Raw genomic sequence first — 288,358 nt, forward strand, 5'->3', positions numbered from 1 at the left:
CATGATGCTACCATCAACATATAGTATTACGCTACCTTTAGTGTGTAAATAGTGTATATAAACGTTGCTCTTATCAGCACCGGCTACTCTGCTTGACTTCTACCTGGCACTTGGCTAGCTCCTTCGAATACATCACGAGCAAGCAAAAGGGCACGGAGTTGTTAAGATGAAAATGTGTAACATCACATCGCTTTTATTACGTGACATATTCGTTCTCCGCCGCATTCGCCCGATCGTGTCCACATATAACTTTCCTGTTTTTATAGCGACGACACACCGTTGATTGCCCTCACGTCATTGAATGTCAATTAAACAGCGGTTGCATTATTTATTTGCAAATTACTTCTTCATAAAGTATGGTGAAGTAATTTATTATTTGGCCACCTAAGGAGCTTTCTAACTTGACTTACTTTTTTATCAAGACTTGAATATAATGTTAAGTTTTATTTGGTTGATTTTGAGCATTACCTTCGCAACAGAAGTACATCTGTCAGCGACAGTCATTCTTAACCTCTCCCAGTGCCAGTAGGTCCGTTCAAGTTATGTGATGAAAACCAGTTTGCTGGACTATGTCATATATGACATGTCGCTCAAATTTCGGTCTCTGCATTTTTGATGAATGCAGCCGTCTTTTGTAAAGTCTCTACTGGCAAGTTTTTGTTTTTAATTTTGTTTTGTTATTTTTAAAACTGGTGGCCTCAGACAAGCTTATTATGCCGCTTCTCACCACTGGATAGCCGTTGTTACGCGCGGCGCCAGGGCCGACGGGGGAGGGCCGCGTTCTTTGTTCATCAAACAAGTCACCGAAGGGCTGCCAGCCTGCTGTCCGCCGTGTATCGTCCGTCTTAGCCGGGAAGTGAGGTGGCATTCCGACAACATAATACGTTCGACGAGACGATCACAATGGTTTCTTGGTGTCACAGGTGCAGTGTGGTGGCCACGCCCCAATCAAATATCTTGACTTGAGCGAGTGTGAGCGGCACCGTCAAAAATGGTGTGTGTCCCTCGTGATTCAACAGCGCATTCTGGAACCATTCCCTGATTTAGTCAAAACGCACACTTTATAATGAGCCACCCAGCTCATTCGCAAAAGATCTCTCACCCTGTCTGTACAGAATGTAATAAATTCTCTGTTAAGTTTGCCATCTTACTCCTGAGTGCACATGCGTTTTCCTTTCTGTCTCTCTACACGCCCTTTCTTGCCCCTATTTCTCCACCCCCAGTGCTGGGCAGCAAACCGGATGCCAAGATATGGTTAATCCCCCAGCCTTCCTTTCTCTCTCTTGCCTTCTTACTGCTTTGGCATCTTCATCCCGGATATCCAATGTCTTAAAAGGCCGGTACAAATAGATAAGTTAAAGAATAAAACAGATGGTGAATATTTTCTGCAGCATGTTCAGACGCTGCATATAAGTGGTCATCCTCGAAAATTATCAACTTTAACACCGCGGACAGGTGCTGATGTACCCTGAGTAGGTGCGAGCATGTATTATGCCTCGACGCTTTTAATCTTCATTAAACTTCTCCCTTTCGATTTCATCCTTCGGGGCTTTATGTAGTTCTTCATCTAACGCGCTGCATTCGTGCTGCACTGCTACCACTTCATTTCTTCTGTATATACGAATTGTTTCGGGCACAATTATAGGCTGCCATCTTGGACTGATAATGATGCCGTTTTGCACCCGTATGAATATTCGAATAGTGCTATGGTGAATTCGCACGCATCAAAACGCTGGGCCATTACATTCAACGTCGTATGACCATAATCATAGCTAATTACGACACAAAACACAGCAAAAATTGCTTTTAAGCCTAAGATGGCAGTGTCTATGCTTTACTGTAACTGTTACATTTATTTTTTGTCAATTTGTCCAATATGTCATTTCATGCAGCGACCGCCGAACTTGTGCCGCTGTTCGTAGTGGTACTCTCGCTCTCTGAAGCTGGATGAAGATAACTAAAAAGCCTGACTTTTACTGGCTACATAAAATGTGAAACGAAGCTATGAATCAAAATGAAAAAGAAGACAAATTTGTGAAAAGTCAGTACTGGCGCATAAATGGCGCGCCGATTGCGCCGATGAAAAACGTCGACGGCGGCGACGTGGCGAAAACTCTCGGCGGCGGCGCGCCGACCAGTTGGCGCACACCTCTACTTGCCGCTCATCACACTTCTAACCTCTACCACCACCACCACCACCACCACTTTCCTATTCTAGTCACTGTAGTAGTGTATATATAGATGTTCTGTGGCCTCCTAGAAAAAGTTCCTTCCTCCGTGGTGCCACCTTATCCGTGGACCGTCGTGTTCTGTGTTACACGATCATGCTAGTCAGCCGAAAGGCGTACAGGGCCAAATGTGCAACGACACTCGAGGTGTCCGAGAAGGCAGCCTTGTGGGTAAGTCGTCAAGTGCGCTACTCGTTGACTTGAAGCCAGTTTTTCTTTTTTCACTTTTCTGTAGCAGTGATTCTTAAATGAAAAGAAGATAAAAGTGAGCCCCGTAACTGTCTCTCAGGGGGAGGACACCTCACCAGTAGATCACGAGGGATGGGGGTAAGGAAGGATTAAAAGAATAGGATTGGAAGGTATAGAGATGGGGAGAGAGCGAGGCGCAGGGACAGCGACATCCAGAAGTAAGGACGAGATAGGATGGCGCCCATCGGCCGTCACCACTGCGCGGTTTTGTGCACTGTGTTCGGCTGAGAGCATTTGCTGCCAAATGTTGGGGGTCCTACCTTGTGTCCCACGATGCTCTGCTTCGCTGCTCACAAATGTTTCAGATAGAATTGGCCGAGCAGATTTTCTTGGAAGACCTCGCCAAGAAGTGCCGCAAGATGGTAATCAAGCAGGGAAAGAAGGGGAAGAAGACGCTGAGAAGAAGAGATGTTGCGAGAGCTTACCAGGTATAGTTAGTGTTTTTTCAAGCTGAATTCACACGACGGACGTGATCGCGGGCGAATGAGTCATGTGACGTGGTTAGGATTTTTCCGCACGCAGCATCCACACGTGACAAGGAAGAATTCACGCTACAAGCAAGGGTTTCGGCATTGCATCCAGAGGTTTCCAACAACTTGGGCCTCCGTCGTTACACGAATCGCTCCGCGCGGCAGTGCTGTTATTATTACTATTCTTTTTTTTTTTTGCTGAAGTCGCCAAAATGCGTTTGAAAGTCGTCAGTTTTAGAGAAAAGTCACTGCTTAGTAAGGATGATCATAATAATGATAACTTTTCTCAGAATTTTTCTTCTCAGTTGTCGTCTAATGAATTTTTAAAACAATGTATTGATCCACTTTCTGGGATGGCGAGTGAAGTCAACAGTTGGAATATTAAAATATTTTCTAGTGTTACTTCCTAGTGTGAAGCTAGGAACGTGCAGTGTATGCCACTCTTTGTCTAATTTATGAAGGTATCGGAATTTTGCCAAGGGGCCTACTAGGTTGGTCAACAATAAGACTGACTGAATAACTTGACTTGGTCATGAGCAGGCCATAATCTCCTAAGGGGCGTCGTCTGCTGGCTACGCCCCCAACGGCACCAGGAGTTTACATTTGACAGCCAGGTCATGAGCCCTCTGGACGGCCCAAAGTTGGTTGTCCGCTTGAGGACTTGTGAGGAGTGTATCCCATTTGTTTTCTGGGGTTAAAGACCCGTCGTCCGCGTGCAACTCGGGGCATTGCCACAGCATATGCTGCAAGTTGCATCGAGAGATGCCATATCGGGTGCATACTGGCCTTAGTTTGCTTGTGAATCTTGCATAAACTGCTGGCGAGGGATATGCTGCTGTCTGTAGGAGACTGAAGGATAGTGCTTGTGGTAATAGAAACTTTCACCATTTGAGATGATAGTGCTGACAGATCTGAAGGTTGATTAATTTTTGCCACACAAAGTACAAAACTTGAGATGTGGTTTCGAAGGTGAGAAAAAAAGCTACGTATATGCAGCTTGACTGGCCCCACCTCCCATTACCTAGCAGCGGACATTTTAGCAGAAGCAAATTAAAGCATATACATAAAGGGTCCTTGAATTGTAAAACAAGGCTATTAAGATATACATATATAGCAGACACTTTCGGAGAAATAAACAAAAAAATATATATGCACAAAAGGTAACAACAGTAACAATTTTTGATAATTGACTTTCTGCATGTCTGTGTGGTGCCCTTTCGCGGACACTTCCAGACACAAATCGTGGGGCATTACAGCAGGCGAACTTCTGCCACTGTCATCACTCACTTCGATCCGGACTTGCTCTTGCCACATGCCCACTATGCTGACAGCAAACAAATGGTCAAGTAAACAATCGATTTGTTTCATCTCACTCTGAAACTAAAGCAGCAGGTGCGTTTTGTCAATATTAGTGATATATGTTGCTTGCTTAGCCACACCTGCTAAGGCTAAAACACCGAGGCAGTGTTCGGACCGCGTCATCAGATCAGGAACGTTGCATCTGCAAATATCGGACGTGCAACCTCGCACAGCATTGGAGCGAGAGACGCGAAGAAACGCGTTGACGGAGAAATAGAAATACGAGAGCCTCAAACAGCATCGGAGAGAACCAGCCACAAAGTGAAGTTATCCGCCGGCATGAGATTTTACCAAGCTTCAGCAGAGCAACAAATTCACGCTTTTTCAAGTTCCTGATGTAGTTGCCCGCCTAATAGCGTTACTAAATTTTTCAGTCAACAAACTGGTCATAATAACTACAATTCGTTGAGCAGATGCCGTGAATACGGTGAGCAGACGACACGGTGCGAATAAATACATGTGGAGGGGTGAAGCGCCCTTCCTATAGCTGATGGGCCTGTAGCCTCCTCAGTGCTGAAAGAAACTTCTGAAACAGAGTATGTTGCTGGCATTACACTAAGAATTTATAGATAAGTTCATTGGTTGTGCCGACTGCACTACTCACATCACTGATGCCACCGCGCAAATACAGGCGGCGTCTCTAACAGTGTCCCTCAGATCGTTTCCCAGAGCCACCGCCAGGGGGCTGCGCAAACGCTGTAGAGGCGTGCAAAAGGCAGATTACAAGTAAGATAGTGGGTGCATGAGAGATTATAACCAAAAAGCGAGACACCAGGCAATTATACAAAAAGCACATGCAGTTAATTGTTTGAAAGTACCCGCGAATTTTCCATCGTCAGATTTATTCATTATAGGTCTCGAGTAGGTTCCGGAGCCATTTCTTGCCTTCGGGTAGGCCTGGGTCGCAGTTCTGAGATCAGTGTAAATTGTAGTGCGGGTTGTGTTCGCCATTGCTAATGAGATTGCTACCTGTTCAGCGTGATCAGGGTCAGAGTTTTGTGAGGAGCTTTTCTTGTAGCGAAGTTACAGCTGTTACGTATGCTTATAATTGGGGTATTTTGCGGTGTCTATAAAGGCGACCATGCCAGGCATAGAGACTGTGGTCTTTAGTAGCGTGGCAATGCTTGCTCTACGATAACCCTAGTATTAGTCTGGGTGGATGTAACCGGGAGTAGAGGCACTAGAATGCAGTCCCTGATTGAGTGGGGCGGGATGCGTTCTCGTTGGGTAGAAAAAGGGGACATGAGGTTCAGGTGAGCTAAAAGTTGTCTGCCTGCCTCTATGGACGATGGTCTGGCTAGCTGAGCTACACTTTGAGCTTTGGCAATTTCGCTGAATGTCTCATGAATGCCCAACACTGTGAGCTTTTTAGTATTGGTGTGGATGGGTAGTCCTAGCACCTGTGTGACGCCTGTACAAATGATGAGATTTAATTTCTTTCAACAACTTTGTTCTATGAGTGAGCTATAGCCACATAGTTGATGTGACTCATGAGAAATAAGAAAGGTTGTGTTATTTCCATACGAACAGGCAGAGACCGCTTTCACTTTGGTGCAGGAACGCTTGGCTGTGGCTGAAAAGTGGAGTTTTTCTGTTGATAACTGCTGTATGGTTCGGATGACTTTTTGTCCTTGATGGAGGGATTCTCCTTTGCAAAGAAAAAGATTGCGTGAAATTTGATCTTGCAGTAGGCACATTGTGTTTTAGGGGCGAAGCTCCTCTTAGTTTAACCTTGTCCTGCGTCGAGCGCAACCGGCAGTCTCTCCCTAACAGTGTAATATATGGCGCTGTCTCATCACCATTTCTTGTCTCATTTCCTAGATGAGGTTTGTGCAATAGAGGTGTGTGAAATAGGACGGACAGACAGACGAATGGACGCATAAATAGACCAGCGCTTCGCCCCACTGATCATTCTGAATATGCTGTGATTTTTTTACTTGTCATTTTCCACAGGACGTAACAACACCACTGCTGCGCAGACTGACGCTGGGACGCGGAAACAGCTGAGGTCTGGTGACGTAGTACGCAATCCACAGGCTCGTACTGCGATCGCGTCTGTCGTGTGAATGAAGCGTTACTGTTGCGTAGCCCGAAATTTTTTGAAATTTTTTGGGGGGGGGAGGAGTGTTAACCATACTTTATGTATGTCTGTGAGTATGTTTGTACGTGTATATATATATATATATATATATATATATATATATATATATATATATATATATATGCAAGCAAAATAGAAAAAAAATTCGGCAGATCTCACGTACCTGGGGATCGAGTTATGCGATGCATGCGGAGGAAAGGTGACCGTGTGGCAATTTCTTACTGAGCGACACGTCATGACATGACTATAAATATATGTACAAATGTTGCACGCACAGACATATGTTGAAGAGTTGCAGGTGTTTATATAACCAGTTGTTTGCACTTGCGCAACAATGCCAACCCACGTCATGACATGACTCTAAATATATGTACAAATGTTGCACCCACAGACAGACATATGTTGAAGAGTTGCAGGTGTTCATATAACCAGTTGTTTGCACTTGCGCAACAATGCCAGCTGGGACATGCATATTAGAGATGCCAGAAGCTGATATGATATGCTTGCGAGGATGCTGGCCCTGGACACTGTTACATAAATCAACTTCAGGGCATGGCAACTAATCACAATTGACGTTACCCAGACATGATGGCTGTATTGAAGGAGTACATGTGTAATGTTTATAGAGTTGGTTAGGCAGCACTGCAACCACTATTGACGTTTCACGAAGATTAGCGTCCATTTGGAAAGTAGTTTTGAGACATGGCGTAGCTCTGTGGTACAATGCTTCATTGCCACGCAGAATCCTCGAGTTCGATTCCAGCTGGTATCTTGACATTTATTCTTTGCATTCATCGGGTCGACGCTACCGATGTCGGGTATTTCTTAACGCTCGCAGACGTCTCTACCCACTGCCTCACCGAGACCTACAGTGCAGCGAAGCAGCCACACGATGGCAGTTGCAAGTACAAGCCATATGGACCCCCGTCTGGGCACAGCCTGTCTGCCCGGAGGTATATTCCACAGATATATGCCAACTCTGCAAGAAGGCAGGAGCCACACAGAAAAATCTCCTCTGGGACTGTGTGCCACCGCCGGGTAACCAAGAAGAAATGCCAACTAACATCAGCAGCAAAATCATGAGCCAAGAGCCAGGCAACTAAAGAGACGTGGTCCAGCACGTGCTTGGCATCGTGGAACCCCAGCTGCTGAAAGCGGCGCCCCCACGGGTTTGACGAGAGTAGGTTGCTGCTCAGGGACGTCCGAGCACGCTAGAGTATTCCTTTTATTCTTCTACCTCTTCTCCCTTTATAATGGATTAACAATAAAGTTGCTTAACTCACTCACTTAACGCTCGCGCGTTAAAATTTTTATGTGTTTTCTCGTTCTTTCTGGGTGGATACTAAGTGTCAATCACTTGTGGCACATACCCGCATACCAGCGGCACATACCCGCCCGTGGCTATGTGCCTCTGATGTTTGAATGTGCGCGTTTGAAAAGTGCTTGACGACGAAGATGAAAAGAGGATGACGAAGATGATGCTATGTTGCGGGATGTGCGGGTGTGAAGATTTGAAGCCAATAAGGAGCCTCCACGGAGATTTAGGGTAGCCATCGAAGAAGAACAGCGAAGCTAGGCAGACGTGGCTGAGTTGGGAAAAGGGTGGCCGGGGCACAGGGGTGACGGCCAGCAGAGCTCCTGCATCAAGGTAGCTGCGGACTCCTACCTGGACACAGAGCTTCTTGTCGCCTGACGTGGGCCAGGCTTGTTCTGGTCTTCTGGCGTTGGCCAAGAAACGTCTCCGGCTTCATGTGCGAGCTGCGGCTGCCGAAGGGCCACTGACCTCAACTGGCCAGACGCTTTTCTCCCTCCAAGGCAACCATGTGGGCGCCTCAACCTATTCGCCAGACTTCCCCTGCTGCGCAAGTCTGGCGGTATATGAAGCCTGTCACTGGTGGTATATGAAGCCTGTCACTCCATCGCATCAGCTGCAAGAAAGGCATCGTGGTGTATGGTGATATGGGGTTTTTCTTGTGACCATTTATTTCTGCGCACTGCTCACATCTTTTGGCCATTTGTTATTCCTGTTAACTTCTTTCTACCTTTGCATGCTCCATTCTATGTCTGTTATTTACTCTCTTGTGGCAGTTTTGTAAATATATTGAATGTTGGCGATTTGTTGGGAACAAATGGTGTCGTCGGCTCATTTCTCGATGGCGGTTATGTCAGCGGTTTCCAGTTTACACGAACCTACACGAGTGCTTGCTCATTAAACAGCTTAGTGACAGTGCCACTGTCGGGCGGGAAGTGTTGGACGACGTACGCGATGGGACTGTGACATTCATGTCTTGACCAGCACGTTATATTCGTCAAACCATCTTACCCTCCCACGCTAATTTTGGTTCACGCCAAGTTGAGGGGGTTACTACGAGAGCACCCAAACTAAAGCGGCTAGATAGAAAGATGTATAGATAGACATACAGACAGACACGCTCAAAGTCACTGAAGTTCGCTAAGAAATGCTTCACATTTAAAATTTCGGGGGGAGGTTGCACCAGTTGAATCCCCTCCCCAGCCCCCTAGCTACTCTAGTGGCATTTTCAATACAGGGTGGTAAAATTGTCAACGTACGCACATAATAGTCACTTCTACAAGGAATGTTCAGACGAATGGCAGCCTACTGTTAATCACCGGTTATGCACACACAAAGTGCACACTGCACGTTGTGTGTGCATGTTCTATGTTTGTGATGTGTTGTCTTGTTCACACAGTTTGAAGACGTCTTCAAAATCGATCAACCAACTAGCCCAGCAACATGCATTGCTTCAGTTGTTTGTCAACCGTGTTATACCAGAAACAGAGGCATATTTCCTCACTTACTTTGAACATAAATATCTAGGGAGAAAAAAATATATATATTATATATGTTGTGAGATGATGTCAGGTGTGACGGAGCGACTGTTGTATTTACAATACAGATGCACGAGCCAGCAACCGAACACGCAGCGAGAGACTATGATGATGATCACGATGATTTGTATGTGTAGGTGAAGATGATGAACCACTCAGTCAGTACTCACACTATTCCCCCCTACACGAAAGCACTCAGCAAGATGTCCATTTAGTAAGGGTACGAGCGCCAAATATAAGGCCTCGGGCAAGACACATGGGCGATTTCGGATCCGCTACAACGGCGATCAAATGCCGAAGTAACTGAAGCGGCGTGATAATTTACGGCCGATGTTCGTTCAAGCACACTGTCAGGACCCAGGTATCTGTGAACGAATTTTTCACAAAGGCCGGGTGTGCAAACAGGTGTCCAAAGGAGCACTTTGTTGACTGGGTAGAATGACACAACTGGACATGTCATATCACAACAAAGTTTTCACTGGGCCTGAATGGTAGAGGTGTTGGCACAGGCGATTGTGCGGCAGTGGTTGACACGGGCAGCGAACTCTCCAGCAGGGACGCAGATGGGACAGAGAGCGTGGACAAGAAGCTGGTGTCTAGAACAAAAGATGGTGCACAGCCATAAACAAGGAAAAACAGGCTGTGACTTGCAGTGCGTTGAATGACAGTGTTGTAGCTGAACGTGACGAAAGGTAGTATTGTGTCCCAGTTCTTGTGATCGGGCTGGATATATAGAGATCATGTTTGACAAAGTTCTATGAAAACGCTCAGTGAGACCATTTGTTTTTGGATGATGTGCCATGGTGGTCTTATAGATGGTGTCAAAGGCCTGTAGGACTTCATCGAGCACATGAGAAGGAAATGTCTTGCCACGGTCACTCAGGAGAACACGAGGAGCGTCGTGGCACAAGATAACGGCACACAGAATAATATCGGCCACCCCTGAGACTGTGCCAGAAGGAAGAGCTCCCGTCTCAGCATAGTGAGTAAGATGGTCCACGGCAGTAACAATCCAGCAGTGACTAGCAGGTGTAAGTGGAAGGGGTCCGTATAAGTCTATGCCGACGAACTCGAAGCTAGTTGACGAGCGCGGAAGAGATTGTAGAGGGCAGGGAAAAAGAGATGTCGAACGTTTTCGGTGCTGACATGGCGAACAGGAAGCGACATACTTGGAAACACTAGTGGAGAGGCCAGGCCAGAAGAAGCGAGCCTTGATGCAATTGTAGGTTTTATGAAAACCCAAGTGGCCAGCTTTCGGGTCGCCATGAAAGGCTTCTAAAACGGAACTGAAGTGAGCGAGGTATGACCAGGACCCATCGGCTACCGAGAGGATAAATTTGCCGAAGTAGCGACCCATCGTGGAGTTTTAAACACGTGAGTTGTCGTCGAAAGCCGCTGTTGGGAGCACGGGACAAGCCGGTGAGCTGATCAATGATTGTATGGCAGTATGCCTCTGCACGTTGGAGCGATGTGAGGTCTGTGAACTAAAGGAGGTCATCCGGTGTAGTGAACTCAATAGGACTAAGACTGGTAATCTGCCTGGTCTCTTGGCTGCGAGGTGCTGCACAGCAGGTAGATGCGTCATAATTTTGCAACAGCGGACGGCATGACAAAGTGTCGGCATCTTGGTGTTTTCGACCCGACCGGTATGTGACACTGTAGTCATACTCCTGCAGTTGGAGCACCCAACAACCGAGTTGCCCCGACAAGTTCTTTAAGGAGGACAACCAACAGAGCGCATGATGGTCAGTGACAATCGTGAAGCGGCGGCTGTTGAAATAGGGGCGAAATTTTTGCACAGACTACACGATAGCCAGACATTCTTGTTCAGTGATGTTGTAATTCCATTCTGCTGGAGAGAGAGAGAGAGTACGGCTCACGGAAGCCACGGCTTGCTCTTGCGAAGCCTGGTCACGCTGGAGCAGGACAACGCCGATTCCATGCCCACTTGCGTCTGTAATATAGTAGTGTGTAATAATAGTAGGGGCTATGGGATCAAAATGACGAAGAACTCGCCCTTACGTGAGATATCGTTTTAGGGTCTGGAAAGCAGCTTCACAGTCATCTGTCCAAATAAACGATGCCCTTGTGGTCAAGAGTTTGTGAAGAGGAGCCACAATAGTGGTGAAATCATGGACAAACTGGCAGAAGTAAGATGCTAAGCCTATGAAGCTGCGAAGGTCTTTTAGCGTGGTGGGCTTGAGAAACTGCAACTCACCGGCCACTTTGTCGGGATCGGGTTTGATGCCAAGCTTGGTGACAACGTGGCCTAACGCTTTGATGCTGTGGCTCGCAAACTGACACTTCTTGGTATTTAGCTGGCTTTGGCTAGACATGTGAGTACCTCGTCTAGACGTTCTAGGTGTTGAGAGAAGCTGGATGAAAAGATGATGTCATCCAGGTAACAAAGACAGGTCTGCAATTTTTAGGCCCTGCAGCACCGTATTGATCATTCGCTCAAATGTGGCTGGGGCATCGCAGAGCCCAGAAGGCATCACATTAAAGTCGAAGAGGCTGTCAGGAGTAGCAAATGCCGTCTTTTCTTTATCAGACTCATACATCGGAATCTGCAAATAGCTAAATCGTAGGTTGAGGCTTGGAAAAGTATTCTGCACCCTGTGAGGTGTCGAGGGCATCGTCAATCCGACGCATAGGATATACATCCTTCCGGGTAATTTCGTTTAGTTCTCTGTAATCAATGCAAAATCGCACTGATCCCTTCTTTCTCTCAACTAGGACAACAGATGAAGGCCGAGGGCTTGCTAAATGCCTGATAACGTTGCGTGCGATAACCTGTCATTGACTTGTTCCTCTGAGGATGACACATTTTAAGGGCAATGGCGAATGATACCGAGACCCGTCGATGCATTGAGAGGCCGCCGTAACTTGACTCAAGCCATCTGAACAAATGTAAAAAAAAAAATCGAAACATTGGAATCACAGCACCTCCACCACTTGCGAGATGACGTTGGGTATGACGGAACGACCGCTGTATTTTCAATACAGACGCGTGAGCCAGCAACTGAACATACGGTGAGAGACTGCGAGCGACTATGAGATGATGATCACGATGATTTGTATGCACAGGTGAAGATGAACTACACAGACATATATATATATTATATATACAGTAAGCATGCGCTTTATAGCTTGCCCTTTATAAGAGTCATGCTCTGGGCAGCAATTCTTGTTTCTTACATAAGATGTCTTTTATAAGGAGGGTATCTCGTATGCATTTTCCTATCAACCAGTATTTTACTGTAGGTACACTGGTGCCTCTTATACCCATTTGTCTATTATATCAGTGTCTCTTATAAAGGGGTTCAACTGTATATCAAAGTGAGCTTCCTTTGCATTAAAGAGACACTAGGGGCGAATAATAGGTCAGCATGTATTTGTTGAAACAGTGCTCCATAAACCTTGGACTCCTTGTCTGGTGTTGGGAAAATGCGTAGTTTAAAACAAAATCAGTGGTCCTCACACTGCTAGCATAGTTCAAACTGCCCACCTATGATAATGACCTTCTGATGTAGCTGGCGCTATGGAGCTTGGGGCTTTAGCGAAGTGCAGCCCAAAGAAAACGAAACTCTTGTCAAGGGTAATATCAAGAAGTTATTTTTTTTTGTATGAATGACATTGAAATGCACTAGGTGAAGTTTATGGCATTTTCCAATCCTTTGAGATGTTATTCTTTGCTGTGGAAACTTCGACCACTTGCAATTCATTGCGAGACTGTCCCACTTGGTGGTGCAAATAATCTTCTATGTTTGCCTTAATTTGTCATCTTAATTTCTCATCAGCAGCAGTGCATAGTATTGGCGTCTAGACATACACAAGCATTGATCTTTCTTTCTGACATAAATGCATATTTGCGTTCATTTTATTCGACTTTGCGGCCACACGAGCATGCACTTGCAGTATCAGAGAATGTGTATCAGAGAATACAGGGCCTATTTATTGCATTCATTGGTGATGGGACTCTGGGGCTTGTTTGTGTCGCATAATGATTGATAGCAGTGTTGGCTAAGGGCAGAAGAGTCACATTTTGCAGTAGCGTGTTGTTTCGAATGTGCCTTCCTTTAGCCCGCACTGCTATCAATTACCATTGCCTTAGTCGTTACGTGCTGTTACACATTTGCAGCACACGCTAAAAAAGCAACCCTTGTTGCTGCAACTACTTGGGAGACTTGACGCGTGTATAAATGTGGCCCGTGCTTGACTTCAGCTGTGACTGGTCTATGCATTACTTTTGCTGCAAGACATGAGAAAGATCACTAAAGGGACCCCTCGTAGTTCTCATCTGTCTGACTAGTGCCGTAGGCCTCCCACCGTCACATCCATATGACACTGTTGAGAAAGTAACTAATTCTGTCATGCATCGCTTAATTGTCTTCATGGTGGTTAGGGGGCATACAGAAGTGAAAGAAGGTTGTGCATGGTAATTAGAACGAGTACTCTTCTGGGAAAGTCAGAAAAATATTTTAAACACAATTGGGAAATTGTGTCATCAGTCCTGGGAACATATGAGCCAGATGTTATAACATTGTACACTGCAATGAATTCATAATCTTTCAAAGAAAAAAAAGTTGCTTACTTCTCTGGGCAAACTGTGCTGTAACAGACATGCACACAGCCATAGACTCATTTGAGCGTCGAGACAACGAATACTTTGGTTGTTTTTTCTTGAGTTCAGTGAATTAGAAGTATGCATTTTCCCACCTTCAAAAACACTAAAAACTCATCTTTGTACTTATAACCAACGGCAGTCTGCTTAGTGTTTTGTATTCTCATACATTTACTTGAGGCGACCCCTGGTGTAGTACATCCATGCTATTTGAAACACCATGCGTGCTCTCAAGTCCATCCCTTGCATCGTACTGAGCCCAATACAATTCTGCTTACACATGCACGCACACCTACCTGTGTATATATATTTATGTGCACATGCGGTTGCTTGCCAGAGCATGCTTGTTTTCTCCATTGTGCTTTGGCCGACATTTCTTGTTCAGTTACTCAGAAGAGTGGAAGCTTGGGCTAGTTGGTGCGTAGTCATATTTGCAAGATGTTTCAGCGCGCGAACTAAGGAAAAGGGTAGACAGAAAGAGCGCTGACTTCCAACTAATTTTATTTCACAGAGTGGCAAGAATATATACTGCTAAGAAGGATAATAACAGAGCATGAAGGTAAAATGCAAGCCTAATCTACACATTAGTAACAAAACACGTGTGATGGGTCCGCTATTGCCTCAAAGACCAGCCAGGTAATCACGTTCAGCCTGTGATAAAGCAATTGATGATGTGTTTACACATTTATCTCCCAGCAAGTGTATTTTTTCGGCTTCGATAATTTCTCGGGTAAGCTGGTCCCTGTGCCTTGCCAATATTGAGCACTGATCAAAGAGAGTCAATGCCTTAAAGAAGTCCTGCCCCCACATGGTACACCACAGCTTTGCTCTACAAGTTGAGCGGCTTACCAAAGCTGGTTACCCCGCATGTTCTCGTTTCGGTGGCGAAAAGCTGGTCACTGTCTTGAAGCGAGGCGACAAACCGGATAAGCAAAACCAGGGGCTATGGCGCACTGCACAAGCGCCGTAGCCCCTGTATGGCGGCTACAGCGCATGTGCAGTGCGTCCTTCCTTGCCATCCACTGATGCGAGCTGACACGCCTGATACCGTGCTTGAACTGCAGACAGGCCACATGACTCCGTGGCGGGGAGCGCTTCCGGATCCGCCTTACGAGGCCGATAAAAGGGAGCATCTCGGCAGCCGTCGACTGGGGTGCGGCACTCTTTTTCTGGGCACTAACTTACATTGCTTCATGTATCAGGTTTGTTATTTAAATTACGCAAAATGTTATTGCACGAGTAATGTGATGCTTATAAGAGTATCGTGCCCCATTGATAGACAGAAGTTGTGCTTGTTCATTGACACTGTTTGCAAATACTTGGTTGACTCTGTTTGGGTGCTAATCTGCAATGATTGTTCTTTGTTGGGGGAGGCTCTATTGCTACTCTCAGGGGATGTAGAGCTAAACCCAGGCCCTATGAACTCAACCGAAAAAGAGCAGATGACGAACATTGAGAAGATCCTTTTGGATGTATAAAGTAGTCAGAAAACCATGCTTACTAAACTTGCAGAAATAGTGGCGAAGCAAGCCGACCTGGAACAGAAAATAGACAGCGTGATAGCAAAATCAAATGTAATCAAGGAGCGCATTAACATTGTTGAAATATCCGAAAAAAAGATAGAGGCTAAGCTTGACGATCTCGAAAACAGGAGCCACCGGTTAAACTTAGTTTTCTTTGGTGTGCCAGACAATGAGCGCAAAGAAACATGGGAAAAATCCTAAAGCCTGGTTGAAGAGATTTGCAGTAACATGCTCAAGCTTAGTAACATTCCGATAGAAAGAGCTCACCGGCTGGGGGCCTTCACAGAGGGGCGCATTAGGCCTATCGTCGCAACCTTCTCGGGGTGGAAAGCCAGGGAAAGTGTTATGCATAATGCTTACAAATTTAAGAACACCTCTTTTAGTGTATCCGAAGACTACAGTCATGCTGTTCGCGAAAAACGACGGCTTCTTTGGAATTATGCCAGGGAAAAAAGAGATAGCAAGGAATGCCGAGTGCGCCTTAACTATGATAAGCTTGTTATCAGTTATCAAGGGAAAGACGTTCGTGTGGGACAGTGAAATGAACCAACCTGTACCACTGCATGCACATGCGCGATCACAAGAAGCCGACTAACGTGACGTCAGTCATCGCAGAACTGGGAGAATCGATACTTCAAACACCTGCGGGCACATACCACTGCTTCTTGTGAACTGTCGAAGTATTAATAATAAAGTTGACGTCTTTGCGTCCCTTGTGGCTACTCAAGCAAAAATTATTATGGGTACAGAATCTTGGCTGGACAGAGCGATACCTGATACTGAGGTCTTCCCACATGGCTTCACTGCTTATAGGAAAGATAAAAATCGTCATGGTGGGGGCGTATTTATTCTTGTAGCGAACGAGTGGACTAGCGAGGAAGTTTCTTTCCACAATTTTGCCGAGGCAGTTTGGTGCCGTTTTTTTTTTACCGAAGGGAAATACTGTCATGTTTGGTTGTTTTTGTCGACCACCAAACAGTGGTGATACTCCTATGACACTGCTTTTTGAAATGGTACAGTTAATTCCAGACAGTGTACTCCTGAGTGGAGATTTCAATCTACCAGATTTTGACTGGATAACCAGTGGTACACAAAACAGGTCGTCAGGGTATACTTTGTTTAGCGAATTCTTGAGAGTGTTTGGTTTTTGTCAATATGTGAATATTCCAACGAGACATGATGCCATTCTGGATTTAATATTATGTAATGACCCAAAAATTGTTGCCACTGTGTCGGTGATTCCTGGTATAAGTGACCATAAGGCCATTGTGGCAGATTTAAAGATAGAATACTGCCAAGTAACACAGGCAATACCCCGACAAATTTTCCTGTATGAACAAGGTGAGTACGATTCTGTTTCTGTAGAATTAGAGTTGTATTACCCAACATTCTTGCTTTTGGCAGAAAGTCGTTGCTTTTTAGCTCTGTGGTCTTATTTTCCTGATAAGCTACTTCACGCAGTTGAAGCTCATGTACCAAACAGAATACTAAAGAAGAGAACAAAACAAAAGCCTTGGTTTAATAAAGACATTTGCAGGTTAATTAGGAAAGTACGAAGTTTGTACAGAAAATTTCGCGATAGGAGTACCACGTCTAATGAACAAGAGCTTAGGCATGCAAACCTGACACTGAAATCGGCAATAAAAACAAGGAAGGATACTTTTTTTTTGCCCAATTAAGCGATAGGTTAAAGCAAAACCCGAAAGAGTTCTGGAAGTATGTTAAACAAAATAGAAAAGACGATATAAGTATTCCTGCTTTGACCGTGGAGGGTGATACTTTGTGCACCGATGAAGAAAAGCTGAAGCTTTTAACAACTATTTTCAATCAGTTTTTACTCAAAGCACTTCTGGCGATGTGGGGGCGCTTCCAGTCACGTGGCCTTCCATGAAAGACGTGGAGGTTGACATTACTGGTGTTGATTGCTTGTTACGGCAGATAGATACAACTAAAGCAGTTGGACCAGATGGTTTATCACCATTTGTTCTTAAAAACTGTCACAGCGTTATTGCAAAGTATTTATGCGTTATATATGAAATTACACTAAATACTGGAGTTGTCCCACATGACTGGAAAGTTGCAAACGTTATCCCGGTTCATAAATCAGGTGATAAAAAGCTTGTCGAAAACTACAGACCCATCTCGCTAACAGCAATTTGCTGTAGTTATTTGAGCACATCATATACAGTGAAACAGTTAAACACCTAGAGTCAATCAACTTCCTCACTCCATCTCAGCATGGTTTCAGAAATAGATGCTCATGCGTAACTAAACTAGTTGAATTTCAGCATTACATCGCACAATCTATAGACAGTGGCGCTCAAGTAGATGCAGTGTTCCTTGACTTCCGGAAAGCCTTCGATACTGTCCCACACAATCTGTTAGAATTTGCAATGCTCTCTGCAAACATAAACCTTAAAATTATCAATTGGGTAAAGAACTATCTAAACGATCGACAGCAGAACGAAGTGCTCAACGGATCAAAATCATCTGCGCAGCAGAACGAAGTGCTCAACGGATCGAAATCATCTGCGGTAACCGTTACGTCCGGTGTACCACAGGGGAGCGTATTAGGACCTTTTCTTTTCCTGATTTATATTAATAGCATAGTTGATGGTATTACCTCTCCCATTAAGTTATTTGCAGATGATTGTGTAGTGTTTAGGGTGATTAAATCGCACAAAGATGCTGAAATTCTGCAGCAGGATCGGTACCGAATATCAACGTGGTGCCAAAAATAGAAAATGAGTCTAAACGTCCGTAAGTGTTGCTGTGTATCATTCACCAACCGGATTAGTAAACTAGACACAACACACGAAATAAATAATTCAATAATTAGCAATGAATCCTATTATAAGTATCTGGGCGTCTATTTTTCCGACAATTTCAAGTGGAATAAACACATTGACATAACTGTGACCAAGGCAGGCCGGATGCTATACTTCATATGCAGAAATTTTAGGCAAGCTTCACAGACCGTGAAACAAACCCTTTATCTCATGTATGTAAGACCTATTCTAGAGTATGCTTGCATAATCTGGGATCCCCATCAGCAATACTTGATTGACGCATTGGAAAAAGTTCAAAACCAAGCAGCCAGATTTGTTAGCAACATCTATAATTCCTTTGCAAGCATCACAGAAATGAAACGAGCATTGAAATGGGAGACACTGATGGTAAGGAGGCAGAAACTCGGGCTTAAATTTCTTAATTGTATATATTATAATGGAAATGCCATTAACCCTCTTGATTATCTGTTCACACCAACGTACGTCTCTAATCGTCAAGACCATTCAAGAAAACTATTAGAATACCGTTACAAAACCCACTCTTTCGCTGGTTCTTTTTTTCGTAAAAACAATACAGGAATGGAATCGTCTACCGGATGATCTCGTCGATGAAACTGATAATGAATCTTTTTTTTCTTTATTGTAACAACTCCTACAATATCACTGCCACTAAGAATTGTTTGCTATCTCGAAGCGTGTGGATGTTTACAAATGCATGACTGTGACGTTTCGCTCACCAATATTCGAGTGTTTTTTTTTTTCTTCTCTTAAAATATTTTTAGTGCTGTTTTATTTGTTGAATCTATTGTTTCGGTTGAAAAATATGTAGTCAAATTATTTTGTGTACCTCCCCTACGTAATGCCTCACGGCGATGTAGATGAAATGTAAATAAATAAATAAACAGTGTCAGAAAAAGCCGGCCTGTCGTACTGCCTTACAAGCACGACGTCTCACACAGGCTAAAAAAGATTGCTCGAGACGCCAAGGTTCTTGTGGTTTTTTCTGCACCAGAAAAATTACAGAGGCTTTGCAAACGGGTCAATGCACCTCGTGCAAATTCTGCCTCCTGCTCTGTCGTGCACAGGACACGCTGCGTCCCATGCGCAGTGGGAGTCGCTTACTTGATTCCTCTGACGTGTGGGTGCATCTATGTCGGGCAAACCGGCAGGTGCATAAATGACCGCCTCCGAGAACACCGAAACAATGTGCACAATGTGGTACAAGGGCATCTTGGCATTCATTGCCGAGATTGTGGGTGCACCGCTCTCTTTTATCAGTGCTCAATATTGGCAAGGCACAGGGACCAGCTTACCCGAGAAATTATCGAAGCCGAAAAAATACACTTGCTGGGAGATAAATATGTAAGCACATTATTGATTGCTTTATCACAGGCTAAACGTGATTACCTGGCTGGGCTTTGAGGCAATAGCGGACCCGTCACACGTGTTTTGTTAGTGATGTGTAGATTAGGCTTGCATTTTACCTTCATGCTCTGTTATCATCCTTTTTAGCAGTATATATTCTTGCCACTCTGTGAAATAAAGTTAGTTGGAAGTCAGTGCTCTTTCTGTCTACCCTGTCCCTTTTCCTTTGTTCACGCGCTGAAACATCTTGCAAATTTGTTCAGTTAATTGGAACCACTTAGAAATGCACAATTTGCAGTCAGCCGCGGGACAGAGTCTGTGTGCGCCAGGTTCTATCAAAGCTCAATCGGACTTTAACATGACAGTTGTGAGTGCCGCAGCTGCCACGAGGCGCCACTCTAAGTTGGTGCAGTGGTTTAACTTGGCGCCCTTTTGTCATCCCTCCCTGTGTAGCTGGGACGAAAGAAGAGAGACTTTGAGAGCAGGCACACAACCTTGCTGCACTCCTTTGTGCAGTCCTCCTCTTATTGAACTATACTAGTACTATTTGATAGAGCTTTATTAAAAGACATGTCATGAACACCTTTCCTTTTGTTTGTTACTTCCCTTACTCTCCCAACATTTTTCACTCTGGGAGCTGTTTGTGTCGATTGCACGTTTTCATGATCTGATGTCTGAAAAAGTGGTTATGTTCTGTGCAGTTGGAACAAAGCAAGAAAACAGAGGAAGGCTGCTGACACAACCACAGTGCAACCTTTGGCAATAATAAAATAACCTGCACCTATGCCGCCATGTGGGTATGTGGACCTCGTTCCGAGGAAAGGCTGTTTCCTTATGGAAACAACCTTAAGAAAAGGTTGTTCATTAACACTAAAAAAAAAAAAGGCCACAATTACACAAGCAATGTAGTCAATGAATACAAAGGTCTGTGTTTGGTCCTTCCACATACTAAATGGAGTGGACTCATGTTTGAAAAAAGTGTGCAAAAGTCCACAACACGAAGAAGACAGGACAACGTATAGTAGTACGTTGTTCTGTCTCATTGCAGTGTTCTTACGCTTTTTTCAAACATGAATTTGCACCAACTTGCCCATGCTAGTGCAGTGGATGTATCTCTTGTGCTGTTTGACAGACTCGGTGTGCATTTTGCAGACGCTCCATGTTTAGTTGTTGAAATGATGCTACTGAGAAATGACAAAGTACCGACCAGGAATGAGGTAGGATAAACTGCAGAAAGCAGTGGCCAATTCGATGTCCCAGGCTACTCAAGCACTAAGCAGTACACGGCGTGCTGTTCCAGGATTCTTTATTGTATGTACAGCAAGTAAAGGCAGATAGAGAACTACATTAGACAAACTTAACACTTTGCAGCATCAGGCCTTGGTGATGTGCGGCACCTTAGAGAGCATGTCATCCCCGGTGCAGGACAAAGGCCTCTTCTTCCTCTCATCTTTTGCCCACCTAACTTTCTGCCTTGTGCACTCATTTCCAAGTGCTGACTGTACAAAGAAGGTTTAGAAAGGGATGAGACTACGGAGCACAGATTTCCACCTGGTTTTGTTTCGATAAAATAGTGCATATATGCAAGGCAAGGGAGAGGTGTGAGACAGAAAAAAGAGGATGGACAAGTGTTCACATCGTCGCCACATTGCCCGAGATGCTTCAAGTGTGCCATCAAGTATGCCCAGCCAGGCAACCAAGTTTTTCATATAAAAGTGCAATAGAGGGTGTGCTAATGCACCTATCACCCAGCTGATGTAATAAGCTCAGATTCGATGAATGAGACAGAGCTGAAGCCTATGCCTCACTGTTAATTTTCTCTGATAGAAAGCGGGCAAAAAGGCAACACAATAAGTTGCCCTATACACGTACACACATATATATTTATTTAAGCAAGTGGCCTGAAATCCGTTTCAGTGTTACTTTCTCATGATCTTTCCGTGCGCACTCACTAATTTTGTTGACATAATGCTTTTTTTCAGGAAGCAATAACTGTTACTACACACACAAACTTGTATTAGCGCTGAGGTATTGCACGATTTGACGTACCAGGCTTGTGTGTGCATATATTCGCAATAAACTCACAGGAACCTACCATTTGTAGATGAGTTGGTGCTTTTCAAGAATGACATCAAATGCAAAAGAAAAAAATTGAGAACTTCAAGGGCACAAAAATTTTCAGCTTTCTCTTGGCAAATGAAACACTAAGCTCACACGAGCTTAGAAGAAGTACTGGTAAGCATGAGTGCACTGAACAATTAATTACATGTTTTTGAAAGTTAGTTTGGTCTCTCATGTACCCTGATGTCAACACAGTATAAGCTTTTCATGTTCATTTCTATGGCTGCTCCACTTAATCGCCTCATTGGTGACATGCGAGCAGCCATTTTGTCTACTTAAGTACCTGACATTGTCACAACTAGCCATACTGGTGCATGCAGCCGATATAACTGGTACTGTCCCCTCACGTGCTAGTGGCAATGTGAGTCAGCAGGTGCACCTTGTGAAAATTGACTTCAGTCAAGACGGAGGTCAAAATAAAGTAAGCATCACACTCGCTCAGAGCTACATATGCAGGAGATATGCGTGATGGAGTAAAGTCAGCTTCAAAAATAGGTGCCGGTACATTTTGACACTAAGAAAGTATTAATGCGATAACGTTAAAGAGCTTGTATCGCAGAAATTCCGGCATCGTCATCTGTGTCGTTGGTGGTGAGCAAAAAAATAATCTTATGCGTGACCAAAAAATTGAGAACGATGCAAATAAAATAAATAAAATCCTGCAGCAGAGTGGGGACCGAACCAGGGTTGTTTGGGTCCAAGTGGGGATCGAAACCGGATTGTTTGCATGGCAAGCGGATGTTATACCACATGGCTACGCCTCTGCTTGTGAAAACAGTGAAAAAAACTTCCTCTGCTTGAAAATGCACTGAAAGTAACTTTCATGCTTCACAAACTCATGCATCCTGTATACATGCTTCACAATGCAACATGAAATATTGTAGTTATAATGCATGGTACAAGGGTCCATTGCCAATGGGCATCAGAAAATGTAATCATTATATTGGCTTCGTGGTTGCAAGCCGATACCCCACTACAAAAGGCACACACAGGCTACTGCGCCTATATTCCCTTAAGGCTACGTAGTGGGTGCATAGCAAATTCGAAAAGGTTTCATATACTAAGTGTTTGAAGTACGCACTAGTAACAGAATGTCACTATCGCATTCAACTCCTAAAGGCAGCACTTTAGGGTCCCACAATTTTTAAAATGCTGCAGTGAAGGCTCAGAAGCCTGGCAAAAGACAGAGTCCATAAATGGGAAACAAGCCTTAAAGTTTGCACAAGAATATGTATATTGAAGTGGTTTACCAACAGGGTAGCTTACTCATGAAAAGAAAATCCACTGAAGGATAAGGATTGGCTGGAGCCCATAAAGTGCCTCAAGTAGGAGAATGCGAGTCTTGCCGTAAGTGAATTGTGGAAGACTCCATCTAGCAGCAGTTTGAAGAGATTTTACAGGAGGGTCTGGGCGAATAGAGCATTTATCGTGTGAGGAACAAGCTGCACTTAGTCATCTCGCATCAGCAACATATGTGATAACTGGCTCGCTCAACAGCACTATGGAAAAGAAAAAAAGCACATCAACATAGCTGCATTTTCCTTCTCGGCCTCTGAAAGAAGCCAGTGTGCAACAAATTCTACAAATTGAAGATAGCCCTTCCAGGAGCAACAAATACTGACACGCAAGCCAATTTGTATGGCTTCATGTTTTAATTCTGGCTTTTAAATATTTAGCAGTGGTCAAACGAGAGAAGTTGCTGACAGTAACACTCTGGCCTTGAGTCGGTCAGAATGCAGGTAAGACTTTGCATCAAAACGTTGCTTATGGCAGCATCTTTCATTTTATCGCTTAGGGTCTCTGGCTTCCTGTCTTGTTGAGCCATAAAACAGCAGACGTCATGAGTGATCTGCATGGTTGTTATGAATGAGCTAGTGCATGTGCGTAGCTTCCATTCCTTCTTCAAACGGCGGCCGGAGGTGCAACTTCTGTGCTAGCAGGCTGCTTCAGTGTAGAGCAAGTTGAAGCAGCTACGTCTGCCCGAGATGGCCCTCGCCCATGTAGCCAGCAGCCAGTCCCACCTGTCCTTCGCTGATGGTGGCTGCGGGGGTCTGTCCCAGGCGGGTCTCCAGTCCTTGCCATGTCCGGTTCATGAGGTACTCACCTGCACAACAGAAAAAAGGCCAGGCAACTGCTTAGCACCTGCCCACAACTCTAGGTGCACTTTTATTGTAATAGGTGCCATGTTAATATAACGAAATATAACGAAATATTCGCTATAACGAAGTAAATGAAAAATAGTGTTAGGAATATACCTTTATAACGAATTTTCAGATATCTTACTTTTGTGTAAGGTGCAACTTTGTTACTATGAAGTTTGAGACCTTAACTCTTTCGTTACTGCACAAAAATGCTTGTTTCGCACATGCAGGAAGATCCTTTTTGCCAGTTTGAAAAGTTCTCCAGCACGCATTGCAGCATACCAAACTTTCAACAATGAAATGCTCTTACCAAAAAATATGTGTTGTTGAGCAACAAAAATATTTTTCAATAAATAAAAATGTCCAGTGTACAATATTTAGTCACCAGCTGGTAAAGAGCGGAATAAAAAATACTAAATGTGCAAAAATATTCAAGACAAAAAAAATTCAGAATATACATTATGTAGAATGATGACCCAGGAACAGTATAAAAAAATAATCAATGTTGTACAAAATGTTTCTCTTCACATAGACTAAAAAAATCTGAACCGAGGTGCAGCCTCGTTGCTCGTGCTATGCGGTGAAGCATTGCATCGTTTTTCGTGAGACACAAGTGTGTTCGTAGACTTTTCTCAGTAAATTTTAGTTATCTTGCGATAAAAGTCTCTAGGTGTTTCAATATAGATAGATACCCATGATGTGAATAATCCATTTACAATTTAGATGTCCAATGAACTTCATTATTTCATCTAGCGTCACCTATTTCCATGAGCCACCTCACACCGCATAGTTTGGCATTCCAATATATGCATCGAAGCACATATTTTCTGGCCTTTTTGTGCATATAATATTAAAAAAGGACAATATCACGTGCAGTTCTAAAACGTTTTGCACTGCTCCGTAGTCAGGGCCAAGATGTGCTCCGGGGGCCTTCTTGTCGTTAGCTGTGCAGCCAGCACCAGCAATCCGCGCCCCAGCAAAGTGTGGACCGCGCACGTAACCACACTAGCTATAAGATTGTGCACCAAAGTCTAAAGCTATACACGCTTGCAGTGGAGGAGACAACTTGAGGATGTAAACAGAACAAACCCATGAACGGCTGCGGATGTCTCAGGCTGACGTAAAACATCGTCACCATAAAATTTGAAGCTGTGGTGCTGTCATCCTCGAACTATAGGCTCGTCTTCACTCAATTCAGGTGGAGTTGCAAGACAGTTTCAAGCACAGTATATGTTTTGAAGTGCTGGTGGGCACCCATGAGTTTACCATTACCAGAGTTTGAATTATCGCCAGTCTACTGCATGTATTATCCGCCTCAAATGAAACTCGAACATCGGTAACCCTTCGCGATGATATAGTGTGCGGTGTCCACTTATCACCATGGACAGGCACGCATATATGCACAGAGCTGCCGAACCACATGCGTGTGCTTGTAAATGGTGATAACTGGACCGTGAACACTATACCATGGCAAAGTCCTGCCACTGTTCGGGTTTCATTTTACGCAGATAGTACTCACTATTGAAAAAACTTCAAACAACCTTCATTTCTTCACATGCATTTGTCAATAATTGTATCACAATTGAAGGCTGCTTAAGATAAAAGAAAATGCATGCACTAAGCTTGTGCTGATGGTGCACGAAACAAAGGAATTTGGAGATACGAAAGAAGGGACAGCACGAGCACTTGCATGGCACATTTTTGTCCCCGTATATTTGGTACAACATTCACGTACCTGCTCATGCATTGAAACATGACAATTTACGAAGGGCTCATCCTTTGCACTGTCTTCAGTTCATACCACACTGGTATAAATTATCCCCTTGAGCGGTGGTGTGTACAATTGTACGCATCGAATTTGGCGCCACAAAGCGTGCCTACCTTTACTTCGAATGGCATGATACACCAAGTGAGCATTGATGCATGCGTTCCGAGTGGACAGCTAGCGCCATCTAGGTTTTTAAGAAGAAAGCTGAGGCCCAAACAAACACTGAAAATGGACACCTCGAGCTTTTACGGATCGGCACGTGAGTACCATGCGGTTCTTTTTTTTTAAAGGCTGTAAAATACTTTTGGAAAAATCATGTTCATTTCAGATGAACGGATAATGTTATCTCTTTTTACAAATGAGAAGGTTTTGTGGTGGTTGCTAAAGATTGCTTTGTGCTGTTCAGTAAAAAATGTGTGTGTACGTTTGTACACATAGCGCTTCAAGGCTGCCTCACTAGATTACATTCCTTTTATAGTTTATGTTGTTTCTAGTCGATAATACTGAGCTTATGCGTTTTTTAATGCGTTATAGGGCTTAAAGACCACTCAATATGCCGGCAAAAAGCATCGACTACTTCGGCTCAGGCTCTTTTAGCCAGAATAGCCGACGGGAACATCTCAGACGGCAACTTCTCGGACAACAAGTTCGAAGAATCCGATGAATTTGGGGTGTGTGTTACTTCTAGACAAATGCAATTTAAAAGTTTTCCAGTTATGAATTTCTATAGCAATCTTATTTTGTTTTTAGCCTGCTTCAAGTGAAGATCATTTTCCAGAATCATTGAGAGCCACTGACAACATCAGCAGCAGTGACGATGAAGAGAATGTGCAGCCGCCACCGACAAAAAGACAGAAAACAGTGGTGAAGTGGATTAAGAAGAAATTCTCCCCTGTAAACACCAAATGCAAATTCATCCCTGACCAAGAATCAACTGTACTTGAACCACTTGAGTACTTAAAGAAGTACTTCACTGAAAAAAATTTTGATGACTTAGCCCATTTTACCAACATTTATGCACTCCAAAGAGACGGAGTTGAACTAAATACTACATCCGGAAAAATTAAAGTTTTCTTTGGTGTAATGATACGCATGGAATTTGAAATTTCCGAGAATCCGCATGTATTGGCAGGAGGACACACGAATACCAGGTATTGCGAATGCTATGACTTGCAAACGCTTTTTCAAGCTTCGAGCAGCACTCCATGCTCCTGATGCCAATGCTCCACTGGATCCAACACGGAACAAGTTTTGGAAAGTAGTGCCAATTATTGATGCAATCAGAAGTCTGTGTCTTGCAGTGCAACCTCTCACAGAAAGCAGCATTGACGAACAGATCGTGCCATTTACTGGAAGGGTCCCCGCCAAGCAGTCTGTGAAGAACAAACCAAATCCAGAAGGAGTTAAAATATTTATCCGTTGCAGCTCAGGCGGCATGGCTCATGATTTTGAGCTATATCAAGGGAAAGGGACTGGTGTAAGCAAGGACCACTCGCATCTCGGCCTTGGTGGATCGGTTGCGATGCGACTTGCGCAAGCGCTCCCTTTTGGTCTGAACGTGAGATGCTACATAGACAATTATTTTTTTTCTGTGCCGCTCTTCCGAGAGCTGAAATTTCTTGGCATTTTGGTGTCTGGTACGATAAGAGCCAACAGACTTCTAGGCTGTGAGCTCAAGAGTGAAAAAGTTTTGAAAAAAGGCACGGCGCGGAAGCTCCGACTTCAAGATTGCCGAAGAGGGAAATGTGGTGATTGTCCGCTAGTACGACAATGGCCCACAACATGGTCTCTACAATTGTAGGACTAGGTAACGCAACTAAGGTGAAGAGACGGAGTGAATCAGTCAAACAACGCGTCGACATCGATTGTCCTCAGGCAATCGCCGAGTACAATCAGTTGATGGGTGGCGTCGACAAGCTTGACTTTTTGATGTCGCTGTATCCCCTGCAAGCAAAGACGAATAAATGGCTAATAAGAGTAATCTCCCACTTTATTTGCTTTGCAGTGTGCAACAGCTGGCTTGAATACATTCGCGACGCTAATGCCGAAAGACTCCCCAAAAAGGAAGTGAAAGACGTTAGGGCTTTCCTGTTGGACATTGCACGGAGCTTGATCGCAAGCAACTGGGCTGAGCCAAACAAGGAGGGAACGACCAAGGACCATCTCTCCAAAGCCTGTCCAAAAATCACATGTCGGCATTCCAATGCCAACAAATTCCACAAAGTTTGACAGCACAAACCACTGGCCCAATCACATCAGTGCCAACTTCCCACAGAGGTGCCGAAACACTGGCTGTGTTTCGAAGTCTCGAGTTTTTTGTCGCAAATGCGGAGTTTTCCTCTGCCTAAGTGCCACAAGAAATTGCTACTATGATTTTCATGTCAGGAAACAGGAGCCATATCAAAGCAATCAAGCTGAGAAGCATTGGAAGTGTACTCTTAAATACTTCTGGCAAGTTCACAGTACCTGAAAACAGTTATTTCTTGTGTAAGTGGCCATCCATATATTTTACAGCCTAGAGGCGCAATGTGTACAAATGTACACATCACAAAAAAAGTTTTTTTGGCTCAATAAACATGTTTTTATTCATATCACTCTGTTTGGGTCACTTTTTAGATGCATATTTGAAACAATTATAATTTTCCTCCGTGTTAGTCTTAATTCGCGCCTGAAGGGGCTACATTTCGAATGTTTACATTAGAGCCAACATTATCTTCACGAGTCAGTGTCATAATGCAGTTCTGTTGAAAAATTTTGCATGACAGTTGTTGTACATACAAGGTACATGCACAGTTGGGTTCATTATGACTTACAAGAAGGGCACATGTGGCTTCGTGAGCTCCAAGATTACCTATGGCTTCCACTAGCTTCTACTTTTATAACTAAACACTGTTCTCTCATTCGCCAATGTTCCTAATGAGAAAATATTATGTGGTCGAAATAAAGACAAATTGTTGCCATGCACAGTGTTTGAGCATGTGAGGCTGAAGGATTATAGCCAATTAGCAAACAATACCTTGGAAATACGAAATTACAAAATTTGGTTAACTAAAATTCATCCACTATGCGCGGGCATCCCATGCACTGCAGCTTTAAGACCTCAAAAGTTGTTGGGCAGTCATTATTCATTCACAGCCATAAGGTTGAAAAATTGGGGGACCCTTCAGCTTCCCCTTGATAATAATATCCTGTCCCTAGTGCATACTTTAAACACTTTGTGCATACTTTTTATTGTATGATGCTACTCATGAAGTTCAAATTGTGGATGGATGGAAAAACGTTTATTACAGAGAAAAAAAATTAAATAAGGGTTAGAAACAGTTGAGTGGGGCCTCTAGTTCAGGGCTCTACTGGCCTCAGCAGCCCGCCGCGCCTGGTGCAGGAGCGCCACTTGGGCCTCCCTTTCCTCGCTGGTGAGCAAGGTCTCCCACTGCTCCATCGTGAATTTTTTCACCGAAATCCGAGGCGTATTAATTTTAGCTGGCCTTAACTTACATTCCCATGTAATGTGAGCAAGTGTTGGCTGTCCTCCACAACACGGGCAAGACTCCGCTTATGCGGTTGGGTGCATCGCATGTTTTAAACGCAGGTGCGGATACGTATTTGTCTGCAGGCGGCGCCACTCATGCGTTTCTTTTACACTCAGCCGAGAATGGGGCGGTGAGTATCGCCGTCGTTGTCGGCGCTGGTGTTCTAAAATATCTTGAGGGGTGTAGGGAGCCTTGAGTAGCAAGTGGGTATCTGGACGAGGGACGATTGCTCGGTGAGTAATAGCTCGAGCTGCACTGTCTGCTCTATCATTACCCGTTTCCGCTACATGTCCGGGGCACCATATGATGCAGTGTTCCTGGTCTAGTGTTGCACCTAGGAGGCGGGCGACGCACGCAGGTACACGGCCGTTAGTGAAATATCGACAGGCTATTAGAGAGTCCGTGAGGATATAAGATTGCTGTTCCATAACGTCTTTGGCTTTGATGGCGAGTGCTACCGCGAGGGCTTCCGCTGTGTCCGCTGAGTTCGTCTTAGCTGAAAAGCACAGGTCAATAAACCTGGGCTGGGCACCGAACCAACAGCGGCCAATGAAAAGCCATGAATACCGCAGCGGGCTGCGTCCGTATAGAGCGTGTCTGGGTCCGTTCTAAACTACTACTATGTAATTGATAAAGCTGAAAGTGGCTTGTGCCAGTGAAGCTTTCACATATGGCTGCATTCTGTGTAATGGGTAGCATGCATGCTTCAAGTGCGAGAAATTACGCATGTGGTCTCAAGGGAATGTGCAGTCATGTCTGTGTTTTTTGTAATGTGTGGCTGGCTTTAAACCATGGAGTTATGATAATCACATGTACTCATACCCGGTGGCACTGCACACTTGTACCATGCAATATTACTGTGATATTACATGTTGCATTGTGAAGCCTTCATAACGCATGAGTGTTGGTAAACCATGAACATTATTTTCACTGCATTTTTAAGCTGAGCAACATATCACTTGACTCGTTACTCACGTAAAAATATTTTCACTGCACTTCTAGGCAGATGCATGGCTTCGTAGTAGAACACATGCTTGCCGCACAAATTGCGTAGGTTCGATTCTCACTCAGATCTGGAAATCTTTATTAGTTATTTCATTTATGTATTTTTTAATTTTCTGATCACATACAAGATGACGATGATTTTTTGTGCACTACCAACAATGCAAATGCCGATGCTGGAATTTCTGCGAAATGAGCTCTTTAACGCTATTTGATAAAATAAGCTTCATATGAGTCATCACAGGCTTCAGTCTTTCCTTTATGCTCTCTGTTGAAAGCATTGTACTGCTGGCCAACTTGCCTATAAAGTTATAATGGCACTCTTCCGTGCTTTCCTGTCACAATGTTCAAGAAAGAAAATGCTCTACACAGATGTGGTCATGCATTCAAGACGGGCATTCTGCACCTGCGGCTGCCATGTGGATTTTGGGCACGGCTACCGTGCCTTCTTTAGCCACGAGTGCGCCACCACTGTTGCTGCCCTCGCCATTTCCTTTTTCCTCAACGCCAAGGCTTCTTATCTTGCCGGTGACCAAGGAGACATCATACTGTAGCTGTGAGGAAGGCTCCTTGAGTTCCAGGTGCAGCTCACCACCTGGAAAGAAAAGACAGCCAGAATGGTAGTCCCACGTGTGCAATAATGTACAGCACGCACTACTGGAATGTCTATAGAAATACTGCAGAACGTCCATTGCAGCCTCATTCACAATTTAAAAGTGGGGCTAGTTGGTATGGCACATCTCAAGTGTAACAGAGCACTGTATAGATGAACAGAGACACAAGAACACGACGTTCTCATCCATTTTTGTGTCATTCGTCTATGCTCATCTATGCAGTGCATTGTTGCACTTCAACATCATTCAACATGCACCACTTCTGCACAACATATTCCAGACTTCTCTGCACACACGTCAGATGATAACAGGAGTTCCAAACACATCCAGTTTCCCGATGCTAGCAGAGGCATGGAAGGCCACAGGTAACGTGAACATACTTGCTAAAATGGGGTCCTCTGAAATTGGAAGGCTTGCTGTGGGATGGGGAAGGGGTGGGGCTGTGAGCAGAAAAATTGTTTTGAGTGACACCTGTGATCGGTCAACAAAGCTATTGAGCCCCCGCACCTACGGCCACGGAACCTTAAAAACAGGCCTGTGGGCCTAGTTGAGACCACAGAGATTCCTAAAATTAACGAGAGGGAGACTCTAATGCAGTGATTGTTTAGCTGACATGGGCATAATGGGTAGTACAAGAATTTGCCTAGTCTTTGTGCTTGCAGGTTTCGAACTAACTTGTGGCTTTGTTTTGGTTTTCTTTTGAATAAAGGAACAAACCATAGTGAACTTTGTGAGCCAATTTGAATTAGCGAGCCTAAAACGGTCAAGGTGATGAAGCATAACTACAAAACCTTTGCTCAACTTAGTCTTGCGGCAAAGCAGTTTCAAGCCACACGTGGCCAAACGGAGCTGAAAGAATGAAGATTAGACAATTCCGCACATTACTCATCATTTTCATGCTGTCTGAAGTGCCGTGCATTGCAGCTCCCATAGACAGTACTGCCAGAGTTCCCTCTAGTGTATTTATGGGAAACTCTATGGCTGAAACACTGTTACTATAGAGGTGTTCCAGTGTTTCTACTCCAACTGTGCCCTCTGCAAACTGTGCCATTAAATGGACCACCACCAGTGTCTACCAGTGTCAGTGGTTGGGCTGCGTGCGTATTGGCGTGTTTCAGCAAACCTTTTGAGCTCCCTGGACATTCCCTTTTCTTTAGTGTGTCACATCAATAAATTCATCTCATTTTAATAAACATTCTTTTGTTTATGCTGTAGAGTTTTGTTTCTCTTTCGAAATTAGGTTGAGGCAGTTTATCATGTGATCTATGGCCACAATCATAAAATAAGGAAAAACTGGTCACAAATTGGGAGTCTCCTGGACAAATTGGGAGCGTTGGCTGCTTTGAATTTGGAAGACAGAGATGCAGCGGCAATTATTAGGTCTAATCATGCAGAACTTTTAAAGGGACACTGAAGTTAAACACTGAATCAGTGTACACTGGTGTAATAGTCTACAATAACTCTATTGTTAATAGGGGTCTGCAAAAATTCAAATTCTAGGACATTATTCCAATGTGCTTGCTGTCTGATTTGCACCTGAATGTCACTACTCTAAGTGGTTGAACTTCTGGAAAATAAATATAATGGTTTTATTCACTTATTATAATATCACAGTAGTACTTCAAAATGATGCACCTAAATTCAACTCTTTTCGAAAACATAGACCTATCAAAATGTTATCGACTATCACCACACTCTGACACCATTAAACACAAGGTAGCCTGGTGACTGCATGCACACAGACTAAAAAAAGTGCAGAGTAAAAGTCAAAGCACGGCCCCTGCTTGAACCATACTTCACTGAATGTAACGTGTACCTTATTTTCTAGTTTTAAATTAAATAGAAATGCATCAGCGCATAATAGTAAACAAGACCTTTCAAAGCTATAGCGTAATGCTATGTTGGCAATAAAAAGGAGGGCAAGTGTAATGCATTTTCACAGAAAGTAAAATTTATTTTCTTGGAAGGTCCTATCCCACAGTGATCCAGTTTTGCTGGCTTCAAGGTCACTTCTGTATATACCTTGATCGCGTGCTGTTTCACGAGTCATTACCTCAACAAGCACAGTGTACACAGACCAGCCCGAGGATGCCTGCAAGCTTGTCATTGAGGTCCAGATATTTTATATTTTCGGCCTGTAAAAGCTTGTCCTGGTCAACATGCAGCTGACGATTTGCTTACTTTGCTTGTGTGTGTTCATGGACAGAGGTGTCGGGCATGCAGAAAAGATGCGATGTAGCTGTCCTTGACATGTCAATAACTGTTATTTAATATGAGTTTTTATAATCAAAAGGGCACGTATCCATTTCTGCTTTACTGAAAGCAAATTTTACGAAGTGCATGTTAAATATCGGTGTGCTTCTTGTCTATTAATTGCTCATTATTTCACGGCAGATATGTTGCTTAGCTTATTGGCAGCTGTAAAAATAAAAGCATGGTTGTAATAAGCGATAGGAAAAAACATGTCGGCTGCCAATAAGTTACAACCACAGGGGCCCACGATTTGGATAGCACTGCTTCAACAGCCAATTGCACAAGTAATACCAGCCTCATTGCCACACTGCCTGTGGTGCTCAAGTGTTGTAGAAAAAATGTGAAGCAGAAAGACGGTGCGATCACAATTTTAAACTCAAGAGGCAGAGCCAGTGAACACAAAGGTGACTACTAACAATTGACATTTAATGCTTCCTCCTGAAGAAGGTATTTGACCGGACTAGGTGGTGAAGATCCATAATGGCTCACAGCGCACATGCACAAAAAAAGGGAGGCACAAAAATAAACTGAAGCTTACTTCAAAGGAACATGCGAATATAAATATGCCGAATTGCCCATTCACGAGTACATACTGTCAAAAGCCTCCTTTGACCATGACAACACGTAATCATTTACTCAAAGTCAAGAAAAGCTTGCAAGGCAGTTCGCTCCCGGCTAGAATGATAACTCTTTAGTGGATAGCATTATTAAAGGTTTACTCATTGCATTTTTTTCTTCAATTGGCACAGCTTCAATAATCAACCTTTTTTTTTTTCTCACATGACGTTTTAGCAATTACGGTAGTGTCACCAAAGACAGGAGTGCAGCCACAATTGCATAGGCAATTCTGCATATTTCGACTCGCATGTTCTTTCGAAATAATATTCAGTTGCTAGTGAGCACTTGTCTTTGTGTATCCATTCTTCGTCTGTGTCTGTGAGTACACTGTGAGCTACTATGGGCCTCCTCCCGAGTCTGTACAGAGCATGTGCGAAGGCTTCTTACTAGATCACTGCACTAATCTTGTTCATTCAGGTCTCCATGGTTCAAAAAATTACTCTTTCCTGGTCAAAAACAGCTTCTCAGCTTCTGTATTTCTGATCAGGACAAAGTGTGATTTTCTTCAACAGTGGTGACTAGCATGGATAAGATCGGTGCAGCAATCAAGTAGAGTGCTTTTGCGCATGCTCTGTACAGACTCTGGAGGAGGTGTTTTTTTCCAAAATAAACGTTAATCGTTTTAGCCACCTCTGTTTTCAGTCTCTTCTTCTGTCAGTCAGTTTTCCTCCCTTTTGATGTTTTAGCGGCTTTCTTCAACATTAGTTATCTGCCAACTTGCCAAACACAATGCCATAAATTTGAATAGGTAACGCCGGACAGTTCACTTGCCTAGTAGGATGTCACTGAACGAGGCTGAAAATGTCTGGCTCCACTGCCTCGAAGGATTTAGGGCTAGTTCCAGCTCAAAGGGGGTCACGATCGGTTGGAAGAACTCCTTGGAATCGAGCAGAGTGTTCTCAGGGCATGCGACAAGCACGTAAACGTCAATCTCCTGGAAATTGGCGAGCTTGGCCACGTTGAGCTTGCCCGTAACGAGCGTGTATGGCTTCTTCCCAGCATTCCGAATCAGCTTCTTCAGGTGGCCGATCGCCGAGAGGTAACTTTGAACCCCTAGGGTGCCTGCGAGAATCCCCACAATGTGGGCGTCCTTTGCCTTCTCAACAAGGTAGTAACGACGCATGAGCTGCCGGTTGACTGCCAAGCTTTCTCGACGAATGTCTTGAGTGTTTGGGTTGTAAGAGTAGCACACACAACTGTTAAACGTGAACACGATGTTTGTCAGTGTCCCGTTCTCTGGTCCAATGAACAGTATAGAATAGTCTGCGAGGCTGGTGTTTTCTTCAATACAAAATGTCCGTGAGCACTTCGTTATAACCTGTGTTCCTCTGCTGCGGTTCTTATTGCCTTGCTGCACAGATGGTATGACCAGTTCAGAGCAGACGGCATTCCCGAACAGGGCTGAAATCTTCGCAAAAACGTCACCTGCAGAAAGGCATGAAAGTCGGATTTGAAATCTGAAGAACAAAAAAGGTATGCAAATGCAACTTGGCTGTGTTACGCAAGGTTACTAGAGTATAAAGTTGGGCATGTTGGTAAGACATAGATGATCGACGTAGTGCGTTTAGAAACATAGGACAAGGGAAGGGACAGAAGGGAGCGCTTACTTCCAACAAAATTTTTATTTCAAGGAGCATACATATATATGCTCACGAAATTCGAAGACAACAGATAAACAGATGAAAAACCCTCTATTGCCATGCGCTAAAAACTTATGATCTCAAAAACGACAATTCCTTTTCATAAAGACCGAGAGAAGGAGTGCTGACGCAGTTCAGCCCTAATCTACTAATCTTTTCTGCTTCAGTAATCTCCCTTGTCACTTTATTTCTGTTTTTCCTATGATTACCGTACCATGAAAAAGTGGTTTGCAGCCACACGTGTTGCAATGTAGTGCCAAAAAACCATCTCTACCATTTCTTACGTTGCAAGCGTGACCGAAGTTTGCGGTAGAGCCAAGGCTTTCCGCACCTGAAAGGCTCTCCTTGGTCCGCCAAATTTCTGGGAAGGCAACTGACTCGGAACATGACCGGTGTGTGTCAGCAGGTGTTGATGTGCTTCTTCGTTCGAAGCAACACTCTTCCAAATTGCCGCTGAGAAAAGTGGAGGCCTACCTTAGGAACAACGCCCTCGCCGTACTTCCAGCCGACAAGGAAGGAGGGTTTGCTGTTCTTTCTTACAAGCTTTTCAGTTCTAAAGCAAGTGAAGCTGTTTCATCTGTTTTCAAAAGTTACGACAATGTTGTTCTTTCTAAAGTCAAGTCTCAGGCAAAAAAGATGTGTGAAAAGCTCGACCTCAGTAAACTTGTTAGTGACATAGCAAGTAGCAAAAAAGGTTGTCTTGAGGTATTCTTCAGTGCGAAAACACATAAGCCTGAAAAACCATTTTGTGTTATCGTTTCAGAAAATGGCACGTGGCAAAAAAATGTTGCGTTGTTTTTACAAAGTAAGCTTGGTCTATTAACAGTAGATGACCCATTTCTCGTGAAAAATTCCCATCAAGTTCTTGATTTCGTCCGACCCCGTTCGAATCAGCACATGTGTGGTTTTTCCATTGATGTAAAAGATCTGTATTATTCGTTGCCTCACAAATCGATTCTTAGTTGTGTAGAAGAGTGCATTGACATGCTTGGTAGCATAACATTTCAGAATAGTGCTGGTATATCGTCTAGTAGCTTTTTAAAACTTTTATCCTTTTATTTGAAATCTACTTTTATTCAATGGAACGGGAAGCCCCACCTTCAAAAGAAAGGAGGGCATTTGTATTGGATCATGTATTGCTCCAATCTTAAGTGATTTGTTTTTAGCCAAGCTTGACAGAACCGTTTCCGGTGACCTTAGTGACAACCGAATCATGCGCATCTTTAGATTTGTTGACGACTTCCTCATTCTTTTTGACTGTGACCCCACTTTTTGTGCCCTAGATATCTTCAACTTCATCAAGGAGCGGTTTAGTCCCCTTGTTTTAACCCATGAGTTGCCTGTCAATAACACTCTCAGATTTTTAGATATCGCTCTCATTTTTCACCTAGACCACATTTGTTGGATGTACAAGCCGAGGAGTAACAAACCCTTGATTCCGTACCACTCAGCCCATACTAAGCTCGTAAGACGAGGCATTGTAAATATGTGCTTTAGTAATGCCTTACAGAGGTCTTGTCCACATCTGATGGCAGCTAGTTTCAAGGAACAAGCAGAACGACTTCTGGACACTGGCTACCCCTCTCACGTACAGGTTTCCGTCGCGGGTATTCTGGTCAAGAAGCTTCAGTCCTTGCAGCAAGCTCTCCCTCATGATGAGCCAGTAAGACGTCAGAAGCTTGCCGTAGTGCCTTATCTGCATGGAATCTCCCACAACTTGAAAAAGGTTGGGGAGCGGGCCAATGTAAAAGTGGTGTTTTCTGCCCCGAAAAAGCTCTCGTACTTGTGTATGAAAGTTGTTTCACATGCAAAACCGGGATGGTCTAAAAAGCACTTAACACTGTTTGTCACATGCGCGCAATTTGTAATCTATCAGATACCTCTTTCATGCGGTAAATACTACATAGGACAAACTGGCTGGTGCATTAATGACCGGCTCCGCGAACACGCTGCAACGTAAGAAATGGTCGAGATGGTTTTTTGGCACTACATTGCAGCACGTGTGGCTGCAAACCACTTTTTCATGGTACAGTAATCATAGAAAAAAACAGAAATAAAGTGACAAGGGAGATTATTGAAGCAGAAAAAATTAGTAGATTAGGGCTGAACTGCGTCAGCACTCCTTCTCTCGGTCTTTGTGAAAAAGAATTGTCGTTTTTGAGATCATAAGTTTTTAGCGCATGGCAATAGAGGGTTTTTCATCTGTTTATCTGTTGTCTTCGAATTTCGTGAGCATATATATGTACGCTCCTCGAAATAAAGATTTTGTTGGAAGTAAGCGCTCCCTTCTGTCCCTTCCCTTGTCCTATGTTTCTAAATGCGCTACGTCGATCAATTACGCAAGGCGCTTCTTCAGCACAGATATCTCCTTCAAGTGCTAGCTACTTCTGCTTCTGAAAAATCTGGTTTCGCCGTAACTCCTGTGTCTACAGAATGATAAAAGGTGTGCAGCTGAATAACAGGTCCATCGTGTGAGTTAGAATAGGGATCCACATGACAACTCTTAAGGACAACCATTACAGCATTCCATACTCCACTCTATCTTATCTTGGATACCTGATGAAAAAATTCATAAGCAGGGGTTGTGTGCCTGAGACGACGTTTTGACAAGCGCACTAGTCTTCCTCAAGGCTAGAACAGAACCGTGGTTGTCAGAAGCACCACTTAACAACGGTAAGCTGGCAATGCTTAGAAGGAGGGCAGGGCTTAACTCTCATGTGTTTTTTTTTACTATACTGAATAGATTCAAGAGCCCCTTTAGAAATTTTTATACCTTTTGGTTGGAGTGTATTGAACTTTCGAACAAGGTATGGCTGTGTATATTTTTTGTATCTAGCGGGCAGGAAGTATGACTGAAGTATTATATAGAGTTTCAGATCATCGAAGTAGTGTCCTGTCACATTAAAATGCTGCGCCACTGCTTTTGGTAATTTCCTTGCTCTGTCAGCGGAATCACCGTTTAGGGAGACAGGTAAGCAAAAGCATTGAAAAAAATCATTTCTTTTTGCATTATTTGAAATCTTCAGCATTTTCTGAACCAGAATCAGTCATTTGTTTGTCTTAGTACGATTTTTCCCTCTAAAAATGACATATTTTTCCCATACTGCGTAGCAAGGGATTTCTTGCAGTTCAGGCATCATAGCCATATGAAGAAGTAACAGTTTGCAAGCTGGAGTTCATTTAGAGCATTCAAAAAAAAAAAAAATGGGCCCAGAACTGCAAAAACAAAAGAAAATGGAGGAATCAAGCCTTCTGTTGGAAAATTTATATCTGGCCGGCGACGTCTAAGCGGTGTCATCATTGGCAGGCACCAAAACTATTAATGTTGGGCCATTAAAAAAATTAGAGCCAGCCTGGAGGGCACACGAAAAGCTGCTGTCCGGTCTACATATTTCCACAGGGCATCAAAAACTACCGATAAATCCAATGGCCTTTGCTTGAAGAACTCTGAAACTGTGTAAATTCAACAAAGCCCAGTTGAATGATGAACCATTTGTTCATGAAGGACATTTTCCAGCATCTGTTATTAAGGCTGTTAAGCCAAATTATGTGGAACTGGCTCATCCAGAATTACTTTCTCCGTGGGAAAACCCAAAATGATAACGAGTCGTTGGATTGTCATGTGCTAGAGCGATCCAAAACAATGTTTCCCTCGAGCTCCATACAATGTAAATATGCATTCTTGATGAATTTATAATGATGGAAATATAGCCCGTGTGAATGTGCTGTACTATTCTGGAGTTTTACTGAGGCACTGCACAGTGCAGGGCCTATACACCCTCAACAGTACTGTGCTGACACGGTTGCATAGCAGGTGAAAAATGAGGCCCATCAGCCAAGACGTTTCAACACAAAAAGAAAAAAAATTACATTGGCAATGAGTATCTGCCTATTGAGCAAGTCTGTCCTTTTGCTGTTATTTCATTGTAACTTTGAAGTATTGCAGATTTCGAACTTTAGATACGATTATCTCAGAACATGCTTTCATTGCACTTATGTTCTTTTTTTCTCAGCAACCACAGTGTCTAGAATCATACTTTTCGGCCAGTATTTAGATGACGTAATGGAAAGTATACTGAAGCAGAATTATTGTTGTGGGAGGAAGTACTATTCTGCAACAGAACATCTAATAGCTATTATTGAGTGATAATTAGGTACCTGAAGTAAAAATTAACAAAGAATGAGCATTACAATTTTTAGTGCTTAATATGCTTTAGTAAAAAGAGGAATGACTCATGATTACAATGACAGTAAAATAATTACTGTATCTTTTATGGTTATGAAGAAAAAGATACATAAACTTCACCTAAAATATATGGCGGGTATAGGGCTTGCCGTGTTTCCTTAACCTAACATTAATAGGCAGTCCCACTTTGTCAATGTGCTGTCTGTGACAATATGAACACTAGATCATGTAGATAATGTTCGTACTAGTGCAGGTGCATTTCATGTCATCTTGAAGGTGTTTGCAAGTCTTGCATCTTGGACTGGAGCAAGGTGTTATGCACACAGTAGGATGCAGGTTTACTTTTGCATGCACTAACATGTCCTTAAAATTTCTACTGAAGTGATATATGACCTTATCTCAGGCACTTCTCTAAGGTGCTCGTTACTTGCCAGTAGGGATATTGTTTATGTTTGGGAGTGCGTTTGAGTATTTGGTTATAAATGCTGGTGGCCAGTTGGGTTGTGCTACGGGGGTCTTTTAGGGGCAAAGCTCCTTGTGACGTCACCCATTCGTCTCCCGTTATCCTTTGTAACCTACGGTGGCACATACCCGTTTGTAATTACTGATGGGCGAAGCTCCGTAAGCCGTGGGTCGTGTGTCCGCAATGTATGTAGTAGGTAGCCACCTCTGATTTAGTTCTTAGAATGTCCGCTAGATGACAGTATTCGTATATAATCAATAAAAGATATCTATAAAGGTAACAAGGTAATTATAAAGTGGAAAAAACAGGTATCCAAGCCTGCAGCGGTAAAACGGGGGCTTAGGCAGGGGTGTCCCCTGTCACCCTTATTATTCATGATGTACCTACAAGGATTAGAGGCCAAATTAGAGGGAAGTGGACTGGACTTCAACCTCTCTTTCGTCAAACAAGGAAAACTCATTGAACAGGCACTACCAGCATTGATGTACGCAGATGACATAGTGCTAATGGCCGACAACAATGAAGATTTGCAGAGATTGGTGCACATCTGCGGTAATGAGGGAGATAGGTTAGATTTCAGATTCAGTAAGGAAAAATCAGCAGCCATGATTTTTAATGAAAATGAAGGTAGTGAGCTTAGAATACAGGAGGTCACGCTACAGATAACAGATAAATACAAATATCTGGGCGTATGGATAAGCAATGGGGCCGAGTACCTAAGGGAACACGAAATATCGGTGTCGACTAAAGGTAACAGGAATGCAGCGGTAATGAAAAACAGGGCACTGTGGAATTACAATAGGTATGATGTGAGAGGAATATGGAACGGGGTCATGGTTCCTGGTCTGACGTTCGGCAATGCGGTCTTGTGCATGAGATCAGAAGTTCAAGCAATATTAGAAATTAAGCAACGTGTAATAGGTAGGCTTGCCTTAGGAGCTCACGGGAATACACCAAATCAGGGAGTACAAGGTGATATGGGATGAACATCAATTGAGGGCAGGGAAGCTAGCAGCAAGATAAAATTTCAAAAGCGATTGAGAGAAATGGGGGAGGAGCCTTGGGCTAGGAAGGTATTCAGCTACTTGTACATGAAGAATGTCGATACAAAATGGCGGAAGCGAACCAGAAAGTTGACTGGTAAATACTTGGAAAACAGCAGGGGGCCAAACCAAAGAGAATTATCGGTTAAGAAGAAGGTGAAGGAAGCCGAGACCGATATGTGGAGAATTGGCATGATTAAGAAGTCCGCACAAGAGATCTATGGAACTTATACGCAGGAAATTGCCAAGGAAAGGATCTATGATAATACTCGCGATAGTTCTCTACTGTTTGAGGCCAGGACGGGAGTATTACGAACCAAGACATATCGGGCCAAATACGATGGGGTAGACACTGTATGCAGTGTGTGTGGAGAGAAAGAAGAAACTGCGGAACACTTTATAATGTTCTGTAAAGGGCTTCACCCTATAGTTCAGGATGATGGCGCAGAGTTTTTCAAAGCACTGGGGTTTAGGGACAGTGAGGGCAAAATAGACTTTAAGCGGGTAGAATTAACTAGGAGGTTATCTGATTGGTGGCTAAAGTCAAGGCACGAGTGAAAATTAAACCCTTCACTGCAAAGTACGAATCCTCAACCTCAATATTTAAGGGAAAAAAAATAAATCTAGTTTTTGGTTCATTAAGTATTACGGCTTGGTGGCGCTAGCCACCACCCGATCTAAAGGGTACAGCCATATACATCCATCCATCCATCCAATATATGATGAAAAGATGCGTGATGGTGGTACTTGGAGTGTTCTGTAGTAGAGGGACGGACGTACACATGGACAGATTCAGCGGACAGACAGATTGACCGGACAGAGTGTGGACAGACAGCGGTGTCAGCGGACAGACAGATTGACCCACGGTTGGACGGACAGACGGATGCACGAACGCTTCGCCCCACTCATCATAATTCAGTCCCTGGATATGCTGTAATTGTTCTTAGCTAGTGTTCTTTTTCTACCTACTTTACCTAATTCGTTGTAGACATTGTCCTGTGGGTAATTTCTTTCAAATAACGTTTTCTTTAGTGTGCTAAAGTGGTCAATGTATTCACCGTCGTAGCTATAGATCCTTTTTATGCACCTCGATTGCACAACGAAAATTTCTTGTTTGCAGTGTTGAGAGTGACTAGTGTAATCTATGTATTGTTGGCCTCCGGCTGGCTTTCTGTAAAGCACTGTGTTTGATTTTCCTGCTTCGTTAGATGCTGCCATGTCTAGGAAGTTAATTTGATTGGGAAAATCGTGCATGGTAAATTTAATACTACAGTGGAAGTTCTTACAGTTATAAATGAATGTATTTAGTGTGGTTATAATGAATATGCCATCTATATAGCTGAGATAGGTGGAGGGCTTTACTGGAGATGGTTTAAACAGCTTATTAAGACGATCGAGACCAGGGACTGCTTCGAACGAATACGGTTTATTAGAAGAAGTGAAGTAGCGCGCGCTCGCTCCAGGCAGCGGTCTTCTTTCTTCTTCTTCCGGTGTTTGATGATGATATTTTATAGGCTCCCGCCCGCCATAGTTGAAATGTGATAAGCTCTCGCGGGCTATTTGAAACAACCTTCCATTGGGTATATGTGGTTCACCATTCTTAGAAGCTCTTTTTTGCCTGTGTGAAGGAGACAAGCTCTTGTTATTCCGTCTCACCCAGGGTAGAGTTTTTCAATCCGGCACATTTTCCAAAATGTTCTTGGAGCCTTGTCCTCAACCAACACGATGTCACCCTATGAGAGTGGTTTTGCTTGCCGTGTCTTGGCTTTTACCGTAGCTCCTATTTCCTTGATATATTCTTGATGCCATCTTTTCCACCAAGCGCGCACTAGTTTGCATCTGCGTCGCCATGCGTCTTCAATGTCACCGTTGTACAGTCTTGTTTGTCCGTCTTGAAGCTGTCGCCGTCCACCTATGGTGTCTGCCGGCGTTAGTGGCATTGGCTCGTCAGGTTCTCTATATACGTAAGTCAATGGTCGATTGTTGAGTGTTCCTTCAACTTCTGCTACAATAGTGCGTAGCTCCTCTACTGAAGCTGTGCTTTTCGATATTATTTTTCGCAGCGACGTCTTTAAGCTTCTTATGAGGCGCTCGTAAAATCCTCCCCACCATGGCGCGCACTCGGCTATCGTTTTCCATTGAATTTGTTGGCCACTGCAGTAATTATTTAAGACCTTGTTTTTAATTGTTTCGAGCATTCTGTTGATTTCCTTTCCAGCTTTTATAAATGTTTTGGCATTGTCCGAGTATATTACTGCTGGTATTCCCCGTCGAGCTGTAAATCGTCGGAATGCTTGTAGAAAACTCGACGATGACAAATCGTTGGTAACTTCCAAGTGTACTCCTCTTGTTACCGCGCAGGTGAATATCAGTACATATTGCTTCACCATCTGGTACTTGTCCTTTGCGTAAAGAGGTCAAGTCAACTCCCGTAACTTTGAATGGCTCTGCTTCAGTGACTCTGTCTGCCGGAAGTGGAGGTATGTCTTGAGTCGCCGGTCTGGAGTTGTGCCTCTTGCAGACGACACATTTGTTTAGAACTCTTTTCACTGCTTGTCTACCCTGCAATATCCAGAACTTAGTTTGAAGTTGCGCCAGCGTCACTTGAACTCCTCCGTGTGATACCATTTTATGCACGTGACGTATTAGCAGTTCCGTGAAATGCTCATCCTTTGGAATTACTATTACGTGCTTGTTGAATTCTTGGCTGCACTACAATTGTCCTTTCTGTCTGATGATTCCATCATCATCAAGGTAGACTTCGTGTCCATTAATTTCAAATGATCGATTGTTTGAATCGGCCTCACCCTTTGTTTGTCTCAGTAATGTTTGGGTCTGTCTTATCCAGTATTTCTCTGCATTTGTTACCTCTTTTCCTGTCAACGGCCCTTTGTGATTTTCTTTTCTTGTGTTGTTTATTAATCTGAACACCCATGCTGTCACTCTTATAAGCCGTCCGTATGATGAATACCTTTCGATTTCCAATATTGGCGCAATTTCGGATCTTCCCATGCATTGGTGACATTGTGTTTTATGCTGGTCTTCCACGTCTGTATTTGTGCCAATTATGCTTGCTAAGTTCTTTTCTAGTGATGTTATCCATTCGGGACCGTTCCACCATAACTTTGACGTTATCAATGCCTTTGCGCTTTTTCCTCGTGTAAGTAGGTCAGCAGGGTTGTCGTCACCTTGAACGAATGACCAGCTTGCTTGAAGTGTTTTTTCTCTAATTTCTGCGATTCTGTTGGCAACAAACGGATCTCTTTTGCTTGTTCCCTTGATCCAGTGCAGCACAATCATCGAGTCCGTCCAGCAGTGTATTTCCTGAAAACTTTCGTTGAAGTGACCTTTTGTGTAGTCGCATAATCTTGATGCTACCACCGCTGCCATCAGTTCAAGTCGCGCCAATGTCAGCTCTTTAATTGGAGCTACGCGGCTTTTTGCTGTTACCAGCCTTGATTCTTTGCTTCCATCGTGGTATACTGCTATCAAGTATGCTGCCTCTCTGAACACTTGCTTTGCCTCTTTGTACAACTTGGCTGCTTCATCAAGCATTGCTGCTCCCAAAATGACATCATCCACGTAGATCGCTTTCTGCAGTGTCCTTGTCGTATCAGGAAACTGGTCCTCCACTTGTTTCAAATGGTGCTTAATTGTAGCTGCCAGTATAAACGTGCTTGGTGTTGTTCCGAACGTTACTCTTGTCATGCGCCATGTTTGCACTTCATTCATTAACCTTCCTTCAGCGTCATGCTTCCACCACAGAAATCTCACTGCATCTCAATTTTCTTCATGTATAGAGATTTGTAGAAATGCCTTTTCAACATCTCCAACTAACACCACCTTTTCTTTTCGGAAATTATTGAGCAGCGATAGCATGTTCTCATTCAAATTGGGTCCTGCCTCTAGGTTCTCGTTTAAAGACATGCCTTTTCGAGAATGTGATGAGGCGCCAAACACTACTCGAACCTTTGTTGTGGCTCGGTCCTCTCTAATGATCGCATGCTGTGGCATGTAGTAGCAAAGTGCATTTGGCTGTTCTGATGGCTCTTGGACCTCCTCTGCGACTCCTAATGTCATATACTCTGATATAGCTTTGTCGTAGCGATACAGCATGTCTTCATTTGTCTGCAGCCTTTTAGTCAGTTGCTGTAGTCTTTTTATCGCATTTTCCTTGTTGCTTTCCAAGTTTGCGTCCTGTTTCCATGGCAAGCTGACTTGATAGCGACCGTTTTGTTGTACAATTTTGCGCTCTAATTCTTCGACCACTTCATTTCCGGTGTTATCCAAACTATTTCTTGTGATCCCTATTGACTCCAGGCTCCAGAACTTCTGTAGCTCTTGCTCGAGTTCTGTCTCCACAGCTTCGACCTTCAAAACCATGACTGCTTGATTATGTGTTAGTTTTGTCTTGCTTTGTTCTGACGGCCCTTACAGTGCCCATCCCAGTATATTTTCTACAGCCATCAGTCTGTCCTCGATTCTTTGAGTTCTACCAGTAAAGAATTCCCAATAATAGTCTGAGCCGATCAGTAGTTGTACAGAATTTGTTGCAGTCGTTTTGGTCCTGTGATCAGCCACTTGCATATTTAGCTGTTTCATTTTCTCGCTGAGTTTCTTAGTTGGAGTGGGTATACAACTGTGCGAGATAACGTCGACTTGTAACGCTTCAATCACTGTTGTCGTGCTTGTTTCTCGTGATCCTACAGTCAGTCACTTGCACCACGTTCATTAGTTTGACCTTTTCGTCTCCTCTAAATGAACCAATCGTCAGCCTTTTCTGTCGCAACACCTTCGCACCTATTTTTTTCGCTAATCCCGCTTCAATAAATGAACGTTGACTTCCGCTGTCTAATAACGAGCAGCAATGTCGGCCACATGTTTTTCCTTCTACGCACGCTACAGCCGTCTGCAAAAGCACAAACTTATGCTTGATATTTTCGGTTGCTTGTAGTGTAGACCTCGTCGCTTCGGCTTGCGCTATTGAGACCAGCTCTGCCCTTGTTTTCTGCATCACCGTTCTACATACTGACGTGCATGTCGTCCCTTGCATTGCTTGCATTTTACTTGGGCCTTGCAAATGCGTGCAGTGTGGTTTGGTTGCGTGCATCTGAAGCATGCTCTATTTTCGGTAAGCATAGCTTTTTTTTCATCCATTGGGAATGCTCCTACGACAGTTTTCGGTTGCGTGGGTTTTCTGCTTGCAGAATAAGCATATTCTGTCCACTGAGCTATAGAAGCTTGAAGTTGTGCGCATCTGTCCGCGGTTCTCTCTTGGTTTTGCAGTTATCCTCTCTTGTTCACGTTGTGTTTCTTCACAAAAAGCCGCTTGCTCTCTTAAGAATAACATAAGCCTGTCCAGCTTTCCCTCGCACGCTTTTCCCGTTGCGTTGTTTTGCTCGCCGTTTTCTGAAGCTGAGCTGTTTCTCATAGCCTCTTTTGACTTGAACTGCACTGATAATTCTGGTGGAATTGCTCTTTCAATACCGGTAACAACATCGGCACATAGCTCTCGGTTTCCACATTTAGTGACTTGAGTGCCAATATGTTAACTTGCACTCTCTATACTAGCCTATTTAAGTCATCGGTATCTTGAACAGACCTCACTTTCTCCAAACTCAATAGCTCATTCATGTGCATTTCAATGGAATGTTCTCGAGTGCCGAACGTTTTTTGCAGTATTTTGATTGCGTTATCATAATTTTCCTCTGCCGAGTACTGAAGTCCTTCAATAGCAGCCGCAGCTTTTCCGGTTAGTGATGCTAACAAGTAATTAAACTTCTGTCCCTCGCTCATGTTCGGTCTCAGGTGAACTGCCGACTCGTACTGAGACCAAAAGCGGTTCCACTCCAAAGTTTTCCCCCAAACTTTATCATTTCAAGCTTTGGTAGCTTAACTAGTTCCGTTGCTTCTTGTCCCGTACTTGAGGGCATCACCTGCCTTGTCCTATCGGTTGAATCCGATTGTTTAGGCTGTCGAAGTCTGATTTCTATTGCAGATAAGATCGTCGTTAATTTCATGTCGTACTCTATGACGCTTTCGAATTCAGCTTCGGCATTGTCTTCTGTTAGAAACTTTTCCATTTGCTCGTTCGCGCTCTTGAGACTGTCGCTTATTGCTTTAATCTGCGCCTGCGTTGTAAGCAGCTGCTCCTGGTTAGCTCCATCATTAATTTGCTGCTCGGCTGCGTTAATCAGTCGCGTGATCTGGGAGCGAAGCGCTTTCCTTTTCTTCATTATCACTTCTTTGCTAATATTGAGGCGGTTAACAATGACTCCTTACTTGTCAATCGTTTGTTCTGATGCTCGTACTGTCCACCGTGGTCTCGTCGCTCGATCCAGGTCGATCCTCTGCTCCTCCGCCGTTTTCTTCTCTGCTGCTCCGTGGCAGGTTGACCTTTTTTGCCGGCGAGGAGGTAGTATCCTGGTTCACGGCACCATTATTAAGACGATCGAGACCAGGGACTACTTCGAACAAAATGAGTGGGTCCGGCGGCGGCATGGCGTCCGATCGCTACAAGCTAGTTTGCTTGATTTTACAGGTGGCCGCAGTTACCAGCAGATGCAGTTCTTCGTCGTCCGATGTGCGCGTGCTCCCATCACAGTTTCCCGATTCCTGGGCCGTGTACGCCTCGACCGATCCTGCTTTTCAAGCTTTCAATTTATCATCGGCGTTTATCACGGGCACCGGTAACGGACTTGAATGGGACTGTTTCTATGGCGCATGGCACGGCGCAGCAGTGACGTCTACGGCATCAGCGGTGGATATAAGAACGACATCCCGACAGCTCCTCTTCAGTGGGTCTGGCGACGGCATGGCGTCCGATCGCTACAAGCTAGTTTGCTTGATTTTACAGGTACGCTACCATTTCAAGTGTTACAGTAGCGATGACCGTTTCTTGTTGCTGCTGCCGGACCCCCTGCCTTGCGCATGCGCTGTGAATTCATTTTTGTGTTGGCTAAGAATGCTACTCTTGATTTCTGGAGACGTCGAGTCTAATCCTGGTTCCCTAATCGAAGATATGCTGAAGGAGTTGCTTGCCGGTCAGCAAAAAATTAGCCAGGACATAGCCAGCCTCACTACTACAGCAGCGGCTCTCGATAGTAGGTTAAAAACCGTAGAGGCAAGGACAGCTGCGGCTGCGGACCTGGTTCCTCGATTGAACGAGCTCGAAAGTACTGTGAGGGACCTAAAAAACTTGGTTGAAATTCTTGACCACCGTAACGACGACTTGGAAAACCGCCTTCGCAGGAACAACCTGATCATTTATGGATTGACGGAAACGAAGAAAGAGACTCCGGATCAGCTACTGGAAACTGTGCACGAACTCATAAATGTCAAACTAGGCGTCAAGTGTGAAAACATTGAGCGGTGGCACAGGCTAGGAACGCCAAGAAAGAATAGTAGTCCACGACCTGTTATTATTAAGCTCATTGATTTTCGTACCAAGACACAAATTTTAGGCGACGCAAGAAAACTTAAAGGATCAAAAATATACATAAATGAAGACTTCTCGGCACGTGTTCGACAAATACGCAAGTCTTTGTGGCAGCACTCGGTTGAAATCAGAAAAAATGCAGATAAAGTTCGACTTCGCCACGATGCTCTTATCGTGGACAGCGTCCGTTATAGCTGGGACGAATCCAGCGGCACCCTTATCAAACATTCTCAACACGCGCCTGAGCGGCCGCCCGCGCATGCGCCTTTACATTCACGTCAACCACGACTTCCAGAATGACTGCGTATTGATCGAAATTTGGTCATTTTGAATATTAATGCGCGTAGCTTAGCAAACAAGATTGATAGCTTCAATTGGCTTATAGAATGTCACCAGCCCTCAATTATTTGCGTCACTGAAAGCTGGTTAAATGATTCGGTTTCAGATGTTGAAATCTTGCCCCCGGGTTATGTAGTTTTACGCAAAGACAGATTATGTGGTCGTGGAGGGGGTGTAGCACTTTTTATCAAAAATCACATTGACTTTTCTTTGCTTCCTGATCCGCCAAACACAGAATCTATCTGGTGCAAGTTAACAATTTCTGGCCAGGCTATTGCTGTAGGAGCTATTTATCGCCCTCCAAACGAAACTTCTGACGTTTTTTCTGATATTACCAACTATATTTTAGATCGCAAGCTTTACCTAGGCAAATTAATTTTGACTGGCGATTTCAATGCCTCGTGCATTGACTGGAACAATTTTGCATCCTACGGTCGTGACAAAAAGCTTTGTGACTCGCTCGTAAATATGGCACTGTCATTTGACCTCACTCAAATTGTCACCTCCCCTACCCGTGAAAATTCAATACTTGACCTTGTCTTCATAAGCAACGAATTTTGCAAAAAGGGATACCACAGTGAGAATGTCACAGGTTTGCCTGATCACAATGTTGTAATTGCGTGCCTCAACATAGTGTACCCGCCAAAACGACCTGAATTTAAGCGTGTGATTGATTTTAGTCGTGCCGATGACAACTCTATTATCGATACGCTGTCATCTAGTTTTGAAGATTTTTTTCCTAGCAGTGAACACAGTGATGTAAATGTACTCTTTGGTCATTTTCATGGTATTGTGCAGGAGTGCATATCAGAGTTTGTGCCTCAAAAGTGCATTAAACGCAATCCAAAACATCCGTGGTACACACGGGAAATCATTCAACTAACTCGCCGTGTAAAGCGATTTCGCAAAGGTCGTCCTCTTTTGTCAGCTGTGCGATCACCACTGCTTAATTCTTTGAAGTGTACTTTGAAGGCGAAAATGCAGGAAGCGAAAAATTTCTATTTCAACAATACATTGTCACGGTTTATGGTAGGAAACCCGACCAAATTCTGGAAGTCTATTAACCCGAAGTCATCTGTTCAGTCTTGCTTCCTTATAAATGACCAATCATGCTCCGATTCTAACACTATTGCAGAAAGCTTCAACAACTATTTCAAGTCCGTTTTCTCTCGTGATGATGGCACTATCCCAGATTATGCTTGCAACTTTGTTCAGTCTACAATTCCAGACATCACAATCTCTTGTTCAGGTGTTCACAATTTGATACTAAAATTAGATGTAACTAAATGTTCCGGTCCTGATGGCATTCCTAATACGTTCTTGAGGCGGTACTCCAAATGGTGCGCTCGTTACTTGACTGTCATTTTTAATAAATCGTTTGTGTCGGCCACTGTTCGCATACTTTGGAAGACAGCTAATGTAGTCCCGTTATTTAAATCTGGCAATAAGCAGCTCATTCCAAATTATAGGCCAATTTCCCTAATTTCAACAAGCTGTAAACTACTGGAACATATCATTCATAAACATATTGTTGAGTATTTGGACGCAAACAACCTCAGCATGGCTTCCAAGCTGGATTTTCCACAACAACGCAGCTCCTAGAATTCACCCATGACATTGCCACATCACTTAAAAAAAGGGGTCAGACAGATGCAATTTTCATAGACTACTCGAAAGCTTTCGACAACGCATGCCATAAAAAACTTCTTCTAAAACTTAGTTCCTTTCTTAAAGATTCTAAATTACTCGGTTGGATTGCGGATTATTTGCATTCTCGATCTCAGTTCGTTACTTTCAACCAGGTGCAGTCATCCCCTGTTGAAATCACATCCGGTGTGCCGCAAGGCTCTGTGCTAGGGCCTCTCTTGTTTATTATATTTATTAATGATGTTGTTAATGTCATCTCTGGAACCCCTGTAAACATACGTCTGTATGCCGATGATTGTGTACTGTATAACTGCATTACTACCTTTCAAGACCAGTCAGTCCTCAACAACGTATTCTCGTTATTCTGCGATTGGAGCTCAACGTGGCAAATGCCCATAAATTACAAGAAAACTGTAGCTATGACTTTCTCAAATAAAAAACAGCCTCTCAGTTTCAGTTATAACTACAATGGATCCACCCTAGCACATGTGAGTGAATTCGAATACCTAGGCATCACCTTTACACATGACCTTAAATGGGGCAAACATGTTGATCAGATAACTTGTCAAGCTCTAAGGAAACTTGGTTACTTAAAGCGAAGATTGAAAAACTCGACAAAAGATTGTAAGCTAACTGCCTACAAGACACTAGTGAGACCGATGCTCGAGTACGCCTCTGTGGTTTGGTTGCCTCATCTTGAGCAAGATAAAAACAGGTTAGAATCTGTGCAGAATAAGGCTATACATTTCGTTTTTAACCATTATGATCGGGACTTCTCCCCGTCTTCACATGCTCAATTGTTGTCACTTCATTCACTGGAACACCGCCGTACACGTGAGAGTATTATCTTGTTGCACAAGATTGTACACAAAATGACCCGCGTTCACGCGCCCTTATCTTTCGCTGATATACCAGCGCGTACAACACGTAGTACAGACGCTTTGAACCTTGTACCCTTCAGGTTTCGTTTGGATTGTTTCAAATTCTCTTTGTTTCCGCGTGTGGTGGAAGTCTGGAACAAGCTTGATGGTGCATTGCGTAGAATGAACACTGTAGAGTTCGGGAAAAATTTTATGTGTTAGTCACATAAATTTGTGTGCACTATTGTTTGTTTCTGTGCTTTCGTTGATTTTTCTGTACCCGCTCCTGCAATGTCCCAGGCATGGGACAGCAGTATTTGTAAATAAATAAAAAATACGGTTTATTGGAAGAAGTGAAGTAGCGCGCGCTCGCTACAGGCAGCAGTCTTCTTTCTTCTTCTTCCGGCGTTTGATGATGACATTTTATACAGCTGTCTCATAATAAATATTGGCATATGTTGATTCAAAAGGGGTTCCTGTGCTAGTGCTGAGTTTGTAGGTAATAGAATGAATCAAATTTAATAATTAAATGTGACGAGAGGTACAGTTTCACACTATGTTTCTGCTTGCATTCTATATGTGACTTTCATACCACTTCAATTCCTTAAGTTATAGAAATATTCGTATACAAGGAGCACCCATTTAATGTTACCAGAATGGCCTGATCTGATAAAATGCTTGTGTTTCATTGATAGAATCTATTATTCAGAGGAAATGACGTGTATCTTGAACAAATGATGGTAAGGTAGACAGTATATTAGATAAATGATGGTTTAGAAATTTCGATAACGACTCAGTAGGTATATTGTTATCAGACACTATAGGCCTGTCTGGGACTTTTGCGATAAACAGTTCATGTATGTAAACTATGAATTTTTGGGAAGAGGTAAAAGCGACCTGCTTGATTGTTCTCGGGCATGAAGAACCAGTGCTCGGAGGGTGTGATCAGCTCCCTGACTAGAAAATGTGTTACTGTGTGTAGTATGCTATTACTATGCTATTAGTCTTCAGTCGAATCTGAGGCTAATTTTTTAAAGTGGGTGTTGTTGCCGAGCTGTCTGATAGCCTTGTTTTTATATTTTATTATGGGCCTGAATACTACTCAAGGTGGCCGATTGGGCCAGTTGGTGATACATTATCTAAGAGCACTACGCGGTAGAAAACACGGATGGGAAAAAGACAATAACAAGCGCAGACTATCAACTCAAGGTTTATTCATCCCGCATTGCATATATAAATAACAACCAGGAAAAAAGAGAAGAAGACATACAGGAACTCGTTCCAGGTCACAAAATTTTTCAAAGAGTATTCCCCCCCCCCCCCCAAATTTAAGTGCATTTTCTATAGACATCAAAGACTTGTAATATTCTCTTCCTCGTGATGCTTTGTACTCGTGTGTAGAAGAATGTATAGATTAGCTGGGTGACATAACTTTCCAAAATGCAGCTGGAGTTAGTGTCAGCGGTTTTCTTGATCTGCTAGCTTCCTATTAGACCTCTACCTATGTAGAATGGAATGGTGATGTGTATGAAAACAGAGGTGTGTCCATAGGATCTTTGATTGCTCTGATTCTGATCGATCTGTTGTTAGCTAAGTTCAACAAGGACTTGAAGGAAGGGCTCAACTGTGACCATGTTGTGAGGATGGTTAGGTTCGTTGATGACTACCTGGTAGTTTTCAAGCGTTACTCAGCCAGCATAAGTGAGGTTTCATCAATTGTATTAGCTGCTTTAAGTGAGTTACTTAAGTCCCCTAGTCCTGACACACGAAGTGCCAACAAATAATTCCATTCGCTTCTTGGACTTGAAAGTCATGTTTAGCGCAAACCACGCATGCTCGATGTATGAGCCTAGGGCTAAGAAATCGCTCTTACCTTTTAAATCGGCACCCAGCAAGTTGTTTAAGAGAGGCATAGTGAACTCTTGCTTCACTAACACCCTAGACAGATCCTGCTCTCATGTGATGAACACAAGCTTCCAGAATCAAGTGGATCGTCTAAAAGAAGCTGGCTATCTGGATTTGCTTCTCGTTTTTGTGGCAGAATATATAAAAAAGAAGAAAACACAAGTGGAGAGAGTGCTGATTGATGGCAGGGACAAAGGCAAACGAGACAGAATCGCAGTGATTCCTTACATGCGCCAGTTATCGCACTGGATAAAAAAGGTCTCCCAACGCCTAGGCGTGCAGGTTGTTTTTTCAGCCCCGCACAAACCTTCCCAGCTCGCCAAACTGACATCTGCAAACAGTAGGCCTGAGTGTTCCTGCAGTGTCAGGCACAAATCCAAGTTTGTCCAATGTGTCAAGAATGTAGTATACAGGATTCCGCTATCATGTGGTGCGTGCTACATTGGGCAGACTGGGAGGTACCTCAACAAGTGCCTGCACGAACACGCACACAATGTTTGCAATGGCAACGAGGGCTTCTTATTCTTAGCTCAGCATGTCAGCAGGTGTGGTCGCCATGCACTGTTTAAAAATACAGCGGTATTGTACAGGCACAAAGATGATCACACGCGCATGATTGTTGAAGCAGAGATAATGGCCCAAGAACCTGACAAATGCATGAGCAAACAATTGGTTGCCCTCCTAGATAAGGAGCTTCAATTTTTGGCAAATGGCTTGCATGTGATTCATCTGATTTCTGCCTCGTGCTTCGCGTATATGAAGTCTGATGTTTTTTCAAATGCTACTTTTCTTCCTGTATGTTTTTCTTCTCTTTTTTTCCTGGTTGTTGTTTATATATGCAATGCGGGATGAATAAACCTTCAGTTGATAGTCTGTGCTTGTCCTTGTCTTTTCCCTGTCCGTGTTTTCTGAATACTACACCAACACACCTGTCCGCAAGCTTTATGACAATGTCCTTTCTGTTTGAAAGTTGTTTTAAGACGTCGTGTTCTGAGTAATCCCACTTCTGGGCCAAAGTACGCCAAATCAGATTTACTGCGCCATCCTGATAACATCAACGAAAATTGCGCCGAACTGCGCCAAAGTCGCATTTGGGAGCGTCTATTACCGGCAATAGCCACGTCGGCGTGTCAATACATGAGCACCTTGTTCTCAGGGCCACCAAAGTCACAATCACATACCTATTTTATTTTCTTTCGATGAATAAACAGCAATCGTGCGTGCGTCCTAAAATCCACGGTGCTATGTTTGGTGCCAACACAACTCTGTTGTCCAAGTCCGCTTAGCGGCTAAATGCGTTCTCCGCAGGGGCTCATGACGTCTAGTCCAATCGGTAACATGAAACTGTGGTGGCGATTCATTGGCCGACGTCTTCTGTTCCAGGAACGCTGCCAGTAGTTCATTTGAAGAGTTGCGCAGCATGTAATAAAGCGATTTTCACTAATAAATGCATGCGAGCCGCCAGAATGTCTGTCATGTCTATGTATGAGCATCGCAATCTAATTTTCCATGCTTCACGTCCGCAGAAGAGCACGTAATTGGTGGAAACGCGTGCCCCCCCCCCCTCACCTCCTAAATTTTTTTGCCATAGCATATATAGCGCAAAATGACCTTTTGCCTGCCCTCCCACCCCTTTAGATCAAGGTGCAACGCCCTCCCCAATTTTTAAAAAAATTTCTGGCCACACCCCTGGCAACGAAAAAAACCATTCGACAATGTCCAAATGATTGCTATCCCATTAAAAACAAAATGGATCTTGCCTTCGCATTGGTATGCATAAGGTACACTCTGAGAATTTTTCTTTATGCACTGCTTTCTAGAGGACGCGGTAGGGGGTTTTTGGAGTAAGACAGAACGCCCTAGCCACATAGAATATTGCTGGAAAAAAAAGTTTGTTAAATTGTTTAGTTTCAACACAGAGACAAGTGCCGGAAGAGGTTGGCTTTCTTAGACAAGCTGAGTGATGTCATATTACGACCAGCAGTCTGATCGGTCGTTAAGAAAAAAAATCCTTTCGTTATTCTTGAAGACATCTTAGGGAAATGCACTTAGAACTGTGAGAGTCTCTAGCGCTGTACATCACAGAGCTTGCTACTATATCTGCTGACAACCATTTATGTGTATTTATAGTATTTTTTTATAAAGTATAATTTTATTCAACCAGTATTCTGTTTATTTGCTATTGAAATAATTACTGAACAAGTTTTTCCAGAATGCTTGCCAGCATGATGCCATTATTCTTACATCATGAACTGAAATAGGGAGTGCTTCTAAGATGATTGGCTCCATGAAATTTGCCATGAGCCTAAATATTTCTAGCGCTTCACAAGAGCCTTAGACTAATTTTTCATGTGCTTGAATGTAAATGCAACTTACTTCTCTTGGATTTGAAGTTGGCTACTCCAGATTAACCCAAGTGGAAAATTTTGTTGCTACGAAGTGCTCCAGAATAGAAAATTTCACTGCTCCAAAGTGCTCCAAATAAAAATTTTGCTGCTACAAAGTGCTCCAAAATGAAAATTTTGATGCTCCAAGAATTGCTCTAAATTGAAAGACCTCGGTGACATCACTGAGATTACACTAATCTTTACTCTCGACGCTTCAAACAAGAGATTATTGTTGTACAAGCGAGGTGTGTAAAAAGGATTTGTAGCAACAATGGTGAATACATTGACCACTTAAGCACCCTAAAGAAAATGTTATTAGAAAGAAATTACCCGCAAGACGCCCTAAACAATGTCTACAACGAAGCATGTAAAGTACGTAGGAAAAGAACACTAGCTAAAAAGACCCCCGTAGCACAACCCAACCAGCCGCCAGCATTTATAACCAAATACTCAAATGTCCCCTTGAACAAAAACAATATCCTTCGTAAGAATTATCTAATACTGGCAAGTAATGAAAAGTCGTGTATTGCCCCCAGTATAAATATTAAAAGGATACTAAAGACAGTTATTAGGTTGAAGTTGATTGTTGAAATAGCGGTCTAGGAACCTCGTAGCGATACTTTTGTGCCAAGGAAGTACTTATGTTCAAATATAGCTGCCTTTTTATCGTTTGCATCGAGTTAACATGCCTCAAATCACTTGCGTGCAAGCGGTATTTTAGACGTCACTGTTTTCATGCCCAATGTTGCCCACCTTGACTACGGGGCCACTGACACCAGTAGTAGCAGAGCGAAAGTAGTGGGGCCGCAGTAGCAACAACGGCCATTCAACAATTTTCTGCCGTACTGGAGCCTGTGGTTCTGCTTGCTTGGCTCATGAGGGGCCCTGCTAGATGGCACAACCTATTCAGACCTAATCAGCCGAACACTGAACTTTTGGACCACTCGTGCCATTCTCCATAGTAATGCCAGGTGATTTTTTTTTTTTTCTATCAATCAAAGAGAAATAGAGAGGAATACATATCTTGATACACTGAAAGTTCTTTTTACGAGTGTGGCTCCTTAAGCCTTAGGCTACAGATTAGAGGAACACTTTTTTCGAGTAGCATCCTCGTTAAAAGCACTCACCATAAGTGATTACGTCCATCATATAAAATATAGTTGTACCTGCACCACTGCAAATGTTATCTACATGATCAAATGTTCATATTGTCACAAATGGTATAGTAACAAAACAAGACAGCTTGTTAATGTTAGATTAAACGGTCATTGTGCGGGCATGACAAGGAAATTATCAAAAACAGTGGCACAGCATCATAATGTGGCACGACACTAATTCGATAATCTCAAACTTTACATACTTCAGTCAAACTTCCTGCCCCCTAGAGACAGAAAGTATGCAGAGCCATACCTTGTTCACAAGTTCAATACACTCCAGCCAGAAGGAATAAACATTTCTAAAGGGGCTTTGAATCCATTCAGTATGGTGCATACACAAAGAAAATCAATGAGAGTTATAGCCGTGTCATGCAGTCATTTGGTATGCCATAGAACTGGTGGTCTATTGACTTCCCAACGCGCATTCGTGTCCCCTCCACCTGTCTCCTGCTCTACACTCCCCCTCAGTCACCTCACAAAGCTGACACAGGCAGCGTCTGCTAGCGAGTTTCTTGATTGAAAAGCGGAACCGCTCGCGCTGCACAACCGTTCACTGGCCACCACATATATATAGGCACTTGATAATCTCGATGACATCTATGATTTTCCAGACATATGGCGAATGACCTGGACAAAACTATACTAGGCACTTTTTGTTGGATACTTCCGCTACAGTGCTCCTGTTCTCTCCCGTGTTTATGCATCTGCTGCACTTACACTTAAAGGAGCTCAGGTGCCCTAAGGTGCTCAGGTGCTCTAAGAATTTGCTTAGGAGCACCTTGATGTACTTCTACATGGGGCACTATTGCAGAAGCACATGCTTGTCGAGCTCGTGGGTATCTTCAACACAAGCCACTGCGAGTACATCTGAGGTCACTGACAAGGCATCGAGACTATCCACTGGCAGAGGTTTTTAATACACGACCTAATGCTGCATACTCAGAAGCTGTTATGGCGCACTGAGATACGCTGCCTTCACATCATGCACCACGTGAAATATCCGACATACCGCTCTGGACGATGCCTAAGCCGATCATGTGACTTTCGATCTCTGGAATAACAAAAAGTAAAAAATACCAACTGCTGGACTTGAGCATTTCGCTTTGTTGTATATTGCCTATATCTAAGGATAAACAGTGCACATTTTTGCTGATGGCTCTCTCACGCAGACCTCTTCAGCAGCATCTTTCACTATGCCTCATGCAACGCTTCAAAATAGCACGCCGGACATCATCTACAGCCACTGAGCTGACTGGCGTCTGACAAGCTGCGTGCTACATTTTACAGCAGAGTCCTGCGAAATGGACATTATTTTGCGACTCCAAGCCGGCACTTCAGCTAATTAGAAGTTACATGAAGCAAGAAACTGCATGCAGTCCTCTGATGTGTGACGTAATGAATGTCTCGAATTAGGCATTTAAATCTGAACATACCGTTGCGTTGCAATGGATTCCCAGTCACTGTGGCATAGCTGAGAATGAAGAGACTGATGCAGAAGCGAAAATGGCGCACACTTGTGGGAAAATGATGTCAATTCATTTTTCCCGGTATGACATCAACGCCTTGCTGTCTAAAGTTATGAAAATATCTATGACATGACTATGAAGTGGCGCTGATTATCGCCACGAGAGCATTTTTTGTGTTGCACATACGCAACGATACCTTTGCAAGATTGGTCAGGAGAAATCAGCGTGTCAGTGTGTGTCACACGTGAGGACTATTAATCACATTCTGTGTGTGTGCCCACAATATGCCGTCAAAGGACAATCACTAAAGCACCTCACAAATCGCCTAGACTGCCGACCCTTTTCCGAAGAGAAGCTTCTGGGTGCTTGGGAATGTGTAGGTCAGATCCAATGCAGATTAAAGGGCTTGCTCATATTTCTAAGCAAGACAGGTTATGATCCCGTCTTTGGAAACTTTTGTGCGTGTTCTACACCAAATGGGACGGTGTGTGCAGTGACTTATTGCGCTATATCACAATCAACCCTCATCATGCCCTCCTCTTTCTCTTTCTTTTTGCCTTACCCCCGTGAGGAGTAGCAGGCTAGAAACTCGCTTTCCAGGCTGACATCGCCTCCTTCTTCTCATTAAACACCTTCTTCTTTTTTTAGGCATTGAATCTTGACCTCCAAGGTAGTGCCGGTGGAAGATTTCTCCTGCGTGTTGTTAAACAATAAAAATTCGCAGCATGTGCGTTAACTAGAAGCAAACTGTGGGTCCTTGTGCCCAATCTGAGTCCTCTGTCTCTTACTGCCCATTAAGTGATTGCATGTTCCAGTAGGAAACACCGGTCCATCACTGCGTGCTCTGCGCCGGCCAAGGTTTCCAGTGCAACACCGCAATGAGCGTCAGCGTCAACGCCGCCGCCAGTGTAAGCGTTAGCGCTCGCTGCTTCGCATCTACACATGGTTCCATTTAGCGGGACATCATGCAATTTTTTTATTCACAAAATGCCGTTCCCTCTTCACTCACACAATTCGTCACAGCGTTGCCCCTTCCCTCACTCCATATTCACAGCTGCCCTCTCCTCCTCCTTTGTTAGGATTATGTGCTACAAAATGCTTAAACCTGAATAAGCATGTTAAGACTGGTGGAACCTAAATTATGTGCTACAAAATGCTTAAGACCTGCATGAGCAATTTTTTACGTTGCTCATTCAGGTTTTAATCATTTTGTAGCACATAATTTTTGGCATTGCCCAACAAACAGTGTCATCCATAAACCACAGCGTAGTGATATATACCCAGCTGATTCTCAATGTAGGCCTTTTGCGGTCTAGAATGCTTAATGCTACCTGTGAATGTGTACCGAATAACTGTGAAAAGGTTGAGCCTCTTTCAATGACACTTACCTACAAACCACAGAGGTGAAAGACAGGAATTTTTACATCATAGGAATTTTCGCACCATACTAGATATGTACAAGCCATCCCAGCAACAAGTAGCTTCATGTTGAATTGGTGTGACAACTCTTGCAACACCTATACCTGAGACTGGGGACTGCACCAAATGGGTTAGACCTATTCTGTTGAGAGAATGTTGTTTCACAGCTCAGCACTCCTTTCTAATGTGGCCATCCCAGGTCCAAAGTAGTCCTTTTCGGTTTACCATTGTTATACGAGGTCTGTTGAAAAAGTATCCGAATTTTGGTGGAAGAAAAAGAACTGGCATAATTGGAGCGTTGTAGACCTAACCCTCCTCAAAGTAGTCTCCTTGGGACTTCACACTTTTCCCGGTGGTGCTGCCACTGTTGGAAGCACTTTGAGAAAGCCTTTTTCGGAATAGGGTTTAGCTCAGCTGTCGGTGCAGCCATAATGTCCTCTCTTGTCTGAAATCACTTCCATTTCAATGTGGTCTTGAGTTTGGGAAACAGAAAGAAGTGGCAGGGGGCCATGTCAGGAAAGTAAGGCGCCTATTGAACTACAGGAGTCCGACTTTTCACCAAAAAAGTCTAAATTAAGTGTGAGGAATGTGCAGGAGCATCGTTGTGATAGATGCACCAGTTTCCTGTTGACCACAACACAACTTAGGTCTCTTGTGCCGCACAGCATCATGTAGATGATGGAGGACATGCCTATAGCACTCACTGGTGATTGTTTGACCCTGTGATGGGTACTTATGGTGTACCTCAGCGCCAGAGTCAAAGAAAGCACTCGGCATCACTTTGACATTGCTGTGCCTTCTTTGGTCTTGGTGATGTGGAATGCTTCTACTGTAACAATAGGGATTTGGTTTCCGAGTTGTGCCCGTACACCCAAGACTCATCACCAGTGATAATGGTGTTCATGAAGTTAGGGTGACTGCTTGTGAAATCCAGCATGTCTTGTGAGAGTTCAATTCGAAGTTGCTTTTGCTGCATCGTGAGCAGTTTCAGCCCGAATTTCGCCACCACTCCCTTTATGGCCAAATCTTCGGTCATGATAGATTGTGCAGAGAAAGTGCTCACGCCAACCTCTTCTACAATTTCCTGAATAGTCATACAACGATCCCGCATCACCACAGCGTTCACTTAGGCAATGATCTGGTCATTTGGGCATGTTGATGGCCGACCGGAGCGTGTCTCGCTCTCCACCAATGTGCGGCCATCTTTAAACTGGTTGTGCCACTCCTTAATCTGTGTGCAGCTCGTAGCGTCATTACCAAAAAATGTCTTAATCTTCCCAAAGGTTCAAACTTGGCTGTCACCCAGTTTCTGGCAAAACTTGATGCAGTAGTGCTGCTCCAGTCGCTCCGTCATTTTCCTTGCCATGAAAAAACAATGAGAGCACTATGCACTACCTCACTCAAATGCTGCGTCCCAGCGACTGGCGCTATTGGCAGGCAGGAAAAAATTCACTCATGTGCACGAAGGTTCAATAATAGCGAAAGTTGGGGTAGTTGGTGATTCATACTTGGGAAGTAAAAACAACGCAAAAATATAGACAAGGACAGAAGAAGATACAAGAAAGCGTGGTTTCATTTCTTCCTCAGCACGGTGTCGTCTCTTCCTTTGTCCTTGTCTACATTTTTGCGCTGTTTTTACTTCCCAAGTATGAAGGTTCCAGGTTGGCTAATGCAAGCGCGCTTGTTTTAAACCTATCAGGTGCTTCAGATACGAGGTCTAACAGACCTCGTATTGTCTTTCACAATCGCATACCATTCCAGGCCTGACCGATATAACGATTCTGACAACTATTAAAACGAACAAACCTAAACGTAGCTACCTAACAGTAGAAAACCTGCACTTTTGTGTTGATTATATATAAATAATGAAGTAAACACAACAGAATCATGAGTATCCTCTTTTTTTTTTTTTTTAACCCACACTGTTACTCTGCAAACAAAGCCGCCCCAGCACTTCACAACCATCTAAGAATTCAGAACAAGTGTTGAAGACACAGTAACTGCATCACAACTGCGCTATCAGAAAGATAGGACAATTGTGATGCAACTGCGCTATCCTGCCTAAGGATGCCAACAACTGCCTAAAGATGCCAACATAGAACACCAATGCTGGGACATCGCAAAAGTTAGCCGAAGTGGCTAGCTAGTACACAAAATACATATTTCAAATAAAATACCATGTGGCATTCGTCGGTACATTTTTAGGCAGTCACTAACTTGTGTCAAAGGATGACTTACACTTGCAGTGGTCGTACTGTGTATCAAAAAGCACAGCTATCCTGGTATGTGGGTCAGGAAAGACACTACGCAGTCCCAGCTCCAGTCCCTCAGTGGTGCACGGTGACCTTCCCAAGATGAAGAGCACAGGAAGTCTCGATGGCACACTTAGGCAGGAGTGGCCATAATGGACAATGGCATCGGCTGCGACATGCTCTGCAGCGACTTCGTCCACACAGCAACTGGAATCGCACATACTCGTAAAGTCAGAAACTGGCCGAAGGGGCTGATTATTACAGTAATTATTTCTTTTACCACCAGGGCTTGCACATCGTAGAAGGGAGTGCCATATTACATATGAAAGAATAGAAACAGCACTTGATACAAAATAAAAGAATGAAACTTGAACAATTCACAACATTAGTCAAAACAGATCAATATCAGATATGTGAACAAAATGTGTAGCAGTAGTGATAATGCAAGTAGTACATGCAGGACCAAACCAAAGAACAAAAGCAACAAGTAAAAAAGAAGGAAACATGATATATATCATAAGCAGGATGAAACAGTGCCAAGCATATTTTGCAAAAAAACCCTAAAGCGCGATGTGTTGGTAAGCATCATCATCCTCGTCAACCTGACTACGTCCACTGCAGGCCGTCAACTCTCTCTGTGCTTGCTGCTGCCATTTTATACGCGCAAACTTCTTTATCTCATCTGCCCACCTAACTTTCTGTCTCCCCTTCACCTGCTTGCCTTCTCTGGGAGTCCAGTCTGTGATCTTTAATGACCAGCTGTTATCTTGCCTTCGCGCTATGTGTCCTACATATGACCATTTTTTCTTCTTGATTTCGACTAAGACGTCCTTAAAACCCGTTTGTTTTCTGATACACTCTGCTCTTTTCTTGTCTCTTAGGGTTACACCTATCATTTTACTTTCCTCTGCTTGCTGTATTGTCCTCAAGTTGAGTTCTCTTAGTAAGCCTCCAGGTTTCTGCTTCATAGGTAAGTACCAGTAAGATACAACTGTTATATACCTTCTTCTTGAGGGATAGTGGCAATCTACCTATCATGATTTGAGAATGCTTGCCAAATGTGCTCCACCCCTTTCTAATTTTTCTAGTGTATTGGTAATAGTAGTAGCAAATTGTGACAATACAAATCACTAGGATGTGGTTCTTGGAATGAAGGCACGCGAATATGTTACAATTCTGCAGCAAAAAACATTAACTTTTTGTAGGTGGTCAGTTCTAAGTGATATGAACAAAAGAAATAAAAAGAACTGTTCACGAAGGTTATTTTTGTGTTAATAAAATTTATGAAAGACTGAACCGGGCTGTTTCATGCCGAACAGTGACTTCGGAAAAGTTAGGCTTGGACTTCATTAGAGTAACACTGGCCGTGCAGATTTAACTGGATAACATAAAGTGAATTGAATGATTCTGAATTGCTTCGAGTTCATGTGCTAGCGTAGTGCCACCTAGATTGCAGACTGATCATGTGTACTCAGGAGATGAACTAATGCAATTAGTGTAGAGAAGCTTTTTAAGGGATGAGTGTGCCCCCATGTAGAAGTTTCTTAAAAAATACCCAAGTGATTAGTTAGCCTTGGCGATGAAATACTCCAAACGATTGTTCCATGACGTTATTGGAACACCTAGATATTTGTAAGATGAAACAGCCTCGTGGTAGGTATCGTTAATTTAAGATGATATTGTTGACATACAAGTGAGATAAGGCACAAACACACTGCTTGCCATTATGAGATGTTCAGTTCTATGTTTCATAACTGACACCATGTTATCTAAACCCATCCGTAGCAAGGTAACACTGTCTTGGTTAGTTATAGTTCGGTAAATTATGCAGTCACTTGCAAACAGCCATATCTTTAATGAAATGTTAGTTGGAAAGTCGTTCATGAAAATTAAGAACAGCAAGCGTGCCAACACAGAGCCTTGGGGAACACTGGACAGCACTGGATAACAACAACCACAAAAAATGTATCAGGATAGCTTTATCCATTATGATATGTTCAGTTCCATGTTTCATAACTGACACCATGTTATCTAAACACATCCGTAGCAAGGTAATACTGCCTTGGTTAGTTATAGTTTGGTAAATTATGCAGTCACCTGCAAACAGCCATATCTTTAATGAAATGTTAGTTGGAAAGTCGTTCATGAAAATTAAGAACAGCAAGTGTGCCAACACAGAGCCTTGGGGAACACTGGACAGCACTGGCTGGAGGGGTGAATCAACAGTGTCAGCAGAAACAAACTGTGTTAGGTTAGAAAGAAAAGCTCAAGTCCAGTTAAGCATGTTTGTATCTAGATTTAAATGTTTCAGCTTAATAACTAATATTAATGAGGACCAGCAGACAATGATGCCAAGAGAAGAACTATAGGGGATGTTATTAGAAGTAAATGCAATGCAAATGTGAAGAGAGTAAAGTGGACAAAACAATAACTTGGCATTGGCAGGATCCAAACCTGCAACCTCGAAATAATACATAATGCTCTGTCACTGAGCTATGGTGGCCGTGATATCTACTTCCACTCTATAGGATATACATGTGAAAATTAAATGTGGAAGCTCCAGTCAGCACTGCAAGGTGCCATTGCGGCGAGTGTTGAACACTCTTTTTACCTTTTTGGATTCATGTAGTACTTGATCTTATTATGAGCTGGCAGCTGACCAGTAATCCCTCATATACTTCCTGAAGGCACCAAGTCTGAAAGAATGAGACAATCGTGCTGCGTGAGACGAACAGACAAAAAGAGTGTTCCACACTCACCGCAATGGCAACAATCAGCGCTGACAAATGCTCCCACGTATAAATGCACATATATACCCTAAAAAGTGGATGGACGGGGAGATGACCCCCACCGTAACTCAGTGGTAGCGCTTTTTAAACTTGAACTTGATTTTTACACCTGACCCTGTGTGCTGGCTATATGAACCTTGAACTCAACACCCTCTTTTATCCTTTGACTCTTCCCATTCTAAGTTATTTAAGTAAATCTTTACTAACCAGACTCTTCCCATTCTAAGTTATTTAAGCAAATCATTACTAACCTTTGTTTCATCAATTCAGCAATGTGCTCGCTTGGGCTAGTTGGTATTCTATTGAGCTGTTAAGTCGTGCAAACTTCAAGGCCCTGAGAAAAAGACAGTGCCGCGACACACAAGTGCTCATTTTCAACTGAATTTATATAGAAGAAACTCATGAAATATATAGGTAACCGCACACCTGCGCAGCTTCACAACCTCAAAACCACGACATTCCGAAGGGACAAGTTTCAGTTGAACAACTTGCGTGTCGAACTCTATTTGCCTATCGTCCCTGCAGTTTGCGCTACTTTACAGTTCATCGATTCCCTTAGAAAATCATGTCACCATGCGAAGCAGCTTTGCAGCTCAAACTGAGTGGCTTTTGAGTGCTGGGTACCCAGCTATCCTACTATCTTCTATAGCTGAGCTATTAAAACAGATGAAGAAAGACTGCAACTCTAAGGCTCACCTGGAACCTAAGGACCATAAAAGACCCGTAGTTTTATCTTACGTGCACGATGTTTCCCACTGACTAAAAAAGATAGGCGAGAAAGCTAGCCTGAAAGTAGTGTTTTCGGCACCGGACAAGTTACAGTGGCTTTGCAAAGCAGTTAATCTCCTGCAATCACACGCTGGTGCCTGCTCAACCAAAGACAAAATATGGTTTATGCCATGTGAAAGCGCTGTTGTTTACTCAATACCACTCTCATGTGGTAAAAGGTATACTGTCCAAATGGGATGCTGCCTTAATGAAAGGCTACAAGAGCATCATTACAATGTGCAAAAAGCGATTCAGGGACACATTGGAGTTTACTGCCATAATTGTGGATGCTTCCCTTTCTTTGACCAATGCGTAGTGATAAGAAAGCACCCATCACAAATGACTCGAGAAATAATTAAAGTGCACTGTATAGCAAGAGCTGGCAACGCATGTGTCAGTCCCCATTTGTTGGCTTTATCTGGACATGAATCTTCCTTCCTTAATTTGGTGAACCGTCTATGAATCTTTGATATGTGACATTACGACGGTGGTGTCTAATCTTGGCGATACATTCAGGTAATCTTTGTTCTTTGGAGATGGAAGTGTACATATATGATACAATTTGCAACTAAAGCTCAGTTGAAAGTTAGTGCTCTGTCCTCCTTTGTCGGTTTCCTCAACCATTTCTTCTCAATTACCATAATGTGCTACACCAGTTCAAGTATCTCCTGAAGATGTCTGCAGAAAAGAGAAGAGCAATGGCCTAATTGCATACGCATGCATGTGTATACGATTTCCTTTACCAAGTGGTGCAACAGCCCTGGCTCAGCGACAACTATTTGTTGCCAGCAAAGATGTGGCAAGTAACTTTATAAGACAGATGCTTGGGCTAGTTGGTGATTGGGAATCAACATATTTGCACAGCGCAAGACTACGAGTAGTTATGATGTAACTACAGACGAAGAGACATAGAGAGAAAGAGTGCTGACTTCAACTGAAAGTTTATTTACGAAAACGCTGGAAATATATACTCATGACAAAACATCACTGCGCAATTGCGCAACCTATTGCATCATGGTAAAGCAATCATCATCTCATTATATCGATACAACACCACACCTCAGCGCAAATTCACAATTTATTGTGTCAAAGCCAGAAACTCGATTTCTTTTTTAGTTAAAGCAAGCGAAGGCATGCTGATACATCAATCACCCAGCATTTGCATTTGATTGACCTTAATAATCTCTTGTGTTAGCTGCTGACAGTGTTTGGCTACAACAGTGCACTTTTAGAATTCCGGTCTGCAACCACAATCTCTACAATGGATACCCAAATGACCTTGCACAGCTGAGTATACGTTATAATGATGCTCCTTTAAATGCTCATTCTGGCACCGGCCCATTTGTCCAACATACATCTTGCCGCATGACAATGGGAGCAAACAGACGATGGCTATCACACATGCTATGAATAGCCTTTTATGTTTGATTCTGCAGCAGCTCCTTCGTGCGGACTGTGCATTCACCCATTTGCAGAGCGCTGAAAGCTTTTCTGGGGCAGAGAAAACAACCTTCACATTTACATATCACCTATCTTTTTCAAGTTCTGCGAAAATCTATGTAGATAGAGAATCACAGCCACGCGCTTTGAGCTACTAGCCACGCAGTTCACTGGTGCTTCTCGACCCTGTTTAATTGTCCTAAGCAACTTTTCAGCCATCAAAAAGTTGCACATGATCAGGGAAGCCAGTGCTGATCAGACAGGAAGCCTGCTCAAAGAAGCTGCTGATAACGAGTGGCCGCAAGACTTTTGGAGGGCTAATCTTAGCCCTCCGAAGGTCTTGCGGCCACTTTCTTGTATTCTTGCAAGCGTGTGCGAAATACCTAGGTGTCCTGTCGTATCATCGTGCAGAGCCTGGAGGAGCTCTGGCCGCAGAGCTGAAGGCACCTCAAGAAGGTACTTGGCTCGAAGCGGCGAGAAGTGTTATTCATTTGCAGAAAGCCGTTCCGCAGTGAAAATGACGTAAGTGCCCGTTTGAATACCTTCGGAACAATGGAGGTCCTGCCCTCAAGGTATTTGACTAGCCCCTATGTTCTAAGTCAGCCCGCTAGCGTTCAGCAAAGTCGTAGGCAGTTATCATTCCCAAGAAGAAGTCATCAATCAGGTCTTTCGGCGGCGATGGGTCGACGGGCGCTCGCGACAGGCAGTTGACGTCGAAGTGTTTTCTGCCGGACTTGTAAATGGCGGTAATGTCGTATTTTTGAACTCTCAGGCTCCATCAGACATGGCGACCTGAAGGGTCCTTCAGTTAGTTAGCCAACACAAGGTGTGGTGGTCGCTCACAACTTTTAAGGGCCTGCAGTAGAGGTAAGGACGAAACTTTGACGTCGCCCAGATGATGGCAAGGCACTCTTTTTCTGTGGTGGAATAATTGCTTCCTGCTTTGGATAGTGACCGGCTAGCGTAACTAATAACCTTCTCCAGTCCGTCAGTTTTCTGCACAAGGACAACGCTGAGTCCTACACTGCTTGCGTCAATGTGCACTTCTGTTTCGGCGTTTTCGGCGAAATGCTCGAGTAACGGAGGCGTCTGTTAACGTCATTTTAGTTCCCCAAATGCTTCCTCCTGTGGGGTTTCCCACTTGAACTCGACATCAGTCCCCGTAAGGTTAGAAGGTGGCTCGGCGATGCGGGCAAAGTTTTTGATGAAGCACCTGTAATAGGCGAACAGACCGAAAAATCGACACATGGCCTTTTTGTCAGCTGACAGCGGAAATGCAGTGATGGCAGCTGTCTTCTGTGGATAGGGTCTTACTCCGGACTTGCTCATCACGTGGCCCAAGAACAACAGTTTCTCGTAAGCAAAGTGGCATTTTTCTGGTTTCAGGGCTAGTCCGGAAGTCTTGATGGCCTGAAGTACAGTTTCGAGGCACCAAATATGCTCGTCGAAGCTTGAGGAAAACATGATGATGTCGTCTAAGTAAACGAGACAAGTCTGCCACTTCAATCCTGCCAGCACTGTGTCCACAACGTACTGAAAAGCCACAGGTGCCAAGCAAAGACTGAAGGACATAAGTTTGAACTCGAAAAAGCCGTCTGGCGTTATAAACACCGTTTTTTCTTGATCTTTCTCGTCGACTTCGATTTGCCAGTAGCCAGTCTTGAGGTCCATCAACGAAAAGTACTTCGTGTTGTGGAGCTGATCCAAGGTGTCTTCTATTCGTGCGAGAGAATAAACATAATTTTTGTGATTTTGTTGAGGCGGCGATAATGACGCAGGAACATAGGGTTACGTCCTTCTTTTTCACTAACACTACACGTGACGCTCACGGACTCTTAGACGGTTGGATGATGTAATCACATAGCATTTCGTCGACTTGTCTTTTAGCGGCCTCGCATTCTCGCATCGAAGCTCTGTAGGGCCTCTGCCGTAGTGATCTGGCGTTTTCCTCTGTTATTATGCCATGTTTCGCGACTGTGGTCTGGCGAGTTTTCTACGACAACGAAAAGCAGTCCTTGTATTGCAGGAGCAGGGCCTTGAGCTGCTCTTGCTTATGCTTCGGAAGGCTCAGATTGACGTCGAAAGCTGGGTGAGGAGCTTTGTTCCGCGGAGTAGGTTCTGTAGAATTAGCGAGGGCAAAAGCATTTGTGACTTGCATAATTTCTTCGATGTAGCCGACCGTTGTACCTTTGTTTACGTCTTTGTACTCGTTGCTGAAATTCGTGAGCATAACTGTTGCTTTTCCTTCCCTTAGCTCAGCTATTCTTGCAACACAAATATTGCGGTGCCAATTGCCTTCAACAACGCCTTTGAAGTCTTCTGGTTTAGGGGTGCCGACGAAAATGATGACGCTTGAGCGAGAGGGACGGTGACTTCTTCTTCCAGCACATTCAGGGCACGGCTTCCTGATGGCGTGCGTGGCGGTAGTGCTTTAATATGATATGACATGATAGTGTTATCCACGATATGATAGTTTTATCGACTTTGCTCTCAGGTCGATGACCGCACCATGAAGGTTCAGGAAGTCCATTCCAAAAATAACATCTCTCCAGCAATGCTAAAGTGCGATGAACCTTGCGAGATAAATGCGACTGTTAATGGTCACTCTGGCTGCGCAGATTCCCGCTGGCATTACTAGGTGACCTCGGGCTGTACGGATTTCCGGGCCTTCCCAAGCAGTCCTAACTTTCTTCAACTTCATGGCGAAAGTCCCACTGATTACGAAATAGTCGGCTCCAGTGTCAACAAGAGCTGTGACGCTGTGGCCGTCGATGAGAATGTCGAGGTTGCGTTGTGGTCGGGTCGTGGCGTCGAATCACGGCTATGACGGTTCGCTCCGCTGCTTCCACGTTGCGTCGTGACGTTTTCTGCAGGCTCTGAAGCTTCGACATCAAGACCCTTTTTGTCTTGCGGTGGGTGCTTTCGATTTCTTGACGGCGGCGGCGAAGGATCTTTGGTAGTTGGTCGTACAGCAACCGCATCTCCATCAGTTGCTGCCCTTAGTTTTCCAAATAAGGGCTCGAAGTTCGGCTCCGAACAGAGCTGGTGTACTGCCCACGGTGCGGTGAGATGTAGCGACATGGCGACAACGAACGATATGGTCGTTGGGGTGTCAACTGTGCTCCCGCAAGGTAGTCGGCGATGTCATGTGATCGTTCACCTCGTTGTGGGAACGGCGCATTGATGCTGAAGCCCTGTAGGCCCATTTGACGGTACTGGTAATGGCGGTAGGTGTGCCTGGCCTCACCGCAGTGGTAGCAGAGCGGGCAGTTGTCAGGTGCCCGCCAAACATTGGTTTTTCTTGGAGCAGAGCGGGCAGTACTCAGGTGCCCGCCAAACATCGGTTTTTCTCGGCGCACTGCGCTGGCTCCCTGCCAAATGGTAGGACAGCGGTGACGTCTCGCGACGGAAGTGTTACGGGGCAACGTTTCGGCATGGGGGTGGAGGAGGGGCATGACAGCGGGCTGCAGCAGCATAGCTCATGGCTTGTGGCTCAGGCTGCACTGGTTCGGGTGTCCGGAAAAATTGCTGGACTTCCTAGCGTACAACGTTGGCGATCGGGTCTACGGGATGCTGTGAGGCCGGTGACCATTTACCATGCTCTTCCTGTACGATCGCTCGGATCGTTTCACATATGTTGTCTGAGCGGAGGGCATGAACAGCTGCAGCGATCGGTGATCGTACTGGCGGGTACGCATTTCTAAAGTCTTCTCAATTGTCGTGGCCTCTGAGACAAACTCTTGAATGGTGTTTGGTGGGTTCAGCACCAGCCCAGCAGAGAGATCGTGCTTCACCCTTCGCATGAGCAACCGGACTTTCTCCTCCTCGGACATGTTGGGGTCAGCGTGGTGGAAGAGGCAGGTCACTTCCTCTGTGAAAATGGTGACATTTTCATTGGGCAGCTGCACCCGGGTCTCCAGCAACGCAGCGTCCTTCTCTTTGCAAGTGACGACACGTTTGCAGGAATACACCGCAGCAAGAATCCTACGTTTGAAGGGCAGACTCACCATTCTTGAACCAGGTTTTTGCCACATCTTCCAGAGAAAAGTAGACACGTTGGAGCTTTTCTTCCGCATCCCAGTGGTTGAGGGCAGCCACTCGTTTGTAGGTCTCTAGCCAGGTCTCCGAGACTTTGAACGATGACCCGTGGAAAGTAGGTCGTTCCCTTGGCTGCTGCAGCACAATCGCGGGCTGTGGTGCAGCAATACGAAGCAGCACCTCCACCAGATGTCACAAGGTCGTGACGTGAACGAAGGGAGCAGACTCCAGGTCGAAGAAGGAACTGTTTATTCGTGCTGAACTTGTGGCCACGTAAAAGAAAAGTAAAACACTGGCACTGACAGCAGCGAACAGAGCGTCGGCCGTCAATCAACTGAAAAGTGACAAATCGTGTCGGCATTCATACCATTGCCATCGAATATTGTATCGTTATCGCTAGCGGCGACATAGATTCCCGAATAATCTGTGACGTTCCCGATGTGGGCGTAATTTTAGCAAAACGATCTACCAAAACCTCGAAGCTTCTGGAACATATAGTAGGCACAGTTTGCGCTGAACCATAGCCTCCTTTATTTTCTGTGCCCGCGCAGTCAGTCCGCCGGGCCCGTTCGGCCGCCTCCCGCATCCTCCTCTCTTTTTGCGTCGGCTATCCGCCAGGGGCGCTCGCATCCCAGAATCGAGTCGGCGCATTCAGCCGCGGCGACGCATCTCCAGGAAACCTTTGTTCGTGTCGCATACGTTTGCAACACCAATTATTTACGACCAAAACGGTACGTAGTACTTTCAGCAAGTATAATTGTAACTGTTGCTTCATTGTGTTGCGTGAGCAGATGACACGCGGCATTAACTGAGTGCGTATAAACAAACAACGTCGTTTGTACCCCGCGTTTGCACGGCCGTTGTCAAGCGCGGCTATCATTTTTCGCGCTTCTTTCTGGCAATACTTTTCCGCGCACCTATCTTCGCAGCGTAGTACTTTCAGCAAGTATGATATTTAACTGTTGCTTCATTGTGTTGCGTGAACAGATGACACGCGGCAATAAGTGAGTGCGTGTAAACAAACAACGTCGTTTGCACCTTGTGTTTGCAGGGCTGGTTTCATGCTTTGCTATCATTTTTCGCGCTTCTTTCTCGTGAGGCTTTTCCGCGCACCTACCAGCGAATTTCGCTAAGTAATCAGGAATGTTAGTTTACGGTTTCTCTCGTTTCTGTCTCGTGCAGCGGCCTACGCACACAAGTCTCCGTGGTTCATTCGGCTGTGATGACCCGCGTCAGGTGCGATGGCGTAATGTTGCGTGCCCGGTTGCAAGTCTTCAAGCAAAAAGAAGGAAGTAGGAATTTCATTCCACGAAATTCCAAGCGACGAGGAGTTGCGGCAAAAGTGGATAAAAGTCATTTCACGAGACAATTGGACGCCGAACACCACTTCCTGCTACTCAACCGTGTGCAGTCGTCATTTCGCTGCTTCTGATTTTAAGCAAGGATGTAAAACACGAAGGCTTATGAAAGGTGTGGTGCCTAGCGTATTCGAAGAATATCCGCGCTTCTTGCAGCCTTCGACAAAAGCCCCGAGAAGTGACGCGGCGATCAGAAAAAAAAAATTGTGATTGCTAAAATTATGATTGCTGCTTGTGAACAGTGTCAACGAGGCTACTAAAGCTCGTCAGACTGTGTGCGTGTGAGGAACGTTTCGATCGACGCCCTCTTGTTCGTTTCCGCAGGTTGCGAATGAATTAATACGCAATAAACAAGTTTCTCTACCGTTTCCTTGAAGGTATGGTGTTCTGTTCAATGTGCTATCTTGCGTACTTATTCTTTCTCTCTTGCATATGTTCTCTCCTAAATATTTAAGTGGCACACGAAAGTGGTATCACACTTTTGTTTTTTAAGCTTGCCGCGCTTACAAACGCGCAACGAAGGACCCACCCGTCAGTGCCGGCGGTAGCACCGGAGTCAGTGAACAGGCTCTGCCGGTTCTGGGAAGGCAGCGCCGCCTGGTGGTGATTGCGGGAACTCAGCCTGACGGTCGGCTCCCTTTGATCCCGGCGGCAAAGCGCAGGCACAGAAAATAAAGGAGGCTATGGCTGAACGTAGTGTGACAGGGTGATAACAAAAGTTGAGGAAAGCAACGTGGCAATATTTATCATGACCTGCACAATTTTCAAATTGAAATAGGGGCTTTATGGAAATGTCATTTTGGTTTTTTTTCGTTCAAGAGAAGTCTGAACAACCTTGAGTAGTAGCGGGACTCGAGTTTCTGTAGAATGCTGGTGATAACCTGTAAAATATGTAACATTTATAAAACTTATTATACTAAGAGCATATAAGCCATCATAACAAGCTTCTAAGCTTAATAAAATGATGAATTGATTTGAGGGCTACATATTCATTTAAAAGAGCCTTACAACACTTTTTAAAGTAGCCGTAGAATGTATTTACTAAAGAAGCCTATTGTTTTAGGAATTCACCGCCGCAAAAATTTTCAGAATCAGATGCCGCACGGGTCCAAGGACTTTCAAGCGGTTATCTAAGGCAACGCCATCATAACTGACAAAGGGTAAGAAGTGACAGGGATTAATTTCTCTTCTGCACGCCTCTCCCGGAGGACGCTGTCGAACTTCACATAAAGTTAATTAATTAATTAATTAATCCATCTATTCAGAACAAGCGGAGTTGCAAAGATTTGTCACACGCTGCAATTGCATTATCCCTTCTTGTCCCGACGAAAGCGCTGGAAGCTAAGCAGGGAGAGATGGCATGGAGAAAGAAACTAAGTCATGTGCGCCTTATGACCTTGAGCACCTTTTTTTTTTTTATTCGAATACACGGCTTTTTAGTGTGATCGAGCGCGCACGCGTGGACAGGTCGCGGCCTCCCGCTACGGCCTCAGTGACAACCAAGTGCGCCATGTTCAAATCAGCCAATGGCTGATGCAATGGCTGTGACGAGTGATTTTTAGCTTCTGATTTCATTTGCCCAGAGAAGAGAGTAATTTGCAGCTGGCTTTGAGAATTTATTGTAAATTGCAGGATGCGTGCTGCGCTATAATATTTGGCTCGCATGTTTCCGGTAGCCTCGACTACAGATCGGCAGCGTTTTCTGACCATGCTCAAAAAGTATTGTAGGGCCCCTTTAAATTTTAAGAAAGGCTTCGCGGCAAGGCAGATTTCTACTGGATGGGTGCTTTCACAGCTTAACACTTCGACACTTCAGTTAAACTTCCTTTACAGGCTCTTACATGCGGATTACTATACACCTATTCGTTCATTGCAAATACTTCGACATTTTCAATCTTTTAAATTCGAACCAAAACAAATTCGAGTACTTCACTATTAGTTCGTACATTCGAAGCATTCAAAAGATTATTCACACAAGCCTATTTATCACCTTTTCTACATTCAGGGCATCATGCACCAAAATTTGTCCTCAGCTCTGAGACCATGAAAAGCGAGTCATGCTGCAAGTTTTAATTAGTGTAACTGAAAGAGGATATTCGGCGACTACAGATACATATGCATCCTAGATGGTCCATAACCCCAATGTCTATCCTCACACGTGAGTTTTTCGTGAGACACAATACTCTTCTTCATGTTTTGTACACTTCAGATTTGTTTGGTGCAGATGGGATTATCTTCATGAAGTTGAATAGCCAGCTTATAAATCATCATTCTGATGTTCTTGCAGAGATGCAGTGCATTTCTGGAACACACTGCAAAAGGGTGCACCTACTTTCCTTGGAAGTCAGCGTGCCACAAGCAATTGTACAGTGTGAACTGCTTTCAATGCAAAAATGTGTGTATGCAGATAAATAAAGCGGTTTCTAGTAAAAAAGACTAGCCTGGAAACTTTTGGTGCCACCCTAAACTCGTCTTCTAGGGTGGCACTGCTCCATAAGTGTGAGAAGAAAAGTCAACTCTAGAGAAACTGTCATGCACCTTCCGTAGGATGTGTCACCCAGGATGAAGAGTTCAGCTGGAACACTAGCCTGGAGGGCCAGGGTGATGCTCACAGAGTTGACCAGCATTCCATCAGGGAACTGCAGTGCCACCTGGAAGCGAATAAGAACTACATCAACTACACTGCCAATAAACAATGAACAGAAGCTCCAACAAACTACATTTTCTGAATATTCACATGGTTATGCATTTAATTTTGCAGTGCAGTGTGCTACATTAGAGAAAATGGTGAGTAGGATGGCGTTTTACTGGATGTGCATGAAGCAGTAGATCCACTATTGACTGTGCACTGTTGTCATGCAAGATTGTAACACTTTGGCTGTAACAAGGTTAATCAAATTTTATGAGCACATTACAAGAATGTTGCTAAGTTTGTAATGTTCAAGGCCCTTTATGACAACTATGCACTCAGGTAATTCATCAAAATTATTGTTGAACTGGCACCTTATCTTCGACGGAAAAGTTGCAGAGTCAATTGAAAAATATAACCTCTTTCCATGATGACAACTACTCTTCAAGGCAACAAAAAGCGTGTCATATATGAAGAAGTGTCACATGACAAGCTGCTTGTATTTGGCCACACTAGTGGACAAACAAGCTACCAATGCATGATAGAGAGATGCTGTATTTACACCCAAGGCCAAACATGCGCCCAGCAAACATGATGTGGTAGTGGCCACACCCATTTTCTCTGCTGCATCACATTACTATTCGCATTCTTTAAAAAATCCTGAAAATGCAGAAATGCTCAGAGAGTCTGGCAAATAACATGCGTTCCAGCCCAGGTCTCCATATTAAACGACAAAATATCAAAGTAAATGTGGCCACTATAAGCACTGTATTCAATACATTTTGAGCAATATGCTGCAGTACCTGGACAGTAATAAACCAAGGCTTTATGGCTATGAGATTTTACGGACAAGTATTATATAATGGAGTGCAAGTTGTTGTCAGATGGTTACAGTTTGAGACTCGGAACCTTTAACCCCTGCAACAATTTGGATGAATGTGGCTTGTTCACTTGTCCACGTACTAATATCTATCCATGATAGAAAAATACATAATCAGGGATTGCGTGCTCCAGCTGACATTTCAACAAGTGGACTCGTCTTCTTCAAGGCCAGAACTGCATTGTTCTAGCCTTGAATTAAAAGATGAGAAACGCTGAATCTAGCACACAAGTCCTGTATATGAATTTTTTCTTGCAACCTTCCATCTTTCCCTTCCTAACATACTTTTGTATCTACCCGTGAATGTTTTGATTGAGACTCACTCGCATCCAAGCTAGTTTGTGTGTCGCTTCACAGATGGCAGCACTTGCTTCACGATTTCTTTAATTTTAACTGCCATTTCACATTGTTTTATGAAATGGCAGTTACAAAATGTTGTCCAATACATGCATTGCTCATGCACTGTTGTGGGAAAGAAGCCTTTCATCATCGTACAGCTCTTCAAGCAGTGATTCCTTCAAACACAGTTTACTTCAATTCCGGGAGTGAGATACGGAGTGAGCAGAGTGGGTAAGGGCGTAAACAGGGGTTAAGGATATCATAGTTGAAATCAAAAAGAAGAAATGGTTATGGGCTGGGCACGTAGCATGTAGGCAAGATAACTGTGGTGTCGGGCATTTCATGGACCTCCGATCAGTTTCGGTTTCGATGGGATGTGTCGCATGGTGCCACAGAACGGCTACATTGACAAACATTGTTACGCGCCAATGCGCTCTCTCTCAATAATATTCCCTCCCGGTTCTTGGCCTAGCGTGACGTTCTTTGCAGCACTCCGGCCCTAATGCACACATTGTTTCTGTCGGATGGTGCCCCGATGATGATACAATAAACTGGCGACAAGATGAAAAAAAAGTAAGCCACGTACTTCGTTGGAATTCTGCGTCGATTTTCTACCCAGACTGTCACTTTTTCGTGCGCCCTTACAGGGCACCGCTCTACTTGCACGCTGCAAATGCATTAGGTCTACAGTGCTATTGCGGCCACCCCTGCATGTTTGGCCAATGCTTGCTGGCACCAGTGACTCGCCAACGCATACTGGTGACTCCTCAGTGCCTCAACGCTCTAGCATGACTTCTGCGATTGCTCCTCTGCCATTCTTGCAAATTCCGGGTGCTCCTCCTGTGCTTTGGGCCAAATGGCGCCGTGTCTTTTAGGTGTATGTCGACGTCACCGCCGGAAACACCACCCGGCCCGCTCTCAAGCAGAGTCTACTACTTAACACACTCTGAGTTGAGGGCCTTGATGTCTACTGGACACTACGAAATGCACAGGAACAGGCGGAAAGCGGAGACGGCACCCAAGACGCAGGCTCGCAGGATGAATACATCGCAGCACTCGCTCTGCTAGAGAACCATTTCAAAGCTCCAAGCAATGAAGTCCTAGAGTGTCACTACTTCAAAATGTGAAAGCAAGTATCAGGGGAATCAGTTACTGACTACGTTTCTGCTTTACAGGCAATGGCGAGCAAATGCAACTTCGGCACCTCCGCCAATTCCATGGTCAGCGGCGATCAGCTGTTCAGCGAAATAACCGCACAAAATGTGCGAAGACGACTCTAGCAACTGGGTTCTGCCGACTTGCTTTACAGCGAGCAATTCAAATTGCGAAGAAAGAGGAGCGTACCGAACTCTAGATGCAGGAATTCGCGAATGCACAAGTTGAGAAGATCGGATTACATCCCGATCCACAAGATGGCCGCCAAAAACAAAAGTATGGCCGATAGCCTACCTGATAGAACTCGGCAGGAAGCCAACATGGCCGCGAGCATCATGACTCTCATCCTACTACATCAAATTTTTCAAGCCACCAGAATGGACCACACCGATCTGAATTGGGTATCTGCTACAGATGCGGATCTCATTAACACTACGCGAATTTTTCGAATAGTCCAGCCCGCAACCGTACTTGTCCTGCCTGCGGGAAATGAGGTCACTACCCAGCTGTATGCTGCTCATCAAATGTCAGCACGTTTCAATTGAATGCAGCTGAAGTACAAGATACTGCTGTAACAAACACAGTTACAATCATAAATATTGATGAATGATCCAGCCATCCTTCGCCGCTGAAGATTACTGTTCAAGTTGGTCAAGTCAACATTCTTTTCCTGGTTGACACAAGTGTAACCGCATCATTGCTTAATTTACAAGATTTCATGAAGTACTTTTCGGGGACCATACTACTTGACTCGTATATTGTTCTTCCGGACTATTAGAAGAAATGCATTCCCAACTTCGGATACTTCTCTACAAACGTTCGGTACAGTGATACCGTTTCTGCTGTCACATTTTACATGATCAAAGAGGGTTCTTCACTCCTTGGGCTGGATGCCATTCGAAGCCTCCACCTAACCATCGACAGTGCGACATTGTCCTGCTCACAAGTTTCAGGTTCAGAAACCCCAAGGATTCCGGCGAATGCTCCTTCTGAATTTCATCAGCTCTTCACCCAGCAGCTCAGGCTGGTGAAAGGCTACATGCACGAAGTGAAACGCCATACAGGTGTGCAGCCAGTCACTGCCAAACTTCGCAGATTGCCATTCCTGCTTCAACAACAAGTCTACGATGAACTTTCTCGTCTTAAAAAAGCAGGCGTCATCAAACGTGTTTCAGCATCAGATTGGGTCTGTCTACTGGTCATGGTGAAGAAAAAGAACGGTTCCTTAAGACTTTGTGTCGACTTGCTTGAACCACCAAACAAAGATATTGTGGTTGATGGTTTTCGCCTACCTTATATTGAAAAACTTCTCCAGCAACTTGCAGGTGCTGTTTACTTTTCAAAGCTAGATCTTGCATCAGCGTACCATAAGGTTAACTAGTCAGAATCAAGTAGAGACTTGAGTACTTTTGTAACACATGATGGTTTATTCAAATTCCATAGAGTTTGATTTGAGCTTGCATCTGCCTCTGCTGTTTTTTCAGAAAATGATGTCAGGCATTTTGAAAGATTGCTCTGGATACTGTGCTACTTCGATGATATTTTGGTCTGGGGTCGAACGCATGCTGAGTATGATACTAATTTACAAGTTGTACTAAGACGCATAAGCAACACAGAAATGATTGAATGACAAATGTGTCTTTGCTGTCAAGAAAATTCAATTTTTAGGACACAATGTCAGTGCCAGAGAATTGTCTCCTCTTGAATCCAAAGTGCATGCTATTGTTAATGCACCTGGAGCTGCAGATTTTAAAACCTTGCATTCATTTCTTGCTCTCGCTGGCTATTAGTCAAAGTTCATTTTGCATTATGCCAATGTTATTGAATCACTGTGTTCCATGTTGTGTAAAGGCCAAAATTTCAATTTGTCCAAGGAAGTTAATTTGGCTTTCAACAACATCAAAGAAATACTAGCTGCAAACCCAGTCACTCAACTTTTTGACGAGAAGCTTCCAATAGTAATTAGGACTGATGCGTGCAACATAGGATTGGGTGCCGTGTTTCACCGACTCAAAGGTGACCAGTAAATTACAATTGCTTCTGCTTCGAGAACTGTGTCTCCTGCTGAACGCAGATACTCTGCTGGTAAGCATGAAGTCCTGGCCTGCCTCTTTGCTTGTGAAAAATGGCATGACTGCTTATGGTGTAGACATTTCACATTGCCCACTTATCATCAAGCTCTAGTTACGTTGCTTTCTGCTGGATCAGAGGGCCAACGCCCATTACGCATTTCCCGCTTGTGTGCCAGATTGTTATACTACAACTTCACTGTACAGTGCTGCAAGGGTTCACATAATGTTGTGGTGGATGCACTTTCTCGTTTACCTTTACAGCTTCTAGTCTGTCCAGAGCCGGAAGAAGAAATAATCTCTCTCATTACTCCTTGTATAAGCAAAGCTGACCTACAGGCAGCAACTGCTGAAGATGCTACATCGCAGCATGGGCTTGCAATCATTGCTAATGAGTGGCCAGATAAAAAATCTCTGCCACCGGAACTTTGTGGCAACCTGGAAAGTTTAGTTTTCTGCGAAGATAAAGTCACCATTCCTATATTAATGTGCAACAGACTTGTGCAATTGGCTCATAAAAGCCACCCAGGAATTGTCAGAACGAAGCAACAGCTTAGAGTAAGATACTGGTGGCCTGGCATAGATAGTTAAGTTGAACATGCTGTTCGCAACTGCATTGTATGCCAAACAGCTGATAAATCTGCTGAACCTGTTTTTTTCACCCCTCCAGCCTGTTCCGTGGCCAAGCAAACCATAGAAAAAGCTAGGCATGAACATTGCCGGTCCACTTGAACGTGCTCCATACAACTGCAGATTTGATATTACATTAGTTGACTACCACTCTAAGCGGCCGGAAGTTTGTTCTATTCATGCAGTCACTTCCGATGCGGTAATTACATTCCTGACCGCTCTTTTCAGTAGGGAACGCTTACCTGAGGTAATTGCTATGGACAACGGTCCTCAGTTTAAGTCTCAAATATTTGAAACGTTCCTCTCAGAGAGAGAGAGAGGCATTCAGCATCTTTAGTCACCAAACTACTATCTACAGGGCAACGGCCAAGTTGAACATTGCAATAGCTCTGAAAGAGCGAATTCAGTTCGCTCAACTTGAATGCCGCCCACTGAAAGATGCTTTTACAGAGCACTTAGGCATGTACCGCTTTACACCTCAAGCTACAACAGGATTTTCACCTGTACAACTTTCCCATAATTGCAAACCGCGTTCTGGAATCTACATTGCAGGGTTACACCCAAAGTCTTTTGCTCTTTTGCCAAAGTTAGATCCTGTGAGAATACGAGTATTTCTTAAGCAACAGGCAACTAAGCAATACATTGATTTAAAGAGTGGAGCAAGACCTCCTAATCTACATGTAGGCGACAGGGTTAAAGTTCGTCTTCCAGGCAAGCAGATTAAGTACTAGAGTCCATATACAATTACTAGTCAACTTGGACTGAATTCATTCAGCCTGAGTGATGGCAATGTATGGAATGCTTCAAAGCTCGTGCTGATTCACGCCGAACAAATCTCAACTTCACAGCAGAATTCGCTTCCTCTGCCTCATTCTTCATTCATGCAACAGAATTACTCCCCACCTCCATGTTCTTCTGCAGCCCCACAGTTAGTGACTCTTCCACAAACCACCTTACAGGCACCTTCACAAGAAACGGCTTATGTGCCCAGCCCCAGCGCAGATTTTTTTAAAGGGGGGAAAGATGTATCGGGTACGGATGTGTCATGTATTGACGTTTCAAAAACGCTACCGCTCTCCGACGATGAGCGTGTAGGTGAGCCCCAAGGCTCAAAATATTCTGAGATGGATAAGGCTCCATCGGCGAATCCTCCACTTCGTTCTCCTGCATGCCGTCGTCCCAAGTGATGCCGTAAAAACTATTGCGTTACAGGAATTATGTTCCTTGAGCATACTCATTTAATTACTCCAATTCCTAGATGTAATAACTATGTATAATACTGTTTCATTTTGTGAATTGCTACAAGATATTTTTAACTGTTATGCAAAATTGTCGTGTGCACCAAAGATTTATTGCCTTTTTACCAGTCTATCTTACGCATGGTACTATACGTCAGTTTCAGTGCCTTGCCGCTTTATAATGTTCGAAACAACTGTGATTGCACATTGTGGGGCTAGTTTCGTATGATTCGCGTTCTCTTGTACAAGTACGCACGTGTTTATGTCTCCATTCCTTTATAGGGGAAGATGATGTGGTGTCAGGCATTTCATGGACCTCCGATCATACTCGGTTTCGATGGGATGTGTCGCATAGCGCCACAGAATGGCTACATTGGCAACCAATGTTCCGCTCCAATGCGCATTCTCTGAATAAACAGCTCCCTCCTGGTTCTTGGCCTAGTGTGACCTTTTTCACAGTGCTCCAGCGCTAATGTGCCCATTGTTTCTGTCGGACAGTGCCCTAGCTGAGATACAACAATAACAGCTGCATAGGCGTATCAGCCGAGGGGGGGGGGGGGGGCAAAGTGTGAACGAGCCTCCCCACTGCGAAAAGTTAGGGGGGCTGAGCCCTCCCACTTTCAAGAGTGATTACTCTTGGCTGCACGCTATGGAAACCAGCAACTAAGGCAAAGTCACAACAGTAATCACTCAATTATGTTCTTACGGGAGAATGAAAATGTTACGAGGCAATGTACAGTAAAATTTTGTCAAGGTTTGCATAGTGACGATTTTCCTTGTAGGCTCTTTGTGGTGCGGGTCGCCTATGCGTAGCTTTTACACCTTGTGCTGTAGCATTGTAGAGCAGGCAAGCGCTGAACAGGAGCCCTATAACATTACATCAATTGTTCATGCTTTTATGTTGCTGTGACTTGTTGATGCAGTTACAGATGAAAACGAGCAAGCTTTATGGACCGATCAAAGCATTTGCTGCTTCAAGAAAATGATTTTCTTTCTTCGAAAAAGATGTAGCATCACTGCTGCTCTATCGAAGTTGTTTTGAGCCGATGAACGTGACGAATAATTTTTAATGTTTAAGTTTTTCTGTACTGAAACGCCAAAGATTATTTATTCTTTAGTTTGTTTTAGTTTGTTATAAACCTGATCAGCCTTGTCTATGATAACTTGGAGCCATGGCGGCAGCTTGCAATGTGGCCACGGATAAAGCTGTGAGCTCGAGCTCAGTGGGAAGCTCAGATTTTAAGCTTGCCCCACAGCTTGACTCACCGGAGGAGAGATAAGGTAAAAAACGGTGGTTTTCAGAACTATGGAGGCTTAGTTAAGAGTTGGGCTGGTTGATTTTCACTCAACTTGAATTGTCTTTTACAGCTCAAAATACATCTCGCACAGCAAGGAAGCAAACACGTGCAACACTTCTTGTTTCTCTCTATTCCTCTTTCTCTCAGCAAGTATGAGCTCACAGAGATGTTTATACGTGTACAAACTGCTAAACACCGTAACGCTGCTAATGGAAATATTTTATTATACTCATAATTCATCTCGCCAGCTGCTATAAGTAGCCGCTTTTTATGTGATCAGCAGCTAGCCTACTCGAATGACATTTAGAAAGAGATGTTCTCCGGCTTCATGACGTCATGTAACAAGCAGCCGATTTTATGACACAGAACATTTTAAATGCCGAGGAACCAATGGCAAACAATATGCCGTATCGAAAATAGTTTGTTCTCCTATTTTTACGTGGTGGTGCATAAGTGGTCAACACGGGATGGATCATTTTAGCACCATTTGTTGCCTCGCATAACAAGCTGGTGCTGTGTGCATGAAAAAGACTGTTCACACCAATCATAGACAGCTAACGATCATTTGGAAAGGAAGCGACGAGGAATAGTTTTACGTTATAATTGCCCACATTTTGTTTTTTCAAAGAAAAATCGTTTACAACATTTGTATTGGCGTATTTATGCATCTGCCCGTGGGCCCTCTATGAAATGTTAATAATACAGACACAATGAGTGTGAACAACAAACTATGCACCTATATTAACAAATTATACATTTTTAATGAAAAGAATTGAGAAGCTGATAATAACAGTAATATTGTTACGTACAATCCAAATGGTGTACGAATAACTGTTTATTGGGGCAAACTTGTGCCCGAAAAGTAGCGGCGTCTGTAACAGGCGATCAGCAAAAAGGGATCAATCTCCGAGAGAGAAAAACCCTCGAGTGGTGGTCCATTTCTTTTTCATCAAAATCCCGTGCTGAGGAAGCGCGCGCCGTCACGGCCTTTTCTTGTTTGATCATCGAGCCGCTGATCTCTTGGGGGGGGTGCACGAACTAGCGCGCGTAGTTTGAATACTGCGTTCGCCTTGCGTCATTATCCCTCCTCCGAAAACGCATCGTCCCGATGCGTAAAAGCAGTGTTGCTGAGATGGTCTGAATGCGTGATTTCCAATGGAGAAATAGGTATTCCTCATAATCGGGTGTGTATAATTCAATGTTCATTGCCTGTCATAGTATGGCTTCATTCTGACTACATGCACGATTTCTGTGCTCCTTCGGCATCTTGATGAGCTCACTTGTCCTTCCGGTGACACCTCGTAGTTCAAGGAGCTGACGCGACGAAGGACTCGGTAAGGGCCGAAATAGCGGCGCATGAGCTTTTCGGAAAGGCCAGGCATCCGCACAGGAGTCCAAATCCAAACTAGGTCGCCTGATGCGTAGTCGACTCCTCTCCGACGAAGGTTGTAACGGTTTGCATCCACGCGTTGTTGTTGTTTTATGCGATGTCGCGCCAACTGCCGTGCTTCTTCGGCTCGCTGAATGAATTCGCTGATGCCAGGCTTGTGCTCTGTATTGTCGCCTACAGGCAGCATTGCATCTAATGGTGTGGTAACTACTCGACCATAGACTAGCTGGAATGGCGTCACTTTAGTAGTCTCCTGCACAGCAGTATTGTAAGCGAAAGTGAAAGTGGCGTACGGCAGTTTCTGCTGTGAAAGTGGCGTACGGCAGTATCTTGTCCCACGCACGGTGCTCCAAGTCAACGTAAATGGACAACATATCGGTTAGAGTTATGTTGAGTCGCTCGGTTAGCCCATTAGTTTGGGGGTGGTAAGCCGTTGTTTTCCTATGACTTGTGTGGGTAAGTTTCATAATGGACTGCGTCAGATTGGCTGTGAATGCAGTTCCTCGATCCGTGATAACCACCTTTGGGGCACCATGCCGTAGTACAATGTTAGTGACGAAAAATTCAGCTACTTCTATAGCCGTGCCCCTGGTGAGAGAGGCTGTCTCGGCATACCGGGTTAAGTAGTCTGTCGCCACTACTATCCATCGGTTGCCCATTGATGACGTGGGAAATGGACCAAGTAGATCCATTCCTACTTGTTCGAACGGAGACTCAGGTGATTCAATTGGTTGGAGAAATCCTGCAGGTTTCAATGGAGGCGTTTTGCGTCTCTGGCAATCTCTACATGTCCTTACATAATGCTGTACAGCATCCAGTAACTTTGGCCAGCAGTATTTTGTGCGAATGCGAGCCAATGTTCTACTCACTCCGAGGTGTCCTGCTGCTGGGTCATCGTGGCAGGCTTCCAGGATTTCGGGACGCAAGGCCGAAGGAACGACGAGTAGGAATTTCTCCTTGCTGTGCTCGAAGTTTCTTTTGTATAAAACGTTGTTTCTCATGAGGTACGAGGACGAAAACTCGAGGAACACGCACGGGTTGCCCTTCCAGATGCTTGATCAGTTTAAGCAACTCCGCGTCAGATCGCTGATATTCAGTCATGTCTGCGGTGCTCACGGCCCCAAGAAACGGAAAGTCGTCTCCATCTTTCCCAGGTGCAGATTCCATTGGTGCGCGTGATAGGCAATCAGCATCGCTGTGCTTGCGACCCGACTTGTATACGACTGTTATGTCGTATTCTTGCAACCTGAGGCTCCATCTAGCAAGTCGCCCAGAAGGGTCCTTTAGGCCTGCGAGCCAGCAGAACGAGTGATGGTCGCTCACTGCTCGAAATGGTCTACCATATAAGTATGGTCGGAATTTCTGTATGGCTCATATTACCGCCAGACATTCTTTTTCCGTCGCCGAATAATTTATTTCAGCTCTCGAAAGAGTGCGACTAGCATATGCGACCACTCTTTCCTCTCCGTTTTGCAGCTGCACAAGGACGGCGCCTAGTCCCAAATTGCTTGCGTCCGTGTGAATCTCTGTTTCGGCTTCTTCGTGGAAATGTGCCAGGACAGGGTGGTGTAGGAGTCGCTGTCGTAGCTCATTGAACGCCTCTTCTTGCTCGCTTGTCCAGGTGAAAGGCATGTCTTCTTTCGTCAGTCGGGTTAGTGGCTCCGCAATCTTCGAAAAATCTTTAACGAATCTTCTGTAATAGGCACAAAGTCCTAAGAATCGTCTCACAGCCCTTTTATCTGTCGGTCTAGGAAACTTTTCTACAGCTGCTGTCTTTTCGGGGTCAGGTCGAATGCCTTCAGAGCTAACCACATGACCGAGGAAAAGCAGTTCATGAAAACCAAAATGGCACTTTTGGGGTTTTATCGTCAGCCCTGCTGAACTAATCGCTTCGAGCACAGTACGTAGTCGTTCCACATGCTGATCGAAGGTGGCCGAAAAGATCACGACGTCATCGAGATAAACAAGGCAGGACTGCCATTTTAACCCGGACAGCACAGTATCCATCATCCGCTGAAATGTGGCGGGTGCGGAACACAGGCCAAATGGGAGTACCTTGAACTCGTATAACCCATCTGGGGTCACGAAAGCAGTTTTCTCGCGATCTCGTTCGTCTACCTCTATCTGCCAGTATCCGCTCTTGAGGTCTAGAGAGGAGAAGAATTTTGCGTCTCGTAGTCTGTCAAGGGTGTCATCGATCCTTGGAAGGGGATAGACATCCCGCTTTGTGACGACGTTCAATTTTCGGTAGTCAACGCAGAAGCGCAAGGTCTGGTCCTTTTTCTTTACCAGTACTACAGGTGAGGCCCATGGGCTGGCCGACGGTTGAATTACGTCGTCCCTGAGCATTTCTTCAACTTGGCCTCTGATGACTTCTCTCTCTTTTGGTGACACTCGGTACGGGTGCTGGCAAATAGGTCTAACAGATTGATCGACTATGATGCGGTGTTTGATGATAGATGTTCTTTGCACTTTCGATGACGTGGAAAAACATGAGGCGTACTCCCGTATAAGGCTCTCGATTTTTTGTTTCTGGTTCGGTGATAGGGCTGCTTCGATGTGGATAGATGCGAGTATGGAATCTATACCGTCAGGGTGCAGTGGTGCAGTCTCGGAAGAATTCAAATCCGTAATCGGAACGTAATCATGCAAGTGACCAACCACAGTTCCCTTCGCAAGGTGCTGCACCTCATTTCGGAAATTTGTCAGGAAGACACTCGTACACCCATCACGCAGTCGTACAATACCTCTTGCTGCACAGATCCCTTTCTCGAGTAATAGCCCAGTATTGCTTTCTGCCATTCCTTCATAGTCGTTGTACACATTGCTTTTTACGGTGACAACGATGATGGATCTTGCAGGTACTGTTACATCATCACCTGCAATCTGGAGCGCATCGAATCGTTTTTCACTCTCGAAAGTCGCGATGGCGTGTTTCGTCGAGAACGAGACGCACGTTTCCTGCAAGTTTATCACTGCGCCATTGGCCTGCAAAAAGTCCATTCCGATAATTACATCTCTTGAACACTCCGACAGGACAATGAAGCTGGCGACGTAGGTGAAGCCGCGTATCCCAACTCTAGAGGTACACATGCCTGCCGGATCGATAAGGTGTCCCCCGGCGGTTCGCACTTGTGGTCCTATCCAAGGGGTCAACACTTTTTTCAGCGTTCTGGCAAGTCCCCTGCTCATGACGGAATAGTCTGCGCCTGTGTCTACTAAAGCATTCGTTTCGTAGCCGTCTATAATTACCGACAAATCAGAAGCAACGTTACCATTTCCGCACGTAGTCTCGTGTCCGTCATCACATTTTGAAATCGGCACTGGAGGTTGTTTTCTTGCGTCGGCAGCGGCCTTACCTCCCCAGGTCGCCGATTCTAGTTTTCCCGAAGCGGGCTTTGGGGAAGTCGCCTCGGAGAGTTTGAAGATGGGCGCGGACTTAGTGACCGATACCTCAGTGGCGCTGTCGACCGAGACTGATGCTGCTGCGAGGAGTGAGCCCCTTGACGCGTTGACAAGTACTCCTCGATTTCAAAAGGTCGCTCCCCATTCCGTGGACAGGCAGCGTTTACGGGAAAACCCCGAAGTCCAGCTCGGCGATATGCACACATCCAGTAAAGATGGCCAGCTTCGCCGCAGTGATAACAAAGCGGAATTCGATCAGGAGTGCGCCATATATCAGCTTTCCGGATCCTAGTCTCGGCTGGGGACGGCGTAAATCGAGGTTTCGGCAAATGCGTGCTTGCTGCGGCGAAATAAGGTCCAGGGGCGGCGAAAGGAGGTCCAGGGGCGACGAAATGAGGTACAGGGGTGTTTCTCAGTACCTCGGCGTACGAGACTGCGGGCTGCATCGGAACTGACGCTTGAACAGGCTGGGCTTGTGGCTGCTGCTCACGGACTGCCTGTCTCACCTCCTCCCGAACAACTTCCCCTAAAGACGAGACCGTTGAGGGGTTGCCGTTTAGCTTCTGGAGCTCTTCTCGAACCACCGATCGAATGAGCTCTCGTAATACGTCGATGCCATTCCCGAAGACTGCTGACACCGCGTCTACGGATGCGACGTTAACATCTCGATTGTAGTGCCTCGCTCGCTGTTGCAGAGTCTTTTGAACCGCTGTCGCCTCGGTGCGAAATTCAGTGACGTTCCGCGGGGGACATCGGAGCAAACCGGCAAAAATCTCCTGCTTCACCCCACGCATCAGGTGCCGAAGTTTCTTGTCCTCGCTCATATTTTGATCAGACCAGCGGAATAACCGGCACATGTCTTCCACATACATTGCGACGCTTTCATTGTTGCGCTGGTTTCTTGCCTGCAAGGCAGCTTCAGCTCTTTCCTTGCGGTCTGTACTCGGGTATGTGGCCAGTAGCTCCCGTCGGAAATCATCCCACGATCGAATGGTACCTTCATGGTTTTCAAACCACGTTCGTGCGCTGTCCTGCAATGCGAAATAAACTCGGCGGAGCTTCTGTTCTTCGGGCCATCCGTTGCAGTTGGCGACGCGCTCAAAACCCTCCAGCCGATCCTCGGCGTCTTCATGAGGATCGCCATGAAAAGGGTCCGGCGTCCGTGGCTCATCGACAACGACGTGCGTGGCAGCGACTGGAGACGAAACGGCGTGTGCGGCAGCGGTTGGAGACGACATTTCGGTACTCTCACCGGAGACAGCTGGAGGCACTCTGGGCTCTAGTGGCAGGGGAAATTCCGGCGGCTCACCACGTAGACGACGGCTGGAGCGCTGATGAACTGGCATGAGCTCAGTTGGTTCGACTGCTCGTGGTTCCGGGCTGCTTCCTCGAAGTCCAACTGGGTTTGGGATCATTACCCAGCACTTCCACCAGAATTGTTACGGACAATCCAAATGGTGTACGAATAACTGTTTATTGGAGCAAACTTGTGCCCGAAAAGTAGCGGCGTCTGTAACAGGCGATCAGCAAAAAGGGATCAATCTCCGAGAGAGAAAAACCCTCGAGTGGTGGTCCACTTCTTTTTCATCAAAATCCTGTGCTGAGGAAGCGCGCGTCGTCACGGCCTTTTCTTGTTTGATCATCGAGCCGCTGATCTCTTGGGGGGGGTGCACGAACTAGCGCGCGTAGTTTGAATACTGCGTTCGCCTTGCGTCAATATAGTAGCAATATTATTAATAATTGCACGTTCCAGAAACAGTGTTTGGACTACAAGCAAACAAGAAAAATTTTGATACACACAAGCCTCAATACATGCAAGAAATTGTAATACTTATTATGAAAAGATATGGCAGCAATCATTCATTGAAAAACATGATTGATCCTTCCTTCACAGAAATCGATACACAGCACGAAAGTAAAACACTTCTTTGCAAGAGTAATTAAATGTTTACTGTACATTGATAAAGGAGGGTTTGCCGATTGCTTGTTTTGGTGTTTGGAAGCTATAGCCCCGTTAATGTGGATGTATCTTTGTTGATGTTTCGTACATCTTCATCTCAACGACTACCATCCATGACAAACTTATTAAACAAACTATTGTGGTATCTGTAGATGTTAACCGCCAGAGCATAACCAGAGAAAGGGGCGTAATAGCAAGATCAGCATCGCTTATTAAGATAAGATGAGCATCACATATACATAATGATAAGCTTTGAAGGGAATACCATCAAACGAGAAAAACAGAAAGTTTCTTGGAGTGTGGTTTGTTTAGTGAACACTTAATGTGGATCTTCCACATTCTCATCTAGTTAGGCAACTGGCGGGAACGGTATGATGCATGTACAAAATTGATTCCCCTATTCCTCAGTGGTTGAAGAAAAATTTTTACAATGCCCTATTCTATTCGAGACTTTGTTACGGTGTAGTAGTATAGGGTACGACAACAGGTAAAAATTAAAACAAACTTATAATGCTACAAAATAAAATACTTCTCTATTATGAAAATTGCCATGGTAGAGTAACCAATTTGCGCACATTCAAAGGCCAACCAAATATATTATTTTAAACTGCTTCAAGAGGTACACAAAAACAAGTGGTATAAACAAAAAGAAAATAACCAACGTTATCCTGCTAGAAGAAATTCACATTTACTGAGAACCATGACAAATTATAAAAAAGAAACGCTATATTACCAATCAATGTAAATGGTTAACGAATTACAAAACGAATTGCAGTTTGACGTCAGTCTAGGGACATTTAAAAAGAAGGTTAAAAAAGTTTTGATAAAAAATAATTTACCATCACTAATGTACATTTTGTAAAAAGAGTAGGTAGAATTGGGCCATGACATATTTATTAGTGTTAGGAAAGTATGTCATTTTATTATAATATATGATGCGTCCATTTTTGTTCCTGTTAAAATTTGTAGATTGTAAGATTTGTGTGTAAGATTTGCGTATCGGTATTATGTCAAGTTTATTAAGTGTTGCTTGCTTTTTATTACTGTACTTCTTTTGTTAGCGCGAATGTGGTATATGACATGTTATTTTTGTTGCTTGTTGTATCTGAAAAAAAAATAAAAAAACGTGCATCTGTGATGAACAAATGCTGAGGCCTTTGTCAGGTGCATGAAACGGTTTTTTTGCCGCCGCCGCTGCCGCCGCCGCCGCTGCTGCTGCTGCTGCTGCTGCTGCTGCTGCTGCTGCTGCTGCTGCTACTACTACTACTACTACTACTACTACTACTACTACTACTACTTGGACACAGAAATGGGACTAAGGGCACCATTCCTCGGTTTGTCAAAGCGTGATTGAACTTTGTGGTATCTAAGAAAGCGCGTCGTTGTTGTCTTACTGCGATGTTTCTTGTAGCGCGCATAAGCGAGCAACGCGCTGTTACATCTATGCGAGGCAGGTGCATGTCAAAGGGCTATTTTTCGGTTTTGATGGACGCTATGCGCGAGACCGATTCTCGGGCTAAAGTTGCGATCTCGCAGTGTGTTAAGGCACTTGTACTCAAAACGCGCCGAATGGAACCAACACGTAGCAGTATGCATTGCAAGTGCTAATCACGGAAGCCACAGTAGCGATGTATTACTTTACGGCTTCACGCATCTCTCATAATCATATGGTTGTTTTGGGACGTTAAACCCCACATATCCACTTTACCGCTTCAACAGAGTGACACTACCCCGATGACGAAGAGCACTCAAAGAGGAAAGTGCAAAATATATAAGGCGTGTTTATATAGCAGTTAGAATCTGTGGCCATTGTGCAGTGGATAGCGCGCTCAGCTTTATGGCGGTGGATTGAGTCCGTTCGATGCCCTTTAACTGAACTTTTCTTTTCTTTGACAAACGATCAGAAACATTGTTCCCGTGATGGGAATACGCCACTGAAGTCTCAGTGGAGCCCAGCATACAACAGTTTCACATCAAAATTCGGCTGATCCCAAGAACTGTGGGAATCGGTTTCATTCAAAGCTGTCAGAAAGTTCAGTCTATGCCACATTTTAAATGCAAAGCATTTCTTAGCGAGCTTCGGCGAATTTGAAAGGTTCCGTTCATCTGTCCGTTAGTTCGTCCGACCGACCGACCGACCGACCGAGAGGCCTTTGCCCTGCAGTGGGACCGACCGACTCATCCAATCCAACCTAATCCATCCAATCCATCCACACATCTAGCTGCCGACAACTTTGAAGCTCTCCTGGCCGTTTCGATAATGGTATCGATACCAAACTTGGTATGGCATACCATGACTGTATGAAGAGCATATTTGACTGACTATAACATAAAAATGTCTTGCATTTCTAGTATCAATGCATAATCTCCTACTGCCTGGTCTGCAGTAGTGATAGAAGAAAACAGAAAAGCCTTGGAGAGCATTCAAAGAGGCAAAGCTGCTGGTGAGGATCAAGTAACATCAGATCTGCTGAAATATGGAGGACAGATGGCGTTACAAAAACTAGCCACTCTGTTTACGAGGTGTCTCCTGATGGGAAGAGTACCAGAGTCTTGGAAGAATGCTAACATCATCTTAATACATAAGAAAGGAGATGACAAGGACTTGAAGAATTACAAGCCGATCAGCTTGCTCTTCGTAGTATGTAAGCTATTTACAAAGGTAATTGCTAACAGAGTTAAGAAAACATTAGAATTCAATCAACCAAAGAAACAAGCAGGATTTGAAACAGGAAACTCAACAATCGACCACATTTATACTATCAATCAGATAATAGAGAAATGCTCAGAATACAACCAAACACTATACATCTCCTTCATAGATTTCGAGAAGGCGTTTGATTCAGTAGAAATATCAGCAGTCATACAGACACTGCGGAATCAGAGCGTCGATGAAGCACATATAAACATTCTTGAAGAAATATACAGAGGCTCAACTGCTACCATAGTGCTTCATAAAAAAAGCAACAGAATATCAATCAAGAAGGGTGTAAGGCAGGGGGATATAATCTCCCCAATGCTATTTACCGCGTACTTACAGGAGGTTTTCAGAAGCCTAAAATGGGAATAGTTAGGGATAAGAGCTAATGGAGAGTACCTTAGTAACCTGCGTTTCGCCGATGACATTGCATTGCTGAGTAACTCAGGGGAGGAATTGCAACTCATGATTATTGATTTAGACAAGGAGAGCAGAAAGGTGGGTCTTAAAATTATACTGCATAAAACGAAAGTAATGTACAACAACCTCAGAAGAGAGCAGCACTTTGAGATAGGTAATAGTTCACTTCAAGTTGTAAAAGACTATGTCTACTTAGGGCAGGTAATAACTGCGGAGCCCAACAACGAGATTGAAGTAACTAGAAGAATAAGAATGGGGAAAAGCACATTTGGCCAGCACTCTCAAATTATGACAGGTAGATTGCCACTATCCCTCAAGGGGAAGGCATATAACAGCTGTATCTTGCCGGTACTTAGCTACGGAGCAGAAAGCTGGAGACTTACAAAGAGGGATCAGCTTAAATTGAGAACGACGCAGCGAGCAATGGAAAGAAAAATGGGTTAAAGATATAATAGTTGAAATCAAGAAGAGGAAATGGACATGGTCGGGGGATGCAGCGCGTAGACAGGACAACCGCTGGTCATTAAGGGTAACTAACTGGATTCCCAGAGAAGGCAAGAGTTACGAGGAGACAGAAGGTTACGTGGGCAGATGAGATTAAAAAGTATGCGGGCAAAAGTTGGCAGCAGCAAGCACAGGACCGAGTTAACTGGCGAAACATGGGACAGACCTTTGTCCTGCAGTGGACGTAGTCAGGCTGATGATGATGAACATGAAGATCATGACATGTATGTCATAAATGTCATTATTTACATTTTTTGGTCCTGCAGCTCTTGTGGTGGTTTCGTTCGAATGGCATGTTGCAAAAATGGTATGGTATGAGATGATTGCATGGCGAACACAAGCGACAGACCCTAACATGAAAATCATGAAATGCGTGTCATGTAACAACATGACTACGTTTCACGCTCATGATGCTCTTATGACCGCTTTGCTAGCGTCACATATACCAAATTTCGTATTATGGTACGTGAATGAATGAAAAACGTATGTGACTGGTGTGAACATGATAATCATGAGATGTGTGTCATGTAATAACATGACTACACGCCACACTCATGATGCGCTGGTGGCCATTTCACTACCTTCCCTTATACTAAATTTGGTATTACAGGACGTGAATAGATGACGAAGGTATGATACTGATGCAAACACGATAAACATGACATGCATGTCATGTAACAATATGACTACATGCTACGCTCATGATGCGCTCGTGGTCGTTTCGCTAGCTTCACATGTACCAAACTCGGTATTACGCGACGCCAATAGATGACGAAGGTATGTGACTGGTGCAAACATCATAATCATGACATGCGTGTCATGTGAGAACATGCCTACATGTCATCTGAGAACATGACCACACCAATACATTTCGACGTGACGCGGTGCGCGTGCTCATCGGTGTTCTTTTTGTCGGGTCGCGCCGGCGTTGCCACGTCAGGCACCGGTCCTGCCATATACTCGCAGGCGCCGCCGCGCTGCATTCCTTTGACGCATGCTCATTTCGGTTCCTCCGGTGTCCCTCTGTCACGAAAAGAGGGAGACGCAATGTTGTCTGGGTAACGCATCGGCAGCATGTCTCATTTCGCGCCTGTTGCTGACGGGCTACGTCGACGAACGCTGGTCGCGCTTGGCGTCAGACTATAAGTGCTCACACTTTGCTAACGTAGCATCGCTGTACCCAGCGTGCACGCGCATCAACGCTACACTGGAGTAAATTGGGCCCTTCATGATGCGCTCGTGACCGTTTTGCTAGCTCCACATATACCAAATTTGGTGTTATGTGACGTCAATGAATGACGAAATATATGACTGGTGTAAACATGATAGTCCTGACACTTATGTCATGTAGGAACATGACACCATACCACGCTTATAGCATGCCCGTGGCTGTTTTTCTAGCTCCACATATAGTAAATTTGGTATCACATGACCTGAATAGATGATGAAGGTAAATTACACATCCAAAAACGATAACCATGACAAGAAAGACATGTACGGCATCATTTACCGCCACTTTGTAATGTTTTGCTGATTTTGAAGTGACATATCAACAATTCTCATTCGTGATTTGCATATCATCGATTCCCACTGAAAGTCGCATCTGTCAATTTTCTTATTTTCTTTCGGGCAGACGTTACGGAGTACATCAATGTGTTTTTGTAGATGGAGTAGTAGCAGTCGCTACACTGATAATTTAAAGAAAATTTATGACCTCAGCACTCATGTTGGGCCACGGACGTAATATTTAAGAAAACAAAGTGTGCACTATGATGCGATGATATGATTATCATTCATTAATGCATTCCTCTATTGCCGAGCAATGCTTGATTATAACTTTCTGAGTCATATCAGTCGGTACATATAATATAATGCTTATGAGACTGTTATAAAAGCGGAGCCTACACTGAAGCCAAAACTGATGTTAACCAGGCATGACGTGCATCTGTACTGTAGGAGTACAATACAGACGCACTGCAATGTTTACAATGTTTATCTCCTTGTTATAAATTCAGGTAGCTGACAGTGTAACCATAATCACTCTGCACTGACTTGATATCTACATAGTACCTTCAAATTAACGACCTTGCCTGGTTCTGCGGAAGAATACATGACTGCCACACGAGATGCTTCAGTTCGATCCCTGCAGTAATTTTGATCTTTATTCTTTGTAGTCTTCGGACTGTTAGATCAACGCTGTAGAAGCCAGATTTTTTTTTAGGTTCTTGCATTTAAACTACCGATGTCTGTTGTCACCGCTCTGATACAAATTTGAAGGTGCATTTGCACACTGCAGCCAGTGGTATACGTTTGTGCGACACACATCACTGAAAGAGTTTCTTAACGTTCACCACATAATTTTCACGCCACTTATATGGTTGAAAGACACATGTTCTCATACCCTAGTGCTCCCTTGTGCCGATTTTGGTCTGTACTAAAGTGATCGGGCAACTATCGGGCCAGATAGGTAGATAAGTAGAAGAAAATACTGAAAGTATGTCTAATTCACTAGGAATTGCATTGCATTTAAAAACTTCATTCTTAGGGAGCTGGTGGTAGTCATTGAAAATTTCCTGCAGTGATACAAACATATACTGTTAGGGAGGCCTCCATCAATTAACATATTAACATAATTGTATTGATGCGGAAAGTAGTGAGGTAACGAATAAAAAGCGTTGTGGTAGTACTACTACATGCATGACACGCAGATATGTGTTGTCCCAGTGGAAGCTGCTTAAAACTGGCTGTCCCTATATATATATATATATATATATATATATATATATATATATATATATATATATATATATAGGTATGGGATATGGCACAACGGGAGCGTTGTCAACAAGGATAAATATATTTATTTATACTCATCCCCTGATGAAGGGAGGTCCCCTCCCGAAACTGTTGGGAAATAAATATATTTATCCTTGTTGACAACGCTCCCGTTGTGCCATATCCCATACCTTCACGAAGACTAACTGGCCCATTGAATTATTACTCCCACTATATATATATATATATATATATATATATATATATATATATATATATATATATATATATATATATATATATATATATATATATATATTTGAAGCAAAGAAGTAACGCTGCCCCCCCCCCCCCCACCCTGTAGAATAAAGGAAAATAGAGTACAAAGGAAATAGAGACAAAGGCTGGTGGACCAGCCGAAACGTCGGTCAGAATATACCGTGCAAGAGAGAGAGAAAGAGAGAGAGAGAGAGGGTTGTATATGAGGGACTATTGGCCAGCTGCCCACTCGTAACAAGTTCATGTGCTACGTGACGCCAAACAGGCTCAAAAGAGTGTGCCACACTCGCCGCCACGGCTACTGGTGACGCTGACTGACACTCCCATGTTTAATTCACATATAAACCCTATAAAGTGGCTGGGGGGATAGCTGTCGTGGTAGCTCAGTGGTAGAGCATTGAACGCGTCATTCCAAGGTCGCAGGTTCGGATCCTGCCCACGGCAAGTCATCTTTTTACCCACTTTTTGTCATATTTACATTACAATTTGGTCTAATATCTTCCCCTATACTTTCCTTGGCATTATTGTGTGTTAGATCTCATTAATATTGTGTAAAAACACGGAAAAACGAGCCCTTTGGTATACACTTTTTTTCTTTTATATATATATATATATATATCGACTGACGAGTTAGGTAGGTTTGCCCCGCACTCGCAAAAGAGTTCGTACGCCACTGAACCGCTGGTCGTTAAGGGTAACTGACCGAATTCCCAGAAAAGCCAAAGGGGCTAGGGCGAGACAGAAAGTTAAGTGGGCAGATGAGATAAGGGTGTTTGCGGGTATAAAGTGGCAACAGCAAGCATAAGACCGAGTTGACTGGTGGGACATGGGAGAGGCTTCTGCCCTGCAGTGGGCGCAGCCAGGATCACAGGGTTCGCACAGGTTCCCGAAGCGAAAATTCAAGGATATTCAAGGACTTTCTAGGACCTGTTCCAAGTTCTTCAAGGACTCAAAGCGGCAAGCGAAGTTGAAATTTCTCATTCTAAAATTTTCAAAAATGACCAGTATTATTGGACTTACAATAAATATATGAATATCGCAATTACAAAAAAAAGCGTAGTCTTAGTAACTTCTCGCACCCTCTCCCACACTCTCCATTGGGAGAGGGCACAATGCTATGTTGGAAAGTTACCGAGCTGATGGGCTTCAACGCGCATGCGTAGTCGGGTGTTAAAAGGGTCGTGCCACAATATTTGTTGCTTGCGCGCTCTTTGCTGCAATCTTTGATTACAGCTCCAATAAGCACGATATACGCAACAAGATTCTTTTAGTCTCGCTATATAATTTGTCGCCTTTTTGAAATGGACAAGTTTCAGTTCCTGTTTGTGGTCACCGAGTTGGGCAGGTACGTGTAGCTGACTGTAGCAGGTAGTGTAGCAGGTACGTGTAGCAGGTAGTGTAGCAGGTACGTGTAGCAGGTAGTGTAGCTGACTTAGTCACGTGATCACAAAGCTTTGTACACATCATGCTGAGTATTGTCAGCTCTCACACACATGTGCCACACAAGCACCTACAAAACAAAATTGCCGCTACCTGCAGCAGCCGCGATGCTTTGCCGTTATGTACAGGGTGGAAGTCCAGAGGTCACTACAGATCTAGTGTGACGTCACTAGAACTTTCGTTGCCCTTCCTATAGAGCTACGACAGTGTTGGACGTGCTCGCGATGGCCCTTGATTAGGAGAATGAGCATTTAGGTACACTTGGGAAGTGACTTAAAATATATTCTTAAACCCACACGGTGCTGGCTATAGCCTTTGAATTTGATGGCACCACCCCATCAAGAGTGTCGGCTTGTGCATACTTTACACTCACAGCACGTTGCTCAACAACCAAGAAGTAACAACTGTGACAGTGGTTAACTTACACTCATCCTGTGGATACATGTGTTTGCTTTTCTAGCACCCTTCTTGGTTTCATTAAGCAGCACGCTTCCAGCGTCGAGCTGTGACAGTTGTTCATCAGCACTCGTCTTGCGCGCTTTCTCCTCGTGCGTCCTTTGTGCTTGAGCGGCACGTTGCATGTATGGGGTTGCTTACCCTTCTTCAAGTGACATTCTAATTTCTTGCTATCACATTCACTGCTTCACCCTCGCCACTGACTAACTTTTTTCACATTCACTTTTGCAAAATGGGATCATGTGCACCCACATCGCATTACTGCTTCGAAAATGGGGAATTTGACAGGTTGACACACTGATGTACCACATTTAGGAGGTCGCAATGTTGATACGAGAGTGCACTGCTCAGGGAATTCAAGGATTTTCAAGGATGGCCGAAAATTCTAGGACTTTCAATGGCCTTGAAAATGCATTTTTCAAATTCAAAGGTTTTCAAGGATTTCAAGGACCTGTACGAACCCTAGATGACGATGATGATGATCATGATGATGATGGGAGTGATAGCGGTAGTGACAACGGCACTGAAGCCAGCAGTTCATAAGACGAGGAAGATTGCTCAGAGGGCAACACCAACATGAGTGCAAGTCGTTGTACGGGGGTTGACACAAACAGTGTGGGGGTGCTGACAGCCCCCTGTAAAGTTGTCTGCACCGTGTGGCGCACGTGTCTCGCCCCAAGGCCGCATTTCGGATGACGACCGCCGGGCGATAGATGGCCTTGTGTTCGCGTTGAGTACCACTGTTGGTACAGTGGTAGTGCCAGCGGTGACCCCTGGCGGAAGGCAGGCCTTGGTGGCGGGCAAGAGTTGAGCGTGCCTCTTATGCGCGTAGCGGTTGCTGCGAACGGTTGTCTCAAGCATGGGTCTCCTCGGCACGGGGCACCGCGGGCCTGCGCGCCGGGTAGGCCCACGTGGTAAGTCAAGTGTTGGCGCCGCCGCCTTCGGTGTGTTATAGTGTGTTTGTCATGTTATTGTGTAATGAAGTTTAGCGTGTTAATTACGATTGATGTATAATTCGGTGGACAATATCGTCATCTAAATTAGTCAAAGAAATGTATATACGTGTATGTTCTTTGGTTTGTACCGACAGTGTCTTCTGTGTCCGTTCAGTCCAAGAGCGTAGCATGGTGCTCGCTCACCATTCCGAGACCCCACACTGGCTGCCCAACGTGGAGCTCTTGGAGTGTCAGACAACAGTTTTTGCGGTTCGGTCCAAGCTTTTGTTAGAGCCGAGGGGGAGTAGGCCTCGGGGGGATTTCTCATTGCTAGCGTCGGCGGTGTGCTTTGTTGAGAAGCGAGGAGATTGGTCTTGTGACGTGTTTGAACTTGTCGGCAGGTTGAGTTTTTTTTTTTTTTGCTCGCAAGTATTGTTCTTTTTTGTTGAAGTTTTCAAAACCGTTGTTGAATTAGGACGAGAGCCATGCGGTCCGCATCCTGGGGTGAGCAAGGCCTAGAGCACGTGGTTTGTAGGCCAGGCCCGAAGCGAGTGAGTACGGAAGCCTCGTGGGTGGTCCAATCTTTTTTTTTTATTCATGTTATCCTACAGGCCCCAGAGGAGCATTGAGTAGGGGGGGTTACAAAATATCACAATACATAAAGCATAAAAAGAAATATATCGAAGAAAAGAAAGAAAATTGTACAATGGAAGGGAGAAGAACAAACACTATAAGCAAATGCAGCAAAATACAAAATGAAAAAAATAAAGCATCTTTATACAAAATCAAGAGAACATATAAATTTGCAGTAGCTCACGAAATTTGGCCAGATCTCTCGAACAAACAATTTCATGCGGAAGGCTATTCCAAACTGCGATGACGCGTGGCAATGCAGAATTATTGAATGACTGTGTGTTGCCGAAGATGCATCTGAAACTGAGATGATTATGAAGTCGACTAGATGTACGCGAAGGAATGTCAAGCGATAGACGACTGGTCCATGAGTTGTAGTAGTACATATGGAGGAGGCATAGACGTGTGACAGAGTGGCGGGAATCCTAGTTAGTAAGGGCAATATCGCGTTTGATTTGGGTGATGCTGGAGTGGCGGTTATACGTTGAAGTGATGAAGCGGGCTGCACGATTTTGGATGGATTCCAGTTTATCTATTAGGTATAGCTGATGCGGAGACCAGATCGATGAAGCGTATTCCAGCTGAGGACGTACAAACGTTTGGTAGGCCTGCTGCCGAATGGTAGATGAGGAATGATGCAGATTCCGGCGCAAGAATCCCAGAGTTCTGTTTGCTTTCGCGCATATCTTGTCGATGTGAGTACACCAGGCAAGATTAGTACAAAGATGGACACCAAGGTATTTGTATGTAGATGAACGGGGAATTACAGCTGAACAGATAGAGTAAGAAAAGTTAAAAACCGATTTATTACGGGTGAAAGAAAGTACGCAGCACTTAGATGTGTTAAGCGTCATTTGCCAACGGTCACACCACTGATTTATAAAGTCGAGGTCCTTTTGTAAATGTACGTGGTCTTCTTCAGAGTTAATAGTTCTGTACACTACGCAGTCATCCGCGAAAAGACGAATTGAAGAAGAAATGTTACAAAGCAAATCATTATTATAAATCAGAAAAAGAAGAGGGCCTAATACACTGACCTGGGGCACACCTGATGAAACAAATGAAGTATACGAGCTGAAGTTATTGACAAATGTAAACTGCTGTCGATTGGACAAAAAATTTCAAAGCCAAGATAATGTTGATGAGTCGAGTTTAAGTGCAGACAGCTTAGCTATTAGGCGACAATGGGCAACTCTGTCAAATGCTTTTGCATAGTCTAAAAAGATGCAGTCAACAATTTTATTACGATTCATGCTGTTATGTAAATCAGACGTAAATTCTAAAAGCTGAGTATCACAAGGTAACGCTTTCTGAAAACCATGCTGATTTAGAAAGAAAAAGTTATTTGACTCAAGATGGCTGTATATATGAGAGGTGATGATGTGTTCAAGCAGCTTGCAACAGATGCATGTTAGCGAAATGGGGCGGTAGTTACCGGGTGTGTGTTTGTTACCATCCTTGAATATCGGAATAACCTTTGCTATCTTCCAGTCAGAGGGAAGTTGACCAGAAGACTGTTGAAAAATGTGGCATAAAATTTGACTGGAGGAAGCGGATGTGTTTTTAAGTACCTTGGAATTAATATTGACAACACCACACGATGTAGACAGCTTTAGACTGTGTATAAGTTTAGATATGCCTTCAACAGTAACAATGATAGGAGACATGAAGCAGTACTCACGATCGGGGACACAGGGAACCGAAGAAAAGTCTTCATTAGTAAAAACCGAGCAAAAAAACAAATTGAAGGTTGAAGCACACTCAGATGCAGAGACAGGAACATTATTGGCGTTATGTAATGTAACAATGTCACTGCCACGGTCAGGCGAAATGGCACGCCAAAACTTTTTAGGGTTAGTCAGTAAAAGTGAAGACAGGTCGGCAGAAAAATATTTCTTTTTTGCTTCGCTAATCGCAAGACAGTAAGATTTTAAACAGTCTTTATACATAGACCATGACTTAGAAGATGATAACCTTTTAGCTGAAGCATATAACCTTTTCTTTTTATTTCTGAGCGATCTAAGCGATTTATTAAACCATGGATTGGATTTGTCGTTAGAGATTGTTATTAGTAGAACATATTTATCTATGAAGAATGCTATAATGTTTCTAAAGGAATTCCAGTTATCCTGAACAGACCTGTTGGTGAATGAGGGAAGAAATGTATTGTGTAGGAAGACATCAAGTTCAGAGTTCATTAGATCGTAATTTGCCTTGCTATAATCCCTGATTACATTGCGCTGAACACCCGGAAATTTTAGCGGAATATTAATTGAAAACTGTAGAAGGTTGTGATCGCTAAAACCATCTAATTGCACAATTCTACCTATGTTATGTGGCTCTGTTGTCAGAAAATCTAAAATATTAGTATCGCAAGTGGGCTCTGAGACAAGCTGGGTGAAATTGAAGTCGAGACATAGTTCGATGAATTCACTTGATGTACTGTTTGAAGAAGACGTGCGAGACCAATTAATATCAGGAAAACTAAAATCACCGAATAAGTAATTTTTTCTGGTGGGAAACAGGTCAAGAGCCCTGGAAATACTTCTGTGAAGCTCAGACACGAAAAGGCGGTCAGAGGACGGAGGGCGATAGCATACGCCCATCAATAATTTTCCAGCTAAGGTAGGACAGGCGACCCAGACTATATCAAAGGGAGTGTCAGTATCGACAAGGAAAGAAGATATAGTTCGTTTGATGGCTAACAGCACGCCGCCACCCCTTTTATGTGCCCGGTCATGGCGTTAAATGGAGTACTGATTTGAAGCATGATATAGCTCAGTGTCACATACGTCAGCGTGAAGCCAAGTCTCGGTTAGCAATAGAATATCTAATTTACTGTCCTCGAGATATGAATCAAGGAAGACACGTTTCGTTAACAAACTGCGAATATTAGTAAATGATACTGAAAGTGAAGGAGAACATGAAGTAGACGGCTGCTGAACATTAGCACTGCGTACATCGGCAACTAGCTATCTAGCGGTTACTACGGTGTCAGAACAAGTGTCATAGATATATGTAGTATTATCGATACGAAGTTTGTCGACATTTAGTTTGAAAGGACAATTCCGTTCCCTAGCAAAATGAAGCAGTTTCCTGCACGCTTGCCGTGTTGCTTGGGAAAAATCTTCTCTAATAGAGAAGCCAGTATTTTTCAGCCGATGTGCACCGGCGAGAATTGCTTGTTTGTCCTTAAAAAACGTAAACTTAGCAATTATCAGCCTACATTTGTTTGAAGCAAATTTACCCAGCCGGTGCACACGTTCATATTGAGAACTGGTAGTGGTGATCACTAACTTATCTGAGCATACGGCGATAATTTTATTTTCAGAAGTTTCCCAGCTTTCTTTGTCCTCATCGGGAATTCCAAAAAACAACAACAAGTTGCACCGTCGCATTCTATTTTCCGCTTCATCACACCTTAATACTACTGCTTGAAGCTGGTCAGAAATAAAACCAATAGCACCATCAGCAAAGTTGGATGACGGAGGGGCATTAGAAACCAGCTTTGCTTCCAGAGTGACCCCTCTCATGGTCAAGCTTTTGATTTCTTTATCAGTAGCATCCTGTTTTTCTTTTAGCCCCTTAAATTCACCAATTATTGTATTCCGACCCGCTTCCAGCCTATGCACTGTGTCACGAACAACTGCGAGTGTTTCCTCGTCGCCAGGGCCGGGATTAGATTCAATGTCACCTGAAAGCAACAACAACAACGATGCAAACTTCCGGCGCAGACATGAAAGAAACAGCAATGTACGAAACATCTTATCAGGCAGGTAAGGAGGGCACGACACCGCAACAAGGCAGTAATTGCTGCTTTTTAAACAGGAAGCATCTTTGAAGTAACCAACCTGGAAATACAGCAGCGGTAAGCGTCCCATCCCTTCAACGGTGTCATGACCAACCGAATTGGAGCATGGCTGGCTTATATTTATTTATTTATTTATTTAAAATTCCTTACAGGCCCTTTTACAGGGCATTGAGTAAGGGGGGTAATTGGTGAAGTTTTACAGATCACACAAAATTAATTCACGCGTTACAAAGCGTATCAGCACAATGAAAATATGACGCGGTTTGCAATACAAGTTGAAGTTAACAGGCGATAACAAGAAAAAAGAAAAGGCGATTTCATAGTGCACACACGACAATGGGAACCGAATACAGTCATTATAGCATATGAAGCATATATCTTACGTCATGGCTTGCGAGGACATCTGGGAGTGAACCATGTTGCCAGCTGCCAGTAACCGAGAGAACCAAAAGTGGCCATCTTTGCACTTTCGGAAACGGAACTGCCTGATCAAGGCAGCGCGGCCAATGTTCGAGAACCCTCAAAGGCAGGGCACCGAGGAAAGTAACCGAGGTGTTGTCTGGCAGGCCGCTGTATCCGGAGTCATAATCTGCGATGGCGTTCACGAGAGAACCGTGTCGCGGGCCGCCGGTAGCCGAAGGAACCAGCTCTGACCATCCCTGCACGCTTAGAAGCGGGAGCGGAACTTCATGGCCAAAACTGCACGACCACCGTACGAGAAGCCACGTCGACCAAGCGCTGAGGAACGCAACCTGGAAATACAGCAGTGGTAAGCATCCCATCCCTTCAACGGTGTCGTGCCCAACCGAACAGGAGCATGGCTGGCTTATATATCCTACGTCATGGCTTGCGAGGGCATCTGGGAGTGAACCATGTTGCCAGCTGCCAGTAACCGAGGGAACCAAAAGTGGGCATCTTTGCACTTTCGGAAACGGAACTGCCTGATCAAGGCAGCGCGGCCAATGTTCGAGAACCCTCGAAGGCAGGTCACCGAGGAACGTAACCGAGGTGTTGTCTGGCAGGCCGCTGTATCCGGAGTCATAATCTGCGATGGCGTTCACGAGAGAACCGTGTCGCGGGCCGCCGGTAGCCGAAGGAACCAGCTCTGACCATCCCTGCACGCTTAGAAGCGGGAGCGGAACTTCATGGCCAAAACTGCACGGCCACCGTACGAGAAGCCACGTCGACCAAGCGCTGAGGAACGCAACCTGGAAATACAGCAGTGGTAAGCATCCCATCCCTTCAACGGTGTCGTGCCCAACCGAACAGGAGCATGGCTGGCTTATATATCCTACGTCATGGCTTGCGAGGGCATCTGGGAGTGAACCATGTTGCCAGCTGCCAGTAACCGAGGGAACCAAAAGTGGCCATCTTTGCACTTTCGGAAACGGAACTGCCTGATCAAGGCAGCGCGGCCAATGTTCGAGAACCCTCGAAGGCAGGTCACCGAGGAACGTAACCGAGGTGTTGTCTGGCAGGCTGCTGTATCCGGAGTCATATTCTGCGATGGTGTTCACGAGAGAACCGTGTCCCGGGTCGCCGGTAGCCGAAGAAACCAGCTCGGACCATCCCTGCACACTTAGAAGCGGGAGCGGAACTTCATGGCCAAGACTGCACGGCTACCGTACGAGAAGCCACGTCGACCAAGCGCTGAGGAACGCAACCTGGAAATACAGCAGCGGTAAGCGTCCCATTCCTTCATTGGTGTCGTGCCCCTTCTGTAAATAGCTTCTTCTATCTCTTTAGGCACAGGGAGCCGGGCGTCGTTGCTGACTTGTATTGCGGCTCGACGCCGGGACGGTGGACGCCGATCACTCGGTAAGCTGCTGTGTGCGGCGAGCGATAATACCACCTCACAGAGTGGATGTCTCCTCGCGGCTGCCTCTTCTGCGCCTAGGCTGGGCGCTGGGTGGATGCCGGTTGCTGTCGAGCGACTCATTAGGCCTAAGGCTCTGCGCAGCCGCCTATTGCACCTGGCAAAACTAGGTGGATTGTGGCGTTGAGGTGTTGCACTCTGCTTCCCTCACTTTTTTTTTATCTTGCAATGCACGAGTTAGGAAAAGTGATTTTTGTTTTATTTTGATGGGCATCTCGGCCACCGCCAATGTATTAGCTAGCAATACTGACCATCGTACCACGTGGCCGAAAAGCCCGGAGCTCCTTTCCCTAGGCCCTGCTCTATCGTTTTTTTCGAGTTTTTTTGTTGTTGTAGTTAATGTATTCAGCGGTAGGGATGTCATCCACGGCCGGCTGCCTTGTGCACACCGTCAGCGTCGCTGGCCAGGAATACGGTCTTGAGGTCGGGCGACAGAGATGCCTGGGACCTGCGCAACTGCCTGCAGTCCGGCGCTCTCGTGAGTGCTGGTCGCAACGGAAAAACGTGTCGGCACGAGTGACGGATCATCGCGCCGACGGCAACGTTGTTGTGGGACCGGTGCTGAGGTAAAGTCGAGCCGGACAGTGCAGCAGTGTCGACCGGCGGCGGTGTCGTGATGCAAGGACATTATGGACACCTGATGTCATTTTTTGTTAAAGCTTGTGTAGCTTATAATTTTGATTTCGGGATATGGTTTGATTTAAGGTTAGGGGAATGTGGGGCTGCTGACACCCCCCCCCCCCCCCCCGTAAAGTTGTCTGCGCCGTGTGGCGCACGTGTCTCGCCCCAAGGCCGCATTTCGGGTGACGACCGCCGAGCGATAGATGGCGTTGTGTTCGCGTTGAGTACCACTGTTGGTAGAGTGGTAGCACCGGCGGCGACCCCTGGCGGAAGGCAGGCCTTGATGGCGGGCGAGAGTTGAGCGAGCCTCTTCTGCGCGTGGCGGCTGCCCCGAACATTTGCATCTCGCGGTGGGTCTGCCGTGGACGGCACCGCGGGCCGCCTGCGGTAGGCCCACGTGGTAAGTCAAGCGTTGGCGACGCCGCTTTGGGTATGTTAATATGTGTTTGTCCTGTTATTGTGTTTGTCATGTTTTGGGGTGTATGGAAATTGTGTGTAAGGATGTATTAGTGGGTTGATCACGATTGATGTATCGATTTGGTGGACGATACTGTCGTCTAAATTAGTTAAATAAATGTATGTATGTTATTTGGTTTGTACCGATCGTGTACAACTTGAGAGTCACTCCACTCTGTGAAGGTGGTTTATTAGTGAATCTATCGCACGACACAGATTTCTTAAGCCTTCCACCACCTTGCAGATTTACACCGAACTCATTTGCATTACAGGTGACGCATAATTTTAAATCACACCCCATCACACACCCTGTAACTAGAACCAAGATGTCTCTCTAGGAAGTTCCTTCTTTGACTCATTTGTGTGATTTTTTTTTTTTTTAGTGATAACACATTACAAAAAAAATGCTATAATGGCAAACATCACAAACTTGTCCGACTGGGTAAACTTATGACAGGAGACTCCTCCGCCCTGTTTGGTCTTTAGTTTTTGATTCTAAACACTGCCGTATGTTTTGATACTCATTCACTCTTAGGGGGTGACTGTTCGGCCAGCTCAGAAGCTAGAACTTTTTAGTCACTGTCTCTCTCTCCACTGTTGCTCTAGTTGATGTGTTTGCTTCTCTGTTGGTTCTGGAGATTGCTAGAACTTTTTAGTCACTGTCTCTCTCTCCACTGTTGCTCTAGTTGATGTGTTTGCTTCTCCGTTGGTTCTGGAGATTGGATATTTACACGCTCAGCAGGGTCCCAGTTGACTGGTTGATAATTATAGGTGTCGTATGAATATGCCAACATTCTAAGTGTAAAGGGGGTTTATTGAAGAACTCAGCAAGCGGGTGGTAGCTCTAAAGGAAGGCAGGCGAACCCAGATGACGGTGCTTGATCGCCGATCTCGTGCCTTTTTCTTGTGCTGATGATAGCTGACCTGATGGCATCAACGTCTTTCATATTCACTACAATTACCCCCAGCGAAAAAGTTGAAGCCATCCTGGCGATCTAACACGTGGGGACAAGCGGGTCAAAGTACGGCTTCAGACGGTTTACGTGAACGATATCACGTCCACGCCGACGACGGTCGCTCGGTGGCGTGAGGGGTTCAATGGCGTAGTTCACGGGTGAAGTACGCTCGACCACGCGGTAGGGACCATGATAATTAGAGAGTAGCTTGGGTGATACACCAGGGGCACAGGGCGGTACATGAAGCCATACAAGTGCTCCAGGAACGAACGTTGGTGCAGAACGATGGTCGTCGTCACGGATCTCCTTCTGGCGCTGTTGGTCGGATGTAGTAAGCCGCTTGGCTAGCTTGCGGCACTCTTCTGCGTAACGAGCGGCTTCCGAGACAGGCTGGTGTTTGGAGGGATCTGGCGAGTATGGCAGTAAAGTGTCGATAGTGTGTGATGGTTCGCGACCGTACAGGAGATATAATGGGGAAAACCCTGTACTGACTTGCGCGGCGTTGTTATACGCGTTTGTAACAAATGGGAGAACGAGGTCCCAGTTTGTTTGATCAGAAGTGACATGCGTAGCGAGCATGTCCCCCAGAGTACGATTAAACCGCTCAGTCAAGCCGTTCGTCTGTGGGTGGTAGGCTGTACTCTTCCGGTGAACCATATGGCACTGTTGAAGAAGTGCTTGTATTACATCGGAGAGGAAAACACGCCCTCGGTCACTGAGGAGTTCTCGAGGAGGACCATGACGAAGCACAAAACGATTGAGTATGAAAGTGGCGACGTCTTGTGCTGCAGCTGTGGGGAGAGCAGCAGTTTCAGCGTACCGTGTTAGATGATCCACTGCCACGATAGCCCATCGGTTGCCTGCCGTTGTTAATGGTAGTGGTCCGTAGAGGTCAATTCCTACTCGGTCGAATGGGCGGTCTGGGCATGGAAGTGGCTGCAATGAACCTGTTGCAGGATGTGGCGGGCTTTTCCGCCGCTGACATTCGTGGCAGCCGCGAATGAACTGGCGGACGAAGGTAAACATTCCGCGCCAGTAATACCTTTTTCGTAGGCGCTCGTAGGTCTTGAAAACACCAGCGTGAGCACATTGCGGGTCGGAATGAAACGACGCGCAGATGGTAGAGCGCAGCGTTCGGGTAATGACTAGTAGCCATTTCCTACCATCTGCTGAATAGTTGCACGGGTACAAAAGGCCATCCCGAATACTGAAGTGCGGAGCCTGGCGGCGCAGGGTTCGAGTGGTTGGAAGTGTCGGTGCCTCGGATAACGCGTCAAGAAGCGAAGCGATCCATGGGTCATTGCGTTGTGCAGAAGAGATGGTGTCCTCGTCAAGCGCTGACAACGTGTTATCCGAGGAAACAGATGCGATGTCCGGGGATAGGGGAGATCGTGACAGTGCATCAGCATCGGCATGCTTGTGGCCGGAACGATATACCACGCGAATGTCATATTCTTGAAGCCGAAGAGCCCAACGGGCAAGACGACTCGATGGGTCCTTATGCGAAGATAACCAGCATAATGCGTGGTGGTCCGTTACTACATCAAAAGCACGGCCATAAAGGTATGGGCGGAACTTGACAAGCGCCCAAACGATCGCCAAGCATTCCTTCTCGGTGACGCTGTAGTTTGATTCAGCCTTGGTAAGAGTTCTGCTGGCGTAGGCGACGACATACTCGGCGAATCCAGGCTTGCGTTGCGCGAGAACCGCACCGAGGCCGACACCACTGGCGTCGGTGTGGACCTCAGTTGCTGCCGTAGGATCGTAGTGACGCAGTATTGGTGGCGAAGTGAGGAGACGACGAAGGGTACACAAGGCTTGGTCACACTCAAAAGACCATGACGAGATATCAGTGGTGCTGCCTATAAGTTTGGTCAAAGGCGCAATGATAGAGGCGAAGTTGCGCACGAACCGGCGAAAGTAGGAGCATAACCCCACGAAGCTCCAAAACTGCTTCATAGTCGTTGGTTTGGGGAAGTCGGCGACAGCACGTAACTTAGCCGGGTCTGGAAGTATACCGTCCTTTGATACGACGTGCCCGAGAATCGTAAGTTGCCGAGCAGCGAAGTGACACTTCTTGAGGTTGAGTTGGAGCTGAGCATTCTTCAGGCACGTGAGGACGTGTTTGAGGCGCTCGAAATGTGTTCCAAAGTCTGGCGCAAAGACGACTATATCGTCGAGATAGCAGAGACAGATTTGCCATTTCAAACCCCGAAGAACCGAGTCCATCATGCGCTCGAAGGTGGCAGGCGCAATGCAGAGGCCAAAGGGCATGACATTAAACTCATACAGACCGTCCGGTGTCACGAAAGCTGTTTTTGGTCGATCGGCATCTGCAGGGGGGACCTGCCAGTACCCTGAGCGCAAATCTAATGATGAAAAAAACTCGGCACCTTGTAAAGTATCAAAAGCATCGTCAATCCTGGGTAAAGGATACACGTCTCTTCGAGTGATCTTATTTAGGCGCCGGTAATCCACGCAGAAGCGAACGGAACCATCCTTTTTTTTAACGAGCACTACAGGTGAGGCCCATGGACTTTGTGAAGGTTGAATGACACCACGTTGCAGCATATCGTTCACTTGTTCGGTAATAACTTGGCGTTCCACCGCAGACAGAAACACGATATGGTCGCAGTCGTAGTGGCGCATGGGAGCCGGTATCGATGTAATGTAGAGTGGTAGAAGTGCGGCCAAGTGAAGGTTGAACAACATCGAAAGATTCGCAGTACTGGTACAGCAGTTGGAGGAGTTCAGATCGTTCAGATGGTGACAGTCCGTCTGCGATTGCCGAATTGAACACTTTTGAAGCCTGTAGACGAGAGTGGTTAAGAGCACTGACGGCGGCGAGGTCACTTTGGGATGATTCTTGCGGCACGGTAAAAGTTTGTCCGTTATCAATGGGCTGTACGCATCCAAGAGACTCGCCTTTAAATAGTTTGATAGTATGCGGAAAGGGATTGGTAAGGCAGAGAGCACTGGCTCCATTAGAAATTGAGAGGGCTGAATAAGGGAGCAGAAGTGGTTTCCGACTTAGAAAGAGGCTTGATGGCTCGAAAATGCTACTGCATCACGCATGCCGTCGGAGACCACAGGGAGCAAAACAGCTGTTGTCGGTGGAATGTCAGTGTCTTCTTTGACAACTAGCTTGTGCGCGGCTTGATTAGTGTGGTCGTAGGGCTGGTCGAAGAACGGAAGCAGTTCAAGTTCGGAACGGGCACAATCTATAACGGCACGATTACGGGATAGGAAATCCCAGCCAAGTATGATGTCATGAGAGCACGAGGAAAGGACGATAAACTCAACAATGTAGTGGTCCTCCGCAATTTCGAGTCGGGCAGTGCAGGCGGCTATAGGTCGAACAGGTTCTCCATTTGCTGCGCGTAAGAACATATCAAGCGGCGTGGTCACCTTTCGGAGCTTGCGGCAAAGTTTGGCGTCTATAACAGACACAGCGGCACCGGTATCCACAAGAGCGTATGCATGGGCGCCGTCCACAAAAACTTCGACGATATTTGACGGCAAGGTGCGAGGACTTGAAGATATCGATAGCGCAGTTCTTGCCCCTTGAACTGCGACGGCTAGTTTCCCTCATTTTGAGGGGCTGGTCGTGGACGCATGGGTGACAAGGAGCGTCGATTGGGTGAAGGTGAGCGACGAGACGAAGTTGCTGGATAGTCACGAGAAGACGTGTTTGACTGACAATCCGAACTTTCATAACCAAAAGGTGGTCGGTCCATGTAGTTGCTTCGTGGTCGGACGTCTGTGTTGGCGGGCACGCGACGACGGCAGTATCGGGAGATATGGCCAGGTCCGCCGCACGCAAAACAGATCGGCCGGTTATCGCGCGTTCGCCAGGCATTTGCAGCAAGGGGCGCCGCCCACGCGGCATACGGCTGAGTCGAGGCTGTGGTAGCGAGGGGAGGAGCCCATGCGACGGAAGACTGAGTAGGAGCGGTGACATGCGGCAGTCCATTGAACGGTGAGGGCTGGTGTGGCTGCTGCCTCTTTACTGCGTCAGCATAAGTAAGAGGCGCGGCGACAACTTGCTGCTGAAAGGGCACTGGCATAGCCTCGGCAATCTGGTCCTGAAGTGCATGTTGGAGCATGGGAGCTAACGGTGTCGGTGGTTGCTCTTGCTGCTGCTGCGGGAGCTCTTGGCGCTGACAAAACGGCAAGAGGGAAAGCTGGCGTGCGACCTCCCCACGCACAAAGTCTTTCATTTGTGCTAGAAGGCGGGAGTGGTCAGGTACGACGTCCAGTGCAGCGAGTGGTTGGTTAGGCTGAAATGGACGACGGGTGAGAGCTCGTTGCCGTCGCAATTCGTCGTAGTTCTGGCACAGAGTTACCACTTCAGACACCGTGCCAGGAGACTTCGCCAGGAGCATTTGAAATACGTCGTCAACACCTTTCATAATGTGCTGGATCTTGGCACTTTCGCTCATTGCGGCATCGACGCGCTTGCAGAGATCGAGTATATCTCCGATATAGGCGGTAAACGTTTCGCCAGGTTCTTGTGCCCGTGAGCGCAGGCGTTGTTCGGCGCGCAACTTCCGTACGGCAGGGCGACCGAAAACCGAGGATATTGCCAGCTTGAAAGTGGCCCAGTTCTCGAACTCGGATTCGTGGTTTGTGTACCACAGTTTCGCCACATTAGCCAAGTAAAAGTTGACGGTGCTCAACTTAGCAGCGTCATCCCACCTGTTTGGTCCACTGACTTTTTCGTAGGACGACAGCCAGTCCTCGACGTCCTGGTCTTCGGCGCCCGAAAAGAGCGGGGGGTCTCGCTGGTGAACCGGGCCGAGGCAAGTAGGAGCCGCGAGAGGGGCTGTCTGTTGGGCAGCGTCAACTTGCATGGTCGACGGCAGGGTGCGGGATCGGAGTTTCAGGGTGTAGGTGATGCAGTTACCCAGCACGATCCACCAAATGTAAAGGGGGTTTATTGAAGAACTCAGCAAGCGGGTGGTAGCTCTAAAGGAAGGCAGGCGAACCCAGATGACGGTGCTTGATCACCGATCTCGTGCCTTTTTCTTGTGCTGATGATAGCTGACCTGATGGCATCAACGTTTTTCTTATTCACTACATAAGTAATGTCTTTTGGTGTGGCTACTTTCTATTTTGATGACCTAAGCGGAGTTGACGATGAAATGGTTTATCTTCTCGCTGTGTTCTATGAGAGCATTCCATGCTGCTTTAAAGCTACGTACAATGTCTTGGTGTTGACGTATTTTTTTTTTCCGATAGCTTTTCGTTTCACCAATGTAACCGATGTAGCAATCAATGCCACTTCGTAGACTAGTTAAGGAATCTTTCTTTTGGCAAAAACCAAATGGGTCTCGAAATGTGTGGCCAGCGTTTAAGATTAGAAACTTAAGACTAAACGTGACTGGATTTGATTGATATGTGGAGTTTAACTAAACGTGACTGGAAAGTCTGTTATGAGTAATCAATTACTTGTAATAAATGACACTGTCTTATATTAATAATGTAATCGAATCTTTTTGAAGCCCTAACACTTCACATAATTCAATTATATTTTCTAGTAATCAAATACATTTTCGAAATCAAGCTGCAAGCAGTCTTCAGGGGCAGTTCTCATCCCGAAAGGTATGTGACCACTCTGTAGGAAGCCTCTGTTCCGGTCAGACAGGGTGCACATACAGTGCCTATTTTTGTCACCTTTTCCTTAAGGGTCTCACCTGCAATACTTTACTCGAGCACAACAGCGAGGCATGACGCTTCATAGAGGACGTGGACACTAGCGTCGAAGCACTGCGCAACTACAAGTTGGCGCGCAAGGTGTTCTTACATTACAATACTGCCCTTTTCTCCTGAGCATCTACCTAGCACAGTAGAAGCTGACCTCTTGACAATAAAAAGTGGAAGAATCAGTGATGACAACTTTTAAAAAACAACTGATGTTCAAAGTTAATGTGTAGCACTATATCACAGTAGTCACTGTAATTTGAGCAAACTTGTGCTATTGTGCTATGGCAAAACAATAGAAAGGAAAGCAGCGCAGAAGACACTGGTTACATTTCTGAACCTGCTCAGTTATAATTTCTGGGCCTGTAAATGACCATTGTAATCAATTACATTTTATCAGGCCAGTAAACAACCCTGAGGTCCAAAAATTGTTATAAAATGTAATGTGCACTTTTGCTATGTGAACATGCTGCTGCAGGAATTTCGCAAATACGTGCTATAATAGTAAAGTTACAGGGATTGGAACATTCGCTTCAGCAAGCTCTAAATTTTCTGTGTGGCCTTGCTACTCCTCTCCCCCATAGGGAGAGGAAGGCCTAGTCTGTCGTAACTTCACCCACTTTGTTAACGTGACATGACGTCAGTGAAACGTCATCAGCGAGCAGCCAACGACCGTACAGGGCTTACATTTCTACTCTGGCGTAAATAGAAACAGATCTCAGGGTAAAAATATAGCAAGTTCATTTTTGGTTATATCCATATTAAGCAAAAGGAAATTATGCTTTTCACATGGCTCGTAGAAAACGGGGAGTTGAATTACTCATAATGTGGTAGTGCCTTCAGAAAAGTGTTCATATGAAACATTACACAGCGAAATGAAGCTAAACGAAAACAGATTTACAACGAAGGAGGTCCAATTGATCTAAAGCTCTCTCTTTCTTAGCCCCTATTTGACACATATAGCAAAAAAGTGATGTTCAGAATTGTGCACATAACGTGTTTTTAAACTCCCTGGCACCCAATATAAAAAACGTGGTGCGCTATAGCATAGCCAGCACCACGAGCATCCACTTGCGACTGCTACAGTTTCCCCAAGTGTGCTATGCTTTGATGTCTCTTCCTATGCACTTCACCATGCATGTTGTCTTCACAGACATCACCACCATGTTGCATGCAAGTTTATCTATGCAAAGGCAACATGTTTGATCAACCTGGTAGGCTTTAAGAATTTGGCAGTGCAGGATTCTTTCAGGGCCTAAAAGAAAGGGAAAAGACAAATTATGCTGAATCAATAATGTTTTCAGTGAGACAGAAAACACGGAAATGCGACAGAGTGTTTCGAAAGTGTGATTCGGGCAGCAGGCCAACGTAAACATGCATCACCATCGATGTTTGCATGCATTCTTTCTTGTCATATTGCCTGCTTAATGTTGAGTTAAAGATGAACTTTGTGTCTGACATGTGTAAGACCAAACATCGCAATTGGCACAAGTAAAACGTACAATCGTTGAACTGCATGTGTTGCACATTAGATAATGTCATATAAGTCCTGCCAAGCTTTTTGTGCTGTAGTTAAACTTCGTTTGCTGACTTTGGTTGGGCTTCAGCAACTTCTTCACATGCCGGCTCTGCATGTGATATCTCAGCTGACATGTAGTTGAATAGAATGGCATAGCACACCTTTGCTTACGCAGACAAAGGCAGCACAAGTGGATCAAAGAGACCCTGAATGAATATTGAAGTATTGTCAGCTTTTAGGCGAGAGCATCATCAAACCATTTACACCACAAGTTTAATGGCACGTGTATTAAGGTCGCTATAGACAATTATAAGATACCTTCATTCTCACCCCTGCCCCACCGCGGTGGTCAAGTGGCTAAGGTACTCGGCTGCTGATCCGCAGGTCGCGGGTTCAAATCCCGACTGCGGCGGCTGCATTTCCAATGGAGGCGGAAATGTCGTAGGCCCGTGTGCTCAGATTTGGGTGCACGTTAAAGAACCCCAGGTGTCGTAACTTCACCCACTTCGGTGGGTGAAGTTACGACATAATTCACATATCTCTATCCGGAAATTTTGACCACCCAGGTGGCCAAAATTTCCGGAGTCCTTCACTACGGCGTCTATCATAATGATAAGGTGGTTTTGGAACGTTAAACCCCACAAATCAATCAATCAATTCTCACCCCTGCCTTGCCGCATGAGACACACTGCATACCTAGTAATCGCAGCACTCTCATGAGCACACTTGACGGTTTGAGCTTCGCCCAGTCACGTCCTCCGAGATTGCATGCTTTGCATGCAACTTGGAGACCACAGCGCCAGTGCACTTGGCAGCACGCATGCCATCTGGCAACAAAAATGAACATTGCGGAGTGGTCAATATCTGCTCCGGAAGGTGCCCCTGCACTACCAGCCGATCTGGAGTTACTCTATATGCTACCTCTAACTCAGGGGACGAATTGCAACTCATGATTATGGAGTTAGACAAGGAGAGCAGAAAAGTGGGTCTTAAAATTATACTGCAGAAAACGAAAGTAATGTACAACAAGCACGAAAATGAGCAGCGCTTCGAGATAGGTAATAGTGCACTTTAAGTTGTAAAAGACTATGTCTACTTAGGGCAGGTAATAACCGCAGAGCCTTACCACGAGATTGAAGTAACTAGAAGAATAAGAATGGGGTGGAGCACATACGGCAAGCACTCTCAAATTATGACAGGTAGATTGCCACTATCCCTCAAGAGGAAGGTATATAACAGCTGTATCTTGCCGGTACTTAGCTACGGAGCAGAAACCTGGAGACTTCCAAAGAGGGTTCAGCTTAAATTGAGGACGAGGCAGTGAGCAATGGAAAGAAAAATGGTAGGTGTAACCTTAAGAGACAAGAAGAGAGCAGAGTGGATTAGGGGACAAACGGGGGTTAAGGATATCGTAGTTGAAATAAAGAAGAGGAAATGGACATGGGCCAAGCATGTAGCGCATAGACAGGATAACCGCTGGTCATTAAGGGTAACTAACTGGATTCCCAGAGAAGGGAAGCGGGTAAGGGGGAGACAGAAGGTTAGGTGAGCAGAAAAGTATAAGAAGTTTGCGGGTATAAATTGGCAGCAGCAAGCACAGGACCGGGTTAACTGGCGGAACATGGGAGAGGCCTTTGTCCTGCAGTGTACGTAGTCAGGCTGCTGATGATGATGATATATGTTAATCTATATCTAAGTCGATCGTACTTCTGCACATTTCACAGCCGATCAGATTGACAGCCTGTGTGATGTGCTCCCAGAGGATGTCATACTGTGAATGAGTGGCTGAAAACATGTTTTGCTCAGCAGCAGTAATTAGCAGTGACCTGCAGCCTCAAAGCATTATAGTAAATTACACAGTTCATGTAGAGCTCAAATCAGTCTGTAAATGATTCTTAGGACTTGGTCTAGTGGCCAAACATGCTTGTACAAAATCGTCAGAACTGTGTCACAGTCCCTTTAAATTTCACATATATATCGTGGCCCCTGGCACATTATACTGCGCATCCGAGCTTCTTCCTTACTGTTTTTGTCTACAAACTGCACAGTTTGAAAACCGCACCACTAGATAAACTTTGGCACGGAAGAAAAACAGGAGCTACATATGAGGGAGAATTGCTGGATCTATTAATGGCTTTCCGCCTAAGAAAATGTAGACTGATGATGACAGATCACTTTGCTGGCTGCCGCTCGTTTCTGTCAGCACCGCACTATTTAAATACCAGCTTACTTGAATGGAGCATAAATTCACAGTGAACTAGGAACAGCATAAACTTTATAAACCTCCCAGGAGACATTCATACAATTCACGTTGTGAATCCAGAGTTCCTGCTGGTTTCTGAAGCAAGGTCAAGGCAGAGAGCTGAAAAAAGTTGTTCAGGTGGGTAGTTTTTGTCACTGTTGGCATAGTTTATGACACAGCAATTCATGGACAATACTGCGAAGCACAACTAACAGCCTAGCGTCATGGATTGGCAGCTAAATGCAGCATACGAGTCGCTTTTGTTCACTTTGGCACCGCTCAGGGCATGCTTTCTCTGGTGGCCAGAGTGCTTTGGGAATGCCGAACTCTGCTCAAACACCTTTATTTTAAGCTACCTGTTGAAAAAAAATAGAGAAAGAAACCAAGTTGCAAAAATCGTGCATAAGTGCTCCTTTAAAGGGGTGGCAAGTCGGTCCAATATCTTCACTGGAAGGTACTTGTTCTTCATTTTCATCACCAAGATGTATTGTGGATACCTTGCATGTACTGTGCCTTTATTGCAGAAACAGAACGTGTGGTCTGAAACGTGCTTATTCATTCTTGGCCGCAAATAACATGCACACAAAGTAAAGAAACACTCAACGACAAGCACAAGCACAAGCAAGTACCAACTAGGCCAACAATCAGTATCATTCTTATCACCATGACATATAGTGCCTACGTTGCATGTGCTGCACCTGGATGGCGGAAAGAGAATCTATGGTCTGAAATGTGCTTGTCTTGTTCTTTATTGTCATCACCATGACGTACAGTGGGTACCTTGCACGTGCTGCGCCTTGATGGCGGAAAGACGATGTGTGGTCTTGAACGTGCTTGTATTGTTCTTCCTTGTCATCACCATGACGTGCAGTGGGTACCTTGCATGTGCTGCGCCTTGATGGAGGAAAGAGAATGTGGGGTCTGGAATGTGCTTGTCTTGTTCTTCATTTTCATCACCATGACTTACAGTGGGTACCTTGCACGTACTGTACCTTTATGGCAGAAAGAGAATGTGTGGTCTGGAATGTGCTTGTATTGTTCTTCATTGTCATCAACATGACAAACAGTGGGTACCTTGCATGTGCTGTGCCTTGATGGTGGAAAGAGAATGCGTGGTCTGGAATGTGCTTGTCTTGTTCTTCATTGTCATCACCATGACTTACAGTGGGTACCTTGCATGTGCTGCACCTTGATAGCAGACAGAGAATGTGTGGTCTGGAATGTGCTTGCTTGGTTCTTCATTGTCATCACCATGACTTACAGTGGGTACCTTGCATGTGCTGCGCCTTGATAGCAGAAAGAGAATGTGTGGTCTGGAATGTGCTTGCCTGGTTCTTCATTGTAATCACCATGACGAACAGTGGGTACCTTGCACGTATTGTGCCTTCATGGCAGAAAGAGAATGTGTGGTCTAGAACGTGCTTGTTTGTTTGTTGGTTTATTTGTTTCCTTCATGCAATAATGCATTGGTAAAAAAAGACGCACCTTTATTTTTGAATGCATCTGGCACTTACTGTAAGCATGCCCTAAGATATGTCACTTCCTGTGAAAAAGATTTAACGTTCTTGCCTTGTTCTTCACTTTCATCACCATGACGTACAGTGGGTACCTTGCATGTGCTGCGCCTTGATGGCGGAAAGAGAATGTGTGGTCTGGAACATGCTTGCTTGGTTTTTCATTGTCATCACCATGAGGTACAGTGGGTACCTTGCATGTGCTGCGCCTTGATGGTGGAAAGAGAATGTCTGGTCTGGAATGTGCTTGTCTTGTTCTTCATTTTCATCACCATGACTTACAGTGGGTACCTTGCATGTGCTGCGCCTTGATGGCGGAAAGAGAATGTGTGGTCTGGAATGTGCTTGTCTTGTTCTTTATTGTCATCACCATGACTTACAGTGGGTACCTCGCATGTGCTGCACCTTGATGGCGGAAAGAGAATGTGTGGTCTGGAATGTGCTTGTCTTGTTCTTCATTGTCATCACCATGACTTACAGTGGGTACCTTGCATGTGCTGCACCTTGATAGCAGACAGAGAATGTGTGGTCTGGAATGTGCTTGCTTGGTTCTTCATTGTCATCACCATGACTTACAGTGGGTAGCTTGCATGTGCTGCGCCTTGATAGCAGAAAGAGAATGGGTGGTCTGGAATGTGCTTGCCTGGTTCTTCATTGTAATCACCATGACGTACAGTGGGTACCTTGCACGTATTGTTCCTTCATGGCAGAAAGAGAATGTGTGGTCTGGAACGTGCTTGTTTGTTTGTTGGTTTATTTGTTTCCTTTATGCAATAATGCATTGGTAAAAAAAGACACACCTTTATTTTTGAATGCATCTGGCACTTACTCTAAGCATGCCCTAGGATATGTCACTTCCTGTAAAAAAGATTTAACGTGCTTGCCTTGTTCTTCACTGTCATCACCATGACGTACAGTGGGTACCTTGCATGTGCTGCACCTTGATGGCGCAAAGAGAATGTGTGGTCTGGAACATGCTTGCTTGGTTTTTCATTGTCATCACCATGACGTACAGTGGGTACCTTGCATGTGCTGCGCCTTGATGGTGGAAAGAGAATGTGTGGTCTGTAACGTGCTTGTCTTGTCCTTCATCGTCATCACCATGACGATGATGATGTTTGATGTTTTGTGGCGCAAGGGCCATTTCACGGCCAAAGAGCGCCAGTTCATCTTACTAAAAATATGGACAATGATTGTGATAAGCGGCTGTATAAGGGCCATAAAATTCCTTGCGGTAAGGCGGATAAAAACATACAAGTAATAATATCATGACCATGCCGTGAAAGGTGTGTGTGGTGTGAATAGATGAGAAAAGTTGGTGATAATAAAAAACGATGGTGGACATGTATGGCATTAGCACTAGTGCCTCACTCGTTCATACCCTTGCGTCCAAGGGCCGTGAGGCAAGTGCTTTCTTGTGTAGCTACCGCAGCAAAAACCTCTTTGCAGAGGTCGTGCTACGGAATGCCCGGGTATATGATATGAAAACTATGAATTTCTTTCAAAAACGCTAACAATGATTTATGACTAAAAAGCGGTTCTCTACCGACGTACATTGCAGGGTGTACGACGTACATTGCAGGGTGTAAAGGTATATGTTGTCGGTAGAGCAATGGAAAATGTTGTTTTTTTAGAGTTTCTAACTGTTTGCACTGGATTAACATGTGAACGACCGTTATTGCTTCACCACATCTGTCACACAATGGTGGATCGCCACTGGACAAAAGATATGTGTGTGTCGTGTATGTGTGTCCTATCCTGAGCCTCGTTAGTATTACCTCTGTATGACGCGATTTTGATACTGGCAGCCAATGACCAAGGTGTGGCTTAATAATATGTAGTTTGTTTTGTGTGTGTCTATCCCACTTGCTCTGCCAGTAGTCCCTGAGGTTTCGTTTGAGAGACGGCTTAAGATCAAGGGCCGGGATTGATATGGGTATAGGGGCAGTGCTTTTGTGGGCGGATGCAGCGGGCTGATCCACCCTCACGTTGCCTTGGATCTCACGGTGCCTTGGCACCCAGCACACTACAACATGTTGTTTGAGTGTGTAGAGTGTGCATAAAATGGAGTAAAGTGAGACAAGGACTGAGTTTTTTGTTTTTTAAGAGTGTGCAGAGCCGTTACCACTCTGAGGGAGTCCGTATAAATTACTGCTTTTTGTATTTTTAATTGCTTGATGTGTTTAGCCGCCACAAGTATCGCATAAGCTTCCGCTGTGAAGATACTTGTGCCTGGATGTAGAGGGCCAGCATCCGAAAAGGATGGGCCGACAGCAGCGTAGGACACAGAGGAGTTAGACTTGGAGTCATCCGTAAAGAACTCAGGACGTGTGTATTTGTGTTGAAGTTCCAGGAAGTATGTTCGGATATGGGCAATAGGCGCATGTTTTGTAACTTCTATAAAAGACACATCGCAGTCTATAGTCTGCCACTGCCACGGTGGTGGGTATGCTACAGGAGCCATTAAACTGTGTTCAAGTGACACTCCAGTTACCTCAGCTAGACCCTTCAGGTGAACTGAGAAGCGCTGCCTCATCGAAGGCCTGTTTTGAAACACAATGGAGCTCGACAAATCATTATTAGTAGAGTATGAGGGGTGCTTCTTGTCTGCTTTCACCTTAAGGGGAGATGCGGGTCGAAAAATGCGAGTTTTTTTTTCAAAAATACCGATTTTTATTTTTGCCTGTTTTGATAAGATTAGTACCTCTACTGTTATGAAAAAAATAATACAGGTCGAGACTTAACTAAAAATGCTTTAAAATCATATCTAAAGAGCCCAAGGTGCCTGTTAAAAGGTCGAAAGTTCGCAGTCTTCGACCACCTTGCCGCCGATAATGCGCCGCCGCTCACTATTGTTGATCGTATGAGTCGAAAAGTCGAGTCTCACTCTTCAAATAACAACAGTTTCTCTCGCTGATGCAGCGCAAGAAATAATAAAAAGAAGCACTCTTCTGCGCGTTTTTCGAGCACCGCAACTGGCTTATCACATGGTACGAATCGGGGACTGCCATTGGCCGGTGCGCGCCTGTACGTGCTTTGAAACCTATTTGCGGTGTCCATGTCTTGTCGAGCAGCACAGCTGAACAATGCTTTTCTCGTGTAATTATCTCTGTTATGAATTAAAAAAGGCATTGCTCGCAAGTGAAAGCCTTTGTGCAGCGCGCTCTGTAGAAATAGGGTACGAGCAGCTGGTCCGATTTGCGGCAGTTGTTGGCTTGCAAAAGCCAATGCATCAGAAGTCATTCACACCCGTCAGCTGTAAAGTTCGTGATGCGACAATGAATTACGTCAGCGCCAATCTTGAGAGACCGAAAAAGCTCGCAGTGAGAGAACTTAGCAGGGACAACATTGCCATTATGTACGACGGTATGTGGCACAAGCATGGCTGCAAAATGGCATGACACTGGACTTAGTTTGAATTTCGCAGTCCTGTCAAACTTCTTCCTAGTTTGCAGTTGGCACATGACCAGATGGAATGGAAGTGTGGCAAGCGTTTCATGGCCCTGTCTGTGACCGAAATGTCTGTGAGGTGTCGGTTTGAAAAAGCCGAGAGGAAGAAACTCATGGTGCTGGCGTATTTTAGTGGCAGTAGCCACTACAATAAGGATTGTTCTTTTTGATGTGCAAATTTCATCTGATTTAATAATATCTTTCATAAATGAAAACTCAATTTTAACTTTAAAACTCGTTTTTCTCAAAACACAAATTTCGCCTTTTTTTTCCATGTGCCCCTCCTTTTTTGGGCACTTCTAGTGCTTGGATCTGCATGAAATTTTGCCCAAATTTTTTCCAAAGTATGGCAAATGCAATTATCTAGTTTAAATTTCTATATTTTATTGTATAATAAAGAAATTCTATGTAAACCTTCACTAGGGTAGGAGAAATATGGACTTTTTACGTCTATTATTTTTCACGCATATTACATATTTTGTATGTGCTTTCTAATTAGTTATTTGCACTCTACACTTTATTTGAAGCAATATGAACTATGAATGGTAAAAACTTACTGAAGTTTAGGGGTGAAAAAAGGGAGGGCAAAAGGAATAAGGTTTTCACTGTGGCATGTTGCAGAGCTAAAAGTGTGAAACTTGAAAGAAAACTAATTATATATTTGAAATCAGCATAAGAAGTTCCATAAACAGCTCAAGTTTCATTGCTCTAGTGTGAATAATAAAAAAAAAAAGTGTCTTCGAGTAGCATCTCCCCTTAAGGAAATAAACAAAGGACATGTAAGTTCTCTGCAGATGAAGCGACCACTCATTTGACTCAACGTAAAAGCTTTCTATGGGGCTGGTGCACAAAGCACCCGTAGAAAGGCGGATGCCCAAATTGTGCATGGGGTCCAGCATCTTCAAAGCACTTTGAGTCGCAGACTGATAAACAATACAATGTTTTGTAACTTCTATAAAAGACACATCGCAGTCTATAGTCTGCCACTGCCACGGTGGCGGGTATGCTACAGGAGCCATTACACAGTATTCAAGTGACACTCCAGTTTCCTCAGCTAGACCCTTCAGGTGAACTGGGAAGGGCTGCCTCATCGAAGGCCTGTTTTGAAACACAATGGAGCTCGACAAATCATTAATAGTAGAGTATGAGGGGTGCTTCTTGTCTTCTTTCACCTTAAGGAAATAAACAAAGGACATGTAAGTTCTCTGCAGATGAAGCGACCACTCATTTGACTCAACGTAAAGGCTTTCTATGGGGCTGGTGCAAAAAGCACCCGTAAAAAGGCGGATGCCCAAATTGTGCATGGGGTCCAGCATCTTCAAAGCACTTTGAGTCGCAGACTGATAAACAACAGCCCCATAATATAAGCGGGTACAAATGAGTCTTCTATACAGATTTATGAGACATTGCCTGTCATTACCCCACGTAGTATGTGACAGCACTTTTAAAACATTTATGGCTTTTCAACATATTGTTTTTAAATACTCGATGTGCGATAGGAAGGTCAACTTGTTGTCCAAGATTAAGCCTAAGAATTTATGCTCCGCATTACCAGACAGACGTTGACCGTTCAGTTCAATGTCGGGCTCTGAGTGCATGCCTCTCTTTCGAGAGAACAAGACACACATGCTTTTTTGTTGGTTCAGTCGGAATCCGTTTTCCTCTGCCCATTTGGAGACCTTGTTTAAACCTAACTGAACCTGCTGCTCACACATTGCCAGATTGCAAGATCTAAAGCCAAGCTGGACGTCATCAACATATGTACAATAAAACATATTGCGAGGGATGGACAAGCACAAGGAATTCATTTTGATGTGAAAGAGTGTACAGCTAAGTACACGACCTTGTGGCACCCCTGTTTCCTGGACAAATGTTTGGGAAAGAACCGTGCCCACTTGGACACGGAATGTCCGGTTTGTCAGGTAACTTTCGATTATGTGAAACATTCTTCCGCGCACGCCAAGGTGGGACAGGTCTCTTAGAATTCCAAAACGCCATGTTGTATCATAAGCCTTTTCGATATTGAGGAACACAGAAAGAAAATATTGTTTATGAACGAAGGCGTCTCTGATCTGTGCCTCGATACGAAGAAGGTGGTCTGTAATGGATCTACTCTCTCGAAACCCGCACTGAAATGAGTCGAGCAAATTGTTTGTTTCAAGAAAATGTGCAAGCCGGCAGTTTATCATTTTTTCGAAGACTTTGCACAAGCAGCTTGTAAGTGCAATATGCCTATAACTCGAAGCTAAAGAAGGATTCTTGCCTCCTCTCAAAATGGGAATAATAATAGCCTCTTTCCAGGAGGTAGGAATAGTGCCAGAAAACCAGATAGCATTGTACAAACAAAGTAAGGTTTTTCGTGTTTCGGCTGGTAGGTTTTTTAGCATTTCATACACCACACAGTCAGAACCTGGGGCAGAAGTACTGCAAGAGTTTAGAGATGTTCGGAGTTCAGCTAGACTGAAAGCTTGGTTATATGACTCGTATCTAGTGCATTTGTGTTCGAGTTTCTGCTTTTCTATTCTTGTTCTGTATTTTTGGAAAGTGTCAGTATAGTGGGACGAGCTGGACACCTGTTCGAAGTGTGCACCGAGGAAGTTTGCCTGATCTTCCAAGGTATCACCCTGAGTGTTTACGAGTGGAAGTGTGTGTATTTGTTTTCCTGCTATCCTACCGACCATGTTCCAGACTTTAGCCTCCTGTGTGTATGAATTGATCCCTGACAAAAACTTCTGCCAGCTTTCTCTTCTGGCCCGCCGACGCATTCTCCTGCCTTGAGACTTTATTTTCTTGAAGGTTTCAAGATTTTCGGCTGTCGGTGAGTTCCGAAGCAACCTTTATGCTCTGTTTTGCTGTTTGCGCGCGATTCAGCATTTAGAGTTCCACCATGGCACACCCCGTTTCCCAGGGTGTCCATTTGTTTGTGGGATGCATTTTGTTGCAGCATCAATCAAAAACGCTGTGAAGTAGTTGACAGCAACATCAATGTTCAAAGTACATATGTCACTCCAACCTAGACGAGCGATGGTATAAAACTGTTCCCAGTCGGCTCTGTTTATGAGCCGTTTGGGAACACGTGGTGGACACTCAGTTGATGTAGTTGTGCTCAAAACTATGGGGAAGTGGTCACTTCCGTACAGATTACTGACAACTTTCCACTGGAGTAGAGGCACAAGAGATGGAGATACTATGCTTAGGTCTATGGAGGAGTAGGTGTTATGTGCGAGATTATAATAGGTTGGTTCTTTTCTATTTAGAAGACATGCGCTCGACGAGAGAAGGAACTGTTCAATCAGTCGACCTCGCGCGTCGCAACGAGAGTCTCCCCATAGCCTGCTATGCGCATTGAAGTCTCCAAGGAGAACATAGGGCTCCGGAAGTTCATCAATTAAACAGTATAAACCACGTTTTTGCAGCTGATAGCTAGGAGGAATGTAAACAGTGCAGATTGTGATCAGTTTATCAAAAAAAACCGCTCGAACAGCCACTGCCTCAAGGTATGTTTGGAGTTGGAAGTGTGTGCATGCAATTCCTTGATTCACTATGATGGCAACACCTCCGGATGATGTCATGGCATCATCACGGTCTTTTCGGAAAATAACGTATTTACGAAGAAAATTTGTGTGTTTTGAATTAAGGTGTGTTCCTTGTACACACAGCACTTTTGGTGAGTGTTGGTGTAAAAGTTCTTGGATGTCGTCAAGGTTTCTGAGAAGGCTCCTGACGTTCCTTTGTATAATTTGAGTGTTCATGGTGAATGTAAAATTGTGCTGTGTGTACGAAAAGCGAGTGGCTGTTTAGACAGGGAGTTTGAGTTCACGTAACAGGGCCGTCACGAGGCCCTGTTATCTGCTTTTTTGTTTTCTTGGCGCACTCCAAGGAGCCACGCCGCTCTTTCGGCACCAAGGATACCGACGTATCCATTGCCTCCTCGAAGGCACTGGATGCTCGCACGTGCGGGCTATTAGTTCGAATGTTGGGCCTCGCCTGGTGAGGTAAGGCCTTGACACCTGAGGACTCTGGAGTCTCCGGTCTCTGGGAATAGGCGGTGTAGCCTGGACTACAGCCGCCTTGGGGGCAGGTGCCACAGCCGCCGGCTCGGTATGCGCGGGCCGAAAGAGTGGCGAGGACTGGTGCGGCGGTGCCCCCTGACGCGCCGGATCAGCGTATGTAGGTCCATAGAATGGTGCGACTCTTCGCCGTGCTTCCTTAAATGAAATGTTCTCCTTCATCTTCAATGTAATTATTTCTTTTTCTTTTTTTCAGTATGTGCAGGAGCGTGAATACGCGGCATGGTTTCCTTCGCAGTTTACAGAGTGTGGCAGTTGTTTGCAGTTTCCAGACACGTGGCCTAGGACTCCACATTGTGCAAAAGTCTGGCGAGCACGACAGGTTTTAGAGCCATGGCCATACCTCTGGCATTGGAAGCAACGACGAGGGTTTGGAATGTACGGCCTGATAGATGTCTTCGTGTACCCTGTTTGAATAGATTCTGGTAGTTGACTGGATGCAAACGTGAGTATCAAGTGTTTCGTCGGTGTTTCGTTATTATCTCTTCTGATGATAATTCTCTGTACATTAGTGACATTTTGGCTCTTCCAGCCCTCCAAAAGGTCAGGTCAAGTAAGTCTGCGTCAGATACCACTCCGCAAGTTATGTTCATAGATCTGTGTGGTGTTACGGTGATCGGAACGCCACCAAACATTGAGAGGCTGTCTAACTTTACGAATTGTTCTTTGTCCCGAATTTCGAGGAGAAGGTCTCCGCTAGCCATTTTGGTTACTTTGTATCGAGCCCCGAGAGTTTCAATAAAACACCTGGCAACTATGAATGGTGATACGGTCCTGGCTTGCTTTCCAGTTTTCTCGCAGTGAATGATGTGGAAGTGGAGAAATGTTTCTTTTGGCTGGCTGAAAAAAATTTTGTCATCGGTGCGTACCCGCTTTAAGCCGGTACGATCAGACATTAGGGGGAATGCTCCATGCATGCCTGTCTTATTTTTGTTCAGCAGCGTTGGTGGCCACCCACCACGGAGCCCAACGAGGGGACACTACAAGTTTGCGGATGCTGAAACCTGCAGACACCAGCCGTACAACGCCACTATAACCCAATGCGCCTAGGCCAAGGTAGGCTATTTGCACAGGGTTAACCCTAGCCGCCAGGAAGTTTGGAAGTAAACGGAAGAGACTAGAGGACAGGACAGATAAAAAGTGAGAGATAAAGACGAAGATAGAGGGAGAGAGAGAAAGGAAGAGGCGACTGCCGATTTCCCCTGGGTGGGTCAGCCCAGGGGTGTAGTCTACGTGAAGCCGAGGCCAAAGGGGTGTGTTGCCTCTGCCGGGGGGCCTTAAAGGTCCAATCACCCAGCGTCGGCTCAACTCCCAGGATCCCCTTTTCCCCGGACACGGCAAAGCCACGCACGGCTAGGCGTGGGAGGGAGTCAAACCCCCCCCCCCCCCCCCCCCGTTAGCTCGGGTCCGTGGTGTCGCTACACACCAAACACCTACTTGCGCAGGCGCCCCTGCGGGCATCATCACCATGACTTAGAGTGTGTATCTTGCATGTGCTGTGCCTCGATGGCAGAAAGAGAATGTGTGGTCTGGAATGTGCTTGTTTGTTTGTTTCCTGCACGCAATAATAAATTGGTACAAAAAGACACACCTTCATTATTGAATGCACCTGGCACATACTCTAAGCGTGCCCTAAGATATGTCACTTCCTGTAAAAAAGATTTAACATGCTTGCCTTGTTCTACATTGTCATCACCATGAAGTACAGTGGGTACCTTGCATGTACTGTGCCTTGATGGCAGAAAGCGAATGTGTGGTGTGGAACATGCTTGTCTTGTTCTTCATTGCCATTCACATTATGTACAGTGGGTACCTTGCATGCACTATGCCTTGATGGCAGAAAGCGAATGTGTGGTTTGGAACGTGCTTGCCTTGTTCTTTATTGTCATCACCATGATGTACAGTGGGTATATTGCATGTGCTGCGTTGCGATGGCAGAAAGAGAATGTGTGGTCTGGAATGTGCTTGTTTGTTTGTTTCCTGCACGCAACAATTATTGGTAAAAATGGCAAACTTTTAGTGTTGAATGCACCTGCCACTTACTCTAAGCGTCCCTAAGATATGTAACTCCCTGTAAAAAAGATTTAATGTGCTTGCCTTGTTCTTCATTGTCATCACTACAAATCGGATTATAGACAAGTGCCTGTTTTGTTCCTCGTGTTCCTATTCCTATTTTGGTATATGAGCATGAATTAGAAGTTAAGAAGGGCTTTTATAGTGTTTTTATAGTGCCTATAGATGCCTATTTTTGGTGTTGGTGCCTAAGTGCCCATAAGTACCTATAAATACTTATTTTCGAATTTAGTGCCTATATGAGCACTATTGAAGCCCAAGTTTTGTTTTGAAGAGTAGTTTTAATTCATTATTCATGCAAAAAAGGCAACATTGATATTTCCACACACTATGAGATTCAACGCCTGCAAAACAATCGCCAACCGCAGTAAAAAGGCACTCTCTGGCCACCATAAACCACAGAGCTGACATGCTGCGAGCGATTGGAGGAGGAGCATGAGGAGTGCGAAAAACGCTATTTCTGCAATCTTAAGTAAAAGCACGTCTCAGCGTATGCAGGGAATGAGGAGAAAGAAGAAAGATGGGATAACAATAAGAGTGGTGTCTATGGCGGAAGATGCGGCGACCGTCTTCTACAGACAGCTGTCGATTGTCCTAAAGGAACTGAACAATCACCAGGAAAACCTGGGTGTTGCGGCTGGAAAGGAACAGCTGGTTTTTCTGTTCAGCCGCGGGCAGGTGGAGAACAAATGAAAAATCATGGAGGGCCATCATGGAATGCCCATGCTGATTCAGTGGTGGCAAAAGCCGCCAAATCGTTATACTTTGTACAGCAAAGCCTGAGACAGGCACTGGTATGTTCACAATCAACAGTGTACTTAGCATACACTCACCCTATACCTGAATATGCTTGTCCTGTATGAGGTCCCTCAGCATATGTCTTTAAGTGGCAAACATGAAAAAATACAGAACAGGGCTGCAAGGTTTGTCTCAAGCCATTACTAAAAAAATTACGGCTGTACCAATATGATGCATGAACTAGAATTACTATCATTATGTCGAATTGAACTGCGGTTAAAGCTTCTATGTCTAACATTTCATGGTAAAACTCACTTTAGAAAGTGATTGTTCCTAAACAGTCTTCTTTACGGAATAGTAATTGTTTTACGATTTTAGATTGTCGTATCAAATCTCATTTTTATGTTATTTTTGCTTTTTAGTTTCATAACTGAATGAAATGGCTTACAAAAAGAACTAGTGTGTTGTATCAATCAAAATGTGTTTTGTTTTTTTATTTTTTTGACACTGTAACCCATCTGCTGCAGCTTCTTGAGGTAAAAAATGTGATGTGCACGCGGCTTTTATTTTGTTTGTAATTTACTTATTTATTAAGCACCCCTCTCTAGGTGACAAAAAAAGTTGTAGATAGACTCTAGAAGTTCTTGCTTGCCCAATGAAAAGCGTTCCATCACAGTGATTTTTCAAAATGGTCCGCTACGAGCCACAAAACCATGATGCGAAGAGGCAAGCTTAAATCCCTTGCCTTTCGCCCCACGTAGCCATCGTGAGCCTGATTCTTTCCCTGCTCTCTTCAGTATCGGGGCTGGAGGATCACATGATGCATACACACCAAGATTACCATGCGCAAGCAAGGTCATGCGCCCCAGCCTACTCGTGCACGCACGCCATCGATGTTGTATCGTTTCGGCATTCTTTGTTATGTATTACCATTTCTGTAGGATGGATCAGTCAGTGGGCGTACATTTGGAGAGGCTAGGATGGATCATGTATCGTAACCGCGATACACGACACCACTCTGCTGAAAACGCGGCCAGAGACGATGCACCAAACACAAGCTAAGCATCATCAGGGTTGGCAAAGGCACGTTGTGGGAACGACGAGAAGACGAATGCAAGCGCGATGGGGTAGTAGTAGTAATAGTAGTGATAGTAGTAATAATATATATTAGTAGTAGTAGTGGTATTATATGTGGTTTTACGTGAAAAAATTAGCCTATAATTATGAGGGATGCCATAGTGGAGGTCTACAGAAATTTTGACTATGTTGTGTTTTTTATAACGTGCACTGCACTCCCATTGTGCAGTACGCAGGCATCTACCTTTTTGCCTCAATCTAGTTGCGACCTGCGTGGCCGTAATCGAACCCCCGACATTCAGGTCAGCAACGGAGCACCTTAGTAACTGGTCCATCCCGATGAACGTGAAATGAGGGCCGATTAGTGTATAGCACCTCATGGCCACTGAAAATAAAAATAAAAATAATAACAAGCTGACATTTCATTTGCCTGTTTTATTATTTTCTCCAGCTTCCATTCATTACACTCATTCTGAAAGAGCAGCGCAAAGACACAGGAAAAAGAAAGACATAGAGACAAAGAGTGCTGTCTTTCTTTACCCTTTATGATATGAAGCAGCTAGCCCAAACCAAAGTACTCCTCATTCATGCAACACAACGGAACACACAAATTACACATGCCAACTAGGATAATGTTGCGTGCAATGCTCTTAATGAGGTACTGTGTGAAATGCAGAATATAATCAGGAGACGGGACAATTCTTGTCTGTTTTTCTATGTATAGCTAACATTTAATGAAGTTTCGATGAAGAGTGTACGGTGAGTGACGCCAGAGCACCAATGTCAACATAAAGTAGCGATCTGGTGTTTTTTCTAGATATAGCTAGCATTTAACGAAGTTTCGATGAAGAGTGTATGGTGAGCAACGCCAGAGCACCAATGCCAACGTAGAGTAGCGATGTGAAAGCAAAACGGCATTCCTTGCTCTACTTCACTCCCTACATCTTGGGGCATACGCCCACAAGAAGGACAAGTGTATTTTATTAGAAATGAAATGTTTTTCTGCGACACGTAAAGTTGTAAATCTTAACAGGCCTGAGTGCCCAGTGCATCTATCAAACTTGTGAGCTTGAAATCATCAAAGCTAGTGATGGGCCCTATAAGGTGTTCACCGACAAGAGAGAAATTGGTCCTACGCGGTTATACCTGGCATGAAGAGTGTACGATGAAGAACCAGACCACTGCTGTCTGGGGTATCAGTGTTGTGGTTATTTGCTGCTACGCTGCCCTTTCCAGCCACGACAAAATGAAATAGAACCAGGAGAGTGGTGATTAAACGGCGGAGACTTCACTCACAATGCTGGACAAAAAACGAAAGTTCGCAATCTGCAAATCGCACCAGAAATGCATGCCTATGTTCAACTGTTGGCACCTTTGTGCTACCTTAAGCAATATCATTTTTTTTTGTTTCTTCTCGTTGATACAGGTCACTGATGTCTTGTACAGCGGGTACATTGCAGTGCCTTCATGGCAGAAATTGAATGTGTAGTCTGGAACGTGCTTGTTTTATTCTTCATTGTCATTGTGATAAATGTGGTATGCGGGAGAGAAACTGAAACTGAAAGTGTCGTGCGGTGGCACAGTGCGTTTCTGACTGCGCGTCTGTGCCGTGTGGCGTGAACGAAGAAGATAGCAACAGCTCGTGAAGCGCAGCCTCGCGAGGGAGAGACGCGTAGCTTTGGCGGTGCTGGACGGTCGGGCTCGTGGTCAACCAGCGGTCATGGTGAAGCAGGAGTCTGGCTGGCTGACTGACTCTGGGACCAGGCGTCACATGGTTGTCCCGGCTGCTGTTCCTGGGGCTGGGCAACTGACGAACGAGGCAAACTGCATTTCCGGCTGGGCGACTAGTTCAGGTAGTAGGCGAGCGGCTGGCACAAAGTTAGGGTGCTGCCGGGGACATGACGAGGTGGCTGAGTGCTGCTGCCGCGGCAAAGGCCGGGTCAAGGGGACGACCGACTACGTCGAGTACAGCGAGCGAGCCAGGTAGTGCACCGCTTTCAAAAGATCGACGCCCACGTCGAACACAGCAAGCTAGGCAAGCGGCGCACCGCCTACGAGCGACCGGCGCCCATGTCACTCACATCGCGAGCGAACTTTTCGCTTAAAGAAAATTGCTTCTAAAGCTCGCAAACCCTATTTAAATGCATGTTTGCTCGTGTTAATAGAAGTTTGAACGTGTCTTTGTGCACTGGTGTACTGTTAAGTCTCTTCTGGAGCAGTCCTGCCCTATTAATAACATCACAAACTGGCGAGCCTGCCAGGATCCACTCAGTTAAACAGTAAAAGAGGACAGTTCACTCGAGTGCAGACCCGTTCATACGTTACCATGGACCTAGAGAAACTCGCTGCTATAGGGCTACAACTAAGTTTTTCGGGTGCAGAACTTAGCAAATGGATTGAGGCCCAACAAGCCAAGTTAGGAGATAAGCGCGCTGCAGAACGAGAGGCAGCCAAAAAAGCTGACGAGAGAAAATGCGAGATCCTGAAAAAGCTAAAGCCAAAGCAAAGCTAAAGCAAGGAGCTCCAAATATGCCAATAGCAGCGACTGACGTGTCGACTATGCCGAGCACATTCTCACCCCTAAATCCCCATAAGCTACAGTCTTTATTCGACAAGAAGCACAATGATTTGCACGTGCATCTACAGCCATTCGAGCGCATCGCGACAGGGCAGGATTGGTTGCCAAAAAAATAGGGTCTTGCAGTGCGCATGTGCCTGACTGGCGACGCCCTCACCGTGATCGGTCGTATGACTGCTGCCGATTTGCTTGACTACCAAAAGGTGAAGAAAGCTCTACTGCAGAGGTTTCAGTTCACGGCTCAAGGCTACCAGAAGTTTAGGAAAGCATGAGCAGCAGATGGTGAAACTGGGCGACAGTTCGCAGCAAGAATCACCAGCTATTTCGACCATTTAATCGACATGGCTAACGTGCCCAAAACTTCGATGGTTGGAAGGCTGTCATTGCTGAGCAATTTTCCTGGTGTTGCCATCCAAGGCTAGTAGTTTTTATTAAAGGAGCGAGAACGCAAATCGCTAGAGGAACTCGCTAGCATGACAGATCACTTCCTTGAGGCACAGAATTTGCCTAATCTTGAGAAAGGTCCTGAGAACAAAGATTTCGGTGTAAAGACAAATGAAGCATCGCGAAAATCCCAAGTCGAGGTTATATTGTGCAATAGTTTTGGTCATTTGGCTCCCGATTGCCGCACTCCACCCAAAAAGTTGCTTAAGTGCAAGCTTTGTGGCAAAACGGCACACATAGCAGAAACTTGCCGAAATCAGCAAGGAGACAACAAACCAAGTTCTTCCTGCGCGCGTACTGAATCTGAACCTGCCCAGCCTCGTTCTAGAAAGCTATCTAGACGTCGAGGAGGGAAGACTTCTTTCTCACGTCGCCAAAGTGAAGAGAACTTGCAGAACGCCGTACAATTCCTGGTCGATGGAATGCCAGTAGTCAAAGGTGTACTGATAGGAAAGGAGGTTCAGGTACTACACAATACGGGATGCAACACGAAAATCGTTCAACGGAAACTTGTTCCTGATGTTTGTTTGACGGGCAAAAGTATAAGCATCGTTCTACTAGACGGTTCCATAGCCATCTCCCGGAAGCCGTAGTGCAAGTCAACACACTATACTTCACAGGGATGCTGAAAGTGGCTTGCATGGATTGACCACTGTATGACCTTGTCTTGGGAAATCTTCCACGCGTCAGAGGACCATACGATCCAGATTCTGACTGGAAGCAGGTGTCTAGTACTTATGTGGATGAGTTCCGGAAGGAAGCGCAGGCGACCAAGTCACCTGGCAAACCCTCTCTTTCATCTTTTTCATCAAGTGTTATCAAACCCAAAGCGGAACAACAAGGTTGAGACAAAATGACCCCATTGTATGTCTCTATCTCAATTTTGACTAATGCCACAAGAACTCAAGTCGTCGAGGAGCAGCAAAAAACCCAACTCTGAAGGCTACATTCTCTAAGCTCAAGAGAGACTTTAACTTGGGGAAGGGTCAGAGCTACACAATAATTGAAGATAAGGGACCACTTTGTTGTCTTTACTGCCATGTTATTGATAGAACTTTTAAACAGGTCGTTACTCCAAAAGTGTTCCGGCAGGGCATCCTAGATATTGCTCATGGAAGCATCATGGCAGGACACCAGGGCATCAAAACAACCACGAATCGGGTACTACAAGAGTTTTATTGGCCTGACCTGAACGAAGACGTGAAGCGCTTCATAAAGTCTTGCGCAAGTGCCAGAGGACTACACCTAAAGGAAAAGGTGATGTCGCACCACTAGGCAACATGCCCATATCAGGACACCCTTGAAAGGGTCGTCATTGATTTATTCGGCCTATTTTCTCCAAGATTGGACCGTGGTAATAGATATGTGCTGACCCTTACCGACTTCGCGACTCGGTACAGAGATGCTGTAGCACTGCCCACAATCGATGCAGTACAACTTTCAAAAGCACTAATAGAGATCTTTTCCCATATTGGTTTGCCAAAGGAAATGGTCACTGACCAAGGTGCAAGTTTTATCTCCGAATTAATGAAAGAGGTTAGCAGGCTTCTCTCTGTGAAGCTAATAAAGACAACATTTTATCATGCAAGGAGGAATGGTCCCGTGGAGATGTTTAATGGCACCCTAAAGACAATGCTCAAGAGAATGAGCCAAGAGAGGCCCCTATCTTGGGATAGATACCTCGCACCCCTGCTTTTTGCATATAGGGAAGTCTCACAGGGAGGACTTGAGTTTTCCCTGTGCCAACTCATTTACGGTCACCACGTCCAAGGACCTCTGTGATGTAGTAGCTTAAAAAAATGCGAGCATAGCAGACGACAGCGCCACATCACCTGGAAGATGAGAAGAATGAAGGGGCATTGCAGCGTGCCCACTAAAAAATGAAGAAGAGACGCTCGTGAAGAACGAAGCTGTTCGGGCGCCGGCAAGACGACGCAAGAGAGCCTAGGGTGAACCCACAACTACGCGCGAGGTTCGAAAGACCGGGTTCCTGTCCTCGAGCCATTGACGTCCTCGGGGCGCGGCATGTCGGCGTGGCGAAGCACGAGTTCTGGGTGAGTGGTCCTGCGGACATCTCCAGTACGGCGAGCGCCTTCGAAAGACCGGAGCTATTAACCCCTTAGACATCGGCCCACAGGACTTTAGAACCAAACAGGAGGAAGACAGCAACCTGCGAAAATGCTTCGAAGCCGTTAACAAAGAGGTCAAGACAAGGTTTGCTAAAATATTGTTCTTCGCGAAGGACGGAATCCTCTATCGCAAGTACACCCTTCACTCTAAGAGGCAGGTGAATCAGCTTGTGGTACCAAGGTGCCTCCGACATTTTCTTATGAAAATGGCCCACGAAGGCATCCTTTCGGGCCATCAGTGAATTAAATGGACTACAGACCGGGTACTCGAATAGTTTTACTGGCCAGGGGTTCAGTCAGACATCACATGATTTGTTAAATCATGTGATATATGTCAAAGAACTATTCGCAAGCACTTGGTGGGTCATGTGCCTCTCGGCAACACTCCTATAATTGACACCCCGTTCAAGAGAGTAGCCATTCATATTGTGGGTCCATTATCACAAATGTCAGAGGGCGGAAACAAGTACGTACTGACAATGGTGGACATGGCAACGCGTTATCCCGATGCTGTAGCACTGCCGAGCATCGAGACGGAGAAAGTCGCTGAGGCACTTCTGGAGATGTTTTCTCGCGTAGGTGTCCCACGGGAGATAATCAGTGACAGAGGCACGTCATTCTCGTCACGCCTAATGAAGGAGCTAAGCCGACTTCTCTCCTTCAGAGAATTGCCAACAACCCCATATCATTCCATGGCTAATGGCCTTGTAGAGAGGTTCAACGGCACCCTGAAACAAATGATAAGAAGAATGTGTCAGGAGTGTCCGAAGAAATGGGACCGGTACCTGGCGCCCTTACTCTTCGCTTATCGCGAAGTTCCCCAGTCGAGCTTAGGCTTCTCCCCGTTCGACTTGATCTACGGCCGTTACGTCAGAGGTCCCCTGGCGATATTGAACGAAATATGGGCCGCCGATCATCTTGATGATGATGTAAAAACATCCTACGGGTATGTAGTTGAACTGCGGAATCGTCTTGAAGACACCTGCCGTTTAGCCAAGGAGGAGTTTCAGAAAGCGAAGATAGTACAAAAGAAGCATTATGACCAAAAGGCCAGATCACGTCAATTATCCCCTGGAGACAAGATTCTGCTTCTGCTTCCATCGGATACCAACAAATTGGTTCTGACGTGGAAGGGACCACTTAATGTCCTTGAGAAGAGAAATGATGTCGACTATTTAATTGACCTCGGTACCAGAAGCACGCTATTCCATATAAACCTACTGAAAAAGTATGAGGAACGGCCGCCTGCACCACCGCATGAAGCATCAGCTGTTTGCCGGGTGGATGACACCGAAGGCGACGAGCTACCATGCATTCCATTCCAACGAAAGGAATACTGCACCCATTGTCATACGCAAGCCATAGACTGCAACCACGCGAAGCTGCTTACTCTACAGTGGAGCGAGCGGCCCTGGCTCTTACGTGGGCGGTTCGGAAATTTCACATCTACCTATTTGGACGCACATTCATTCTACAGGGTGACCCCAAACCGCTTGTGAAAATCGAGTCAGCCAAGCATGTGAACAGCCGCGTGTTACGGTGGAGCCTCATTTTTATGGAGTACGACTTTTCGGTCGAGTATATCAAAGGCAGAGACAACATAGGCGCAGATTACATAAACCTTACAGCGTGATACAAGTATCATGACGCTTTAGTTCTGTGACTTGTTCCTTTTTTTTTCTGGTGTGTACTTTTGTGACCGAATGTGCCGAGTGTGCGGGGCTCGGAACTGCTATAGTGTGCAATGGTGCTTACGTGTGTGTTTTTGTCTGCGAACCAATGTGTCCCCAGCGTCCTCAAGTTCTTCTCCCGGAAGCACTTTGTTAAGTGGGGGGGGATGTGATGTAGTATCTTAAAAAAATGCGAGCATAGCAGACGATGGCGCCACATCACCTGGAAGATGAGAAGAATGAAGGGGCATTGCAGCGTGCCCACTGAAAAAAGAAGAAGAGACGCTCGCGGAGAACGAAGCTGTTCGGACGCCGGCAAGACGACACAAGGGAGCCTAGGGCGAACCCGCAACTACGCGCGAGATTCGAAAGGCCAGGTTCCTGTCCCCGAGCTATTGACGTCCTCGGAGCACGGCGTGTCGGCGTGGCCAAGCACGAGTTCTGGTGAGTGGTCCTGCGGACATGTCCGGTATGGCGAGCGCCTTCGAAAGACTGGAGCTGCTGATCACGTCCACCGAGCCGACGTCGCTTACAGTTTTCGGCTACGCCTAGACCTGGTGCTGCCCTCTACAGCGGTATGCTGACCTGATCACCCAAGTGACGACTGCATCCGAGCACGCAACGGGTCTCACTTCAAGGCACCGGGCTACGGCTCAGACTGTGAGACTCTTTATTTTCTTATATTTGTGAACCGCGTGCGTGTACGACTTTAGTACTGTATGTGCAATAGTTTTTTTTCGTTCAATATAACTTCCTTTTGTTTTCCTCACTGTCTCCATCTTCCTCGCGTCACACGCCTTGCTATGTGAGGAATCTAATCACGACAACCTCTAAATGTTCTAAGAGAACTATGAACGAGTGAGGCCGAGGACGAGTGAGATCAAGAAACTCGAATGACTTACACCTATGTCTTCGATTTACGCAATCGTCTCGAAGAGACATGCAAGATCACCCATGAACAGCTGGAAAATGCTCATGCCAAGCAGAAAACCTACTACAATAAGAAAAGTCAGGCTAAGAAATTATGCCCAGGCAACAAGGTTCTTATTCTGCTTCCGACTGACTTCAACAAGCTTTTAATGCAATGGAAGGGGCCTTTCTATATCATCCAATGCAAAAATGGCATTGACTATGTCATTAATGTGTCAGGAAAAAAGATTTTCCACATAACATACAAAACAAAATAAATGACAAACAAAACAAAAGCCACGTGCACATCATATTTTTTTCCCAAAGGCGCTGCAGCAGATGGGTTACAATGTCAGATAAAACACACCTTCATTGATACAGCCCACTTGTTCACTTCATAGGCCATTTCATTCAGTCATGAAACTAACAAAGAACGAATTTGATCAGTTATGACATTCTAAACAGTTAGAGCAATTGCCATTACGTGAAGAGGACTGTTCATATACAATAATTTTCTAATACGAGTTTTACTCTTGAAATACTAGACACAGGAACTTTAACCGCAGTTTCATTCGACGCGATGATAGCACTTTTCATACTAGTGCATTTTTCATATTTTGGTACAGCTGTCAGTTTTTGAGTAATAGTTTAGAAAAAACTTTGCAGCCCTTTTCTGTATTTTATCATGTTTGTCACTTAAAGATGTTCCAAGGGATCTCTTACGGCACAAGTGTATTCAGTCATAAAGTGAATGTATGCTAAATACACCGTTGATTGTCAGCATGCCGGCGCCTGTCTCAGGCTCCGATGTATAGAGTATAACAATATGGCGGCCTTTGCTACCACTGAATCAACATGAGCATTCCAAGAGTGGCCCTCCATGGTTTTTCATTCATTCTCCACCTACCCGCAGCTGCACAGAAAAACCTGCTGTCCTTCAGATTCATCAGAACACTGGACAGCTGTCTGTAGAAGAAGGCCTCGGCCATAGACGTCCCTCTTAATCCCATCTTTAATTGTCTCTTCTCGATCCCCTGCAAATGCTGCTTCCAGTTATGGCTGCAGAAATAGTCTTTTGCACTCCTCATGCTCCTCATCCAATCGCTCGCGTATGGTGGCCAGAGAGTGCCTTTTTTTTTGCGGTTAGTGGTCGTTTGAACCTCATGGTATTTGGACATATCAATGTTGCCTTTTTTACATGAATAACAGTTTCAAAGTTCGCTCGAAAACAAAATTTGGGCTTAAATAGAGCTCATAGAGACGTCTGAAAAAGATGCATTTATAGGCACTTATAGACATTTAGGCACAAACACCTAAAATAGGCATTTCTAGGCATTATAAAAATACCATAAAAGCCCTTTTTAACCTCTAATTCATGCTCATATATCAAAATGAGACGATAGGAACGCAAAAAACAAAATAGGCATTTGCCTACAATCCCGTCTCCAGTAATCATGCAAGTGTAATGATGCAGCAGTGTCACAAATGTACAACAATGATGATAATATTTGGGGTTTTACATCCCAACCATCATATAATTATGAGAGACGCCATAGTGAAGGTTTTTGGACCACCTGGTGTGCTTTAACGTGCACTGACATTGGACAATACACGAGCCTCCACCATTTCGCCTCCACCAAAGTGCGACCGCTGTGGCCGAGATCGAACCTGCGACCTTTGAGTGAGCAGCCGAGCACCATAACCACTGTACCACCGAGGCAGACCACAAATGTAAAAAGGAGGGATGACACCAGCCCTCTTTTAACTGAAGCGTTAGTGCAAAATTATGCAAAATTATATACAAAATGAATATGTGCCAATATATGAATTATTTGGGAAATAAGGCTTATTGCAAACATGCCATAAACAATATGCATCATTCCATATTCAAGTATGCACAGTGAATACTTCAACGGTAAGTAATCTTGTGTGTTTATTGTACAACTGTTGGCACTTGTACAATAACTTGTCTTCACTTCTCTGTGCCTCTTTGTTGAACTGCTTCAAAATTAAAACGCAGACTGACTTTCCGAGATTCTATTCACAAGAGCAGCAGTTGGGCAAGTTGCATGTCGTGGCTTCTCACAAATTCAATTTTAAGGCATATTTTAAATTGGATATAAATGAATACTTATGATGCTTTATATTTTGCTTGGTGTTATCCACAGAAAAATGATTCCGTAGAATGATGATTTTTTTATCGCATGATACAGGTGCCCATATGGATGCCATCAGACCTGTGTGACAAGTATCGCCCACAAGCCTTCCTTTCCAAGGGATTCAACACTGTGGACGGTATCCTGGACTGCAAAGAGATCTTCATTGAAATGCCGTCATCTTTTCGCGTTCAAAGTGAGACATATTCCTTGAACAAGAAGCACAATACTGCCACGGGACTGGTTGTTTGTAGCCCTAACGAATTTGTGATGTTTGTCTCTGACTACGCACCTGGCCGTTTGTCAGACAAGGCCTTGACCAATCACTGCAGAATCTGACAATTTAGACATTGTCAAAAGTTAACGCAAAACTTCTTGCCAGATGGGGGATGCGGTAGTCGGTGAAGGATGGATCCCAACATAAAACGTAACAATGTTTATTAACGTTGTAGCAACAGCTGGGCAAGCGTGCCGATGCTGCACCCGAACGGTTAGAGAAATAATCATGAAACCAAGCTTAGTAACTTGGTTTATATAGCCACCTGTGGTGACGCCAGTTTCTGGTAAGAGCGGTGGCGCTGTCCATTATCGGACGCGCGTTGCAGCATGCGGCCGAGTCATGCAGGCTACGTAAGTTTGTGCGCAGTGTGTCGCCGGTTTGTGCACAGTGTGGAACGTGCTTTTCTTGTTCTTCATCGTCATCACCATAATGTATAGAGGCTACCTTGCATGTACTGTGCCTTGATGTCAGGAAAAGAATGTGTGGTTTGGAACGTGCTTGTCTTGTTCTTCAGTGTCATCACCATGACGTATAGTGGGTACTTTGCATGTACTGTGCCTTCATGGCAGAAAAAAAATGTGTCATCTGGAACGTGCTTTCCATGTTCTTCATCGTCATCACCATAATGTATAGCGGCTACCTTACATGTGCTCTGCCTTGATGGCAGAAAGAGAATGTGTGATATGGAACGTGCTTGTCTTGTTCTTCATTGTCATCACCATGATGTATAGTGGGTACCTTGCATGTACTGAGCCTTCATGGTAAAAAAAAAAAATGTGTCACCTGGAACATGCTTTTCTTGTTCTTAATTGTCATAACTATGATGTATAGTGGCTACCTTGCATGTGCTGGGCCTTGATGGCAGAAAGAGAATGTGTGGTCTGGAACATGTCTGTCTTCTTCTTCATTGTCATCATCATAACGTATTCGCAACTTCCAGGTGCTGTGGTGCGCGTGCCGCTGTGCGGTGGCGGCCGGAAGCGCAGTTGAGATTATTGAAGTTGTAGACCTGCTTCAAACAGCAGTTGTTGCCGCTTCTTTTCCCGCGTTTGTCGTCGTTTTGGAACATTGTGAACGGCCTCGATAATAGCGTAATCATTTGAGTTTCTCAAGTTAAAGGAAAAGTAGAAAGAAATATCCTACTGATTGTGAGCTTTGATGCTCACAGCTTATATACACCGTGAGGAAAAGCATTCTTCCTGTTCGAATTAGGGCCCCAAAACGCCATGAGTGCTCAAGAAGGTTAAAACTAACAGGCAAATAATTAAAGCCCGTGAATGTATGCAGCACCCATTTTGTGTACGAGTACAGCGATTTCCAGGTTTACAGTTATCAGGCTTAGATCGTCTGCTTAACACGGTCACTGTGCAAACAAAACTATAACTAAATTAGGAATGCATTCCGCCTCTAGAATAAAATGAAAGGACCGGTTTCAAGAAGCTCAACGCATCATTACACATCTGAGACGTCTGCAAACTGCCTCCATGACCTTCAGATCTTCAGCAATTTGTGTTCGGTTTTACTTGCTGATGATGCTTTTTTTTGTCATTTCTGTCCCGTACCGTGCTATTTTTTGTACTTCCCAAACACCGAAACATAGAATAGTAACGGGAATGTTCCCTCGTAAACGGGAAAATTGTATATTACCACTGGTTTTGTTCGTGCTGCTTTCTGAATTCAGTCTCTTGATATTCTGTTGTTATTTTAGTCAATAAAGCACCCTAAAATCATATTGTCGGTAATATGACATGGTTCTTGTGCTTCGGCATTGAAAAATAACTTTTTTTTCGTCAGCTTACTCTGCTTCGAGCTTTTAGGTGGCTGAACAAGCATTGCGCAGAATACAATGCAAGCAAAACTGTAAGACAGAGCACGTCTCCAAAAATGTTTCTGACATTACTGAGAAATTTGTACTGAGACTCCCATTACAATACCTTCCCCACATGACACCAAGCATTACATGCAACGCCTAGTAAAGAGTGCACGTGTGTGTATTATTTATAATTTAGCACATATTTATCTATACCCAACGTGCTACCCAGCGTTTATTTACTTAGATATGTTATGTTAGCGCTCCCCTACTTTTTCAAACCATAAATCGGAGGACCACCGAAGCACGAGAAATTGCAGTCTTCGTTAAAAGTGTACTTTACGGTACCGTCTCTTTTGGGACGATCATCTCAGCGACAGCCATCTTGGATGTACAGTCGCGCCACCTATTCGACCTGAGATCGGGCTACAGGGGGCAGCACCGTCACTGTGCTAGCGTGCAGTGACGGTGAGGGAACATGCCAATGCACGCAACGGCACGTTTTCTGAGCACTGTGAGCCGATTGTCGGCGAATAAAACGCATTGACTGCTGCCCAGTCATAATTAATAAGCCATTCATTGCTTAATGGATGCACAAAGCTTACTTTTACTTGTGACAGAAATGCAGTCCGCCATTAAAGAGATGTTCACGCTTGGCGACTGTCTGCACTTTCGCACTGCAGTGTGTCATGTTTTTTGTATCTTTATCTTAGGTGCTGAGCTTGTGTCCTGTCTACTATGCACTGCTAAGCATAACTGAATTCATTCTTAATGCACACTGGTCATATTTACCAATCCCCTCACCCCCCCCCCCCCCCCTCAAAAAAGGAAGAAATTCGATATTTTTGGGCGATGAACCTAAAAATACAGCGATTACTTATTCCGCCTATTCGTCTTAATCATTTCTTCATAGAATAAACATAGGACAGTCGGTAAGTTTATTCAGGAAAGCTACGTGATTTACAGCACTTAAGCGCACTTGTTCTTACTCCTATAACAGTATAAAAAGGTAATATTTCAGCCCGCAGCTTTCTTATATTGATTATCTGCATCAAAGTGATGGAAAGGTTTGATTAATCGAAGGAACAAAGTTTTTTTTTTTTTCAAGCGAATGTGTGTCCACTCTTCCGTCTGCCTAGCACAATGCCCCAAAAGCGCTCAAGATAATGTGAAAAAAAAAAAAGTGAGGTTCTCCTTGAAATTTTACGACATATGTGAGGCTGGATTAATTGTCTGGATTAATTTTGACAATCTAGCCTCTTTTAAGCGAACCCAAATATAAAAACAAGGGTGAGGCAATCAGGAAACTCCAACCAAAAATTGTACTACAATGCTTGAGTCAGCGCTTGGTCTGGCTTTGAAATGTTAGTTTTCTGAACACAATTTTTGGTTAGAGTTTTATCATTGCCTCATTTCTATTGCAACCAGACAGACTTCTGCCAAGGGTTCACCTTTGATAAGAACACGGGTCTGTCTGTATAAATATATTGCCCAATGCTAAAATTGCGCACGGCAACTCAAGTTTAATCAGCTCCATGTCATTCAATTGAAGTAGCCAAATGTCAGAATTTACTATACAGCAGTGTCAAGAGACTAGGACCGTACAATACAAGGTTATCTCAAACACAATTAAGGCTCGTCGCAAGAAACCGATAAGCAAGAAAGCCACAATACACCTAACAACAATGCATAACTTTATCTTTGAGTCGCTAAAACCTTGCATTCACACAATATTTATTATTCCTCATGTTTGGGGTGACCCCAAGTGCACTTTACGATGGGCTTCAGCTAAAAAGCGGCACTTACACTGACATGATCCTGGCGAAGATAGGCTACGACAACGATACACATCACTTTCGCCAAAAGCTCGACCTCATCTTATTGCGGTACATATACAGGCAAGTAAGGCCAAATGCTTCTGTAGACAGTGCTAGGCAAACATACAAGCAGTTACTCTTGCGCTAACAGCGTGAGACAAACCGCCCTTTGAGCGCGAGCAAGATGTATGCGCACGTGCTAGCCTATGTGGATAGCAGACGACGCTGGGAGCAATCCACACTAGGTGCGCTTCAGCCAGTGGCCACCAGGCGACGACTCCGCTCGACCTAGGGGCGAATAGGTCGTGAAAGTTGCGAATAGTGCGTACCTTGCTTGTGCTGTGCCTTGATGGCAGAAAGAAAATGTGTGGTCTGGAATGCCCCTGTTCTCTATTGTCATCACCATGAAGTATAGTGGGTACCTTGCATGCACTGTGCCTTCATGGTTATCCTCACCGCCAAAGCACACCCCATGTGACAACGAATTCATTGAAATTTCCAGTTATGAATTAACAGAGATAGTAGATAGCATTCCATCAGTAGCTCCGGGCCCTGATGGAGTCACGTCGGCCATGTTAAAATTGCTAAATGAAGAATATCGAGAGATTTTATTGGAGGTTTATCAACTACTCAATAAGATTGGCATGGCTCCCTTCAGCTTGAAAAATAGCTAAGGTGATAGCACTGCTTAAAAAACCAGATAAAGGATATGAAATTGACAACATTAGGCCCATTGGGCTAACCTCCAATTTTGTGAAACTGATTGAGCGAGTGTTAAACATCTGATAATAAAGTTCATTATTGAGAAAAATATTCCAAATCTGTCTCAAATTGGCTTCAGATCAAGGTGCTCGATATGGCATGCACATATAGATTTTAAGAGTCGGATTGGGTTAGCTCGTCGTGAAAGAAAGTATGCCGCATTAGTAACGTTGGACATCGCAAAAGCGTATGACAGCGTTGAGCATGCAGTTTTAGATAAGCAGTTGCACAACATGAAGCTTCCAAATTACATTACGGCATGGATTGAGGAATTTTCGTGTAATCAGACATTCTTTTGTTCCCAAAGCAGTATTTCTTCGTCTACGTATGCGCAAACACGAGGTGTTCTACAACGGGCAGTCCTTTCTCCTGTATTATTTAATATACTAATGAGTTCTATACCACGAAATCAGAACGTATACACATGTTTATGCGGATGACATCGCATTTTTCGCTGCGGCCGACAATATTCACAATCTATATTAGGTGCTACAGTCATACTTATCAGCTCTAGAAGGGTGGCCTAATGAAATACACCTGCATCTGAATGTGCGAAAATGCTCCATACTGCCATTTCCTTTGAAAGACCCCATCCACATTTCTCTTTATTATCATGTAGAGTGTATTCCACAAGTTGAGCAAATAAAATACCATGGTGTGCTATACAATCGCTCCTCGTCTTGGAAGGAACACACCGAATACATATCAGTAAAGGGTGTTCAAGAGGTCGGTTTGTTACGCAAGATTAGTCATAGTCGATTTGTCATGCGAAGGCAAACCCTTTTCTCAATATGCTGCATGTACGTTCGACTGGTGCTGGAATTTGGATGCATAGTATACGCTGGCGCTCCTGCTTATAAGCTTCACTCGCTTGTAATGCTTGAGAGGCAAGCGTTGCGCCTTTGATTAGGTCTTCCTAAATTTGTAACCATTTTGTAACCAGTTTCATACAATCTTGTATGTGGAACTAGACTCCCATCACTTGATTCATGTTTCAAATTAATGGCGGTACCATATTTTTTAAAACTCTATGAGTCCTCAGCAAGGCATTTTGAAACAGTTTTTATCTCCCAACCTGAATTGTTCTTTAAAGCATATTGGCCAAGATTTCACACACATCAAGTTCTCCATATACAGAGCTTCCTTGACAACTTAAATGTCTAAATAAGTGCCGTATTTCCGATCAGCGACAGCAACAGCTCCATTGAAATACAGTTTGACAAAATTTTTCCAATACAAGTGAAACTAATCTTGAACCTCACTTCAAGTTCTATTCTGAGTGATTATCTGGTTCATCCATCGATAAGGTCAGTCACTGCGACAGATGCATTGCAAAATTAAAAAAAATTTTGAATTGGGATATTTGCTCCTACTCTAGATTGGTCATTTTCTCTACGCATTTCAGATTTTGTACCCATTTTCGTAGCAGAGTTTTTTGCGATAATTTTGATTCTCCGCAAATTAATTGCACCAACTAGTTCGGCAATAATTTTAACTGATTCGCTGTCGGTGTGTTCTTCTCTCACTGCAAATGACAGCTCCCACATGCTGGGGACTTTTAAATCATTAGTTCCACCATATATACAGTTGGTTGAATTGGTTTGGGTACCAGGGCATAAGGAAATTTTCCTCAATGAAATGGCGGATGAATTAGCTAAGTCATCATTAAATGGCCCAGTTATTCACATACTTCCAGCATCTAAATTCATTGTAGGGGTTGGATTTAGAAGAAAAATTATGTTAGAAGAAATTTTTGTCATCCATAATAAACACATTAAAATTTTCGTTGGAACAGTAAATTGTGTGACACGCGTACAGTTGAAGTCGCAGTCACAAGGCTGAGGTGTCATACTCCATATCTAAATTTTTATTAACACAGAGCTGGTCTGGCTGCTTCCCCTTATTGTTGGTTTTGTGGAGTCTCTGAGACGTCGGAACATTATCTGATATATTGTAAAAAAATAGGCTGCATTGCACGAAACCACATTAGATGCAGTCTTCCATCTCGTAGGATTGGAGCTGACCACTCCAAATGTACTCTTTCGGGGCTTTGTCTCTTGGATTCACTGACGGGAAAGTTGCCGATGCCTTGCAGAAGTTTATCAAAGCTTCAAAAAGATTCAGACTGTAGAACCTATTATTACTCCTAAATTACCCATTTTTTTCCAATTTCTTTATTCATTTATTTACTTATTGTTGTTGGTCAAACCATCTGCTTCGTTTTGTATATTCATTATTTCTAATTGTATATTTCTCATTTAATTTTTGCCCTTTTCTATAGTTTAAAAACTGTGAGCTAACAAATTACTAGTATTTAGTCAGAACTACCCGGTTCTTGGCCAATCCCCCAGCGTGGGTGTGTGCCACAGTTTCCAGGCACTTCTTTCCTTCCTTCCAGACCAAATTTTTGGTCTGGAATGTGCTTGTCTTGTTCTTCATTGTCATCACCATGACGTGTAGTGGGTAACTTGCATGTGCTGTGCCTTGATGGCAGAAAGAGAATGTGTTCTTTATCGTCATCGTCACTAGCGACGGCTACGGCGCGCAATGATGATGGCGCTGTTGTTACCAGTCATACGAAACGCTTCGGAAAGCTTATCGAGACCTCATCTACTTAATAAGCCCGTCGCTGTTCGTGATCATCACGGTCGGCAGCGGTTACGGCGCACAACGCCAACGCCTCGACCATAACGAGCTTGGTTCCTAACAAATGTATTTTTTTACTTCTTTTAGGGACGCATTGGGAACCCAGCGCATGCTAAAGGGGCTCACGGACAAATACCGTAGTATAGATTGAACCAGCTGCGCGTAGCGGATACTAGCAAAGCTTTTGGCTAACAAATAAGTCATTGCCTACACAAGTTTAATGAAGTAGAAGTGATTGAAAATGGGGAGTAGTAGTAGTGGCGAATGGTGGGAGCCGGAAGCACCAGTGGCACGTGCGCTTTTCCAATCTACGACGGCCCCCGGGTATGAAAGCCTCGACAGCTTAACTGTGCCAGCTCCTGCTCTGTTTCTTTTGAGAGTGTGCTTCAGCGCTACATATGTGCCCGTCAGCAAACACTCTCTCGTACTGCAACAAGTACTTGTTTAGCCTGAAAAAGGGTGTATGCAGCTGATTAAGTCCACACATCACGCGTCGTGGCTAATTTCCACGGTGCTGCCCAAGCGTGCGGAAAGAACTGTCATACGACGAACCACGCATACGAAGTTATAATTTCGAACTTCGAGTCTCAGTGAACAGGGATCGCCGCTGATCACAACCCACTCACTTCAAGAGAAAGAAATTGTTACCTTCTTGAAGCCGTTTTCGCAGATCCAGGCTACAGTACGCTTCACTTCGTACTGGCACTCGATTTGCCTATCGTCAGCCGCCGGTTTGACGTCGTCGGCAGACAGAACGACGGTGCGATCGATGGCGGCTTGATCACTGCTGCTGAAGGCCAATGCCATGACTTCAAGTCAAGTTGCCACGAAATGTTCAGGTACACACACACTCACAAAACGTACCTACATAAATCCAGTTCACAGCACACAAGTCCCAAAAGACACCATTTTGTGAATGTACACAAAAACACGTGTTTTGTACACGAACTCCTAAAATTAACTAGAGGGATCTTTGGCGCTGCGATCGTACAGCATCTATGGGTACAGTGCACTAGAGGGCTTTTGGGTAGTGTGCGCAGGAAAGGTTGTCGGCTGACGCGTTACGCGTCGACGCCGCGAGGTGGCGCAACGGCTGCATCAACCATACGCGTTGGCGGCGGCCGACCTCGGGCGGCTATGCGAACCGCGGCGAATTTGCGCAGCAATTACTATTCAACTGATTTTCGTTAAAAATGGCTCTCCCCGGTTTGGGGAAAAAAACTCCGACCAGCTACCGCTAAGCAATTAACTATTAAACCCCGCAAACAAAAGTTAGCTGTTAGCGCGACTACAAGCTGAGATGGCGCAAAAAAAAAAAAAAAAGCAAGGTCCTCGTAACCAATGCGAACTTTTCATTTCACAGGTAAAGCAATACACTCATGAGCAACGACTGATCTTCCCGTGCAGTTTCTTCTTCCTGCGATCTGCTCGTGACTGATTCAGTCCTCTCACATAAAAATGAAGTCTTGTCAGAACATAAAACTTGATTAGTTCAGTTGTGAGGTCATCTTCATGCTGCGAGCAGCCGATACTGTCTCCTGATCGAGACGACAGCCTCCTGATCTTTTGCCTGGCTGAACGGAGCTTCTGAGAAGTGCTTACGACATGCCTCCTGACTGACCTCTTGAGCCTTGACTGCCTCGTCAAAAGGGCCTTTCTGAGGTATTTGCAAGAGATGCATGCTTGACCTCAAAAACACAGTAACAAAATGAGACATTGCTGACGTAGTGTACACTCATCTAGACTAACATATTTGATGCTGAAAGCTTAAGCAATTAATCAATAATTCACATAACCAATTAGCAACAATGAATCGTACCTTCTGATGGCCCTTTTCCTACGCAGCGCTTGCTGAAATAGGTGCCTTCGTGGGCAGTCACTTGCTCCTGCAGTCCTCTTGTCAGGTCACACTTTTGCATGCTTTTTGTTGACAAGGCACCTTTGCACGCAGCGTATGAGTCAACGTTTCGTAGAACATCCTCGGCTTCTTCAGGTCCAGCGACGTGTCCCTTTTCTGCCATTCGAACCCAGAGGTAGGCAGTGTAGGCGACGCCGGGCTGGTTATCCTCGCCGTCGTGTGAAAAGATAACTACTCTCTCTGATGCAATTTCATTTCCATCCATTTTCAGCTTGCAGTAGAGAGGAAATGTGCGATGAGCCACACGATGGCAACTCCAATATATGGAGGGCACATTAAGGGCCAGTAGATATTTGGGAGCGGATGATGCCCCGCAAACAGTGGGCACAGGTTCTGACATTACACCAGTCGAGCAGACACTACTTGAATCCAAATTGCCGGCTTCTTCATGGGCGCAAGTTCTGGATCTCTTCGTGGCGACTGGGGAAGGGGCGTCATTGTTCAACCTTTTCCTAGGCGGTCGCGGCTGCGTTGCTTTTTTTGACAAATACGCCGGAGCGTTTGGCAATACCGTGAGTACCGCGTCAGGGGCGAGCTCCGGTTTCTCACGCGGGATCCGCACTTCTCCATTCACAACGTGCACATAGTCTGGGATAATACACGACGGCTCGAAATGAAGCTCACACACGGCACATGTTTCGTCCAGGCTCTTGTCTTGCCGGTGCAAGTTGCACTCCCACAGTTTTCGCTTCTCGTCGTCTTTTGGCACAGAAAACAGGGACGGCTGCCGACCTTTCGTCCACTTGTATCCTGTCTGGCACCCCGGGGCAAAGCAGTGGCGTTGGCGTTTCCGCTTCGCCATTTCTGCTCAAACTTCAAAAAACCAAACGACACCCATGCACACCGACAGCTGTTTACGCGCCGAGGAAGCCGCTGCCGCCGTTCCGCGGCTAGCCGCTACTGCCAGCCCACGCGACTCCAGCGCCGTCGCCTGCATCCGAGACTTTCTACATTCGCCGCTTTGTTGCTATGAATGGCGCGCGCGGCTCCTGAACACACTACCCAAAGCCCCCCTCTAGTGCACTGTACTATGGGAATCACGGAGGAAGGGTGATGGTACAGTGTACTAGATTAGGAGCAGTGTGCTCACAGGCGGCGGTGGGTGACTCACTTCATGTCGACGCCGAGAGACGGCGCGGTTCGCAGCGTCACCTTTTTCACAACAAGAGTGGGAAAGGGCTGAGAAAAGGGTTCCTAGTAGTACATCAACAGGCCCAGATGGCATTCCAATTAGGCTGATAAAAACATTAGGTCCGAAGTCTGAGCAGGCTTTGAGGGAGGCAGTGAGTACAATAATAATCGATGGCGAAGTTCCCGATGGATGGAAACTTAGCAGGATGAGCATGATCTATAAAGGAAAGGGGGACAAAGCTGACATAAACAACTACCGTCCTATAACAGTGACATCAGTTGTCTACAGGCTGGCGATGCAGATTATAAAGGAAAGACTGCAGGCGTGGATAGAGGATGAGGGGGTGCTGGGGGAACTGCAGAATGGGTTTCGGAAACACAGGAGGTTGGAAGACAATCTGTTCTCACTGACGCAGTGCATCGAAATAGCAGAAAAAGAACACAGGCCCCTGTGGCTAGCATTTTTGGATATCAAGGGAGCGTACGATAGCGTGGTTCAAGAGGAATTGTGGGGAATACTGGACACCCTAGGCGTGGAACATGTAGTCACTAATCTTTTAAAGGGTGTCTATAAAGGTAACAAGGTAGTTATAAAGTGGGGAAAACAGGTATCCAAGCCTGCAGAGGTAAAACGGGGGCTTAGGCAGGGGTGCCCCCTGTCACCCTTATTATTCATGATGTACCTACAAGGATTAGAGGCAAAATTAGAGGGAAGTGGACTGGGCTTCAACCTCTCTTTAGTCAAACTAGGAAAACTTATTGATCAGGCACTACCAGCATTAATGTACGCAGATGATATAGTGCTAATGGCCAACAACAAGGAAGATTTGCAGAGATTGATGGACATCTGCGGTAATGAGGGAGATAGGTTGGATTTTAGATTCAGTAGGGAAAAATCAGCAGTCATGATTTTCAATGACAACGAAGGTAGTGAGCTTAGAATACAGGAGGTCACGCTAGAGATAACAGATAAATACAAATATCTGGGCGAATGGATAAGCAATGGGACCGAGTATCTGAGGGAACACGAAATATACGTGACGACTAAAGGTAACAGGAATGCAGCAGTCATGAAAAATAGGGCACTGTGGAATTACAATAGGTATGATGTTGTGAGAGGAATATGGAAAGGGGTCATGGTTCCTGGGCTGACGTTCAGCAATGCGGTCTTGTGCATGAGATCAGAAGTTCAAGCAAGATTAGAAATTAGGCAACGTGGAATAGGTAGGCTTGCTTTAGGAGCTCACGGGAATACACCAAATCAGGGAGTACAAGGTGATATGGGATGGACATCATTTGAGGGCAGGGAAGCTAGCAGCAAGATAAAATTTGAGAAGCGATTGAGAGAAATGGGGGAAGAGCGTTGGGCTAGGAAGGTTTTCAGCTACTTGTACATGAAGAACGTCGATACAAAATGGAGGAAGCGAACCAGGAAGTTGACTGGTAAATACTTAGAAAACAGCAGGTGGCCAAACCAAAAAGAACTATCGGTTAAGAAAAAAGTGAAGGAAACGGAGACTGACATGTGGAGAAAGGGCATGATTAAGAAGTCCGCACTAGAGATCTATCGAACTTTTAAGCAGGAAATTGCCAAGGAAAGGATCTATGATAATACTCGGGGTAGTTCTCTACTGTTTGAGGCCAGGACGGGAGTACTGCGAACCAAGACATATCGGGCCAAATACGAAGGGGTCGACACAGTATGCAGTGCGTGTGGAGAGGAAGAAGAAACTGCCGAACACTTGATAATGTTCTGTAAAGGGCTTCACCCTATAGTTCAGGATGATGGCGCAGAGTTTTTCAAAGCACTGGGATTTAGGGACAGCGAGGGCAAAATAGACTTTAAGCGGGTAAACTTAACTAGAAGGAGGTTATCTGATTGGTGGCTAAAGTCAACGACCGAGTTAAAATTAAACCCTTCACTGCGAAGTACGAATCCTCAACTTCATTATTTAAAGGAAAAAAAAGATAAATGTAATGGTTAGTTCACTAAGTATTACGGCTAGGTGACGTTAGCCGCCGCCTGATCTAAAGGGTACAGCCACATCCATCCATCCATCCATCCATCCTGAAACTCCTTTGCGCGCCGAAGTAGAGAGCCAGAGCGCAATTGTTGAAATGCCAGAAATTATGCAACGTTCGCGACATGCAATGCACGACACTTCTTTTGGGGCATCTTATCAGTGTGCAGGGCGTGAAGCAACTGACATCGTATTATTTTCCTGCCGTTTAAATGTTCAAAGTGGTTTCGCTAATGCAGCGGTCATGTCGACTGCGGTTCCGAGGTGCGAAAAACACTACGCACTTTTTTTTTCACAATGTCAGAATTAAAATTTGGGAGTTTAACGGGCCGAAGCCACACTTCCGCTCTGAGGTTCGCCATAGCGGGGGGCTGCAGGTTAATTTAGATCCCTTTAGAATTTTTAACGTCAGCCGAAATGCCGACACATGGCTTGTTTCGTTTTTCTCCTCCGTCAGGAGAACAGCCACCGCGGCTAGGATCGAACACACGTCCTTGGGTTCAACAGTACAACGCCTTAGAAAGCCTCCACGCCGGGTTTTTCTTGATTACGTGCCTGCTGCAGGAATGCGTGCCCTAAACCCAAGCTTTAACCACCATGACAACCACGCACGACGTTTAACATTCTAGCATCGCTGCTTCGAGACTTTAGGTGATGATTGGTGTGTGGCGTGATTCTTGCTGTAAACAAGACGTAGCATCATTATTATCAACAGCCTGTTAGGTCCTGCAGGACGGATACCTCTTTCATTGATTTACACCCGCTCCTGTCCTTCACTGCCAGAGTCCATTCCATTCATTGCCTCAGAATTTTCATATTTCGTGTATCCATCAAGTTAATGACGTAGCAAATTAAAAAGAAATGATAAAAATCCATGTAAATTGATGAAATAATGTTTATTTACAAATTAGTGATGAAAGAATTTGCACAAGAAATATTAGGGTAAAAAAAAGGCTGAGTAATGGCAAATCGAGACATTTACACATTGATATGCACCATTGAACATGCACCATGCAGGTTTGCAAAAAAAAAGGCTGAATAATGGCAAATCGAGACATTTACACATTGATATGCACCAGTGAACATGCACCATGCAGGTTTGCCTGATTAAGTTTTCGCAATCTTCCGGTGTGTCACGCTCTTCCTCTTATCCAGTTTCTCAGAATTAATGTCCTTTGCAAAGAAATGAAGCCGCGTTGTGATGTAAAAGCTGATTACATCCTTGGTGAGCCGAGCTGAATGCTCACTGCAGCCTATTTGGCGTGTGCACTTTGCCCTCACCAGACTCAGCACATCCAATATGCTATCAGCATGCAGTTCTTTCTTGCTGAAGTGTTCTGTAAACATGTCTTCAAGCGTTTTTACAAACGAAAAGTGTGTGCCGCGTGGATAGAGAAACCCACCTCGATCCTTGTGCAGCGTCAGCGCAGCAAGCCCAGGATTCTCATCTTCAGATGGCCCGGTGAGAGCATCCATGCAGTCTTGGCAGTTAGTTTTCATTACGCACTTTCGTGCAACGTATCCCGCCACATAGTAAATTAGGCGAGAATCGCTCCTCTGTACGTGCTCGTCATGCTCCATCGAAGACAACACCACTTCGGCTTCAGGTAAATTCCCCGAAGCAATCAGAACATCTACCTGTTCCCACAAATTGTTGCTGGGAGGGCATCTTGTGCGGCTTTGCTGTGTGTCTAGCAAGGCAGTGCACATGGATCTGCATTACCGTATCTAACGGTTTTCACTAAACTGTAGAAAGATATGCAGTTCATGGTTATGAGAAACTGAGTGGGTGTCGGATGATCGTTACAGCCAGAGGCTTGCCTGACTATCCCAAACATATTCTTAAGGGGGTCCTGACATAGTCTGGATGTCATAAGGTACGAATAACCTAAACTTGCAAGGTAGGAAAGAAGCTCAAGAGTGCTTGATATCGTGACACGCAGGCCAATCGCAGTTGACTGGTTCAAGAACCCCCCCTTTTTTTTTCTGTGTGCTGCTCCCAAGAATCCAGGTACTCCAGAAAATTCGAAAGAGCTGTTGTTGAAGAGGAGTTGGGTTTCAGGGCTTCTCTTGGGTGCCGAGACGTCATAATGGTGATCAGGCGGTTGATCCTCCTGTCAAAAAATGCAAATCATTATGAGTTTAAGTTCCTTCATATACATGCTTTATTATGGCTTGCATGGCAGCCGCACCTTAGCTTTGCACTTTGTACTGTCTTTGTTGGTTTAGTTCTAATCTATGTAGTGGCACTTCTGTACAATACGTGAAGGTCCTATGACTGAGGAACTATCTATGAATAAGCATGCATACTAACTTGCTCACATCCAAATAACATCTCCAAAATTTTTACTTGAAAAACTCCTGTGTGCCATTTATGGGTCCTGTTTTTGCCTCAATTTCATCCTTGTAAAGGTGGAGCCCTTGAAGAACTCTCTCCCCAAAGAGTTGGAATGCGTAGGAAACTCTCTGCTGCTCGAATGAAGTTGGCTCCACGTGGCACTTGGTTATTCCTGGCATTGCCTTTAACGTAAGGCTCTTGAAGTCAAGATCGTAGGTTTTCTTGACATGCCACAACGACACCTGAGGAAAAAAAATGCTTAGTAAAGCTGGGAAACAAAGCAAACAGCACTTTTTCTTTCACCAGGTGGTTTGAAAGATGCCGAATTTCGTAAACATGTGCCCTTTTTCATAAATGGCAAAAGAAAATGACTTACGTCCCCGTCTGGTGTGTTAAATGAGCACTTCAAAAGTCCGTTCCGCAAGCACTTTATGAGGTGGGGAAAGTCCGATACAAAGTGCAAATAACGGCCTTCATCTATTTATTTATTTATTAGAATACCCTCAGGGCCCGTAGGGCATTACAGAGGGGGTGGGTACAACATATATAACACACAAGAAAAAAAGACAAAATAAAGAAACAAGTATCAGATGCGCAAATCAGGAAGGCAACATAAGTCAACTAAAAATTTATAAGAATTCAAGCACATACAAGACAAAGATAGCTAATGGAAACTGCGTATAGTTACAAGCATTGCTGAGAAATTGCAGTCTTGAATAACAAAGGGTCTGTTATTGATACAACGGAAGAGGGAAGGTGGTTCCAATCGGCGGCTGTTTTTGGTAAGAAGGCTGCTGAAAAGAATTTGGTGCGGCAAAACGGAATGGCAACCTCATGCTGATGATCAATACAAAGTGAAACATCAACTGGATGTTTCACTTTGCACTTGACGCTGCCACGCGTTCCCTTTACACCGAGCAATGTCCACATCCGATGGTTCCAAGTGGCGCCGTCACACGTTATAAAGTCAACAGAAAAGCCCGCTCTTCTCAGTAAGCACTGTGGCCTCTACCATTATTTGAGCTAGCAAATCGCCTTTGATGTTGCCTCTGGTTGCAAATGTCCCGATCACTTGCGTCCATCCCCCGACGAACGGAACAAATAGGATCACCATGCCGTGATCCGAATGCGTGGTCCTGTCTGCTGCAGAAGTGAACGGTCCTAAATCTACAAACCCTTCGATTTGACCTGACTGATTCACAGATATATGCTCTGCAAGCTTGAGCTCATCTACAAGAAGTCCGCTGTGCTTGTTTAATGGGTCCATGTCTTGCGTCTTGTTCTTCAATTCTTCCAACACTTTTTTGCTGAAGCCAAATGCTGATTTGTACAGAGCCATGTATCGTTTCAGTGTTGATTTGCTCGGAAGGAAGAGTATCTCATTGTCCCTGATGTGGTCATAAAGGCGGGAACTCTTCATTTTCATTATGATGCATTCCAGGATCCACAGCTTGCTATAGCGGAAACCTTTCTTTTTTTGCTGCTGCTGCGGCAAAGCATTGTCTGACACATTCTTGTTGCTTCTGGGGAAGCTTCGAAATCTGCTCACTTAGAGTCTCTTCGGCTACTGCTGCATTGGATGCCCGCATCTTTTCAACATCTTCCCTCATTGTGGAAATCCGTGAAGCGAAGCGCTTGTTTTTGCGTGCAAGGAACCTCAGCCTTTGGGCAACACTTTTGGAAGCCCTGGAAGGTGTTCGTTGTACTCTTGACCTCCTTGTCAAGAGAGCCTTCCTGAAGTATTTGCAGCTCATGCACTGTCCACCTGAAAATAGAAATGTGCGGAAATTGTAGCAAATTCTGACTGGGACGTGAACAAGAAAGCACTTCCAGTACTTATAGGCACCAGAATGCGCCAGCAAGTATTAAATTATGTAACAAAGAACTGCACTACTTCAGTCAAGTGAAAATCGGGTGACTCGTTACCCACCTTTGGTTGTTACTTTGCCGCTGCAGTTGATGCTGAAATACGTCGCATGCTTGACTTTGAGCTGCTTCTGGAGTCCTGCTGTTAAAAAGCAAGTGTCATAATCTTTGGCATTCAGAACACCAATACAGAGTTCGGTAGCTTCCACGCTTTCCAGCACGCTTTCCGCTTCTTCCTGACATTTAATGATGCGCTCCTCAATCAGCCACCCCCTCACAAACACCTTGCAGTAGCCATCGGGTGGTTTATCGCAGAGGAACAACACAACGTTTTCGGACGTGACAACGCCTTCTTCAAGGTAAGTCGACGAGCAATACATCACTCCGTTAAGGTCAGGATGGTGATGCATACTCCAGTACTTGGAAGGAGTCTTTAAACAATAACAAAACGACAAGCAATGCTCGGGCTCCGCTGGAACGTCATCGTGTGTCAAGTCGCAGTCCTCCCCTGAATCACCAACAGCAGCCCGTGGAAATTCAGTGCAGTCAGTCTCGAGAGCACTTCGGCTCTTTTTCTTTGCGGCTGCATGGTCATTTTCGCACATCTTCCTTTTAGCTCTCGGTTTTGGCATCTTTTTCGTGAGGTACTGCGGCAAATTTGGAAGAATCGTGGGGACGGCGTTTTCCGACAGCATCGGTTTATCACGAAGAATGCGTACCTCTTTGCTATCTGTATGGTGCACGAACTCCTTGATAACGAACCTCGGTTCGAAATGCAGTTCGCAGACCGCAGAAAACTCATCCAGTTTCTTATCTGCACGGTGGAGATATCTTTCCCACTCCTTCCACTGTTCTTCATCACGCGGGACGCTGAACAAAGACGCCTGTGGTGCATCCTGCACACGACTGTACCCAGTTCGACAACCGGGCGCAAAACAGTAATTTCTACGGCGGTTAGGCATCTTCACGAGCACATACTACACAATGATCCAAGCATAAAGCACAGAACACGCACACGGGGTACCCACGTTGATCCAATCGAACCGATCGAACTGAACTGAGCGAACCAGCCCCGTCCGCCAACACGGCCAACACGAACCAAGATAAGTTTTTCAGGTGCATCAAGCGTCAGCGCCCCTGGTGGGCATCGTGGAAGTCGACACAGAGTGCGCTACGGCGGAGCGCCGCAAGGATAGGGCAGTGAGCACACTGCCCCTATTCTAGTACACTGTAGTGATGGGAATGATGGGTAGTACACACATTTGCATAGTCTTCGTACTTGCGGGTGGCGAATCGTACTTGCGGCTTCGTTTATTGCTGTGTTTCGGTTTTGTTCTGAAATAAAGATTTAGCCCTTTTGAAGTTCGGGACCCAATTCGGAAAAGTAAGTCTAAAAAATTGAAGTGGTGAAGCACAATCACAGAACATTTGCTGATTTTTGTTTCTCGAGAAAACAGCTCCAAACCACACGAACACACACGGAGCCGAAACCAGGCCAGAAGTACGACGTTTACACACATTTCCTTCCTCCGTGACGTTTACACAAATGTGTGTACTACTACAGTGGCTAGAATGGAAAAGTGTGATGAACGCGCCGGCAAGCGCGTAACGCCTTGGGAGGCAACCGCCAGATGGCGCTGGCACACGTTTGCACGTTGGTGTGACCACTGCGGTGTGTGTTGTATACTTGTCTGTGCAAGGCCTACACGAAGGAAATGTAAGGCTTATTTGATGTGTACGCGAGAACGCACGACGACTGCAGGCAGACAACGAGCTCATCGTTATTGGCGACTTTAACGGGCACCTGAGTGAGCTGGACGGGCACCTGGATGCCAACGGGAAGCTACTCCTGCATTTGGCCGAAGACTGAGACCTCGTCATCATGAACCTCGAGCCACAGTGGGAGGGACAGTTCAAATGGTGTGCTCGCGGCAGCGCCACCAATATTGATTATGCCCTGGTCTCTCAGCGTTTGCATGCATTGTTACAGAGGTGCGGGGTGGACGAAGAGGGAAAGTACAGTCTTGGCAGCGACTATAACCGCCTCAGGCTCGACTTCGGACACTCCAGTCATAAAGGAAAAATAATTTTCAGACGAAAGAAGATCAAGCGGTACCTACCATACTATTCCATCGAAGCTGTCGTTGAGGACTTCGAGGCTTGCGCCGAAATGCACGAGGCTACCACTTATGACGAGTACATGTTGGCCCTGCGACGGGTGGTGGAACGACATATGGTCCCAGACAGACGGTCGACACGATCGTTAAAGAGTCCGTGTTGTTATAGCGATGTTGAAGAAGCCTGGAAAAGGCGTCGAGAGGCAAACAGGGAGCATCGAAGGGTGGTGCAGTTGTCGGATACAGAGGCATGCGCAGCCACCTGGCAGAGATATCTTGAACTGAAGCAAGAGGTACAGGCATTGGTGCAGGCGAAAATTGCCGAGTACAACAAGAAGCTATTTCAATCTCTGCGCGAAGAGGGCAAGAACGTAGCCCAGAAGTTCTGGCAATATGTGCAAACACTGGACAGGCGACAACAGAATTCGCCACAATTGAGGGATGCTGACACCATCCAGCCAGTGGCACATGTGCGGCAGCACCTGACACGATACATCAGTGGACTGTTTGGCTCGACGGGAAATAACGGCGACAGGGATGCTTCCACAGCCGCGACACTGCACCCTGCCCTCGGCGAAAGGCAAGAGGAAGCGGAACCGCGCTGGGCGGTGAGCAGTGTGACAGTCATTCGTGCCTTAGCGCGAATGAGCACTCGAACTGCAACGGGGCCCGACGAGGTGCCAGCGCGCCTGGTGAAGTGTCTCCGCCTACAGGCTAGGGAGAAGCTTGCAGACCAGCTGTCGAGCATCCTTTCTGGCGCTGAAATCCCGAAGGACTGGCGTCAGGGTCGGATAACATTGATCCTAATGCAAGGTGGCGCGGCGGACCTGCTGCAGAGCTATCGCCCTATTACGGTCACTAGCGTGATGTACCGAATGTTTGCCGGTATCCTAAGGGAATGGCTAAGTGGCTGGGCTGAGACGAAGAACTTGCTGACGGAACTACAAAATGGGTTTCCTTCGGGTCGTAGATTGGAGGATAATATTTTCACTCTGATTCAGTGTGCCGAAATAGCGAATCTTGAAGGGCGATCTCTGCTATGCTGTTTTCTGGATGTACAGAAAGCATACGATAGTGTCCCGCAGGCAGCATTGTTTGATTGCATGAACCACTTGGGCCTTCCAGAGATCCTCATCTCGACCGTGAGACGTATGTACAGAGGTAACACTGTAGTGGCACACTTCGGAGATGTTCAGTCAGACCGCGTTGTAGTAGTGAAAGGCCTGCGTCAGGGTTGCCCACTTTCACCATTACTGTATATTCTTTACGTCTCAAGCCTCGAGAGGGAAGCTTCTTAGCTCCCGTCTTGGTTTTTGGCTCCACCACACGACCAGCGGTATTGACGCGAGGCGTCGTCTACAGGGCTTAACGTTTGCAGACGACATCATGCTCATGGCAGAACGCACCGAGGAAATGCAGGCACTGATGGACATCTGCCAGGATGAAATCACCCGTCTGGGGCTCTGCTTCAACGTTAAGAAGACAGCACTTCTCAGACTTGTGGGGGAGTGCACCAAGGAGAGTGTTGTGACCCTGGGAGATGCCGAAGTGAGCAGCTGCACCGAATACAGGTACCTGGGTGTAAAATTGTCAGCATCAATGGACATGCACTGCCTACATGAGGCGAAGACGCGTGAAGCTGGACTGCGGGCGCAGAGCATCCTCCGGCGCCGCTGTTTGTGGGGCTGCAACCGGTATTTAATGGTACGCGACCTTTGGAAGCTCGTCCACGTGCCTGTGCTGACATTTGCGAACGCAGTCGTGATTATGTCAGCGGCCACCCGGGAATGGTTGGAGCGGCGAACGCGGGAAGTAGGACGAATCACTCTGGGCTGTCATGGCATGGTGGCGAACGAGGTGGTCCAGGGGGACATCGGCTGGTCGAGCTTCGAAGCGCGTGAGGCGGCCAGCAAACTGACGTTCCACTGCCGCGTGATGTACATGGCCCGCGAGAGGTGGTCTCGACGAGTTTTTCACTACCTCATGGCGACATGTATGCGCACCAAGTGGGTACGATGAGTGTACCAACTTGAGAAAAAGTTTGGGTTTTTCCAGGCGCCACTGGTGGCCGAAAACCAACGGGGGCGCACTAAGGAAATTCGCCAATGTATTAAGGAGGCAGAGGAGGAGAAGTGGAGGCAGGCACAAGTGAACAAGTCAAGTCGTCTCCTCTACCGGCAGCACAAGGACACCATTGCTCCAGTCCCACTGTGCGACAATGGCCTTGGAAGTGTGCTGTTGTTTCAGGCGAGAGCAGGGGCCCTGCGTACTCTCGTCCGTAAACAAGCCTACGACGGTGAACTCGTGAGTGTGGTGTGTCGTGCGTGTGGTGGCGCTGACGAGACCATCGCACACATCGTGACTGAGTGCCTGCAACTGAGCCCATCCAGTTCGAACACAGACCTCGCTGCCGCACTGGGTTTTGTGGACACAGGTGATGTGGTGGACTACGCCGCAGTGAGGCGCAGCAAAACTCGCCTAGAACAATGAAGGAAAATAACTCTCCGGGGACTTCAGGAGGGTTCTTAACTCGGCAACCCGCCCAGTCTGTATTTTATTTTTTTTAATTTTCTTTGTATTTTTTACTATCGGCTAGGGTGCCAAAGTGTGCCCGCCCGTTACAAAGGGAATGGCCTCATTACCACCATCATCATCATCATCATGATCATCATCATTATCAACGTCACCCAAGCTGGCGATGCGCTGCGCATGTATGAGAGGGGAATCAACCGTGCGCGTGGGCAACGCGAAACATATAAAGTATATTTTGTTGCTCGTGCATGGTTTCAAATTGCGACCGAGAAAATATGCTAATAAGCTTCTGTAATTACTGGATGCGTACGCGGGTGTGCGACTGAACTGAAATGTCGACAGTGTGCCGAAAGTGAGCGCGTTGCGGCACTGAAACATTTTATTGATGTGAAATGGTAGAAGAGGTGAACGATGGACTACGTTGTAAGCCACTGTTTGCAACACCTTCTACGGCGAACTATCATTTCAGGGACGAGAATCACGAGTGGTATCTTAATAAAAACCTTTTATTTTCTGCAAACTGGTCATACAAGGCATTTCCGAGCAGTGACTCACTACCTGTTTACAACAATGCATACTTGATAATTGGTCGCGCGTCTTTTTTTTTATCCCCGAGAAAAAAAGTTTTATATTTCACAAGCACCCCACAGAACATTGTTTCCTTTGGACTGAGAGCAGATGACGCGCCTGGGCTTCAGGTACTTCTTTTCACGGGAAGATGCTCGCTCCTAGTGGAGTGCCTTTGTGTAAAGATGCAAATGGGTGAGCAGAGAAAAACGTGTTCACTTGATTGGTGAGGCTCGAACCATGTTGTGCGCAGCCCAGTGTGACATCTTTGTTTTGTTTTTTTAATCAGAAAACAGGCTCTTTCAAGCTGTCACTGTGAAGCTCGTTGTAGCAAAACCACTTTGAAAAAGGGATTTTAAGGACGTCTACAAATACGAAGAGCTTCACCGAAAAGCCTACCAATAGGCGTCCGCACAAGGGGGGCAAAGGGGGTGAGCGCCCCTTCTAGTCACCTGTAAGGGGGACGCTAAATCTGCTCTATACATTGACTAGGCAGCGGGGCACTTTTTAAGTCATCTGAAGGGGGGGGGGGCGCAAAATCTGCCTCATACACTGAATTAATAGGGAGGGGGCACACTGCAACGAACCTTCGCCCCTCCCCCCCCTAAACGACAAGCACGCCTATGGGCCTACCCCTTTCTATGCGGACCATTTCGCCGTTCACAGTGAACTCGAAGTGCCGGGAGATATCCATACCTCTCGTCGAAGTGCAGCTTCCACACAGCCAAGTTTTCTTGAAGCGGCTTGTCAGCGCGCGCGATCGCTCTCCGCCACTGCGCAGAGCTTTGTTCTTACTAACGCCGAACAACCTGACTTGTAGCCTGTAGGGCACCCCGGGACGAAGCAATGACTTTATTTTCGCGCCATGAGAGTGCATACAGAAGCATTGGTGTGAGAATGCCATGGAATGAAAAAAAAACGAAGACGAACGCGCCCGACCAACCTGTCGGAAACGTGCAAACAACGTATAAACGACTGCGTGCGCCCCCCCGCAGCTCCTCCTCAGAGGCTTCAGTACGCTCCGTAGGCGCTGCTTGCCGCTCATCACACTTCCCTATTTTAGCCGCTGTAGTACTACCCATCATTCCCATGCTCGCTGAAGCGCCGTGCGTTGCAGCTCCCATAGACACTAACGCCAGAGTTCCCTCTAGTGTATATTAAGAAACTCAATGCTCTAGAGGAGGTCGGGGTTTTGTAGTGGTTGCCACACGGAGGAAGTTCCTTTCCTTCCTCCTTTGCTTCCTCCGTGGGTTGCCACATACAGTTGAGCTAAAAGAACTCAGTGCAATAAACGGAGGGGGCGCCGCCTTGCTTCGCGTGTTTTCATTCAGAAAGGCAAATTGAAATTGCTGCTAAACAAATTGAGAAAGTAATTACTGAGGATAATAAAACTGTGTGGACATACACAAATCTAATTAGAATGTTCGGCCTAGAGCTTGCTAAGGCACGTGACAAGTCACCCTAGAAATGAAGACACAAGCCCAAGAGTTGGTGTGATGAGGAAGTTAAGAGAGCCATAGCAAATCGTCAGGAAGACGCTCTCAGAGATCAGCGAGGCCCAGAGAGCTCCGCAGCTGAGCCGCCTGAGCAACACAGCCGCGGGCAGAGGATTACTCGATCGGGTGGGATTACTACCTTCTGGAGAACGCCCGGGAGCAGGACAGGACGGGAAGCTAGAAGAACAAGTCCCCCTGAGTGACGAGGCAGCGAGGAAGATCATCGTCTACCCTCTGCCAAGGAACACGGACCCGGAAAGGGATGCGGACAGGCGAGCGGCGGCGCTGACCCGTCAACATCAGAGAGACGAGTCTACGTGGACGCCGCAAGGTATCCGGGAAGACGCAACGCCGTCGCAGCAGTAGTGGACAGCGCTACTACCGGTAAACTACTAACAGCAAGCACCGTGCGCGCCCGAACAGCCGGCCAGGCAGAGGAGGCGGCGATAGCCCTGGCCACAGGTAGGCCTGGCACGCGCACGGTGCTAAGCGACTCAAAGCAGGCAATCAAGAATTTTGCCCGAGGCGTGGTCTGGCGGGGCACGGAGCGGCTAGTGAGGTCCATCGCGGCTTCGCGGGCTGCTCGCGGCGCCGCTAAAGGGCCAACCATCGCCCTCAAATGGTTCCCAGCCTACATGGGACAACTGGCTCCCGACATCTAGAACGGCAACGAGGAGGCGGACGCTGTGGCCCGTGATCTCATCATGTGCCGGACCGCGGCAGCCTGTCTCCCCGAAACCAGTGGTGAAGAACGAGAAGAAGACCTCGATCCCCTCACCGACTACGGAGGGATCCTGGCGGCCTACAGAGAGGCCAGGAGAGCCTTTCCGCCCCCGCATCGTGAACTGTCACGTGACGAAGCAGTGAAGCTTCAACAACTGCAAACAGAATGCGTGCTAACGCCAGCATTCGCCCGGCACGTAGGCCCCGACATGTTTGTGGACGCAAAGTGTAGCGTGTGCGAACGTGAACTAGCCACCCTCCGCCACATTATGTGGGGCGGGTGTAACAGTAGTGTGAACAATGGGAATGGGCAGTGCCAGAACACCACGTATCCTGAAGAGGGGGGAGCATGGATACGCTCCGAAACTCAACCACGCAACCAAGGGCCATCCAGCGACTTGAGGAGGCCATGGCAAAGCAGAGGAGAAAGGGAGCCGACGCCCCGGACAACGGAAGCGGAGGAGCCCGAGTATCCAACGCCTAGCTGGAGCACAACGTCCTCAAGATCTAGGGCCTGGGACTATAGAACTATTAGCCATAGTCTTCAGATAGGGAATACCCGCGCCCTGCGTGGACGGTGAGTTCCCGCATGCCGGATGCGTGAATAAATGTTGTTTCTCTCTCTCTCTCTAGAGGACCTCCAGGGGGACGCCGTCTCGTGTGGATGTGAAAACATCGGCTCCACGTTCGAAAATGTTTTTGAACAGTTTTTCGTGCATTTGTGAGCGTCTTTTGGTGCCAGTCGGCGTATAAAACCACAAGGACTACATCGATACCAAGTATTTCACTGTGGGTGAGCTCTTTGACCCTTTTTCGAGACTCTTCTGTTTGCCCATCTGCTCAGCTGAGCGCGCTAGGTTTAGGCTACGGCGGAGCGGCCGCCGGCCCTTCTCGGAAGGGTGTTTCAGCACTCTACGCACGGAATGTCTATGCAAGTCTCTGTCGATGGAAAAGATATCACTCCCGATGATCTTCAAGATTCTGAATGGTCTGTGGCTACCACTAAACGTAAACTTCGTGGGATGCATACCCCCAGGACCGAGACGCAAGCAAGCGTCTCCATGCACGGCGACGCGTGGTCGCCTCAGCGCTCCCGGGCTGCGGTGAAGAAGCGTCTTATCGCTGCTTCTAGACTTCCTTATCTTCCAAGAGATCACCATCGAGTCATCGTGAGACCTAGAAATGGCCTGGACATGAGAACTGTGAGTCAAATTAAGTTCGCGAAGGCACTCGCAGTGGCTGCAGCGCTCAGTGAGGAAGAAGTCACGGAAGACGTGGTATGCCTGAATATGATGCAGAACATTGCAGTTATAAGCACTCAAACGGAGAGGAACGCCAGAGCGTATTCCAAGATCACCGCCATTACTCTCGGTGACGCCAATTTTGATGTTAATGCCTACCGAGCTGCCCCCGACGACACCTGCAAAGGTATCATCAGAGGTGTTGACGCGGACGTCGGTCAAGAACAACTTCATTCACTTATTGTACACCCAAGGAACCCGACTGCACTCCAAGTGAAAAGAATCAAGAATTCCACCACGGTAATCATCCTCTTTGACGGACTAAAAGTGCCAAATTACGTCATATGTGGAAATGGTTTGGTTCGCTGCACCCTGTATCGTCGACAGACCGATGTCTGTTATGCCCGTGGAAAGCTAGGTCATCGAGTCGATGTTTGTCCCCATCAAGAGGAGGCCGTCTGTAGAGGGTGTGGTACGTCATCTCCTTCAGAGAGTGGCGTCTGCACTCCAGAATGCAAGTTGTGTGGGAGTCCACATCTCACGGCAGACAAGACGTGTAAGCATCGTTTTCAAGTGCCCTACATAGTCCGTCGACGAAGACGAGAGCGACGGATGCAATATACGATGGAATTTGCGGAACAAGACGCCTACGACATGAACTTCACAGATAGTGGAGGAGACTTCATATCGCTACCAGCCGCTGCAGGCGGCCGCGCTACGACTGAGCGCCCGAGCAGCAGGTGGCCTGCGTGACGTCAGCCAACAGCTACAACCACCGCGAGGGCGATTCCGTTCCAGAGGCAGAGAAAGGGGCCGTTCGAGATCCAGAGGACATTCTAGATCCAAGGGCCGTTCTAACTCACGGGTGCCTACCGTCCGCAATGGTGTGCAGCAAGGAAATCAGCACCAGACCTGGGCATCCAAGATCAAGGGCTCCCAACCACAGGTAAAGGGGGGTACCATCCCAGAGCAACACTCAGGTATATATGCGCAGATGCAAAGGGAAAATGCTAACCTCAGGGCCATTGTCGAGCAACTCAGGGCTGAAATTGCCGACTTAAGGAAATCACAGCAGGTTTCGTCTCCGTCCCCTTCAAACACAGTTCCCTGTACAGAGGCCACATCGGATGCGAGTCACGATGAGGTACCCATGGACGTCCATCCAGGGGCAAAACCAACAAAAAGGAGAGCGCTAGCACAACTGGCCAATAACGATGACAGAGATTTCAAAACAGAGGTCAAGGAAACCTTGAATGATATCAAAAATGCTCCCAGGGCGGTGGTCGAGTCGATTGCGGTATTGGACAGCAGAGTCACAAAGATCGAGGCTGACCAAGTTAAAGCTTTACAATAAGCCGAGGCTACTCCGGCCCAAGTAATACCTAAGGTCAGGATCGTGCAGAAGGTGGCAACCCGTAGCGTCTCTCAGGAGAGAGCTTTTGAGGGTCCCAACAATGGCGGGACACCTTAAAAAAATCGTAATTTGGCAGTGGAACTGCTGGGGCTTCCAATCAAAGAAGGCAGCTCTCCAGCAGTATATTAAATCCCAGCCAATTCGACCACATGTTATTATGCTACAGGAGACGCTTACGGAAACAATGAGCCTGCCAGGCTACACCCATCACATCACGAAACCTCCAGATGGCCGCGGTATCTGCACGTTTGTGTCCAAGAAGTACACTTACATTGAGCACAATTTGCACATGGCAAATAGCAAGATTGAACACTCTCTTTTAGAAATTATACCTGGCAACAACCTTAAAAATAGCATTTTCATACTCCACATATATAGCTCTCCAAAAGGCAGGCACCATCGCTTCACCTCATTGTTATCAAAAGCCATTACGATCGTTAGGAAAGTGGACGCACCCATAGTTATAGCGGGAGATTTAAACGCACCCCATCAAGCTTGGGGCTACCCTCGCACCACTGCCAAGGGAGCCGAGCTCTGGCAAGCGGTATTGGATCTGAATCTTACTTTGGTCACTGACCCCACGTTTCTTAGCCGCACTGGAAATTCTTGCTCTAGGGATACTACCCAGACCTCATCTTTGTCACAACCATGGGGGAGGTATCATGGTTAAACCTAGGAGAAAACTTGGGGAGTGACCATTGTATTTGGAGTACGACGTTACAAATTCAAGCAAAGCCCCCTAAAGCTTTCAAATTTACAGATTGGGACCTCTTCCGTAAGATCAGAGCGAAGAGCGCAGAAGAGATTAATGACTCACCGAATTTCGACAAGTGGCTGTCTCAGCTGGTCGAAGACGTCAATTCGGCCACCAAAACGATAGAGACTGATCTACCGGTCAATAAAATTGATAGTAGGCTTGCTCATCTTCTTGAGGCTAAAAGCGCTCTCCTAGCCAGGTGGAAAGCACACCGTATGAACCGAAGACTGCGAAAACGCATCGCAAGTCTTAACCAAGAAATAACAACTTACTGTCAGACGCTGGAAAACAGCATTGGGACGAGATTTGCAACAAGGTGGATGGTCAGATGAAAGTTGGGGGAAAATGGAACCTCCTCAAACACCTGCTGCAGGAGACCAAATCTAAGTCCAACCAGACGCGCTTGGTAGACTGAATACTGCACTCAGAAAGGAAGGTTAAATCGGACACGGAAATAACGAAGTGTCTGGCACAGAGATACCTCCTTTTAGACACAACCCGGCCTCCTTCTGGCTACGCGCAATACACGGGATCATCAGCCTTCGAGTTGGACAAGCCCTTCCAGGAAGAAGAGGTCCGCAAAATCTTAAACAATCTTAATGGGAACTCCAGCCCGGGCCCGGATGGCATTACAAACAAGGCACTACGCAATTTAGACGATGACTCTGTCACCTACCTCACCAAAGAAATCAATCGTATTCGGGAGACGGGGACTTTCCCTGAGCAATGGAAAAGGGCGTCGGTTATTCTCATACCTAAACCTGGCCGGAGTCTCAGTTTTAGCAACTTTCGACCCATTTCACTGACGTCCTGTATAGGCAAGGTCGCCGAGCATGTCATCAACGATCGAATATCAAAGCACATAGAGAAGACTAACCTGTTTCCGTACAACATGGTAGGTTTTAGACCACACCTATCTACTCAGGACGTCATGAAAATGCTGAAGCATCACATCATAGATCAGGAGACAAAATACGTTAGAGCTATTCTCGGTCTGGATCTTGAAAAGGCCTTTGACAATGTCTCGCACTCCCACATACTTGCCTCCATCTCTTCTCTCAACTTAGGAACCAACTTTCACAAGTTCACCAGCTCGTTCCTCAGGAATAGAAAAGCCACTATAGAGCTTGGGGATCTCAAGTCTGAGCCCTACGATCTCGGTTTCTTCGGCACCCCGCAGGGCTCAGTCATCTCCCCACTGCTTTTTAACATTGCAATATGCGGACTTGCTGCAAAGCTCTCAAACCAAGAGGGCATCAAGTTCGCCATCTACGCGGACGACATCACCATATGGAGTGTCGGTGGCTCGGAGGGCTCTGTGGAGAACTCTCTTCAAGAGGCCGTAGACTGTGTTGAAGTCTACATAAATGCAATGGGCCTCAAGCTCTCGCCAGCAAAGTCCGAACTTCTCTTATATCGACCCACGAGACGGGGACCCAAACCCAAAAACTGGCAACCACTGGCTGACATCGACATTAGGCTGCACACGGCATCGGGGTAGCGTATTCCAAGGGTGGACTTCATACGCGTTCTGGGCATGATTATCGAGGCTAATGGACAGAACGGCCGCACGATCGACCGTCTGACTTCTAAGGCGGAAGGGGTCATCCGACTAATCTCACGCATTTCCAACAGTCGGGGTGGTCTTCATGAGCACAACCTCCTCAGACTATTGCATGCATTCTTTATGAGCCACATAAGCTATGTCGCATCTATGCACAGGTGGCAACTCCATGAAAGAAATAAATTGAACATCCTCATAAGGAAAAGCATCAAGAAAGTTCCTGGCATTCCTATGCGCACAAGCACTGAGAACCTTATGAAACTTGGAGTCCACAACACGCTTGAAGAAGTTATCGAGGCTCAACAAACGGCACAGGTTGCCAGGCTTTCGATCACACCTGCGGGGAGAAAGATTCTGATTGACACTGGAGTCAATCTCCTGACGCTCGAAGTGCAAAATACGCCACTCGATGGTTATATACGCTCTCGCATCAAAGTATGCCCCCTTCCACGAAATATGCATCCACAGTAAAACGCGGGCAGACGTGTCGCTCGAGCCTCCTCTCTTTTAGCTCAAGCTCACAAACAATCGTCTGTTTCATGCTTTGTTGATGCCGCCCAGTATGGCGTTTCCGCTCGCTTTGCGGTAGTATCCGTAGATACTACGGGTCAGATTTTATCCTCGGCGTCGGTTCGAGCCCCTTCTTCTTACAAAGCAGAACAGATGGCCTTTGCACTAGCACTCCTTGATCCTCAAAGGACTGATATTTTTATGGACTCTAAATCCGCTGCTAGGGCCTTCGCTTCTGGTTCCGTTTGCAAGGAAGTTTTGAGAATTCTCACTCACAAGGAACTCACCCACCACACAATTATTTGGTTCCCTGCTCACCTTGGCTTGAGGGTTGCAGGCCTTCCCAATGTTACGAGCTAGCCCACTCCAAGGCGCGAGGCTTCACTTACCGCGCCGGGACTTGTGCTTCTCAGACAGAGGAGTCCGCCACCAGCCTTCATTTTAGGGACATTTTGACTACCTTCAACGAGATCACAAAGAATTATCATAGGCCGTAGGTCATTTCCATTGCCACACGAAAAGTTGTCTAGGCCACAGGCAATCTCTCTTCGCATGCTTCAGACGGGAACATACCCTAGCCTCGTAACCTCTAGCCATTACTCCGATATTTCAGAACTTTGTCCAGACTGCCAGAATTGCAGTGATTTTAACCACATGCTCTAAAGGTGCCTCTCTTTACAAAGAAAAAATGAAGAATTTTCTGAGAACTCCTTTCATTTAATGCTCACGAGTCCGGTTCTCATACAAAAACTCAAGGCTGTCCAGAAGGCCCACGATGCGACGGTGAGGCTGGGCCTCCCCATCCCAACGTGGGAGCGGCCCGCGATCCTACCCCTATAAAACGGGGGTGGATTCCTTCAGGAACCCAATAAAAGTTTTTTCATCTTCATTTTTTCATTTCACCCTAGATTGATGCATGGACGGACGCATGGACAGACAGGCAGTCAGACTAGAACACAGACGGACAGGAAGACGGACGCGCAAAGTGGGTGCACTGCCACAGGGTAATGCAAGATGGCGGTACCTTGAGTGCTCTCTAGATGAACGCACGGAGGGACGCATAGACGGACAGGCAGACTAGCAGACGGACGAACAGGTAGACAGACGCGTAAAGCAGCTATGTGCCACATGGTATGTGAAACAGCGGTATTTGAAGTGTTCACTAGATGGACGCATGGACGGATGCATGAACAGACAGACAGACAGTCAGACTAGAACACAGACGGACAGGAAGACAGACGCGTAAAGCGGCTATGTGCCACGATATGCGAGATGGCGGTACTATGAGTGGTCTCTAGATGAACGCAGACAGACGCATGGATGGACAGACAGACTAGCATACGGACGGACAGGTAGACGGACGCTTAAAGCGGCTATGTGCCACAGGATATGCGAGATGGTGGGACTTTGAGTGTTCTCAAGATGAACGCATGGACGGACGCATGGATGGATAGACAGACAGACTAGCAGACGGATGGACGGATAGGTGGATGCGTAAAGCGGGTATGTGCCACAGGGTATACGAGATGCGGGATGGCGGTACTCACTGTTCACTGGATGGACGCACGGACGGACGCATCGACGGACAGACAGACAGACTAGCAGAAGGACGGACAGGTAGACGGAAGCGTAAAGCAGCCATGTGCCACATGGTATGCGAGACGGCAGTACTTGGAATGTTCACTAGATGGACGTACGGATGGACACATGGACGGACACAAGACAGGCTAGCATACGGACGGACAGGTAGACGGACGCTTAAAGCGGCTATGTGCCACAGGGTATGCGAGATGGCGGGACTTTGAGTGTTCTCAAGATGGACGCATGGACGGACGCATGGATGGACAGACAGACAGACTAGCAGACGAATGGACGGATAGATGGACGCGTAAAGCGGGTATGTGCCACAGGGTATACGAGATGCGAGATGGCGGTACCCAGTGTTCGCTAGATGGAAGCACGGAAAAACGTATGGACGGACGGACAGACAGACTAGCAGAAGGACGGACAGGTAAACGGAAGCATAAAGCAGCCATGTGCCACATGGTATGCGAGACGGCAGTACTTGGAATGTTCACTAGATGGACGTACGGATGCACGCATGGACGGACACAAGGCAGACTAGCAGACGGACGGACGCGTAAAGCGGCTATGTGCCACAGGGTATGCGACATGATCGTATTTATTTATTTATTTATTTGAATACCCTAAAGGCCTCGACAGGCATTACATAGGGGGGATACTGTTAAAAACAAGGTATACGTCAATTCATATAAAAGAACCGCACACAGCGATCAGACATAAATAGGTAAAAGGTACATTTTACGACAAGGATGTAACATATGGTTCATTTCACATCTCCAGTACATTTCAATTCCAGGAATCCGCATGGCACTAGTTCTTCATCGTTTCGCTGGTGCACAAGATATAACAACAGGGTAAGATATAGTAGCAGTAAACATATTGCACATCAAGAAATGTACGCGCAGCACTGATTGGAATGCAGACGGATCATTTATCATCACAATCTCGCTGGGAAGCTCGTTCCACTCGGTTACAGATAAAACAAAAGGGGAATTTTGGTACTTTTTGGTCCTTGCAAATATGGACGACACTTTACGAGCATGGTCAGTGCGATCGGACACATAATGGGCCGGAAAAATATGAGCGCATAAAAAAGATGTTATGCCATGATACAGAGAGTGAAAAAAGGTCAAGCGGAAGAATTTACGACGAGTGTTAAGTTCTGGAAGATTAAGAATCTGTTTTAATGCTGAGACACTTTGGTATGGCGAGTACGAGTGCAAAATGAAGCGGGCAGCCTTGTTTTGAATAGATTCAATACAGTCGGACAGTATAGCTGTGTGAGGGTTCCAAATAATTGAAGCATAATCGAGGGTTGCTCGGATGAGGGAAGTGTAAGCGCGAAGTCTAGTTTCATGGTTTGCGAGATATAAACAGCGCTTAAGAAAGCCAAGTCTTTTAGTGCCTTGTTTGTTACGTGTTAAATATGCATTTTGTATTTGGAGTGTTTACTAGATGGACGCACGGACAGACCCATGGACGGACAGACAGACTAGTAGTAGGACGGACAGGTAGAGGGACGCGTAAAGCGACTGCGTGCCACAGTGTATGCGAGATGGTGGTACTTAAAGTGTTCTCTAGATGGACGACGGAGGGACGCACGGACGAACAGACAGACGCACAGGCAGACTAGCAGATGAATGGACAGGCAGACGGACGCGTAAAGCGGCTATATGCCACAGGTTATGCGAGATGGCGAGACTTTGAGTGGACGAACGCATGGATGGACAGACGGTCAGACTAGCAGACCAATGGACGGATAGATGGAGGCGTAAAGCGGGTATGTGCCACAGGGTATACGAGATGCGAGATGGCGGTACTCAGTATTCACTAGATGGACGCATGGACGGACGCATGGATGGACAGACAGACAGACTAGCAGAAAGACGGACAGGTAGACGGAAGCGTAAAGGAGCCATGTGCCACATGGTATACGAGACGGCGGTACTTGGAGTGTTCACTAGATGGACGCATGGATGGACGCATGGACGGACACAAGACAGACTAGCAGACGGACGGACAATTGGACGGACGCGTAAAGCGGCTATATGCCACGGGGTATGCGAGATGGCGGTATTTTTCATTGTTCCCTAGGTTGATGCACGGACGGACGCATGGACAGACAGACAGTCAGACTACAACACAGAGGGACAGGAAGACGGACGCGTAAAGCGGCTATGTGCCACGGTATGCAAGATGGCGGTACTAAGAGTGTTGTCTAGATGAACACACGGACAGACGCATAGACGGACTGACAAACAGACTAGCAGACTGACGGACAGGTGGACGGACGCGTAAAGCGGCTATTTGGCACAGGGTATGCGAGATGGCGGCATTTTTAGTGTTCTCTAGATTGACGCATGGACGGACGCTTGGACAGACAGAAAGTCAGACTAAAACACAGACAGGAAGACGGACCCGCGAAGTGGCTATGTACCACAGGGTATGCGAGAGGGCGGTACTTTGATTGTTCTCTAGATGGACGCACGGAAAGATGCATGGATAGACAGACAGACTAGCAGACGGACCGACAGGTAGACGGACTCGTAAAGTGGCTATGTGCCATTGGGTATGCGAGATGGTGGTACTTTGAGTGTTCTCTACATGGACACACAGACGGACGCTCAGATGGACAGATAGACAGACAGACGGACGGACAGGTAGACGGACACGTAAAGCACGTATGTGCCACAGGTGTAAAGATGCGAGATGGCGGTACTCAGAGTGTTCACTAGATGGAAGCATTGATGGACGCAAGGACGGAATGGCAGACAGACTAGCAGACGGACGGACAGGTAGACGGACGCGTAAAGCGGCTATGTGCCACGGTATGCGAAATGGCGGTACTATGAGTGTTCTCTAGATGAACGAACAGACAGACGCATGAACGTTCCAATAGACAGACTAGTAGACAGACGGAAAGGTGGACGGACGCGTAAAGCGGCTATATGCCACAGGGTATGTGAGATGGCGGTATTTTTGAGTGTTCTATAGATTGACGCACGAAAGGACGCATGGACAGACAGACAGACTAGAACACAGGCGGACAGGAAGACGGATGCGTAAAATGGCTATGTACCACAGGGTATGCGAGATGGCGGTATTTTGAGTGCTCTCTAGATGGACGCACGGACGGACGCGTGGACGGACAGACAGACTAGCAGACGGACAGACAGGTAGACGTACGCGTAAAGCGGCTATTTGCCCCAGGGTATGCGAAATGGCGGGACATTGAGTGTTTACTAGATGGACGCATGGATGGACGCATGTACGCACAGACAGACAGACTAGCAGACGGACGGATGCATAGACGAATTCGTATAGCGGGTATGTGCCACAGGGTATAGGAGATGCGAGATGGCGGTACTCAGAGTGTTCACTAGATGGACGCAATGACAGACCCATGGACGCACGGATAGACAAACTAGCAGACGGACGGACAGGTAGACGGACGCTTTATGCTGCTATGTGCCACAGGGCATGCTAGATGGCGGTACTCAGTGTTCACTAGATGGACTCACGGACGGACACTCAGATGGACAGAGATACAAACAGACGAACGGACAGGTAGACGGACGCCTAAAGCGGGTATGTGCCACAGGCATAAAGATGCGAGATGGCGTTACTCAGAGTGCTCACTAGATGGAAGCCCGGACGGACGCATGGGCGGAACAACAGACAGACTAGCAGATGGACGGACAGGTAGACGGGCGCATAAAGCGGCCATGTGCCACATGGTATGCGAGACGGCAGTACTTGGAGTGTTCACTAGATGGACGTACGAATGGACGCATAGACGGACACAAGACAGACTAGCAGACGGACGGACAATGGACGGACGCGTAAAGCGGCGATATGCCACGGGCAATGTGAGATGGCGGTATTTTTTAATGTTCCCTAGATTGATGCACGGATGGACGCATGGATATACAGACAGTCAGACGGACAGGAAGACGGACAGAACAGAGACGGACAGGAACACAGACGGACAGGAAGACGGACGCGTAAAGTGGGTACGTGCCACAGGGTAATGCAAGATGGCGGTACTTTGAATGCTCTCTAGATGGACGCACGGACGGACGCATAGACGGCCAGCAACCAACCAGCAGACGGACGGAGAGGTAGACAGACACGAAAAGCAGCTATGTGCCACATGGTATGCGAGACGGCGGTAATTGAAGTATTCACTAGATGGACGCATGGACGGATGCATGGACGGACAGACAGACAGACAGACAGACAGACAGACAGACTGGCAGACAGAAGGACAGGTAGATGGATGTTTAAAGCGGCTATGTGCCACAGGGTATGCGAGATGGCGGTATTTTGAGTGTTCTCTAGATGGACGCACGGACGGACGCATGGACGGACAGACAGACAGACAGACTAGCAGAACGACGGAGAGGTAGACAGAAGCGTAAAGCAGCCTTGTGCCACATGGTATGCGAGACGGCAGTACTTGGAATGTTCACTAGATGGACGTATGGATGGACGCATGGATGGACACAAGACAGACTAGCAGACGGATGGACAAGTGGACGGACGCGTAAAGTGGCTATATGCCACGGGGTATGCGAGATGGTGGCATTTTTTATTGTTACCTAGATTGATGCACGGACGGACGCATGGACAGACAGACAGACAGACTAGAACAAAGACGGACAGGAAGAACGACGCGTAAAGTGACTATTTGCCACAGGGTACGTGAGATGGCGGTACTTTGAGTGTTCTCTAGATGAACGCAAGGACGGGCGCACGGACGGACAGACAGACAAGCAGACAGATGGACAGGAAGACGGACGCGTAAAGCGGCTATATGCCACAGGGTAGTCGAGATGGTGGTACTTTGAGTGTTCTCTAGATGGACGCACGCACAGACGCATGTACGGCCAGACAGACTAGCAGACGAACGGACGGATAGATGGACGCGTAAAGCGGGTATGTACCACAGGTCATAAAGATCCGAGATGGCGGTACTAAAACTGTTCACTCGATGCACGCACGGACGCATGGACGGACAGACAGACTAGCAGACGGACGGACAAGTAGACCGAAGCCTAAAGTGACTATGTGCCACAGGGTATGCGAGATGATGGTATTGTGAGTGTTCTCTAGATGGACGCACGGGTGGAAGCATGGACAGAAAGACAGACAGACATACTAGCAGATGAACGGACAGGTAGACGGACGCGTAAAGCGGCTATGTGCCATGGTATGCGAGATGGCGGTACTATGAGTGTTCTCTAGATGAACGCACACAGACGTAGGACGGACCGACAGACAGACTAGCAGATGGACGGACAAGTGGGCGGATGCGCAAAGCGGGTATATGCCACAGGGTATGTGAGATGGTGGTACTTTGAGTGCTTTCTAGATGGACGCACGGACGGACGCATGGACGGACAGACAGAATAGCAGACGGACGGACAAGTGGACGGACGCTTAAAGTGGCAATGCCACAGGCTATGCGAGATGGCGATATTTTTGAGTGTTCCCTAGATCGATGCACGGACGGACGCACTGACAGACAGACAGTCAGAATAGAACACAGACGGACAAGAAGAGGGACGCGTAAAGTGGCTATGTGCCACAGGGTATTCGAGATGGCGGTACTTTGAGTGTTCAATAGATGGACGCAGGGACGGACGCAAGGACGGAACGACAGACAGATTAGGAGACGAACGGACATTTGGACGGACGCGTAAAGCGGCTATATGCTACAGGGTATGTGAGATGGCACTATTTTTGAGTGTTCTCTAGATTGACGCACGAACGGACGCATGTATGCACAGACAGGCTAGCAGACGAACGGACGGATAGACGGACGCGTAAAGTGGGTATCTGCCACAGGGTATACGAGATCTGAGATGGCAGGACTCAGACTGTTCATTAGATGCACGCACGGACGGACGGATAGACGCACGGAACAGACTAGCAGACGGATGGACTGGTAGACGGATGCGTAAAGCGGATATGTAGCACAGGGTATGCGAGATGGCGGTATTTGGAGTGTTCACTAGATGGATGTACGGACGGACGAAAAGACGGACAAACAGGTAGACTGGCAGACAGACGGACAAGTAGACGGATGCGTAAAGTGGCTATGTGCCGCAGGTTTTGCGAGATGCGAGATAACGGTACACAGATTGTTCACCAGATGGACTTACGGAGGGACGCATGGATGAACAGATAGCAGGATGCGTAAAGCGGCTATGTGCCACAGGAAATGCAAGATGGTGGTACTTTAGGTGTTCTCTTGATGGACGCACGGACGGACGCATGGACGGACAGACAGATAGACTAGTAGACGGACGGATGGATAGACGGACGAGTAAAGCGGCTATGTTCCACAGGGTATGCGAGATAGTGGTACTTGGAGTGTTCACTAGACGGGCGCAAGGACGGTCGCATGGATGCACAGACAGATAGACAAGCAGACGGACGGACAGGTAGACGGACGCGTATAGCGGGTATGTGCCACAGGGTATAAAGATGCGAGAAGGCGGTACTCAGAGTGCTCACTAGATTTACGCACGGACGTACGCTTGGACGAAACGACAGACAGACTAGTAGACGGACGGACAGGTAGAAGGAGGCGTAAAGCGGCTATGTGCCATGGTATGCAAGTTGGCGGTACTATAAGTGTTCTCTAGATGAACGCACGGACAAACGCTTGGACGGACTGACAGACAGACTAGCAGACGGTCGGACAGGTGGATAGACGCGTAAAGCGGCTATTTGCCACAGGGTATGCGAGATGGCAGTATTTCTGAATGTTCTCGAGATTGACCCACAGACGGACGCATAGAAAGACAGACAGACAGACTAGAACACAGACGGACAGGAAGACGGACGCGTAAAGTGGCTATTTGCCACAGGGTATGTGAGATTGTGGTATCTTGAGCGTTCTGTAGATGGACGCACGGGCGGACGCATGGACGGACAGACAGACTAGCAGATGGACGGACAGGTAGACGGACGCGTAAAGCGGCTATGTGCCACAGGGTATGCGAGATGGCGGGACTTTGAGTGTTCTCTAGATGGACGCATGGACGGACAGACAGACAGATTAGCAGACGAATGGACGGATAGATGGACGCGTAAAGTGGGTATTTGCCACAGGGTATACGAGATGCGAGATGGTGGTACTCAGTGTTCACTAGATGGACGCACGTACGGACGCAAGGATTGACAGACAGACAGACTAGCAGACGGATGGACATTAGACGGATGCGTAAAGCGTCTATGTGCCACAGGGTGTGCAAGATGGCGGTACTTTGAGTGTTTTCTAGATTGACGCACGAACGGACGCATGGACAAAAAGACGACACACTAGCAGACGGACGGAAATGTAGACCGACGCCTAAAACGGCTATGTGCCACAGAGTATTCGAGATGATGTTATTTTCAGTGTTCTCTAGCTGGACGCACGGACGGATGCATGAACGAACAGACAGACAGACAGACAGACAGACAGACAGACAGACAGACAGACAGACAAGCAGATGGACGGAAAGGTAGACGGACGCGTAAAGCGGCTATGTGCCTCGGTATGCGAGATGGCGGTACTATGAGTGTTTTCTAGATGAACGCACGGACAGACACATGGACGGATCGACAGACAGACTAGCAGACAGACCGACAAGTGCACGGACGCGTAAAGCGGCTATATGCCGCAGGGTATGCGAGATGGCGGTATTTTTGAGTTTTCTCAAGATTGACGCATTGACGGACGCATGGACGGACAGACAGTCAGACTAGAACACAGACGGGCAGGAAGACGGAGGCGCAAAGTGGCTATGTGCCACAGGGTATGCAAGATGGCGGTACTTTGAGTGCTCTCTAGATGGATGCAATGACGAACGCATGGACGGACAGACAGACTACCAGACAGACGGACAGGTAGACGGACGCGTAAAGTTGCTATGTGCCACAGGGTATGCGAGATGCCGGTACTTTGAGTGTTCTCTAGATGGACGCATGGACGGACGCATGGACGGACAGACAGACAAACAGACTAGCAGACGAACGGATGGATAGATGGACGCGTAAAGCAGGTATGTGCCACAGGGAGTGCGAGATGGCAGTAACTTGAGTATTCGCTGGATTGACGGACGGACGGACGCATGAACGGACACACAGACAGACTAGCAGATGGATGGAAAGGTAGATCGACGCGTAAAGTGGCTATGTGCCACAGGGTATGTGAGATGGCGGTACTTTGAGTGTTCTCTAGATGGACGCACGGACGGATGCTCAGATCGCCAGACAGACAGACAGACAGACGGACGGACAGGTAGATGAATGCGTAAAGTAGCTATGGGCCACAGGGTATGCCAGTGGTGGTACTAGGAGTGTTCACTAGTGACGCACGGATGGAAGAATGGACCGAGAGACAGACAAACTAGCAGAAGGACTGAGAGGTAGACGGACGCGTAAAGCAGCTATGTGCCACATGGTATGCGAGACGGCGGTACTTAGAGTGTTCAGTAGATGGACGCACGGACAGACGCATGGAAGAAAATACGACAGACTAGCAGACGGACGGACAGGTAGACCGACGCCTATAGTGGCTCTGTGCAACAGGGTTTGCGAGATGATGGTATTTTGAGTGTTCTCTAGAAGGACGCACGGACGGATACATGAACGGAAAAACAGACAGACAGACAGACAGACAGACAGACTAGCAGATGGACCGACAGGTAAACGGAGGGGTAAAGTGGCTACGTGCCACAGGTTATGCAAGATGGTGGTACTTTGAGTGTTCTCTAGATGGACGCATGGACGGATGCAAGGACGGACAGACAGACCTACTAGCGGACGGAGGGATAGGTAGACGGACGCGTAAAGCGGCTATGTGCCACGGTATGCGAGATGGCGGTACTATGAGTGTTCTCTAGATTGACGCACGGACGGACCCATGGACAGAGAGACAGTCAGACTAGAACACAGATGGATAGGTAGACGGACGCGTAACGTGGTTATATGCCACAGGGTATGAGAGATGGTGGTACTTTGAGTTTTCTCAGATGGACGCATGGATGGGCCCATGGACGGACAGACAGACAGACTAGCAGACGAACGGACGGATAGATGGACGCGTAAAGTGGGTATGTGCCACAGGCTATGCGAGATGGCGGTATTTTTGAGTGTTCCCTAGATCGATGCATGGACGGACGCACTGACAGACAGACAGTCAGACTAGAACACAGACGGACAGGAAGAAGGACGCGTAAAGTGGCTATGTGCCGCAGGGTATGCGAGATGGCGGTACTTTGAATGTTTAATAGATGGACGCCCGGACGGACGCAAGGATGGAACGACAGACAGACTAGCAGACGAACGGACATTTGGACGGACGCGTAAAGCGGCTATATGCCACAGGGTATGTGAGATGGCGCTATTTTTGAGTGTTCTCTAGATTGACGCACGAACGGACGCATGTACGCACAGACAGACTAGCAGACGAACGGACGCATAGACGGACGCGTAAAGTGGGTATCTACCACAGGGTATATGAGATCTGAGATGGCGGTACACAGACTGTTCATTAGATGCACGCACGGACGGACGGATAGACGCACGGACAGACAGACTAGCAGACGGACGGACTGGTAGACGGATGCGTAAAGCGGCTATGTAGCACAGGGTATGCGAGATGGCGGTATTTGCAGTGTTCACTAAATGGATGTACGGACGGACGAAAAGACGGAAAAACAGGCAGACTGGCAGACAGACGGACAGGTAGACGGATGCGTAAAGTGGCTATGTGCCGGAGGTTTTGCGAGATGCCAGATAATGGTACACAGAATGTTCACCAGATGGACTTACGGACGGACGCATGGATGAACAGATAGCAGGACGCGTAAAGCAGCTATGTGCCACAGGAAATGCAAGATGGTGGTACTTTGAGTGTTCTCTTGATGGACGCACGGACGGACGCATGGACGGACAGACAGACAGACAAGCAGACGGACGGATGCATAGACGGACGAGTAAAGCGGCTATGTTCCACAGGGTATGCTAGATAGTGGTACTTGGAGTGTTCACTAGACGGGCGCAAGGACGGACGCGTGGATGCACAGACAGACAAGCAGACGGACGGACAGGTAGACGGACGCGTATAGCGGGTATGTGCCACAGGGTGTAAAGATGCGAGAAGGCGGTACTCATAGTGCTCACTAGATTGACGCACGGGCGTACGCTTGGACGGAACGACAGACAGATTAGCAGACGGACGGACAGGTAGACGGACGCGTAAAGGGGCTATTATCCACGGTATGCAAGATGGCGGTACTATAAGTGCTCTCTAGGTGAACGCACGGACAAACGCTTGGACGGACTAAAAGACAGACTAGCAGACGGACGGACAGGTGGACAGACGCGTAAAGCGGCTATATGCCACACGGTATGCGAGATGGCAGTATTTCTGAGTGTTCTCGAAATTGACCCACGGACGGACGCATGTATGCACAGACAGACTAGTAGACGAATGGACGGATAGACGGACGCGTAAAGTGGGTATCTGCCACAGGGTATACGAGATCTGAGATGGCAGTACTCAGACTGTTCATTAGATGCACGCACGGACGGACGGATAGACGCACGGAACAGACTAGCAGACGGACGGACTGGTAGACGGATGCGTAAAGCGGCTATGTAGCACAGGGTATGCGAGATGGCGGTATTTGGAGTGTTCACTAGATGGATGTACGGACGGACGAAAAGACGGACAAACAGGTAGACTGGCAGACAGACGGACAAGTAGACGGATGCGTAAAGTGGCTATGTGACGCAGGTTTTGCGAGATGCGAGATAACGGTACACAGATTGTTCACCAGATGGACTTACGGATGGACGCATGGATGAACAGATAGCTGGACGCGTAAATCGGCTATGTGCCACAGGAAATGAAAGATGGTGGTACTTTGAGTGTTCTCTTAATGGACGCACGGACGGACGCATGGACGGACAGACAGACAGACTAGCAGACGGACGGATGGATAGACGGACGAGTGAAGCGGCTATGTTCCACAGGGTATACGAGATAGTGGTACTTGGAGTGTTCACTAGACGGGCGCAAGGACGGACGCATGGATGCACAGACAGATAGACAAGCAGACGGACGGACAGGTAGACGGACGCGTATAGCGGGTATGTGCCACAGGGTATAAAGATGCAAGAAGGCGGTATTCAGAATGCTCACTAGATGGACGCACGGACGTACGCTTGGACGGAACGACAGACAGACTAGTAGACGGACGGACAAGTAGACGGACGCGTAAAGCGGCTATGTGCCACGGTATGCAAGATGGTGGTACTATAAGTCTTCTCTAGATGAACGCACGGACAAACGCTTGGACGGACTGACAGACAGACTAGCAGACAGTCGGACAGGTGGACAGACGCGTAAAGCGGCTATATGCCACAGGGTATGCGAGATGGCAGTATTTCTGAGTGTTCTCGAGATTGACGCACGGACGGACGCATAGAAAGACAGACACACAGACTAGAACACAGACGGACAGGAAGACGGACGCGTAAAGTGGCTATTTGCCACAGGGTATGTGAGATGGCGGTATTTTGAGTGTTCTCTAGATGGACGCACGGGCGGACGCATGGACGGACAGACAGACTAGCAGATGGACGGACAGGTAGACGGACGCGTAAAGCGGCTATGTGCCACAGGGTATGCGAGATGGCGGGACTTTGAGTGTTCTCTAGATGGACGCACAGACGGATGCATGGACAGACTAGCCGACGAATGGACGGCTAGATGGATGCGTAAAGTGGGTATGTGCCACTGGGTATACGAGATGCGAGATGGTGGTACTCAGTGTCCACTAGATGGACGCACGTACGGACGCAAGGATTGACAGACAGACAGACTAGCAGACGGAGGAACATTAGACGGATGCGTAAAGCGTCTATGTACCACAGGGTGTGCAAGATGGCGGTACTTTGAGTGTTTTCTAGATTGACGCACGAACGGACGCATGGACAAAAAGACGACAGACTAGCAGACGGACGGAAATGTAGACCGACGCCTAAAGCGGCTATGTGCCACAGAGGATGCGAGATGATGTTATTTTCAGTGTTCTCTAGATGGACGCACGGATGGATGCATGAACGGACAGACAGACAGACAGACAGACTAGCAGATGGACGGAAAGGTAGACGGACGCGTAAAGCGGCTATGTGCCTCGGTATGCGAGATGGCGGTACTATGAGTGTTTTCTAGATGAACGCACGGACAGACACATGGACGGATCGACAGACAGACTAGCCGACAGACCGACAAGTGCACGGACGCGTAAAGCGGCTATATGCTGCAGGGTATGCGAGATGGCGGTATTTTTGAGTTTTCTCAAGATTGACGCATTGACGGACGCATGGACGGACAGACAGCACGACTAGAACACAGACCGACAGGAAGACGGACGCGCAAAGTGGCTATGTGCCACAGGGTATGCAAGATGGCGGTACTTTGAGTGCTCTCTAGATGGATGCACGGACGGATGCTCAGATCGGCAGACAGACAGACAGACAGACAGACGGACGGACAGGTAGATGAATGCGTAAACCAGCTATGGGCCACAGGGTATGCCAGTGGTGGTACTAGGAGTGTTCACTTGATGGACGCACGGATGGAAGCATGGACCGAGAGAAAGACAAACTAGCAGAAGGACTGACAGGTAGACGGACGCGTAAAGCAGCTATGTGCCAAATGGTATGCGAGACGGCGGTACTTGGAGTGTTCAGTAGATGGACGCACGGACAGACGCATGGAAGAAAAGACGACAGACTAGCAGACGGACGGACAGGTAGACCGACGCCTATAGTGGCTCTGTGCAACAGGGTTTACGAGAGGATGGTATTTTGAGTGTTCTCTAGAAGGACGCACGGGCGGATGCATGAACGGAAAAACAGACAAACAGACAGACAGACAGACAGACAGACAGACAGACAGACAGACAGACAGACAGACAGACAGAGTAGCAGATGGACCGACAGGTAAACAGAGGGGTAAAGTGGCTACGTGCCACAGGTTATGCAAGATGGTGGTACTTTGAGTGTTCTCTAGATGGACGCACGGACTGATGCATGGACTCACAGACAGACGGACTAGCGGACGGAGGGACAGGTAGACGGACGCCTAAAACGGCTATATACCGCAGGGTATTCGAGATGGCGGTATTTTTGAGTGTTCTTAGATTGACGCACAGACGGACCCATGGACAGACAGACATTCAGACTAGAACACAGACGGACAGGTAGACGGACGCATAAAGTGGCTATATGCCACAGGGTATGCGAGATGGCGGTACTTTGAGTGTTCTCTAGAAGGACACATGGACGGGCGCATGGACGGACAGATAGACAGACTCGCAGACGAACGGACGGATAGATGGACGCGTAAAGCGGGTATGTGCCACAGGGTATACGAGATTCGAGATGGTGGTACTTAGCGTTCACCAGACGGACGCACGGACGGACGCATGGATGGACAGAGAGACAGACTAGTAGACGGACGCAGAGGTAGACGGACGCGTAAAGCGGCTATTTGCCACAGGCAATGCGAGATGGTGGTACTTAGAGTGTTCACTACATGGACGCACGGACGGACGCATGGACGGACATACAGACTAGCAGATGGACGGACAGGTAGACGGATACATAAAGCGGCTATGTGCCACAAGGTATGTAAGATGGTGGTACTTGAAGTGTTCACTAGATGAACGCAAGGACTGACGCATGGGCGCACCAACAGACAGACTAGCAGACGGACGGACAGGTGGACGGACGCGTAATTCGGCTATATGCCGCAGGATATGCGAGATGGTGGTAAGTTTGAGTGTTCTCTGGATTGACGCACGGACGGTCGCATGGAGAGACAGACAGTCAGACTAGAACACAGACGGACAGTAAGACGGATGCGTAAAGCGGCTGTGTGCCAAAGGGTATGCGAGAAGATGGTATTTCGAAAGTTCACAAGATGGACGCACGGACGGATGCATGGACGGACAGACAGACAGACAGACTAGCAGACGGACGGTTAGGTAGATGGACGGATGAAGTGGCTATGTGCCACAGGGTATGCGAGATGGCGGTACTTTGAGTGTTCTCTAGATGGACGGATGGACGGACGCATGGACGGACAGAGAGACAGTCTAGCGGACGAACGGACAGGTACACGGATGCGTAAAGCGGCTGTGTGCCAAAGGGTATGCGAGATGATGGTAATTTAAAGTTCACAAGATGGATGCATGGACGGATGCATGAACGGACAGACAGACAGACTAGCAGACAGACCGACAGGTAAACGGATGGGTAAAAGGGCTACGTGCCACAGGGTATGCGAGATGACGGTACTTTGAGTGTTCTCTAGATGGACGCATGGACGGATGCAAGGACGGACAGACAGACCTACTAGCGGACGGAGGGATAGGTAGACGGACGCGTAAAGCGGCTATGTGCCACGGTATGCGAGATGGCGGTACTATGAGTGTTCTCTAGATTGACGCACGGACGGACCCATGGACAGAGAGACAGGCAGACTAGAACACAGATGGACAGGTAGACGGACGCGTAACGTGGTTATATGCCACAGGGTATGAGAGATGGTGGTACTTTGAGTTTTCTCAGATGGACGCATGGATGGGCGCATGGACGGACAGACAGACAGACTAGCAGACGAACGGACGGATAGATGGACGCGTAAAGTGGGTATGTGCCACAGGCTATGCGAGATGGCGGTATTTTTGAGTGTTCCCTAGATCGATGCATGGACGGACGCACTGACAGACAGACAGTCAGACTAGAACACAGACGGACAGGAAGAAGGACGCGTAAAGTGGCTATGTGCCACAGGGTATGCGAGATGGCGGTACTTTGAATGTTTAATAGATGGACGCCCGGACGGACGCAAGGATGGAACGACAGACAGACTAGCAGACGAACGGACATTTGGACGGACGCGTAAAGCGGCTATATGCCACAGGGTATGTGAGATGGCGCTATTTTTGAGTGTTCTCTAGATTGACGCACGAACGGACGCATGTACGCACAGACAGACTAGCAGACGAACGGACGCATAGACGGACGCGTAAAGTGGGTATCTACCACAGGGTATATGAAATCTGAGATGGCGGTACACAGACTGTTCATTAGATGCACGCACGGACGGACGGATAGACGCACGGACAGACAGACTAGCAGACGGACGGACTGGTAGACGGATGCGTAAAGCGGCTATGTAGCACAGGGTATGCGAGATGGCGGTATTTGCAGTGTTCACTAAATGGATGTACGGACGGACGAAAAGACGGAAAAACAGGCAGACTGGCAGACAGACGGACAGGTAGACGGATGCGTAAAGTGGCTATGTGCCGGAGGTTTTGCGAGATGCAAGATAATGGTACACAGAATGTTCACCAGATGGACTTAAGGACGGACGCATGGATGAACAGATAGCAGGACGCGTAAAGCAGCTATGTGCCACAGGAAATGCAAGATGGTGGTACTTTAAGTGTTCTCTTGATTGACGCACGGACGGACGCATGGACGGACAGACAGACAGACAAGCAGACGGACGGATGCATAGACGGACGAGTAAAGCGGCTATGTTCCACAGGGTATGCTAGATAGTGGTACTTGGAGTGTTCACTAGACGGGTCAAGGACGGACGCGTGGATGCACAGACAGACAAGCAGACGGACGGACAGGTAGACGGACGCGTATAGCGGGTATGTGCCACAGGGTGTAAAGATGCGAGAAGGCGGTACTCATAGTGCTCACTAGATTGACGCACGGGCGTACGCTTGGACGGAACGACAGACAGACTAGCAGACGGACGGACAGGTAGACGGACGCGTAAAGGGGCTATTATCCACGGTATGCAAGATGGCGGTACTATAAGTGCTCTCTAGATGAACGCACGGACAAACGCTTGGACGGACTAACAGACAGACTAGCAGACGGACGGACAGGTGGACAGACGCGTAAAGCGGCTATATGCCACACGGTATGCGAGATGGCAGTATTTCTGAGTGTTCTTGAAATTGACCCACGGACGGACGCATGTATGCACAGACAGACTAGTAGACGAATGGACGGATAGACGGACGCGTAAAGTGGGTATCTGCCACAGGGTATACGAGATCTGAGATGGCAGTACTCAGACTGTTCATTAGATGCACGCACGGACGGACGGATAGACGCACGGAACAGACTAGCAGACGGACGGACTGGTAGACGGATGCGTAAAGCGGCTATGTAGCACAGGGTATGCGAGATGGCGGTATTTGGAGTGTTCACTAGATGGATGTACGGACGGACGAAAAGACGGACAAACAGGTAGACTGGCAGACAGACGGACAAGTAGACGGATGCGTAAAGTGGCTATGTGCCGCAGGTTTTGCGAGATGCGAGATAACGGTACACAGATTGTTCACCAGATGGACTTACGGATGGACGCATGGATGAACAGATAGCTGGACGCGTAAATCGGCTATGTGCCACAGGAAATGAAAGATGGTGGTACTTTGAGTGTTCTCTTAATGGACGCACGGACGGACGCATAGACGGACAGACAGACAGACTAGCAGACGGACGGATGGATAGACGGACGAGTGAAGCGGCTATGTTCCACAGGGTATGCGAGATAGTGGTACTTGGAGTGTTCACTAGACGGGCGCAAGGACGGACGCATGGATGCACAGACAGATAGACAAGCAGACGGACGGACAGGTAGACGGACGCGTATAGCAGGTATGTGCCACAGGGTATAAAGATGCAAGAAGGCGGTACTCAGAATGCTCACTAGATGGACGCACGGACGTACGCTTGGACGGAACGACAGACAGACTAGTAGACGGACGGACAAGTAGACGGACGCATAAAGCGGCTATGTGCCACGGTATGCAAGATGGTGGTACTATAAGTCTTCTCTAGATGAACGCACGGACAAACGCTTGGACGGACTGACAGACAGACTAGCAGACAGTCGGACAGGTGGACAGACGCGTAAAGCGGCTATATGCCACAGGGTATGCGAGATGGCGGTATTTCTGAGTGTTCTCGAGATTGACGCACGGACGGACGCATAGAAAGACAGACAGACAGACTAGAACACAGACGGACAGGAAGACGGACGCGTAAAGTGGCTATTTGCCACAGGGTATGTGAGATGGCGGTATTTTGAGTGTTCTCTAGATGGACGCACGGGCGGACGCATGGACGGACAGACAGACTAGCAGATGGACGGACAGGTAGACGGACGCGTAAAGCGGCTATGTGCCACAGGGTATGCGAGATGGCGGGACTTTGAGTGTTCTCTAGATGGACGCACAGACGGATGCATGGACAGACTAGCCGACGAATGGACGGCTAGATGGATGCGTAAAGTGGGTATGTGCCACTGGGTATACGAGATGCGAGATGGTGGTACTCAGTGTCCACTAGATGGACGCACGTACGGACGCAAGGATTGACAGACAGACAGACTAGCAGATGGAGGAACATTAGACGGATGCGTAAAGCGTCTATGTGCCACAGGGTGTGCAAGATGGCGGTACTTTGAGTGTTTTCTAGATTGACGCACGAACGGACGCATGGACAAAAAGACGACAGACTAGCAGACGGACGGAAATGTAGACCGACGCCTAAAGCGGCTATGTGCCACAGAGGATGCGAGATGATGTTATTTTCAGTGTTTTCTAGATGGACGCACGGACGGATGCATGAACGGACAGACAGACAGACAGACAGACTAGCAGATGGACGGAAAGGTAGACGGACGCGTAAAGCGGCTATGTGCCTCGGTATGCGAGATGGCGGTACTATGAGTGTTTTCTAGATGAACGCACGGACAGACACATGGACGGATCGACAGACAGACTAGCCGACAGACCGACAAGTGCACGGACGCGTAAAGCGGCTATATGCTGCAGGGTATGCGAGATGGCGGTATTTTTGAGTTTTCTCAAGATTGACGCATTGACGGACGCATGGACGGACAGACAGCACGACTAGAACACAGACCGACAGGAAGACGGACGCGCAAAGTGGCTATGTGCCACAGGGTATGCAAGATGGCGGTACTTTGAGTGCTCTCTAGATGAATGCACGGACGGGCGCATGGACGGACAGACAGACTAGCAGACAGACGGACAGGTAGACGGACGCGTAAAGTTGGTATGTGCCACAGGAAATGCGAGATGCCGGTACTTTGAGTGTTCTCTAGACGGACGCATGGACGGACAGACAGACAGACTAGCAGACGAATGGATGGATAGACGGACGCGTAAAGCAGGTATGTGCCACAGGGAGTGCGAGATGGCGGTACTTTGAGTATTCGCTGGATTGACGGTCGGACGGACGCACGAACGGACAAACAGACAGACTAGCAGACGGATGGACAGTAGACGGATGCATAAAGCGGCTATGTGCCACAGGGTGCGAGATGGCGGTACTTTGAGTGTTCTTTGTATTGACGCATGGACGGACTTATGAACGGACACATAGACAGACTAGCAGACGGATGGAAAGGTAGACCGATGCGTAAAGTGGCTATGTGCCACAGGGTATGTGAGATGGCGGTACTTTGAGTGTTCTCTAGATGGACGCACGGACGGATGCTCAGATCGACAGACAGACAGACGGACGGACAGGTAGATGAATGCGTAAAGCAGCTATGGGCCACAGGGTATGCCAGTGGTGGTACTAGGAGTGTTCACTAGATGGACGCACGGATGGAAGCATGGACTAAGAGACAGACAAACTAGCAGAAGGACTGACAGGTAGACGGACGCGTAAAGCAGCTATGTGCCACATGGTATGCGAGACGGCGGTACTTGGAGTGTTCAGTAGATGGACGCACGGACAGACGCATGGAAGAAAAGACGACAGACTAGCAGACGGACGGACAGGTAGACCGACGCCTATAGTGGCTCTGTGCAACAGGGTTTACGAGATGATGGTATTTTGAGTGTTCTCTAGAAGGACGCACGGACGGATGCATGAACGGAAAAACAGACAAACAGACAGACAGACAGACAGACAGACAGACAGACAGACAGACAGACTAGCAGATGGACCGACAGGTAAACGGAGGGGTGAAGTGGCTACGTGCCACAGGTTATGCAAGATGGTGGTACTTTGAGTGTTCTCTAGATGGACGCACGGACTGATGCATGGACTGACAGACAGACGGACTAGCGGACGGAGGGACAGGTAGACGGACGCCTAAAACGGCTATATACCACAGAGTATTCGAGATGGCGGTATTTTTGAGTGTTCTTAGATTGACGCACGGACGGACCGATGGACAGACAGACAGTCAGACTAGAACACAGACGGACAGGTTGACGGACGCATAAAGTGGCTATATGCCACTGGGTATGCGAGATGGCGGTACTTTGAGTGTTTTCCAGAAGGACACACGGACGGCCGCATGGACGGACATATAGACAGACTCGCAGACGAACGGACGGATAGATGGACGCGTAAAGCGGGTATGTGCCACAGGGTATACGAGATTCGATATGGTGGTACTTAGCGTTTACCAGACGGACGCACGGACGGACGCATGGACGGACAGAGAGACAGACTAGTAGACGGACGGAGAGGTGAACGGACGCGTAAAGCGGCTATTTGCCACAGGGAATGCGAGATGGTGGTACTTAGAGTGTTCACTACATGGATGCACGGACGGACGCATGGATGGACATACAGACTAGCAGATGGACCGACAGGTAGACGGATACATAAAGCGGCTATGTGCCACAAGGTATGTAAGATGGTGGTACTTGAAGTGTTCACTAGATGAACGCAAGGACTGACTCATGGGCGGACCAACAGACAGACTAGCAGACGGACGGACAGGTGGACGGACGCGTAATTCGGCTATATGCCGCAGGATATGCGAGATGGTGGTAAGTTTGAGTGTTCTCTGGATTGACGCACGGACGGTCGCATGGACAGACAGACAGCCAGACTAGAACACAGACGGACAGTAAGACGGATGCGTAAAGCGGCTATGTGCCAAAGGGTATGCGAGAAGATGGTATTTGGAAAGTTCACAAGATGGACGCACGGACGGATGCATGGACGGACAGACAGACAGACAGACAGACTAGCAGACGGACGGACAGGTAGACCGACGGGTGAAGTGGCTATGTGCCACAGGGTATGCGAGAGGGCTGTACTTTGAGTGTTCTCTAGATGGACGAATGAACGGACGCATGGACGGACAGACACACAGACTAGCGGACGAACGGACAGGTAGACGAATGCGTAAAGCGGCTGTGTGCCAAAGGGTATGCGAGATGATGGTAATATGAAAGTTCACAAGATGGACGCATGAACGGATGCATGGACGGACAGACAGACAGACTAGCAGACAGACCGACAGGTAAACGGATGGGTAAAATGGCTACGTGCCACAGGGTATGCGAGATGACGTTAATTTGAGTGTTCTCTAGATGGACGCATGGACGGATGCATGGACGGACAGACAGACCTACTAGCGGACGGAGGGATAGGTAGACGGACGCGTAAAGCGGCTATGTGCCACGGTATGCGAGATGGGGGTACATGAGTGTTCTCAAGATCGATGCACGGACGGACGCACTGACAGACAGACAGTCAGACTAGAACACAGACGGACAGGAAGAAGGACGCGTAAAGTGGCTATGTGCCACAGGGTATGCGAGATGGCGGTACTTTGAATGTTTAATAGATGGACGCCCGGACGGACGCAAGGACGGAACGACACAGACTAGCAGACGAACGGACATTTGGACGGACGCGTAAAGCGGCTATATGCCACAGGGTATGTGAGATGGCGCTATTTTTGAGTGTTCTCTAGATTGACGCACGAACGGACGCATGTACGCACAGACAGACTAGGAGACGAACGGACGCATAGACGGACGCGTAAAGTGGGTATCTGCCACAGGGTATACGAGATCTGAGATGGCAGTACTCAGACTGTTCATTAGATGCACGCACGGACGGACGGATAGACGCACGGAACAGACTAGCAGACGGACGGACTGGTAGACGGATGCGTAAAGCGGCTATGTAGCACAGGGTATGCGAGATGGCGGTATTTGGAGTGTTCACTAGATGGATGTACGGACGGACGAAAAGACGGACAAACAGGCAGACTGGCAGACAGACGGACAAGTAGACGGACACGTAAAGTGGCTATGTGCCGCAGGTTTTGCGAGATGCGAGATAACGGTACACAGATTGTTCACTAGATGGACTTACGGATGGACGCATGGATGAACAGATAGCTGGACGCGTAAATCGGCTATGTGCCACAGGAAATGCAAGATGGTGGTACTTTGAGTGTTCTCTTAATGGACGCACGGACGGACGCATGGACGGACAGACAGACAGACTAGCAGACGGACGGATGGATAGACGGACGAGTGAAGCGGCTATGTTCCACAGGGTATGCGAGATAGTGGTACTTGGAGTGTTCACTAGACGGGCGCAAGGACGGACGCATGGATGCACAGACAGATAGACAAGCAGACGGACGGACAGGTAGACGGACGCGTATAGCGGGTATGTGCCACAGGGTATAAAGATGCAAGAAGGCGGTACTCAGAATGCTCAATAGATGGACGCACGGACGTACGCTTGGACGGAACGACAGACAGACTAGTAGACGGACGGACAGGTAGACGGACGCGTAAAGTGGCTATGTGCCACGGTATGCAAGATGGCGGTACTATAAGTGTTCTCTAGATGAACGCACGGACAAACGCTTGGACGGACTGACAGACAGACTAGCAGACAGTCGGATAGGTGGACAGACGCGTAAAGCGGCTATATGCCACAGGGTATGCGAGATGGCGGTATTTCTGAGTGTTCTCGAGATTGACCCACGGACGGACGCATAGAAAGACAGACAGACAGACTAGAACACAGACGGACAGGAAGACGGACGCGTAAAGTGGCTATTTGCCACAGGGTATGTGAGATGGTGGCATTTTGAGTGTTCTCTAGATGGACGCACGGGCGGACGCATGGACGGACAGACAGACTAGCAGATGGACGGACAGGTAGACGGACGCGTAAAGCGGCTATGTGCCACAGGGTATGCGAGATGGCGGGAATTTGAGCGTTCTCTAGATGGACGCACGGACGGATGCATGGACAGTCTAGCAGACGAATGGACGGCTAGACGGACGCGTAAAGCGGGTATGTGCCACAGAGTATACGAGATGGATGCATGGACGGACAGACAGACAGACCAGGAGACGAATGGACGTATAGATGGACGCGTAAAGTGGCTATGTGCCGCAGGGTATGTGAGATGGCGGTACTTTGAGTGTTCTCTAGATGGACGCACGGACGGATGCTCAGATCGACAGACAGACAAACAGACAGACGGACGGACAGGTAGATGAATTCGTAAAGCAGCTATGGGCCACAGGGTATGCCAGTGGTGGTACTAGGAGTGTTCACTAGCTGGACGCACGGATGGTAGCATGGACCAAGAGACAAACTAGCAGAAGGACTGACAGGTAGACGGACGCGTAAAGCAGCTATGTGCCACATGGTATGCGAGACGGCGGTACTTGGAGTGTTCAGTAGATGGACGCACGTACAGACGCATGGAAGAAAAGAAGACAGACTAGCAGATGGACGGACAGGTAGACCGACGCCTATAGTGGCTCTGTGCAACAGGGTTTGCGAGATGATGGTATTTTGAGTGTTCTCTAGAAGGATGCACGGACGTATGCATGAACGGAAAAACAGACAGACAGACAGACAGACAGACAGACAGACAGACCAGCAGATGGACCGACAGGTAAACGGAGGGGTAAAGTGGCTACGTGCCACAGGTTATGCAAGATGGCGGTACTTTGAGTGTTCTCTACACAGTAAAAATTTTTGCACTCAAAAGGGTGTAAAAAGGGTGCTTTTACGAGAAAGCACCCTTTGCAACACCCTTTAACACCCATAAATGGTCGATTGAAAAAAAAGCACCCCTTTGTTTGGGTGCTTGCCTCGATAGCACCCTAAAATAGGCTCTAAGGGTGCTTTTGTGCCTGAGAAGGGTGTAGGTTCCGATTCATCAGATAGAATATGCAGCATAAGAAGAACACATAATTATAATATTTGGGATTTTACGTCTCAAAAACCTCGATATGATTATGAGGGCCGTCGTAGTGGAAAGCTGCAGAGATCTTCACCATTTGGTGTTCTTTAATGAGCGCTCATATCGCACAGTGCAAAGGCTTCTACCTTTTCGCCTCCGCCTTAATTCGACTGCCACGGCCGGCATCGAACCCGCGACCTTCGGATTGGCAGCCGAGCAGCGCAGCTACTGCACGAATATGTGGACCTTGCGTTAAATGACGGCCTAATTGACTTAGAATGTGTGAAGGTGCTCTCCGAATACAGCAGAATGTCAGCAGAAGCAAATCGCGTTTCATCTATAATGGCAATTAACTGCAATCCATGTTACGAAATTTAAGCTTTCCTTAGAGTTGGTTATAAGCTGCATGTTTGCTGTGGATTATATACACACAAATAATGTTCGCTCGAGTATGGGTGTGTGTGCGTGTAAGCGCGATTGTGTGTACACCCGTGCATGTGTGCGTGTAAGCGCGATTGTGCGAGTCCGTGCTTGTGTTAAGCGTGCCTGTGCACATGTGTACGCCCATGCATGCGTGCGTTTACGGTCGCGCGTGTGTGTGGCCGCTTGTGTGTATACGTGTATGTGTGTGCGCCTGTGAATAAGTATGCGTGTGCATCAGCCCGTGCGCCCTCAAATTTCGTGTGTGTGTGCGGGGGGGGGGGCACTGCTTCTTAGTGTTTAAGGTCCCACACCTGTTCAGACTGGGAGTCTATATGGGAGGTGGCTTAAGAAATGGCGGTGGTCAAGGCACTGTACACTAACTATTCAGTACATGGAAAACAGCTGCACATTTTCGTACCTCATCATTGCTTACGAACTTGCTGTGGTAACTGATTAGCTCCGTTGAGGCGCTTCTACGCTCGAAAACGTGGGTTATGACCAATTCACACGGAAAGCTGTCACTGCACTTATGCACAACCATCGTTTATATTAACAACGTTTAACAAGAACGTGCACTGCCTTTGCTACAGGTGCTTAGCTAGCTCATTGGGCAACCATATGGAATTATGTGCTGATCATGTGGTCAGCAAAAAGTTTGTTATAACAACCTCGGCACGTTTCGTGGTGCATGACAAGCCTTCTAAACATCCGCTACTGTGGATTAATTTGTTCCAGCTTCGACTACGCAATCAGTGTTTGCGGCACCATACGCGGAATCGCCTGACACAGACAATGCAAAAAGAAATTTCTCTGGAAAAAGGTGTAGCGATGCTCTCCCGCTAATGCCACCGAGGACGAAATAATTATTGTTTTTGGCCATTCCATGGTGCACTTTGTTTTGCACAAGTTTTGCTTCACTATTTTTCGCCCACTGCAATCGCATTCCGTCAAAATACTCAAAGAACCCGTGGCTGGTAAATAACCTGCGTCGCTGTGCGACTGGCTGGAAGGAGAGTGGCCGTTTACAAGGAGTCATTCCGCGTTGAACGGCCGTCCGCCGTATGCGCCATAGCGTTTGCCTTTCGGCGCCGTCCTGGCGGGTTTCCCGCTCCTCCCCCCCCCGCTCAACCCGGCCAGCGTTGCTCCCACAACGGCGGCGTAGATAAGCGAAGAGTTGCGTCACCGAACACCTGCGTCGACAGCTGCGGCGCCGCCACGCCGCCGCCAGTGCCTCCTCCTTCTCTCTCTCAGTGTTGCCCTCTCTGTCTCATCAGTCTTTCAAATGCGTTGCGTTGGTCGGGGGTCTTGGTCGCTGTGTGTGTTCTAGCGAACAGGCGCATATTCAATGGTGGTCACGCATGACACCGTGTTCGAAGTGACGCTCGGATTAAGGAATATTCATGGAGTGGCGGACACGGACAACGTGGGCCTGTTAACGGTGAGTGTACTGTTTTCGTAGGTAGTAATCATACAGCGCTAGGTGGGCGCCTGCAGCAGCTCTGCCGAAGTAGGCTGCCAGCCATTTACAACAGCATGCGTTCGCGGGCCTGTTGCAGATGCCCGATTAAACGTGGGACTTAACGAGTTCACACTGCTATGCGCGATGTTGTGTAAGTGCCTGCATCACTCATACAGTGAGTGATGTGATCACTTAACAAGGGCGGGATTAGTTGCTGATCGCACATTGTCTCTACACTGCGCAAAGTGATTGATATTGTTTTAAGATGTGCTTTGGGCTACATCGTAATAACATTTCTATTAATACTGAAATGTGCAACGTGCTTCTGTAGGTGTAAGCGCAAAAAAAGAAAGAAAAAGCAAAAATTATGTACAGAGGTGCACTGTACGAAATGGTTTTTTTTTGCTTAAAGACGGTATAGTTGGAGGTGCTGATATAGCGCGATGCTCCCAGCACGTGCGCCTCGGTCTTTTAAGCTATTTAGGACAAGTGCCACCAGCAACAGGGATAGATCTAGCAGACTTCCAAAGGCGCGTTGTTGTGGCCATCGCCGTGCGTTGTTTTCCCTCGTTTCTGTTTGCTGTTTTCGTACTTCGCTTTCATCTGCGATAATGTTCGGCGTTATAACAGAATCGAGAGAGTATACCTGACTGTTGGAGCTATGTGCGGTTGCTCTAGCATAAGTCATGGCTGCTGCAACGTAGTCGGCGCCCGCGCGCGTTGGTGTCGTTCGAGCGCTCTTACTTGCGTGATTGTGTTTAACTGAGTATTTAGGCACGGGTTACGTTTGTAAATCTCGTAGTCAATAATCGCTAATAGCGTGCCCCTGATTGCCATCAGAGGATGGGCTTGGTTGTCGAAATATGCCAGACGCTTTTTCTGAAAGCAAGCTTTAAATTTTTTTTAAAAAGAAGTACTTTCATACGTGCAAGGCAGTGCCTATTGCAGGCCCGCAACTCTTTAAAAACTGGACGAGCTATCACATCTTTTAATAAATTACAATGAATTAAGATGATTGAATTATAGATGACGAATTTCTGTGCTAGATTAGGTGCACAAAACACATGTTCGCAGCCCTACGTCTAGACAGCAGGCAAATAGGAAGCACAGCGTCAAATTTGGATTAGATTCCATTGACGGAGCGTCTTGTGAGAGTAGAAAGAACGAGAAAATTGTTCATTTTTGATGCCCTTATTGAGGCAGTCAGAATTGCACTGATTGGTGACTTGTAACAATTCCTCAGATTGTTAGAGGCGTGATTTAAGTAAGTAAATCTTTTGCTTTTTTTTTGCAGACCTCTTCGCTAGTGCCACGCCCAAGATCATTTGTTCTCATGTAAAAGAGAAAGCAGAGATGTCTTCACTGTTTGTACATGAAGAGGTAAGTTTCTTGTGCGTTTTGCTTAATGCTACATGTTCTAAACGTTGTACTTTAAGAATTGTTTTTCACACTGGCTCACTACCCTAGAAGGAATTTGATTCTTAAGTGAGTTCAGGCTTTCGTAAGTGCCATTTTTGAGCTGTAGTCTGACACTTCACCTGATTTCGGGAATTCGCTGTATGCTGCAAAACTCTTATCTTTATCATACGAAATTATTGGAATGTATAGGTTGTATGCTTCGAGTTTAGTGTAATGTCAATTACACGCCATTTCGAAGGATACACACTACACATTCTTTATATATGGTGCTGCCAGAACAGCCCGAAAATTTTTTTATGAGAAGTCATATTTGCTCTTATTACAGGATGAGAGGGTGCCGCTGACGTCCTGCGTAGTCTACCCTGGACCCAGCCTAGAGCAAGCCTACTTCCTAAACCTCCACATGGATAACCGAAAAATCTTCCGTGTCAGTAATGACGAAGAAGGAAGGAGTGACAGCACTGATGAGTTGATTTTTTTTTATTTTCAACATTGTCTATGGCCGCAAGGCCTTTAACAACCACCGTGATTGAGCGGCTTTTTCTCGGCGTGAGTTTGGAGTTTATCAAAGAAGTTGTTCAGGCAGTACGACGCTGAAAATTTTAGTGTCACAATGCCTGAACAACTTCTTCTAGTGTGGTCGTAGTAGATGAACAAATATTCTTATTTGTGTAAGTTATTTTGCTTAAATATAGCTAGACCATTCCATGCCAAACGTCCCAGCCACTTTGGCGACCATCTGAATTGTATTTGAAAAAAAAAATGTGCTGACTTACTGCGTTGAAAACAGTGAACTGCTAGAATACTTCAGCGAGAAAAAAAGTTTTGTTCATGTGGCTGGCTTATAACTTCCTGGCATAATGCCGTCTGTGTGGTGTTTGTGGAAAATTTTGTTTTAAAACTACCGCTTATTTTTTCTAAAGCAAATTCGGTCTACCTATTAAGTAAATGTGCTTCTGTAAGGTATTTTAAGCTCAATAATAATAGTGCAATTTTTTTGCCACATTCGCTTCCAAGAATAAAGCCAAAATGTGTTATGTTTGCATTTTTTATTGCAATATTGCACTTCGTATGAATATCTGAGCAGTGAATACTTACTCCACAGAAGGTATATTCTGAGGAAAAAATATCTTTATACCTCTCAAGCTGCTGAAATATACGAGAAAATATCACGAATTTCACAAAATCGTGAATTTTGTAGGTATTGAGATGCAATTTGCTCCATGTTGTGATACAATGAAAACTCATCATTATACCTAAACTGTAAGAAAATGAAATTCTTTTCTGTAATAAAAATCTTATCGCAAAAAGGACAGGAAAGAGCGCTGTCAACTGAATTTTATTGAAGGTGCTACAAGCGTTTTTATACTGAGCACAAGACCAGGGCTCATCTGCAACAACACATGTGTGACCATGACAAAATCATTTTAACCGAGAAAAGAATACTCTTTTTCGGAAAAGATAAATGAAGGTGTACTGATGCATTGATCCTTGGCCTTCCTGATAAAGAGTTCTAAAATCTCTCATTTTTCTGCTTGCTTTTTTTTCAAAAACCGTGTTTTATGAAACCTAGGTCTACACTTACATTCTTTACGGTGTCTGGCCATGAGACTACTATAGCTCTTGTTAACATTTGAAGCATGCTGTCTTGCTTGATCATGAAGCATTGCCCAGTTTGTCCTATGTTTACTTTTCCAGGTGTTAGCGGTATCTCATACACATTAGATTGGCATTCAGTAAACCTATTCTAGTGACGAATGGTGCAAGATTGACTATTCCTGTTGCTGTAAGTACATGCACTTTTGAAAGCTTGCAAGGGGTGGAAAACAACAATGTCATATCTGCTGGCTCTTTTCCTAAAATTGTGAGACACCTTATGTACGTAGTACCATGTGATATGCAAAGGTGATTGGTCATTCTCTGTTTCTTTTGGTCCTGTTTCCTTTAACTTTACTTTCTGCAGGAGGGTTTCGCAAACAAGTGTGATGATGCTGTTGGGGTATTGGCTGGTGCTATCAGCCCAGGAGTGCTAAGAATGTTCTGCCTTTTGATAGTGGGCATTCAAAATTAATAGAAAGACGAATTGATACCACATGTATTCAGGCCACCCTTCAGAAGTCATGTTAGCACAAGGGTGAGGTCAGGCTTAAAAACCAGATTAAAAGACTAAAAGATGCTGGGTATCCCAACAGAATCTTCACACCCGTTTGCAAAACCCTCCTGCAGAAAGTAAAGTTAAAGAAGACAGGACCGACAAAAAACAATGACCAAAACCTTTGCATGTTATACCACATCACGTGTCTCAAAACTAGAAAAATAGCCAGCAGATATGATATTAGCGTGTTGTTTTCCACCCCTTGCAAGCTTTCAAAAGTGTGTGTACTAAACAGCAACAGGAATAGTCAATCTTGCCTCATTCGTCACGAGAATAGGTTTACTTAATGCCAATTTAACGTTTGTAGAAATATTTTTTATCAGGTAAACCAATGATCAGTGCATCACTACGCATTCACTTATCCTTTCCGAGAGGGAGTATTCTTTTCACAGTTAAAATTATTTTGTAGTGCTCACACGTGTCGTCGCGCATGAACACGGTTCTTGTACTCGGTATAAAAGCGCTTGTAGCACATTCATTAAATTCAGTTGACAGTCTGTGCTCTTTCCTGTCCTTTCTGTCTCTTCCTAAATTTGTCGCGCTGTGACTAGCACACAACCACGATGAACCAACTCTCCCAAATTAGGCTCTTGTTACGTAACACGTAGACCAAGTTTCGTATGAAAAGAAGGAGCGGTGCTTTTAAAATAAAATTTTTCACATACAACACCTAGACGGCATTCCAGAAAGTTCAGAAAACAGCCACGTGACCAAATATTTTCCTCTCCTAAATATTCCAGGAGTTCACTATTTTCAATGCAGCACGAGTTTTTCGAATACATTTGAGATGGTTGCCAAAATGGCTGGGACATTTGGCATAAAGTGACCCAGCTGTGTCATTAGCCATAATTATGCATTACCTCTTTTGTTTTTTGTGTGTCCTGACTCAGTTTTGTGTTCGTTTTTAGCATATTGTGTTTCTGATCATTGTATTGGTTTCTTAAGTATTCGGTAAAGTTATATGTGCGAAAAGCCGTATATGTTTGCATGTACATTATTTCTCATAACCAATTGTTATACATCCAGGAATACAAAGCTTAAACCACTGTGATTGTATACATTTGAAAACACTATCCATATATATTTTTGTGTGCATCACTTCTTGGGAACGATTGTGTACATGAAGGCGTATATAGTGAAATCATGGTGATTGTATATATTTGAAAAAATCATAAGTATATATTTGCCTGTATTTCATTCCTATTAACCGATTGTGTACACGAAGGAGTATTAAACTGGAAACCACTGGGATTGTAGATACTTGAAAGAATTATAGGGATATATTAGTGTGTATTTCATTTGTAGTCTCTATGTACTTGAAGCAGTATACTAAACTGAAACCAGTGTAATTGTATGTTGCAAAGAATTGTCAATAAAGTGAAACTGAAAAAATATAATAAATATTTGAGGTGTTGCATGTGTAGTGTACGTATACATGAACGTATATCTGGTGAAAAAGTTGTGTGGCAGAAGAAAAGTTCATGTTTTATTTGCCTATTAAATAAACGCAATATGCAAGGGCAGCAAGGCTTCATTTTCTGTAACGCACATTATGCATATACACTGAAGTATATATAGATCCAGCACAAGTTCATACACGATTGTACGCGTTTATATTTTTGCCCACACGCAATGAAGGGAGCTCGACAGGTGGTGCACCATCGATAATCAGGACCACTTTCTTCAAGTAGTGTTTAATCAGTGCATGCTGATATCTAGGTGGCAGTATTCGCCACCCCTGCCATGGGCACTCAACACCCTTGTGCACCCTTCTCGCACCCTCCTCAGAGGGTGCTAAAAAAGTGATGGACATCGAAGGCACCCTTCCTTAAGGGTGTTTTTTTAACACCCTACAGTTTTTTTACATGTACACCCTATTCTAAGGGTGCATGGTAAAGCACCCTTTTTGGAAGGTGCTGAATTAACACCCTTAGGGTGTCGTCCACGGGACAAGCTCATTTACACCCTTCTAGGTGTAAAAATTTTTCCTGTGTAGATGGACGCACGGACTGATGCATGGACTGACAGACAGACGGACTAGCGGACGGAGGGACAGGTAGACGGACGCCTAAAACGGCTATATACCACAGAGTATTCGAGATGGTGGTATTTTTGAGTGTTCTCTAGATTGACGCACGGACGGACCCATGGACAGACAGACAGTCAGACTAGAACACACACGGAGAGGTAGACGGATGCATAAAGTAGCTATATGCCACAGGGTATGCGAGATGGCGGTACTTTGAGTATGCTCTAGAAGGACACATGGACGGGCGCATGGACGAACAGATAGACGGACTCGCAGACGAACGGACGGATAGATGGACGCGTAAAGCGGGTATGTGCCACAGGGTATACGAGATTCGAGATGGTGGTACTTAGCGTTCACCAGATGGACGCACGGATGGACGCATGGATAGACAGAGGACAGACTAGCAGACGGACGAACAGGTAGATCAACGCCTATGGTGGCTATGTGCCACAGGGCATGCGAAATGATGGTATTTTGAGTGTTCTCTAGATGGACGAATGGACAGCTCATGGGCGGACAGACAGACAGACTAGCGGACGGACGGACAGGTAGACAGATGCGTAAAGCGGCTATGTGCCAAAGGGTATGCGAGATGATGGTATTTGGAAAGTTCACAAGATGAACGCACGGACGGATGCATGGACGGACAGACAGACGGACAGGTAGACGGACGGGTGAAGTGGCTATGTGCCACAGGGTATGCGAGATGGCGGTACTTTGAGTGTTTTCTAGATGGACGATTGGACGGACGCATGGACAGACAGACAGACAGACCAGCGGACGAATGGACAGGTAGACGGATGTGTAAAGCGGCTGTGTGCCAAAGGGTATGCGAGATGATGGTATTTGGAAAGTTCACAAGATGGACGCATGGACGGATGCATGGACGGACAGACAGACAGACTAGCAGACAGACCGACAGGTAAACGGATGGGTAAAATGGCTACGTGCCACAGGGTATGCGAGATGACGGTACTTTGAATGTTCTCTAGATGGACGCATGGAGGGATGCATGGACGGACAGACAGACCTACTAGCGGACGGAGGGATAGGTAGACGGACGCGTAAAGCGGCTATGTGCCACGGTATGCGAGATGGCGGTACTATGAGTGTTCTCCAGATGGACGCATGGATGGGCGCATGGACGGACAGACAGACAGACTAGCAGACGAACGGACGGATAGATGGACGCGTAAAGCGGGTATGTGCCACAGGCTATGCGAGATGGCGGTATTTTTTAGTGTTCCCTAGATCGAGGCACGAACGGACGCACTGACAGACAGACAGTCAGACTAGAACACAGACGGACAGGAAGAGGGACGCGTAAAGTGGCTATGTGCCACAGGGTATGCGAGATGGCGGTACTTTGAATGTTCAATAGATGGACGCACGGACGGACGCAAACACGAAACGACAGACAGACTAGCAGACGAACGTACATTTGGACGGACGCATAAAGCGGCTATATGCCACAGGGTATGTGAGATGGCGCTCATTTTGAGTGTTCTCTAGATTGACGCACGAACGGACGCATGTACGCACAGACAGACTATCAGACGAACGGACGCATAGACGGACGCGTAAAGTGGGTATCTGCCACAGGGTATACGAGATCTGAGATGGCAGTACTCAGACTGTTCATTAGATGCACGCACGGACGGACGGATACACGCACGGACAGACAGACTCGCAGACGGATGGACTGGTAGACGGATGCGTAAAGCGGCTATGTAGCACAGGGTATGCGAGATGGCGGTATTTGCAGTGTTCACTAAATGGATGTATGGACAGACGAAAAGACGAAAAAACAGGCAGACTGGCAGACAGACGGACAGGTAGACGGTTGCGTAAAGTGGCTATGTGCCGGAGGTTTTGCGAGATGCGAGATAATGGTACACAGAATGTTCACCAGATGGACTTACGGACGGACGCATGGATGAACAGATAGCAGGAGGCGTAAAGCGGCTATGTGCCACAGGAAATGCAAGATGGTGGTACTTTAAGTGTTCTCTTGATGGACGCACGGACGGACGCATGCACGGACAGACAGACAGACTAGCAGACGGACGGATGCATAGACGGACGAGTAAAGCGGCTATGTTCCACAGGGTATGCTAGATAGTGGTACTTCGAGTGTTCACGAGGTAGACGGACGCGTATAGCGGGTATGTGCCACAGGGTATAAAGATGCGAGAAGGCGGTACTCAGAATGCTCACTAGATGGACGCACGAACGTACGCTTGGACGGAACGACAGACAGACTAGTAGACGGACGGACAGGTAGACGGACGCGTAAAGCGGCTATGTGCCACGGTTTGCAAGATGGCGGTACTATAAGTGTTCTCTAGATGAACGCACGGACAAACGCTTGCACGGACTGACAGACAGACTAGCAGACAGTGACAGGTGGACAGACGCGTAAAGCGGCTATATGCCACAGGGTATGCGAGATGGCGGTATTTGTGAGTGTTCTCGAAATTGACCCACGGACGGACGCATGTATGCAACGACAGACTAGCAGACGAATGGACGAATAGACGGACGCGTAAAGTGGGTATCTGCCACAGGGTATACGAGATCTGAGATGGCAGTACTCAGACTGTTCATTAGATGCACGCACGGATGGACGGATAGACGCACGGAACAGACTAGCAGACGGACGGACTGGTAGACGGATGCGTAAAGCGGCTATGTAGCACAGGGTATGCGAGATGGCGGTATTTAGAGTGTTAACTAGATGGATATACGGACGGACGAAAAGACGGACAGACAGGCAGACTGGAAGACAGACGGACAGGTAGACGGATGTGTAAAGTGGCTATGTGCCGCAGGTTTTGCGAGATGCGAGATAACGGTACACAGAATGTTCACCAGATGGACTTACGGATGGACGCATTGATGAACAGATAGCTTGACGCGTGAATGGGCTATGTGCCACAGGAAATGCAAGATGGTGGTACTTTGAGTTTTCTCCTAATGGACGCACTGACGGACGCATGGACGGACAGACAGACAGACTAGCAGACGGACGGATGGATAGACGGACGCGTATAGCGGGTATGTGCCACAGGGTATAAAGATGCGAGAAGGCGGTACTCAGAATGCTCACTAGATGGACGCACGGACGTACGCTTGGAGGGAACGACAGACAGACTAATAGACGGACGGACAAGTAGACGGACGCGTAAAGCGGCTATGTGCCACGGTATGCAAGATGGCGGTACCATAAGTGTTCTCTAGATGAACGCACGGACAAACGCTTGGACGGACTGACAGACAGACTAGCAGACAGTCGGACAGGTGGACAGACGCGTAAAGCTGCTATAAGCCACAGGGTATGCGAGATGGCGGTATTTCTGAGTGTTCTCGAGATTGACCCACGTACGGACGCATAGAAAGACAGACAGACAGACTAGAACACAGACGGATAGGAAGACGGACGCGTAAAGTGGCTATTTGCCACAGGGTATGTGAGATGGCGGTATTTTGAGTGTTCTCTAGATAGACGCACGGGCGGACGCATGGACGGACAGACAGACTAGCAGAAGGACGGACAGGTAGACGGACGCGTAAAGCGGCTATGTGCCACAGGGTATGCGAGATGGCGGGATTTTGAGTGTTGTCTAGATGGACACCCGGGCGGATGCATGGACAGACTAGCAGACGAATGGACGGCTAGATGGACGCGTAAAGCGGGTATGTGCCACAGGGTATACGAGATGGACGCATGGACAGACAGATAGACAGACCAGCAGACGAATGGACGGATAGATGGACGCGTAAAGTGGGTATGTGCCACAGGGTATACGAGATGCGAGATGGTCGTACTCAGTGTCCACTAGATGGACGCACGTACGGACGGAAGGATTGACAGACAGACAGACTAGCAGACGGAGGGACATTAGACGGATGCGTAAAGCGTCTATGTGCCACAGGGTGTGCAAGATGGCGGTACTTTGAGTGTTTTCTAGATTGACGCACGAACGGACGCATGGACAAAAAGACGACAGACTAGCAGACGGACGGAAATGTAGACCGACGCCTAAAGCGGCTATGTGCCACAGAGTATGCGAGGTGATATTATTTTCAGTGTTCTCTAGATGGACGCACGGACGGATGCGTGAACGGAACACAGACAGACAGACAGACTAGCAGATGGACGGAAAGGTAGACGGACGCGTAAAGCGGCTATGTGCCTCGGTATGCGAGATGGCGGTACTATGAGTGTTTTCTAGATGAACGCACGGACAGACACATGGACGGATCGACAGACAGACTAGCAGACAGACCGACAAGTGCGCGGACGCGTAAAGCGGCTATATGCCGCAGGGTATGCGAGATGGCGGTATTTTTGAGTTTTCTCAAGATTGACGCATTGATGGACGCATGGACGGACAGACAGTGAGACTAGAACACAGACGGACAGGAAGACGGACGCGCAAAGTGGCTATGTGCCACAGGGTATGCAAGATGGCGGTACTTTGAGTGCTCTCTAGATGGATTCACGGACAGACGCATGGACGGACAGACAGACTAGCAGACAGACGGACAGGTAGACGGACGCGTAAAGTTGCTAAGTGCCACAGGGGATGCGAGATGCCAGTACTTTGAGTGTTCTCTAGACGGACGCATGGACGGACAGACAGACAGACTAGCAGACGAACGGATGGATAGACGGACGCGTAAAGCAGGTATGTGCCACAGGGAGTGCGAGAAGGCGGTACTTTGAGTATTCGCTGGATTGACGGACGGACGGACGCATGAACGGACAAACAGACAGACTAGCAGACGGATGGACAGTAGACGGATGCATAAAGCGGCTATGTGCCACAGGGTGCGAGATGGCGGTACTTTGAGTGTTCTTTGTATTGACGCATGGATGGACTTATGAACGGACACACAGACAGACTAGCAGACGGATGGAAAGGTAGACCGACGCGTAAAGTGGCTTTGTGCAACAGGGTTTACGAGATGATGGTATTTTGAGTGTTATCTAGAAGGACGCACGGACGGATGCATGAACGGAAAAACAGACAAACAGACAGACAGACAGACAGAAACACAGGCAGACAGACAGACTAGCAGATGGACCGACAGGTAACGGAGTGGTAAAGTGGCTACGTGCCACAGGTTATGCAAGATGGTGGTACTTTGAGTGTTCTCTAGATGGACGCACGGACTGATGCATGGACTGACAGACAGACGGACTAGCGGACGGAGGGACAGGTAGACGGACGCCTAAAACGGCTATATACCACAGGGTATTCGAGATGGCGGTATTTTTGAGTGTTCGTAGATTGACGCACGGACGGACCCATGGACAGACAGACAGTCAGACTAGAACACAGACGGACAGGTAGACGGACGCATAAAGTGGCTGTATGCCACAGGGTATGCGAGATTGCGGTACTTTGAGTGTTCTCTAGAAGGACACATGGACGGGCGCATGGACGGACAGATAGACAGACTCGCAGACGAACGGACGGATAGATGGACGCGTAAAGCGGGTATGTGCCACAGGGTATACGAGATTCGAGATGGTGTTACTTAGCGTTCACCAGACGGACGCACGGACGGACGCATGGACGGACAGAGAGACAGACTAGTAGACGGACGCAGAGGTAGACGGACGCGTAAAGCCGCTATTTGCCACAGGGAATGCGAGATGGTGGTACTTAGAGTGTTCACTACATGGACGCACGGACGGACGCATGGACGGATATACAGACTAGCAGATGGACGGACAGGTAGACGGATACATTAAGCAGCTATGTGCCACAAGGTATGTAAGATGGTGGTACTTGAAGTGTTCACTAGATGAACGCAAGGACTGACGCATGGGCGCACCAACAGACAGAGTAGCAGACGGACGGACAGGTGGACGGACGCGTAATTCGGCTATATGCCGCAGGATATGCGAAATGGTGGTAAGTTTGAGTGTTCTCTGGATTGACGCACGGACGGTCGCATGGACAGACAGACAGTCAGACTAGAACACAGACGGACAGTAAGACGGATGCGTAAAGCGGCTATGTGCCAAAGGGTATGCGAGAAGATGGTATTTGGAAAGTTCACAAGATGGACGCACGGACGAATGCATGGACGGACAGACAGACAGACAGACTAGCAGACGGACGGACAGGTAGACGGACAGGTGAAGTGGCTATGTGCCACAGGGTATGCGAGATGGCGGTACTTTGAGTGTTCTCTAGATGGACGAATGGACGGACGCATGGACGGACAGACAGACAGACTAGCGGACGCACGGACAGGTAGACGGATGCGTAAAGCGGCTGTGTGCCAAAGGGTATGCGAGATGATGGTAATTTAGAGTTCACAAGATGGACGCATGGAAGGATGCATGGACGGACAGACAGACAGACTAGCAGACAGACCGACAGGTGAACGGATGGGTAAAAGGGCTACGTGCCACAGGGTATGCGAGATGACGGTACTTTGAGTGTTCTCTAGATGGACGCATGGACGGATGCATGGACGGACAGACAGACCTACTAGCGGACGGAGGGATAGGTAGACGGACGCGTAAAGCGGCTATGTGCCACGGTATGCGAGATGGCGGTACTATGAGTGTTCTCTAGATTGACGCACGGACGGACCCATGGACAGAGAGACAGTCAGACTAGAACACAGATGGACAGGTAGACGGACGCGTAACGTGGTTATATGCCACAGGGTATGAGAGATGGTGGTACTTTGAGTGTTCTCAGATGGACGCATGGATGGGCGCATGGATGGGCGCATGGACGGACAGACAGACAGACTAGCAGACGAACGGACGGATAGATGGACGCGTAAAGCAGGTATGTGCCACAGGCTATGCGAGATGGCGGTATTTTTGAGTGTTCCCTAGATCGATGCATGGACGGACGCACTGACAGACAGACAGTCAGACTAGAACACAGACGGACAGGAAGAAGGACACGTAAAGTGGCTATGTGCCACAGGGTATGCGAGATGGCGGTATTTTGAATGTTTAATAGATGGACGCCCGGACGGACGCAAGGACGGAACGACAGACAGACTAGCAGACGAACGGACATTTGGACATTCGCGTAAAGCGGCTATATGCCACAGGGTATGTGAGATGGCGCCATTTTTGAGTGTTCTCTAGATTGACGCACGAACGGACGCATGTACGCACAGACAGACTAGCAGACGAACGGACGCATAGACGGACGCGTAAAGCGGCTATTTGCCACAGGGAATGCGAGATGGTGGTACTTAGAGTGTTCACTACAAGGACGCACGGACGGACGCATGGACGGACATACAGACTAGCAGATGGACGGACAGGTAGACGGATACATAAAGTGGCTATGTGCCACAAGGTATGTAAGATGGTGGTACTTGAAGTGTTCACTAGATGAACGCAAGGACTGACGCATGGGCGCACCAACAGACAAACTAGCAGATGGACGGACAGGTGGACGGACGCGTAATTCGGCTATATGCCGCCGGATATGCGAGATGGTGGTAAGTTTGAGTATTCTCTGGATTGACGCACGGACGGTCGCATGGACAGACAGACAGTGAGACTAGAACACAGACGGACAGTAAGACGGATGCGTAAAGCGGCTATGTGCCAAAGGGTATGCGAGAAGATGGTATTTGGAAAGTTCACAAGATGGACGCGCGGACGGATGCATGAACGGACAGACAGAATGACAGACAAGCAGACGGACGGACAGGTAGACGGAAGCGTAAAGCAGCCATGTGCCACATGGTATACGAGACGGCGGTACTTGGAGTGTTCACTAGATGGACGTACGGATGGACGCATGGACGGACACAAGACAGACTAGCAGACGGACGGACAATTGGACGGACGCGTAAAGCGGCTATATGCCACGGGGTATGCGAGACGGCGGTATTTTTCATTGTTCCCTAGGTTGATGCACGGACGGACGCATGGACAGACAGACAGTCAGACTAGAACACAGAGGGACAGGTAGACGGACGCGTAAAGTGGCTATGTGCCACGGTATGCGAAATGGCGGTACTATGAGTGTTCTCTAGATGAACGAAGAGACAGACGCATGAACGTTCCGAGAGACAGACTAGTAGACGGACGGAAAGGTGGACGGACGCGTAAAGCGGCTACATGCCACAGGGTATGTGAGATGGCGGTATTTTTGAGTGTTCTATAGATTGACGCACGAAAGGACGCATGGACAGACAGACAGACTAGAACACAGGCGGACAGGAAGACGGATGCGTAAAATGGCTATGTACCACAGGGTATGCGAGATGGCGGTATTTTGAGTGCTCTCTAGATGGACGCACGGACGGACGCGTAACGGACAGAGAGACTAGCAGACGGACAGACAGGTAGACGGACGCGTAAAGCGGCTATTTGCCCCAGGGTATGCGAAATGGCGGGACATTGAGTGTTTACTAGATGGACGCATGGACGGACGCATGTACGCACAGACAGACAGACTAGCAGACGGACGGATGCAAAGACAGATTCGTATAGCGGGTATGTGCCACAGGGTATAGGAGATGCGAGATGGCGGCACTCAGAGTGTTCACTAGATGGACGCACAGACAGACCCATGGACGCACGGATAGACAAACTAGCAGACGGACGGACAGGTAGACGGACGCTTTAAGCTGCTATGTGCCACAGGGCATGCTAGATGGCGGTACTCAGTGTTCCCTAGATGGACTCACGGACGGACACTCAGATGGACAGAGAGACAAACAGACGGACGGACAGGTAGACGGACGCGTAAAGCGGGTATGTGCCACAGGCATAAAGATGCGAGATGGCGTTACTCAGAGAGCTCACTAGATGGAAGCCCGGACGGACACATGGGCGGAACAACAGACAGACTAGTAGACGGACGGACAGGTAGACGGGCGCATAAAGCGGCCATGTGCCACATGGTATGCGAGACGGCAGTACTTGGAGTGTACTGCCGTCTCGTGTTGGACGTACGAATGGACGCATAGACAGACACAAGACAGACTAGCAGACGGACGGACAATGGACGGACGCGTAAAGCGGCGATATGCCACGGGCAATGTGAGATGGCGGTATTTTTTATGTTCCCTAGATTGATGCACGGATGGACGCATGGATAGACAGACAGTCAGACGGACAGGAAGACGGACAGAACAGAGACGGACAGGAACACAGACGGACAGGAAGACGGACGCGTAAAGTGGGTACGTGCCGCAGGGTAATGCAAGATGGCGGTACTTTGAATGCTCTCTAGATGGACGCACGGACGGACGCATAGACGGACAGGCAGACTAGCAGACGGACGGAGAGGTAGACAGACACGAAAAGCAGGTATGTGCCACATGGTATGCGAGACGGCGGTACTTTAAGTGTTCACTAGATGGACGCATGGACGGATGCATGGACGGACAGACAGACAGACAGACAGACTGGCAGACATAAGGACAGGTAGATGGATGTTTAAAGTGGCTATGCGCCACAGGGTATGCGAGATGGCGGTATTTTGAGTGTTCTCTAGATGGACGCACGGACGGACGCATGGACGGACAGACAGAGTAGCAGACCGACGGAGAGGTACACAGAAGCGTAAAGCAGCCATGTGCCACATGGTATGCGAGACGGCAGTACTTGGAATGTTCACTAGATGGACGTATGGATGGACGAAGGGATGGACACAAGACAGACTAGCAGACGGATGGACAAGTGGACGGACGCGTAAAGCGGCTATATGCCACGGGGTATGCGAGATGGTGGCATTTTTTATTGTTACCTAGATTGATGCACGGACGGACGCATGGACAGACAGACTAGAACAAAGACGGACAGGAAGAACGACGCGTAAAGTGACTATTTGCCACAGGGTACGTGAGATGGCGGTACTTTGAGTGTTCTCTAGATGAACGCAAGGACGGGCGCATGGACGGACAGACAGACAAGCAGACAGATGGACAGGAAGACGGACGCGTAAAGCGGCTATATGCCACAGGGTATTCGAGATGGTGGTACTTTGAGTGTTCTCTAGATGGACGCACGCACGGACGCATGTACGGCCAGAAAGACTAGCAGACGAACGGACGGACAGATGGACGCGTAAAGCGGATATGTACCACAGGTCATAAAGATCCGAGATGGCGGTACTAAGACTGTTCACTCGATGCACGCACGGACGCATGGACGGACAGACAGACTAGCAGACGGACGGACAAGTAGACCGAAGCATAAAGCGACTATGTCCCACAGGGTATGCGAGATGATGGTATTGTGAGTGTTCTCTAGATGGACGCACGGGTGGAGGCATGGACAGAAAGACAGACAGACAGACTAGCAGATGAACGGACAGGTAGACGGACGCGTAAAGCGGCTATGTGCCATGGTAAGCGAGATGGCGGTACTATGAGTGTTCTCTAGATGAACGCACTTACAGACGTAGGACGGACCGACAGAGAGACTAACAGAATGACGGACAAGTGGACGGACGCGTAAAGCGGGTATATGCCACAGTGTATGTGAGATGGCGGTACTTTGAGTGCTTTCTAGATGGACGCACGGACGGACGCACTGACAGACAGACAGTCAGACTAGAACACAGACGGACAAGAAGAGGGACGCGTAAAGTGGCTATGTGCCACAGGGTATGCGAGATGGCGGTACTTTGAATGTTTAATAGATGGACGCCCGGACGGACGCAAGGACGGAACGACAGACAGACTAGCAGACGAACGGACATTTGGACGGAGGCGTAAAGCGGCTATATGCCACAGGGTATGTGAGATGGCGCTATTTTTGAGTGTTCTCTAGATTGACGCACGAGCGGACGCATGTACGCACAGACAGACTAGCAGACGAACGGACGCATAGACGGACGCGTAAAGTGGGTATCTGCCACAGGGTATATGAGATCTGAGATGGCAGTACTCAGACTGTTCATTAGATGCACGCACGGACGGACGGATAGACGCACGGACAGACAGACTAGCAGACGGACGGACTGGTAGACGGATGCGTAAAGCGGCTATGTAGCACAGGGTATGCAAGATGGCGGTATTTGCAGTGTTCACAAAATGGATGTACGGACGGACGAAAAGACGGAAAAACAGGCAGACTGGCAGACAGACGCACAGGTAGACGGATGCGTAAAGTGGCTATGTGCCGCAGGTTTTGCGAGATGCGAGATAACGGTACACAGATTGTTCACCAGATGGACTCACGGATGGACGCATGGATGAACAGATAGCTGGACGCGTAAATCGGCTATGTGCCACAGGAAATGCAAGATGGTGGTACTTTGAGTGTTCTCTTAATGGATGCACGGACGGACGCATGGACGGACAGAAGTACAGACTAGCAGACGGACGGATGGATAGACGGACGAGTGAAGCGGCTATGTTCCACAGGGTATGCGAGATAGTGGTACTTGGAGTGTTCACTAGACGGGCGCAAGGACGGACGCATGGATGCACAGACAGATAGACAAGCAGACGGACGGACAGGTAGACGGACGCGTATAGCGGGTATGTGCCACAGGCTATAAAGATGCAAGAAGGCGGTACTCAGAATGCTCACTAGATGGACGCACGGACGTAGGCTTGGACGGAACGACAGACAGAGTAGTAGACGGACGGACAAGTAGACGGACGCGTAAAGCGGCTATGTGCCACGGTATGCAAGATGGCGGTACTATAAGTGTTCTCTAGATGAACGCACGGACAAACGCTTGGACGGACTGACAGACAGACTAGCAGACAGTCGGACAGGTGGACAGACGCGTAAAGCGGCTATATGCCACAGGGTATGCGAGATGGCGGTATTTCTGAGTGTTCTCGAGATTGACCCACGGACGGACGCATAGAAAGACAGACAGACAGACTAGAACACAGACGGACAGGAAGACGGACGCGTAAAGTGGCTATTTGCCACAGGGTATGTGAGATGGCGGTATTTTGAGTGTTCTCTAGATGGACGCATGGGCGGACGCATGGACGGACAGACAGACTAGCAGATGGACGGACAGGTAGACGGACGCGTAAAGCGGCTATGTGCCACAAGGAATGCTAGATGGCGGGACTTTGAGTGTTCTCTAGATGGACGCACGGACGGATGCACGGACAGACTAGCAGACGAATGGACGGCTAGATGGACGCGTAAAGCGGGTATGTTCCACAGGGTATACGAGATGGACGCATGGACGGACAGACAGACAGACCATCAGACGAATGGACGGATAGATGGACGCGTAAAGTGGGTATGTGCAGCAGGGTATACGAGATGCGAGATGGTGGTACTCAGTGTCCACCAGATGGACGCACGTACGGACGCAAGGATTGACAGACAGACAGACTAGCAGACGGAGGGACATTAGACGGATGCGTAAAGCGTCTATGAGCCACAGGGTGTGCAAGATGGCGGTACTTTGAGTGTTTTCTAGATGAACGCACGGACAGACACATGGACGAATCGACAGACAGACTAGCAGACAGACCGACAAGTGCACGGACGCGTAAAGCGGCTATATGCCGCAAAGTATGCGAGATGGCAGCATTTTTGAGTTTTCTCAAGATTGACGCATTGACGGACGCATGGACGGACAGACAGTCAGACTAGAACACAGACGGACAGGAAGACGGACGCGCAAAGTGGCTATGTGCCACAGGGTATGCAAGACGGCGGTACTTTGAGTGCTCTCTAGATGGATGCACGGACGGACGCATGGACGGACAGACAGACTACCAGACAGATGGACAGGTAGACGGACGCGTAAAGTTGCTATGTGCCACAGGGTATGCGAGATGCCGGTACTTTGAGTGTTCTCTAGATGGACGCATGGACGGACGCATGGACGGACAGACAGACAGACTAGCAGACGAACGGATGGATAGACGGACGCGTAAAGCAGGTATGTGCCACAGGGAGTGCGAGATGGCGGTAATTTGAGTATTCGCTGGATTGACGGACGGACGGACGCATGAACGGACACACAGACAGACTAGCAGATGGATGGAAAGGTAGATCGACGCGTAAAGTGGCTATGTGCCACAGGGTATGTGAGATGGCGGTACTTTGAGTGTTCTCTAGATGGACGCACAGACGGATGCTCAGATCGACAGACAGACAGACAGACAGACGGACGGACAGGTAGATGAATGCGTAAAATAGCTATGGGCCACAGGGTATGCCAGTGGTGGTACTAGGAGTGCTCACTAGTGACGCATGGATGGAAGAATGGACCGAGAGACAAACTAGCAGAAGGACTGAGAGGTAGACGGACGCGTAAAGCAGCTATGTGCCACATGGTATGCGAGACGGGGGTGCTTGGAGTGTTCAGAAGATGGACGCACGGACAGACGCATGAAAGAAAATACGACAGACTAGCAGACGGACGGACAGGTAGACCAACGCCAATAGTGGCTCTGTGCAACAGGGTTTGCGAGATCATGGTATTTTGAGTGTTCTCTAGAAGGACGCACGGACGGGTGCATGAACTGAAAAACAGACAGACAGACAGACAGACAGACAGACAGACAGACAGACAGACTAGCAGATGGACCGACAGGTAAACGGAGGGGTAAAGTGGCTACGTGCCACAGGTTATGCAAGATGGTGGTACTTTGAGTGTTCTCTAGATGGACGCACGGACTGATGCATGGACTGACAGACAGACGGACTAGCGGACAGAGGGACAGGTAGACGGACGCCTAAAACGGCTATATACCACAGGGTATTCGAGATGGCGGTATTTTTGAGTGTTCTTAGATTGACGCACGGACGGACCCATGGACAGACAGACAGTCAGACTAGAACACAGACGGACAGGTAGACGGACGCATGAAGTGGCTATATGCCACAGAGTATGCGATATGTTGGTATTTTGAGTGTTCTCTAGATGGACGCAGGGACGGATGCATGGACGGACAGACAGATAGACAGACTAGCAGATGGACGCACAGGTAGATGGATGTGTGAAGCGGCTATGTGCCACGGTATGTGATATGGTGGTACCATGAGGGTTATCTAGATGAACGCACGGACAGACGCTTTGACGGACTGACAGACAGGCTAGCAGACGGACGGACAAGTGGACGGATGCGTAAAGCGGGTATATGCCACTGGGTATGCGAGATGGTGATATTCTTGAGGGTCCTCTAGATTGATGCACGGACGGACGCATGGAGAGACAGACAGTCAGACTAGAACACAGACCGACAGGAAGACGGACGCGTAAAGTGGCTATCTGCGACAGGGTATGCGAGATGGCGGTACTTTGAGTGCTCTCTAGATGGACGCACGGACGGACGCTTGGAGGGCCAGATAGACTAGCAGACGAACGGACAGGTAGACGGACACTTGAAGCGGGTATGTGCCACAGGGTATGCTAGATGGCGGTACTTGGAGAGTTCAATAGATGGACGCACGGATGGACGCATGGATGGACAGAGGACAGACTAGCAGACGGACGGACAGGTAGATCGACGCCTATGGTGGCTTTGTGCCACAGGGCATGCGAGATGATGGTATTTTGAGTGTTCTCTAGATGGACGAATGGACGGACGCATGGACGGACAGACAGACAGACTAGCGGACGAACGGACAGGTAGACGGATGCGTAAAGCGGCTGTGTGCCAAAGGGTATGCGAGATGATGGTAATTGGAATGTTCACAAGATGGACGTATGGACGGATGCATGGACGGACAGACAGACAGACTAGCAGACAGACCGACAGGTAAACGGATGGGTAAAATGGCTACGTGCCACAGGGTATGCGAGATGACGGTACTTTGAGTGTTCTCTAGATGGACGCACGGACGGACCCATGGACAGAGAGACAGTCAGACTAGAACACAGATGGACAGGTAGACGGACGCGTAACGTGGTTATATGCCACAGGGTATGAGAGATGGTGGTACTTTGAGTGTTCTCAGATGGACGCATGGATGGGCGCATGGACGGACAGACAGACAGACTCGCAGACGAACGGACGGATAGATGGACGCGTAAAGCGGGTATGTGCCACAGCCTATGCGAGATGGCGGTATTTTTGAGTGTTCCCTAGATCGATGCACGGACGGACGCACTGACAGACAGACAGTCAGCCTAGAACACAGACGGACAGAAAGAAGGACGCGTAAAGTGGCTATGTGCCACAGGGTATGCGAGATGGCGGTACTTTGTTTAATAAATGGACGCCCGGACGGACGCAAGGACGGAACGACAGACAGACTAGCAGACGAACGGACATTTGGACGGACGCGTCAAGCGGCTATATGCCACAGGGTATGTGAGATGGCGCTTTTTTTAAGTGTTCTCTAGATTGACGCACGAACAGACGCATGTACGCACAGACAGATTAGCAGACGAACGGACGCATAGACGGACGCGTAAAGTGGGTATCTGCCGCATGGTATACGAGATCTGAGATGGCAGTACTCAGACTGTTCATTAGATGCACGCACAGACGGACGGATAGACGCACGGACAGACAGACTAGCAGACGGACGGACTGGTAGACGGATGCGTAAAGCGGCTATGTAGCACAGGGTATGCGAGATGGCGGTATTTGCAGTGTTCACCAGATGGATGTACGGACGGACGGAAAAACGGACAAACAGGCAGACTAGCAGACAGACGGACAGGTAGACGGATGCGTAAAGTGGCTATGTGCCGCAGGTTTTGCGAGATGCGAGATAACGGTACACAGAATGTTCCCCAGATGGACTTACGGACGGACGCATGGATGAACAGATAGCAGGACGCGTAAAGCGGCTATGTGCCGCAGGAAATGCAAGATGGTGGTACTTTAAGTGTTCTCTTGAAGGACGCACGGACGGACGCATGGACGGACAGACAGACAGACTAGCAGACGGACGGATGCATAGACGGACGAGTAAAGCGGCTATGTTCTAAAGGGTATGCTAGATAGTGGTACTTGGAGTGTTCACTAGACAGGCGCAAGGACGGACGCATGGATGCACAGACAGATAGACAAGCAGACGGACGGAAAGGTAGACGGACGCGTACAGCGGGTATGTGCCACAGGGTATAAAGATGCGAGAAGGCTGTACTCAGAGTGCTCACTAGATGGACGCACGGACGTACGCTTGGACGGAACGACAGACAGACTAGCAGACGGACGGACAGTAGACGGACGCGTAAAGGGGCTATGTGCCACAGGGTATGCGAGATGGCGGTATTTCTGAGTGTTCTCGCGATTGACCCACGGACGAACGCATAGGAAGACAGACAGACAGACTAGAACACAGACAGACAGGAAGACGGACGTGTAAAGTGGCTATGTTCCACAGGGTATGTGAGATGGCGGTATTTTGAGTGTTCTGTAGATGGACGCACGGGCGGACGGATGGACGGACAGACAGACGAATGGACCGCTAGATGGACGCGTGAAGCGGGTATGTGCCACAGGGTATACGAGATGCGAGATGGTGGTACTCAGTGTTCACTAAATGGACGCACGTACGGACGCAAGGATTGACGGACAGACAGACTAGCAGATGGAGGGACATTAGACGGATGCGTAAAGCGTCTATGTGCCACAGGGTGTGCAAGATGGTGGTACTTTGAGGGTTTTCTAGATTGACGTACGAACGGACGCATGGACGAAAAGACGACAGACTAGCAGACGGACGGAAATGTAGACCGACGCCTAAAGCGGCTATGTGCCACAGAGTATGCGAGATGATGTTTTTTTGAGTGTTCTCTAGATAGACGCACGGACGGATGCATGGACGGACAGACAGACTAGCAGACGGACGGACAGGTGGACGGACGCGTAATTCGGCTATAGGCCGCAGGATATGCGAGATGGTGATAATTTTGAGTGTTCTCTAGATTGACGTATGGACGGTCGCATGGACAGACAGACACTAAGACTAGAACACAGACGGACAGTAAGACGGACCCGTAAAGTGGCTATGTGCCACAGAGTATGCGAGATGATGGTATTTTGAGTGTTCTCTAGATGGACGCAGGGACGGCTGCATGGACGGACAGACAGATAGACAGACTAGCAGATCGATGCACAGGTAGATGGATGCGTGAAGCGGCTATGTGCCACGGTATGTGATATGGTGGTACCATGAGTGTTATCTAGATGAACGCACAGACAGACGCAATGACGGACGGACAGACAGACTAGCAGACGGACGGACAAGTGAATGGACGCGTAAAGCGGGTATATGCCACAGGGTATGCGAGATGGTGGTATTATTGAGTGTCCTCTAGATTGATGCACGGACGGACGCATGGACAGACAGACAGTCAGACTAGAAAACAGATTGACAGGAAGACGGACGCGTAAAGTGGCTATCTGCGACAGGGTATGCGAGATGGCGGTACTTTGAGTGCTCTCTAGATGGACGCACGGACAGACGCTTGGACGACCAGATAGACTAGCAGACGAACGGAAAGGTAGACGGACACTTGAAGCGGGTATGTGCCACAGGATATGCTAGATGGTGGTACTTGGAGCGTTCAATAGATGGACACACGGATGGACGCATGGATGGACAGAGGACAGACTAGCAGACGGACGGTCAGGTAGATCGACGCTTATGGTGGCTATGTGCCACAGGGTATGCGAGATGATGGTATTTTGAGTGTTCTCTAGATGGACGAATGGACGGACGCATGGACGGACAGACAGACAGACAGACTAGCGGACGGACGGACAGGTAGACGGATGCGTAAAGTGGCTGTGCCAAAGGGTATGCGAGGTGGCGGTACTATGAGTGTTCTCTAGATGGACGCACGGACGGACCCATAAGAATCCTTTACATACCCGTAAGAATCCTTTCATTTTTTCATATCATATCGCCAACGTCCCTGTACAATCACAACCATCCTACAAGTATCTAGGTGTCACATTGTATTGCGATCTCACTTGGAATGCGCATATTACTAACGTCATTTCATCGGCAAATAAAACTCTGGGCTTCTTGAAGCGTCACCTACGTCATGCACCAAAACATGTGAAGTTGCTAGCATATCAGTCTCTCGTCAGATCGAAACTCGAATATGCCTCCCCCATATGGAACCCGCCCCAAACATACCTCATTAACGACCTCGAATCTGTTCAAAATCGCGCCGCTAGATTCATTCACTCCCAGTACTCATACGACATCAGTATTTCATCCTTGAAAGCACAATCCGGTTTATCACCCCTCTCTGTTCGCCGCCGTATCGCCACCCTTTCTCTCTTTCATAAATTTTTTCATTCTTCTCTCAATGCAGCTCCTTACATCCTCCCCCCGACATACATCTCACACCGCACAAGCCATCCACTTCAAGTGTCCCGTTATCGTAACAGAACTGCCGCTTTTTCCGCTTCTTTTTTTCCCCGCGCCGTCAAGGATTGGAACGACCTTCCCTGCTCCATTGCTTCAACCACCTGCCCATCATCCTTCGCGACAAATCTTACAAATCACCTATGCTGCGAAAACTAACGTGTTCAAATGTTCTCTTTTCCTGTGTATCCACCCCTTATGTAATACCCCCGAGTGGGGTCCTTAAGGAAATAAAAATGAATGAATGAATGAAAAATGGACAGAGAGACAGTCAGACTAGAACACAGATGGACAGGTAGACGGACGCGTAACGTGGTTATATGCCACAGGGTATGAGAGTTGATGTACTTTGAGTGTTCTCTAGATTGACGCATGGATGGGCGCATGGACAGACAGACAGACAGACAGACAGACAGACAGACAGACTAGCAGACGAACGGACGGATAGATGGACGCGTAAAGCGGGTATGTGCCACAGGCTATGTGAGATGGCGGTATTTTTGAGTGTTCCCTAGATTGATGCACGGACGGACGCACTACAGACAGACAGTCAGACTAGAACACAGACGGACAGGAAGAGGGATGCGTAAAGTGGCTATGTGCCACAGGGTATGCGAGATGGCGGTACTTTGAATGTTCAATAGATGGACGCACGGACGGACGCAAGGACGGAACGACAGACAGACTAGCAGACGAACGGACATTTGGACGGACGCGTAAAGCGGCTATATGCCACAGGGTATGTGAGATAACGCTATTTTTGAGTGTTCTCTAGATTGACGCACGAACGGACGCATGTACGCACAGACAGACTAGCAGACGAACGGACGCATAGACGGACGCGTAAAGTGGGTATCTGCCACAGGGTATACGAGATCTGAGATGGCAGTACTCAGACTGTTCATTACATGCACGCACGGACGGACGGATAGACGCACGGACAGACAGACTAGCAGACGGACGGACTGGTAGACGGATGCGTAAAGCGGCTATGTAGCACAGGGTATGCGAGATGGCGGTATTTGCAGTGTTCACTAGATGGATGTACGGACGGACGAAAAGACGGACAAACAGGCAGACTGGCAGACAGACGGACAGGTAGGCGGATGCGTAAAGTGGTTGTGTGCCGCAGGTTTTGCGAGATGCGAGATAACGGTACACAGAATGTTCACCAGATGGACTTACGGACGGACGCATGGATGAACAGATAGCAGGACGCGTGAAGCGGCTATGTGCCACAGGAAATGCAAGATGGTGGTACTTTAAGTGTTCACTAGACGGGTGCAAGGACGGACGCATGGATGCACAGACAGATAGACAAGCAGACGGACGGACAGGTAGACGGACGCGTATAGCGGCTATGTGCCACAGGGTATAAAGATGCGAGAAGGCGGTACTCAGAGTGCTCACTAGATGGACGCACGGGCGTACGCTTGGACGGAACGACAGAGAGACTAGCAGACGGACGGACAGGTAGACGGACGCGTAAAGGGGCTATGTGCCACGGTATGCAAGATGGCGGTACTATAAGTGTTCTCTAGATGAACGCACGGACAAACGCTTGGACGGGCAGACAGACAGACTACCAGACGGACGGACAGGTGGACAGACGCGTAAAGCGGCTATATGCCACGGGGTATGCGAGATGGCGGTATTTCTGAGTGTTCTCGAAATTGACCCACGGACGGACGCATAGACAGCCAGACAGACAGAGTAGAACACAGACGGACAGGAAGACGGACGCGTAAAAAGGCTGTTTGCCACAGGGTATGTGAGATGGCGGTACTTTGAGTGTTCTCTATATGTGCGCACGGGCGGACGCATGGACGGACAGACAGATTAGCAGATGGACGGACAGGTAGACGGACGCGTAAAGCGGCTATGTGCCACAGGGTATGCGAGATGGCGGGACTGAGTGTTCTCTAGATGGATGCACGGACGGATGCATGGACAGACTAGCAGACGAATGGACGGCTAGATGGACGCGTAAAGCGGGTATGTGCCATAGGGTATACGAGATGGACGCATGGACGGACAGACATACAGACCAGCAGACGAATGGACGGATAGATGGACGCGTAAAGCGGGTATGTGCCACAGGGTATACGAGATGTGAGATGGTGGCACTCAGTGTTCACTAGATGGACGCACGTACGAACGCATGGATTGACAGACAGACAGACTAGCAGACAGAGGGACATTAGACGGATGCGTAAAGCGTCTATGTGCCACAGGGTGTGCAAGATGGCGGTACTTTGAGTGTTTTCTAGATTAACGCACGAACGGACGCATGGACGAAATGACGACAGAATAGCAGACGGACAGAGAGGTAGACCGACGCCTAAAGCGGCTATGTGCCACAGACTATGCGAGATGATGTTATTTTGAGCGTTCTCTAGATGGACGCACGGACGGATGCATGGACGGACAGACAGACAGACAGACAGACAGACTAGCAGATGGACAGAAAGATAGACGGACGCGTAAAGCGGCTCTGTGCCTCGGTATGCGAGATGGCGGTACTATCAGTGTTTCCTAGATGAACACACGGACAGACGCATGGATGGATCGACAGACAGACTAGTAGACAGACCGACAAGTGTACGGACGCGTAAAGCGGCTATATGCCGCAGGGTATGCGAGATGGCGGTATTTTTTGACGCATTGACGGACGTATGGACGGACAGACAGTCAGACTAGAGCACAGACGGACAGGAAGACGGACGCACAAAGTGGCTATGTGCCACAGGGTATACAAGATGGCGGTATTTTGAGTGCTCTCTAGATGGATGCATGGACGGACGCATGGACGGACAGACAGACTAGCAGACAGACGGACAGGTAGACGGACGCGTAAAGTTGCTATGAGCCACAGGGTATGCGAGATGCCGGTACTTTGAGTGTTTTCTAGATGGACGCATGGACGGACGCATGGACGGACAGACAGACAGACTAGCAGACGAACGGATGGATAGACGGACGCGTAAAGCAGGTATGTGCCACAGGGAGTGCGAGATGGCGGTACTTTGAGTATTCGCTGGATTGACGGACGGACGGACGCATGAACGGACAAACCGACAGACTAGCAGACGGATGGACAGTAGACGGATGCGTAAAGCGGCTATGTGCCACAGGGTGTGCGAGATGGCGGTACTTTGAGTGTTCTCTGTATTGACGCACGGACGGACTTATGAACGGACACACAGACAGACTAACAGACTGATGGAAAGGTAGGCCGACGCGTAAAGTGGCTATGTGCCACAGGGTATGTGAGATGGCGGTACTTTGAGTGTTCTCTAGATGGACGCACGGACGGATGCTCATATCGACAGACAGACAGACAGACAGACAGACGGACAGGTAGATGAATGCGTAAAGCAGCTATGGGCCACAGGGTATGCCAGTGGTGGTACTAGGAGTGTTCACTAGATGGACGCACGGATGGAAGCATGGACCGAGAGACAGACAGGCTAGCAGAAGGACGGACAGGTAGACGGACGCGTAAAGCAGCTATGTGCCACATGGTATGCGAGGCGGCGGTACTTGAAGTGTTCAGTAGATGGACGCACGGACAGACGCATGGAAGAAAAGACGACAGACTAGCAGACGGACGGACAGGTAGACCGACGCCTATAGTGGCTCTGTGCAACAGGGTTTGCGAGATGATGGTATTTTGAGTGTTCTCTAGAAGGACGCACGGACAGATGCATGAACGGAAAACAGACAGACAGACAGACAGACAGACAGACAGACAGACAGACAGACAGACAGACAGACAGACAGACAGACAGACAGACAGACAGACAGACTAGCAGATGGACCGACAGGTAAACGGAGGGGTAAAGTGGCTACGTGCCACAGGTTATGCAAGATGGCGGTACTTTGAGTGTTCTCTAGATGGACGCACGGACTGATGCATGGACTGACAGATAGACAGACTCGCAGACGAACGGACGGATAGATGGACGCGTAAAGCGGGTATGTGCCACAGGGTATACGAGATTCGAGATGGCGGTACTTAGCTTTCACCAGACGGACGCACGGACGGACGCGCGGACGGACAGAGAGACAGACTAGCAGACGGACGGAGAGGTAGACGGACGGGTAAAGTGGCTATGTGCCACAGGGTATGTAAGATGGTTGTACTTGAAATGTTCTCTAGATGAACGCACGGATGGACGCATGAACGAACAAACAGACAGACTAGCAGATGGACGAACAGTAGACGGATGCGTCAAGCAACTATGTGCCACAGGGTGTGCGAGATGGTGGTACTTTGAGTGTTCTCTGGTTGACGCACGGACGGACGCATGAACGGACAGACAGGCAGACTAGCAGACGGACGAAAATGTAGACGGACGCGTAAAGCAGCCATGTGTCACATAGTATGCGACACGGCAGTACTTGGAGTCTTCACTAGATTGACGTACGTATGGACGCATGGACCGACAGACGACAGACTAGCAGATGGACGGACAGGTAGACCGACGCTTAAAGCGGCTATGTGCCACAGGGTATGTGAGATGATGGTATTTTGAGTGTTCTCTAGATGGACGCACGGATGGATGCATGGACGGAAAGACAGATAGACAGACTAGCAGATGGACGGACAGGTAGAGGGACGCGTGAAGCGGCTATGTGCCACAGGGTGTGCGAGATGGCGGTATTTTTGAGTGTTCTCCAGATTGACGCATGGACGGACGCATGGACAGACAGACAGTTAGACTAGAACACAGACAAATAGAAGGACGGACGCGTAAAGTGGCTATGTGCCATATGGTATGCGAGATGGTGGTATTTTTTAGTGTTATCTAGATGGACGCACGGATGGACGCATGGACAGACAGACAGTCAGACTAGAATACAGACGGACAGGAAGACGGACACGTAAAGTGTCTATGTGCCACAGGGTATGCGAGATGGCGGTACTTTGAGTGCTTTCTAGATGTCCGCACGGACGGACTAATGGATGGACAGACAGACTTGCAGACAGACGGACAGGTAGACGGATGCGTAAAGCCGCTATGTGCCACAGAGTATGCGAAATGGCGGTACTTTGAGTGTTCTCTAGATGGACGCTTGCACGGACGCATGGACGGACAGACAGACAGACTAGCAGACGAACGGACGGATAAACGGACGCGTAAAGCGGCTATGTGCCACAGGGAGTGCGAGATGGCGGTGCTTTGAGTGTTCTCTGAATTGATGCACGGACGCAGATGGACGGACAGTAGTTTATTAGCTCGATTGACTTAAAAATCAATTAACGTGCCTTTTTAATCATGGCATTGTGGGAAATGTTTATTGATGTTATGTAAGTGCGATATTCTTGCTGTTTCAGGCCATTTGTGCACTGATGCTAACTTTTGCATGGGAAGAGAATAATCTGTTTTGTTTTATTAAAAATTCAGCGAAAATTGCTTGAGAGAAAGGTTTTTATGTTCGCAGCATGACACCGATGAGGGATGAATAGCCCATATCTTTTGAATATGCATGTGTGTACAGGAGTGTAGTTGACTGCTACCATACGTGGCTTCAAATGTGCTGTCACAGAGGTATAAGCTTCTTTATTATGTACCATAGACGAGATGTGTAGTCACTGGCAGGAAGGTGGGCTTCATGTCGATCACATAAAAACAACATGGCCACTTGGATGACCGACAGTCACGTTTAAAGCAAGTTTTACAGTGTTGCAACCAATGTTTGCCTTTAAAGTCCTGCATATACTTTCCATTAATTTTACTGCTCATTGGGAGGTAGGGCTTGGTGGAATACTGTCGGTCCATATTGGCTTTCTCTACCTGTTCGGAGCAAGGAGGACATGAGTGATGCAGCCAGCAGCTGCAAAAGCAGGAGCAACAGTGCGTAACCTAGTAATGTATGCAGTAAGAATACTCCACCCAACTCTGAGCCATCCAATCAACACAAGCCTACAAGTTTGTCTTTTGCAAGGCAGCAGTTTAGGCGATGGCACTATAAGATCCCCAGAAACGTCGATGAATCAAGTGGTTGGGCCTGCAAGCATATCCAGCACTGTCGCATTGTGATCTTGCAGTGCAGCAAAGCATTTGACACAGGTGGTACGTACACCTACGTGATGCCATACACCTTATGTTATATGCCTGGGGAAGTATTTGGATTTTCCGTGCATTTATGCGGGAAATACAGTCTACCCTAATGGAGAAAAAACGAATGGGGGGCATTGTGCAAATCATCACCCACCATTATAGTGGATTAATGTCTTGGGTAAATGCAGGAAAACGTCCACCATGGCGCATGGTGGGACATGGTGGATGCTGCAGTGCCCGCAACGCTTGAGCGCGAAATGGCGCCAGAATCACCGTGACGAGCTGCCACGAAAATTAAAAAAAAATAATTGTGTAAAAAATGATTTAAAACACACCCGTTCTGTAAAAAAACAGGCTACCATGAATGATCGAATGTGGAACCTGCGTATTGCCATTCGAGACGTACGTGTTTGATTATCTAAGCGCAGTAATCACCCTTTCGTTCATCCTTTCCTACCCTCCGTTGGTACCTCTCCCGAGGCTGCTTTGTCCTCTTGCCGAGCACCTCTCCCAATCTTGCGCGGCATACATCATTGATAACATGCTGCTCCGAACACTCTCTTGTTCCGGTTGCCACGACTTCGTTCTCTGTCAACTGTGTGCTTGTTGGCGAACCGCTGTTGCCGTGCCAGCCCGTGCTTATACGAATCTTGCCGGTATGAACCCTGTGCTACGAACCACAGTACCATATTTTCAAGCACGCGCTTGCATGCGGGGTTCACGACAAACGACAAGTGGTGTGAACAGCTTTTTGCTGACTAACCGGATGGCATAGGTGCTTGCTTGACTAATCGCAGCATATTTATTCTGCACGTCAGATTCAACTTCTGGATGTCATGTGCCAGCCTGAAAGGCTTTGAGGGATTGCTTCTTGGAATTTGTGGAGTGCTAACGGCTTGTTGCGCTGTCACGTGGGGAATCGTTGATAAAGCAGCATTCTGCATACGATGCAAGCGTTAACTCGAAACGTTTTAAGAAAATATATATAGGGGGTGATTTAGGGGCCCTTTAAATGAACTGGAGTGTTCACTGTATTTTTAAATAAGAATCGCTTTAGTTATTTGGCAGTTAAGAGAAATAATGCAGGAGCGTCGAAAAGAGGCTTTAGCGGGACACAGCCGGGGTAAGGAAGCTTTGTGACACCATTGCGAAGCGTAATTTACAAGAAACAACCTATATCGGCGGGGGAGGAAGGTTAATTTGTAAGCGTTTCATTCAGAAAGGGAGAAGATAGGATGGAAGAACAAGAAGAGCAAAAAGCCCGTAGGCAAGCTAGGAGGATTCGGAAATGCTTTCAACACATGACAACATATAAAATGAATTTACCGACACATCAATATTGGCACGTGTTGCTTTTCAAAGCTTGTGATTGCAGAGTTGGATGACTTTTACTATTTATTTGTGTCTTGATTAGATGCCAGGCGGAGTTTCGAATTGAAGGAGTCATTTTATTGTGCTTTTTGCAGCAGGATTCCGGTAAGTCATGTGCAAAACAGGCTAATTTAATCTTTGGGATCAAGCGCCTCATTTCAATCGAACCCATGTTGTTTGCATGCCATTTTGTCTCCATTTTATTTGCGCAATGCGGCCTTCACCCACTCTATGCTCATTCCATGGCCATTCCCATGTCTTGACCATGGGAATACAATTTAGTGTGGCTCCCTTTCATTCTTCTGTTTGATCTCTGCCCTGTCTAGATAGAATTCCTACAAAACAGCTCCTTCCATTTATTGCCCATTGTTCTTAAAATGAAACGTTTTACTCTTTCTTTATATTTAAAATAATTGATGATTTGCTGCTGTAGCCATCAAAGTATGCTACGTATAGTATCAACACACAAATGAACTTTTTAAACTTTTATACTTGTGTGCGTGAAAAATAAAAATAAAAAGCGTACTCATAAAGTAGCTGCTGATTAGCTGGCATTTCATTAAATACCTTATGGGGGGAGGGCATGTGCTCGTAACAGCACAGTAAACCTAAAATATTTGCGTTCACGTCATCACTTTCGGGCCTTACTTGCACCTTACAATTTCACACCATTCGCAGCAGGGCAGTTGTGTATCGCCTTTTGAATATTTGCGAAAACACCTTTATGCGTAAACAGTGGTAGCGCACCAGCAGTTTAGGGTAACAGACTTGCCAAAACAGTATTTTTTCTGTTTCGAACAGTGTTGACACACTTGAGCCTTCTGAAGACATTTCCCGGCACACAAAGGTGGGACAAGATTTTTTTATGAAGGAGGATCACTATTAGGAATAACATATATTTGCTCTTCTTTGGGTATAAAAAATAATAATAACAAGGAGAGGATCATGGAATTCGGGTCGCCCTTCTACAATTGGCTGCCCCTCTGGAAAAGCACATGGAAGGCTTGAAAAGAACACATAGTGAAGCAACACATGTGCAAACCACACCACCAAATGTTACCTTAATAATACACAATAAATGGTAGCTATAAGCAACACGTTCGAGCACAATCGGTCCATTCGCTGAGAATCAATGACACGCAGGAGCTACGTGGCTAATATGTAATTGTTATTGCAATGTAATCGACAAAGTAATGCTGTCAACAGGAGCAGAGGCAAGCATGAGAAGCCACGATGCAGCTGTGAAGCTTGTGCACAAGGCCAATTTGTCTGTGCCTGCATTCACACGGTGCAAAAACTGTTTCATTCTGGTATGGCATGAAAGAGCGTGCTGTGATCAGTAACTATGCTGTTCCACATCTGTATAGAAAGGCGAACATAAACACGCATTTATATTGTAAGCAGCAATATGACAGCAGATCTGGTCTTTTGCATCAACCACGAGGAAGTCAATAACACAGGAGTTAATTTTCTACAAATATTTTAGCGCCCAAGTTTCCTAAGCATGAGCAAAATGATATACGAAAATTTCTTGGCACTGCCACTCCTATCTGCCACTACACGTTAATATGGACATTCCGTGCCTGTACAGGTGAAGCGCGCCCTGCGTTCAACAAGCGGAAAGGCGCTCGGCGTCTGCTAGATGGCAGCGGATTCTACACAAGGTCTGTAGAGCACTGTTCGGTGTTTCGAAAACACATGAGATTTTCAATTATTTCTGCTTTTTAGCATGCCAAGTGCTGTCGTCCTACATTGATAAAAAGAAATTTCTTTTTCCTCGCGCTGTTGACCTTTGGTTTGCAGTCCAAGGCTTGTTTAGGGCAGTGTTCCAGCTATCGCTTGGACGCCATTGCGATTACAGAGTGGCTAGTTTCAAGATATCTCAAAAGTGCTTTCTTCTTATAGAAACCAGAAAAGCTTAAGTCTCAAAGTGACGCTTTCCTTGAAGGCTGAGCTCCTCGTCGTCAATTGCTCTTTAAAGCAGAGCGATTTTTTAGCGAACGTGAAGCACCTTAACCATATCTGTCTGTCAGTCGGTCTGTGTAGTACCTATCTGATCGATCGATACAATCTAGCCTCTTAAGTTTGGGCATTCTGTGATTGTCTCCTTAACTTGACCCCTTGGGTCAGCAATTCACTTATGAGTCGACTTAGTCGAGACTTGCTTATACTCAAATTAAGCCGTGTGCTTGAGTGAGTGAGGGTGAGTAAACTTTAGCAAGGTCGAGCGAGTCTGGTTCAGCAAACGTTTGTTGGGCCAGAATGAGCCCTAGGCGCGAAGTGTACATAAGTGAGTTCGACTGAGCTCTAACTTCTTGACAACTGATGTTAGATATCAACCAAAACTTGAATGACAGGACACAGTATGTTAGGAAAGGGTTTAATTCAGCAGTTTACTAACAGTTGGTTTCTGTATGTATATTTACACTACTTACAACTGCGTTGAAGAGTCAAGAATCTGTGGTTGATTGACTGTTTTCAAGAAGTTTCTTGTCACTGCCGTTTCGCCCACTGATTCACCCCGCACCGACCACTCTTGTCTTCCTCTATTGCTTGCTGCGTCGACCAGTAACCAAAAGTCGGTCATCCAGTTTTCTTGACATATTAGGCGCGAGGCCCACCACCGGAGGCGTGAGTGCTGCAATCGCTGTGACGTGCAGGGTTGGATTTCGTGATCTCGCCTGCAACTGGCAAAAAAAGCTGGCAGTTGCATGTGTGCCTTTACCGTGAATTCGTGGTGTCTTAATTTTCGAACATCGTTGTTTCACTCTGGCTTCATGTGTGCAGACTTCTGCAAACTACACAGTCCGGAGAGACAGCCAAAGTTACCGGTGGCATGCCACAGTACGCTCCATCTGTGAGTGTTCTCTCACGATGACTTGTAGTGCCACTGTCACCTCTCTTGTTTGTGTTGTGGTTGTTATTCAACTATGGGGTTAACATGAGCACTGACCATGAATGCTCGCATAAAAGCGGAACGTTTAAGTTTCCACATTGGAGCCACGCTCACAACTAAAAATGAATGGGCGAACAGTCCATGAATGTGTATTTCAAAATAGGATGTTGGTGTGCACATCTTGGGGAAGCTGCTGTCATTATATTCAAGAATGTGCGCCGTTGTTATCTGAATTGTCGGAAAGTCTAGAAATAGCGCGGAACTCCAATTCTTTTCCCTTTATTTTAGTTAATTTTACCCTATTCTGGTCGATTTTGAGGCCAGTTGCTTCTGCGTGTTTGGCCAGCACGTTGGACGAAGACTTCTTTCTTACATCATACATATGCCTCTCTAGTTAGAGCTACTACTCTCGCCAAGGTAACCTAACCACCACCCGTGCCACTCCCACCCTACCCCGCGGCTCTCCTTCCCCATGTTTGTACCCGACTACACGGGTTTTAATCCACCAGTAGTGAAGCCACGGGATCGCACACCAGGCCCGTGCCTGTGCCCCCCCCCCAAGTTTTTTCTATGGTATATAGTGGCGCAGAAGATAACGATCTACTACATCTGCTTGCCTACCTCGGACCCATTCTAACAAGGTGGCGCCCACTTTGAAAAAAAATTCTGGCAACGCCCCTGCCATCTGCGACATCAGCTCACAGTGTTCTACAGGTGACAACTTGGTAAGCTTTGAAAACTGATTGATATTCTAAGAGGTGCCGTGAAAAAGCACACAACTTGTGAAGGAAGATTGTAAAAAAAAATACAGGACACTGCCGATTTCACTGAAAGCTCTGAGTCCTCCCCCCCCCCCCCCGCTTTTTTTTGTCTTGAAGTTGCGTCAACCAGGCCATGATCACGGCAATAGACATCCGCGGTAGTGTCGCCAGGTAAACCGGTGCACGTCCTGGTCAAACGTACCTTGCAAGGGAGAGCCGAAGCGGTACCCAACCCCACCGAGAAAACAAACAAGATGGCTAGTTGGAGAAGGGGAGGTGTAGTGTTCAGGAAATAATTTTTGTCTTGGGATTCTAACCCGTGCAGGGAATCCTGAATAGGCCACCTTTGCCATTTTAAACCGGTGCATTGCAAAAAAGCGTAGTGAGATTTGGAAGGGGCTGTTATCGCTTGTCACGGAACGCTGCACATATGGTGCAGTTACTCATTCGTTTGTACGCTGCCTAATTCTGAGAATCACTATATTCTCTGTTGTCTAAATATGCTAATGAAAATAATTTGGAGCAGTCAATGACATTCCTGCTTCCCTCAAAAAAAAAAACTAACTAAATTGTGCACCAGTTTTTTTTCACCACCCAAACTTCTTTGTTTCAAGAATCTACCAAATTTAATGGTCGCGAGATTGACAGATTCCTATTAAAATTCGCAGATTTAGCCAAACATTTTCACAGGCACAGCAAATGCTGATATAGACTTTATCGTTGTTGGCTCAGTGAGGTGGTTTAAAATAGCACTTTCATTGACATAGCAGTGCCCATCTATACACTGCCCAATATGGGTGATGTCGAATGGTTTATACATATTTTGTTTCTAAACTAAGGCCTTCTTTTTTATACTGCTCCCAATTTGGTATCTAGTGATGAAAATTGCGTATTTTATCCTGTAACTTGATCAAAATTTACATCCTAGTGCTCCACAAGAAATATTTTGCTGCTCCCAAAATAGCTCCAAAGTGTATTTCAGCTTTTGCACTTCTGATCTTGCTGAACAGTAGCTTTCAGAGACGCTGTGTGCAATGAGCAAACAAGTTTGACTGTCGGACATTCTTTTCGCATTTGTTCTGGTGCCACCGTAATATAACATGCACCTACCACTCAGAATAATATAACTGTTGACGCAAGACAGAAGAATCTTGTAAACTACCCCTGTAGCACAACGAATGAAGAAGCTTTGGTGTTTCTGACCACATTCTCTTTTATTTTTGGTTTTGCCTTTGGCTCCGAGCTTAACAAGTGTGCAAGTTTTGTCCAGTTTCTTGAAGCCGTACATACCACTGCCGCATCATATGTGGATGCGACAATCTTAATTGTGCGTCATCTTGTAAACAAGTCTAACAAGTTTTGTGTATTTTCATGACCAATAAGAACTTGTACCAAAAAAGAACTTGAACTTGAACGTAGGGCAGCAGGCTAAGTGGCTTTGATGATCTTTCTTACAGACTTCGCATTTGCTGAAATATTTGATCCATCTCGCACTTTTTGTAGCATCTAGTGACCGCATAGTCTTGAAACCCTGCTGTTGGGAACCTCTGGATCTGAACGTGAACACTGCTTAATACCTTGTGCACACATGACTTAAACAGAGCCTCCTGTACCAAAGAGGCAGCCAATTCATGTTTCATCACCTTTGAATAAGCTAATGTGTAAGGCGAAAGAGGCTTTTGTGACCTGGGCCTGTACTGCCAATACAAATGCATTGAGTAGGAGTGAGACAGCTGCGCGTATTGCACATTTTTGATACATTTCTGTTTTCTTCCGCCAAGCTGCCCTAAAAACATAACAATCAAGAAATTTGCACCAAACTGCTCCGGAACAGCCTCGACAGCTAAAATTTTTATGCCATCCTCAGCTTCAGAGGGGAAAAAAGGGCGAGTTTGACAAATAAGAAGCATCAATATGTGTGTTTTTTTTACTTTGCACGTTTCTTGTCACAAAAGCTCCCATGGTGCTGCCATAATCTTTAAACTTTAGCAAATATGCATGACCCCATCAAAATGTGCTGCCGTGAATTGAGCAATCTGCTTCTACTAGCAGAGGGTCTTATAGTGCCACTGTCGGCTGGCGGAAACCACCGAGTTGGGTGGCAAGCATAGCGGGGTTGACTCTCTGATTCCCTGTTGTGCGTAGCACGTTCCTCCAGTCACTGCGGCTTTCATATCGATGCTGCTGCATGCGGTCACCTACGAGTACGTGTTTGCTGTAAACGAGTAACTGTAAACGTGGAGTCATTCTTTCCCTGCATCCGACACGTCTCCCAATGCTCTGATGCATTCACATGGGTTCTCAAAATTGCTTCCGTGAGCAGCAGAACGTATACAACCCATTAACGATTTACACCCATTTGCTACTAATTTATTTAGGCAGGCGAGTTATCAATGCATTTTGCAATAAAAAAAGCCATCGCAAGTGAAATCAGCACATCGGTGTCTGCAGGTAAGGAAACACTTGGTTACATGTGAAGCCGTGGGGACAAAACGAGCGTTGAAATCATTGTAAAGGATAATGAATGGCACTTTGGTGCTTTATTCATGACTCATTACGCATCGGCAATCACTTGGCACAGTTTTCATGAATGGCGACTTGCCACTGCTTCGTTTTGTAATTGAAACTCGCAAAAAAGCTTCAGCAGGCGCTGCTGCATGCCCTGGAATACACGAGCTCATGGCTTACCTCAGTCAGTGTTTAGTCGACCGCATTGTGACTTTGTTTTCTTTCTTTCCTTCTTTTTTGCAATAAAACCTGTTTATCTATGCTCAGCGGTTCGTTTTCGTGAACAAGGATTTTCCCACCTGCGCTGCGCGAGAACTTTACGTGACTCACGCAGTGGGGCGAGCAGCATTTGATCGATAGATATGTGGGGTTTAACGTCCCTAAACCACCAAATGATTATTAGAGACGCCGTAGTGGAGGGCTTCGAAAATTGCGACCACCTGGGGTTCTTTAACGTGTACTCAAATCTGAGCACATGGGCCTGCATCATTTCCACCTCCATCGGAAATGCAGCCGCCACAGCCAAGATTCGATCTCGCGACCTGCGGGTCAGCAGCCGAGTGCCTTAGCCACTAGACTACCTCGGTGGGGGGAGGGAGGGGTGCAGCAATCGTGAGACGATGTATTATTGGGAGTTCTACATCGACATTGATGACCTGCGGATATTGAAACAAATATAGAAACAAAGATGCGCTAGCCTACAGGGCGCGGAAGAAGAAGAAGAGCAGTGGAGCGGCGCCTGGACTTTGTGGTTGGGTGGAAGCGTTCTAGGACTGTCTCAGAAGTACGCTGCTATTTCATAACGCCATTTCTCCGCATTTGTAAATAAACACAGTCACTCGTAACAAATTGTTGGAAGGTGCCGGGTACATCGATCTGGACGACCGAGCTCTACCAATTTTGCGACGGAGCAGACGCTTGGCAGGCTTGCCACCGCAGCTACCAGACATGGAGGACGCGGGAGCAGGCCATAAAAACCTCGTTGCTGATGAGAAACACGCTCACCCGCCAGGACAATATCGCTACGGCATGCCGGAACATCAGCCGAGGACCTTTTCGGGGCAGCCGGTTGACGATGTTGACGACTGGCTCAAGCACTACCAAAGAGTGAGTCGCAGCAACCGCTTGAGCACTGCTTAGCAAGCAGCTCGAGAACGTGGTGTTTTTTCTATTCGGCACCGCGGCTCTTTGGTTCGACAACCATGAGAGTGCATTGACCACATGGGACATTTTCGTGGACGAGCTGAAGAGGTGTTTTAGTGACTCAACAGCTAAGGTCAAGCAGGCGGAGCAAACGCTTTCACGCAGAGCTCAGTTACCTGGCGAAACATGCACCACCTACATCGAGGCCGTCTTGAAGCTTTGCGGAATCGTGAGTGCGACCATGTGTGACAAAGATAAAGTAGGTCATATGCTCAAGAGAATCGCGGAAGACGTGTACAATTTCCTTATGACTAAGGAAGACTTACACAGACCTTTCGGCCTATGGAGACACTGCCGAGCGTTTGAAGCGCTAATGAGGAGGAGAGTCTTACCGAAATTTGGACGTCTTGAGAACGTGCCAACAATTGCAATGAAATGAAATGAAATTAAAATTGAAATAATTGAAATGAAATGAAATGAAATAAATGAAATGAAATGCAAGTGTCAACCTTCCATCGCAGGACGACATCTCTTCTCTTATAAGATAAGTGGTTAAGGAAGAACTTGCTCAACTGCAAGCTGTGGACACCACTGGTGTCTGCCATCAGTGTGCATTCGACCAACGGCCCCGTGAACCACTGGTACCTCGGATGCGACAGAGCTTCTTTGAGCCTCGCCTGAATCACATCGATCGGTTCGAACGAAGGAGTGAACGACCACTCGAAAACCAGTAACGCTGGCAAGCTACGTCACAGCGATTTACTCCTCGACCACCATCGCCCAGCTTTTATCAACCGACGAGGTTTACTTCGTCGGGGACGACTAGACGCGACACTCGTACTTGCTACAACTGCGGGCTACCTGGACACATCGCTAGGTACTGCTACCGTCGCCAGCAGCGAGCTCCACGATTCAACGTGTACACGCCCTATGTACCTGCTGGCGAGTCTCGACCGTTTCAGGGCTCTTTCCAACATCAACACGCAGCACGTGCTGACTCGCCTTGCTCCGACCGCAGCGTTACCCCACCACCAGCACGCCAACAGCGATCCCCGTCTCCGCGTCGCCGCTCGGGGACGCCACCACCACTGGGAAACTAACTGGTGCGACCAATGGGGGCGAGGCCGCAAAATCATCTTCCGCAAGACCCCCTTGTGTTGTAATGGTTGAGAACAAAGTGAGTGTTTTCTAGACAATGTGAGTACTGTTGCACTATTTGATACCGGTGCTGCCGTTTCCATAATGAGCATGTCTTTTAAAAATCGCCTTGATACGAAAGTAATGTTTGCTTGGAATCGGAGTGCTATGTTCCGCGGTGTAGGGGGAGAAACGTTGAGCCCGGTTGGAGTTTGTTCTGTTTTACTCTCTGTAGGAAATCAAACGTTTCGAGCTGAACTAACGGTGCTTGCACGAGCAACCCACGACGTCATTCTAGGTATAGATTTTTTGCGGGAATGTGGTGCAATTCTAGATTGTGGTAGTGGTGGGATTATTTTTCGTCCCGTGTTGCCGCCTCCATGGACGAAAGATACCGTTGATGACTGCTTGGAAGTGTTTTTCGTGTCTGAAGATGTCTGCTTGGCCCCACATACCGCAATGTTTGTGCGTGTAAACTCTTCGCGTTCTTGTGCTGTTTCTTAGTGCGGTTTAGCCGAGCCGAACTTCAGTAACGCACTTAAGAAAAACGTTATTTTGCCTCGTTGCCTTGTGCTCACCGTCGATGGTTGTGCCGATTTGTGGACTGTGAACGTTTCCGTGCAGCCCATATATATGCCTGCAGGACTTAAATTGGCAAGCTTTCCAGAGCAAAGTACTCTTACCATACGGTCACTCCAACTGCCGGTGGATGTAAAGAAACCCCACGCCAACTGGTACCCCGACTATTCTGCCAACATTAACCGTATGATTATTAAGTCACTTCCATCAGCTGAACATTCACTGCTGCAGGAGGTGATCACACGCTACACCTCAGTCTTTGACTTTGCCCAAGACAAGACGTCTACCGTTACGCCACCGTCTTCACGTACTCAACACCGCATCTGTACAGGCCAAGCACCACTAATACGCCAGAAGCCCTATCGTGTATCGCCTTTCGAAAGGAAAGTTATCGCTGAGCAAGTTGAAGACATGCTAAAGAAGGGTGTCATACAAGAATCGTGTAGCCCATGGGCAGCTCCTGTCATTCTTGTGAAGAAAAAGGACATTTCATGGAGATTCTGCGTAGAATATTGTCGCCTAAAAGCCATCACAAAAAAGACGTCTACCCTTTGCCAAGTAAAGATGACGCCGTGGACTGCCTGCATTCTGCCTCCTATTTTGCTTCTGTTGACTTGCGTTCTGGGTATTGGCGAATTCCTATGCATCCCTCAGATAAAAAGAAGACGGCCTTCGTAACGCCAGACGGTCTCTTTGAGTTCAACGTTATGCCCTTTGGTTTGTGCAAGGCTCCAGCGACATTCGAGAGATTTATGAATACAGTACTCCGTGGACTAAAATGTGAAATTTGCATGTGCTACTTAGATGACGTGATTATCTACGGCAAGACTTTTAAAGAGCATAACCACCGCTTTTCGCTTGTGTTAAAATGCTTACGCGAAGCTGGTCTTGTTTTAAACTCAAAGAAGTGTCATTTTGGAGAACTTCAAGCTCTCGTATTAGGCTTTCTCGTGGATAAAGAAGGCGTGCGACCAGACCCACAGAAGGCCGCGGTGGTTCTCAACTTTGAATCACCACGAACAGTGAAGGACCTGAAAGGTTTTCTGGGTCTGTGCTCATATTTCCGCCGAGTTATTAAGAATTTCGCACAACTTGCCTCCCCACTGACGTCCCTTCTTCATCAAGACACACCGTAGTCGAGGGATGATAAATGTGAGGCTGCATTTCAATAGCTGAAGTTTTTATTGACTTCAGGACCCATCCTAAAGCATTTTGATCCTGATGCTTTGACTGAACTTCATACTGATAGTAGTGGGCTAGGTGTTGGTGCTGTGCTGGTCCAACTCTACAACAGCCGCCAGCACGTCATAGCATATGCCAGTCGGACACTGACCCGAGCAGAGACGAACTACACCGTCACCGAGCTCGAGTGCTTAGCAGTCGTATCTACATGGCCGCGAGTTCACAATAGTGACCGATCACCACTCACTATGCTGGCTTGTGGAACTTCGTGACCCGTCTGGCCGGCTGGCTCGTTGGGCGTTGCGCCTCAAAGTGTACAGCTTTTTTGTTACCTATAAGAGCGGACGATGTCACACAGATGCCGACTGATTATCCCGCCTTCCTTCAGTACACACCAATGCTGACGACAATGACATTGATGACTATTTAGTTTCAATGTCGTCCGATTTCCCAGATAGATTCCGGCTATATATGAGCGTCCTGTTCACTCCTCGGCCACTGGGCATGGCGGCACAGCCGGTATGCGGTGGTCTGAAAATCCGTTTGTCTTCCTTCTACAGTTCCTTGAATTGCTGGGCCCCCTTTTTGCCGAACCTCTCGATCTGCGAGTGGGAGATGCGCATGCGCCGCACCCTGCGACCAGCCTCATCTTTCCTTGCCGGTCATCAACTGCACACCCGGACCACCTGCCTCTACAGCTATCAGCCACGTAGGCATCACTGATACCAGACGCCGTCCAGGTGGCGCCGTTGCAGATTCCGGCTATATATGAGCGTCCTGTTCACTCCTCGGCCACTGGGCACGGCGGCATAGCCGTTATGCGGTGGTCTGAAAATCCGTTTGTCTTCCTTCTACAGGTGAGCAGGCGTTACGGAAAATGCTTTCGCTCAGGCGACCCGTTCTTACTTGTGCTGCCGTGCCCATGGTCTTCTGGTGTGTCTTATAATATTTCTGGCTTGTTGCGACTACTGCTCCTTCTGGGCGGAGACATTGAGAGCAATACTGGTCCTGATTTGGCTAAAATTGCTAAACAACTAGAGAGCATAGCTACTGACATAAAGGACATAAGAAAAGCGACTAACCGATATAGAGAAAAAATTGGACGCCTTGACGATTTTAGAGAACAAAATTGCTGCTTGCCAAACTCAAATAGCTTCTATGAGCACCGTATTTCATGAACTAGAAAAGTAGGTTGATCAGCTCGAAAACCAAAGTAGAAGATCAAACCTAATAGTGTACGGCTTACCGGAAAGGGACAACCAGACCAGTGACACACTTGAACACGTTGTCAACAAAGAAGTAATTCAAGACTTATCGGAGCTTGAACCAATGAAGATTGAGCGCCTCCATCGAATAGGTAGGCCTGCACCAAACAAAGTTAGACCAGTTATTTTTAAGCTGCAAGACGCACACGACAAGATCTCATTTCTTAAGCAAGGATCTAAGCTAAAAGGTTCAGATTTCTCCATTGGTGAAGATTTCTCCTGTAGAGTGCAAGATGTCAGACGTAAACTGTGGGCAAGTTTGAAACCAAACCGCGACAAAAAAGAAAAAGTGTCGCTAGTTTTCGACAAACTATTCATCAATAGCAACGTTTACACTTGGGATACCGAAAAAGATGAACGCCTACTCCTACGAAAAAACGACGAACGAAAGCCAAATCGTCCACAGACGAGGCAACAGGCTCAGGCATTAAAGAACGCATCATGATCAAAAATACTTCTAAAAGGCCAATCAACCGAAAAACCAGGAACACCCCTAACGGTCATGCGAACCCAACCAAAGAAAAGCAACTGCACCTGCTGAACCTGAATGCTCGTAGTCTAATAAATAAAACTGACCAGCTTGAAATTATCTTGCTGCAAAATGACCCGCACATTGTCGTAGTGACAGAAACTTGGCTCCGAAGCGACATATCAGAGGACAGCGTCTTTCCCGCATCCTATCAGATCTTACGTAAAGACAAGGCTTCCAGAGGCGGGGGCGTGGCTGTTCTTTTGAAGCACAACATACCGGTCCTTTTGTTGCCTGATATCGACGAACTTGAATGCCAGTGCATGAAGGTTTTGTGCTGGGGGTACTCTTTCATTCTATACGCGCTTTACAGTACAGGCCTCCTGATTCCCCATCGGAGTATCTAACTAGACTTCGAGAGCACATGTCCAAATATGTGAACAGCAAAGTTTTTCTGATTGGGGACTTTAACCTTCCAGGGATTGACTGGAAACGATTGATGGCTGGTTCAGAATTTTTGAAACACAAAAACATAGTGTTTGATATCATGCTTACACATAACCTAATACAAGTCGTAAACGAACCAACTCGTGTACAGGGCCCTTGTAGTTACCTCTGGATCTTGTATTTATTCCCCGTAATTTTGACCGATACTCTGTTGCAATAGAACCAGGGATATCTGACCACCACTTAGCATGCGTTACTTTACCCCTTCTCAAGTTAAGCTCCCAAGATAGGTCGACGACACGGCGCTTCAAAGATTACTCACGAGCTAATGACAAATCTGTACTTGACCAACTAGAAATATGTCTTGCTAATTTTGATGGTGATGACGTTTGCAACCTATGGGACCGGTTCAAGGACATGTGCCATTATTGCCTTGATAATTTTATACCGAGCAAGCGCAAAAAAATTCACAAGTGTACACCCTGGATAACACGCAAAATTATTCACTTGAAACGCAAACTTAAAAGATTAAAGAAGAAGAAGGCACAGTCTGACGTTATCAGTGAGATTAAAAATTCTTTGCAAAACACAGTGCGCTGCTCAAAGGACCACTACTTTCGAACCCTCCTACCAAGCTTCATAAAAAATGATCCTGATAAGTTTTGGCATTACATTACTGACAAAAAGCAGCCTGTAAGGGAAATGAAAATCGATGGTGACCTCGTTTTTGACCCTGGAATCTATGCTAAATATTTTAGCCATTATTTTCACAGTGTGTTTTCTCCTGCGCAAACGTATCCACTGTTAATATCAGATCCTGGCATTTATGACGCTGACTTTGTATCTTCCTCTGGTGTACTATCTATGCTGTTAAATTTGAAAACCAAGTCTTCATGTGGTGCAGACCAGATTCCAAACGCCTTTTTACGCAGATATGCCGAAATACTTGCTAAGTTTCTTGTAGTAATATTTCGTACTTCTTTGTCCACTGGGAAGCTGCCGAGTGACTGGAGGATGGCTCTGATTGTTCCCGTTTTTAAAAAAGGTGACCGGTCCAGCTTCCAAAATTACCGTCCGATATCTTTAACGTCTCAGTGCTGCAAGATCGTTGAACATAATATTTCCAAACAGATTTTTGAATTTTTAGACGAAAATGCCGTACTAACAAATTTTCAACATGGTTTTAGAAAAGGTTATTCCACGGCAACCCAATTGGTGACAATAATTCATTCGTTAGCAGCGTGTCTTGACAATAACGGCCAAATTGATGCTATATTTTTAGATTTCAAAAAGCTTTGGACAAGGTACCACACGACAAATTAATAGCAAAACATAAAAACATTCACATTCCGGATATTTTTGTTTCCTGGATTGCAGCCTACCTATCCAACCGCCAACAGCTTGTAAAAATTAACGAAGAAGAATCTCGGTGTCTTCCTGTCACCTCTGGGGTTCCACAAGGTAGTGTTTTGGGACCATTGCTTTTTTTATTGTATATTAACGATTTAGTAACTGTTGTTGACCTTACTGTTCAAATTCGATTGTTCGCTGAGGACCGTGTTTTGTTTCGGGAAGTCACATGTACTAATGATCAGAACGAACTCGAGAAAAACATTTAAAACGTGCGGGAGTGGTGTGTAGAATGGGGAATGGAACTAAATTTGAAAAAAAAGTGTATATCTCTGTGTAACGAGAAAGAAAAACCCCAGTGAACACGTGTGTAAATTAGGATCGTCTTCTCTCACACAGGTTGACAGTTATAAGTACCTCGGCGTTACGTTAACAAACAACTTATTATGGAACATGCACATAGATAATATTTGCTTGTCTGCCTTTCGGAAATTATGCTTCCTATGATATAAGCTCAGAAAGTCCCCTCCAAACGTAAAGCTTCTTAGTTATTTCACTTTCGTTAGGCCGAAGCTAGAGTATGCGAGTATCGTGTGGGACCCCCATACTAAACAAAACGTTAAAAAACTTGAAAGGATTCAGCGGAAGGCCATTCGGTTTGTTTATTTTAGGTTTTTGCGAACGGACTCCCCCACAGACCTAATGCTAGCTACTAATTTTCCTTCCCTTCAGGATCGTAGAAAGAAGTCCCGCCTTGATTTTCTGTCACTTTTATATAATCGCAAACTTTCCCTTGATCCAACCCCTTTTCTTTCTCCATTAAACACAAGACCGACAAGACATCGCCAACCAAATGCACTAACTCCGTACTTCGCGGGAACGGACACGTTCAAATTTTCATTTTTTCCATGCACCATTTCAGACTGAAACCAGACAATATAATGTAGTACTTGCGATACTGAGTAACTGTGCACTGTTTTTTTTGTTTTGCGTGTATTGTATTTCTCTTTGCATTACACCATGCCCTCCTGCTTGGACCGAAGTGTGGTCCGCAGTATGTATTAAATAAATAAAAAAATAAAAAATACCAGCAGCTTCAAACATAAGCAGCAGCGCGACTCTACTCTGAAACCCTTGCTCGAAGCTGCACATAACTTCATCGACAAGCACTTTAAAATTTCAAATGGCTTGCTGTATAACAAAAACCATTCAGCCGTTGGCCTCCCGTTGCTTATAGTGATGCCGGAAAGCCTGCGCCAGGTCGTCCTTCGTTCAGCGCGCGATGACATAACATCCGGTCATCTCAGTTTTACACGGACGCTACATCGACTACGTGAGAGGTTCTACTGGCCGAAAATGTGGAAGACCACAAAACAGTACGTCACCAGCTGCGCTATATGCCAGCGCCACAAGCGATCCACCACTGCCCCGGCAGGTTATTTGCAGCCCATCCCTCCACCGACATCCCCTTTTGAAAAAGTTGGCATCGACTTGCTCAGACCCCTTCCCAAGACCCCATAGGGCTACCGATACGTTATAGTGTGCGTGGATTATTTAACGCGTTATACGGAAACGGACGCACTGACATCGGTCACAGCAGACGCAGTTTCTTCTATTATGTTACAACGGGTGATACTGCGTCACGGTGCTCCACGGGTTGTCATCAGTGACCGTGAACGACAATTTATGGCCGATGTGGTTGAAGAAATTTTGCGCCTCTGTGGCTCCTCTTATTGCCACTCCACTCCTTACCATCCACAAACTAACGGTCTCACTGAGAGAGCAAATCGAACTCTCACGAATATGCTATCGATGTACGTTGTTGCTGACCACAGGAACTGGGCCGCCATCTTACCATTTGTTACTTACGCGTATAATACCACCAAGCATGAAGTTACTGGACATTCGTCCTTATTTCTGCTTTACGCACGAAAAGCACAGAGTTTTCTGGACACTCTATTAACTTTCTTGCATCAGAAAGATCTGTCCATCGCTCAGACGTTGTGTCGCGCTGAAGAAGCACGTCAACTAGCACGCCTTCGAACATTGTTTTCGCAAGAACACAGCAAGAGTCACTACGGTGCCAACCATATCCCCGTAGAGTTTTCTCCTGGTGACTACGTGTGGCTGTGGACTCCTGTTCGTAGAAAAGGATTGTACCGGAAGTTTCTAGCAAACTATTCCGGCCCATTCGTGATAGTCAGTCGTCTCAGTGACATGAATTACGTTGTCGCCCGAGTCACAGCCAATAACCGGCGTTCACGCACTACGCATATTGTTCACGTAGCCCGCCTCAAACAGTACCATCATAGGCCTATTTAACTCGCTCGGCGAGCTTCGTCTGCCGTCGGGGGAAATGAAACGAAGATGCGCCAGCCTACGGGGCGCGGAAGAAGAAGAAGAGTAGTGGAGTGACGCCTGGACTGTGTGGTTGGGTAGAAGCGTTCTAGGCCTGTCTCAGAAGTACGCTGCTATTTCACAACGCCATTTCACCTCATCAGTAAATAAACACAGTCACTCGTAACAATATATACAACTGGCCAACTTGCGCTGTAATAATGACGAACGGTTGCTCATGTGGAGAGGCGTTATCAGTATCACTTGCTTATCACTTAGAGCTCAATGCACGCGCTTTACGAGATAGTCTATGCGGCGAGATTTCTTGGCTCTCGCGTTGCACTCTTGGAGGTGGTCCTGCGTCAGGTGGCCGCGAACGGCAGTGCAGCATGCTTTTGTGTTCTGTAAAATTTCTTGGCACTATCATGTCAGGCTCTTCTTTAAACGAACGACCAATGTTACGTCACTAAGATGATTGTTCAATCACAGTTAAGTAATTTTATTTTGAGTATGATGCGTTTTTTAATGTTGTCGAGGAATCTAGCTTGCAAAAAACCTTTTCTAGATAATATTTCACACATTGCAATAGTTAGATTGGTGACGTGGTATGTAAAAGGTATTACAGTTGATACTTAGCGATAAATTGTTGGAAAACTACTTTCCAAATCTGTTTCAGTGTAATGTGTTTATAAGCCAAATAAAATATCTACTGGTGTCTCATGTTGCTAAAAATGATATTATTAGGCTCCCAGGACTGCCTATTAAAGGCTGCTAACTGCTCCGAAATTGAAATAACGCTGGTTCAAGAACTGCTCTAAATTTAGTTTCAGCCGTATCATCCCTGTTTGAGTAAAAATTTATCCTTAGGTCTAAAAACTGAAGGTTCAATTCCTGCGGCCGTTCTGTCATAAGGTCAAGTGTGCTTCCATTCTCTGAAAACGGACACTATATAGCAAAACGAAATTTTGCATGTAGTAAATGTAATTTCACAATCCCCAAAAGCACCTCTTTTCCCGCGACACGATGCTTGGCAACGGAGAAAACATGCAAGAAGAAAATTTGGGTGGAGGTTCCACTGAGATTCCCGTGCAAAAAAACCGTGACGTACGAAATATTGAAGGCGTTTACAGGGTCCTACACAGCTTCTACTCAATAAAAATGAAGTAAATTGTCTTCCGCGGGTGCCCCAGACCTAGCATACGAAGGTTTGGAAAATTTCATTGACCCATTTTTGTGAAAATATGAAAAAGACATTTTGAAATTTCCTACGTGATCCGCAAAGGCAGGGGTGCAAAAGCTGCGCTGATTGGGCTCATTTGATAAAATTGCTCATTTGTGCGCCGAGCTGTGCAAAAACCGTAAAGTTCGCCTAAACTGCGCCACGCAGTGCCAAACTGCCCTACCAGCCTCACTTTTTTTTCAATTGTCCTAACTTGAACGAGAAATAGGGATCATGCACTTGGGCCACTTGTTGTTTGCGTAATAAATCTATGCGGGCCGACCTTAACCCTGAACTGCAGTGTAATGTAGCTGCTTATTAGGCCAAGACACTCGTGAAATGCCATCGACCAGATGAAGTAACAACGCCGCGCGCCGGTCGGTCCGCTGACCGCAGCAGATAATTACTGGCGGGAACGCAACTACAACGCAAAAATGTGTTGCCGTAGCCAGCAACACTTCGTAGGAAATATGAACTTTCTGGTCAGCAAGTGCGGCCCACCGTGATGGTCTAGTGGCTACGGTACTCGGCTACTGACCCACAGGTCGCGGGTTCGAATCCCAGCGGTAGCGGCTGCATTTCCGATGGAGGCGGAAATGTTGTAGGCCCGTGCGCTCAGGTTTGGGTGCACGTTAAAGAACCCCAGGTGGTCGAAACCTCCGGAGCCCTCCACTACGGCGTCTCTCATAATCATATAATAGTTTCGGGACGTTAAACCCGACATATCAGTCAATCAATGGCCAGCAAGTGAAGCCTTGGCATGTTAGGAACCATTAGGAATTAAAGCTGGAAGTGCACAAACTCTCAGCACGTCGAGCTTATTGCTTCCAGATTTAGTTCATGCCGTGACCACGTCAGTTGTCATGGCAACGCCACATGTGGTAGATATCCGGTGCTGTAGCGAGGCCAACAGGCGCGTGCCATTATTACTTTATCAGGTCGAACGGGCCTTTGCAAGCAAGCCAAGAAGTTGTGCCCTATACCTAAACATTTATCGAAAAAATTGAGGGTGGAGGCAGGTTTGTGGTTCGGAAATTTCTTGGTCTTCTTTTAACCTGTGCTTAAGCCACCTTCGCCATAGTACATGGGTGGCCTGCGAAAAGCGTTATAAGGTTTAGAAGGGACTTATAGTTGTAGTCTCTAGACACTGCGCCGTATGCTTAATGACCACTGCAGGTATATGTCACATAATTATGAGTAACCAGTATGCATTGTGATGTCTAAAAAGTTACAATCAAAATGATTTCGAGTACAATATGACATCTCTGCAGCTGGAAAAAGTCCAACAGTTTTTTCCCCAGTTTTACAAATCTCATGGTCGCCATCTTGGGAGATCCACATTTGAATTTTCAAACTCTGTCAAACAATTTGGCAGGCATGGTGACTTCTAATGTGTACCTCATCATTGTTCGCTGAGTGGGGTGAGTAAAAAAAATACTACTTTGATGAAATAGCAGTGCTTATATTCACTGTGCGTGATTAAGGGAATGTTAAATGGCTTGCGCATATATATTTTTGAAAATTTATGCCTTCTTTCTCAAGCAGCTCGAAATTCAGTCAATCGTGGTAAATAGTGAATATTATCTCTTGTAACCTGCTTCAAACTTGGGTTTTAGTGTTCCAAAAGTAACATTTTGCTGCTCCGAAAATTGCTCCTAATTCTAATTCGGCAGTTTCACCCCTAGCAAATGTTTTGGCACAATTTTTTAATTATAAATTTCAGCCTTGATTTGTATTCATTATTATTGAATTGATGACAGTGAAACTTGTAGCATTAGAGTTCTCATACCACAGTTTGTCAATCTAAATTAATTCATTGTTTCTCTTTATAGTCCCGAGTATATCTACCTGCGCCCGGTCTGGAGGCACACGCTCGCTTTCTTTACAGTCTGTGTACAGGAAGGAGGCTGTGCTTCCAGCCATCACCGCTATCTCGCTCCAAACTAACTCGCCGCCGCTCATTGCAAAGAAAGGCTAGCGAACTCAAATAATGCTCAGGTTCATATTTACTGTAGCATTTCCTGGTGGTACCAACGCAATCGAAACACGGTAGGAAGCATATATGACAACTCTTTCTGATACTTCAAGAAATGAATAAATTGATAAATATTCCATTACGCACGCATGTACTATTGTGCGCCGAGTTCAGAAGGCTCAGCCACATGATCTGTCACCAGCTGGCAGACGAAATACAAGACAACGTAATCTCTTTTTTTTAAATAGTTTTGGGAACGTTTACTTCGACTCCACAAGTTGGCCGGTGGTGCCCATGAATATAATAAATTTTGCACATTTTGTTAAAGGTATCAAATTTTGTGCTTATTGAAATAAGTACTTCAAAAAAGTTAAGGTCTGACGTAATAGGGATGGCTACTATTTTTCACAAGTAAGCTTGAATACAAATCGCAATGGCAGGATTACTAACAATAGTAATAGGAATGTAAATAAAAATAACAATTGTTCAAAATCGAAGCACAAAAGGTAGAAACATGAAAGAGCATGTACTTATACAGTTTTAAAAGGTCGTTGTACTATAGAAAAACAAAACAAAAAACAACCCCAAGCCGAAGCACTCCACGCTCAGTCCTGGCAAACATACAAAATTCCAAGCTCACACAAGCCCAGATGCAATCTTCAGTGCAAATGATAAGATGTGAAGAGAGAGAGAGAAGGAATGTAGGAAAGTTAGGGAGGTTAACCAGACTATGCGTCCAGTTGGCTACACTACACATGGGGAGGGGGAGAGGGGAGTAAAAGAGAGAGAGAAGGATAGACACATGTCACATCGCACACACAATGCCGAGTTTCACAGGCGGTCCCTCAATGAAGTTGCTGTCAAGTATCTCAGGAGGGCTCGTGTGGCTTTCTGTGCTGATGTGCTGCGCGACCAGGCTCTTAAGATCTTTGCTTCAATAAATGGCCGGTCATCGAGTCTATTCAAGGCACACTAGAGAGTCCGGCGATCTTCATAAAATTGGGCACAGTGGCACAAGAGATGCTCAATAGTCTCTATGCAGTTGCAGCTTTCACACATGGATGAATCCGCCATGCCAATGCGATGGCTGAATGACTTAGTAAACGCTACCCCAGTCCACAGCCGGCACAGCATTGTAGCGTCACGTTGAGAAATCTTGGATGGCAGTTGTTTCTGGAGTAATGACTTCAGATTCTTAGGGAATTGATTGGAGTTAGGTGGAGAATTCCAGTGCGCAAGCGTGGCATTAAGCGCGATGTGACGAAGTTCTCTAGCTGCGTCTACTCTTGACAAGGGTATTAAAAGTGTGGGCGCTCCATCGTGGGCACATCGGGCAGCGTCGTCGGCGAGGTGGTTACCACTGATCCCACAAAGATGTAAAACAATTGCAAATTAAATAGGGCTAGCGATAGAGGAAGAACAATAAAATTTTAGAGAATCAGAAAGCATTCTCATTAGTACTAATACATTTTTATTGCGCCTGAAGAAAAAAAGCACTGTTGGTAAAATTCTGTCGTGATGCCTTTAGCTGAAGTAGTGAAATTGTTTCTAACCAAAAATGGTTTTGTGTGGGCTTGTAAACAAAGCCAGATGGCATGTCATTCTAATCCGTTATTATTTTTATGCAATTAACTAGAAGAATTCGGAGAAACTTCATAGAAGTGATTAGCGCCGACCATTTTGCGGTACTCTTATCCACACTTTCTCGACAGTCAAATAGCAGTGAATCTTCAATGTTTGGCACAAGAAACAGCTGCAGATTGTCAAGGCTTTGCGTTAGAGGAAGGTGTTTTACTGATATGTTTATGAAGGATGCCTAAGTGGAAGGGTTTGGGAATTTTCACGTTGTGGAGTTCTTTAAAGTGCAACAAAATGAAAAATCCGACCACACGAGCCTGGAGCATTTTCAAATTAATCGACTAGAATGTGTTCTAACCTTAAAAAGAAGATCTTTGAGCCATTGCGTGTGCGTATTCATTACCCAATACATGAGTGCCAAAAAATGCAAGCTGTGCCCGCACGCACCTCTACAACTCTCACCACTTCCTATAAATTGAAAAATAATTAGCTCGAAAAAGTGGCCGGGGACAGCTGATTTACAATGCAATGCGTATGCGGTAAAAGGGATTTTGAGGAGTTGGATCTTGACGCCATCTTGCGGAGCGCGCTGTGCTGTATAGAAACAACTAAATTGTACTCGCGGCAGCTGCTTAGGCCATAAAAGGAGCGAGCCAATACGTGCCTATAGACCGACCGTGATCTACCATCTATTGGTTAATGTTGTTCCCTTCGCAACTGATCAGGTAATCGTGCATGTGGCGAAATACATACTGCCAGACCATCTACTATTACTGTCTGGATTCATCTTGTTGGCATCATTTGAAAGAGTACTTAGACGAATTTCAAATTATTAGAAATTGTTGTTCCATACAAAAAGATTGGTTTCAAGAAGAGAGTTCTGTGTTGCCTGGAAAAGCATCGCATATATTTTTAACACCTCTGCCTTTAAAAGACACTTTCAGTTTCGATATCAAGTGGGTGGCTTCTCCGTATCATGACAAGGTAGCGTGACGTTACGAGAACTCGGCGATTCACTACATACTAATAGCAGATAAACGATCTGCTCATGGTACATATAAACGATGAGTGCATTGTCCCTATTGACCCTATTGGCAGTGAGTTCTGTGAATTAGACGGCATGGAAGACTCCGTTTGTAAACTCAGAAGAACCCTGTTGCGTTGTCACGATAATGTCCCCTCTAATGCTTGGCAATACTCTGCAAAAAAAAAAACTGTGAAATCAAATTCTCTATCTCATGCATGCTGGCTGACTATTGTGTGGTAAGTGGTTATACTACATGCATACCAAGAAAACTAAAAAAAGTTGTTTTCCGATGTTTCAAAATTGTCTCGGTACACATTCAAAAGACGCTATAGCTGTACAGAGTTTTCAAATTGTAATCAAGTACAACTTTTCAACACAAAAAGTACTACTTGTACCGCGACACGGCACTTGTTAGGTGAGAAAATGCGTGAAAAGTAAATGTGGGTGGAGAAGCTGCTTCTATCTTCTCGCACGAAACCACGCGACATCATGAAATATAAGCGCGTGTACTGGGTTTACGTAAATATAATTCATCAAAATTAAGTACACTATCATCTGTCAGTGTGATGGACCTAAGATACCAAGTTTCAGAAATATTCATCAAGCCAATATTGCGAAAATAAAATACATTTTCAAAATTCGAACATCACGAAATTTAAAAAAATGAACTTAATCCCTGGTTTTCTCCACTGATAATGAGCTAATGGCATGGGAGGTCTCGGTGTGCAGCGTGTCAGTTCATACTGAAGCATTGGTTATCTTTGTGTACCTTTACGAAAATATTTCCAACTGCTTGTGCAACACGAGTCGCTGCAAACACTGCTATGAAGCAATATTTGATTGTAAATGCCTACAAAAGTAGATTTCAAGTAAAACATTCGACGTACTATGAAGCTGCTCACTGACATTTTATTCCTATCACTTCATTGAGCTTGGCCTCGTCGTTGACCTTGTGTTCTAGCGACTTAACAGCAGTCATGAGTTATTTTTGGGGCATGGCGTAGCGTTATTGTGATCCCTTTCTTTTGCCCATTTCAGGAGAATTCATGATATTTGGGCTGCAGAATGATCAGAAGACATGAAATAAATTTAGCTTAGATGTTGAACACCTGTACAACCATAAAATGGGGTTACTTTATGACAGATTTTGCATGCAAATGAATAATGACACAACGTTTATAAAACCTTCCCTCGCATGACGTAGTGTACTAATGATCCGTATTTTCAATACAAATGGCGGTATTGTGGTTAAAAGCTGTCACAATGCTGCCCCATCATGAAAGGCAACTTTGTAACAACGTTGTTTTTGGCTGAATATGATTGGGGAAAAAAAGCTAGCACAAAGCTACACCATCAAAAGTTCATGTGAGCGATGTACAATTGGTTGCTGCTCAAGCAACCTCCCAATTGTGCGAAAAGTTATTCATACATGTACCTCCTCAGGTAAGATGTTTTACTTTAAAGATATCCCGTTTTCCTACTGGCCTAGTGGATTCTATTTAAAACAGAATGATTAATTTTGGGTACAAAATTGTGTCTTTGCAGTCTGGCCATCTCCAGTTCTTTTGGGTCCTCCCCATAGTGCTGATTATGTGCCTATAAGGTTTGACTAGTGTCACTTATCCCAGGTAAAGTGGTCGTTCAAAATTAACCATGTGGAAGCTATCCCTCTCGAAGGTTTTTTTCTCCGGAACGCGCACCATCGAATCCGAAGCGTTTGCTAGTCTATAGAACCAGCGCTGAAGTTTCCACGGCTACCCTGGCGGTGAGAGAAACACTTCTCAGCTGCCCCAGCAGATGAAAGTGGTGGCTGGTAGAGGTGGTGCATTTACGCATCGCCGTAACAAAAACGAAAGACGCTGGCGGTACTGCTGCGTATTCAAGTGCAACAATATGTAAAAAGTAGGACGTATAGATGAAAGGGAGGGCATAGAAAGAGGAAGCATCGTTGCATCCAAGTGGTCAGTTTGGCGAAATTCCGCTCTCTCTCTCCTTTCTAGTGCTGTTGGGCCCAGAAGCATGGAAACTTGGGAAAGTTGGTAGGACATAATTGAATGTAAACAGCGAAGCCTAGAAATAGTTACTTCGTAATTACAGAGGTAAAAACACAAGGACAGAAAAGCACTTTTTTCTTTCCCTGTTTTTTCGCTTCCCTAGTTACGATGTAACTACTTCTAAGTTGCGCTGTTTCTACATTTGTTGATTGATTGATATGTGAAGTTTAATGCCCCAAAACCCCTATATGATTATAAGACACGCTGGGATGGAGGGCTCCGAAAATTTGGACCATTTGGGGTTCTTTAACCTGCACCCAAATCTGAACACACGGGCCTACAACATTTTCGCCTTGATCGGAAATGCAGCTGCCACAGCCGGGTTTGGATCCCGCGACCTTCGGGTTAGCAGCCGAGTACCTTAGCCACTAGACCACCGCGGCGGAGCTGCTCCTACATTCAGTTCTGTCGGGCTCGGTTCTAAACCAAATGGCACGTGTCTGCTGCATTTTTTCGATAGTGAAGACAGCCACCAGTGGAAAACACGGCCAAACAGTCGAGCTGAAACGGCGTTTTGCCGGAAATGAAACGAGCATATTATGCAACATACGGCATTGTAAACTTTTTTTATTTATCTGGCCTGCTGAGCGTTCAGTAGTGAACCTAAAGACTAGCAAAATTTCTATGCGTCCATCCATTTGACCATCACCACCAGACTCTATCTGATGGCGCCGCATGAAGTGAACGAAACGATAGGCAGGTAGTCTTGTTTTTTGTAAACAATTGTGTGTAAAGAAAAAGTGCCTTGCCTACAACAGTTGTTCGGGCCACGTTCAATCGCCTCTGAGCTGTCATACAAGAAACTCTCGCGGTGAACTTGCGATGCAGAAGTGCCACTGTTTAACTTCTTTGTGCAAAAGACAGAATTCTTGTTACGAACAAAGCAGCGGGCTATTCAAAGCTTAGCTTTATGGAGCCAGCCGATGCGCTAAGCGTTTTTTTCACTGGCTGCCGTGGCTAAATAAAATCGGAATTCATGTGTTGCTAGAGAAGTATCAAATGTCTTCCATGTACCTGTTGTTTAGTTCACCTAACGCACAGTTTAAGTTTTTCCGCTTGCCTGTGTCGGCCTGAAAAGAACATGTTGGTAAACATCGATAATTGTTAGGCTTTAATGTGCCAACAAGATATCAATCTGAGATACGCTGTAGCGTGCGTGTCAAGATTGTGACCGCTTGGTGTCCTCCAATGCGCACGTATCTCTTGGTTCCCGGGTGTTCTTTTTATCTTTCGTCTCCATCTAAATGCAGCCATTGTGGTCGGAGATCCATCCCACGCTATCAAGCATAGGAGCGCGACACCAACCGTCCTATGCTGTCACAGTAGTTTGCTAGATCAACGTCCACGTACATACATACCATAGACAGGGCGTACATATTGCGCCAGAAAAAAAAAGAGCTGCCGCCACTACTACTTCCTTGTTTTTTGTTTTTTTTGTCTACTACAGAAGTGCGCAGTGTGGTATCGCTGCCGCACGGGCATATAAGCCGGTAGTGCCATAACACAAAATCCCAACCAGAAAATGATGACGAGGGAGTCGCCATCACCGCACAATTCTGTCTCTTCGATGCGACATGCATAAATGCAGTCCGCTTTGCAGAGCTTCTCTCCATTTTCAAGTTTCTTTTATCTGAGAGTTGCCTTCGGACAAACTTTTTTTAAACCACAGTGAAGTATTACTGGCGCAATGGCTTTTAGAGCTGTTCATTCCAAAATGATGCACGGCAGCGCCGCAAGTGCGTGCGCTCCCTAAAGCCGGTCGTCTGGGCACGAATGGCTGAGTTGTGTCGCGACTCTCTGCCAAGTGGTGTTTTTTCGTGAGCCCCCTATCCAGTTCTGGTCTCCTATGAAACCAAGACTTCGGATTGATGCAAGTAGCAAAAAGCACAAGATATTTCGTAGGTTCATTTATTGCGAAAAGCACAACATAGAAAAGCCCATCAGCACATCTTTCGTAGCATTTGGAGATACCATTTTAAAATTGATACAGGAGCCTTGCAATAATTCACAAGTGTCAGGGCTGAAATGGGGTTTGCATAGATTCCTTCATCTGGGGTTGTCTATCTGGTGGTCAGTCGTGTAGTATTACTTGACGTGTGCCCAAGAATAATCCAGATTTTAAAGTTCGTGCGGTCATGTGCCTTGTTGTCCTGTTATAATTATATTTGGCCATAAGCCATAGCTGCGAACAAGCTCACCTGACTTGAAACCTTGTTAATCATGTTTGGAAACCATGAAAATCTTGTGTTTATTTGTGAATCAGGTAAACAAGTTTGTTTTATTGAACTTTTATTGAAATCAATTTCGAAATATTTTGGTGTGTGGCAGATTTTCTTTGCACAATGACTGTTGAAGGATTTGTTCATTTATTTTCTTAATGGCCATATGGCAATTGATTTGCATAGTACAACATAACGTCTGCTGTCATTGCTTTTTATTGTTTTGCCGGCATATACGTTTACTTCAGTGCTTAGAACCTAATTTGAGGTGTTTATTTTTATTCATATATGCAGGTGTCTGAAAAAATTCAGCGTTTCAACAAGAAGTGGCTGTTGAAGTTTGTTGGCCTCAATGGAAGTTAGAAAAGGCACTTCACAGATATGTTCATGGTTTTGTAGCCCGATCGATGCTCCCCACAGAGCAGGGATCTGCGACAGCCTGTGATGGTTGGTTTGCAGCCCATTCGCATTCGCTGCTTTCAGGATCCTAAGCAGCCCCTCGTCATTGTCACATCTCTTGCTGCAGCCTCTGAATAATCACCCCACCTCTTCTGCCTTGGCCAGCCCTATACCCATAGGGTTTTGATGAGCTCGCCTACTAGTTTGGGCTGCATTACTGAACAGCAGTAACTTGAAAAACTGGACTAAAAATAAATGAGTTGACTTGGTATATTTAGAAATAAAGTTATAAAAATTGTGTTCTAGTATTCTTATTCATAGACTGCTTGTGTGTGGGATATTTGGACCGAGCAGTAATTTAGTTAATGGTTTTAGCTACTACTTGACTGAACAGCCTAGGTTACAATTTTTCGCAAGACTGAGAAGTAATGTGTGGAGAAAAGTAGACAATAACTAGAATTGTTCAGTCTTATGTCCTACACGTGGGGAGGGTAATAGACAACGCTAAGAAAGGCATAAATAGACGATTTAGTGGAATCGTATATGGTTTCTGCACTAAGTCATTCAGTGGTCAGTCGCCTTGAAGTATACTACAACGCGAAGCTCAAACGGGGTTGCTATAAGCTGCTAGGGGAAGTCCTGGGGCCGTAATGTAAAGTGTATTGGCTTGGAATATTTATTTATTATTCATTGATTTCATTTGCATACAAAGATACACAAGGACACATAGAAAAGAGGGAGAGAGCAAGCTGGCAACTGCCACCTGGAGGGGCACAACGCCTGCTCAATCTTTTGGGAGGAGGGAATAAACAGATGAAAGAAAGAATAGAGGGAAGGAAGAGGAAAGAACATGACGAAAGAAAAAAAGAAGACTTCGACGAGCAAGCGTAGAAAAACCTAAATAAAAATAGGAAAAAGAAAGAAAAGAGACCTTCTATAAACAGGTGGCCAGGTTCGATTGGTTCATAAATGTAGGGAGAGGTCGGTGGGCCTGGACACGTAGGGAAGCACTACCACTTAGAAAGAGGTACTCGTCTAGGGTCGCGCACTTTAGCCCTAGGAATTCATATTCTCTAATCAGCAAAGACTGCTGCGTAGCAAATATGGAACATTGCACTACGAGATGCTCAAGTATTTCGCCAGAGCCACAAGCTGCCCACAACGGGCTGTACACACACCCATGATGGTGTAATCGTTCGCGCACCGGCACAGAGCCCACTCTTTATTTGTTCAACAGCGCTCGGAAACTACAAGGCAAGCCACGGCCACGAACAAGGGGAGGGAACGATGCATTCACCACACGCTTGTCTGGTTGCTGCTTTAGGAGGTATCGGCGTATAAGCACACGAGCGTTGTCCAACGTGCATAAAATTCTCTGATAGCCACAGCCATCATGGTTGCATGACCAAGCAAGACGTTCCGCTTGTCCATTGCTCGCAATATGCACGTGCGAAGGTACCCACTGTGCAGCTAGGCATACCCCACGTGACAGAATATTGGTAATGAATTCCATGATGCTGCTCAGATTAGGGCCGATGGTCTCCTTGCTGGTGAGTCTGCTAAGAGCACCACGAGAGTCGCTGAGGATGACAACCTTCGATGCTAGTAACCCTTCTTGTGCGTACTTAAGGGCGACCTCAATTGCTGCTAGCTCGGCCGTCACCGACGATGAGGGGTGCGGTATTTTAAACAACCGCCTGATATTAGTTGAAAGGCAGAAGAAAGCTGCAGAAGCGCTCAGGCCATAGCTGAGTACAGAAACGTCCATAAATACTCTTGCATGGTCTTCGAAGTGTTCAAATAAGTGTGAAGGGGCTAATTGGTATAGTTTCGAAACAGGGTGGTCCCATTAGTAAAACGCCCATATAAATAACGGTTGAATATTGGCAGACAATGGTCGCCAATATTTGTCGTGAAGAGAATGGTGGCGTAATAATGGTATCTTATTGCAACAATGTGACCCGAGAATGGTTCTATGCTGTATGTATGTCGGCAACTAGGTTGGTGAAAGAACAGGCCTTCATAGACATGTGTAGAGTGGGCCAGCGTCGGCTGAATATTGACAAATGACACAACAAAACTTTGGGACCAGGTTGGCTTGAACAACTTCCCGACATCGGAAGAAGTTGCACTGGACCGAGAAGCTAGCCTTGAGCCAATATCGCGGCTGACGTTAGCTGACGCGGGTCCAAGATTGGTGCAACGCCAGTGTGCTTCCTTGGATACTACTCCTATGGGTGACTTTATTGTCAAAGCAGGCCAAAAACAGGACAGAGACCATGCAATGGTGCTATTTGGCATTGGCTCTAGAAATTCCAGAGGGAAGTTTTTAGTACAGTTCGCAAAACGTAAAAATTTATGGATATCGAATGCCTTCATCGGAAAACAGGCTAACCGTAAGTTGACGTGACGAAGTCCTAATGACGAAACTAAAAATGAAGTAGACTTCATTCTGTGTGCACTCCCAGCCATTTTACAGAAGGTAGAAGTAGTTGTCAAGACCCAAGGCAGTGTCGATAGAATAGTGACAGCTTGTATTTATCCTTGTAAAAAAACAAAGACAAAAACTGATGTGCGAGAAGCCAAGTTCTGAACTAGCGGTGAGACGGAAAGTACAGAAATTTCGTATTTCACTTCAGGATAGTTTTGAGAAATTAACCGAGGCAACCGGCGTTAGCGTCGATACTATGAACGATGACATTACTAGTATCATCAAAGAATGTGCAATGCAAGTCGGAGGTACTGTCATTGGACAGGACACTGGAAAACTATCTCAGAAGACAAAAAATCTTATTAAAGTACGACAAAATATAAGAGCCTGAGTTGCAACCGGCAAAATAGAGATAGTGGAGCTTTCGAAGTTAATCAATAGGAGTAAGATATGCGAGATCAGAAGATATAACATTGATGGAATTGAGCAGGCTGTAAACAGCGGCAGAAGCCTAAAATCTGTGCAGGCACATATTTGCATAGACAAAAATGGGATGTATGCATTTAGGAACAAAGAAGGTCATGTAATGCCCAAATAAAAGAATATTCGAGGTAGCGGAGGCGTTCTACAGAGGGCTGTACAAAGGCCAAAACACCCAGGATGATGTTGTGGGGAAAAATAATAGTCCACAGGAACTCGATATTCTACGAGTGACGACAGGTGAAGTAAGAAAAGCCCTGGCAGGAATACAAAGAGGCAAAGCTGCTGGTTAGTTTAAGGGAACAACAGAACTACTGAAATTAAGCGGAAAAATTGCGTTAGAAAAACTGACCATCCCTTATACGAAGTGTCTCCTGACGGGAACGGTACTATAATCTTGAAAGAATGGCAGCATCAACTTATTCTGTAAAGAGCGAGATGCCTAAGAATTGAAAATTTAGAGGCTCATCAGCTTACAGTCTGTTCTCTACAAAATATTTACAAATATAGTAACTAATATATTTAAGGCAACATTAAAGTTCAATCAACCAAAAGACTTAGCAGGACTTCGTAAAAGCTACTTCACAACAGACCATATTTATACAATCAATCAGGTAGCAGAGGAATGCATGGAATACAACCAACCCCTATACGTAGGCTCCATAACACACGAAAGCGCTTGAATCAGTCGAAACATCATCGTTAATGCAGCCACTACAGTTGTTGAGAAACGATGAGGAGACCCGGAAACAAACGTCTGGCTGCATCGAAGGTGAACATAACAGCTGAACGAGCCAGCGCCCGCAGCTCGTGCTCGTGCTCCACCACCCCTTCTTTCTCCTTTATTTGTAACCCACTCCCACGGCCAAAAAAATTGCGCATGTTTTAGGAAAGCTTTAGGTGATTATGCTAGCAGCTGTTAACCGATGACGGAAGAGCTTTGAAAAAGATGAGGCTAAGCGAGGCAGTGGTTTGCCTTGCGGGGGAAGTTATTCATTCACACTATAATGTGTAGATGGCTTCCCAATCCGGTTTGCCATCTTTGGATCATAGTGGATAATTTTGCTCGTTTTTTGTCGCTTGTCTGATCTTGGCCTTCTTTCACAATCTCGCGAGGTTGAACGATTCTCTGTTTGCTCAATGGGATGTTTTTGGCTTTTCATATATCAAGCTACTCAAGCTGGTGCACGGAAATGTTCTCTTGTACAACTTCGGGTTTGAAGTGGTTCTGAGCGTGTGCCTGTTTCTAAAGAGCATCCTAGCAGGATGAAGGCTCCAGGATTGACAGTAATTCTGCTTCTTCGCTCGACGAGGATAACGATGATGCCGAAGCATCCTCGTTCCATCTGGCAGTGCCCTAGCCAGGAACGGGAGCCTTGGGCCTGTTCAAAAGCAGCAGAGATCCATCCACTTGCTCTGCAGGGAGTAGCGGAATGGCGGTGCCCATCCTGGCGTCAATAGCGATGGCGCACATCGAGTTGATGTTTTCAATGTATGAGTTTAAGGGATGGCGGCGTTTTGGGAGACATTACTATGGGACTCTGCCGACGACTTTTCGATCACAGTATGCCCGCTTCGTGATAGGTTTCGTTTCCCCTTGTTTCATGCGTGATGCACAACATGTGTAGTGTGGCACTCTTGCCTTTAGCGAAGGTCTCTAGCATCAGGTGCCGCCTTCCTATTATAATTAAGAAGAAAGACGTTGAGAACATCGGCTCAGCTATCACCACAACAAGAAAAAGGCACGTGATCGGCAATAGAGCACCATCATCTGGGTCCACCTGCATTCCTTTCGAGCTACCACCCGCTTGCTGAGCTCCTTCCATAAACACCCTTTAAAATGGGTGGGTCGTGCTGAGTAACTACATCACCTACGCCCTGGAACTCCGAATCCGCACCCCTCTGACGACTTTGAAAGTTGATGCTGCTCAACAGTGAGCACCTCTCGCGGCCGCTACTTGCCCAGGGCCGGTTCACCAGTGAGACCCCCGAACTTTTCGGGCACTGAATCCCCGGACATTGAGGACTGGCTGTCGTCCTACAAAAAAGTCAGTGGACCAAACAGGTTGGATGACGCTGCTAAGTTGAGCACCGTCAACTTTTACTTGGCTATTGTGGCAAAGCTCTGGTACACAAACCACGGATCCGAGTTCGAAAACTGGGCCTCTTTTAAGCAGGTAATATCCTCGGTTTTCGGTCGCCCTGCCGTGTGGAAGTTGTGCGTCGAACGACGTCTGCGTACATGGGCACAAGAATCTGGCGAGACGTTTACCTCCTGTATGATTGATTGGTATGTAAGGTTAAACGTCCCAAAACCACCATATGATTATGAGAGACGCTGTAATGAAGGGCCCCGGAAATATCGACCACCTGGGATTCTTTAACGTGGACCCAAATCTGAGCACACGGGCCTACAGCCTTCCCGCCTCCATCGGAAATGCAGCCGCCGCAGCCGGGATTCAAACCCGCGAACTGCGGGTCAGCAGCCAAGTACCTTAGCCACTAGACCACCATGGCGAGGCGTTTACCGCCTATATCGAAGATATACTCGATCTCTGCAGGCGTGTCGATGCCGCAATGAGGGAAAGTGCCAAGATCCAGCACATCATTAAAATGTCGGTGACGACGCATTTCAAAATCTGCTTGCAAAGTCTCCTGGCACTGTGTCTGAAGTGGCAACTCTGTGCCAAAGCTACGACAAATTACGACGGCAACAATCTCTCACCCGTCGTCCATTTCAGCCTAACTAACCACTCGCTGCACTGGACGTTGTGCCCGAGCGCTCCTACCTTATAGCACAAATGAAAGACTTTGTGCATGAGGATGTCGCTCGTCAGCTTTCCCTTCTGTCGTTTTTTCAACGCCAAGAGCTCCCGCAGCAGCAGAAGTGGCGCCACTGACCCCGTTAGCTTCCATGCTCTAACTTGTGCATTAGAACTAGATTGTCGAGGCTATGCCAGTGCCCTTTCAGCAGCAAGTTGTCGCCGCGCCTGTTACTTATGCTGACGCAGTAAAGAGGCAGCCTCCACACCAGCCCTCGCCGTTCATGGACTGCCGCGTGTCCCCGCTCCTACTCAGTCTGCCTTAGAATAGCCTCCTCCCCTCGCTACCGCAACCACGACTCAACCGCACGCCGCATGGGTGGGGCCCCTCACTGCAATCACCTGGCCAACGTGGGATAACCATCCGATTTGTTTTGCATGTGGTGGCCCTGGCTATATCTCAGGATACTGCCGTGGCGTGCCCGGCTACAAAGACGCCCAATCAAGGAGCAACTACCTCGACTGACCCCCTTCTGGTCAGATCATCAGATCATCAGTGAAGCACCACTTCACGTGACTATCCGGCAACTTCGTCTCGTCACTCACCGACACCCAATCGTCGCTCCTTGTAACCCATGCATCCACAACTGGCCCCTCAAAATGAGGGAAACTAGCCATCCAAGTTCATTACGCGAGAACTGCGATATGAAAACGTTCAAGTTATCGCACTTTCCCGTCAAATATTGTCCAAGTTTTTGTAGACGGCGCCCATGCATATGCTCTTGTAGATACCAGTGTCGCTGTGGCGCTTATGGACGCCAAACTTTTCTGCAAGCTCCTAAAGGTGACCATGCCGCTTGATATGTTGTCCTTACGTGCAGCAAATGGAGAACCTATTCGACCTGTAACCGCCTGCACTGCCTGACTCACGATTGCGGAGGGCCACTACATTGTTGAGTTTATCGTCTTTTCCTGCTGCCCTCATTACATCATACTTGACTGGAATTTCCTATCACGTCATCACGTCGTTATAGATTGTACCCGTTCCAAACTTGAACTTCTTGCATTGTTCGACCAGCCCTATAACCACATGAATCAAGCCGCACACAAGCTAGCTGTGAAAGAAGACACCGACATTCTACCGACAGCACTCTTTTGATCCCTGTGTTCTGTGACGGCATGTGTGAAGTAGCATTTTTCGAGCCATCAAACCTCTTGTTAAATCGAAAACCACTTCAGCTTCATTATTCGGCCCTCTCAATTTTTAATGGAAACAGTGCTCTTTGCTTTATCTATCCCTTTCCACATACCACCATTGTTTAAAGAAAAATTTCTTCAATGCGTAAAGCCTATTGATAACGGACAAATTTTTACCGTGCAGCAAGAATCATCCCGAAGTGACCTCACCGCCATCAGTGCTCTTGACCACTCTGATATACAAGGTTCGAAAGTGTTCGATTCGCCGATCGCAGAGCGACTGTCCCCATCTGAACGATCTGGAGTGCTACGACTGCGGTACCAGTACCGCGAATATTACGATGTTGTTCCAGCTCCACTTGACCGCACTCCTACCACACTACATTACATCGATACCGGCTCCCATGCGCCACTACAGAAACGATTATACCGTGGTTCTGCGGCAAAACTCCACGGTAATACCACCGAGGTGGACGATATGCTGCAACGCGGCGTCATTAAACCTTCACGAAGTCCAAGGGCCTCACGTGTACTGCTGGTCAAAAAAGGATGGTTCCATTCGCTTTTGCGCGATTACCGGTGGCTAAATAGAACCACTTGCAAAGACGTGTATCTTTTAGCCTGTATTTACGGTGCCCTAATAATTTGCAAGGTGCCATTTTTTATTAATAAATTTGCTTTCAGGGTTCTGCAATGTGCCCCTCGCAGATTCCAATCGACTAAAAGCAGCCTTCGTGACACCCGACGGTCTATATCAGTTTATTGTGATGCTCTTTGGCATCTGCAATGCGCCTGCCATCTTCGAGCACATAATGGACTCGGTTCTTAAGGTTTTGAAGTGGCAAACTAGTCTCTGCTATCTCGGTGGTATCGTCGCTTTTGCGCCAGACTTTGCACGACATCTCGAGCCCCTGAAACAACCCCTCACACGCCTGAAGAATGCTGTGCTCGAAACCAACCGCAACAAGTGCAACTTCGCTTCTCGGCAACTTACGGTTCTCAGTCATGTCGTATCAAAGGACGCTTACCTGCCAGACCCGGCTAAATTACGTGCCCCAAACCAATGACTATGAAGCAGTTGCGGAACTTCGTGGGGTTATGCTCCTACTTTCGCTGGTTTGTGCGCAACTTCGCCTCTATCAAGGCGTCTTTGACCAAACTCTTAGGCAGTGCCACTGATATTACAATATAGTCTTCCGAGTGTGACCAAGCCTTCTGCACTCTTCGTCGTCTCCTCACTTCACCGTCAATACTGCGCCACTGCGACCCTACGGCGGCAACTGAGGTTCACACCGACGCCAATGGTGTCGGCCTCGCTGCAGTTGTCGCGCACCGCAAGACTAGATTCGCCGGGTATGTTGTCGCCTACGCAAGGACTCTCACCAAGGCTGAATCCAACTACAGCGTCAACGAGAAGGAATGATTGGCGATCGTTTGGGCGCTTGTAAAGTTCCGCCCATATCTTTATGGCCGTGCTTTTGACGTAATAATAATCCACCACGCAGTTAATGGTTGTCTTCGCTCAAGGATCCATTGGGTCGGCTTGCCTATTGGGCTCTTCGGCTTCAAGAATGCGACATCCGCGTTGTAATACCTTTTGGCCACAAGCATACCAATCCTCAGGCACTTTCGCAATCTTCCCTATCCCGGACATTGCTCCTAATTGTTCGAACAACACCTTGTCAGCTCTTGACGAGGACACCGTCTCTTCTACACAACGCAATGATACATGGATCGCTTCGCTTCTTGACGCGTTATCCGAGGCACCGACACTTTTAACCACTTGAACCCTGCGCCACCAGATTCCGCACTTCAGCACTCAGGATGGCCTTTTGTACCGGCGCGACTATTGAGCAGATGGTAGGAAATGGCTTCTAGTCATTCTCCGAACGCTGTGCTCTACTATCTGCGCGTCATTTCATTCCGACCCACGATGTGCTCACGCAAGTTTTTTCAAGGCCTACAAGCACCAACAAAAAAGGTATTACTAGCGTGGAATGTTTACCTTCGTAAGCCAGGTTATTCGCGTCTGCCGTGAATGTCAGCGGCGGGAAAACCCGCCACATCCTGTAACAGGTTCATTGCAGCCACTTCCATGCACAGACCGCCCATTTGACCACCTAGAAATTGACCTTTATGGACCACTGTCATTGGCAGCGACAGGCAACCTATAGGCAATCGTGGCTGTGGATCATCTTACACGGTACGCTGAAACTGCTGCTCTCCCTACAGCGCCAGCTCAAGACGTCGGAACTTTCATACTCAATCGTTCTGTGCTTCGTCATGGTCCTCCTCGCGAATACCTCAGTGACTGTGGGCGTGTTTTCCTCTCCGATGGAATCCAAGGACTTCTTCAACAGTGTCATATTGTACACCGGAACAGTACAGCCTACCAACTACAAACAAACGGTTCGACTGAATGGTTTAATCCTACTCTAGGGAACGTGCTCGCGACAATTGTCGCTTCTGATCAAACAAGCTCGGACCTCGTTCTTCCATTTGTGACATACGCGTATAACAACGCCGCGCAATTCAGTACAGGGTTTTCCCCATTATATCTCCTGTACGGTCACCAACCATCACACACCATCGACTCTTTGCTGCCATATTCGCCAGATCCCTCTGAATGCACGCCTGTCTCGGAAGCCGCTCGTAACGCAGAAGAGTGTAGCAAGCTAGCCAAGCGGTTTACTACAGCCGACCAACAGCGCCAGAAGGAGACCCGTGACGACGACCATCGCTCTGCATCAACGTTCGTTCCTGGAGGTCTTGTATAAATTTATGTACTGCCCTGCGCCCCAGGTGTATCATCCAAGCTACTTTCTAATTATCATGGTCTCTAGCGTGTGGCTGAGTGTACCTTACCCGTGAACCTGCCATTGAACCCCTCACACCACCGAGCGACCGCTCTCAGCGTGGATGTGATATCGTTCTCGCAAACCATCCCAAGCCAAACTTCCAGAGTCTTGTTCGCACGTGTTGGATTGCCAGGATGGCACCATCTTGTTCGCCGGGGATAGATGTAGTGAAGATGAAAGACGTTGATGCCATCGGCTCAACTATCACCACCACAAGAAATTGGCACGAGATCGGCGATTGAGCACCGTCATCTGGGTCCGCCTGCGTTCTTTTCAAGCTACCACTCACAGCTCCATCAATAAAACCCCCTTTGCGTTATGATGTTTTTTGACATCTTATACGGCCATGGTGCTCATATACATGGTTCAGTGTGACCCGTAGTAGCGCTGCTGCTCACCGTACCGATAGCGCACTTGCTTGGGCTTGAAGGAAAATAAACTCGAGACCTCACCGCCAGGATCGGGCTTGAAGCGCGCGTAGGACGAGAATTAGAGCTCCGCGTGTTCTTCTCCATGAGGCAAGTTGTAGGGATACATGGTGCCGCACGATGGATTGTGCATGCGTTTGTTCTCTGGGTCTGGGAAGTAGAACTGCTTTTGTGAGCTTTCGTTCAGACCAAGAGAATCCGGGTCCTTGTTGTCGATGCTCTTGGTGCGCCCGCTTTTTTCCTTGCTCACCAAGCTATTTAAAGTGTACCTTGTGGATGAGTGCTCCCACTGAAGCGCCGTAGGTCCCGTGCCAAGCGGTGGGGTTTTGTCGTGTACCCAAAACTTGGTGGAGTTGGATTTGTCGTTGCAGTCGTGAGACCACTCGAAGCCGAAGTCCTCGCTTGTTGCAACGTCAATGCGAGAGGAGTCGTGAGGCTAGTCGAAAGGGACGTCGTGGCCAGCTGCGACGTCGAGGTGTAAAAAATTGGCAGCATATTCATAGAGTGAATGTTGGAGAGTGGGGCGAAGCAGTCGTCCGTCCATTCGTTCTTGCTTCCGTCCGTCCATGCGTCCGCCTGTGTGATCGCCCATGCGTCCATCCGCCCGTCCGTGCATGTGTCTGTTCCTGCGTCCTTCTCTGCGTTCGTCCATCCTTCCACCCCTAAGTCCGTTCATGCGTTCATCCATGAATCTGCCTGTGTGTTCGTTCGTCCATCTATTCAACACGCCAAGTACCACCATCTCGCAAATTTTCATCATACATTCCCCACATAGAAGCACCGCCATCCAGCGGACATTGAAAAGACAAAAAGACAGGTGGCACACGCACACTTTTTTACGGCTTGCGCTTCAAGTCTACTTCCCACCTTTTACCACCTCCAGTTCATGGTATATACTAGTTCACTGTATTCATGGCACAGCGGCCCAACGCTTGCTAAACCTTTCTAAAACCAAGGAGGTTACGCCCAGCTAGAATAACATTGCAACCTTTTCCTGTCAGATAGTGCTCATTGTACATGCCAATGGCTGCTAATGGGAAATGAAAGACAGGAGAATTCGGCTTTTACTTTCTTAAGGCTTGCGCTTCGTATCTACTTCCCACCTTTAACAACGTCGACTTCATTCATGGTAAATACTACCTCTTTGTATTCATGGCACTGCGGCTGAATGTTCGCTAAACCTTTCTAAAACTAAGGAGGTTACACCCAGCGAGTATAACGTAGCAACCCTTTCTTGTTAGATAATGCTCAGGGTACTTGTCAATGGCTGCTAATGGGGATCGCAGCATGCGCGTTAACTAAAAGCCGAACGCTCCTGTCTCTGATTCCCCATTAGCAGCTATCGGCATGCACATTAGGTGCTATTTTTTATTGTTCAACAACGCACAGAAAAAATCTCTCACCGGCACCACCTTAGAGGTCAAAATGTTATACTCGTTTAGATACTACAGCGGCTACGAGGAACGAATGGGTGCCGCTATAAGAAGCTTTGCCCCTGAAAGGCCGAGAAGCTGGTCGAAGGCGAAGTCACTGTGGACTGCGATGTCGGTGCGAGAGGAGTCAAGAGGCGGGTACACGGTGACTGGGTGACCCGTGCCATGAGGCTAGTCGAAAGCGAAGTCACGACCTGGTGTGACGTCGGTACGAGAGGAGTCGTGAGCGTGGTCGAGAGAGATGACACGGACTTAGAAGGGGTGGTGGTGGACCCTGGTGCATGATCGTACCGAGGTGTTGTTGGTAGCTTAAGCAGTTCTTTACGTTGTTCATGTCGCGCAGCGAAGTTATATGTCGTCGGCACACCGGCGGCATTGTAGGGTTTTCGCAGTGCAGCAATCACTGCAGAAAGGTATGCGTTTGGTGGAGTGAGAGCGTAGGTTTTCCTTGTGAGGCCTCTTCCCCATCTCTTCAAGAGGAAGACGTTCAGAGCAATCCTGGACAGTGTGTCCGTGAGAGGTGCGCAGGACGCAGGGATGCGAGTGTGCAGATCGAACTTCTGCTGATAAACCAGCAGTGAAGCACAAGGATAGCTGTAGTGTCCACAATTCTCACTGTGGAGGTCGCCGGCTTGTAGATGTCGCTGGTTCCTCGAGACCACTTTCCTCCCGTACCTCCACTAGAGTTTTGATAAAAGTCATTATGTTTTTCACTTGTTACGACCAGGCTTCTTAAGTTGCCACGGTGTTCTCAGCTAGCACAGCTTTCTTTTGCTGTTTCCGATAGAGGACGCTGAGGTCTGGAGGTAGCGCAAGAGAAAACGAGGGCAATGGGAGAAAGACTGAAGTCCGCCGAGGAAGCGCTAGCGAAGCTGAACAAAGAAGCGACCTACCGAGAGAACAGTAGGGAACCGGCAACCAGAACGGTGGAGAAAGAAAAGCAAGCAAGTTTGGAAAAAACAGGTTTAGCCGGTTCAACTGTCGCAAGGCCCAGCTTCAGCGAGATAGTGGTGGGGCAGGGAGGGAACAAAGCAGACGGCGTCACAGGTGCAAGTAGCCCCCAGGTGCAGAACGCTCCAGCTGAAAAGTCGCAGCATATGATAATCGCCGGGGACTCAAATTTAAATTGATGCACAGAAGCCATCAAAGAGAGGGTAAGAGGTGACAAGAGGGTGGCAGTAGGGGCGTTCCCAGGACGCAAGCTGGAAGCAGTCATGAGGCAAGCGAGCGCAAAGCTCAAAACGACAGCTGATAGACGAAACCTAGTGATAATTTCAGGCGGTTTAAACGATGTCCTAAATGGAGATGCAGCAGGACTAGCAGCCACACTGGCGAAAGGCGTCGATGACATGCGCGCCACTTCTCCTAAGATACAGGTAGTGATATGCACGATACCGGAGGTACCGGTGCGTAATAGCAACCTGCAAAGAGCGGTGGTCAACGCAAACCAAGAGATATGGCGGTTGAGTCGAGAGAAAGGCTTTGAGGTGGTGGAAATAAACAGAGAGGTGCATAGGTGGGGGGGTTTTCAACGAGACAGAATTCACTTCGATGGGCGGCTAGGTCATGAGGTGGGTTGGCGACTTGCAGGACGCGCAGTAGCTTTTTTGGGGGGCAAGCGAGCCCTTCGGGGTGCAGGATAGCTAGTAACGAGGAAAACAACCAGGGAGACTCTTCTACAGGTGGTATGGACAGATACGATTCCAATGTGCCACCAATATCTAAGATAGGTAGAGTCCGGGGCATAAATAGACGTAGCCACGAGCACCGAGCAAATTCAGACATAGAGTATATTAACATGCAGGGTGGTAGGAACAGGCTGAAGTGGGAAGAGATAGAACAGCTAAGGGAAGAGAGGCCGATGGTATACGGTTTTGTAGAAACACATCTCAGGGACATGGAACAACCTCCGAACAATCCGGACTACGCGTGGGAATATTGTAATAGAACAGAAGGCAGCAGAAAGGGGGGTGGTGTTGGGGCATTCATTCATAAAAGTACAGACTGGCAAAGGGTCAAGCAGGAGTGCAAGGAACATTTATGGCTAGAAGGGAAAGTGGCAGGTCAAATGGCACTCCTTGGTTTCGTGTACTTGTGGACGGGAGCAAAGACCAGAGAGGAAAACCAGACAATGGTAGAGTGTATATCAAAGGACATTCAGGAGTTAGGAAGAGAGTGCGAGATAATTATACTAGGAGACATGAAGGCGCACTTAGAAGATATAGATGGGTATACCGACCCGACAGGCAAAATGATCATGGATATGTGTGAAAGGCTTGATTTGATCATTTGCAACAGTACCGAGAAGTGTGAAGGGCAAATAACATGGGAGGTAGGAAGGCTTCAGTCGACGATAGATTATGCACTGATGTCACATAAGATGCATGATAAGCTCAGAGGAATGCACATAGATGAAGGTGGCTCCAGAAGTCTGAGTAGCGATCACAAACGTATCAAGCTAAGTTTTGGAAGAGGAGTGAAAGTGGGAAGGAGACAAGATGAGCAACTACAGGAAAATTTTTATCCAGAAAGGCAAATTGAAATAGCCACTAAACAAATTGAGAAAGTAATCACGGAGGATAATAAGACAGTGTGGACATACACGAATCTAATAAGATTCTTTGAGCTAGAGCTTGCTAAGACGCGTGACAAGTCACCCCGGAAAAGAAGACACAAACCCAAAAGTTGGTGGGATGAGGAAGTTAAGAGAGCCATAGCAAAACGTCAGCAAGCCTCTAGGGAACACAGACATGCTAAGCAGTGGGGTGAACCGACAGATGATGTTGAAAGAAAATGGGTAACCTTTCTAAGCTGTAGAAGGGATGCATCCCTTCTGATCAATGAAAAGATTAGAAGGAAGGGAGCTCAGTGGCTGGCAGAAGTACATAAAAAAGCCCAGCTCTCAACCCTACTGTACATAAAAAAGATAGAAAGGCAGCTGCGAAATTTTGGAACCATCTAAACTCCCTAAGAAATGAGACGAGCCTAGAGCAGAGATTTATAACTACAGCTCAAGGTGCTAGGCTAGAAGGGGACGAAGCCATTGATTACATAAGAACAAAAGTGACAAAAAAATTTCAACAAAGAAGTACTTTATGCACCACAATGGACGAGGATTAATCAAGTGGTGCAATGGCTCCATTTTCACAACAAGAGTGGGAAAGGGCTGAGAAAAGGGTTCCTAGTAGTACATCAACAGGCCCAGATGGCATTCCAATTAGGCTGATAAAGACATTAGGTCCGAAGTCTAAGCAGGCTTTGAGAGAGGCAGTGAGCACAATAATAATCGATGGTGAAGTTCCCGATGGATGGAAACTTAGCAGGATGAGCATGATCTATAAAAGAAAGGGGGACAAAGCTGACATAAACAACCACCGTCCTATAACAGTGACATCAGTGGTCTACAGGCGGGCGATGCAGATTATAAAGGAAAGACTGCAGGCGTGGATAGAGGATGAGGGGGTGCTGGGGGAACTGCAGAATGGGTTTCGGAAACACAGGAGGTTGGAAGACAATCTGTTCTCACTGACGCAGTGCATCAAAATAGCAGAAAAGGAACACAGGCCCCTGTGGCTAGCATTTTTGGATATCAAGGGAGCGTACGATAGCGTGGTTCAAGAGGAATTGTGGGGAATACTGGACACACTAGGCGTGGAACATGTAGTCACTAATCTTTTAAAGGGTATCTATAAAAGTAACAAGGTAGTTATAAAGTGGGAAAAGCAGGTATCCAAGCCTGCAGAGGTAAAACGGGGGCTTAGGCAGGGGTGCCTCCTGCCACCCTTATTATTCATGATGTACCTACGAGGATTTGAGGCAAAATTAGAGGGAAGTGGACTGGGCTTGAACCTCTCTTTAGTCAAACAAGGAAAACTTATTGATCAGGCACTACCAGCATTAATGTACGCAGATGATATAGTGCTAATGGCCAACAACAAATTTTGCCACACCAAATTCTTTTCAGCAGCCTTCTTACCGAAAACAGCCGCCGATTGGAACCACCTTCCCTCTTCCGTTGTAACAATAACAGACCCTTTGTTATTCAAGACTGCAATTTCTCAGCAATGCTTGTAACTATACGCAGTTTCCATTATCTATCTTTGTCTTGTATGTGCTTGAATTCTTATACATTTTAGTTGACTTATGTTGCCTTCCTGATTTGCGCATTGACACTTGTTTCTTTATTTTGTCTTTTTTTTCTTGCGTGTTATAAATGTTGTACCCACCCCCTCTGTAATGCCCTACGGGCCCTGAGGGCATTCTAATAAATAAATAAACAAGGAAGATTTGCAGAGATTGATGGACATCTGCGGTAATGAGGGAGATAGGTTAGATTTTAGATTCAGTAAGGAAAAATCAGCAGTCATGATTTTCAATGACAACGAAGGTAGTGAGCTTAGAATACAGGAGGTCACGCTAGAGATAACAGATAAATACAAATATCTGGGCGTATGGATAAGCAATGGGACCGATTATTTGAGGGAACACGAAATATACGTGACGACTAAAGGTAACAGGAATGCAGCAGTCATGAAAAATAGGGCACTGTGGAATTACAATAGGTATGATGTTGTGAGAGGAATATGGAAAGGGGTCATGGTTCCTGGGCTGATGTTCGGCAATGCGGTCTTGTGCATGAGATCAGAAGTTCAAGCAAGATTAGAAATTAAGCAACGTGGAATAGGTAGGCTTGCTTTAGAAGCTCACGGGAATACACCAAATCAGGGAGTACAAGGTGATATGGGATGGACATCATTTGAGGGCAGGGAAGCTAGCAGCAAGATAAAATTTGAGAAGCGATTGAGAGAAATGGGGGAAGAGCGTTGGGCTAGGAAGGTTTTCAGCTACTTGTACATGAAGAATGTCGATACAAAATGGAGGAAGCGAACCAGGAAGATGACTGGTAAATACTTAGAAAACAGCAGGTGGCCAAACCAAAAAGAACTATCGGTTAAGAAGAAAGTGAAGGAAACGGAGACTGACATGTGGAGAATGGGCATGATAAAGAAGTCCGCACTAGAGATCTATCGAACGTTTAAGCAGGAAATTGCCAAGGAAAGGATCTATGATAATACTCGGGGTAGTTCTCTACTGTTTGAGGCCAGAACGGGAGTACTGTGAACCAAGACATATCGGGCCAAATACGAAGGGGTAGACACAGTATGCAGTGCGTGTGGAGAGGAAGAAGAAACTGCCGAACACTTGATAATGTTGTAGCACCGAAAGGCGGGCGAGTTGGAACTTATCCATAGTGGGCAGCGCACAAAAGGAAACACACAAGAGAAGGAATCAGGACAAGCGCTGGCACACAAGAGAAGGAATCAGTTCACGTTCCAGCGCTTGTCCTGTTGTTGCGCTTGTCCTGCGCTTGTCCTGTTGTGACAGCGCTTGTGACAGCGTGTTGTGACAGCGCTTGTGACAGCGCTTGTCCTGTTGTTGTTCACGTTCCAGCGCTTGTCCTGATTCCTTCTCTTGTGTGTTTCCTTTTGTGCGCTGCCCACTATGGACTTGATAATGTTCTGTAAAGGGCTTCGCCCTATAGTTCAGGATGATGGCGCAGAGTTTTTCAAAGCACTGGGCTTTAGGGACCGGGAGGGCAAAATAAACTTTAAGCGGGTAGACTTAACTGGAAGGAGGTTATCTGATTGGTGGCTAAAGTGAAGGCACGAGTGAAAATCAAACTCTTCACTGCAAAGTACGAATCCTCAAACTCTTTTTTTAAGGAAAAAATATAGTTTTTTGTTCATTAGGTATTACGGCTTGGTGGCGCTAGCCACCGCCCGATCTAAAGGGTACAGCCATATCCATCCATCCATCCATCCATCCATCCATCCATCCATCCATCCATCCATCCATCCATCCATCATCCATCCATCCATCCATCCATCCATCCATCCATCCATCCATCCATCCATCCATCCATCCATCCATCCATCCATCCATCCATCCATCCATCCATCCATCCATCCATCCATCCATCTATCCATCCATCCATCCATCCATCCATCCATCCATCCATCCATCCATCCATCCATCCATCCATCCATCCATCCATCCATCCATCCATCCATCCATCCATCCATCCATCCATCCATCCATCCATCCATCCATCCAGCGCATTCAAGAGAGCGTGCTGCTCCAACATGCAATACTCTCCTGGAGACACTTCACAACCTTATAGGGCATTGATGGGGAATGTCATTTTATCATAAAGATTTCTTAACATGGTCACTTTGACAGAACTTCACATTTTTGTGGTTTGACAGCAAGAAATCCAGATGGTCGTCACCTAGCATGTCACGAAGGCCGAAGTGGTCCGAACACACACTTACTAAGCAGTAGCGGCGACGTTATGTTATGGCTCGGCCCTGAACAATTTCTTCGTGTTTACAGGATTGCCTGCATTGCAACCGACGCGCAGCGTAACATATAAGGAGACCGCAACCAGAGCGCTGAAAACTACCGAGAAGACTATACCAAGCAAGGTGATCCCCACAGCACCACAAAAGGCCCACAAAAAGAGCCTGGCATTGATAGAACTGGCTAGAGTTACTCAGCAGCAGTGACGACGTGCTGATATCGGCCTGGCGCTGTAAAATTTTTTCGTGTTAACAGGTTAACTTATACTTTGCATACTTAGTTATCATTAGGCTTGTGGTTGCCGCTGCTGCTGAGTAACGCGCTTCGTGATTGTCTCCTGTGCTGTGACAATGCCAGATATTTGTCTTTTCTGTCACAAATCATTTCATAGCGAAGACGACTACTTGATGTGCTGTGAATTCAACTTTCATTACCGCGCTCGAAATTTTTCCGCGGTATAAGACAGACGCCATTCTGAAAACCTGGAAACGCGCTACGTGCAAAACCACAAAGGCTCTAAGAATTCACAACACAACAAATTTCAGCAACAAATGTGAAGTGGACCTGTCTCTTGAAATTAAAGAAATGTCCGCAAGCTTGCTGTGCTTCTTGAAATGAAAATGAAAGGAGATAGGCTAGATGAAATTAAAGAAACTGTTGATAGCGTTGAAGAAGCAGTGAAGGAGATGGCTAATAAATACGATGAAGTCATTTTGCAGGTAAGACAGTAGCGTGCCGATATTACCGGACTAAAAAAACTCCTGTAAAAACTTGAAGGTAGAGTGAGCGATTTCACAATCGGAAAGCTGAAACAAGAGCTTAATGACTTAGTACATCCAACGAATAAATTCAGAAATACTCGGTATCCCCCACCATGAAAAAGGGAATTCACTTGAAAAACTTAAGAGGCTAGCTGATGACCTTGACGTTCCACATCTTTCTGTCCAGGATGTGGAAGCCGTTTATCGACTGACATCCAAGGGGAAAACTTGTAATGCAAGCAAAACAGAGACAGTTCCGCCCATTTTGGTTCGGTTCTTTACACGAAAGATTAGGGACAGCTGATTCGAGAAGAAAAGGGTACAGAAAAAAATAAAGAAGTCCTAATAAAAGCCTACCAGCTCAAAACAAACAGTATTTATGGATGATGAAAATCAGAGCAGTCGAACAAAAATATCAGTTCGTGACGCATGAGAGTGGTAAACTATTTGTTCGCCCTAGCCCCCGCCACCGTGTAATGCAGAGTTTCACAATAGATGACCTCGAAAAGATAAAATAGGGCTCTCATGCATGATGCTTGTCATTGCACGTGACAGGTAAAAATGGCAAAGTTCAATAAAAATTATGATAAGGACGCTTTTAAGACTTCGTGGTATCAAGACCTAAAAACCATTTGTCTGTCCTGCATTCAAATGCGCAAAGCTTGAAATGTAAGGAAGAACGCGTTGTATGCTTCTGGATGATTTGGAATGAAACGTCGACATTTTAGCCTTTTGTGAAACATGGTACACGTAGGAATATGAAGCACGATTCCCAGGTTACAGATGTACAACCGTATCCAGAAAAGAAAAACGAGGAGGTGGGGTTGCACTTTATATAAATAATGACTTATATTTCTAACCTGTGACACAGTTTTCAGTCGTAAACCCACACTACGAATCCGTCAAATCGCCACCTTACTGTAACTGTGCTAATTTACAGGCCGACCTCTGGTGCCATAGAAGCTTTTCTTGTCTTTTTAGAACGTATGCTGAATTTTAGTTCCGAACTCGTTTTGGCTATTGCTATCATGTGTGATTTCTACATCGATTGATATGTGGGGTTTAACGTCCCAAAACCACTATATGATTATAGGAGACGCCGTAGTGGAGGGCTCCGGTAATTAAGACCACCTGGGGTTCTTTAACGTGCACCCAAATCTGAGCACACGGGCCTACAACATTTCCGCCTGTGATTTCTACATCAATGCGCTGTTGCTAGAACGCAAAAAACAAGCTCTTCATTATCTATTTTCCTCTTACGGCGTTGAAAATGTAACTGATGTACCGACTAGAGTAACAGATGTCTCCGAAACACTCACTGACTTTTGTTTTATCTCATGCACAAAGGTCATAGAAGCTTGTGTTTTGCTATCCGATGTAAGTGATTACATGCCATTTTTTGTTTTTTCAACCCTCATTCAAAAGCACATAAAATACATGCCAATGAAGGTTTTAAACTTAGGAAGATTAACAAAAGCTTTATTGCTCGTTTTCAAACGTCTGTTAGTGAAACCTCGTGGTCTTATCTATATTAGAAAACGGATCGTGTCATTGCTTACAGTTATTTTATCAATCGCATTAAAATCTTTATGATTGAAACGTTGTGGTTTTTTGTTTCACTTTCCTCTTGGTTTCGTTTTCCTTCCATTCCCTGTCCAGTTTATGTGGATCACGAACTCCTGGAACATTTCCAATAATGACGTCATAGAGCGGGGATGTCATGCACTTCACAGTCACGATGCCAAAAAAGTATGGCGAAAGTATTTCCACCTTTGCTTCCGGAACAGTTACCTTCCTGCCATCGGCTAAGAGCACCGTTGTAGTGAACCCCTTAAGTGCTTCATCTGGCTCAAGCGAGTGTCGCACTACTGTCGTGTTGCTTCCCGTGTCCCGTAAAACAGATACAGTTTTGCCAAACAAAAAGGTCTTGCAAAACCGGCATAAGGCATTTCGTTCTGGAATTCTTACATTGCAAATTTATGTATATCGGTAATGTCCTCTTCCTGCCGGTGGTCGGAGTCCTGATCAATGTCTCTTAGTTTTTGCTCTTTGAACAATACACACAAAGTCTTCGTCTGCATGGCGGATTTCCTCTTGCAACCTTGAATATCATGCCTGGTCTTCTTACAATACAAACAATATGGTTGTTTCAACCGATACCCACAGTACACCACTATGTGACCTGTTTAATGACAAACTGAACACTTCGGCGTCGACTTTGCAGCTGATCTGTCGGTTTTTGAGGCCATAAAGCTTTCTGCTTTCTCCCGAAAATTGAGCAAGTTCGATTGCCGTTGTGCTGCTAAAAAATTATACGCCACTTCCGCTAACTCCTCTAGCTTATGGCAATTGCTTTCCCGCAAGAACAGTGCCAGCCGATCATGGCACTTATCATTGAACTGTTCTGCCACTAGGAGATCACGAACAGCTGAATACTCCTTGTCTATCTTGACATCTCTACCCACCAATCAAAATAACTCATAAGCCTCGTGGAATACTATTTGCCGGTTTCGCTATCTTGCGGCTTGCTGTGGCAGAATTTTTCTCGGTACCTTTCAGCGGTGAACTGAAATCGTTTCAGCAGTGTTAACTTAGCTCTGTCATGCTCGAGCACCTCTTCGGGGACGAACACCTTTAGAGCTTCGCCACTGAGACACAAACTTAGGGCCGTGGCCCACTTATCCCTAGGACAATCTTGACCAGTTGCCACGTTCTCGAGCCATTTTAGCTATGCGTCGAGGTCGTTCTGGTTCTCGTTCAATTCTAGTATGAAGTTAAGAGGATTGACTTTGGATGGCCCTTGCGCTTGTCGACCTACGTCCGCTACGGCTGGTTCTCAGGTGTTTCCGGTTGCCGCCAAAGCAAGGCACAACTGAATGGTTCTTTGACTTTGAACTGAATGGTTCTTTGGCTCTTTTGTCACGCGCACGTTTTTCGCATTCTTCAAACCGTGCTTTCAACTCTTCTCTTTCTAAACCTATACGTAGTGCCAAGGCCGTAAACCCTGCTGCATTAATCTTTCAATCTATCAGGGACTTGGGAACGAGGTTTGCAAACGACCTCGTTCCTTCGCAAACGCCAATGTAACGCTGTGGTTCTTGTTTTCATTGCGCAAAACGTGCTGGTTCGATTTGGGAGGTCCGAAAAGCCAACTCAGGACACTTTCCGAAGGACGAGTCTGTTTGACGCAAACATTTAGTTGCAAGAACTTCAGACCACGTATCCAAAATATATTGAGCCCCACATCTCGCGTATCGTCACCAAGAAATACACCAAGTTCCTAAACAAAAGGTCCGCAGCACGCAGTTTCTATACACAGAGTGCGTTGTCGAACGGTAAAGGAGCGGCATCTCACCCGCGTCGTTGCGAAGGAGTCTGGGCACGAAGCACGGGGCTAATGTCGTCGCCGCAGTTAATGTCGGCGTCGAAAAGCCACACGAACTGCAGGAGAAGCAGCCTTCCTAGGCTGCCGGTGGACGCTGCACCCGCTGACGCTGCACAAGCTGACACACCTTTCACGCACTGGCCTCGAGGTGGAGTCGCGGCCGGGCCGCCTCGCCTGAGCTCGAACCCGAATATCGACCGCTCAGACCTGCCCATGGGCACGGGAACGGCAGCACAGCCAGGTAGTCCTGGAGCCCCTGTGGTCACCAGACGATGGAGGTAGGAGCCTTGGCTCGGGTCCGCCACCCGACCACCCTGATGTGTGGCTCGTCTTCCTCTGGCCTCCGCTGCGACTCTTCTTTTTTCTTCTCTTGTCGCGCGCGTGCTTTCAACCATGTTGCGTCAGCATGGAGTTGGCGCTTCAGTCATTTCTGGTTATTGATTAACAATCAGGCCAGCTTCTTCTTCCTTGCCGACTTCGAACCAGGTTCATGACGTGCACTTGAAATTCCACTCACCCCGTTTTAAGTTCCGCACACTCCTCCTGTTTTCAAATCCGCGCATTCTATCACAATGATGAAGCGTTTCCCGTAACAAGTATAAAACAAAACAAGAAATGTGAAAAACGTTCGATTACTACGTTGCTTCTAAAGAGAATAAACGAACGAGGCAGACTTTTTAGTCAGTCAACTCATTTAAACTAGACAACCTCATCTGCCAACTAATTATAAAAAGTGAAAAACAAACTAGGCCATGATATCAAAGAAGCAAGGAGCTCTTATCACGAAAGAAAGTTCGAAAACCTTTCCAATGATCTTAAACGTGTGTGGCAAACAATAAAAGAACTACTGCAGCAAAAAGAACAAATCAGTGTCTCTGAAATCTTTGACAGCAATATAACTTACAACCTGTATATTTTTGGCTAATAACTGTAGTGAACACTTTTCAAAATGTGGAGACTGTACGTGATAATTATGACAGGCATAAATACAGGTAATACATGGCTCATAACTTTTGAGAGTCTGTTTTCATGGAGCCAACAATAGAACATGAAATGAAATCCGAAATACTAAAGTTGAAGAATGCATTCGCATGTGGCGAAGACGAAGTAAAACCCGAGCCGATAAAAGCAGTTGTCGGCAGTATCAGCAATCCTCTATCGCAGATATGCAATCTCAATTTGGCTACACGTTGTTCCCTGATAAACTAAAGATCGCTAGAATAACAGTTATATTTAAGGAGGCGACAGAAATGACATGAACAACTACAGGCCACTCTCGGTACTGCCAATATTTCCAAAAGATTTTGAACAAATTCATAATGTAGGAATTATAAATTTCTACACTAAAATGATGTACTTACCGGCGACAAATGTCAAGTGAAATACCTCTTTTAAGTATCAAAGAAACAAATAATTCAGAATTTGAAAGATAAAAAGTTTACTCCAGAGATTTTTTTTTCATTTTAAAAAGGCTCTTGGCTCTATAAAGCATATTATCCTAGTAAAGAGTTAGGCGAATATGATGTTAGGGGACTTGCTTTCAAACTTATACGTAGTTATTTGACAAATACTAAAGGTACACTGACAACAATCATTCAAAACCAGTTTGGGGGGAAATTAAATATGGTCTTCCTCAGGGTTCCATCCTGGGACGGCTTTTCATATATATATATATATATATATATATATATATATATATATATATATATATATATATATATATATATATATATATATTAATGAGATATAACAGACAGTAATGCCAAGGAATGTACAGGGGAAGTTATTAACATTAATGGAATGTAAATAAGAAGAAAGAAAAGTGGATGAAAAAATTACCAACTGTAAGCAGGAATCGAACCTACGACCTTCGAATTACGCGTTCCATAAAGAAAGCGACAGAATCCTAATAAAAAGGTGTAAGGCAGGGAGACATGATCTCCCCAATACTATCCACGGCGTGTTTATAGGAGGTTCCCAGGACCGTACATTTGGGTGAGTTAGTGATAAGAGTTAAGAGTATCTCAGTAACCTGCCATTCACTGATAACATTGACTTGATGAGTGACTCAGGGGACGAGTTGCAGCTCATGATTACAGAACTGGTCATGGAACACCAGAAAGTAGGTCTGAATATTCATATGCACAAAACTAAAGTAATGTGCAACAGTCTCAGCAATAAACAGCACTTTGAGATAGGTGGAGAAACGATCGAACCTGTAAAATAATATATGAATACAATCGACTGATAAAACCAGATGAAGGTGACTTTAGCCTTGCAGTCGTCTCAGGTAAATGGTTGATGGAGCGTGTGACACATGGAATATGTTTGGTCATAAGATATGAGACTTTTGCTAGAAAAGAGAATATAAGAGATTTCTGCGACGTTTTTCTTTCGGTAAAATGCTCCCGCAAAATAGTCTATAGTTCTGCAGAACTTCTTGACTGGGTATCTTGTGTCGAACGCGTAATTCGAAGGTCGTAGGTTCGATTCCTGCTTACAGTTGGTAATTTTTTCATCCACTTTTCTTTCTTCTTATTTACATTCCATTAATGTTAATAACTTCCCCTGTACATTCCTTGGCATTACTGTCTGTTATATCTCATTATTATTGTGTTAAAAACACGGAAAAACGAGCCCTTAGGTATACACTTCTTTCCCTTACTATATATATATATATATATATATATATATATATATATATATATATATATATATATATATATATATATATATATATATACGTTTAATTCTTTACGCCGATGACACGAATGTATTTTCAAGGAGAGCATGTACATATTCTTCAATTGCAGCCCAATAAATGGCTCAAGGATTTTGCTGAGTGGATAATTGCAAATAAACTAACGCTAAATACTAAAAAACTTAAATATAAATTTCTTGCTCTAGAAACAAGGCTATCGAAAATGACGTACACTTGGTATAGCGTGGCGAGAGCATCGAGCGTGTAAGAATACATAAATTTCTCGGTGTTCTTTTCGAAGAAAACCTCAGCTAGTCTTCTCATGTCGATAACCTCGCAAGATGCATCTCGAGCTGGATACGTATGATAGGTAGAGAAAATAAAGTTTTGTCATGGTGGTTAAAAATTCAGCTCTACTATGCACTACTTGATTTCCATTTACAATACAGCCTCCTTGTGTGCGGAACAACAAAAATTATCTTAGAAAACTTCATAATCTAAAAAAAAGTTATTTTGCGAGTGATTGAAAATGTGCCATATCTACCTCACTCCAATCCACAATTTAAAGCAAATACCAAATTAACAACGCAACACAAATTGGAAAAGAAGCTAGGCCTTGCAATATTCCAGAAAATAAAGTCATGCAAGGTCAGCTTTTATCGACAATTCCTGGGAAAGGGACCCACTTACGAAGCTAGAAAAGCTATACGTCACAAAGGTTTCAAACGAACTAACTATGGTATGCAAGAAAAATCTTACGCTATAACAGATTTTTTAAATCATCCTACCATAATAAACTTGGTACAGGGAACGATGCACATGAAATGCCTATAAAATATTAATTTCATACCTCATTTTAATACAACAATAATTCCGCTTTTTTACCTTGCTGTAGCCTATACAGTATATATACTTAGAAAATATTTTGTTTTAGATCTATTTAAAACAAAGTATATATCTATAGAGTTTTGTATATGTTTTGTCTAAAGTTGTAGAGTATGTGTAATCATTTGTATGTATTTTTGATTATTTAACTGTTAATGATGTTTCAACTATGAGTGTCTAGAAAGAGGTGTAACACTCAGTGAGCTCCTTGTGCCTTCTTGTCACCTCTTCTAGACAGGACAAATGTACACATAATTTGTCTTTGAAATAGGTCTGAAAGTAGAAATTGAAGTTAAAGTATCTGAATAAAAAGACGTAGTAGTTCGCGTCGGCCAGGAGAATACTTTTATTGGTTGCCTTCACTGCCCCAGCCACTGGCTGTCAGGTATGTCGATAAGTATTACAACTTGTCAATTTTCGGGATCCTGCCGTTCTTGTGGATACTGGCTTGAAACTTTTCCAAAAATCTCTGCCAGTCGCGTCGTTCGCCTGAGAAACTCGGGATGTGCTGCTTGGGCAGTGCAATGCGAGACGGCAGCGGGGGGTCGAAAGGCCGTTTGAAGGCAAGGCCGCGGCTGGCTTCGATGTGCCTACGAGGAGGTCACTGAGTGGAGTGGTTGTGATGTCGACGTATGCGTGCAGGCTTTTCGGCTGCGGCTCTGTTGTGCGTCGAACCCTTCCATTGGCGCACATAACCCAATCTTCGAGTTCGCTGGCGGTGTTCAAGTCTGCCTCGAGGTCCTCACCGTGTACTACAGCTTGAATCTCTTTGTCGAAGGTGGTGAGGTGGGTGGTTACTTACATTGAAATTGATGAGCTCCTTGAGCCCGTCAGCCGGGGTCCTCAAGTTGGCCAGTAGGGTTGCAAGCGTCAATATTGCCTTGGTGATAATTTTCTGGTAGAAGCCGCACTGTACTCGGAGTCGATATATTGTATAAAGCCGAGGGCCAGACGACCGGTTGGATTTCGGCACCAGAAAAAAGTGTTGAGAAACGATGAAGAGAAGTGTACCCGGTCGTCTGGCTGCATAGAAGTTGAACGGGACTGAACAGCTAGCGTCTGCGGTTAATGCTTGTGTCCGCCATCCCTTCTACATCCTTCATTAGCAAAATTGAATCTGGGAATTGAAGAACCCTCCATAAACATACTGGAAAAATTCTACAGCCAATCAACAGCTACCATAGCTCTCCATAAAGAAAGCGACAGAATCCTAATAAAAAGGTGTAAGGCAGGGAGACATGATCTCCCCAATACTATCCACGGCGTGTTTATAGGAGGTTCCCAGGACCGTACATTTGGGTGAGTTAGTGATAAGAGTTAAGAGTATCTCAGTAACCTGCCATTCACTGATAACATTGACTTGATGAGTAACTCAGGGGACGAGTTGCAGCTCATGATTACAGAACTGGTCATGGAACACCAGAAAGTAGGTCTGAATATTCATATGCACAAAACTAAAGTAATGTGCAACAGTCTCAGCAATAAACAGCACTTTGAGATAGGTGGAGAAACGATCGAACCTGTAAAATAATATATGAATACAATCGACTGATAAAACCAGATGAAGGTGACTTTAGCCTTGCAGTCGTCTCAGGTAAATGGTTGATGGAGCGTGTGACACATGGAATATGTTTGGTCATAAGATATGAGACTTTTGCTAGAAAAGAGAATATAAGAGATTTCTGCGACGTTTTTCTTTCGGTAAAATGCTCCCGCAAAATAGTCTATAGTTCTGCAGAACTTCTTGACTGGGTATCTTGTGTGAACACTAATGTAACGTCTGAAACTCTGGAAACATAAACAATAGCTAAAGGTAGATTTTGTTAGGAATGCAGAACTGGATGAAACTAGAATTCGCTTTTCATTATTAGATATAAAAGCGAATTTCTCTCGAGCCGCAGCCCCATATTCTGACATGGCAGTTCGTCCTATTAGCTGCCTAAACCATGAAATCACTCCATTTCCATAGACATGTGCAGGCACCGGCCCATTTATTAGGACTACTCTCTTGACGGAGATGACTAGTACATTGAGGTAAGTGGAAGTTTTTGTGGCGAACATCAGCTGCCGGTGGTAGCCCCTTTTTACGTACATAGAATAGAATAGGCGTTGATAGTCGCGTCGTTATCCGTGACTGTATATTCTTGAAAACGTGCGTATTTGTGATAGTTCGTTCATTATAGAAATGCAAATAGCACAAGGCAATTTGAGGAAGAAATGACAGCACTATTATTAATTTGTTTTTTTTATTGTTATTGCTATAGTTTGTGAGTACGTCTAATCTTTTGAAGGTGCTTGTGCATTTACCACGTTTTTTACTGGTGAAAATGTTATGTTACGACGCCAGACCGGAAAGGGGAAGAAGCGCGTGCAAATCGGCAATACGTAGAACCCATTCACACGTATCAGTGGGGCTTCAATCGAAATATTGTCAACAGCTGCAAGAAGCTGAAGGCGGAATTTTATATATTTCCGAAATCTTTCACGCCACTCTACACTCCAAATATTTGCTCTGAATAACAATCTCCTTTACTTAAGTCAAGATTTGCCTACACCATCACGAGCTCGCTCCCAACATTGCGCTTTCTTATTGTTCTGTGCTCTTATTCCCGCGACTGTGGCAAGGCAGCAGCTTGTTGCGAGAATCAACCGTCTCGTCTTCTCGCGCTCGAATAATCACCGACGCACTATTTCGTTGTGTGTGGAAAGAGTTATTCTTGACGACATGGCTCCTCTCACCGCGAACTCGCAAGATACTTAAGCGAGAGGGATCGTAAAAGGCGAGAGAAAAAAAGATGATTTCTCTCACTCACACCCAAGTACGCGCTTGGATGGTTGGGTACATGAACAGCACGCAAATAGAAAAGCTCAAGAGTGGCGTTGCAGAAGCCGGAAAAAGCAACATTGGCGTTATAATTTCTCGCCTCTTCTGCCCGCTTTTACACCTCGTGACAGCTAGGTGCGGAGAAGCGGGCCGGCAGCCTGTGTGTGTTTTCTCCCAGAGTTCTCACCGAGCACAAATTTGGCGCAGCTGGTACGTTCCGCGGGAAGCGAACGGGTTGCTGCGCGGTCGGGAGCATCTACCCACTCGCCCTCTCGGTTTTCTCGTTTCCATAGCACCTCGCATCGTCGCCGCAGTTGTAACAGGGATTCCCCGCATCTATAAATGCATAGGTTGTTGCCCATATTTCAATGACGCCCTTCTACGTTTGCTTAAGAATACAATGTGTACAGTATTTCAGCACTTATTTGACTTGGGTGGTTGGCACCAAGCCACTATTCCTGAACAAATGGTGTACGTAGATGGGGTCCCCAGAGTTGGACCGGCGCATCCCCTGAAAACAACTACCAATGCTCGCAGAGCGTTTTCGCTGTAAGCTAATTTAAAGAAAATGTTTATCACTTTGTAATAATGTCTGCTTCATGCATTTGAATAATAATAACTGAGTAAAAACAGCAGTCAGGTACAGAGCAATTACCGCTACCCATGGGGTCAGAGGAACCAAAACTCACCTAAGACCAGTACAATGAAGCAATGCCTTCGTTCCTCAAGGCTTTACACGACAATGGTATGACCTGGATAGTAGCATGGCATGAAGACGAAGATATGGTGTTCACTGATGCGAGAAATAGGTTCAGCAATTGATGCCCATGACCATGACAATTAAACAATGCAAGGCGAAGGGCGCGTGTCTGCCGTACTTTCGGCTTCATAGTTCATATGAAAGCGCAAATCTTTCCATTAACGGTGAAAACAAGATGCGACACAATGCAACAAAGTGTGCATTTCTTGCACCTTATGAACGGTGCATTCATACAGCATTTTAATGAGAAGAATGGCGTGGCAGACTAATGCATACCTTCTGACTAACGTTAGGATGTTTTAGAAAAGCAAACGCGAAGCCTAAAGGTCTTTAGGATTGAAAAGCTTTCGCACCTCTTTGTTCATTGTGAGTACCAGCCTTTGTTTAAACTTTCAAATAACATCTAATTTGTTTTTAAATTGAGATCTCAGGACTCGAGACATTGTCGAAGCGGCCTTGAGGTGCTATTACATAAGCTGCCATCCGGTAGCGCAGTCAAGGTGTCAATAACTTCATGTAACTTATTCTGATGAGAACCAGTTCCGCGGTATAGCCTGTTTCTTTCTCTTGTTTTGTTTTGTGTGTGTATTTTTCTACGCTTTTGATTGAAGCTTCATTTGCCAGTAGCACGTCATGCTGTCCCTATGTATGTGCGTTGTGATTGATGATTGATATGTGGGGTTTAACGTCCCAAAACCACCATATGATTATGAGAGACACCGTAGTGGAGGGCTCCGGAAATTTCGAACACCTGGGGTTCTTTAACGTGCACCTAAATGTGAGCACACGGGCCTACAACATTTCCGCCTCCATCGGAAATGCAGCCGCCGCAGCCGGTATTCGAGCCCGTGACTTGCGGGTCTGTAGCCGAGTACCTTAGCCACTAGACCACAGCGGCGGGGCTATGTGCGTTGTGGTTTTTCGCGCTTTTATTGAACATGAATGTGCATGCTGCCACGTTCACGTAGGCATTCGTTTACCCCCTAAAGACAAAGTTTTTATTTGGGCGAGCCTGTGCAACTATAGCAAAACACGCTCTACACTGTTAGCGGTGCAAAAACGTTGATGAGGTGAGTTGGTATTTATACATGCCGCATGGAAAACAGAAATTGGTTTCCGTGTCAGTTCCAGAGTAATGTGAACTTTTCGGGGTGGTGTGCCCATAGCTATTACCCTATTCAGAAATAATGTGGAAAGCTTCCAGACATTAGGAATGGTCTACTCAAGACTGTAGACCATCTAATAAAGGACTAGCTACATAAGAACAGCATAAAAATTAGAGGGATGCTGAACAATATGATGAGTCAGTTATAGTCCTTAGGTTAAATATGACAGCAGCTTAAAAACTCGTAATAATACCTGGAAACGCGAATTCGTAAACATACAGTTGTCAATGCGTAGTTGCACCTTAAATGGAATTCTCAATTGGACAAAACGCGAAAGAAAAAAATCGACGCCTTCAATTTCGATCACAGTGGCATGCATGGATAATTGCAGGCAAAACGAGAGGGAACTCATTGCCGAAACGCCGAGCTGGAGAGCAAAGCGCAGAACGAAGGAAAGAAAGAGGCCTGACTCAGAGTGCGAGTGATGTGCGCAGCGAGCCAGTCCGGAATATTCTAATGAAGGGCTTATTAGCACCGTGCGTCTAGCGGCCGCTATACCTCCCTGCCTCTAATTCATTATTAATGATATCGTTGCGGCTAGGACTTAATAATGAGAACCTGCACCATTCTCTGACAATGGGTCTCTCTCCTTCTGCATTCCGTCTTTATGGAGAGTGTGCATTTTGATGAGTCGTTTCAATGTCTGCAGCTGCGTGGACCGTACATCCTTGCATGACTCTTTACTGTTTCATCTCGCCATCATGCTAGACAAGATCTCAGAACAACCGCGCTTGCCTTGTCGCTTCTAGCATTCGGTTTCTTTATTTCAGTTTGACATAAGTGCTTGGGAACAGACGACGGATTACGCAAAGAAGTCGACAACAGCATCCAGCCCTAAGCTTCAACAGAGAACTCGCTTTCTGAAAAATGTACTTAGGACAAATTAAACCAAATTATGACGCAAGAAATTTTGTAAAAAATTCACATTTCATTTTCAAAGCTTAAGTTTGCATTTTTCTGCTTCTATTGAATGGCAAAACGTTTTGGTCTGAAAATCCTTGCTATGATTAGTGTTGAAAATTTTGTGGAGGACGTGACTGTACACATTATTACGCTGTAAGAAGCAGAAGAAGAGCCTAGATACAGTGACACACGTACACCCAATCTGGCTGATAGCGCAACAATGTATGTATTCTACACTCTCAGTCAAATCCTGGCTAAAATACATGCCTGCAGCAAGAAATCAAGTCCAATTATGGGCGCTTCTACGCGCCTCCGTTACCGAGTCCCAAAAAACTGGCCCGAATAGAAGTGGCCTTCAGAATAGCCGGGACTACGATTGTGCGGAATTTTAGGCCAAATTTTTTCTGGCAAGGTACAGCCTGCAATTAGCCGTGACATTTCCGTAGGTGGCCCGGCCCTGATGAAGTAGCGAAAAAAAAAGGCATTACGTTACGAACTCAAGAGTGGTTTCTCGCCAATAATGCGGTGGATATTAAGACTACGGGTAATTAAAACACAATTAGTATCGCAATCGATGGAGGCGGAAATGTTGTAGGCCCGTGTGCTCAGATTTGGGTGCACGTTAAAGAACTCCAGGTGGTCAAAATTTCCGGAGCACTCCACTACGGCGTCTCTCATAATCATATGGTGGTTTTGGGACGTTAAACCCCACATATCAATCAATCAATTAGTATCGCAATCATCTACATTTGCAGAAATTAACATGCAATGGTTCCAGTGACTGGAATCAAACTCGGGGACGCATGCACGTGAAACAGATGTCTTACCCATTGCACCACCACATTTTAGCGGGGGTGTCATATGCATTTGTTTGCGCATGCATTTTATCAGCTAATAGTTGGTAGGGCTTCATAAACTCGAGACAACTACGGTGAGCGCTTTCACTCCGACTTCGGTTCGTGGTGCACCGTTCCGAAAAAACGTTTGACGTGTGTTCGTGCGTCGTTTTAGTGCTGCCCTGTGAACTGCGGGCTTTTCACTTACCGAAATTCGTGGACGAGGCTGTGTACGGCTGTCGAAACCTACGTATGTTTCTCGCACGTGCATTCGCTGTGAGCAACTTTGCTGATTGTGTCGGAAGTACACGCATGTCAGTGCCAACAGCCTATTCTCAGAAATTTGAAGACAAAGCACTTTCGCACGTATACGTTGCATGGACATTTTAGCCTGCCTATTCTAACATTTGCCTTTCATACACGCCAACTGCCGCGAGGTACACGCTGCGACAGCAGTGCCTTTTTAGCATTTCGACAATTACTTATTCCTGCAATCAAAATTTATGCGCATTATTTCGCGATAAAGGGTGGTTTTACTCAATTTCAATCTTTCACTGATCCTATTTATAGAAAGTGGCTAATTTTTTATTTAATCTACATCACGCTGCTGTTCAAGTGAATGTTGAAACGCGCGCCAAGCTCAAATATGATGTACACAAATTATCGATGGTCAGGTCGATCTCCTTCTAAATAAATAATGCTTCTGCACATCTCTTTCGCTAACGTCCACGTGCAGTTGGAGTCGAGAAACGACGCAGAACGAACCTCAAAATTTTTATTGTTGCTGCGTGCAGTTGCTCTTTAGAACTTGGGGATTTTTATAGCTAGTACATCAACTCCACAGCAGTACACTGGTTGTCTTTGTTGTAGTTCACTGTTGGAAAACCGTGCTTGAATATGACAAATATACTTAATATTGAAAAGAGTGAGCAAATGGCAGTGGCATAGGCTCTCCTGCTGACTTTTGCACCTGACTTCTGACTTCCGTATACTTGATGATGTAGTTTGTCAATAAATTAGCAATCACTAATCAAATAACAACCAATACATTTTCAATTTTGATCTTTCTCTGTCTCGCTGCCTTCCGTTTGTTTCTTTTTCGTCATGCTTCCCTAAAGCATCAGTTCAAATTGTGTTGTAGAACACGAGCATCAACAAAAATAGAGCAGTGTTTCAGTAAGTTGTCGCGAATGCGCTCATAGTACTCTTTTATTCAGTGCATGAGACAATGTCATACCTCCACAACTGTTAAACAGAAAGTTGTTTGTACTTCTTTATTGAAATCAAAAGAGTAACCCTGGGACTGCACATCCCAGTGTTTGTTCAAATTGAAGGAGATGTATGATATCTTGAATGAAGTGTGCCGTAAGGCACAGGAAAATGTATCCCTCCCTGACCACCTTAAAATGAACATCCCAAGACAGCGTGACGAAACGGCGACGCACAAATGCCACAGCTTGCAGGCAACGGTGAACGTGATGCCGGCCCTGCGCCGAGCTGGAGAGGCTGCGCCAGGGAGGTGGGGGGCGTTTCTCTCTCTTTTTTGTTTATTTTTGTTTGTTTATTCAATACTGCCAGCCACCCTTTGGCAGCCAGGACAGGAGTGGTACAGTGCACAAAGTTTACACACAAAGTTTACAAACACAAAGTTTACACGCGACCAGTAACACGGTCCGCGGTACACAGGGAAGCAATAATGCAGTAAGTAAATAAAAAAAAAGAAAAAAAAAGCAGTGTACGTTGTGGCATGGTAGCAAGATAACACGTGAAATACGTTAGTTCAATAGGACAGGGGAACAAGACCAGCACTTCCAATCATACACAATTTTGAATAGCCGTTGAAAAAGCATTTTGATTAGTTAAGTTAGTAACGTCGCGTGGCAAAGTGTTCCATTCTGCTATCGTTCTCGGGAAAAAAGATAGACGGTGAGCGTTTGTTCTCGTGAAAGGCATTAGGATTGTTTTGTTGTGCTTGTTCCGGGTGGGGCGTGACATGTTGAATTCGAGATAAGTATTGAAGTCAAGCTTTGAATAACCATAGACTATACTGTGTAATGTTTTAAGTCGATGTAATTTACGGCGGGACTCTAGTGTTGGTAGGTCAGAACGCTTGCGCAGTTCTGTCACGGATACTCGCCTGCTGTATGCGTTGTGAATAAATCGCAGCGCTTTCTTTTGTACCCGTTCGAGCATCGCTGAATCCGTCTTTGTGTGTGGGTCCCAAACAACGTCTGCATATTCGAGCAATGGGCGGGCCAGCGTAGTGTACGCAACGGTCTTCGTTCTGCTTGTACAGTGCTTAAGTCGGTGTCTTAGAAGCCAAAGTCTGCGCAGTGCTGATGATGTAATATTTTGTATGTGTTTGTTCCAGGTGAGGTTTGATGTCATGGTTACACCCAAATATTTGTACTCGTTAACAACCTACCTTTTTTCTTGCCAACAACCTTTTTTCTTGCCGTGCTCGTGCTTGTCGCTGAACGGCTCTGCGTAAGTTGATGCGGTCTCCTTGCGCAAGGCTGGCGTTGCAGAGGTGGCAGCTCTCCCCATTTGTACCCGCTCTTAGCGTTACTTCCTCGCTGCGCAGCTGTCAAAGGTATTTTTTTTTTATAGCTGGGCTCCCTTAAGACATAATTGTAGTCAGTATGCAGGTGTGCGCCGCCAATATGCCGTTCGTTACCCTGCACCTGACAGAGAGTTTACTCTTCCTTCCGCTTAGGAGCCTTACAAATAGTTTTTTATATTTATTGTCGTTGCCAATGCTCTGCCCGTTGTCACGTGTAGTTTTATTTACTGTGTATTTTTGACGTATGTATACCTCTAAATGGACACCCAGTCGACAAATTTTGTCATTTTTAAAAGGCTTACAAAATTCGAGTAATCGCAACAAAGAAA

The 288,358-nt window shown here is 46.2% G+C and overlaps 2 protein-coding genes, 2 long non-coding RNA genes and 1 pseudogene across 10 annotated transcripts; 3 read left to right on the plus strand and 2 right to left on the minus strand.

Moving 5' to 3' along the window:
* The first annotated feature begins 2,125 nt into the window (after nt 1-2,125).
* On the plus strand, nt 2,126-20,345 carry LOC142784514 (uncharacterized). 5 transcript variants are annotated; one of them, XM_075882924.1, is made up of 4 exons: nt 2,159-2,399; nt 2,783-2,905; nt 14,946-15,083; nt 20,260-20,345. In XM_075882924.1, the coding sequence occupies exons 1-4, from the start codon at nt 2,325-2,327 to the stop codon at nt 20,293-20,295; spliced, it is 372 nt and encodes a 123-aa protein (XP_075739039.1). In that variant the 5' UTR covers nt 2,159-2,324; the 3' UTR covers nt 20,296-20,345. The 5 variants fall into 5 exon arrangements, with proteins under 5 accessions (XP_075739040.1, XP_075739038.1, XP_075739039.1 ...); XM_075882926.1 differs by lacking the exon at nt 14,946-15,083 and adding an exon at nt 6,260-6,314 and having other exon boundaries at nt 2,170-2,399; XM_075882925.1 differs by lacking the exons at nt 14,946-15,083; nt 20,260-20,345 and adding an exon at nt 7,246-8,537 and having other exon boundaries at nt 2,126-2,399; nt 2,787-2,905.
* Nucleotides 20,346-20,847: 502 nt separating this feature from the next.
* Dph2 (Diphthamide biosynthesis 2) lies at nt 20,848-147,651 on the minus strand. 3 transcript variants are annotated; one of them, XM_075882921.1, is made up of 7 exons: nt 147,289-147,651; nt 74,739-74,851; nt 72,730-72,837; nt 61,794-62,014; nt 34,377-35,030; nt 30,527-30,715; nt 20,848-23,783 (listed from the first exon to the last, which is right to left on the minus strand). In XM_075882921.1, exons 1-7 carry the CDS (start codon nt 147,445-147,447, stop codon nt 23,650-23,652), a joined length of 1,578 nt encoding a protein of 525 aa, XP_075739036.1. In that variant the 5' UTR covers nt 147,448-147,651; the 3' UTR covers nt 20,848-23,649. The 3 variants fall into 3 exon arrangements, with proteins under 3 accessions (XP_075739036.1, XP_037288135.1, XP_075739037.1); XM_037432238.2 differs by lacking the exon at nt 72,730-72,837 and having other exon boundaries at nt 147,289-147,650; XM_075882922.1 differs by lacking the exons at nt 72,730-72,837; nt 147,289-147,651 and adding an exon at nt 64,419-64,503 and having other exon boundaries at nt 74,739-74,847.
* LOC142784515 (uncharacterized) lies at nt 34,964-53,999 on the plus strand. Its single transcript, XR_012888659.1, has 2 exons — nt 34,964-35,078; nt 47,479-53,999. It is a non-coding gene; the product is annotated as an uncharacterized LOC142784515 (long non-coding RNA).
* On the minus strand, nt 57,996-61,787 carry LOC142784513 (protein GVQW3-like; annotated as a pseudogene).
* Nucleotides 147,652-195,129: 47,478 nt separating the features above from the next.
* LOC142784424 (uncharacterized) lies at nt 195,130-197,299 on the plus strand. Its single transcript, XR_012888623.1, has 3 exons — nt 195,130-195,402; nt 196,718-196,803; nt 197,168-197,299. It is a non-coding gene; the product is annotated as an uncharacterized LOC142784424 (long non-coding RNA).
* Nucleotides 197,300-288,358: the final 91,059 nt, after the last annotated feature.

This window comes from Rhipicephalus microplus, unplaced genomic scaffold (assembly GCF_043290135.1).
Source record: "Rhipicephalus microplus isolate Deutch F79 unplaced genomic scaffold, USDA_Rmic scaffold_14, whole genome shotgun sequence".
Lineage (NCBI taxonomy): Eukaryota > Metazoa > Arthropoda > Arachnida > Ixodida > Ixodidae > Rhipicephalus > Rhipicephalus microplus.

Coding starts and splice junctions, on each gene's coding strand:
- LOC142784514 (XM_075882923.1), top strand. CDS start 2,325: ATGCTAGTCAGCCGAAAGGCGTACAGGGCCAAATGTGCAACGACACTC. Junction 2,400..2,782: donor CCGAGAAGGCAGCCTTGTGG/GTAAGTCGTCAA, acceptor CAAATGTTTCAG/ATAGAATTGGCCGAGCAGAT. Junction 2,906..7,245: donor ATGTTGCGAGAGCTTACCAG/GTATAGTTAGTG, acceptor TAACGCTCGCAG/ACGTCTCTACCCACTGCCTC.
- Dph2 (XM_075882921.1), bottom strand. CDS start 147,447: ATGGCATTGGCCTTCAGCAGCAGTGATCAAGCCGCCATCGATCGCACC. Junction 72,838..74,738: donor GGTGACACATCCTACGGAAG/GTGCATGACAGT, acceptor CCGGGATCAAAG/GGAGCCGACCGTCAGGCTGA. Junction 23,784..30,526: donor AATCCACATGGCAGCCGCAG/GTGCAGAATGCC, acceptor TCTGTTGTGCAG/GTGAGTACCTCATGAACCGG.